The sequence below is a fragment of the Carassius gibelio genome, chromosome B19 (assembly GCF_023724105.1).
Source record: "Carassius gibelio isolate Cgi1373 ecotype wild population from Czech Republic chromosome B19, carGib1.2-hapl.c, whole genome shotgun sequence".
Lineage (NCBI taxonomy): Eukaryota > Metazoa > Chordata > Actinopteri > Cypriniformes > Cyprinidae > Carassius > Carassius gibelio.
This window is the reverse complement of record NC_068414.1, coordinates 25,000,332-25,276,500: the sequence shown is the minus strand read 5'-3', so window position 1 is coordinate 25,276,500 and position 276,169 is coordinate 25,000,332. Positions and strand designations below refer to the sequence as shown.

The window sequence follows — 276,169 nt, the reverse complement described above, 5'->3', positions numbered from 1 at the left end:
GAAATATATTTCTTAGCTTAATTTGACTACTTTATGTATCATAAAACCCCAATTAATGGTATTCTTTGTAAAGAAAACACTCTAAGCTTTCAAATGAACTCATTTCTGGGCAAATGCCATATAAGGAAGGATATGCAAATGAGACACAAACATCTGGCATGCTATTTTCGGACCCGGTACCGGGTCTGCAGAGTTTAAGAATTAAATTTTCAGGATTTAGCAGAATACATCTGCTAAATGATTAAATATACTGTAAAAAAAAATACAAAAATAAAACATTCCATTGAACCAGGCATTGCATTTCCGAATACTGTAAGCCATTGTTTGTCATCATAACTTGGCAACATGGCTGATTTAGTCTTGTTTACTTGTTTTGATGAGTTTACTTCTCACTACCTGCTACCTGTCTCCCACAGCATGTCCACTTGACCTGAAAGGAGAAAAAGAAATGGGGAAAAGGCAGGGAGGTGAGGAGAGAAACACTAACAAAGAAAGGGGTCTCATTTTCAAGTCTCAGCTTTCATCATGTCATAATTGTGCCTGAAATCAGCATGCATTCAAGGTGAACGGCCCAGCATTTCCCCCTCATCCTTCTGTCTGTAGCTTCTTCTCCTTTACTCACTCTCTCCATTTCCCTTTTGCACATGAAAAGGATAAATGCAGCTTCCGGATCATGAATATTTAAGATCAAGCATGTTCATTTGCGAGTCTTTGAAGATATTCTCAGTCATTTTATCCAATCCATACCTTCAACTTTGACCCATCTGTTTATCATTTGCCAAGTCTCTCATCCTTTATTCTGTGAATGTAAGTACAGTTAATTTTTATAGTAACAAAAGTTAAATCAATAGCTGTTGTGCTCACAAATATATATACACACACACACACACACATACACACACAAAAGGCTTAAGAGAACTTTCCTCTGTTGGGGTACTTTGTGGTAGTTTAAGACATGATGTATGTGTCTTCTTTTCATGTTTTCAAAGATTCACTCTGTAGTTTCACTCATGTTTCACCATGAGATTAGAGTAAACAAGTTTAGATAAAGGAGCACATTTTGTATAGAACTTACATAATGACAGAATTGATTTGGAGGTTCCAGGCATCTCTCATCATTCTGGTTCATAATGAAATGTGAAAGAAAGAGAAGTATCAATTCCCGCTTCATTCCACCATAGCTCATTCCAGAATCTGGACACGGTTGATACTGTACTGTATGTCCGCATTAAAGACAAAAGCCGCTTCCCTCATGACAAACACTTTATTGTCCAGTCACTGAAAGTGCAACTAAAGCAGATCTTTTTTTTCACTCCCGGTAAACAGCAACTGCTGAGATAACAGAAATATGACAAAGGAAAACGAAAATCTATGGAAATTCGGCCAATCTGTCAGATGCTGTACGCTTTTCTTTCCTTATAGTCTAGCTGAGTCATTGCGATCATATGCAATTCGTCTAACTTTCTGTTGGGAAACTTTTCCTGAGGGAACTTTATGGCCTGAGAATGAAAAATCGGCAGCTGCCCTCCCCAGCCATCTTTCCCCCACGCAGAGTTTATTTAAAACTCAGGTGGCGGCTGCTGCACTCCAGGAAAGAGAGAGGTGCTCTAGGCTCTTTAACAGCCAAGATTATCTGAGAGTGCATCACCACTGAAGATAGGACTATCATTTTTTGCTAAAGTACAGTGGGCAACAAAAGTCTAGGCTACCTAAATTTCACATCCTTTTCTACAAGTTTTTATTTCAAATATATATTATCAGAATATAATTTCAGTCAAAACTAAAATGTGCCTTGAAATGCATATATATATATATATATATATATATATATATATATATATATATATATATATATATATATATATATATATATATATATATATATTGTTTACAGTATTCAATGCTCAGGTGTCTGGTTAAAGAACAACAACAACAACAACAAAACTGTGTTTAAGATGAATGGAAATGCTAACAAATTGCTATCTACGAGTTTTATGAACTTGTTTGGCTGGACACGGAATTTCCAAAATTCAGAATATGATTGAGAATGCCTTTTAAATTCCAATTCAGTTTGTGAATGCAAACTGAACTTCAATCCAAAATAGAATTGCAAGATTGCAAGTCAAATCTGAATATGAAGTATTAAATAAACTGAAAAGTAAAAAATAATTTATTTGTATTAAAACAGCAGTTATTTAAATTATATTAAGAAGCATAGAAGAAGTATTAAAAAGTAAAATGTAGGTTTTGAAAAACAGCTGGACAGGCGGACAAATGGACTAACAAAATTAGATAGATAGATAGATAGATAGATAGATAGATAGATAGATAGATAGATAGATAGATAGATAGATAGATAGATAGATAGATAGATAGAACAATGGATGGATGGATGGATGGATGGACAGAACAATGGATGGATGGATGGACAGAACGATAGATGGATGGATGGACAGAGCGATGCATGGATGGATGGACAGAATGATGGATGATAGATGGATGGACAGAACGATAGATGGATGGATGGATAAATCAATGGATGATAGATGGATGGACAAAAAAATAGATGGATGGATGGACAGAGCGATGAATGGATGGATGGATGGTTGGACAGAACAATGGATTCCATCTAAGAATTGAAAAGGAGCCAGTTCTTCAATTTTTAACGCAATACATTTTTTATTCTGCATTTGCGTACTTGCATAGAACGTGTTTTTGGCCTTAATTTTTTTACAGGACAGGAAGTTGCATTGAACTAAACACAGTGATTACCATATGCAGACGGACAGACACTCTTGCTTGTCATTCCTCGTGCGGTCTGAATGAAAGGACCATTTATTGAAACCTGCTGAAGGACTGCATGTGGGCTGCGCACTAAGAAAAATGTTTGTGAGATAAAGGGCTGAGAAGAAATGAAAGAAAATGATTGCATGTGTTTTTCTATCCCAACAGCCTATTTGTATGTTATATCCCAGAGAGACTAGCACAGGAAGGGCTTTCAGACAGAAGGGGCTCATCAGCAACCGCACGCTCCCGTACTCTTACACGGCTCCAATCTGACACTTCTCCTCGGGGTGGAAGATGAAAAGAATTTTTAAACACTAGTGTGATGGATCACTCATGCATATTTCATGCTGTAAAGCACACGCTGTTATCACAAAGCATATTAATTGGACGTTTACTTGAACACTAATCGATTCAGACAAGATATATCTATATTATTTCCTGTTTTTGTTCTGCCACCCGGCAACTCAGCTGTTTCGATACTTTCCACTACCAAGGGACAAACTAGCATCTGAAATAAAAACTATAGGGGCCCAGTAATGCACAACACAATAAATTATCTGCAACACAGTGGAAACAAGCCACAACACAATGGAAACAAGACACAACAACAAAATTAGCACAGTATTTTTGCAATACTGGAGAATTTATAAGTGAACATTACTTCTACACCATTTCTCATTGTTTTGTGATCTTGGGTTTCCAAATGTGAAGAAATTCATTGTTGTAACTTATATTTCTAAGTAAAACTACAGCTGTTTTCAGTAATTGAAATAAAATAAAACAAAACACAAAAATTTGACAAAAAAACTAATTGATCTATTTCAGTTTGTTGCCAAGGAAAGTTTTAAGTTAAAATACTAAAATGACTAAACTGAAGTAAAATAAATTCATTCTAAATAGAAATACAGAAAATTACCTAATGAAAATAAAATCACATGAGAAAATGACAAAATATTAAAGTAAAATACATGGAAAATGTAAAAATAAAAACTATTTCAAAATATTAATAGATTTTTAAACTAAAATTACACTGGGATGTTAGATTTAGTTTCATCCCCTTTTCCATACAAAATTTGGGGTAAATAAAATGTTTTTACTGCAATTCATTAAATATCAATTCAACAGATGTGGTCAAAATGATAAAATGGCATGCTTTTAAAAGTTGGATACAGTCGAGAAGGTCAAAACCTTGCTAGGTTATTTGTTATATATGTTAGAAAATAGTTCATCTAATATCAAATAGTTCTCACAAAAAAAACATGAGATTGTAGATTGTAATGCTTTAAAAAAACATAACTGAACACAAAAGTGTACCATATTCATGGAAAGTGCCCTATATTACTCTCTGTCTTTGCTCTGTTAACCTGCACCCTGGCGGTTCTTCAGTAAAACCTACATGTGAAGATCCCCATGCTCTCGTTTGCTCTCTTTCTCTAACACACACACACACACTATTTGTTAAATCCAACCGTTTCAAGGTTGTGGCTGCTTTTGACACCCCACTATGCATGCATGCTTGAGGGAATTTGAGTGTAACTTTGGGTATAAGCTCAATCTGAGAGCGTATATCAAAGTGTAAAGGGAGAGAGAAAGTAAGAGACACAGAGAGAGGAAGAAGATTAGTCACCCTCATGCCGTTTCAGACCTGTATGACTTCCTTTCTTCTGTAGAACATGCTTTTGTGTTTTTCTGTGCATACAAAAAAACTCAGTAAGGTCCAATGTAGCTTTAGACCCCATTAACTTTACTGTATGAAAAACAATAACAGAAAAATTCTTCAAAATATCTGCTCTCGTGGTTTGCAGAAAAAGAGAGCCCTACAGGTTTGGAGCAACGTAAGGTGAGTAAATGAATTTTCATTTTTGTGTTATTCCATTAACAGCACACCAGCTGCGTCCCACAGGAAAATCAACATCCCTCTGTCTTCCTCGCTCTTTCCATCGGTTTCTTTCCTTCACGGCACTCAAACACACCACACGAGTTTCAAAAAACGCAAATGAGGCTAGCAGCTTCAAGCATTGTTCCTCTTTTAAAGTTTGCACGGGGAAAAACAACATCGTCCGCCTCCTGTGACTGGCTGGGGGAATGATGAGGAGCATTTGTGCAGAAAACATGCAGTTTGCAGCCTGGCACTAATGCAAGACAGGAAATGAATAGGTCTGATATCCCCCTCCCCTCACCCACACTGTATTACAATGATTTCTCCTCTGTGCCAGACTGCGATACTGTAATAATCCTGTGCATATTTGATAAGCAAGCCCACGTTCCCCCCTTCCCATCATCTCGTCCCTCACCACACCTCATTTCACTTATGGAGCGATTGTTCACTCATTAATTCAGCCTCACACTGTGGAAACAGGTGAATGAAGCGCAAAGAATGACTCCGTTCCGTCTCTGCCTGTCGCGGTCTCTCAGTTCATTTTTCTTCCTTGAGCTTTTTTTGTTTCTCTGTCAGAGTCTCTGCTGGATGTTTTGAACTTTTGCTAAATATAATCTATAAATATGCGATTAGCGGGTGTAATAAAAATATCAGCAAATTTGCTTGCAGTGATATGAGGTCCAGGTGGCCAAACAAATACATTTGGACACTTAAAGGGATAGTTCACCCTAAAAAATAATGTTCTGTTATGACTTACCCTTGTGTTGTTTTACGTGTAGGGCATTACAGTTTTCTGTGAAACAAAAAAAGGACTTATCATTAGATAAATCATTAATAGTAATACTCTCGACACATTGTTCCATAAAATGATCTATCTATAGTCTATAAAAAAAGAACAATATTTTTTTACATATTTTGAAACCACATAAGTGTAGCTATTAAATGAAATAAAGTATGAAATCATGGTGCTTGAGAACCAAAGATGTTTAAAGCTGTTGATTGTTTACTTTAAACCACACTTAAAAATCTATGAATATCATTGCACTAGAAATTAAAATATGAAGCCATCTAAACATACACAAAGAAAGGAAAGTAATAACAAAAATGGCTTATTGTAATCTCTAACTTTTATTGCATTAATTTGATTAACCATAGAGTAAAAACAAAAGTAATATTGTGAAATGTTATTACAATTCAAAATAAGTGTTCAAATATTTTCATTTAAGCAAAGCTGAATTTTCAGCAGCCATTACTCCCATCTCCGATGTCACATGATCAGTGTTGCCACAGTTACTTTGAAAAAGTAACTTAGTTACTTTACAGATTACTTGATTTAAAAAGTAACTTAGTTACTTTACAGATTACTTGATTTTAAAAGTAACTAAGTTACTTTACAAGTTACTTTATTAGTTACATTCAGCAGCTGCCGACAACATAAAAATGACAACCGGTTTTGCCAACACTCACTTTATAGGAAGTGTATTTTTGACAGTAACATCCACAATCTATCTCCTGACAAAGTTGAACTTAAAAATTATTTTCTGAAAAAATACATGTTTTTACAAAAAATAAAGACAGTCTTTCTTGACTTAACATAAATACTATTAAAATATTAAATATTAAAATATTAGATTTCTCTCTATCACTGAATACTCCTCCTTCATGTAAGAAAAAAAAGCTGTTCTGTGAGGCAGCGCGGCATTGACAGTGGTAGGGATCTTGTTTATTATGGCATGAAATGAGGGCGAGTCAACCGTATTTAATGGCATTTCCTCCACAACAAACTGCCCGACTAACTTCTTCAACTCTCCCCCACTTACTGATTTTGCACCGAAGTCCAGCTTTTGTTGTTTAGGTGGTCGGGGACCTCCTGCTCCCTGCTTCTCATCACCTGGTGTGACTTTGTGCAGTGCTGCGACTCCAAATGTTTTTTTTTTCAAATTCGACGTAGTTTTTTTGTAGCTAGATAACACTTTATCGCCGCCAGCACAGAGTGTACAACGGACCTTAATGTTGTCATCTTTAGCTGACACAAACTCAAAATAGCGACTATCTCCATCTAGAAAACGCACATCTCTCGCCTCCCTCCATTGTTTACGTTTGTGTCGCTGCGTGCGTGGCACGTACACATGACGTGAACTCTTCATGCATGCTGAAAACGTGACTTGTCGCATACGTGACTTCACTCCCCGAGATGCAAGAAGAAATAAATATTTTTATTAAGGAAAATGACAAAAATAGTAACGCACAGTGACTTGGTTAAGTAACTTTAATCTGATTACTGGTTTGGAAATAGTAATGCGTTAGATTACTCGTTACCGAAAAAAGTGGTCAGATTAGAATAACGCGTTACTAAGTAACGCGTTACCGGCATCACTGCACATGATTCTTCAGAAATCATTCTAATAAGCTGATTTGCTGTAATTGATAACATCAATTTAATGGATTTTTGCTGAACAAAAGTATTAATTTCTTGAAAAACAAACCTCAAAAGTTTAATTTTTCATTATCCAAGGAAACAGATTTGAGTTTTGATTTTGTTTTCTCAAGAACACAGATTCTTTTTGTGGCCACCTTACAATACAGTACGAGAAGTGATTGGTGGCTTATTTCTTTCATCACTCCGGTCTCATTTAGCCAGGTTGAGCTAATGAAGAATGTGTCAGACCATCACATAGAGTGTGTTGACCGAAGATAAATGAGGGTGGAAAATGATAAATAGTAATTCTATGTGAGCACATGACAGCTTCTATAATGCATAATATATGATTGTATATGTGCATTCTTATGAATTATAAAACATCTTTCAACATACGTATCAAAAATCAAAAGGAAAAAGGCCCGTCTTGGCAACCTTCACCCACTCCCAGAGGTGGTGTGCTGGAGCGGATAAAATGGTAAGCATAATGTTGTAGGTTCATATTTTGCATGTGTCAATCCATAAACCATCAAGGTTGTGTTATACTGTAGCTCTCAAATCTCACATTTGAGTACTTCAAGATATTCAAATATGAGAAACATCCCAAAAAAAAAAAAAAAGATCAGACACATGTAAGGATGAAGATTCTGGGTATCTGTACTTTATGTGACTCCGTCAAACTTTCCTATCTGTGCACAGTTATGTCTACAGAAAGGAGAGCGAGATGAAGGGTATTTGGAGGTTGGACTGAGTAGAATGGAGCTGAGATGCTGTTAATGTTATAGTAAATTAATATTCGTGTGAGGTCATCTATAAAAGGGGAGTGCAGGTACCGTGAGAGACATCCTAATGGACCTTGTCAGAGAAAGAGGAGTGTGTATGCATGTGTGTGTGTGTGTGTGTGTGTGTGAGAGAGTAAGAAAGAGTGCATTAGAGCCTAAAAAGTGTAAGATGGGTTGGTTTTTGATGTATACATATTGAAAGGCTTCTTTCTTATCGGGGACTCTTTCACCATTTTTTTTTTCTCACATAGGCAAAGTCAGTGTTAAACTTTGTCTTTCTTTTTCCATTCTTTCCTTTTCTAGTCAATCTAAAAAAAAACTTGAGGTTTTATAATTGGGAAACACAATAAAGAACGAGAGAGCAAAAAGGAGAGTGGCTTTAGCAGCCACTTTAGACGGGAAAAAGATTGAGAGAGGACATTTCCCATCTACTCCTTCAGTCCAGTATATCACACTCATTACATCAGTCACACTCACACAATACAACATCGATGGCTCTATACATACAGGGTACATAAACTTGCAATAAATATACATATATTGACACACATATGCAAATATATTTCTATCAATATCTGTTGAATATATTATTATTATCAATTGACTACAGTGGCCCAGTAGTGCACAACACAACAAAATCAGCACGTCACAATGCGTTATACGCGACTATTTTTTTTGTGTTGCGGTTTGTTTCTGTTGTGTTGTGCTAAATTTGTTGTGTTGTGTCCTGTTTCTATTGTGTTGCAGATTGTTTCTGTTGTGTTTTGTGAATTGTTTCCATTGTGTTGCAGCTTGTTTCTGTTGTGTTTCGTGAATTGTAACTATTTTGTTACGCTAATTTTACCGTGTACACTACTGGGCCGCCGTAGTTAACAACTGTCGTGCTGCTTAAAATAATAGATTCAATTTGCTAAAACCTCAACTTTAATCAACTGTTTGGACTCTCATTCAGACGCCACCTATTCATTAAAAAGGATCCAATGCTGAGAGAGTGATGAAATACTAAGTTTCTGCAAATCTTTTCTGGCTAAGAAACAAAGTCATCTACATGTTGAATGGCCTGAGTATATGTACATTTTACTTTGTTACAAATGTCTATATTTTCGTCTATAATGCATCCTTGCAGGACAAAAGAAAAAAAAAATCTTACTATAAATTACAATCTTAATATGCTTATAAAATATATGTATATTAATACTATAATGTATATACATATATATATATATATACATATAAACAGTAAAAGGTACAGCTTTTGTATCATCCACAGCTTCATACACCCGAATAACCACACATTATTATCCAACTAATAATATGAAATAACCACTTCAATAAATTTAAAGATTCCAGTTTGTGTCTAATTGTACCAATTATAGCCAATTAATCTGAGCTAGACTAGAGAGATAAAGCAAGAGTATAAAACAAGACAGACAATTATATTACCATGTAGATTTAAATACTGTAATAAAAACACCCACATGGGTATGAAAAGAATTACACACACCACACAGTACTTACACACACGCGCGCGCGCACACACACAATCACACACACAAACACACTCTCTCTCTCTCTCTCTCTCTCTCTCTCTCTATTGAGACTGCAGCCTGAAATTAGACCTCTTTTTCCCAGCTGCCCGCTCTTTCTTTTGCCTCAGAAGCTGTATAGTATGTGTGTGTATGTGCATGTGTATGTGTATGTCCGACACAACAAGAAAAGGGGTCTTCCTGTTGCCAGGGGTGATAAATACAGGCCTAATTGAAAGGCTCTTTGATAGCTCTCTGTAGCCTGTTTAATTTCTACCTTCTCAATTAGTCTTGCCATTTGCCCGGCTGTCTTACAGGCAAACACCACAGAAACAGAAAAAAGTGCAAGAGAGAGGGAAAGGGAAAAGGAAAGGAAGAAGGTATAACAAGATAATTGTATGTCATGTTTGACAAGTGTTTCAGTGGAATGAGGTCTACCTAAGGGAATGAAGATCACACAGTCAAGATCAGACAACATCAAGAGTTTTATCATTAACAAAAACATTATTATTCACATTCTTTAGCAAAGAGTTTTAAGCAATAAACCAAACAAACTAGCTCTAACACAAATCAGAGTGACACAAACTTAGATTCAGATTTAGAAAACCTAAAAAAAAAAAAAAAAAAAAGATTCAGTATTATGCATTTTGCATCTTTTGAAAATTAACTGCACATCCCGTGGAGTCCATAACAATACATATACGAAACTACTAAATGTAAATCAGAATCAATCAATCAATCAATCACCTTTATTTATATAGTGCTTTAAACAAAATACATTGCGCCAAAGCACTGAACAACATTCATTTGGAAAACAGTGTCTCAATAATGCAAAATGATAGTTAAAGGCAGTTCATCATTGAATTCATTGATGTCATCTCTGTTCAGTTGAAATAGTGTCTGTTTTAATTTGCAATCAAGTCAACGATATCGCTGTAGATGAAGTGACCCCAACTAAGCAAGCCAGAGGCGACAGCGGCAAGGAACCGAAACTCCATCGGTGACAGAATGGAGAAAAAAACCTTGGGAGAAACCAGGCTCAGTTGGGGGGCCAGTTCTCCTCTGACCAGACGAAACCAGTAGTTCAATTCCAGGCTGCAGCAAAGTCAGATTGTGCAGAAGAATCATCTGTTTCCTGTGGTCTTGTCCTGGTGCTCCTCTGAGACAAGGTCTTTACAGGGGATCTGTATCTGGGGCTCTAGTTGTCCTGGTCTCCGCTGTCTTTCAGGGCAGTAGAGGTCCTTTCTAGGAGCTGATCCACCATCTGGTCTGGATACGTACTGGATCCGGGTGACTGCAGTGACCCTCTGATCTGGACACAGACTGGATCTGGTGGCCACGGTGACCTCGGAACAAGAGAGAAACAGACAAATATTAGCGTAGATGCCATTCTTCTAATGATGTAGAAAGTACGGTGTTATGTGAAGTGTTCCGGTTCCAGTTTACCTAATTAATGCAGCCTAAAAATCCTTTAACGGATTTGGATATTAAAAGCATATTAGTATGTTATGTGTATGCCAGGTTAAAGAGATGGGTCTTTAATCTAGATTTAAACTGCAAGAGTGTGTCTGCCTCCCGAACAATGTTAGGTAGGTTATTCCAGAGTTTAGGCGCCAAATAGGAAAAGGATCTGCCGCCCGCAGTTGATTTTGATATTCTAGGTATTATCAAATTGCCTGAGTTTTGAGAACGTAGCGGACGTAGAGGAGTATAATGTAAAAGGAGCTCATTCAAATACTGAGGTGCTAAACCATTCAGGGCTTTATAAGTAATAAGCAATATTTTAAAATCTATACGATGTTTGATAGGGAGCCAGTGCAGTGTGGACAGGACCGGGCTAATATGGTCATACTTCCTGGTTCTAGTAAGAACTCTTGCTGCTGCATTTTGGACTAGCTGTAGTTTGTTTACCAAGCGTGCAGAACAACCACCCAATAAAGCATTACAGTAGTCTAACCTTGAAGTCATAAATGCATGGATTAACATTTCTGCATTTGACATTGAGAGCATAGGCCGTAATTTAGATATATTTTTGAGATGGAAAAATGCAGTTTTACAAATGCTAGAAACGTGGCTTTCTAAGGAAAGATTGCGATCAAGTAGCACACCTAGGTTCCTAACTGATGACGAAGAATTGACAGAGCAACCATCAAGTCTTAGACAGTGTTCAGAATGAGTTTAAAGTCTGTGATGATTTGCAATGTTGAAAGTGACTTCTCTGATTTGTGGCTCTTTGGCTTTTTCTCTTCAGGATTGTGGGTAGTTTAGTAATTCACCAGGAACCGGAAGTTAAAAGTTAAGACAAAAAAAAAAAAAAAAAAAAAGCTCATTGCCAGTCACATCATATACTCATTCGAAAAATGTGTCTCTACTTACATATCTGCAAAAACGCACTTACAAATACAATTAACTGACGTCTTTAGCTCAAATGTACTCTACTGGACGTAAAATACCAACAAAAGTTATTCCTTTTCACACAAATTACGATTATAGGAGCAGATTATCGATTAATAAAGACTTCGATTTTCACATTCTTACTTGCACATTACTATGCTTATAACCTCAGATACTTTTAGTGCATGATTTGTGAACTGATCCATTTTGAGTCTAAACTGATGTCTAAATAATGTAACATGATATAACTTTGTAGAAATATTACTAAACTATAGTCTAATAAACAGTTTCCAGTATTTAATCACAACATATAAAGACCTTCAATTAATTTGGAATATTTTTGGCTCATGCTACACATTATTCCTATTAAAAGAGACATTTTATTTAAATCTCTAAATAACAATGGGGACACACTCATAATGGCAGTCAGTTTCACTAAAATTGAAACATGTTTACCACACCACACACAGAGATTCTGTGCAAGATATAGGATGTGAGATGAGCTACTATTAGCCTGCTGACATGTCCTGTTGTTCAGTCATACATCTGATTCTTTTACGAAATTATACATCAGCAAAAGCCTTAATCACTGGTTGTGTGATTGAGCGCTAATTGCATGCTAAAGGGATCCAGTTCATTTGGAGAGACAGCTTCTCACTTCTGGATAATCTCCAGGCTCTGATGTAGGGAAGTTCGCGAGGAGCTAATTGATTTGCAGTTACTGATGGTGAAAGGAGCTACAACATGAGAAACTCTTCAGGCATCTGACTGCGTCTAAAAGAGTTTATAACAGCTTTTGTCTTAAAGCTAGGCATGATGTCAGATCTTTATAAGCGTCAGTCAGAAGCCATTCTGACAAGCATCTTTTTACAAGTAAGTGATAATGTGAAATGTCAACAGAAAAAAAATGAAAATGCTTCTAAGAACCTTCTGGTATATTGCAACTAAAAAAAGGAGTTCACTAAGAATTCATTTCATCCATTTGTAGCGGTAATTGGCAAATCATTCAGCTAAACATTGTGACCTTAACCAATTGATTCATTGAAAAGATGTAACTCAAAAAATGTTAATAAAATAAAGATTCATTCATGAATTGGACATTGCTACTTCATTTAATCTACTTCGCTAAAATCATTTAAGAAATCATTGTGAACCTAATCAAATGGATGCATTAAAAAGATCCTGTTTAAAAGAAGGATTCATTCTTGAAACGGACCTAGCTACTTCACTAACGAATCATTCATAGAGTCATTCTAAACTTAATCTACTGCTTCACTGAAAAGATCCTACTCAAAAGAATATTTCATTTATGAATCAGAAATTGCTATTTTGTACTTAAATGAACAATTTGTTCATGCAGACATGTTCGAATCATTCAATGAATTACTGTGAACTTATTTAACTGATTTACTGAAAAGCTCTAACTCAAAAGTTATGATTTGTTCATAAATCATAAATCGCTCATTTGTCAACAGATCATTCTACTAGTGGATTCAATAAAATAATCTAAATAATAATAATAATAAACATCCATTCATGAATGACATTACTGCATTAAAATCATTTAGCAATCCACTGTGAAATTAAATGATTCACTGAAAATACCCTCAATGTATAAAATCCAATAAATGTTTTCAAATATGTTTTATATTACTTGCTGCCAAATTGCAACACAGTGTGCCTCATGCAAACACACACTCTCTTTCCTCACACACCACACAAACACATGCACAAACAACCAAAAGTGTTTACGCGGATTCCAGGAAGGTGATCCAAGCAGATCTCATAGTCATCTTTTCTGAGAATATCAAGCAGATTTGAGGGCCATCTGGCCTGTCCTACCACTACAGCCATTGATTCAGAGCCTAACGGGATTGTGTGTATTACACATCAGCTGCTAACAGCACCAGTGGCTTAATGATATGTGCTCATTCTGCTTCAGTACGAACCATCACTAAAGCATTACATGGAGAGCTGCTTTCATCCAGGGTGACACACAGATGGGGATTGGTTGAAACAGGACTTTCTCAATAATACATTTTCGAGACCTAGACAGAAGCATAAGGGTACATGCAGCGTGTGTGATCGTGTCTAACCTCACATGTACATACAGAGGACTGAACCGATTCTCAAACTACTGAGAGCTGCAGACTTAATTTAACACTCAACACTGCTCTGAAATACATCATAGCGATTCACATTCACCTACAATATTTGAAATCTTTAAATGCAATATTTTCCATGTTCAGTAAGTCTGCCATACTACTAATACCCCTCATTAATGTACAAATACATGTATTTTTTAAAATCCATTTACCTTCATACATTTTTTATAAAAACTCACAAAACAAATTGTTGACTGGTTAACTGATTCAAAAGAACAGATTACATACATACACACACGTTTGTTTCTTTGAGGACTTTCCTTTTCTATTACTTTTATACTGACCCAACATTTTTTTTTATATACCCTAACCCTAAACCTACCCCTTACAGAAAACCTATTTGCATTGATAAACTTTCAGATAAATAATCATTTACTATTTTTATTTTTTTTTCCTCATGGGGACCATGGGTCATTAGGTTTTACTATCAGTTGGTCCCCATAATGTAGCCTAAACTCACACACTGTGTATTTGAAAATATTTTAACCGTATAACTGTTATTACTACTATCCTTGTATTGAAAGATTGCATGTAGATATGAAATAGTCTGTGAGCTATGAAAAAAATATCAGAGTGCCCAACTGCCGCCTCAACAGACACTAATAAGTTAATTTTGAGGGGTAACCGCAAGAAATAAGGAGCGAGAGAACGAAGAAAAGATGTTATGAGAAATGTAGGAGGAGTTGTGAAGTATGAGAGAGTGGGAGGACTGAAGCTTTATTTGCTTTATGCTAATAAGCACTGTCAAAACTCCCCAAGCACATTTAAAGCCCACTGAGACGGAGATCATTTAGAAAGAAAGTAGAGGAGGAGAGGAAGTGAGAGGGTGGGGTCCAAAAAAAGAGTGATGATAAACTGCAGGGGTGTTAAAATGCACCCACCCACACACACAACACTAATTGGTAGGACAGTTAGTGTCATTCTAGACACTGCATATCCAAATACACTGTCTATTTAAACTCCACTCATAAAATAAATCTTAAAAATGTGCATTATCACCCTCCACACATTGTAGATTTGTTGACTGCACACTTTCCCCGCACACATTTCCCACATCACTCGCGTTCTTTTTCTCTCCCGAGCTGTCATTATTAATAATGACCTTTATGGGCTGTCAGCTTATTCAGGGTGATGTCAATCATCTTTTCCTATTAGTAGAACAACTCTATCAGACGCTGTCACCTTTCTTTTTATCGTCTCCTAGTTTGTTCCTTTTCTTCTCCCGCATCCAGGTTGTTCCAGCAGGCCTTGTCCTTGTCCGAGCCTCTGGAGGCAGTTTGGAGTCGTTGGACTGTGAACGCTGTATCGGAGTTCACCTCCACGGTCCCAGGATGCAAAACAGTCACTCGCACACGCACTTGACAGATGGAATGAAATGGAATATGAAATGAAAGCGCTGACTGTCAGCGTCGCACACATTCATAGCGAACAGAAGCGCTTGTTTGCTTGATTGCTGCTTTACGCCAAGATTTTAATCTCTGACAAATTAAAAAGGAACGCAAAATAACAACAGATCATGTGCCAACTTCTCAAGCTTGTTAACAAGGACCATAAAGAACAAAGAAGAATGTGAACGATAAGGGAAGCCTAATTGCGTCGGATCCACTTAGCGCTCGCGGGGAGACGAGCAGAACAGATACAATAGCAGCTGCCAGCATGTCAAAGATCAGCTGTGTGATGTCTCAATCTGGCCACGGCTGTATTTCGCCGACATATGTTAGAAGACACGGAATAAGAAAGTACCTGAACCCGACACGCAACGTTTCGATTCCTGTGGGACTTATGCACACCTCTTCAAAGCATTTGAGGAGTCATTTAGAATTTGGAAAGAGCCGTGCATTACGTTTCTATACAAAAACGTGGTCTCTGACGTGCTGGGTTTTTCGTCTCTCCTCGTGACACTTTCACACACTCAAGAGGTTTGAGAGAAGATGGGGTTGTATTTCAAGGTCCCATCTGGCCTGACACTTAGAGGCTGAAGAGGATCGCTTGCTCTTTATGGAGTCAGTTGAGTTCATGACACACCGGTGGAGTCTGATGCTGGGGTTACATCATGAGAGACAACACCAGAGGGATGATGGAATGGAGGGGAGACAGATAAAGAAAGGAAGCGAGACCTGCAGTCACAGAGTGTGTTTGACATGGTTTGGGATGAAGGTTAACTCCTGGGACACAATGAATGTTGCAAGACTATAGAAAGCCCAAAAACCCACATCCACAAATCTTGGTCTCTTGGGTTTCAGGTAGCTTAAGGTCTCAGACAAGACCTTTTCAGAGGGTACTGCCAGCTACATCACAATGCACTCTGTGACACTTTTTCCACAAACACATCACATTCATTGTGATCACATTTGTGCGTCACTCAGAACTGAAAACCAAGTTTGATTCAAATGAACTGAAATTGATTTTAAAAATGAAATAATATTAATGCATTAAATAAATAAGACATGATATTAATATAAATTAATCAAACAAATAACCAAACAATATAACAAAGTAATATAACTACAATAAGTATACAGTAAAAATTATATAATTTTTTTTTTTATTCAACAAATTGGCTATGGATACATAAGGTATATTTGTATTGTACATACAGAGATGCATACTTGGCTATTTAGGTTATTGGTTATTAATAGACTTTTTGTCATTTCAAATTCAATATATTTATTTGCCTTTGCCATCAATAAAAAAATAAAGAAGAAAAAAAACAATAATAATGTAATAACCGCGTTAAATTGTCTGCTTTTAATCAATAAATAACTGATTTACATATATGTAAGGTGGAGTGATTTGGAATTGAGCGAAACCTGCTCCACTCACCCGTCTCGAGTCCCACGGAGGAGATCAGAAGGATACAAAAGAGGAGCGACAACAGTGAAGGAGGAGAAAGGACTAGGCCTGTTTTTTTTTATTTTATTTATCTATATTTTGTGAAGGTGTCTCTTATTTCCCAATCACTCCACCGGCCTCAGTGGACCGGCCTCGCACTGCACTAATTAAATATAGAAAAAAACTTCACTTATTGTGGTTCTATTAATCTTATATATATATATATATATATATATATATATATATATATATATATTTATATATATATATATATATATATATATATATATATATATATATATATATATATATATATATATATATATATATATATATATATAATTAATAAAATTAATATATATTAAAAATTAATAAGTGAAGTTTTTTTCTATATTTAATTATTTTTATTTATCAAAATAATGAACCATGATGGAAAAAAACATGTTTTCCTGTAATGCGATTACTTCAGTAAAGTCCACTTTCATTAATTCCAACACATACATCTACATTTAATGATTTAGCAGACTCTTCCTAATGAATGTTGCCTAGCGTTGATCTTAATATCACAAAGGGATCTCAAAACAATTTGCTAATGCTCAACTTGACAAGAGAGTGTGGATCAGCTTCAGTCTTTTTGGCAAGGTTCACTTCACTTTCGTTCATTATAGCAACTCAATGAAACTTTGGCTTTTGCTGGATTTTGATGTAATTGTGATATAAATGTGAGAGAAAGAATCATTCTAAAGCTGATAACTGCCTGGTCACTGGTTGATGTGGTGATACTAAAAATGTACAGTAAAAGTATAAGACTAAAACTTGCGTTTAAAATAAATGCTAGGACAACTGGGACATTTTCTCTACTTAATTTCATATAGTCTGTGATTTTTAGGAATGTTTTAGTCTGAATCAGGGCTTCAGGGGGTCCAGTCTTGGTCTGGATCTTGCCGTTTTCTAGAGGGTCCTAACCTCTTCTTTCCTCTTTCCTATCTCTCAATCTCATTCCTCTGTGGTGTTGTCCTGATTCATCTGTCCTTCCCTCGCTCCTCCTCTCTTTATCTGCTCATCAAATCACCGGTCAGAGAGATCGGTAGTGTGTGTGTGTGCGTGTGTGTCCCTGCGGACAAAAGAGCTAGAGGGGGTGAATTCAGGTCGACCCAGTGCTTCAACTCGAGCTGAGTCCTCCTGGGAGCTCTGAGTTAATAAGACAAGTTTTAATTAATTTTCCCTCTATCAGGGGAGCAGAGAATGAGAAAATGGAGCACGAGCTCCAGAGGTAATGAGAACCCTGTCGGTCTATCCCAGGACACAGGCCGGGACCGCAACCTTAAGTATATAACTTTAACCTGAAAATCCCAGGATCTAACTGATACACATACTGTAGTAACCACACACTTAGAGGATTTGTTAAATGGAACACAGTGCTTTAAAATAACCAATGGCCTTCTTTCTGTGTAACACAGAAAGTAAGTAAAGTTACATAAATCTCACTGGCAAATATGTCAGCAATTTCTTTGCACAAATGTAGTATAAACGTCTGGAACAAGATTATTGCTCTTAATAGGATGCAAAATTTGATTTATAATTTCAGTTAATGTTGTATATAATTATTCATCCTCATTACCCTACTACATTTGCTATTTAGTGCTCACTTAAAGTTAACATTTAAGAACACTGTTAAATGTAATATTTAACAAATCTTGAAATATAAATGCATTTTTCATACTGTACATAATATTGTTTTGATGTCTAAATTCACCTGTGGCATTTAAAATGACTGACTTGGTGTTTTATTTTTTAGGTTTAATATTGATTTGATTATTTGTTTTTGTTTAATAATAATAATAATAATAATAATAACAACAACAACAAACTACACAATTGTAATTTATCTTATAGTGCATCACTATACTTCCATATGAAAGATAATTTCATACTTAAAAACCCTTCTCCTTTACATTAAACAGAATTTCACATTTCTTAACATAATTGGGAAAAAGAGATCTCTTATCCATTCAAATCCCATTCTAAACATTCAAAAGACAATTAACAGCACAAAATTTCTCAAAAGACAGCTAATTGTGAAGACTTTCTTTATAGGAGGGTTTCAGTAAACAAATCATTCCATTCCTCGGCCATGATGGTATCCTGTAATTCATGCTCATCTTCATGCATTTCTGTCTAATGGAAGAAGGAATTGACCCCATGGTGTGCGTGCACACATTTAATTGTTTGATAGGGTGGTTTAAAATTGGAATAAAAAGCAAGCTGGAACAAATTAAGATCCGTTTTACTTCATCAGTTTTTAATTAGATACATCATGTTCGCTTGCATACCCCGGCTAATTATCATTGGTGTTTTTTTTTTTTCAGGGAACTAAAACAAATGCATTAATGTTTATTCCACAGCCGAAAGAAACTGAAAGGAGGGATTTATTCTATTCCCTAAAATCTCTTTGAGACTGCAAAATGCATATAACATCTTGCAATAAATAATAAAAAAAGTGTATTCTGCTGCTTGATGTTTCCAGCTGCTTCCAAGGAGTTTACAAATTACAGCTAACAAGCTTTCATTCAAAGAGGGAAGGTAGTTTTGTGGTTAATTTTTCATGGACAGCTTGTTAAGGCTGGCTGTCACATCGGACATAATTACCTTGAATCCCGCAGAGTGAGAAATTCAATCCAGTAATGTCAATATATTAAGTAATGAAAAGAAGAGAAACTTAATGTTGCATCAATTACAGTACATGCAAATGAAAAAAATAAATCAAGGAAGGCTCACATTCAGAAGTAAAAAAGGACTATTTAAACCACAACTGATACAAAGGGCCACAAGTTTAAAAAGAAACTGAGCTTTTAGATACATATTTTCTCAGTGGACGTCAGAACAGGTTCCAAGAACTTGTCAATTTTTTCAGATAACTATTCTTACTTTTCAGAGACGCGTCACATCACTCACAGAAACAGCGCCGTGCATGAAGGTGTCATCTTTTAAGGGTGTCAGTAAATCATGCTGGCCTTCTGAGAACCAGAGTTTATGTTGCAAGTCAAAAGTCTGGCTACAGTACACAGCACTAGACAGCAGGATATTTCATATCCCAATTGATGATGGCGATAAAGAAAGGTAAATTATGCTATGGTTTTAGGTGTGTGAAACCTTGCACCTGTGGATCTTCGGTTATTTGCAGTTCTTCATGGTCATCTTTAGTCCTCAAAAGCTTCGTGGAACTGATTCTTGGTTAATCTGGCCAAAATCAACAGGAAATAGAAGTCTGAATGACACGTTAAAACAACAAAGTTTTTAAGTGACTTTTAAAGGTGGGATGGATTAAAATAGACTTTTATTTACAATATATTTAGGCCTGAATGTAAATGTTGCATTCTTGAATTGCATTTAAAATTTCCATAAATTTTGATTGTGCGGTTTCAATGACTGGGAGGAAAATTATATAAATAAAACAGATTATTAGTTAAAATTAGGCCTCAATACCTAACTGATCTCATGACAAAAATTTACCTGTGGGAACTTTTATCGCAAGACTCGAAATACACAGCAGTAAGTATCACTGCAGTTTCCAACAGAAATGAACACTAGAGGCGGTAAACAGTGAGCACTTGTAATCATTTTCATACAGTTATGACTACAGCTCCATATGTTTCACTTTCCGGATGTTACAAGCTTGCTCGCTAGCTCAGTTGGCACAGAATTGGACTTGAAACACAGAACCCTTGGGTACGAATCCTGTGAATAACATGACTCACAATGAAAAAGCTGAAAAGATAAAAGATCAAAAAAACAAGCGCAATTGCATTTATACATCAAATTTGCTTTTTATAGAAAGCACCACTCAACTGACATTTGAAGTCAGAACTGCAGTGACGTACAAAACCAGCGTCACATAAAATGTACCATATGTACATTCATCTGCTCCAGGGAAAAAAAACAACAATCTTTCAGCACCACTCAGTGGACTTTTTACATCCAATATGTCACGAAACATACATGTCAGTAAGTTCTTTGCATCTTGCGAAAAAGTTCCCACTGGTTTCTTGAGATCAGGTTGTTTAATACATACAATACGATTTTAGGAATACAGTCTAATTTGAAAGACAATGTCCTAAATTAATCGCTCAGTAACTCATTGTTGCTGCTTTTGTTTTTAGATTCCATAACAGTATTATGTAACACAAAATACTTCGTCCTTATTATGAAATAGCTTTTAAACCGACTGAGAAACATACAGGAAAGCAAAACACATTAACTTCTTCGAACTTATCTCTTTGAGACCTCGTAACCGCCTACTTTAATACAGTGAGATCACTCGTAACATCTGCTGTGGAAGTGAGAAACCACCAGAAGCAATGAGATCAGAGGAACGGTGGCTTTCAGACTCCAGGTCAAGAAGAGGCTCCTTAGAGAACAAGGCTGTGGAACAATCCGGGAGATCAGAGATCACTGGAGAGAGTTCTGACACCCACCTTCCTCGTCTGAAGTATTGATCTCTGTCGGAGCGGTAGAAGGAGTTTGCAACAGTGCACAGCTGAGTGAAGAGACCTAGAACTCGTTTTTTTTTTTTTTTTGTAATGCACTCTGAAACATACTGCTGATTTTGGATCGTCTTTCCCATATAAACTGATCTCTAATATGCTTAAGGGAAGAAACAGATCCTGAAACACCTGATGGAAATGCAATTTCTGGACATTTCACACCATCCTTAATGTGTATTCGGTGTCCCAATTTCTAAATTTGATCTAGCTACAGGAATAGAATACTCTAGAGATGACAAAATGGCAATAGTCAACAATATCCTGCTCCAACAAAAGATGCATTATTCACAATAACCATTAAATGGATTCCACAGAGCCACAGTTTTCAGCATTGATAATGGTTATGTTTCTTGAGCACCAAATCAGTTCAATGGAATGATAACTGAAGGACTGCAAGACTGGAGTAATGGCTGCTGAAAATTCAGATTTCAGATTGGTATCAGTATTTTGAAATCAGTGCATCAGTAGCCACAGAAATAACGGATTGATACATGAGTGGTACATCATTCATTGTATCAGTCTTTAAATTAAACACCAAAAAAATGAGATGCTCGAAACAAAAGCATTTGGATGGAGGCTTGTAACCAATAACACCAATTGCAAATTAAAAATGCAACATAATAATACTGGATAAATAACCAGCAGGCAAGAGTTATGCTTAATAAATCAAGAGAAGCAGAAATAGACATCACGATTAATAATGCAACACGATGGACAGAACCAACACTGAACTAATTTGAATAACGCTTTAAAGCTGCTTTACAGAAGAATCTGAATTGTCTTCATGGTTGAATTTCCATTATTTGTTCTGTTATTTTCCTGTTTATCACTGGGAAACTTCTTATAGTCCAGCTTGAACCAGCTAAAACGCAACAGCCCATGTTCTGAAACAGCTGCAGTACCATCTTAACCTAGATTTTTCAACAGGAACAGTTGCACTTTTCAGTGCCACTAAAAGCCTCAAACTATTTTTCCATCCTTGATGCCACAAACATTACAAACTTCAGAAAACACAGTGGAGGTACAGTGACCAACGCGGTTTCAAATGAAATGATAAAAACCTTTGTGTCCGACTCCCGGAGGTTGTTTAGCAAGCAAATTAGACTACGTCTGCAGTGTTTTTTCATCTCTTACTATTTTAGTGTACAATATGCATCATACGGTCCACAGATGAGCCATCTGGGGCTGAGTCTAGGTTGCCTCCTCTGCTTTGTGCTTACGACAGTTATGCATCTTTTTCTGCATTATTGATAATAACTCTGCAAACCACTACCAGTCTTTTACACAAATACCCTCTTTTTTCTTTGCTAGGTCCTTGACAGAAGTCACAGTTCCTCAGGGCCAGCGTTCAATAATTAGTTTCGCTTTAATGGCTGCTGGGAGGGCCGAGGGATTCCTGTAATCCCTGCATCTGCTCACCTCTTACCGCTAATCTTCCTGGTCTATCTACAGCCGAAACTTTCCCAGCGCTGAGCCTACAGGTAGTGATAATGAGGTACGCAAGCCCTCCCACACACACACACACACACACGTTTCTTCCAGGCCCCTTGACTCCTGAACTCTTTCCACAGATTTCCCTGATGGATGCGGCTTCTCCTGCGTTCTCTTGATAAATGCAAACACACAAAGCTCAAAAACATTTGCATTCACACAAGCTTGTTGAAGTAATTACAAACGGATGTGACTTCGGCAAAACACACCAACCTTTTTTACTCCAGTTTGCCCAACGTACACTAAAGTGCTGCCAACGTCTGTGTTTTCCGATGTCTTTCCTCTCTATCTCGGCAGTCATTAGCTGTAGGAGAGAGCGAAGTACCTAAACGCTCTCTCAATGCTCTCTGGCACACCTGGCTCGTTAGGAAGCCTAGATTATCTCTAATTAGTCTCTAATTCTGGCCAGGCAGAGCCCCACCCTCCACAGGTGCTGACACTAAACAGCCTCATTAATATTGCTAGCGGGGCAGAATGCACCGGAGAAGATCAAACAAGCTTTAATTGAGCCTGGCTTAACTTTATAAAGCTGAGCAATTGAGGAGGAGGGGGCCTTGTGTAATCACTCAAAATTAAGGCAAATTCACAAACATTTGATAGAAACTTCATGTCTAACAGAGTAGATAAGCAGGCCGCTTTCAAGACCACTCAGATGTACGGTGGATGAAACCTCACAGCCGGCAGGCAAAACACTGCTCCTGGTTTATTTTTTTTATTGACCCCGTTAGGATCGTAATGGCTTCGTCGGACTGTCTTTTGCTCTTTCGCCCTCCTTGTGTGCAGAGAAAGGCTCCATTACGTCTCTTTTTCCTTTGTGCTAATGAGGTTAGACCAGAGGACTCGCCTTAAGGACAACAGCATGTCCGACTCATTCTGGAACATTCTTTCGTGATTTTGACTGACACTTCAGAGTCCATTAAAGTCCAAAATGTAATTCGATTCACTTGCACTGACAACACAAAACCTGCCAGATTCACTTTGTTTTTACATTCAGAATAAATCGCAAATAACAGCTTGACAATGTAATACATAAAAGTGAAGACAGAAAAAAATACTACTTGTAATATTTTTGTACTGTTGAATAAAAAAATATTTATGATTAATAATGAATTTCTTTTTTACATAAAATTGAACAGATGAGAAAATAATAATAATAATAATAATAATGTTCTATTAATTACTGTTCTATTTATTATTTATTATACTGTTATTAATTTATTTTTACATAATATTAAAAATAATAATAATAAAACATCACCTTCCGTAAATCTTTCTATTTGCAACTGGCAGTAAATGTTTTGTGCACAATATATATAATACAATATTGTGTCAGATTTGGTTCTTTTATTATGCTTTTTCACTGTTGTTATATTAATTCTAGATTGATTACACAATAGTAATATAACAGTAGTAAATTATTTGCCTTAATTTCCTAACATAATAATATTTCATAATGATAATAATTATAATTTCTGATACAAATAATAATTTAATAATAATAATTTATATTATTCTATTATTGATAAAAACATATTTTGCTGCATTTATTTGCTGCGACTAACTGCAAATAATAATAATAATAATAATATGTTGTTGTATTTATAAAAATGATATTAATATTACTACAATATGTTGTAATTATTGTTGTCCTGTCATTTAATACTAGACTTACAGTAGCAATATAAAAGTTAAATATTTAACTTTTATTATTTGCTAATATTTCCTTAATAATGATATGATCATTATAGAAATATGATTATCATCTTCAACTAATCTTTCTATCTGCAGCAGCTATTTATTTTTTGTATTTTTATTTTTGATTCATCTATCACACAAGACCAAATCGATCACATACGACAGTATGCATACTCGACAATGCAGCAATGTAAGAGCAGAATGCTAGTAGGTTACTGTATTCTGACCACAACCACTATATCAGTTGTTTACACATGCACAATCTATTCAAAGGCCAGGACTGCAGTGTTCATTACAGCTCCAGTAACCTTATAAAAAGCAGAACATGATGAGGAAACTCATAATCTGTTTATTACTATGCTAAAATAGCACCAGTAGATTGTGTAAATGGGATACACAACCTTGAAATGGTCAAAGCTCCATTAAAGCATTGGACTGGTGGAAAAAGAAGAGGGCCTCAAACATCATGACCCTTCATCCCCCACTACGCACATCATGTAATGGTTTTTCTCTCTTTGCATCTCCTTCCCCCACTCAATGCATTTCAGGTCTATCCATCTCTTTGCCTCGAGTGCCCTGAACCCCGCGACCTGCCGGGGATGAAGGGCCAAAAAAAAAGAAAAAAAAAATAGATATAGGCCTAGAGAAAATGAAAGAGCAAAGAAGAGGGCACAAGATTGAGGAGAAAAGTTTCAAAGCAAAAAATGTAGAGGACAGTACAAGAGCAGAGCTCAAAAAGCTATTTTAGCATGACACACTAGGTATCTGAAAAGTATCAAAAACGTTAAAGGAACAGACCAGCTAAAAGTGAAAATCCTGTATGTTTTTTTTTTTTTTTTTTTGGTCATAAAAGCAATCATGGCTCAAAAATGATGAAAAGCAAACAAAAGTACTAGTTTATACCAGTCATATAGTATAATCCAAATATTCTTCAACCATCCAAAGATGTTTTGGACAGCATGACATTCATGATTTTTATCTTTTAATAATAATAATATTTATTTAATAATATGCAAATAGTATAGTACACCCTCTGTTCCATTTAAGTTCTGATACATAGCCTACAACAGTTGTATGTATCATTTATGATGTGATTTTATAGTGACCTCTTCCAAGTTCTCATTTTCTAGATCATAAAAATTTGGAATGACATTAACGTGAGTAAACAATGACATCATCTTTAAATGAACCTCTCCTTTAAGGTGACTAAGAAATTCCAAAAACAGGAGGATGAGAGGTTGTGGGTGATGAGGCAGTGGCCTTTCTGAACCCCCTGCGGCACCAGACTCCCACGGCCACATGCCATGAGAGCTCCAGAGCTCTTCCCATCCACCCTTCCATTTGTTCAATCAATTTCCATCTCTGTATCATCCTGTCTCAATATGACTTTACCCAGGCCGGGGCTGTGTGGGTGATCGATCACCAAAAGAGTTCAGAGCTGAAATTGAAATTGAATGACGCCTCCATTCAAAGCACAGAGGATCAATGGACAAATGCAAGAAGATGCTGGCAAGATTAATTAATAAATTCATTGATTGGTTGAGAGGGACACGATGGGGAGCACTAATCAAATCTGAAGTCGATGTCCTCTGCTGTCTCATGGGTGTCACGGGCACAGTTCAATCCCACCTCTCATCTCCAGGACATTTTGAAGACAGGGATATTATCGAGAGGAAACCAAAATCCAAAATAATTTAAAAGGTATTTAAGGACAAGAGATTGTACCCTGTTTTTTTAAGACAGCAGAGAATGTTCTGTTTCAGCCTCCCAGAAAAACTAGATTCAGAAACTTAAATCAGAAACTTCTGGGGAACATGGTGTCAAGATGAATATGAAGACTGGCATGCTCTCGGCTGAAGGGCAGCACAAGCCATTTGGAAAAATCCCAATGTTAATTTCACCAGGAAAATTGTAGGGCTGAGTAAAAACATTGATTTTCCAATCAACCGTGAGCTTCATTTGAACAATCAAATTGAATGAAAAGTGGCAACATTTGCCTTTCTAGAGTTTTTTTTTAATGTAAATACAAACCAGTATGACCTGATTCCCAAAACAAAAGACTCTTAAGAACTGTTTCTTTTTAGTGAATCGAAAACATACAACTTCACCAGGAAGCGTTTTGCACTGGACTGTATATCCAAAGTGCAGAGGACAGTCCATAAAGGGCATATAGAAGAAGTGTGCATTAGAAAAAATACTACAAACCAGTATAAGCCAAACAAGTCAACCACTCTCTTTGAGCATAGTCTGCAGAGACATTCAATCTTTCTCACTCTCTCTCCCCCTTACGGAGGTTTGGGCCAGGTGGTGTCATCTGCAAGATAACAGCCTTGTCAGATCTGATTGATTTATAAAAAAAAAAAAAAAAATGAATCCCTAATCCAGGATTAATTTCAATCCGTGTCTTTCACATCACTCCCACATACTTTTTATATCACCAGCTTCTCCTTATAAATACTGCTATGTAACTTGCAGATCATGTAACCTGTTTCTGCAATCTCTAAAAAGCTTGTACACAAAAACCAGAGACCGTGTGTCCCTAGAACACATGTACGCCTCCACCTGAAACTGCAGCGAAGAGAAGAATCTGAGCAGACTTTGAGTGACATCATCCGCGTGCCCACAGGGGAGGTACTGAATCTGACAGAGAATAACTACAATAAAAAAAGAAAGCAAGGGAGGAGGAGACGGAAGACATGCCAGAGACATGCAGCTGGCGATATGCTCTGCTTGAATTTGGGAAGGGAGGAGGGCGCTCCCCTTACAACGATTCTGCGTTTTTCCAATGAATATGGAACAATCCCGTCACACAACATTACCCAGATCATTCCGCGGGACTGACGCCGGGTCTCATGACATTGCTCTCTCTATCTCAGGGTTGACACTTCCTCTCTGGAGCCTGGGATGAAACATGGAAAAGGCACAGTAGGCATCTAATGCTGCAAGACCACCTCAAACAATGAAGACCACAATACGTCAAGACCCCTTGAGAATGGCAGCAGAACAAACCTGCTGCACTGGTATACAGCACAATCCTACACTGCTGACACTGGGTCTAATTATTAAATGTCTCACTGTATATGTATAGAAACAGTTGAATTCACAATCAGTGTGTAAGTTAGTCAGTTTTTTAGACACAGTGTAATTCTGTTGAATTTGTATTGTTCTCATTGAGGGAGCTTGTGCCTGCATCCATTAACATGGTTTCACTGAAGATGGAGACAGGTAAGGGAAAATGTTGTTTGATATGAAGGTTAACGCAAAAGGGATAAGAGAAGTGGAATTGAAACTAAGTTCTTTAAAAATGTATTATTTATCAAAAAAGTAAATAAATAAATAAAATATGTTTTTTTTATTAATAATTAATTTTGTGAAAAAACACAACAAAATATCACTTAACTTCAACATTTTACTCTCCATTTACAGTTCGTATCAAAGCATGCTAAGAAATCGGATTTTAGTCAAAAATATTTATTTCCTTTAGTGAAAAAAAAATCAATTAATTACATTTTAGGCAAAACTATCTGTTGAGTTTATGTAAATAAAAGTACTGTATACTGTGATTTGGGATAAACACAGTCATTGTTTCTATGCCCAGGAGTCTGGTGTGGTTTTTCCTCAATTCATGGGTGAAAACATTTGCACACACTGTACTTACATAAAGATGAAAAATGTATTAGAACATCACAAGTTAGGCAAGATAAAGGCAACATAAAAAAAATGCATGCAGCACCCTGCACTTTTCTGCTTCTATTACGTCATTAGAACAGTCTCTTTCCCTTTGTCTTCCTCTCTATCCCTCCATAAAGTATAAGGTCAGATGGCATCACAGAAGAAGCATTTGTAATAATAAATAAATATTTAGTCAGATCAAGTGGGCAAACTGCATAACACTGACAAATACTGTACACATTAAATAGCAAACATCACTACACTCTATGTCGGTGTGTGTGTGTGTGTGTGTGTGTGTGTGTTTTATGCACCATCCACAGTTCAGGCTTTGTGCTGAGGATTATTGGACATGTCAGTCTTAATGCTTTCTCTGCAGTGCAGGACAGAGAAACAGCCTTGAGTCATTATACAGTAGTGTGTGTGTGTGTGTGTGTGTGTGTGTGTGAGAGAGAGAGAGAGAGAGAGAGAGATAACTGGATGATAGTTCATGTAATGTATAGTCAACATGAAATCAAAACAACATATTTACCTTCTTAATACACATTATTGTGCATGAACTGCAAAAAATGTTTTAGAATTCTCTACAATTCCCATCCCTATAAATATTTCTGATGTATAAAGACACATCCTTTATCATTTTTGTTGAATACTTTGTTTTCACAAGTACACCAAAATAAGGCCCACCATCTCCATAAGGCAGTGAAAGGGATGCAAACTTGCTTTGCAATTAGGTGGAATGCAAGTAAATCTTTCTTTTTTTCCCCGCATATATATTTCAGACTTCTTGACACCTCTTACAATTCTGCAGCCAAGTTCCAGTGTCTGCAAGCCCCTCTGCTCATACACACACTCCTGTCAACAACAGGCAGCATTTACTGCCACCAGCCAGTTCACACTCCCTCCTTCACACACACACACACATACACACATATTTATATAATCACACAATGCTGCTTTAAAATCCATCTGGCATTAACTGGACCAACAACGTGACAGTCAGACCCCTCCACCACCAGGTACTTTCAGAACAAGGCACAAACAATGAGAAAGTCTGTCTCCCATTCAGCTATGTGACGATTAAATAACAAAACATTTTATGTTCTCCAAAGACACAACGGGAAATAGCTAAATCCCCTGATGAGTGCTACAGTATGTATTAATCTGCTTCTAGAAACTTAATCTAAAATGTACTAACATGTTTTATTGCATGCAGTGGCCAAATGATGATGTGAGCTGAACAGAAGCAAACTGCACTGAAATTAACCACTTTTAAACTCATTTATCTCATTTACCTTGGGACCAGTCTTTAAAAATATCTGTAGAAAAATTGTTGAACTGAACAGGGGGGAAAAACTACAAACTGAACTTAGTCTAAGGGTGCTATTTTAACGATCTAAACATTAAGTGTAAAGCGCGCGGCGCAGGTGCACTCAGGGCGTGTCCAAATCCACTTTTGCTATTTTAACGATGGAAAAAAGGTCCGAAAATGGGTTGTCCCTATTCTCTTACTCTTACTCTACTCTTATGAATAATGGGCATAACATTCAATACACCAATCAGAGTGTCATCTCCCATTCCCTTTAAGAGTGAAATGCACTTGCGCCAAGGCAGATCATTATTTACATGGCGGAATTTGTTAGGGGAAAAGCTGAATGATTCTCAAGTGAGGAAACCGATCTGCTCGTGCACAAAGTTAAAGCACGCGAGGAGATCATCTACGGGGACAGGCAGGAATCCACCAAAGCTTTGGACCCGCCCAGAGGCGCATTTTCTACCAATGATATCTTTAAATAAATAAAAAATATATATCGCGCCATTGACTTTAGATTTTAGACCAGGTTTGAGTTGGTCTATGGCACAGTCTATTTTTAGCTCTAAAATAGCAATGCACGTGAACACACCCATTTTTTTTTAGACCAGAACATAACAAATGCATTTACTAGTTAAACGGTGTGGCACTGGACAGGAAAATGCACCGGACTGAATCTAGCAAACACACTTGCACTGCGCCTTGTGTTGAATTGCGCCGGGTGTATGATAGGGCCCTAAAACTTTAAACTTAAAGGAGACCTATTATGTCCCTTTTTACAATTTATGTAATATACGTCTTAGATGTCCCCATAATGTGTCAATGAAGTTTCAGCTCAAAGTACCCTGTAGATAATTTATTATACCTATTTTGAGTTGAAATCATGTGTTTTAAATCATATTAGTTTAAACTTCTGATTCACGGTTTTCTGAACGCACACATCCGAAGCACACACAGAGTATGTGAGTACTAAACTAAGTTTTCTTTCATGTCTTATTGCGCTTAAACTGTCAAATACACCCATGTGTATGTTAAAAACACAAGTTACAAAAGTTATGTCAGTTATGTTTATGAAGGTAATGAAATCGCATGTTTATATTACACGCGTGTGGCAACAGTGTAATAATAACCCAATAAATTCACGTCTCTCTTGTCTCCTCTGAGGCTGGGACTCTAAATACAGTTCTGTGCTCATCTGTGCAGCCAAAGACAGAACAGTTAGCATGCTTTCTTTGCTCGAACTTTCGCCAGAACTGGTACACCGTTGTTGATTGCCAAAACTAAATAGCGGTGCCGTGGGTGGAAACATGCAGATTACGGGGTGATAACATTAAAATAATATCCCTGTAACAGTAAATGCACACACAGACAAAAAATAAAAATAAAAACACTATACAGTATAGTTCAACTGAACTTCACTGGATAAGCTTTCATTTCTCAACACTGTAAAAGCCCTTCCTGGCTGTGAGGCTTCAGTTCATAGTAAAGAGAAGAATGTCTGGATCTCTATGGCAAGAGCTCAATAAAAAGATGCATGTGGGCTGTGTCTGATATTGAGCTGTGCCGAGGTGGGCTGATTGTGAAAAAACACAGCCTTTGTTTTCTATTTCCTTCTCTATATATCGCTTTCTTTATTTTCTAGAATTTGTGCCAGTCCAACTCTTTGGAAATCTCTCTTTCCTGTCCATCTGCCTGTTTCTTGCACTCTGATAGCCTTTTCTTTTTCTCTGTCTGTCCTTATGGTTTATTTTTTGCAAGGAAAACTTTACCAGTTTCTATCACCATTCCAATTACACTCAAAGCAAAAACTCCTGGTAAACAGATTGTATTTGTATTCATCCAGAGTTAAACATCTCATTTGCAGTCCAAAACCTTACACCTCGCTCTCCAGGAAGCAGACCATACCCTGCTGTCTGGGTCCAAACAATGCCGTCCACCTCATACCAAATTCATGACTTCATGTCACATACACACACCTTTCACAACAGTCCCCCAAGGTTTCCAAGAGTCATCTGTAGGTCAGCTTGGTGTCTCCTGCACAGCAATTCCAACAGTAACTATACATTACCTCAATTTCATCACCCCAGCAAGAGCCCGGTTCCAACATACACAGGCATTTAGTCTCTTTTCAGCCAATCGCTTGCATCTTTATCTGTTTTACTAGCTTTCAGGTGGGCCAGCTTTTCAGGAGCTGCCGGTAGATAGAGGCACAGTTGGAGGAATTTTAATGAACATTGCAAATGGATGGTATCTGCTCACCATGGGGAGCATTTGTTTGGACATAATTATCTGTTACAGCTGGCAAATTGAGCCACAGGCCCATATGTGTCGGCATTAGCACACGTTAATAAAAACGCAGCACTGAGCTATAGCCTAGGCCACTCATTTAACCGAGCTACTTCACGTTGATCTTATTTGAAAATGTGTGAGCCAGTCACGAACGCACTCATCTGATGTGCCAAATCAGACTGGGAAATCTGAAGTGGTTTAGTCTCCACCAGCAGTATTCACACAGACAAAGAGCCTAAAAGAAAAAGAATATTTCACATGGCTCAATAATTAGGATTTTTTTTCTGGATCATTGAGCCTGTAGCTCAACGTTTCACAGGCCTCGTCACAAAAAAAAAATGCTCCATTAAACTTTTTAGCAATGTATTTATATTTTGTATTTCTCATTTATATTTTTATTAAATATTAAGATGATGCATTTAAACAACATTTTTTATTTTTATTATTTACAGTGCTTATATATTATGACTAATGTATAACATTGTCTATAATAAACTGTCCAATTACAAAACAATTGCAACAAATTGGAACTGGCTGTAACAAACACCATTTTCATTATTTGTTATTATTATACAATGTTAATTATACAATGTAAATTACTTTATAATTTACATATTTCAAATGATTAAAAAATACAGCAAGCTGGAACTTACTGAAATAAATTTCTTTGGATTTATATTAATTATTTAAGTGTAATATTCATATATTTACATGTAATAAATTCTTATATAAACTGAAAATAAATCATAAGCTCAATTTTCATTATTTGTTATTATTATATAATATTAATTATATGCTGACATGTTATGTTAATTACTTAATAATTTATATATTTCAAATTATAAAATAATTGCAACAAGCTGAAAATGACTGTAATTAGTTTAGTTGTATGTATATATTTACTAATATTATTTATTTATATGTAATAAATTCTTATATAAACTCCATAAATTCATAAACATTTGTTATAAAATGTTAATTGTTATAATAAATAAATGATTATATAAACTCAAAAACACTGATGGTAAATTATGCCATATAATGTTACACTTTTAAACATTCTTATTGATATTTTCACTTTACAAAGTCTTTGTCATTTCAAACCCGCTATTTTCTTATTTAACAAAAGGAATTGTATATATATTTTAATGCTACTCATGTCATACAGTACAATACAACAGTTCCACCACAAGCTACAAAAAGAAAAAGAAAAGCATCATTGAAAGTCAATTCAACAGGCGCTACATCTTAAGTCTTCTCAAGTCTTCTTTGCGTGACAAATAGACTGAGATACACAGTATAATATCACTGCAGCATTTTATGCACCAGTGTTATGGTGCTTTTTGTAGCTGAAAAGATGTGGTCACTTTGATCGGTCACATAGAAGTGAGCAGCATGAAATTTCTCCTTTTGTATCAAGCAGAAAAATGTCATTACATGAAGATAAAAAATAATGACTGAAATTGGTGAACTATCCCTTTAAGGCATCCTTAGCTTTAGCCTTTTGTTTCTGATGCAATGCAGCACCAATAACAGGTTAAAATCCCTGATGTCTTACTCTCGGATCCCCATAATGCTGGCACAGCCCTGCAGAGACCTCGTAGGAAGGAGTCTTCAAAGACAAGCAGGTGATGGCAGGGAGCAATGTGGTGTAGGTGGGGGAGGTTGGGCTGGAGGGGGAGTGGCTTAAATGCTAATAAGAGAGCAGATGAATAAAGGTATCAAAATGATTGTGAAGGAATAAGCTGTGTCTGCTCACTGAGTTGTTGCAGCTGAATCGATGCTGAGGGGCTACCGACGTAATTTATGACATGATCTCTATGTCGCTGAGAGCAGGGCATAAATCTACCTCATCACAATTAAACCAAGGGCATAGCAAGGACTAGCCTAATGTGGAGAGAAGAAAAACAGGAAGTGAAACAGATAAATGAAAAGAAGGACCAGTTATACTACACATCGCATCCACTAATTACGCACAACTAAATTCAGCCAGGTGCTAAATGAGTTCAAATAGTGCTCCACTATTTAAGTTAAGTAAGTAGCACAAATGCTTGCTTTCTATGCAAACTCGGCTTTTTCACAAATCTGAGCTGCACTATTGTGTTTTGTTGTAGTTCTTTGTTAATTTGCATGCTAATATAAAAGGCATTTCAACAATAACTAATCAAGAGAAAATGTTGACCAGTTTCTCCAATTCATTAATCAATGGTTTCTGCAGTTTTCCACACAACTCCGGCTTGGTCATTTCATTTACATATTGCACTGGGGTTAATTAAACGAGAACATATATCTCCTATGCTACCCTCTCAGGTTAAGGCGCCCAGTGAAACCCAGGCCTGCAAATGAATGAATCTCAACAATCTACTGACAAGCTTCCCAAGGGATACTACCATACTTCATCGTATGTAATGCAATTTCTCGGATGTTCACTCCAGAAAAAGCTGCAATAATTAATTTAGAGGTGTGGAAAATTAAATTAGACTGACATACAGGTTTGAACTCACGAGATCAGATCGGCAGAATAGATTAATTGTGTTTTCTCTAAATGTAATAAATTAATAAATTTATAAGTACAGAAAGTGAGTTAATATTTGAGTTCATTTTGCACTCTTTCATCACAAAATGTTTAATTTGCTAGAAATTACAGCAAAGTATAGTAAAATTGACTAAAATTATTGAGCATGATTAGATGTTAATGCTAAATTAAATAATTTATTAGTATTAGGATAAATGTAAAGATATTGATACAGGCTGTTCACAAGTTGAGTGTCAAGTTTTTTTTTTTTTAAAGAAATAATACTTTTATATTGCAAAAATGTTTATGATGTTAAAAGATACAAAACGTTTTCATTTCAAATAATTGAACGTATCTATTTAATCAAAGAATCCAGAGAAATAGTAAATATTTAAACTTTTTTCAATATTGATAATAACAATAAATGTCTCGTTTATGATTTCTGAAGAATCATGTGAAACTTAAAAGTTAGACTAATCAAAACTGAAAATTCAGTTTTGCCATCGCAAGAATAAATCAATAAAGAAAAAAAAATATTCAAAATATTTATTTTATCAAATAAATGTAGCCTTGGAGAGCATAAGTGTGAGCATTAACATTAAATTCTATCAACACCAAATCTTTGAAAGGAAATCTATATGAAAATCACAACTGTTCTAATTGTACAAGGTCTAATTGCTTCCCACTAGGTCATGAGTGCAAACCTCAACCCAACCCACACAAACCCACTCTGCTTTATGCCACAACTTTTTTGAGTTAATGTTAAAAATTAAATAAAGAGTTAAGATGTCAGGCCAGACATCAGTTGCCAAGGCAATGAACCACCCAGCCAGACCGTGATTGGTGCTGGTAGGCGGAGACCGGGAACGGGACGCTTGATGAGCGTCTCAGGTATGTGGGCATGTTCAACCCCCGTGCTCTGACAGATGAAGCGATGGGGGAGCTCATCTGACAAAGTCATCTTGCCCCCCAACTGATACACCTTAATGATGAATGCATACCTGACGTATTTGACAGGAGAGGGTGGAAAACAATTAGTGCCATGTTGATCTGCCCGTCTCTCCCCTCTGCACACCAAAGCGGGACAATCAGTCTCCTTATCTCCATTAGCGCCGACAAACAACGAGACGGAAAGCAAGAACAAACGAGCACAGAGAAAAGATAAACGCACGCCGGTGCAAGAGGAGAGAGTGGAGAACAATGAAGTGTCTGGCCTTGTGATGCCATTATCATTAGTAATAATATGAGCTGAGTGAAGCGCGAGAAGGGGATGAAATACATAACAGGATGCGTGATGAACAGATGAGACCGGCAGAGGACCAGGGGGATACTGAGAGCCGCAGCTCTGTGGCATCCAGGTCAGCTTGATGAATGCAAGTGTCTCAGAAGGGGACGGGATGCGGAGTTCTCTTTGTCTCATCTGCCGCAGACACAATTTGGGCTTTGTAAAATAATTCGCCAACATGAGGGTGGACATGTCTTCCTTGTCCTTTCGCAGCTGTGGGGACAGGTGCTATTGTTCCGACTGTATGATTGGAAGGTGATGATTAAAGCATTTTTCCACCCTCCCTTTGACTGATTTCGTCGAACAGCGTTGTAGTCCTAAACCCCCGGGAGAACTTGTATCCAGAAAGGGCGATAGTCATGGAAACAGTCCTTTATCCACAAGAGGGATGTTTCTATTCTTGGTTTAGGTTAGTTTTCCTTTGTGTATCTTAAAAACAGAGTTCAAGTATAGTCAGAAATAATGAAAGGGAAAAAAGAATAAAGGACATGGGCTGTTTCACATTAGTGTAGGAGTGCACAATGAAAAACGAAATTGTGCTGCAACTAATTGTCCTATCTTTTCCCTTAGCCGTCATCCAAAATCAAACTGTTACTCATCAAGCCCACATGAAATCATTTTCCATGTTGTTTGTGAGAAAAAAAATCTGTGGAATTTAAAGTAAAAAAAGGTGGAAGGGCCAAACTCTTTCATTGTGTCCTAACCAGGTATGACGAGACAAAATTCACATATTTTGTCTTTTTTGTTCTCAAGGGGGCTACAAGAATGAGGGCTTTTCAACCAGGAATAAGATGACAAAATTCCAGTAACCTGAAAGAAAAAATGGGGTGTGGCCTGATGCAATCACAAGAAAAATAGCCAATCAGAAGACTTCTCTATGTTAGCTGAACAGAAGATTGAAATAGAATATCCCAATCTTTTTTTTTTTTTTTTTTGTAATCATGTTTTAGAGCAGAATTCCAGGTTTCTGGAAAAAAAAAGAACTCCACCAATGAAAGAAACCAAGCAAGCTAATCATATCAAAAGATCTCATTAACACTCACAGAACTCCCATGAAGTACTTCGAATAATGTAAAAGAGTGAGTCTCCCTTTGCTCTCAAACTACTTAAATACAGGGCTTACACATTTGTGTAAGAAAAAATATCCATATTTAAAACTTTATAAACCATAATCTCCAGCTTTCACTAACTGTCATACACACATACACAAGAGAGTGGCATTCCAGAGGATGGCGTAACACATTTAATATAACTTCTACAGTTAATGATTGTATTCTTCTGAACAAAAAAGTCATATAAACTTAGAATGGCTTGAGGGTGAGTAAATAATGAGGTCATTTTAATTTTGGGTGAAGTATCCCTTTAAATCAGTAATTTTACCTTTAACAGTAATTTTTCATTTGACTCTCATTTGCAACGCTTCATGGCTATTCATTTTGTAGTAACTTTTTAGCTTTGTCTTTCTGTCCAAATTCCAACCCTTTTTCTTAAACATTCACACCTTCCCCGTGATTCCGTGGAAGCCCTGGATTTTTAAATCCTCTCTTATCCTCTGCCTCCACAGAGACATTAGCATTGTACTTACTACTACTGCTTTCACATACAAGCCGAAAGCATCTACATAAATGCAATTTTACCACTCAGTGGAGGTATTTTCCATTAAAAAGTGTTGTGGAGGAGGGGAGGCGAGTTGTTTGTTGAAACCAGATGTGTGGGAGTTCTTTGATTTTTCTGCTGGTTGATCAGACCCGATGAAGTCACTGAGATGGCGTGAGTTCAGACCAGCGTGTAGCACATATGTGCGAGAGCTTGTGGGAGTGTTAACTCGTACTGTGGAGGTTTTCTTTTCTTCTGCTTGATTGAGGTGGTGATGGAACCCACAGACTTTGTGATGGACACCACAGGAGCAGATTTTCAGAGTGACTCGATGTGCTTGTGAGTGTGTGTGTGACGGTGATGACAGTGACAGAGATGGGCATACAGCAGTAATGGAGTTTACACACAGAGAGCGGGTATCATAGTGACAGACGCCATGGTGGGAGCGTAAAAGACCTCATTCTTATAGCCCCCTGAGAAGAGAAAAAAAAAAAGACAATTTGTGCAACTTTTGAAACTGGACTTTCAAAGTCTTTTCAAAAACATGCACACACTTTTCTAAAGAGCTTGTCTGTCCCGTGGGATATTTAGTCACCTTGATGAGGAGCAGGGGGAAAGAAAGCTTATTATGGGATCACATCCTTCATCAAGAGGCTCTCATGCTCACACAGGAAGCTGCACAGGCCACTTTGAACTCCTTCAGGTCCCATAAAATCTTTGGTTTTCCAGCATTTTTTGTGTATTTGAACCCTTTCCAATAATGTCTGTATGATTTTGAGATATATCATTTTACACTGAGGACAATTCAGGGACTCGTATGCAACTATTACAGAAGGTTCAAACGCTCATTGATGCTACAGAAGGAAAAACAATGCATTAAGAGCCGAGGGGTATTATTATTATTATTATTTTCATAAAAATTGATCAAATTCAACTCACATTCTCAGTAAAAAAAAAACACCCATACACAGATTGTAGTATTTGTTGTATTAAATTAATACTAAGTAAATTTCCATTTTAAATATTAATTTACATATTTTCAAATTGTATTTAAATTTATTTATGATCAGATAATTAGAATTATTTAAATGTTATAATTAATCCAGAACTTTCTTTCTGTTATCCACAATATATTTCAACTTGCTTTCTTTATTATTAACGCCAACATCCTATTAGCTTGAGCTTGATGATTTTGTTGTTTTTGTCTTTATCCTGTATTATCTCTGAGGAGGTCATGGGTTCAGTTCACCAGGATTCATCTGAGTCTGAATCGTGATTCATAAACTTTGAAATCCTGAGAAGGGCAGCAGATGATGTGGGCAGCCTGAACTAGTTTTAATATCAGTCTTTCATCAAGACTTTCATCAGGATTGAGAGCTAAACAACAGACCGGCTCACACGGGACCAGACATACAGCGTTATTGATGTTCGTGTGGGAAAGGGAGCTGATTATCATAGCCTCTCTCAACCCTCAGAGAGAACGCACAACACACGGACACACACTGATGCCAGGAAGGAGGTGTAAATACATAAGCACACACGTCCCCAAGACACCTCTTATGGGTCTAAATAGAAAAGTAAACTAATAACATACAATAAATAGACATACGCTGTCAATGTAAACATATGAAAAGTTACACACAATCACAAACAAACCCAGTATATGCACAAACATTCATGCAAAAGACACACAACGGTGATCTCACCAATTAGAACGAGGCGACTTCACACAGTGGGTAAAGACCATGTATGTTGCAAATAAATGGAATTATGCGTTGAGCAGATGAAGGCTGGTTCCATGCAGTTATGATGACCTTTCCAGCAGAATAAATCATGAAACGGGAATAGAGATGTGGCAGGCACGGGGAGGAGGGAAAAGCATACATGCTCATGTCCCACATAACTCAGCTCGGCTCTGAGATATCAGAGCGTGGCCTTCAAAACTGATGCGGCGTCAGTATTCAGCCATATAAACACCGACCTTCACTCCAGTGTCCTTGACATTGCCGCCGGTCTCAGGTCTCCAGTTAAAGGAACAGCTCATCCAAAAAGGAAAATCTGTCATTATTTACTCAACAATACGTCAAATAATGTTATTTTTCACGTGGAAACACAAAATGAGAATTTTGAAGAATTCAAATTTATGTCAAGCTTAAAAAAAGGGACAAAAAACAACAAAAAGCAACACAAATGGCTACTTCTCTATATTGTAAAGTCATGATAATTAAAGGTTATGAAAATAATGTAAAAATGTAAATCTATCAAAAATGAATAATGCATAATAAATATAGCCTATATACAGAAATACTAATTTTTTTTTTTAAATTAGATTCTTTTCACATATACATATGGCCTTTGCTCAACATTCAAATACTTTTAAAGTCATATCATAGATTTGTGATAGGTAAAAAAGGACAAAATTTACTTATTCCTTTTCATAGAAAACAAATCAACTAAATGTAATCTAAAAAAAATCTAAATATAAAACTACAAAAAAAAAGAAATCAATTTCCATTAAATATAAATAAAAAGTTAAATAATAAATGATGCTTTGCCAAGTACCTGAAATAAGTTGAAGTACTAGTTAAATATAAATGAAAAACAACAGGCTTTTTTATTATGTATAAATTATACATAATAAAAACGGGATATACTGAATAAATTATATAAATAATAATAAATCACTGGACCGCTACTGATCCGGTGGACCATAATTGGTATGGAAAATATATAAAGAAATGCTAAATGTTTGGTGTTACAGAGGGATAAATATGTTTAGAGGATAAATTATTAAATGCATTTTTATTTTTTAGGTGATCTATTCCTAAAACAACAAAAAATAAATCTTCCAAAAATGCACTTGAATGAACTTTTCCATTGAAATAATAATAAACAAAGTGTATGATACCAGACTACATAGACAACATATACTATCCTTTTCAACCATATATGCATTTATCTCCAAAAGAAAGAAAGAAAAAGAGAAGGTGAGCGAGATACAGAGAGAGACTGATATGTCCCCTGGGTGAGCTCCAGTAATGGGATTAGGCTGCAGTTGAATATTGCTTTGAATGGACAGAGCTTTGGATAGCTTAAAGCCTCACATGGTGAGCTCTATAAAATATCCAAATACACGCTGCTGTCTGCTGGGGCTGGTCTGAGATGAACTGAGCTGAGCTGAACTGAGCATGCTCATCAAAGTACTGCTCTATCAACAAAAGACACATGATGTGCACAGAAGTTTCTGCAGTTTTTTCTGTGCATGTGTGATCATTTCATCATTTTCATTCATAAGCACAATCTACGACGGATTTAATTCTTTCACTTAATCTAATAATGGTATATTAACATTATATATTATATTATATCTCTATAATATATATTATTATTATCATTTCCGTTATTTGGTGATCTTTACTTAGAAAAGCAGCTATATTTTTCTAGCATTAAAATACAATGGATAAACCTGAAACGATAGAGGGTTTGGAGACGAATTTCATTGCGGTTAATAAAGTCACTGCTCACCACTGAGATATATATATATATATATATATATATATATATATATATATATATATATATATATATATATATATATATATATATATATATATATATATATGTTCGTCTTGATTGCTTCTATGGTCCTCATTTGTATGTAGGTTTTGATAAAAGCATCTGCTAAATGACTAAATGTAAATTTAATATTAACTAATAAACAGCATTTCTTTAGACAAGGATTAGCACGACTCAGATGATCTGAAATGTTTGAGTTCATTTGAAAATACCTGAAATTACTCCTAACTGCAGAAGTCACATGTGACGTTACTGGAGTCTGCTCTCAGGAGAAACATCTACACTCTTAAAAAATGTTTTTATAGGCATCAAGGGGTCCAATAAGAACCTCTAACATCCACTAAACCTTTTCATTCCAAGAAAAGGTTCTTCTGATTTTTCTTCAAACTGAGAAAATATTTTCTGAGAACTGAAAGGAACCAGAAACAGGTCTTCAATGGCACAGCTGTGAAAACCCCTGTCTGAAACCCGTATTTTCAAGCATTTGTGCAGAAGAAGGCTTGAAAGTCAAGCACTTAAACAACTTAAAATGGTTTGCAGGACTTAGCTGACTTAAGCTGGTCTCCCAACCTGGTGTTCAGCCCTTTTCCCTGTATGAAAAGTGCACAAAGCCCTCTAAAGTCAGCAGACCAGATCAGCTAAGCTGGTTTAAGCAGGGAAACTGTAGATCTTCAAGCCTGTTATCTGTAAAACAAATGTATATCATTATGATAATATTGCATTTCATCTTGCTTTTGCACACTTCCATTTAAGCTCTCTACACACTTAATTAAAGAGACACACAGATACAACGCAGGGTCATTTGTTAAGAGTGAAATGGCTTATTAGTGCTTGTCCATGATCACCTGATTTATTCTCTTGTTGGCGCTCCCACTCGCATTGATTTACACTGCTTACAAATTACACCATGTATCTATTAGTGGGATCCCATCCACAGGCCCATCAGGCAGACATAAAGAAGGCCTGAAACAAGATATAAAAGTACAGCTCACTGACCCACTACAAAAGAATTACTACACTCCCTTTATTAATCTTCAAACTATACCCATCACAGTAAATGTTTACTACCAGCAAACTAGAGTATCAGCTGAACTGGCCTCATTTGCGGAGTGTCCCTTGAAACCGCTATATTTCGCTGTTTTATGGCATTTAAGAGTGTTAACATTACTTTATAGAGCAGCACAAACTTGATCGTTTCTGTCAGGTTCATTATAATTTCTGGACAGTTTAATCAGCAGGCATTAATATTAAAGAAGACTTCATATGAAAGGATTTAAGCTGGCCCGCAGGAGACAGGCCTCGTGACCCAGCGTGTTACGTGACAGTTCAGGCATGTACACGCTGCACAGCAATGAGGGCTGCACATCCAGTGTTAAGTTCTCCAACAATATTACTGACAGAATTGACAAAAAACAAAATAAGAGAAATAATTACACTGCAGTATGAGCAAAATGATTCAAAAAAATAAAAATGATGTTGAATTAACATTGTGCTCCACTCAGAATGTGAAAGCTGAAACATTTAAGTTTAAACATATTTGTCAGTGTTTAAAAGAAATATATATATTTAAATATTAACAAATACATTTGTGTAATACATAAAATACATTAAAATTTGGGGTTTCTATTAATCAAAGAATCTGAAAAAAAGGATCACTGTTTTCACAAAAATATTAAACTGCATAATTGTTTTTCATGATAATAATAAGCAGCAAATCAGCTAATTGGACTGATTTCTAAAGTATCATGTGAAACTAAAGACTTAAGTAATAACAGCTTTGCCATCACAGGAATAAAGAATGTATTAAGTATATTAATTTATTCATTTATTATTAGGTATATTAAAATAGAAAACAGTTATTTGTAAAATATATCACAATATTTTACTGTATTTTTAAATCAAATAAATACAGCTTAAAATAACATTTTAAGACCACCTTTTAAAAAACTTTGTATATCATAAATGCTGTATCCATTGACTACAATACGAAAAGTAAAAAAGATGGATTGACAAATCATAAGAATTATAATTTACAACCCATTTACAGTGTATATAGCGAAACAGGATGTTCAAAAACAAAAAGGTAGAGTGAGATGAGATTGCATCATAGACGCAGGCAGTATATAACAAAATGCAGAAAAATGAGAGGGTGAAAACATCAGCTGAAAAGGAATGTTGTTTCAGAAACACAAAATGTTGCATCCAAATAACTCAAATGTTATCTCAAGAGTATTTATTATTGACCTCTGTTCTTATGTTATATGTTTGTGGACAGGTACACTATTCTGAAGGCATAAACTCAGTGACTGAGGTCTGAGTGACAATTAAAGGGTATTTGTGCAGTTAAAGAGCGCCCTCTATAGGTGAGTGGAGTTATTCCCAGTCTGTCAAGGGGCAACTGTCATTCTCTCACTTTATACCTTCAAAAGAAACCCCGTGTCCACATAACCACCTCATTCAGTAATGAATTCCTCCATCAGAGATGCTAACACAGCACAAGAAACACCAACACACAAGCGTGGGCATGAATCACATCACTGAATCACAAATCACACAGGAGACAAAAATAACCATTTCCCAAAGAGGCAAACATATTCAAACACATCCTTCGTGGTAAACACTAAAACACGGTACAGATTTCGATTTAAAGCCTGTCACCCAAAATCTTTTCCTCCTAATCTGGCCAGTTGTGATCAAACGGCACTCCACTCGCCGCATGAAGTAGTTTGAGCCGTTTTGCCTCCAGCTGTGACGGATGAACTCATAATGCAGGAATTTACAAGGACAAACCGTCTGATGGATCGACGAGAGAGAACAGAGAGATGAGAAGATCAAATGGATGTGAATGGAAGCGGGAGACCAAAGGGGTGAAAGCAGTTCAATCAATCTTACAATTAGTACAACACAGAAGTAGGTGTGTTTGTTTAACAGGATATGTGAAGATACTCCGAACAACACGGCTGTCAGTGAAACACCTGAGATGAGAAGTCTGTCTGTGACTTGTTTATTTGCCCATTAACAAATGTGTTTCATTCAGAGCATCCGAAGACAGAACTATAACAAAAAACATCCACACACACACACACACACAGAGGACAGTTGCCTTCAGTCATTTCCTTCAGTTGGGCCTTCAAGCTACACCTTACCCTTCAGGAAACCTTTCTTATCTCGAGCCATGACGTGACCTTGTGATTTCCAGTGCCCCTCAACAACAGCCCTGGGTGCCCAACTGACAAATAGTGTGCATCTTTACATTCAACACACATTCACATACTGCTGCCTGTATTTCACACACAGTGAGAGCTTGACATGCATGCGCTCACTACACAATCTCACAATTATACATCCACACTGCTTGCAGGAATGGTGCTTCTCAACTGATGGGTCATGACCCAAAATATTCAATAGGGTCCTGGAAAGAAGGCTAAAACGTGGCTAACTAATACTATTTCAATTTCAGGATTTTCAGTGGCAAAAAAACAAAAACAAAAAAGTCCATCGTCTAAATCATTCATTATGACTTGCAATTATTAAACAATGAATAAATAAAATAAAAATTATTATACCCCAATTGAAGATATGATGCACTGAAATTTCGTCAAATGAAAATGTGTGACGAAAAGTTTTTCATTTCATTAATTCAAATACCCATTTACCCAAATTTAATTACCAAATAGGTTTTTGGTCAAATGAAAACTTTGGAAAATTACTGAAAATTATGTTAAATGTTTGGTTAAAAAGAAATGTGGTTAATCACTAATGTGAAGAAATTAACTGATGTTAAGAATATCAGATACCATACCTAAAAATTCCAGAACCAAACTTTCAGCTTGGAAAAGCAAATAAATGTTTCTGTCTTAATTATCTATGCTCACAATAATTTTAGGTAACAGAACAACTATCATTAACATGATTATTAAAAGATTTTCACTCTACAAAACACATTCTGCAAATAGCATGACAAGTAAATAAATAAAAAAGTTGCTGCAAAATCAATCATTTCAGCCACAATATTCAGAACAAAATCTCAAGCAATAATTTATACATTTAATGCATTTTCCTGTTTATTTCACATGATAAAATATAGTTCAGAGTAAATGAAAAAATGAAGGGAAGTTTTGGGTCACAACTTTATGTTCAATGTAAAATATGGAGTGAAACCAGTGATGGACAACATAAATATTATACGGGTTATACCTGAAACAAAATACATCACGATATATTGATGACAAATATGACAATATGAGGTATTACACAGTGAAACATTATAATACATTGGACCTCACAGTATAATCATCTAGAGAATATTTAAGGCTTTTTATATTCCTTTCTTGTGAAAGTAACAAGAAAACTGACACCCAATCTGTCAGTGCTCCCTTGTTCTCTACATCTATTCTCCCGTTTTCTATTAAGTTACAGCAGCAGTCTCTGATTCCATTCACGAGTCAAGCCATTAAAAAAAGATAATGAAGGATAATAGGCCAACTGGCATTGAAAGATCCCGGATTTGCTCATTTTCCTCTTTATTAATACAGGCCATGAATATGAATGGTTATGGATATTAGTGCTTTGAGAGAAATCAAAAACTCCCATTAAAACTACACACGCAGCTTTAAAATGTCTGCTCAGGCACATCGGTGAAACAGGAAGAGCGAGAAACTGAGACAGAGAGAGAGAGAGAGACATCACAGAGCTCATGGTCGTCTCAATGAAGGCAGAGGGGAAGAGGAAAGCTGACAAACATGTCAAAGCAGACACTAAAGCACTGCAGCGCTGTCAGCCGAGACAAACAAACTCACGCAATCAAACATTTGTTTGAAAACGCCTTCATTGATTTCTGCTGCAGAACACAGAGAATTAACATGGTGCACAGGAAGCAGTTCACAACAACCAAATAAGAAGTTTGGTCATAAGGAAAAAAGGCCTATTTAATCAATCAGCATTTCAAAGGCAGAAGACTGACGTGTTTGTTTGTTCTGGGAGTCTACAATTTCATTCCATGTGTAATTCAAGACTCATGAACAAAACAAATGTAGGTCTGAGAGACTAAACCATGCAATTTTTTTTCACCAACAAAAAAAGCCAAATCCCAAACTTTGTTTTTGGATCTGACAAAGAACTATCAGGAATACATTTGCTGACATGGTTCACTTGAGCCTGCAGACACGGGACATCACTCTTCAGGATGACAACCGATGAGACGTAAACGGGTTCGTGCTGAACTCCCGTTACTGACAGATGCTTGTGCGCATCATGATGTAAAAACCAGTGTGAAAACGTAACTTTTTTCGCAATGATTGACAGGTGAACTGGTTTGAATTCTAAAGGATGTTGTTTATTTGCTCACTGAATCTTCCACGTTCTCAAAAAGAGCAGGTTACCTCTCTGTCTTGATGAACTGTGTTTCTCTTTAATAAATGTTACAAATACATAAATTGGAAATTATAAATACGTTTATAAATGATTCAGTGCCTTGAATATTTAGAATCATCGAGTGTTCACCAATTCATTCAGTGACCATTCATGCAGATTAGGTTGTGTCAGTAGATAATAGTGATCTTCTCTTTACGTGTTTACTGAATCTTTCTGATTTCTGCACATGATGAAAACAATCCTTATTATCTGTGATTTCAAAGTGTAAACTAAACTAACTAACAGACTCCAGATAGAGTGTTTAACTAACGTTTTAGGAATCAAGCATTTGGGAGTTTTGTGTGAAGGCGAAAAAGATCCCCACACAGATTTCACTCATGTTCAAGTTGGCCATTCATATTCCCCAGGTTGATCGTTCTTGGTTTGAAAGTGTTTCATACATTGTTACAACACTACTGACGATGGACGTCTTAAATTTTGCTAATGTGAGCGCCAACTGCTAAACAGGCAAAACAACAATAGGGATTTTCAATAGTATTTTTCAACATTATTAGTCTGAATAGTCATTAATAATTAAGGCTAAACCTTGACTAAAGATTTTTCTGGTCGATTATAGTAGTCGTTCATTTTAAACATCAGTTGTACATGTATCAGTCTGGAAAGGGTTATAAAGCCATTTCTAAGGCTTTGGAACTCCAGCGAACGACGGTCAGAGCCATTGTCCACAAATGGAGAAAACTTGCAACAGTGGTGAACCTTCCCAGGAGTGGCCGGCCTACCAAAATTACTCCAAGAGTGCAAAGCTGACTAATCCAGGAGGTCATAAAAGAACCCAGAACAACATCTAAAGAACTGCAGGCCTCACTTGCCTCAATTAAGTTCAGTGTTCATGATTCAACGATAAGAAAGAGACTGGGCAAAAACTGATTTCATGTGAGAGCTGCCAAAAAGAAAGCCAAAAAGAACACGAAGGCAAATTCTCACTTTTGCCAAAAATATATTGATTATCCCCCAGACTTTTAAGCAAATATTCTGTGGAATGATGTGACAAAAGCTGAACTTTCTGGAAGTTGTGTGTCCCGTTACATTGGGCGTAAAACCAACACAGCATTTCATAAGAAGAACATCATACCAACAGTCAAACATGGTGGTGTTAATGTGATGGTCTGGGCTGCTTTGCAGCTTTAGGACCCGGACGACTTGCCACAATTGATGGAACCATGAATTCTGCAATCTATAAGAAAATCCTCAAGGAGAATGTCCGGTTGTTGGTTTGTGACCTCAAGCCCATGCACACTTGGGTTAAGCAGCAGGACAATGATCCCAAACACAACAGTCAAGTCTACCTCTGAATGGTTCAAGAAAATCTAAATTAAGGTCTTGGAGGGGCTTTTTCACACCAACGTAAAGCTTGCCACAGTGCACCAGCAGAAGTAATGATTACGAATGTGTCAGGGAAAAACAGTTAGGAGGCTGCATAAACATTTTTATAATGTATTGATACACTAGCGTTTTCTTTGGTTTTTGTTGAAAATATGAAGTCAATGCTATGTTAACATTAGATTGAGGTGCCATGTAAAGTTGCTTATACTTACATATTTCAGACGATATGCCATATTTGAGGTCTATGAATGACAGGCGAGCATTTGGATGTCCTGCCGGAGTACTGTATTACCACGAAGACAGCCATTAACGATCTGACTAATAACATTTTGGTCAACCAAGCCTCTCTAGGTCGACTAACGGTTATAATTAATACATGATGAACGAGCTAAATGTCTCACATGTTCTATTGTTTAGTGTATGGGCCACATTCATACAATAAGTCAAACCAATAAATAATAAAGATTTGTTCACTGAAAAGATTTGCTTAAAAACACATTTGTTCACAAGTGAAACAAAACACACCGCAGTTTCATACATTTTTTTTAATGCTTTGTTGTTGTTTTTTACTAATGGCCTCTATGTATATAAAGTGTGAAAACGTGATTTGTCTTGATTTGAAACTAACTAATCTAATTAATTTGTGGCTATAAATGTACACGTTTCAAAACATATAATTGACGTTCCTCTTAAAATCAGGAATGATATCGTAGCCCAACACTTTATTTATTTGGTTGGCCATGGCATAATCTGTTCAAATGATTATTTGCAATAGTTTTGTTGTACCCAGGCACTTGAGATGAAAAAAAAAAAAACTTTTTTGATCTCTCCATCAGTTGAGTAATTGTGGCATTATGGGAATGAGAGTGTTTTATCTTCATCTTTTTCTCTCTCTCTCTCTCTTTTCCTCTTTAGTTAATTCGCACAGTCAACCACCATCTCACGCTGCTCTCCCCCTCCCACGTGGCTTCACAAATTGCAATTCTAAGGTGCTTTATTGTAGTCTATGATTAGCGAGCGATTACAAAATGAGACGGAGAGAGCGAGAGAAAGAAACAAAGAGATTACCGGCAAACACTAAAGGCCTTTTAGCACAAAAGAAAACTAAAGCATCAACCACAAGAAGTGTGTTTAGATCATCTGAGTGCTCAAGGGGCAGCGGGTTACACACTGAACAAGACAGCATGATCTAACAACAACCGGAGGACTCTAGTACTGCAGGCGCTGTAAACATGACAAAGGACACACACACACACACAACATCCTTCTCAGCATCTCCCCTTTCAGAGATGTGACACAGACCCAGTGACACTCTGAACTTCATCCAATTCATTCATGTGAGAGAGTCAGATACAAACAACTGTACGAAAACTGATATAAGTTCAAGTGTTATCAAGCGGTACATCAAAATGTTATTGACATTTATGATTCACTGCTCGAGGAAAGGAAATAATGATATGACAGAAAGTGTAGGATGATAAACTGAGTCTCTGAGGGATGAATGAGATTAATTCGAGAGAGACTGAAAAGTCCCCTAGGGTTACCAATTCAGTTGTTGCCATATATTTCTGTACAGGTACCTACTGTAAAGCCTTGTTTGCAAACAAAAGATATTTCCTTTTGTGACAACATGCCCCAATATCAGAAAATGTTGTCATAGTCCATGGGGTAAAGTCATAGTAGAATCTGCAAATAAAAAAATGAAATACTTTTCATGTAACATTCCTGCTGTTTCCATTTTTGGGTGAACTAAACCTTTAAATTAAAGTTTTATACATGTAAATTATATATACATAAAAGTAAATATTAAAAAATATATATTCTGCAGTAAGCCACTTTAATGCAAAATTAAATTAGTATCTCTTTGTTTTTGCATTTACAGTATCAGTCTTTCTCTATACAAATGCATTTTCTGTGGAAGCTTGTTTCTAAGTTTCTATGAAATGCAAATACTTTTACAGTGTGACTCATTACCCTAAAGCCCAGAAGGCAAATTTTCCAACTCTTCTCTTCTCGAATTCTTCTCTTTTTCTGTCTTTGACTTTCTCGCACCCTCTCCCTGCAGCAAATGGATCGTTTTCCTTTGCTGAATCTTTGCGCACACTACTTCAAATGTTAACGCGCTACGGGACAGTCCCCAGGATGAATTGAGACATCCATATTTAATTCCCTTAACCATCTATTTAATTTATCTATTAATTGAGTTGAACTGACTTCTGTTTGAACCGTAAGAAGTTGAGGAGTCCATCCCATTTATTTTCTAAATCAGACCTCAATCCATGTGACATGACTGAAAATGAAGATATTCTGTGGTTTCTCACTGAAAATTGTGTGCGATTCTAGTGTTTACTTGAACTATAGCCTACAATATCACTGGAACATTTCAATATATTTCATAACAATAGATTAATTCTAATAACATTTCAATAATTTTGCCAAGTAGTTTTTATCTTATAATTAATAAAAATGCTTTAGAATGTCAGCCTCTCATTCTTTCTTTATTTTGGTCTCTCTCTTATCTTGTATGTGTCCTACCACTGCAGTAAAGTCAAGAAGAGCGGCTGATTTATTTCCCTGGACAGAACATTATGGCACATCATTAACATGCACAAACACACACACACATACACACAAGCTTTCAATTTAACTGGTAATTTCTCACGTCAGTATAGGCGGGGGACCACATAAGAAATAATCAAAAGGGAGCGAGTGAAAGAAACAGGACAGATGACAGGGTAGAGGAGGGTACAAACAGTCTTGACAGCTGCAGTTAGGCATGTAGGTGTTGAGAAGAACATAAAAACAGCAGGGAGACAGAGAGAGAGGGAAAGAGAGCTATCAAGGTACATTACCTCAATTCATACTCCACGAAGCAGAACTCTCTTTTTCACTGCTGTAGAATAAAAAGAGAGGAACTTGTTCAGGCACATGTGACCCAGTGCAGCGACACATTCACCACCTTCAACTGCCCCCTTCCTCTGTTATTATTTCATACCTGTCTTTCTATTCATCTGCTGAATGCTTAACTGTCTTCCTTTGTACAGAACATATGGCTGTCAATCTTTAAAAAAACTGGAACTCTAAAACATTCTAAAAATTATTTTGATAAATTATTTAAGGACAAAATGTAACATGGATATTTAAATAATATAAATATTTTGAAATTAAGAAATTAATACTTGTATTCATCAAGAACAGATTAAACTGATCAAAAGTGACATTAAAAACTTTTTTCTTTTTTTGAAATCTATCTAAAATAAATCATGGGTTTTACAAAAATATTAAACATTACAAGTGTTTATATATATATATATATATATATATATATATATATATATATATATATATATATATATATATATATATATATATATATATATATAGATAGATAGATAGATAAATAATAATAATAATAGGTATTACTTCAACAGCAAATCGGCACATTAGATGGATTTCTGAATGATCCTGTGACACTGAAGACTAGAGTAATAAGTGATGAAAATTCAGCTTTGCCATAATAGGAATAAATTACATTTTAAAATATATTTAAATTATTTCTGTTTTTAACTTTACATTAGCTCAACTTATTGCAGATTTTATGAACAGTAAAGAAGTCTTTCAAAAACATTTTATTAAACTGACCCAAATATGATGATTTAGTAATGAAATAATAATGGTGTAAAATGTAATGATGAATTAAAAAAATATTATTTTTACATAAAAAAAGCTAAAAATAAAAACAGACACAAAATTAAAATAATAAATAAAGCAAGCAGAAGGCGTCTCACTTGCTCTCTGTTTGCTTTGACTGTTAAGGTCTCTATTTTTTCTCGGACGGATGGCTGGTTCGAAATAGATTCCTGTTATTCGGGACTTCCAAAACAAAAGTCCAAATATGAAAAGAATCCGCTTCATTACACACTCCCACAGCTCCCAGCAAGAGGTCTAGCACTCGCACATAGCAGCTCCTCGAGAGGGATTGGGGCTGAAAATCAGAAGGCTCGCCCCAAAGAGACAGACACGCATGACGCTGATTGATGACACGCAAACCTCTGCATTCATCACTGCCTGTGGATTCTCATAGGAAGACCTGGAGAAGGTTGTTGCATCTTCTCCCTCTGATGATCAGAGCAAAGGGGCAAGGGAAAGAAGTACATTTGCACTGAAACCGCTACTCTTGAGGTTAAAGGTCTGGGTCTGTGCTGCAGTCTATATCATTTTCTGTTCTGAAGCATGGGTAAATATGAAAACACGAGCTGGAGTTCCATATCCACAACCTCTAAAATCAGCTGCACCTATTGGTTTTTAACACCAGAGCACCATTAAATAATAATGTTAGAAAGGGCAGAGGAAATCTACGCAATTATGACATTAAAAATGAGCAGGACCACCAACACAATAACTACTCAACAGGAGGAATTTGAAGGCATACTTGAAAAGCCTTGTGGCTGAATACCTGGACCTTGGATTGCAAACACTTGACATTATTTTTATATAACTAAGAATTAGTCCAAAATCAGCAGTGAGCAGGCATTTACTGCATTTATTCCTTTGATTCATGAAAGTGTGAAAGAATGAGGACAGTAATTTAAAGACTTTTATTTTATATATAAAGTGCATATATAATGTAGGATATCAGCTTATTAGTATTTAATTGTAATTTTACTGGTTTCATTAAAATAATTTCTGTATGCATGCACGCCTACTGAAAATTCAGCTTAGTTGCAAATAACACATTAAAATATATTTAAAAACATAACATTTTTATGAGTTAATATATAGTAATATATAGCTGTATATTAGAGACACACTGTTCGACTGGCCAGGGACCGCAATTAGCCGGTTTTCCACATGGTCAGTCTGCCAGATCCAAGCTGGTCTGTTTTGACGTCACTCTTACAGCGATTGATAATGTGTTTATGCAGGTGAAGCTTGTGCAGTCTGAGTGAGTGTGTGAGAGAGGCTCGTGCAGAAAACAAAACTAATGAGTGCAACACCACTCATAGAAACTTATAGATAGCTACATACTGCAGTAGTAAAAAAATACTTATAATATATGATTAGGTACGCAACATTGCATGCACAAAAAGTTTCAACGTTATTGCAATGTGATTTTATACAACAAGTGTTTCGTTACTCAATTATTCCACGTTTTTGAACTAATCAAGTGAGTCAATGATTCAGTAACCCTTTCTTAAAGACAGTGGCCTAGCCACTTGCCTTGTTTCTGAATGAATCAGCCATTTGAACGAATCTGTTGAATGAATGACTCACTCCTTCAAACAGTCATTTCATGCCACCTACTTGGTTTGGTTTTGATGTTTAAAACTATCATTGCATTTTCCCCAGCATTTCTTATTCATATGTTTAAAATATTATTTATGCTTTCGAAAGTTTGCAGTGTAAATGCATTTATGGCATCTCAGCTTTATTAAACAGTCTGTTTAAAAACATCTAATGCCACTTCAGACGCAGCTTCTGTGTTTCCTGCAGCGGAAAGATGGAGTTTGTTTATGCTAATTTAATTCTACAGTTTCTTATTATTGTTCTGAGATAATTGAAACTGTAAGAATTTGATGTGAAAGATTACACATTTAATAAGGTTAGTGAAAAATGACAATTTAAGATACAGTGGGCTATGACATCTGTTTTGTGAAATAGTACAGCAACTCCTTTTCAGTGAATTGTTATTTCTACCTCTTTTCTAGTCACAGAGCACTTTATTTTGAGAGTTGGTTGTAAAACTGTAACTTTTTCCAGATTGGGACAGTATATATGTAAATATAAATAGACATAAAATTAAATGTCTTACATATGCCATTGTTGATGCACAGATATCAATACAATTTTATATTTTTAAAAGAAACAGGGTTATTTTCACATAATTAGTAAATGGACTAAGTTCCATACTATATCCTACTAAAATTGTATTTTGACTAAAACATTAAAATGCACTTCAAACAAAACAGAAACACAAACAGAGGAATCATAATTGCCACAACTGAATTTAGCGTTATAATGTAATAATAATCACAGCGTTATAACGTACTCTTTGAAAGATGCATATTTACTTTGAAATCCGCTAACAATTGCATTGCATACAAAGACAAGCACAAATTTAGAGCCAAATTTAAGTCTCAACTTTTAAAACTCACAGCATTTGCGGTGGCGGCATGACTGGTGATCTAAACGCACCGTGCACACGGCTGACTGATCTGCTGAAGTGTGTGAGAGGCGTGCGCTCCATGATGAGGGGCTAAAGAGTCTCTCACTTCATATTTCAGACACTCTTTCATGCCCACCAACTCCATTACTTTCAACTGACTGCCTCAATAATGAAGCAGCAAAATGTTCTTTTGTCAGCCATCTATCTTTTCCGTGCCGTCCATCGGTTTAGTCCAAGACATATTAAAATATCCAACCAAATCGTATTAATATTAGATGGAGCCCACAGACTGTAATATATGCCACACCGGAGGCCATGCATCGCCCCTCTCTTCCTCACATTGGAGAAAAGAGAATATTAATCGCTGTCATCTTATTAAAATAACTCTCTCTTATTATGCACCTCTAAAGCGGAGCTGAGTCGAGAGATATTAAACATGCAGCCACCATTAATAGGCAAATAACACAGAGGCTTTTGTTTGAAGTGGTCATTACTGAATCACAAAGAAGAACGGATCGGAGAAGGCGCAGAGGATAAACACCTGGGAAAAAGCAAACCTTCTACACGTAAACACACATCATATCAGCCATTTATGCAGTGTCACTTTGCAGACTACTCTCATTAAAAACGCATTAAGATCCCATCCCTAAGGCGAGACACTACCACAAACCCTCCTCCAACAACCGGTAGGATCTGTTTAAGCAGAACTCTGCAGGAGAAACTCTATAACAGGGTCCAAGGAGGGGTCTTCAGCAGAATAACTAGATCTATCCTGCACACCCTGGAGCTCATGAGTCAACTTTTAATTGATGATGGGCAATTAAAGGAGCTCGTTTAACCTTGGGGGGTCCGGCAGGGCGAGAGGGGGGAAGGATAGAGAAGAAGAGGGAGAAAGAGAAGAGTAAGCATTTAGTAGGCATCATTAGACCAAGAAGAGTGGGAAGAAGAGAGAAAAACCGATAGGAGGAGGAGTTGGGGCCAAAAGGGACCCTGAGAAAAATCTAAATAATGCTATGGGGTGGGTTAGAGAAAGACTGAGAGGATGACAAACGGCTATCTGAAAGACAAACGGCTCATACAAAATCTAATCAGAAAGGTTTGAAGGAAAGGAAAAAGGTCTGATACCTGGGGAAAGCTGCATTTAAGTCGATATTAGGCCGACAGTCACTTTTTAAACGGGCCTTTAATAGTGCATCTATCAATAAATGGCATAAAACTTTTCTTGATGCATCATTTGGGATTTTTTTTTTTCATTTTATTCAAGTATGAAATGTGTAGATTAACAATTATACACAACTGAAGACAAAGATGAAAATACATTTGTCATTATTTAAAGGGGTGGTTTACTGTTTATTTTTTCTAGGCTTGATTGTGTTTATGGGGTGCAATCTAACATGTGTTCATGTTTCGTTTTGTAAAAAACACATTATTTTTCACATAATTTACCTTTATTCCACACTGATCTTTCCCTTCTCTGACAAACCCCTCGATTTATTTCCCTGTTATTATGAAGCCCCTCCCTCAGAAATACGCGACAGGCTGAGATTGGTTAGCTAGCTCAGTGTGTTGTGATTCGCTAAACCACCTCGAGCGTATCTGATCAAACTCAGAATGTGCTGTGGGTGTATTGCAATGACGTCCTCTTTTTTGCTTCTCAAAGCCAATTGAGATGCAGAAAATATTGATGAAGAGGACCGCACAGAACCTGTGCAAGCACGGTTCTTAAAATGGTATGTTTGTTTGTCGTTGTCTAATACTTTTAGATACAATGTTGTTTCTAAATGCTACTGCTTCTGTTAGATTTTAATATACGTTTTATTTTGATTAAAGCTTTAATACAGCACAGCAACCGTACACATGTCCATTTATAATGCTTCTCATTGCTTTGTGAAAATAAGTGTAGGATTGAGAACCGATGCTTTAGAACATTGGTTTTGAAACTTGTGAATCCATTAGAAGCATTAGAAGACAATATTGCGATTCATATATGCACAGTTTTTTACGTGCTCCCATAGTTCTCTCTTCCTCTTCTCTAAAGCAGCAGAATATGGTCTTGCCCCCTTTGTTGCGTGTTCCATGGGCCGGGTTTATCTGGGTTAGTGACGTAACGGACCTGGGCAGAAGCTCATTGTAGTCCCTTCCCAGCTGTTTTGTAGGCATTAAACTGCCAGAATTTTAAAAGACAATTTCTCTGTTTGCATCTAACTTCTAGCGCTGCAACTCAGATAATGTTTATGCTCAAACAAACTAACTAACATAAAAAAAAATTAATCGCAATCAACCACCCCTTTAAATCACACACACACACACACACACCAAAAAAAATTATTAGGGATGTAATTGATTGCTGCGATCAAAGCTGAATTTTCAGCATGATTACTGCAGTCTTCAATGTCACAGGACCTTTAAGAAATCAATATGCTGATTTGCTGCTTAAGTGTCCAATTTTCCTTCTTTTTAGTCTTTGGAATCACATGCCTGATTCTAGAAGGGGGTCACAAAAATGGCCAATTTTTATTTTATTTTACTTACTTAATTAATTGAAGTTAAATTGTGCTTTGTTTGTATAATGTCTGCTAGAATGTTGAATTTTAAATTGTTGTTTAGTAGTTGAAAATCAAGACACTAAAAGTACATTTTAACTCCTTGCAATGGTGAAAATTTATTTTTATTATTATTATTAATCCAAGAGCACATTAAATTTATCAAATGTGACAGTAAATACATTTATAATGTTACAAAATATGTAATATGCAATATGCGATATGTATATTTCAAATAAATGCTACAACACAACTGTTTGCAATTTTCCTTGTGCAGGAAATCAGTACATTAGAATGATTTCTGAATGATTATATAACATTGAAGACCTGAGTTATGATGCTGAAAATTCAGCTTTGCTATCACAGGAATAAAAAATAAAAAAAGTTATTTCAAACTGCAATAATATTTCACACTATTACTGTTTTACTGCGTTTAAAAAAAAAAATGCATAGTAGACTATAAAAAAAATAATTAAATGATATGTGTGTGTGCATGTGTGTACATTTTTGACCTTGGGGGGACATTTTCTACAATGAGCTTCTAAATCATACAGAATCATTTTTAATAATTTTTTGAAAATCCAAAACTGTAGAAAGTTTAGTGTGAGGGGAATGGTAGAGTATGGGGGACAGAAAAAAACTATTTGTACAGTATTTTAACCATTATGTCTATAATATTTACTCATAAAACATGGAAACCAGTGGAAGCAAGAATAATGATCTTTATAATAAAACAACAAATAAAATGAAAATATATACTGTATATATTTTTTTATAATTAAAAATTCAGTTCTGAATACAGGTTATTAAATTAAAATGTGTCTTTATCTCATATATTGATGGTCACAAAAATGAATATAATCTCAAGCCCTTTACTAGCCTCTAAGATAACATAATAAGAAATAAGCAAAAAAACAGAGATGGAATGAGAAACAGAAGGAGAGGCAGTTGCTGAGTGTTTGTATGTTTATCTAATTTGGACCCTCTGGAGCCCCTGAACTACCTCTTCAGCACTAATGAAAGCCCAACTCAAACTCCACCCACACCACTCCACTCCACACGGTTAGACCGAGATCCAGAGTAAACACACCATCAGCAAAGACTGCCCGCTTACCTGTGACTACAGCCCAGCCTCATCTGGGGAAGGAAATACACATCCACTGAGAACAGAACATCTGCTCAAAAAGTGCTGAATAGCCGAAAGAAACAAAGCAAGCACCTTTTTCTGCTGACGCCTTGGAGGTTTCTCCTCTAAAGGAAGGACATGCTCCCATTCCTTCATCTGCTTCCTTTATCTCACTGAGTTGGTGTTATTACATCTTGAGGGTGGGCGCTGAGGGAGAGGCCTGACACCACAGATGCCAAGATGTGTGCATCAGACATCTGCTAAAGCAACAGAGCACATATATGAAAATGTATACATTGACAGGGTACACAATTTTCACTGCAATGACAGATGGGTTTCCAGTTGGGCCCAGTGCCTCATGCGCCATCATTATTGATTTACTGTGGCTTCGATGTGAAATAAACAAACAAACAATCACACAACTGTAAGCATTCAGTTTGCCATGCAAGCAAATATTTGCCTAGGTTAAATGATAAACACACTTATGAACACTGGGAAGTCTTCTAATGAGGGTGAACTGCTGAGTAGGCAAATGTGTTTATGTCCCAAGAAATGTTCCAAGAAACTCCAAAACAATAAAGTTCAATGGTTCGTTTTACAGTCTGTACTCTGTACTTTAAATAACTGAAGTTGCAATTATGACAAAATGAAGTTATATTTTCAGTGCTGGGTCTCCCAAAATATTGTACTTTTTTTCCGTGTACTATAGTGTTTTAAATCTTTTAGAAAATGTCTTTACATGTAGTACCGAGTCATTCACAAGCTTCACATGCCAGGGAATAAAGTCCATCTTCATCGCTGGTAAATAATAGGATTCATTTTTAGGTTTGATTTTGATGGATTGTAGTCGATAAATATCTACTTTGTTCAACGATCTGGATGTACGGGTGTGTCTAAAAAATATTAATATCATGGAAAAGGTCTTTATTTTTTGTAATTTAGTTTAAAAGAACTTTCTTATATTCTAGATGCATTGCACACAAACTGAAATATTTCAAGAGTTATCTACTTTAATTCTGATGGTTATGACTTGCAGGTTAGGAAAATTAAAAATTCTTTTTCTCAAAAAATTAAAAACATTTCTCAAAGGTCAATCAAAAAAAGATTTACAAAACAGAAATGTTCAAGATCTCCAAGGCAGGTTTAATTATGCACTCAATGCTTTGTCGGGGCTCCTTTTGCAGGAATTACTGCTTCAGTGCAGCGTGGCATGAAGGCAATCAGTCTGTGGTACTGCTGAGGCATTATTGAAGCCCATGTTACTTTAATAGCGGCCTTCAACTCCTCTGTATTGTTTGTCAGATGTTATTTTCCTTCCTCTTCACAATACCGCATAGATTGTCTGTGAGGTTCAGGTCAGGTGAGTTGGATGGCCAATCAAGCACAGTAATATCATGGTCAGCAAACCACTTGGAAGTGGTTTTGGCACTGTGGGCAGGTGCTAAAGTCCTGCTGGGAAATGAAATCTGCATCTCCATAAAGCTTGACAGCAGATGGAAGCATAAACCCTTAACCCAGATACAATGCTTCTGACGGTTTTTTCTGGTTCAGGAGCGGCTTGGTTTTTAGGAATGTGACAGCTGTAGCTCTTTTCCTGAAGATGACTGAGTGTTTTGACTCTTGATGCGCTGACTCCGGCTTCAGTCCACACCTTGTGAAGCTCTCCCAAGTTCTAGAATCGTCTTTTCCTGACATCTTCCCAAGGCTGTGGTCATCCCTTGAGCACCTTTTCCTACCACACTTCAACTTTCTATGAATATATTTTGATACAGCACTCTGTGAACAGCCAGCCCTTTCAGCAATGACCTTCTGTGTCTTACCCTCATTGTAGAGGATGTTGATGATTGTCTTCTGGACAACTGTCAAGTCAGTAGTCTTTCCCATAATTGTGGTTGCATGTTATAAACTAGCCCAAGAGGTACCCAGTATTTATACTCAAAAGTAATCAAACTAATCAAGCTCAAAATTTAATAGTCTCATTTTCCATGATATTCAAATTTTTTGAGATGCACCTGTAGGCTACTCTGTTTACTGCGAGAGAACGCGTGCACCAAATGATTAAGTGAACTGTCTGTATAATTCAGACTGAATCGTGAATCGATTCGGATTGTTTGTTATACCAAATGATTAATTCAAAAATGGGCATTGCCGATTCTGACTCAACTGCCAAAAGATTGATTGTTATTGTATGTCAAGTATAATATTTTCTAAATTGTTATGTTGTCATATCTCCATTATGGGAAAATGATTAATCAATAGGATTTTACATGATACAGAATAACTTTAGCAACTGGGCTTCAATCTTACACCCTACATAAAAATAGCCAGTAGGCTAAAGATAAAAGGACTTTATAATGTAGCCTTATTGGATTAACTGTAGGGTGACCAGATTTCTCATGGTTCAATTCACTCAGTCATAAAGAAAGTTTGAAATACAGGACAAAACACGATTACACAGTTTCACAGCCTGGCTAAATAAGTGGCAAAAACCTCTCTAAATCCAGCCTGCTGACCAGTTATGATCTGGATGACAAGCTAAAAGGTTGGTAAAGCTTAGGCTGGTTTTAGCATTCTGGGAGAATTTGATTGGATAAATATAGAGCAATATAAAAACATATGTAAAAAATAAAATAAAAAAAAATCCTTAGTATAAATACCATGAATGTTTATGTATGTTTTTAAACAAAGATGGAAAAAAAACTGTGACAAAAACATCAACAGGCGAGCCTCACAACAGGCTAAGTTTGCATAATTTCTCTTCATCATGTGCTCTGGCAGAAGAATTTTCACTTTCACACTTAAGATTGAGCACTTCGCTCAAAGATAGTGGTGACCTTCATCCTCATATGTCACCGTTCTTAATTTGCTCGCCGCATGTCGGGCACGCAAACACCGGCTCACCATGCAGCACCCCATCCATCACACCATCCCAGAAAACACGTGCTGAGGTGTGAAGCTAGTCCCCGCAATCCAGATCCATGCCTCATCCTAATTTATGCATTATCCATTCTTTCTGAGAACTGCATCCTTGCCAAAATAAACAAAGTCACCTCATGTCACCCCAATTTGCCAAGATTTCCATTTCCCAGTCTCCATACTCATGTCAGAACAGCAAGCTTCGTGCATCTTTCACTACACGATTTAATATTCGTAATGAGAAGGTTGCTTAGGTCATTTTCAGGTTGCTTAATTTTGAGATGCCTGGCTTATCTATAAAACCAACCAGCCCTATCTTTAAAACCCCAGCAGTAGTACAGCAGAAAATGGCAACATTACCTTGGCAGACTGATTTAAATGGAGCCATTTTTTACAATATCCCTCAGTGTGCTCATATATATTGTTTGATGCTTTGTTTAGGTGTGTAAGTAAGACTTTAACAATGCCCTCAAACCTCACAGATCCATGGCAAGGATAATACATATGCATTGTAGATGTGTTAAATCAGTGCTGAACTTTTCATGGCAGAATCGTTCGTTTATCATCACCTCTAATTGAAAAGATTAATTTTTCATCCAACAGCCTCCACTAATTCCTCTTGGTTCCCCTGGTTAGTGTGGAAGTGTTATCTTCCAGTAGGTCTGGTAAGAACGTAAGGAGTGGGGATGCTCTGATATGTGTTTGCAATAAAAGTGACTCGCAGGCAAAGCTGACTGATGTCTGTGGTGTAGCCGCAGTAAAGCCAGTTTATTGCTTTGATCATAGATAACTGAGCAAGATAAGGCCATGACAGATCTGAAGAGGGAACACGAAGGGAAATTTGAAGCAATAGACCTTGTACACTCCTCTATGTTCATGAAATGGAAGGCTTCAGCACTAGTGGTAAAGAAACTTACTCTTTATCCTTTATCAATGGCAGTGAACGCAGCAATGACAATTTTTAATGTAGAGTGTATCACTGAGTGAAACAAAAAATGATGAAAGCATCCATTCTATGGTTTCAAGGTTAAGCACAGTGTCAAAGCAGAGTCTGTAAAAGAGTCAGTTTTATTATGAAACTGCTAAAGTATAATAATAAGTATATGTTATATTCTTTGAAGTATATATATATATATATATATATATACACTCCTGAACAAAATCTTAAGACCAGGGGAAGCTTGCAAATTTTACACATTTCGCACTAATGGATCATAACCGGGTTGTAAGTGCTGCTTCAAAATGCCAAAAGAAGAAACAGGAGCAAGAGATAAAAAATAGAGAGTAGGCAATTTATTGAAAACTGCATTTAAGGTCAAACAGGCTGTTCATCAGCTGATCAAAAGTTTAAGACCATAGCCATAAAAAGGTCAAATCTGCACAAAAATATGGCTTTCATGTCATTGTTTTTCAAGCAGTCATACTGTCAAGATCTCCTGATGGCAAAGGCAAAAAGGCTTTCTCTTTTTGAACGTGGCAGGATTGTTGAGTTGCACAAGCAAGGTCTCACACAACGCGCCATCGCCATCGAGGTTGGACGCAGTAAGACAGTCATTTTACATTTCTTAAAAAATCCTGAGAGTTATGGGACAAAAAAGTCAAGTGGTAGACCCAAAAAGATTTCACCTGCACTGAGCCGCAGGATCCGACGGGTTGTCCGTGAAGACACAGGTCGATCTTCAACCCAAATTAAGGCCCTTACTGATGCTGACTGCAGCCCAATAACCATAAGACGTCATCTGCTAGAGAAGGGCTTCAAGAACAAAAAACGTCTTCAAAGGCCACGTCTCCTCCCACGACACAAACTTGCCCGTTTGGAATTTGCAAGGGAGCACCAAACATGGGACATTGAAAGGTGGAAGAAAGTTTTATTCTCTGACGAGAAAAAATTTTACCTGGATGGTCCTGATGGTTTCCAACGTTACTGGCATGACAAGGAGATCCCAGCTGAGATGTTTTCTACGCGGCACAGTGGAGGAGGCTCCATCATGATCTGGGGTGCTTTTTCCTTCAATGGGAAAATGGAGCTTCAGGTTGTGCAGGGGCGTCAAACGGCGACTGGCTATTGACCGAGGGGCCGCGTCTGTGTGGTAATGACTGGGTCTTTCAACAGGACAATGCTGCAATTCACAACGCCCGCCTGACAAAGGACTTCTTCCAGGAGAATAACGTTGCACTTTTGGACCATCCTGCGTGTTCCCCTGATCTAAATCCCATTGAGAACATTTGGGGATGGATGGCAAGGGAAGTTTACAAAAACGGACCAACGTTCCCACCAGCCTCCTGGAAACAGTCACATCAAGCATGCCGAAACGAGTGTTTGAAGTGATCAACAAGAACGGTGGGGCTACTCACTACTGAGTCCTTTTTTGACACTTTTACTTCTGTTGTGAGTTTATTTTTGGGCAATGGTCTTAAACTTTTGATCAGCTGATGAACAGCCTGTTTGACTTTAAATGCAGTTTTCAATAAATTGCCTACTCTCTATTTTTTGTCTCTTGATCCTGTTTTTTCTTTTGGCATTTTGAAGCAGCACTTACAACCCGGTTATGATCCAATAGTGCAAAATGTGTAAAACTTGCAATGCATCCCATGGTCTTAAGATTTTGTTCAGGAGTGTATATATATATATATATATATATATATATATATGTATATATATATATATACTTTAAAGAATGTTAGTAAAAGACAGGGACATGCATCACAAAAAAGGTAAATTATTATTATTGAATTAACATTCCCAAAGTGTGTATAAAATGCAATAATAAAAGCTTTATAAGGGGATCTTTCCTGATTAAAAAGTGCTTTGAATTTACATTGTTTAATATATATATATATATATATATATATATATATATATATATATATATATATATATATATATATATATATATATATATATATATATATATATATATATATATATATATATACCTGAAATGATTCCTTTTACATAACCTTTTTTATTAACATCATTCTGTGCTAACAAAACATATGTTAGACATTAAACACTATCAACTCTCCATCGTTTTCATCTTGCTAAAAAACGCTTATAATGCCCTCTAAAAATAATCAGCATTTACTCCCAATGCAAAGCATGCTGGGAACTACAAATGCCCTTCCCAGTTTGAGTGAGAGAAACTTGGCAAACAGAGGGAAAAGCTAAACTTGCCGCTGTATCGATTACATTTTTACAGATTTATGCAGGCCTTTGGGGGCCTTCGGTCGGAACAGTATCCGAAGAACTTTCTGAGAAAGAAAAACATCCATTATTAAGTGTGGCATCATTTTGATACTTGAAAGTCTTTATGATATGTTTCCCCGATGTTTACAAAGAAAGTGAGCATATGCCAGCCATCTTTTCTGTCTGTAGCATCAGCTTTCATTTTGTTCCTGTTAGATTCAGCTCTGAATGAATAACTAGATGTCCTCCATACAGACTTTTAAGAACCGTCAAGGAAATATTTATCAAATTTTTGCTTCAACATCAGTCTTGAATAAGACGTCTTGCTGAGAGATGGAAAAACATATTGATCCATTTTTTTGTACAAATTAACCAAAAAAAAAAAAAAAAAAATGTGCAGCAATACAATATGCTGCTACAAGGCCAGCATAAGAATGGCTGTGATCCAACATAGCTGCCCTTTACTTACTGACTGGACAGGTTTCCCCGGTGTCGGTATCAGTAACAGGCTGACAGATGGTTTGAGAGGAGCCGGTTCTACAACGAAACCCACGGGGCCCATTTGATGGTCAGAAACCTCAGACCAGGGACCTCAGACTCTCTGGACTCACACCGGCAGTCCGTCTGCAACTTGTGAAGCCTCCATATATTGTCATGTCTAAACATACTAAAACAGCAAAGGTTGTTCTTGTAATTTAAATCGAGCATTTTGTTTCAATTACTAAGAAAGTTACTAGCCAGATGGGCAATAGAATGACCCATACACTGTGTGCATCTTGCGTTTTTCATTGCAAAAAATAGTGAGAATGGCTCATAATATATCACAAAAGACACAATTACTGTCATGACAGTGGCAGTCTATGATACAGAGTCACGGTCCATTGATACAGAACACATTTTTGTGTTTAAAAAAGTGAGAACTATTGTTAATCATGTGCATCAAGAACATTTACTTAGAAAAACAGTTAAAAGCAAAAAACAAGTTAAATGAAGTTAAACTTGGAAAAAAGAAATCTCAAGACCTTCCCTTTTTAAAAGCAACAACCACTGATCTATATATGACTTTTTGTTCTCTATTATAGATCAGTGGCAACAACACGTTCTTGCATTTGTTGATGCAAAAACACGTTCTGTGTGAATGCACCATGACTGTGATCATTTTGCTCAAATGTTTCCTGGGCAGTGGAATGGAAAAAAACGCAAGGTTAAGAAACCCGTTTTTAAATTATTTAGTTACTTTCCTTTTTAGAATGATGTGTCATGTGTGAGTCACTTTAAAATACGTAAAATGAGTGAAACATCAAAGACGTCCATCTAGTGCATGTTTCCAAAGAAAAACAACAGAAAATCAGCTCAAAGGAATACAAAACACATTCTGTGTGAAGGGCCCTTATTTAAAAGATCTTATTTAAAGTTATAGAATATTATTTTAACCTCAAATTTCACTCCTTACATAAACTATATATAAAGAAACTATAATTCTGTTTTTTTTTTTTTTTTTAATTATACAATTTAATTTGTTATATTCAGAATGAGTAATTTTGGCTATGGTACCCTAAATTATATGGTGGGAATGTGTTTGAATGATAATGAAGGTATGTTTACGGCTATCACTACTTCAAATTACACATTTGGCTTCAGTGCTTGCTTTGACCAATTTTTAGCTGCTTTGGTTTGAGGGACTAACAGCAGCTTGCAACATTCGAAAAAGAAATCAACATGCTAATTTGTGCCAGCAGTAAGCACTTTGACCGCAGGTGTGCAGCTAAAAACTGCTTTTGCTTTGAGCTTTGATTGAAATGTGGCATTGAAGGCAGATCTTTATTCGCAATGCGCTTCCGCTTGCTTTTTTCTACATGGCAACCCCACAAAGTCAAATGACTCAGCTGTTATAAATGCTCTGGGTATCATTACCACTGTCAGAAACATAGACCATAGCGCTCCACAGCAGGATGCAGAAACTGAACAATATCCAACTATCTGTCTCGGCATCTGAATAAATATAGGCTGCTTCTGGAGTGTGTAAGTGTTTTTGGACTGACCTGTACTATATAAAACTGTCTTTTTCAGGACCTGGAGGTTCACAGAAGCGTGAAGGCTGCGCTGGCTGTTCTCCTCAAAGAGTAAGGTCAGCATTTCAGCTGAACTATGAACAAACATCACAACAACAACAAAAAACAGCATCTACCTGTGTATGACTACCTCTGTTCTGTTGTGTTGTGGCCTTTTATAGAAATAAACTTTCCTCACCTTGACTAATTTATTTAATCAATCAATAATTTCTTTTAGTTATTATTATTATTGTTATTATTTTAGTTATTTTTTTATTTTTTTGGAACCTGTGATACATTTTTCAGGATTCTCTGATTAATAAATAGGTAAAAAGAACAGACATTCAAAATAGAAATATTTTACAACAGTACAAACTATTATTCAAAAGTTTGCAAGGATATGCTAATTTTTTTTATGTGATAGTAAAGGTTTATTATTTTAGAAAAGTTTATATTTTGAAAAACATATAACAGGCTCCAAAATAATATTTAGCAGCAACACTGTTCCCAATATCAACAATAAATCAGCATAAATATCATGGTATTACGTAATCAAATAATCATCAATAAAAAATAATCATGATCAATTTTACTTTGTTTCTAATAATAATATTTATTTTATGTATACTGTCTAATAAGACATTGGTTTTTATGTGTATTGTATGATGGATTCAATAATTTTTGTTTATACTGTATTTTCTATCCCCTTACCCTAACCCTACCCCTCACAAGAAACTTTCTGCTATTTTAGATTTTCAAAGCACCTAATTCTGTATGATTTATAAGCTGTTTTCCTGATGGTGACCAAAACAAACTGTCCCCTCAAGGTCAAAATGTACTGTTATAATACTTGTGGGAACTTTTGATCACAATGTAGGGAATAACAGGTACCTACACACTCACACACACACACATATATAGGCTATTTTTTCATGCACTTGAAAATTGCATAAATGATGGCTGAACCCAACCATTAAACTGTACAAATGAATAAATTTGATTGTATAAAAAGTTTTATCCTAGACCCTTTTCACAACACCAGGTCTGTGAATATCTAAATGCTTTTGGGTGCTATATTATGAAGTTACTATGAAGCTGATTTAAAAGATGCTTTCAGCTTCTGATGGACGTGTCCTCACCTGACATCTGACCCTTGCTTTAGAAGCATGACTGGTGAAGGACAAGTGCCAAATAACACAAGTGACAGAACACAGTAAGAATAAACACTAATGGCCTTTCCTTCAGATTTGACAAAAAAAAGACAAAACTAATCACAAAATCATTCAGTTTAATTTAAACGGCATCCTTCTCAATGGTAATAGACATTCATATATTTGACCCAAGGAGGATTTCAGAGATAAACCTGCGAGTCTGAATGAGAGTCTGATGTTTTTATGGACGACAGTAGCTGTGGCTATTTTTCTTCTCTTCTCTCCTAATAAATTGGTTTTACCCTGTTTGCTTGCAAATTACCCTTCCCTCTTCTCCTAATTTTCCAATTTGCTGTGTCATTTATATGTAATTTGGGATCGCACTGGGCCATATTACTTTTGCAAATAAGGTGATAGACTTTATTGAGGCACTTTAGAGAAAGAGGGCTATGAACCAAAGCCCAATTGCAGACCTAACGAGACTTAGCTTTTTCAAAGACTGCAAGTACTTTTTTTTTTAAGCTAATTTCATTCTCAGTGTCAAGGTAAGGAGGTTTGTCATCCAAACCTACGCAAAATATAAGACAAAAAAATAAAAACCAATGCTAATTTGCCTGCTCACGGCTCACATTTCTCAAATAATAGGACGTCCTCGGAGACCGAGGCTGGCATAGAAGTATTAGCATGAGCTCTGTTGTACTGTATCAGAAGCTCTGAGGGCCTTCCTCTGTCTCTTTGATGTTCCGTGGCTTATTCAGTGTTGCTGACAGATAAAACAACATATTGGACGTGCCAAAAGGGCAAAACATGTCCTGAGAGTCTGCAGACGGCTCCTTTACATTCATTTGCAAAGTCGATTGTAAAGGAGAACGACTTTCTGGCAGCAGATGTCCTTGTTTCTGCACCACCTCGGGTTTGTGGTGACAGAGGGGTGGCCCATCAAAACACTATTAAGGCTCCGACCATTTGGCAGAGGGTACGTGCCCAGACTGGAGCAGTATCATCAGCCTCAGATCTATGGGAACGTCAGGATCTATTATAATTACTGAGGTCATCAAATGGGTAAGACATTTCACCACATAATTAAACCATTGGGTTGTCTCTATGGCAACCAGTAGTTGTTTACTGAGCTCAACAAGATTTAGAATTGGACGTTTAGAAAATAAACACACATTTCAACAGTTAGAGTCGGACTTGTAACCCAAACTTTGCGGGTATGAACAGTGCTCTCTTCCACCCTCAATACCACAACTGAGGTGAGACCATTGAGTAAGGCACCAGACCCCCAACTGCTCCCTGGGTGCTGCAGCCTTGGCTGCCCACTGCTCCGGGTGTGTGTTCACGGTGTGTGTGTGTGTGTGTGTGTTTCTTCACTGCTGTGTGTGCACTTGGATGGGTTAATTGCAGAGCACAAATTCCGATTTATTTAATTTACAATTATGAAACACCATACCATATTTTTGAAGCTCTACATTAACGATCTTCAACCGAGCATATGCCTGCACAAGGAAAATTCTGTCATTTTTGGTCCTTCTTTCAGAAAGAACATTCTCACCACAGTGGCATTTCCAGCACATCTCAAATGACGTATTGTGCTTATTATTATTATTTTGTGATGGAAACTACAGTTGTGTAATTTATATTCTAAACATTCTTGGAATAATATGGCTGACTCAAAGGGATATTTAACTATTTTTCTTCACACGTCACAATACATGTTTTACTTCTCACTTTAAACAACTGTGAGTGAACAACTGCGCTAATAAAAAAAAACTAATCTGGGTAACACTTTATTTTAGAGTGTCCTTGTTATGTTATATATATATATATATATATATATATTAACAGTAAATTATGCATGATTACATGCAGCATCACTACACCAAGCCATCATTCTAACACTAACCCTATTTGTAGTTCATTAATATTACTCAGTACTTAAATGTATAATTACACTGTAACAAGAACACTGTAAAATAAAGTATAACCAAATTCTGTTGGCGAACATTTTAAAACTTAAAAATAAATAATTATTAAACATTGTCATTTTCAGATATATAGATTTAGTGATATTGTGACGTAGATATTTTAAAATATTCTTGCAATTTAAAATAACAGTTTTCAGTTTGAAAGCATTTTAACATCCAGTTTATTCCTGGGATGATAAAAAAGTTAAATCATTCCAATAGTCTATGCTGATTTGGTGCTAAAGAAACATTTATTATTATCAGTGTTGTACTACTTCATATTTTTGTGGAAACTGTGATTTTGGTTATGATTCTTTGATGAACAGAAAGTTCAAAAGAATAGCATTTATTTTAAACAGACATCTCCTGTGTCAGCAGCACCACACTCATGTGTGTTGATCCACTGATGTCACATGGACTATTTTAATGATGTCCTTACATTTCTGAGCCTTGAATGTGTAAGTTGCATTACGGTCTATGCAGGGTCAGAAAGCTCTTTGATTTAATAATGATTTGATTTGTCTTCCAAAGATGAACAAAGATCTTAAGGATTTGGAACAAAATGAGGGTGAGTAATTAATAACAGAATTTTCATTTTTGGGTGAACTAACCCTTTAAAAGCATGATCCATATAGTGGAAGCTTAAGTAAAATTTCAACCAACTGCAAGTTACACTGAAAAAAATTAATCTGAGTGGATGTAAATGTTAAGTAATTAAAATGCGTGATATCAACAATAAAATGTTAAGTTTGTGTCTTTACTTTAATATATCTAGTTTTAAATTAATCTGCATTTGTTCAAAAAACAAGAAAATGTGTATTTTATTCCTTTACTAAATTAATCTAAGTAATCCCAGCCAAGCTTTTTAGGTACACACGCACAACAAACAATACCTTGTTTTATTTACTCACTTGGTAAAAAAAAAAAAACTCCCCTTCCTGTTTCGTTGGTCTGGAAACCCCTTGCATTCCTAACGAAGACGAACACGCGGACTGAATTTAAGGTAAGAATAAAGCTAGCAAATTAACAGTTAATGTTACTTGGGTTGGTACATTCTTTACAGTTTTCGAATTGCTGTACAAAAACCAGGCTTTAAATGTAATTTGAAGATTGTTGTATGTGGATTTTCTAATTAGCATTAGGCCTACCATGTGGTTACACTGGTAAGTTAAAGTTAGGTGGCTAACTTTAGCTGCTTTAAAGCATTCAGTTTTAAGCTTGGCATATGTCTAAATACATTTAAGGAGCCACTGAAGCCTATTTTAGGATTCCTTTTTCTCCCTGTGAAAGTGTTTGTTTCTCCCTGATAATAAAAGGTGATGTTGGATGCGTTGGAATGCGGGTAACGTTTGTCTCTCGTACGGGGGACAGCTGCCAGCTGAGTTCACGCAGCATTTACAGCCGCCATTTTATTCGGATAATTTTCAAAATATTACTGTTATCGTTTCATGAAATGTAGTTTTTGAAGTATTTCAGGCGAGAATGTAGTTGTTATAAACTCAAATATGCGGTTTATTTATAAAGACAGCGTCTATTTAAAAAAATGTGTTTCGCCGATTTCAGAGATGAGCTCCATGCGATCAGCGGGAGCTCCGTCATCATTTATCCGCCGAGAGCAGCTTCAGCTCGGCTAGACCTTCTGACATTTGCCGCTGGCTCTGATGTCTCTTTAGTGGTTCAAGATAAAATATAATTCGTTTGGGGTAAAACGAAACGTTTCTTATCTTTGGCCTTTATTCAATCAATCTATTAATATGTTTTATATATATATATGTATATGATGTCCCTATGAACTTTTGTCATATAGGTATTTCGTCATACAGAATGCATACTCCATGAATTATGCGATCTGAAAGAGTGCCCATTAGCGCGCTGTCTGTTTCTCTTCGTGGTTTGCGTTTGTTAGGACGGTAGTTTTTACGGTCTATGGTTAGAGCGTTTACAGCTGTCAATCATAATATGTGACCATAATCCTGCCTTCTGCATGACGCGGTTCCCTGTACACTTTCTCATCTGAGCTCCGTGGAAAAAAAAAAAACACAAACATTTCATATGAAACTGAAGACAATTAGCTGTCTGATCGGCAGGTCAACTACCTGTAGTTGTTTGTGGAGAGAAGAAAATGTGAAACTATTTTTAATTATAGTTATAGTTATGATTTGCTATGAAATGGGTTTCTTGCATTGGTCAGTTACTAACCATTAACTTACACTGTGTCCTTAACCAGGTGATTCTCCTGACAATAGGCTACACTGGATAAAGGTATGTAACTTTCAATAAATTATATTTAAATTATATAATAAATTTATTGTAGTGAGGAAACTGGGGGTGAAGTTATAACTCAGTTGGCAGTTTTTTTTTTTTTTTGCATTTCACAGAGTAAATTTATAGTCCTGTAAAAAAAAAAAAAGTGACGACTTAAGGGGTGTGCACCATATGTTGCTGGTTGCTCAAAGTCTGCCATTGCATTAGTTCCCATTGCCATGATAATCTATTTTTGTTGATCCCATGGTTACATACATTAGCTAAAAAATAAAAAAAACTTAATTAGTTTACTTCCACCATTTTAAAGTCACATCTTTCTATTTAACATTGATGAGGCTGTGATAAAATCAAACTTACCTGATTACCTGTGGAGAAAATAACAAGATGCTTACCTGATGAAGCTGTAAGAAAAACATCTGATCAATCATGGTGTAATTTTAGATTCTCTTCTTTTCATTCGTCAGTTGCATACTCCCCTGAACAATTGTATGGCTCAGAACAACGGGCCTCAATATTGTCATATTTGACCAATCTACTTATGTTCAGTTAGTGCCCCAAAATGACTCTAGAATATGCTGGGATCTGTGTGATGCACAGGCACCATAAATTAATTTAAAAGTCAAGACACTCACACTGAAGACATAGTGCACATACAGTTTTGTTTAAAGATGTCATAGGTGTTGAAAGTAATCCTTCTCTGTAAAGTTCAAAATCAAAACAAATGACTTTTGGTGACTTGTTAGTTGAATGTTTCTTTAACAAATGTGATTTAAGGGAATTCCAGGATGGACAAGGGCAATCAGTATGTAAACAGGCAAAAAAATAGCTGCCGTCTTTCCTTAATTTGTAGTATTGTTTGGTTAAAGGGGTGGTATAATACCCCTTTTTACAAGATGTATAAAAAATCTCTTATGTCCTCAGAGTATGTGAAGTTTTTGCTCAACATACCACACAGATAATTTTTATAGCATGTAGTAAAAAAGCTCAGTTTTTGTATGTCCCTTTAAATGCAAATGACCTGCTGCTCCTGGTTGCATGTTCCTGGGGGCAGGATTTATGTACATTTTAGGGTTAGTGATGTCACCAACCCGAGTGGAAGCCGTTGTAGTCTCTACCAGCCGTTTGTTGTAGTCCTTAAAAATAGATTTCTCTAAAAGAATATATCTCCCTTTGCTTTGAACTTTGAATGTCGTAACTTTGCAGATGTTGTTTATGCTCAAACAGCAACATTACACACTAACTAAAGTTAAAAAAGTGAAATCATAATCAACCATCCCTTTAAGATTACAAATGATTGTCCTGATAAATAAATATATATTTTCTCTTTACATTTTTGAGGACAGACAAGCAGACAGAGAGGCAAACACAACTAAATGGAAGCTGTGCTCCTCACCGCTACCAGTATATGACAAATCTCGAAACTGACTTCCACCACCCTCAGAGAGACCACCCAATTTGCTCCTCATTTAGGGTCTGGATGTACTCAGATCTAGCATCTGGATTATATGGGATGGATTTGCACAGTTCACAGTTAAAGTTGAAAATTGTGTCATCATTCGCTCACCCTTAAGTTGTTTTAAACCTGTATAAATTTCTTTCTTCTGCTGAACACAAAGATATTTTGAAGAATGTCTGTAAACAGACAGACTTGGGTCCCATTGACTTCCATAGTAGGAAAAAATATATACTATGGAAGTCAATGAAACCCAAGTTGCAAAATATCTTTCTTTGTGTTCAGCAGAAGAAAGAAATTTATACAGGTTTAAAACAACTTGAGGGTGAGTAAATGATGACACAATTTTCAACTTGGAGGTGAACTAATCCTTTAATTCTTCATTCTTTTGCAGTTATCATGTGTTTTGTCTTCTCTACCGTTTTTTTGTCTGACCCTGCTGACCCAATGAGCATGTTACTGTCCAATGGTCATGCTTTAACTGCAATCTCTAGTATTGCATTAGTATTGGATTCTTCTCATGGGGATTTAATAATTTTGACTTTTCAATCTGAGTTAAATCTCGTTTTTGGCTTATTTTATCTGTAAAAGAAAACGTGCCTAATAATTCTGCACACCTGAATATAAGGCGTTTTCATTTCCAACCTTCATGTACAATTATATATCACTTATAAATGATTAAATTAATAGTAGTTAAGTTTAATATGGTTTGGAATTGGGAAAATGTTCCTGGGAATAAAATATGATCAGCAAATCAACGTGCCTAATAATTCTGCACACACTGTGTGTGTGTGTGTGTGTGTGTGTCTTTCCACATAAATATTTTTAAATTCACACAAGATTGTAATTGTTTATAAATGTAGGCAAATCCATGTGGGAAAAAAATTGGCTTAAATGCATTCTTCACATTAGCAAACAAAGCAGTAGGTTCAATTCTCTCTGGTTTATTTCACAGGTTTGTGATGACGATGATGCTGCAGCCATCCAAGAGGCCATCACTTCATTTGTGCTCAACATCTTTATGGTCAGCAAAGCCAGGGATGGAGGTCTCGAGAAGAAATTTGGAATAGCCATTGAGGGAGCGGAGGTCCTTTTTTGCATTCCCAGTGTAGCACATGCTTGCTCCTACCTTATGGGCCTTATTTATGCTTTGGAACTAAGCTACCCAGAGAAACTTAAATACACCTTTGAGGTATTTCAGAAGATCTTCCTGGAGCTGGAGGATGTTAACAAAAACATGTCCTCCAAAATCCACGATCACAAGATCAGCTTACTGGCCTAAAAGCGATACAGACATTGTTGAATGTAGAGGGTTTGAGTCCCTCTGGTAAAGTTTTACTGTTCAATTTCTCAGGTCTTTTTCAGTGCACTTTCTCAAGTCACACTAATCCTATTTCATATAGGGACCATGTTTGTGAGTGTTAATGTTAAAGGTGCAGTTGAAGGAAAGATGACAGTTAAGAAGTCAGAAACTATATTGCACAATGTGAGTTTTTTTCAATAGAAACCCAAAGAAACTGAAATGTAGGTTTCTTAGAAGATCTCCATTGTCACACGGGGATCATACATATGATCATACATGTGCAAGCGTGTTGTTTTAAAGTCTTAAGAGTATGTTACTGTACAGGACTGAAAAACGCAATTTTATAGAAAATATTCTGTAAAGGTGTCTGAATGGTTTCTTATGAAGACAATAAAGCCTGTCAACTTTCACTTAATGAGCTTTCCTCTGTCACCACCATGAAGCACAATTTTGTATTGTACACAATGTCTCAACCTGTGAGGTGGATATATTTTATTATACTTTGTTTTATACTGACCTTGTCAGTTTTTACTCTCAAATGGCCAAAATGTCAGCTTCAATGTAATAACTAGATTTCTATATTTGATGAATACATTCTACTGGCATTCTGTTTACAAGTACCAGTGTTGAACTTTTACTATAGTAGTAAAACAATTACAATTTGCATTTATACTTTCAGTAGAAATACTCAGTTGCTAATTAGAATACCTGAGTACATGTAACTTTAAAATACACTAACAAATTTTGAAAACAGTATATCCCACTTGAAATTTGTAATATTGAAATGTAAAAATTAAGTTGGATTCAATCAAAAATACACATTTTGGATTCTTAAAGTTGTGTAGATCACACACACAAAAAAATGACTAGATCAATACTAAAATTAAGTTAACTTTATGTGCAAATTTTATTTCAACAAACAGAAAAATTAAGTAGTTTGTACAAAGACTAGTCTTGTTGGATCTACGTAATACAATTATGCAAAAGAATTCATCATATTTTTTAAGTAAATCAAGCAGATTATTTTTATCAGTGTACTTACCATTTATATTCAACACAATTCAAAATGCTTCCAATGAACCAAAATAACCGTATGCTCATACAACACCATACAAACTCTGTGTGGCTGTATTCTAGCTCCATTAAGTGAGAAGGAAGTGCCACTGTGGCAGACTGAGATGCTGTGAATAAATCGATTAGTGGACCCGCTTGACGGATGGTCTCGTAAGGGGGACAGGGCAGACAGAGGAATTCATTTGGCTGGTGAGATCGGTGCCAAGGCAATCCATCTACCCACAAATTTGCCAATTTCTTCCATCCCCCTGCCTAATTAGGCACCCGTCTCCTCTGGATTTTTGGTGATGATGCATGTGTGGAAAACAAGGCTCTGATGTGATGCACAATTGTTTGTAATGAAAAACAAATTTAGTTTAGGGGGGAAAATATGGAAGCTCAGATTAAAAGGATAACACAGTTAGCAAGGCTGTAAATACTCTGACTTTACGATTGTATACCCAGAGCGCTATTTGGGACAGGGCCTATTTGTCCAAAGGACTACATCAGCATGTATTATTCTGTAAATCAAGTCATGTATCTAGGGTGCAAAATATTTTCCAGCTCAATAGCTGAAGCATAACAGCAGTGTGAATGTGATTCATGAAGCAGGTGCGCTAACGTACGTTTACTAACAGGGGATCTGAACTCAACGCCTCAGTGAGTACAGCATCTGTTCAATCCCATAGAGCCACAGTTCTTCAGCACTGATCTTTAATGGCACAGTGAGTTTGTCTACAGCGGATGTAGAACATATATGTCATGAATGAATGTGCTGGAGGAGACGCAGCCTGCCAGAAGCTGTTTAGCAGCAACAGGACTCAGTATGGAGCTGATGTTGAACTCATCTCCCGCTCTCTCCTGTAATGAGGGCAGCGCATTAACAAGCACTAATTGGATGCATTTTTACTGGCTTTTCCCAACCCTGAAGGTCAGAGACGGAGGAAGAGAGGAGACTGTGGGCTGTTTGTTGCAGGAGGCAGAGAGAGAGAGAGAGAGAGAGAGAGAGAGAGAGAGGGAAGGCATGCTATGTATCAGCTGTAATTCATTTGCTAGGTAGGCCTATTTCTCTTTCTTTTTCAACTGAAATAACTTTTTACAAAAAAAAAAAAAGGAAAACGTTTTTAAAGCTCTAGAACTCTAATAATGAGTAAACGGACCGAGATCTTTGGAAAGGTGCAGCAGTCAGCTGTTCCGTTTTGTCCTTGGACGATTCTCTGCACAATAGTGTTGTTTGGATATGTGCGCACTGCCCTCTAGTGACGTACAAACACTGGTATCCCAGCGGATGTCACATATTCAGGAACGAAAATTAATCAAATGAAATAGAAGTATAATTTTGAAAATTAATAATACTTATATATAATAGAATTATGATTTTATATATATAAGGGATACGTGTTAAAAATATATTTACATTTATACAGAAAACTTGGTTTGATTGATTGTTTAGGAGAGAGCAATATACAACAGACTACAATGAATAAACAAACAAATACATTAATTCATACATTCAATAATTAAACTGCAAAAATTTAAATTTTCCTGTTCAGTTTTAACAATAATGAAACTAACATGCTCATGCATATTAGAGAGAACATACTCCACTTTGTTTCACAGAACATAGGCCTATTGGCTTTCTATTTGTCATGACTCAAGACAGCTATTCACAGTCATTCAGTCCATGTTTTCTCCAGCTGGCTTCAGGCAGCAGCTAGAAGGACTGGCAGTGTTTTATTTATTTTTTTATTATCATTGAGCCAATTTCATTTGAAACTTGTCCTCAGTCAGTCCACCTGTCATCAATGTTTTATACTGCAACCAGCAGAGGGCAAGCTAGTTTAATACTGTAGAACAGATGACTTCTGTATTTCTAAGATGTTAATTTAAAGAAATCCTTTAGAACACATCAGAAATTCCTCTCCTGAAATACTAGATTTATAATTCTCACATATACATATATAGACACACACACACACACACACACATTTAAACGTGCTGGTGAAAAGCATCCTGCGGGCCAGGTATCCAACGTGAGAACTACCTACATACTGCACTATAGTATACATGGACATACATATAGACTACTTTAGAAATATTTTAAGTTGGAAAAAAAAAAAACATTTCTGTTGCTAAATATATTATCAACTGCATTCCATGTTCTATTTTAATCTAGGTTGTTGTCTATGTTTGTTTTAAATGTGTATGTAACTTAAGATTCTTTTCACCAATCATTTGACTATGACTGAAATATCAGAGATTAGAGCTGGGTAGATTATAAAAAAACAATTATCCCATTACGGATTACATTAAGAATTCTGTAGTTAGTAACGCAAACTTATTTTAGGTTATGTAATTGACTACTTTTAGATTACTTTATCAAACTTGATTTAAACATATATTGACAAAAACTTTTTTTTTTTTGCAATCAACATCAGAAAATGTATTAGTCGATAGAGAGTGAATTGGAAATACAGAAATCATAATTTTAAATAAAAGTAGTTCAAAAACTCTTGAACACTGTTAATGTAAATATTGTATTTGTTTACCTGCATGGTATTGTTGCCATTAACCAACATCAGAAAACTGTAAACATGCCAATATATTTTTACATTTTTGAAATATTATCTTCTAATCTTTTAAGAGTTGCCAACGTTAGGGAAGTCCTGCATTAAACATTTAGAAACATGAAAACAATGACACCCCCAAAGTCTTTCAGGTGTGAAATATTTTTGTACAGACATCCATAATTTACTGCCAATGTATGAATATGTAATCCATAGAAGTAACTATAATCTGATTAGAAGCACTTTAAATCATAAAATACTCAAATTACAAGCACAACATTTTTCGAATCTTATTATGGACTTTAATCTGAATCTAAATCTGATTCTGTAATCAGTTACTACACCACACTATTGACTATTTTTTTTTTCCCTTTGCCATCATACAGCTTTTTTGGCTTTTATGTCTTTCTTGTTTATATAGAGCTTGACACCTACTGGTTACCATATACTTATTAATGGTGGATTAATTATCCACCAAAAAAAAAAAAAAAGCTCAAAAAAACAAAAGGACAAGGAAAAGCAAGAGACATCAGGGATGTGGAATCATGGGATTTAAGAGTCATATTTACAAAATGCTTTACAACACCGATTATAAGCACCACTAATATTATTTACATTTACCTTTTAAAAGTTAATGGGAATGAAATTATAGCACATAAGCATGAAAGTAAAAAGTAAAATCTACACGGTTATAATACAAAATAAAAACTAATAAATCAATGCTGATAGTTTGAAGTGATATTACAATGCAGTGTGCTGGACAGAACTGGAGACGGTGCGTTTACTTTGTTCCACACAGAGTTGTGAGACGATTCTGCATTGGGGGAAAAACAAAACAAACGTTATTTTATTTTATTCTGATTTAGAAGGTGGCATCACTATAAAAACTGTTAAAGTAAATTTAATTTAAAATCAATTCAGTAAAAAAAAAAAAAAAAGCCATGCTTTCTTAGAAGTTAGAATTAACACATCAACCACTGATCTACCGTGTATATATAATGACTGGATCGCTCATTGCATTCTAAACTGCAAACATCTTACTATTCCCTACCGGCAGAAAGAACCATTGAGTCACAAGCAAACCGCTGACCTAAAATCACCCGATCTGAAGCGAATCAGTCACACTGGATTAGTTTCATGCCGTTTCAAGTCCGTACTGTATGTAGGCAGTTTTTTCTCTGAATAATCTATTGCAGACTCTGAGATCACGCAAATTTGGCGTTCTACTAGCATTAGCGTTTCCATGTTAAATTTTCTATATCAAAATATATTCAAAGCATATATCTTTATTCAGATTTCAGAATGAGCACTTTGTCATTTGTTATACATGTATTGAAGATCTCGTCCATCTGATGTTTATCATGTTCATCTGATATTCACTACTGTAATCTATATGAACATAACTAATTAGCAGGGGAAACTCTCGACATTAAACAAATAACCATTTACATGCAGAGGGTGTCTGCATTGTACAAATATAAAGGGGTACTTCAGATTTAAAAACACTGACTTGTTAGGTGGATTTCTCATTCAATTCATACGATTTCCTATTAATTCAATGGAATGTATGGGAATACCAATATGACCTCATGAAAAGTGACAGCAACACATACCTGCAGGTTTCTGATACTGCGCAAGGCCTTCTCATCCAGCTGACTCAGATCCACAGAGTCCATCTCACTGGCCAGCAGCTGAATGCACTGAAATGATAAAGAAACATGTCATGTATGCATACATACACAATGTGTTTTACTTCATTAGTAGCGGCAGCAGATCACCCACCTCTCCGTTTCCGAGGGGGACACTGATGACAATGTCCTCTCCACTGCCAACAATAGGTGAGCCGTTAACAGACATGCTGTACACCTTCTCCCTGTGATGTGGAAGCCTCAGTGCTGGAGTCTTGGGCAACCTGATGACAAATAGAAAAGAAATTTACACAAATGGTCCTTAGAAAAAGTTCATCAATCGGATGAGCTTGGAAAACCTTTAATTATTTTGACCTTACGGGTGCAAAAATTGTGTTTACATTTCATAGATGGGGACTATGTAATTCTAGATCTATTTTATTATACTTCAATGGGATTTTGTAGATTTTTTTTTATGTAAATGTGCCATTTGTGAAAGTCAATAAATTATTAAAAAGTTATGAATATTCAAGCAAGTCACAAACCAAAGCCACATAATGTTATGTGTAAGCATTTACCTTGGGTCAAAGCGTGGTGTGATAAGCGGAGTGGCGCCAATGATTGAAGACTCAAGTAAACTTCTAGCAGGGGTGATCAGAGGCTTTCTTGTAGACCTATGTACAAAAAGCAAATATGGATTCCAAATATTGGGATGCTGTGAGAGAACACTGTTAGGACAAAATCTGTGTTTAATTTTAGGTGATTGTACGTTTTCTTTACCTTTGGATGGTATTACTCTGTTTGCTGATGGAGAGAGCTCTGGCCTTCTTTGAGGTAGAAGGGGCCTTCTTTGATGCTTTCTTCTACATTAGACATATGAATGAGAGAAAGGGAGTCAGGCTCCTGTACACATTTTATTTAACATAACCGTAGCTCAAACAGTAGAATATGGCACTAGCAACATAAAGGTTATGCATGGAAAATACTTGAAACGATACGGTGTATACTGACAAATGCCATGTAAGTTGCTTTGGATAAAAGCCTCCACCAAATGCATACATGTAAAAGTCAAAGTAAACATGAACCACACTGCCCTCAAAAGTCGAGGTTTAAAAAATTTTTTTTTTCCACTGCTAGACAGATATTGCAATCACACATGCTTATCTTTGTCAATAAATTAACTTCAACATGATTTGAATGTCCTACTAAGTAGATTTCAAAGACCATACTACCACAAACCTTTTTGACAGCAGACTTAAGGGGCGCCACGTTTTCATCTTCTGAGTTTGCACCACTCTTGGCTTCTGTAAATGAGATAAAATTGGAAGGTTAGTTTTGAAAATACAAGAAGGTTTTACAAACTGACAGGCAAAATGTAAAAATGCTAAATGTACCTTTGGCAGCAAACTTCGGAATTACATGATTTTCGGCAATCGCAAGCTCAACTTGAGCAGCTTCCTCCCTCACCTGATCAGAGAGAGAACACTTTAAATCAAGACCAACATTCACTGATTTAACAACATGTAAACATATGGACAAACAATCATGTTTAATGCAAGTACCTTTGAATCATCCACTGGGGACTTTGGCTTCTCTATATCTGAAGTTTAAAATAAGAACCATGAGACAATACCAAAGCATGTGAGATAGGTTTTCCTTCCTATGCTATTTTACCCCATATTAACAAAGGCTACATCGACCATTTGTCAAAAAACACACATGATCACATATGACATAAACAAAGAGGAAAATCCTTACTGCAGTACTCGATCCAGTTGAGTTTCCTCACTGCCATGGGAAGCTTTATCAGAGCGGTCTTGTAAAGGTTGTCTGCATCTTTCAGAAGATTGTTCGTCTTCTCCTTCAGTCTTTCAACAATGGTATGAACTACAAAGAGTAAAGCTTTCAACGCATGGACACACACACGAAAAAAATAGTATTCAGACACTAGCGACAAAGTTTACCTTCATCGTCAAAATCAAGCAGAAAAGCTTCCAGTTTCGGTGTTTTGGGATTCTTCTTGTTTTTAGCATTCTGGGTGCGTTTTCTCGGTGCCATGATGAACCTGGAAAACAAAGACGATACATTTCTTCAACCCCACGGCGATTACGCTCATATATATTAGTACTAAGTACATATCTAGTTAATTTTTAAAAAAGCGCATTTCTGTTTTTCTTACTCTAATAACCCGGTCTACGTCGAAACTGTGTCTCTCACTGTAGCGGACCTCGGCAGTTAGGAAGAGCCTTTTCAAATTAACGCTACTACGCCAGTAAGCCAATCAGCATGCATGTCGCTTCGTGCTCTGACCAATAAGATATCGCCTTTCTTAAACGAAGAGTCTGACCAATGGTTAAGTGTTTTACTCGCACGGCTAAAGAAGAAACAAGCGGATTGGTGGGTGATGCATGTTCCCGGAAGGAGCGCCTCGGAGTTATCACATGTACTTTTACGATGGAAACAGAACTATTTATTCGCTCTCACAGATGTGATTTGTAGTTTATCAGACATATTTAAATATTTTCATAGTCATATTAAATCTTTGAAATAGATGCATTTAGTATAGGTATATGAATCTATATATAGGAATGTAAAAGAACGTCGTTCACAGTGTTTCTCAAGTTCTGTCACTGAAAAGGATTTGAAAATAATAAAATAAAATGTCCAGTGCTGTTTTATTATCATTGCACCAACAGCTCAAAAAATGCTTTGAAACGCTAATAGCGAATAAAAGCGTTTGGGACAGTGAATTAGCTGAATGTAAACCTCTCATGAGCTCTCTTGGAAACCTTGCAGTGCAACTGAAGGCACTGAAAAACGTTCAGATTGCAAATACACCTCTTGCCAATTTCCCGAGTTTACAAGAACGCCTTCATTATAAACTGTCACTGGCTGTGGATGCAGTTCTGGGGAAGCTAGCTGAGAAAATGTAAGTACTGTTTGATTGTCATTTTAATGTACATAAAAACAATGCTTCATTTGGTCTTTATTTCTAGGGATGCTCTTCAGAGGCTGCGAGATGCCATCAGTCAACAGGTGTCTGCTGTTTTCCAGTTCTATGAGAAGAACACAGACACTCTTGACATTGCTGGATGTGTGTCCAGATCAGCCATCTGTCCCTCCATCTCAGATATGTTAGAGTGGCTTCAAGATGCAGATCGCTGTTACCGCCTACAGTATCCTTTACGTCTCATTCCTCATCATGACCACTGTTGACATCAATATGATACTTCATCTCTCTGTGAGTTTGTTACATGCAGTGTCTTGCAATGAATCCTAAATTCATTTGGTCAGATTAGTGCAGAGAAGGGACCTCCTGCAGGCGCTGACACCCAGTGACCTTACGTTGATGGAAACGGCACCAAAGAGATGGGAATCTCTGCATTCAGCTAGTGGAGAGGAGAGAATTGCAGGTATTTCCTCTTTTCCTAGAGTAGATAAGGTTACACTCTTTGGCCCCATTTTCATCTGGTATTAATGTCTGTCTTGGGTGATCTGATTACAAGTGGTTGGAACTAAACACACATGTAAACAGCGGTCCAGAACATTTTGTGATGCTCCCTTCTTATCACAAGTGGCCATAATAAAACACATCTAATATAACGATACCAGGTGTAAACAGAGGATTTGATACTGTGTAATAGTTTGGCTGCATCTATTAATCATAGATTTTGTTTGTTGTGTGACATTTGATAAGAATTATACATTAGAATGTATGTACATGTGACATATACAATTATATACAACAGTAAAATGAGAGATTTTGTCCTCTAATTATATATTTTGTGTTCATTCATGTTTCTGTGTTTTAGATGCATTGTGTCAAGTTTCATTTTTCATGGAGACTGAATGAATGTCAGCTATTTATCCAGTCATTTCCATATGCTGTGTTGGCTGTTGTTCTCAGTTGGCAAAGAAGAATCCTTAAAAAGGGACAGCTGTATAGTAATGTTGGACCTCAAGACTCCTGGATTAATTTAGTTTTGTGATGGGCATTGACTTGCCAAAGACTGAATATTAGCATCATTGTAAGAGCTGTGGTCTGTTTTAATAAATGTGGTTATTTAATTTATGTTTTTTTATATATATATTGATAAAACAAATGCACTCTTGTCTTAGAATGTCACATCACACTTCGTTTTTATTTTTTCCACAAATGGTTAAAGTTTACAATTTTAATAAATAGATACAGAGAAAACACAATGAACACATCAATCCAACATACTATAAGTGGGTGTACTGTTTCTAAGGACAGCAGGGTGTGGTGTCAGTTGTCTACAAAACAGAAGATAGATTACCATTTCCAAAAAAAATAAAGGAAAAAGCCACTTTTAAATGGACCTAAGACTTCAGTTAACCCACAGTTAATACTACTGGACAAAAAAAAAATCTAAATGCCTTCATATGAGAAAATACACTAATAGGCAGACTGAGTGACAAGCAGCAAGGGAAAGGGATGTTTCTGAAAATCGTAGACCCACTGCAATACTACCACAAATATTACTAATACACTTTGCTTCAAATTCTAGATACCAGATTGTCTTGAATTAAAGGTGCACTCAGAATTTATTACAAAGTTTTCAAATACTCTTTTTTTTTTTATTTTTTTATTTTTTTACCACTGACTAACTAATAGTTCAACTCACAGCACTGGTTTTGCCAATTTTCCACTGAACAAATAGCAAATTATAATTCAATTTTGGTGCCACTAGTGGTGCTTTACATACATAAACATAAAAACACAAAAACACATCTAAACAAAAGCAAACCAAACAATATAACAATAAATACAATCTGTATATTACAGACAATTTAACAAAGGAGCTGGAGTGAACAGCACCAACATGTGTCCGATATACAATAAATGACAGAAAAAGCAGATAAATGGGATTTTAAATGGCAAATATGGCCATGATCATCAGAGTGACAGTAACACAGAATGCATCCGTCCATTGAAACAGAAATCACTGAGTGCACCTTTAATCATTATCCGTTTAGCCAAACCTTCCCACATTTTCTTTCATTTTTTATCTCTATCATACATACGCCTTTAGAGGCTGGGTACTGGTGATAATTGGCTTCGGCAGATCAGGAGCAGAAGGCCTGGAGTTTGCAAAACTGCGGCCTATGTATCCATGTCTGTACCCTCCTCTCTCAATGTGTGGGCAGGTACTGCTCAGCACTGCCCCACTGATCATAAGAATCACTGCTGCCGCCCATCCCAGGTAAATGGCCTGACCCAGCTCCTGCTTGTGCTGGAGGGGAACATTGGGGTTGTAGAAGTCCTGCACCACAGTGTTTGCTGTCCAGGAAACCGGCACTAGGACGCACAGGCCCGTCAGGATGAAGAGCACCCCACCGGACAGCGCTATGCCAGCCTTGGCATGGCGATCGTCCCCGGCACAGGTGGTGCACTTCATTCCACAGCAAGAAACGGTGCAGGACAACCAGCCCAAGAAGATAGCAATGCACATCAGCGCTCGTGCCGCTTGGATATCAGGCGGTAGAGCTAGCATGGAGTCGTAGGTCTTACACTGCATATGGCCGGTGGTCTGGTAGATGCAGTTCATCCAGATCCCCTGCCAAATAATTTCGGAGGTCAAGATGTTGCTGCCTATGAAGGCCGTGACCTTCCACTGGGGCAGTGCGGTCACTGCTATAGCCATCACCCAGCCTGTCACAGCAAAGGTGAAGCTGATCAGCTGCATACCTGTGTTCACCATCTCACCACCCTCTGAGTACCACGCCTCCTCGGGCCACAAACTCGACGACACTTTTCCGCTTGCAGATGCTCCAACTATAGATAATAGCTTCAGCCCTCCTTGCCCAAAGAGGTTGGCACGTTTGCGAATCCTCAGCAAGAAGACTTGGTCTGTCCTTCTTCTGGTCTTATGTTTGTCAGTCCACCTCGTGTCCCCCTTCAAAGTTCCTTGCTGGACTTCTCGGAGTGTCTTTAAATTCTCAGAGCAAAGTTTTGTTCTAGTCTGTTATTTGGTCCCAATCTTCTGCGAGAAGTCTAAGATCCTTGCCAGACCTCTTAGGATTTGTCTTTCAAAATTCTTGGAACCAAGTTTTGTTCAGCCACGTTCTAGTCTGTCTTTTGGTTTCTCAGACAGTGGTGTACACTTTCGCCTGGTCTTTCTTTGAAGTGATGAATAATTGAAGAACTGCTGCCACTTGTCTTAACTCACCCATATGGGATTGACTGAACTTCAGTGAGAGTCCCACCATCACAGGCTACGTCCGGAGGGTAGAAGTTGGTCTCGCACCACTCTAATGTGTGGTGGACTTAGTATGTCTTCTCGGTAAAGAAAGATCTGCTCTTATCACTGGGAAATGTGTCTCTGTTGCTACCCAGTCCGGTGTTGCCTTACCCGAACAGGTCACACCAATTGAATTTGATACTGTGACGTAGATGCAGTGGCTGTCAAAGATGGATTACTTCCAAGCACCCACGAACGTCAAACAGAACCTAAACAAGAGTCTGAATGATGGCAAAGGCCCTCGTAAATTATCCAACAGTTTCGTGTGAAGTTAAAAAAAAAGTTCTTCAGATGTGACACCTGTGCCGATAGAAGCCAAAAGTAAATACGTTGTCCTCTTAAGCTCTTTAGGTTGGATGCTCGTCATATCAAAAGCAGACACAAAAAAGGGTGCTGTGCTTCAGGCCACATAGACAAAGACAAAAGCAGCATCCTCATCCCTGCAACAAAACCTTCACGGGTTGGTTGGTTTCTGTCAGAGTACAGATCGCTTATTGGGTGGGCCGATAACCCTTACAGGTGTTTCAAGTGTGCTTCTATCATCAATCTTTAGAAACACTGTTGAGCAAAGCCACTCTCATCCTGAAAGGAAAACAAATGGATGACAGGATATAAAGGGAAATGGAGTGAGACAGAGGATGGAGGGCAAGAGTGGTGTCTGCTAGTGGATCAGTTAACACAAAGACGATCTAGGGGCCATCAACGATACGTCTCAAAGCATTCATTGCTTTTGAAAGGCTACAAAAGAGTGTTTGCCATTCCCCTAATTAGACATAGAAATTGCTTTAAAAGAGTAGGCTTGTGAGGATGTTTGCGGTTGTGGGCATTTCTGAGGGCGACTGTGATGACTAACCAAAATTCTCACACTTTGAAACAGTATGTTTGTCCTTTTTTGTGATGGAGAACATCAGTAATGCACGTCTTCTCAAAGGCACTCTCAGTGTAACAGCAGTTTTAGGCAGAAGTGCGAATTGACATGGCTGTCAAGTTGTAAAGGGATATTTTACAAAAGGTACAAATGATCCAATTACAGCAATATAAGGTTACCTTGCAAGGTGATTTAAGATGAATCGATGGTGTTGTAAGTTTATTTATTTTTGGTCTATATAAACTGTAACTTACATTAAGAGAATTAAGCAACTACTACTAAGTTGTTTCCAAAGGCTTTGTGTTTTTTTGTCGTTTTGCCCAGTTCCTTTGTTTCATTCTGCTCAATAACATGCAAGCGTTAGCGTCTAAGGTGATGAATTAAATATTACAGCTACAAGATCACTGGCTTTAGTTTCCTTTCTCTTGTGGCTGCCTCTCCTTGGCAACAGTGGTCATGACAACAGCACAGGACATAGTAAATGAGGGAGTGTGTACACAAAAGAGAGAGAGAGAGAGAGAGAGAGCAGACGAATGACTGATGGCCCACAATGAAGCTCAAGTAGAATTCATTCAAGAATGCAGCTGTTAAAAAGGCAAACTGTATAATAAAGAAATGTGAACACCTTAATATCAACAGCTGATCTGTAAGTATCCATTAGTATATACACTTCACAAATGACTTTCAAAAATAAATAAATAAATTGTGGGTGTGTGTGTGTGTGTGTGTGTGTGGGGGGGGGGGGGGGTAATCATTTTAATCTTAATAAATTACTATTTACTGTGGAACACAAAAGGAGTTGTTTGAAGTAGAGCATCCAAGCTGCACTTTGCCATATGATAAACCTCAATGGTGACCAAAGCTGCTAAGATTTTCTGGGAATTTAAATGTTGTTCTGTTCCATTAATACAACAATATATGAAATGCATTCATAAACATTTAGCAAGGAAAACTATTTAAGCTGGATAGTGCTGCATCACAACAGTGAAGTTGTTTACCTTGAAGATCTAAGTAAGTGTTGCCATCTAGTGGATTTAAATGTAAGCCATTTCTAAAAACATTCCATTATATACATCAATAAATAGATCAATAAAATCAATATATCAATAAAACTAGACTTAAGGTTCCCTTTCTTGAACCTCAATAATGACAGGAGACCGAGGTGTGTGTTATAGGCATAAAATACCAATTTATTACTTTGCACAATAACACAAATATTCCCTGCAGGCTAAAAAAAAAGGGGGGGGGTGGGGGGTTAAAATGTCACAAAGCAGTACAGCAACTGACGGGGCACTCGGATAGGAGAAGCTACAGGAGTCCTGAGCCTTCCCCAGCAGGTCAAAGAAAGTGCCCCTATTGCTATCGGACGGTTCACACAGCTCTGAACACGAGAATAGGACAGCACAAAAAAGCTACACACCAGTAAGAGAAACAAAAACTTAAATTACAATACACATTTTTCAAATAACAAAGCCATATATATCAAATAGGAATTTAAAAAAAAATCATGCTCTCTTTAAATCGGGACAGAGAACGGTTTAAAAAAAGTTTAAAGAGGTAATCCTTGTACAGTGGACCCTTGGGGCCAACCACATGCAGAGAGGAAATGCATGTGTGGAGGTGCCACCAGGGCGGCGCCACAGCACTGGAGAGCCCGAGAGCAGAGAACGAACAAGACAGTGGGTAAAAGGGCCCCTCTTCGGCATGAGGACGGAAAGAAAGGGTGAGGAAGTCAGTCTAAGTGGCCCAGTGATTGAAGAAAGTACCTCGTTTGAGTTGGAGCTCCCAAAGACCGACAACCGCACCCCTTCAGCCCCCGAATCTATCCCTAAGTTACTGACATTTCTGGAGAATTTTTAAATCCTGTAAAAGAGACCGGACAACATCGCTACTCAAAACAGTCTCACTGTATTAATTTACGCAAGAAAAAAAAAAAAAAACTGCGCCATAATAAATATTTTATAAGAGATTAGAACAATACTCTGGCATGCAGGCGAGCACGGTTTAAATTAGAAAATTTTCCACATAGCCTAAAGAGCTAGTCCACCATATGCACATTCCCACTGATTGATACAAGCAAAATAAGTACATAAACACAAATGGCAACAGGAATCCAACAAACAGCCACATCGACAAAAAAGGATTACAGCTTTTAAATTGTTCTAGATTTTGGGTTATATTGCTTTGCAATGATATCATGATACAAACTGGAATTAAATGTCATGTAACAATTTCGTGAAAATGCCTAAAAAGAACACTCACTCTACTTAAATGCGTTATTCTCTGGAAGCTGTGACATCGAGTAACCCATTTAGCATTCAACGTGTAAATTCAATTTATTGCATGTGATGCCCTTGCCCACTCCCTGTTCTTCTTTCATGGGACCAGCGTCCACGCCAACGACAGGCTGGTGCTCAAACTCATTCATAGCAAACCTGCTGCTTTACGGATGGTTTATTACAAAAGGGTTTTTGCAGAGCGGCCCCCCGACGAGGCGTGCGCGCTGGAGACCCTTCAGACTGCACCATCGTTGCTGTTCAGTCCAAAGGCAGTGCTTATGCTCGTGTGACTTAATGTATGGTGTCCTATTTTTAATAAGCAAAAGAGAAAATTCATTCAGATGTATATTACAGATTCAAGTTCATATACACACACAGAAGTAATAAACACACTATAAGTGTAAAATTCATATAACTGCGGAACATTGCTAAGATTTCCCCCAAAAAAGTTCCGAATTGTCACTCCCCCCCCCCCCCCATTAACTTGGTACAGAAATGAGCTAAAACTCAATATTTGATCAGTTAAAACAAAAACAAAAAAAGATTAAGTGGACAAACCAAAGCATTTTGTGCCCTTGTTACCATTGCCACAACGTTACAAGAAATTAAGCTGCATTTAAAAAACAAAACAAAAAAACCTCTCCATTAACAACCACAATGACTCCTGGATCAATTAATTATGTGACCGATTTGCAGAAAACTGATCAATATCAACAATATGACAGACGAGAACAACGATTATCTACTCTAACAAACTGTTAAAGTTTACCACAAAAAAAACCATTTATATTAAACTCTTACAAATCTGATTTGAATCTTATGTATAAATGCATAAAAGAAGGGTGAGTGCTGTATGTTGCAAGCCTAGCCTATCAGACGGCACGTTTGTGCTACGTCTGGAACTGTGCAATGGCCATACCTTCCAACCCTCTAAAATAACGATCTGAATAAGACATGCATTTCCGGTCTTGCCACAGGAAGAATGGCACCTGCACCAAGCCCTGTTTGCCCAGGTCCGACAACCCCAACAGTCACAGAGGAGACCATGGGTAATGCTACTGCTACACAAAACCATCAGCTTATGAAAGCCTGTTAGATCATTAAGTGGAATATGCTTATAGAGCTGTAGATATTTATATATTTTTTATATATCTATGTGTGTGTTAATATAAAAAAAGAAGAGGCATTTACAGCAGTTTTCTCCTAGATTTCCCTTTACAATTCAGTGGCCTGCCATGAGACATGAACCCACATTCACACACACACACACACACACACACACACACTCACACACAAAATGGGAGCGGGAAATTGGTATGTATACCCAGGTCACCTCGTTTGTAAAAGACTGAGAGGAGGGAGTCCAAATACGACCATAAAAAGGAGAGAAACAAATCTATCCAAGTCAACCCCCACCCACCCCGACATGCAAGATCCAGCCCACCCGCCCCAAAAGACTTGTGACAAGATTCAGCCGATGGCGGCTTGAGGTAAAAGTAGACAGAGTCCAGCTTAGCTGAGAGAGCCAGAGCTGCCCTGACCAATGGCGCAGGTTTGCTCACACTCAGTGTACATTACAAATTAAAAAGACATTCAAAATCAAAACAAAAATGAAAAAGGTAAAAATGGCTCAATTTGATTTTTTCTCTCTCTGTGCATTGGAGGCCAAAAGCCTCTCAGTGCAGGACTGCTGGTAGAGGTTGGTTCTTCTGAGGCCGACCAATTTCGACTGGACTGAAAGATGGCCCCCTGGCTTCAGAACTGCTTTGCTGCAGACGAAGACACGATAGAGAGAAACAGGAAGAGGAAGAGAGAGAGAGACAGATTGAAGAGGGAGTGTAGAAGTGCGTCTCCTGCTGGTTGACGTCAGGCGAAGTACATAGTGTGCTGGGTATCATAGTGAATCTGGACCGCCTTAGCCAGGGCCTGAGGGTCTCGGCCATTACTCTGTCCTGATACGTGACTGCCCTCAGCACTGCACACAGGAAATGATACAGAAAGCATTCAAATTAATTGTTACATTTATAAGATTTTCCCAGGTTAATAAAGATATGCTAATAACCTGTCATGGTCTTTGTCCACTAAGTGGTAGCGGGCACGGAATGCCACAAGCCGGGCGTAGTACGCTGGTGCGGGGATAGAGACAGAGCGGGTGCAGCGCACGTAGGTGTGGCAGAGCTGGTAAGTCAACAGCTGCAGTTCGTCGGCTGTGAAACAGTTGTCATCCCACAAGACGTGATAGTGAGAGGGACGGCTTGTGCCCTGGGGGAAGGAAATGCAAATGTGTGAATCTTGAACTGACAAACAGATAAATTAACTAATAAGCGACTGGGCTGTGACTCACCTGGATACCAGCATGGCTGCACAGGTAGAAGTCAAACTCTGAGGGGTGTGTAATGGTGCTGTCCACTGTAGTGCCTGCTGGGACATTGCCACTCTTCCCAACCTGATTCAAAGAAATTTGTATACCGAATTTAGAAGAGAACACAACGAATCATTCATGCTGATTTTAAGATTGACACAATGTCACATAAAACAAGATTTTGTGATGCCTTGTTTATATAACGGGTGCGTTGCTGTAGGTTGTCCATCCACATCAAAATCACATAGTTTGCCTCACATACACCAGTACTTTAAACATTGAGCAAATGTCTGGCTCTGCACAGTCTACTATGCGTAATCTGACTGTGAACCGCCCACTTAGACCGTTAAAAACAAAATCACAGTTTTTGTTTTAACCAAAGGTGAGGCAGTTTAAAGGATGGAAAACAAGCAAAAACACTCTTATTAAACGGTTAAACAAACAGTTCTCAAAAAGTGCGTTTAAGCTTATCAAATGTACAGTGTTAGGATTAAGGAGGAAATGTGTTATCATACACTACTGTTCAAAAGAGTGGGGGTAAGTTTTTTTTTTTTTCATGCAGTTTGTGAAACTTTCTATTAAAGCAAGGAATCCTGAAAAAACATTTTGCCAAAATATTAAGCAGCAGTTCAACTGTTATTAACATTGATAATGATTTGTTGAGCAGCAAATCAGCATTTTAGAATGATAGAATAAACATGACACTGAAGACTAATGAAATGGCTGCTGAAAATGTTACTGTATTTGATCAAATAAATGCAGCCTTGGTGAACCTAAATAATTTACAGTAGATTTCTAAAAAATAAAAATACACAAGACTTACTCTCTCTGCTTTGTCAGAACAAAAGAGTCGAGTGTGGTGACGTTTCTGCACTACAATATAAGTGATTCCTGGCCTGTAGTCCTCTTCTAGACTGATGCAAGCTTTCCTGATGGCAATCAGTTCTGGCCAGGCAACCTGCACAAGACAGTGAACGATATTAACTGAAGAAGAAAAACTAAACATGTAATTTCTCCATCTCAAAATCACAATCATCATCATTTCATTCAACTGAAATCAGCTTTCACAATATCATCAGTGCAGCAGCAGTCCGAGTCAATGCATCTCCTCCGGATGACTCACCTGCTTCATCTGGCCCTCAGAGACCCCTCCGCGGTAGTAGATGATGCGTGTGGGCTTGAATCGGGTAGACTTGTAGAACTGAATGAGGAGCTCTCGCACCATGTTGGTGAGATCCTGGATGACTTCCTGGCTGTAGAACTGTTCCTGGGACAGGTCCTGGCGTGAGGTTTGCACTCGCACGGTGGCACAATAGCGGCTGGGGTGCCCATCCATGCTACCCACCACAGCCGCAATGGAGGGTTTCTTCCCATCACCTGCAGGTGGGTGAGTGACATCGGCCCCCAAGAAGATGACTGGCTGCTGGAACACAGAGGGCCTGATGGAAAACAAACAGACATATGAAAGAACGATTTAGTTTGTTTATTTTCTATGCTGAGGGAATTTCCAGGTTGACAATGCATTAAAGCTCTTAAAAATTGTTGCTAGGTGACATGGTGATTATTTCTGAGTGGACTAAAAATGAACCATTTATGCAAGCATTGTTTGGAGCCCAGTCTAATCATGTAGATTTGACATTACAATCTGAAATCACAATGAGGAAAAAACACCTGAACTACACATGATACCTAAATCTTTTGGAAGCACTTTTAAGCCTTTATGTAAAATGCATTTTTGGCAAAATATGTAGCACATTTCATGGTAAATGATGAATACTTACTGTTTGTAATTGATATATGTACATATACACATACATACTCTCACCTCATCATAAACTATCCCTAGTCCAAAACCCACCTCTGATGTGGAACCAGCACATTGTTGATGCCCCCTAGTTTGGCGTTGATCTTCAGACAGAGATTGGACAGCGTCTGAGGGGACGTCTTCACCACATTCTTCACCTGAACGCACTGAGTGGCCATTCCTAACAGAGTATCTCCCACGCGCTTCACTTCCGCTGGAGAGGCACAAAACCACTTCAGCATCACAGACTATTGTTGCGCTTCATCATTAAAGGAGCTCTCTTTACCATAGACTGGTGTTTTCCCAGGTAGAATAACCACAATAAGCTGTAGTCCCACATAAGACATTTTGAGATGCTTAAACATTGGCTCCACGCTGTCTGCTCCCTGGGCGTACTTGCAGAAGCAGGGCTGGCCTTGGATGGGCATCCCTGCGTCCTTGGATATCTTTCGCAGCTGGTCAGTGAAACTCCTTCAAACACACACACACGCACACACACAAAAGAAATCTTTCATCATGCACTTCTGGTTTTGAAAAATGTTTGAAAAAGCTTTCAGAATTAAATCCTTGTCAAAAAATTCCAACATGAAAGGTTTATAATAAGTCTTTTAATTAAAATAACTTAATTATGCATATTTTAAATATACTTAAACAGACTTCTAGAAAAATTATACAATTAAATGTTAAAAAAAAAAAAAAAATAGTTGAGCAATCCTTACTTGAGCAAATCCTCTCTGCATTGTTTCTGAGGGGCGAAGCAGGCCACGGCCCACACTTTGATCTCTATACCCGCATAAAACTGCTTTCCCCTCATGTCCCAGACACCCTGGTTGGGTGTGGCCACCGTCTTGTTCTGGGGAGAGAGTCCCTACACTCTTAGTGAATCCTTCGTTCTGATCACGAGATACACGCTCTACCCAATGCCCTTCACTGCCAACCCCATACCCACCAACACCAATCCCACCCAACTCTAACATGCCTGGGCTAATAGCACAAAGCAGACTATGCAGAAAAGACCCACTACCAACCTCCCCATTAGTTAAACACACATCATTTCAGTATTAAAAAAACTTAGTCTAAAACTGCCATACAAATTAGCTGTAAAGGTTAAACATGAAGCAAGTAAATTAATGCAATAACACAAATCATTTATTCAAGGAGGAATGCATCTGAAATATCAATACAGGGGTTAAAAAATGCTCTAGTGTTCAGGGCTTATGGATTACTACACAAAAGCTCCACAATAATAGTAAATTAAACATTTAAACAAAATGAAAAAAAAAAACTATTACATTTTTATAATACAATATAATATAATATATTTAGGGCTGGGCAAGTTAACGCGTTAACATTAATTGATTATTATAAAAAAATTGATATAATTGTTGGCATTAAAGTCTGTTGCTCACTGGCTCTGTCTGATTACACATAGGCCTACAGGCAAATCATGGGTCACAGGAGGGGATTTTCCTTATCAAATTATTTAGGCTAAGCATCAACATTCACAAAACACTGTCCACTTTCATTTTCAACAGAAAAGAATGCAACGAGCTCATAATCATGACTTTGTTTTGGAAATAGGACATTTTCAATAGCACTTGAAGACAGCAGAGAAGCGCTCTCGCTCAACACAGTGGAGTGTATCGTTTTGTTAACTTCGTGGTTTATTATTTTGAGTCGGTAACACACATCCCTCTCACAATATATGGCTTTACAGATTTATCGCTCAGAAATATTCATGCAATTATCCAGCAATTATCAGAAGATCTGTGTTCCGGCGTGGTTAGCGCTAAAGGCACTGGGATACTTCAAAACTAAGTTCATTTCGTTCTTTGTTTGGGGGCAAAAAGTAGTTTGACAAAGGCTGAGCGACGGTATACTGTTTCCGAACATTCTGACACCCCTGCACTGCTGGTGTAGATTAATGTAAACATGACTCGCATGACAAATAGCTTGTTTTATATTTAATTACATTAATGTTATAAGTTGAGATTTAGTCTACAATAAATATTTTAACTGCTACTATGTAACAGGAACACTGCTCTAAAAAGCCCCTTATTTGTTTAAAGTGCTTGCAAACCATGTTATTACACTTGTTCATATAGCAGTAGGCCTACTTTAAAATGAAAAAAAGTGCAGAATACACTACTTTTGAATGCATTATTAGTTTTGTGCCTAACAATGTGATTAATCACAGAAAATAATGTGATTAATTGCGATTACAAATTTTAATCGTTGCCCAGCACTACATATAATAATATAATATAATATAAAATGAAGGCCCTGAAGACTAGAGCAGATGAAAACACATTAAGATTAAAAGCACACATAACAAGCACACAAACAAGATGTTATAGATAATAGTAATCCAATTTTCAGTTGAGCTCATTAACAAATTACAGTGATAGTATTGACTGCACTGGTACTTAGTGCACGGTATAGTGACAGTAATTAAGAATTTATAAACAAAGACATTAGGTTGCAGTTACATGCAACGGTTTCTCCAAATTAACCAAAACAACTGGTACTGTTTGCAAAGAGAGAGTAATCTTTCAAGAGGTTGTTATTTCACAGGAATGAAGATAAGACTCTACTGGTAGGATAATTTTAAACAAGAAATTTCTACCAATGATGCTTTTCTACACAAGTAGCATCTCACATCAATTTGTGGTGCATTTGTGGTCACATCAAGTTAAAATGAGATGTGTGGAAGTTTACAGGAGTAATTATAATTAGGGATGAATCGATCTGATACTCCGGACCGGTATCGGCTCCGATACTGGCATTTTCTGCAGAACAGTTTAGACGAGACAGACCCAAATCAGATATTGTACATATACTATTGTGCTATTGTTGAGCCCCACGAAAGGTACAAAAAATATTATAAAGCACCAAAACTTTTTTGTGCACTATATTTCAAGAGTTCTGAAGCGGTTCACCGAAACTATTCTTTCTGCTGTGGCTGTCTGTCATCCTCCATTCAGCAATCAAACCGCGTGTCATGTTAGGTTACTACAGTCAAAACGATGAACTTCTCTTCAAGAGCGCACAGTAACTGAGGTTTAAAACGGTTCAAATAAAAGGCTCAATAAACTAACGCACACATTTAATACACTACATATAAATATCTCTTCCCTTTGTACTAATTATATCCGGTTCGCAAACGAAACATTCAATTTTAACCGGTTCTTCTTAGTGAACCGGTTGAAACATTTCCCATCACCAGTAAGCATTAATCCACAGATTACTCAAGTAATTCATTTACTCAAACAGTACACTGACTGAACTGCTGTGAAGAGAGAACTGAAGATGAACACGTGCAGAGCAGCATGTGTGTTGTACCAACTTTTACAAGCTCGTCATTCTGCGGATGGGATGCACATCAGCGCTCTGTGCTGCTCTATATTGGCGCCTTTAGTATTATAATACTTTTCTGTGCAAAGACTATGAATAGCCTTTCTTATTCTGTCCTATCACATGTTGCTGCCTTTATTACTCTGCTATACATTTAAAAGAAATGTCTCAGATTTATATATAAATATACTTGTTTATCATTAATGTATTTTACAACAATACAAAGAGCAATGTGTAACATTTTACCAGATTTTAGACATTCACTTATATTTGTAAATAAAATATTTCACTATATGTTATACAATTATTGTGCACCCTTGATTTTTCTAGAGTATATTTTGCTGCTGAACTTTCCACTAACCTAGTTTATATTAGTATCTTTGTCATAGATTGTGATTATAGACAACTTAATTTGAATGAAAAATAATAAATGAAAAAATATATGTGACAGATTGTGTTTAATGCACAAAAGAGTGAAGATCAGGTCAACACAGAAGTACAGAAATTCAACATTGAATAATAAAAAAAAAAACGGCACTGGTATTGGATTGATTCGGTATCAGCAGATACTCAGAATTTTCATTATCGGCTCGGTTCTGAATTTTTAACAATAATTTCATCCCTAATTATAATTGCATTAGAATTGAGCTCCTCAAGTTCCTGAGATGTTAAAATATATTTTTGATGATGCTGAACAGCATTGGCCAAGCGGAGTCTGATCATCATTCCTTTGCTTAGTCCACTCATCACATGACAACACATACACACACACCCCCAGATACACACATGCCATTGCTCCCAGCCCACCCGTACTCACCCTGCACCCGAGCCCCAGTACTCACCCTGCTACAGTCCCTCCCAGTGTCTGTACTCACCCGGCCCCCATACTGAAGCATGGGCGCTGGGAGGACCCGCCCAGTCACCTCTGTCATGTCATTGTGTACCACAATGCCAAACTCTTTCAGGTAAGGGTCAGGCCCGCCCACCATGCTGTTGCTTTTGACCTAAAAGGAATAGCAGGAGTTTTAGTGGTGAATTATTTTAAAACAAAGTGATTGCCTCTTTTAACTATAAGGCTGGACTTCTCTTTGTACTGCTGCCATTCATTTTTCAACAGGTGCCACTCACCAGTCTGCTGATCTCTTCCTGTCTGTCTGGGGCTGAGCGGGCCGTAGCTTTAATCATGGTCGAGGTCTGGTTATCTGTTAGTTTCTTTATACAGCGCTGTCCTGCCACTATGTTACAAACCTTTATGGAGGATACAAAGAAAGTATTCAACGAGTGCCAAGTCAAATCAAATTCATTTCTGTACATGTGAAAGCCTGGAAAACACTTTATTTGATGTGCGTGTCTCGCTTACCTCAAGGGGTAGATAGGTGTGCTTCTGTTCTTGTCCCACTTGGAGGCAGGGCAGGTGGGGGTATTTGAGCTGCAGGCTGTACTTTTGTTTGAAATATTGGGCAACAGTGCACTCCATAGCTTGTCCATTCTCAAGCTGCAAAGGAAATCTGTAGAAATGTGCAGAAAATGAGAGAAAAATTTAAAAACATGTGGGTATAATTCAAATATAGTAAAAAAAATAGTTTACAGCAAATTTTGCAAACACTGGCAAAAATGTTAAAAGCACTAACGTCTGATGGCTGGCTGGGCGGCGCGTGACATTGCACACACGGTACTTCCTCTTCATCTGGCCGCAGTGTGTGACCTCCACTTTCAGTCCTAAACACAATGATATTAACTCAGCAATTCACTTCATAACCACAACTGAAGCAGTCTTGGCCCTTGATGTGGTGCAACATATACCACCGTTCAAAAGATTGGGGTCGGTAAGATTTTTTTTAAAGAAATTAATACTTTTATCATGTAATTTATTATTATTATTATTAAATTAATCAAAAGTGACAGTAAAGAGATTTATAAATGTTACAAAAGACTTCCATTTTTTTTTTTTATTATTCTTTTGAAAACATTACAGTTTCCACAAAAATATAAACCAGCACAACTGTTTTCAACACTGATAATAAAGCTGCATTCACGCCCTGTCTAAATTAACACAGGCTCAAGATTGACAACATGTAATGTTCTACACGGAGATGCTCACGTCCTTAGACTAATGCTTTCCCACGGCAACACTATCAATTCCTAAACGTATCACTTAAATTAATCTGCTGAAGTCACTGCGGTCACGTCATAGCTCTCAGAAAACTCCCAGCCTATAAGAACGTGAACGATTTTTTTATTTAGTTGAAATCTAAGTAATCGCAGAATAAGAAGCATTTTTTGAGCACCAAATAGGGCTGTCGCTTTGAAAAATTTACCTTGCTGTGATTTTGAGTGGCTCAATAGCATGGTATCCAATATTATCGAATTTATGCATGCATGTACTGCTTGCTTAATTTACAAAAAAAGTTTGTTGGGATATTATTAATTATGGGTACCGAAGACATCACTTATGCTATGCTCGCCATCAAGATAAGGTTAGCTAGATTACTACACAATCTGAATTCAATTATAATTTAGCTAACATTGGCACAATTGATAATTAATCATTCTCTACAGACAAATCATTGTTTTATGAAAATAGCCATCCGATGGAGGCTTTAAGATCTTGAATCCTCTGCTGTCTGGTCGCTCTCTCTTCACAATGAGCAGGACTTGCGCTAATGGCAATTCCCTTTACAGTCCATTTTTTGATTTCAGCAAATCATTCTGGGCGAAAGCAAACAGCGTGATTATCAATCATGAGCCCAACATCCAGCAAGCCAAGAAAACATGCAATCTACCTGAGGGAAGACGTCTTTCACTATTGTAAGTAAATGCTGTTAAAAAGAGAGAAAACAAAAAAAGACATTTTTAAAATTTTTGCTTCCATTGTATTCTTAAACTTGGATCTCATTATTAAAGCACAAATGAATTCAAGTACAAAAAGCAGCCCACATATTTTCATAAATTCATAGGCTAAATGGCTGCATTAACATTAATTATGCAATTGTGTAAAAAAAAAAAAAAAGGGGTACTGACTGACAGACATTTCAGACTTTCAGTTCTTTAACTTTCAAATTGTATGCCATACAATACACACATATGTGTGTGTGTGTATGTAGGCTCTGTAATTTTACTACACCACTTGGGCAGTCAAAATTCACCTGGTCTAATTTACTAAGGCAGATGGTTTGTTTGTAAGTTGTCGCATCATATGTTTCCTGTCGTATAGTGATGGATATTTAAATAAATAGACAGATCGCAAACAGATGCAATCACCCATGCAATCTTGTTCATAGATGACAGGATTCAAGGTTTTAATAGACATATAGCTGAATCACACCGTAACATTAAAATCTGCCGCTGATCCAGACAGAGCAGTTTACATATATGAAACATCTTTAACAAAGTCTATTTCTGTGTTACAAACATTCAAATAATAAGTACTGGAATAAAAGTTTATAGTTCGGATGTAAACACTGCTGTCTAGAGATGCAATCAAAATAAAATAAAAATCACTTTTGAAAGTGACAATGCTTGAAATAAAAATTTTATCAAATACAACGTAATGCCAGTAGGCAGAGACCAGTGATTTAAAGTGAGATGTTATAGGTAATAGTAATCAAATTTTCAGTTGAGCTCATTAACAAATTACAGTTGAGATTGAATCATTCAGGAATGAAACAAGTGAATTCTTTGAGCAAGTCACTGAATCATTTGTTTAACTTATTTTTTATCAATTGGTTGGTTGAATATTGTATTTTATCAATAGACTGCAGCTAATTTTACAAGAAAATCTAGTAAATTACAGGTTATTTAATTTAGGTGTCTTTTTTTCAGAATCATTGTGGGAGAAGAGTGCTCGCTCTCTCTCTCTCTCTCACACACATACATACATACATATATATATATATATATATATATATATATATAAAATAAATCAATAAGTAAAAGTACTTCTAAAGATATTTGCTCAAGAATATTTAGAGTTTTAGCATTTTGAGTTCAATATTCTGAGTATGAATGCACCCCCCCCATCAATACAGCAAAACCATCTTTTGATCCAATTTTATGTTCCAGATTTTCACTTTTAAAAAAAATTTTTTATGTTCAGTGTTATTTGACAAGGAAGACTTAGATAAGTAATAAACTATTTCTAAATCTGCAAATATTGTTAAAGCCTGATGATGCAAAATGTATTTTGTGGCCCTTCTCATTTTATGTAGTTTACATGTGGCCCGCTGGGCCTCTGAACTTGAGTACCTCTGGATTACGCTAACATTAGGCTACTTGGCCCATCACCCTAATAGATCAACTAACATCATCTATAATGGTGTAAAATGCATTCAAAATATGTCATGATATAGTTTGGGAATAAACACGTTTGGGAGTATTTAGAATAACAAATAACACTATTTCAATCAAGGGGGGCCTTTAAAGGGTTACTCCACCCCTAAATGAAAATGTTGTCATAAATCACTTACCCCCGTTTCGTTCCAAACCAGTAAAAGCTCGTCTTTGGAACACAATTTAAGATATTTTTGATGAAAACCGGGAGCCTTGTGACTGTCCCATTTACTGCCAAGTAAAATATACTGTCCAAAGTCCAGAAACGTGTGAAAGAGGTTGTCAGAATAGTCCAGATGCCATCAGTGGTTCAACCATAACATTATGAAGCAGCGAGAATACTTTTTGTACATAAAGAAAACAAATCAAGCAGATATTCTCCAAAATGGTGCTACAGAGATGCAGAGAGACACAGAGGAGACAAATTGTTGAATAAAGTCGTTATTTTTGTTTTCTTTGCATAGAAAACGTATTCTCGTCCCTTCAAAATGGAACCACTGATGGCAGGTGGACAATTCTGACGATGTCTTTCATACGTTTCTGGACCTTGATGGTGTATTTTACTTGGCAGTCAATGGGACAGTTACGAGTCTCCATGTTTTTATCCAAAATATATTAAATGGTGTTCTTTTACAGGTTTGGAAAGAAATGGTACCCCATTGATTGTCAATTTTTATTATGGGGTGAAGTATCCCTTTAATCATTCTGTGCCCAGGGCACCGCTGTGAATACAGACCTTCTCATCTCTCAATAGTAAGAAAATCTCTATTATGTATAACAGTTATTTCTGATTCTTGAATCTGACTGAACAAGAGGCTTTAAGTGCGCTGATAATTCACCAGTATAAGCTCTCTGCATGTTCCCGACAGGATGTCAGTCAATGCAGTTACATAGTTATGGAATACTGTCTTTATGAGCGAGTCAACTAATATCTTCAAAAAAAAAAATTAATTCATGAATGAAATAAGGCGTTTAAAATATTAAGAGTGCCACTTTACAAAGCTCAATCAATCAGTGCATCACCTGGGTAACACTGAAGCGGTTTCACTTTACAGATCAATTAAAAAGGATACATCGACAAATATAATCGCTGTCATCTTAGAACAATTGATGGCAAACACTTCTTTTTTTTTTTTTTTCAAACAGTTAATTGTCATACACTGGGGTTGGTTCGTTAATATAGCGGTATTACTAGATTGCGGTCATCGCAACAGCCCTAGCACTAAATCATATTAGAAAACTTTTATGAAGGATCATGTAACTCTGGAGTAATGGCTGCTAAAAATTTAGCTTTACCATCACAGGAGTAAATGCTGAAATATACTAAAACAGAAACTTTTTTACTGTAATTTAGAGAGATGTAGACTTGGTGGGCAAAAATACTCCTCAAAAACAAAATTAGAAGCATCTTACCAGCTCCAAACTTTTGATAGGTAGTGTAAACTAAATTTGAGCTACGATGAATGACATTATGAACCATTTTACAGCAACATGCTTCACTCCTCACCTCGAATCTCCTTGGTGAACTTGACACGTTGTGAATCTGTAAGGGGCTTGGTTTGCTCGTTGATGTTCTGTATGTCCAGAACCTCACACATGAACTCAATGACAGGCTGGGCTCGGTAGAAAGCTGTAGCTGAAACTGCAGCGTGTGGAAAATAAAATAAAAATAGGCAGAGTTGGAAACATTATTAGTTGCACAAAAACACATTTAGGGAAGGGATTTAGGGAAGACAAAATATACCATCTATGTTGAGCATCATGTTCCACATTGCTGGACGGACAGACTGATGGAAACCAAACCAAACCTCCCTTCCTCCTCCCAGTGGGTGGTAATACCCCTCTGGTGGTGAGAAGAAGGAACGACCTACTGGAGTGTACCTGTATCAAAAAGCGTGAAAGATGTCAGCCCCGACACACACACACACACAAAAAAAAGCACAACTAACTTGGACATACAGGATTTCAGAGACTGTGCCTTACCGCATTGAGGGCAGGTGACGAGTGATGACATCCAGAGCCTGTACAGAATCCTCCGGGACCTCATTCAAGTGACCAGACAGAGCTTCCAGGAGCATCTGCAGACTCACCACTGACACCCACTGCAGAGACACCTTGAAGGTCTGATCCTTCCCCTCACCTGGCAATGTCACCTCCAGATCCACCTGCATCACATTTCAAGAATGCCTAGATTTAAAAAGGAGCTTTTCTTCTTGCAATAAGAAAAATATATTGTAATGTTTATTAAACATTTGGGAAAAACCCAATACTACTTGAGCATGCTTTGGTTACCCTGTCTCTCCCGATGGGTAGCGGATGAGCCGTATACATGTTTCTTTTGCCATCATAACCAGGTTGCCTGTCCCCAAAGATCTGCATCTTAAAATGTCTCACCATCGTATCCACCACCTCTCTATAGAATAAAATAGGCCAAATTTACAATCATTTGATTACATTTCCACTGCTAGCTACATTTTCATGAATACATCCTCAACATACACACACACTACTGTTCAACCTTTTTTTTTAGGAAAATAAAGACTTTAATCAGCAAGGATGCATGAAATTAATCATGAAATGTTCGCAAAGACATTCATAATGTTTCAAAAGATATATTTAAAATTTCTACTTAGAATCTCGAAAAAAAGTTTTATTCGTTTCCACTAAAACATTAGGAAGACGTTTTAAAGATTGATAAGAAATGTTTCTTGTGCTCCAAATCAGCATAACAGAATGATTTCTGAGGGATCACGTGACACTGAAAACTGGAGTAATTAAATAAGTATATGCAGCCTTGGTGAGCATAAGACTTCTATTCACAAAAGAAACATATTCCCATTGGTGCTTGGGTCTTACTGACCCCAAATTATTGAATGGCAGTGTAAATAAAATATGACCATCTGTACAATTAAGAATGTACAAATGGATATTATCTAATAATAAATCTCTATTTCTTATCTGCTTGCACTCACCTGTTGACACGACGGGGTCGCTTTTCAGGCTTGATGTCAATGTCATAATGGTAGACATCGATCTTGGGGATCTGCACCTGGAAGTGATTGGCCAGCAGGCGAATCGGCTTCCCCACCGTACCCATGCCGGGCCGGCGTGGAGGTTGGAAGGGGGAGGGAGGGGCAGGCGGGCCTGGAAGAAACAGACAATCATTTTGTTTAGATGAAGCCAAAAGACTGAACCGTCATTTAACTTAGTAGTGGCTACTGACTGAGATCTCATCTGACATATACCATCCACTGACGTGCCCTTTTCTTTCATGGAACACCACAATACTGAGATTCAGATTGATTAACAGGGAAGAACAGAATGACAGAGATACAAACAACTTAAGGCGACATTACTTGACCCTTAACCCACAAACTGTAAAAAACAAAAAACACAACAATAATAGCCAATCGTTAATGTCCCGCCTTCAGGCAGCCCCATGCAAGCTAACAGACAAAAGATTGTGTGTCCACTGCAGACAGACGACAGCAGGGTCATAGGGGAAGTGGGGGTGGGTGCTGTGATCTGCGATGACGCTATCACAAATCAAAAACGGTTATAATAGTAAAACATGACCAATTTAAAGTTAGCCATATTTAATCTAAATAGATCATGATAAGCGGGAACAGCTTCAAACTATGCAAAAGACATTCACTCATTTCAAAAAATGTTATGTTTTTTGGGGGGGATGGATGGCCATTAGGGCCCATCAGAGTGATATGATGTACCCTTTTGTCAAACCGCTGTGGTTTGCAGGGGTCTAAGCCCCTCACAGACCTACACGCTCCAGTTAACAAGCAAAACACCAGAAAGAACAATTGGGAAACTCTATAACCGCTCTCTCATCCCTTCCACATACTGTCTGCCTATGGCTCCCCCTCCTCAATGCCAACAACGCTCTCTAAACTACAACATAAACACGGCTAGAAAACCTGCATTAATCAAAAACAAAGAGGACTCTTTATATAGGCCACTCAGCTGTTACACTTCACACTAAATGTCAGACACAATCGCTAAAAGTGGGCAGCTACTAACTCCAGTATGTAATCAGGGTCTCATCTCACGGCACTCATTATCAAGCCTGTGCTTTTTGTGGTATCCTGATGCCTTCAATCGCATTAGGAGTAAAGTAATCCATGAACAAAAAGGCACTGGATTGCTTATTTGATCCAGAACATCCAACAACTGCCTGACAGTCTAGCAGTCATCTGAAGTATAAGGGTATGTTCAAAATGGAATAAAATTTCAGCTTCTACTAAATACTGTTAACCATAGACATATTATATATAAATATATATAATATAATGCATGTATGTGCGTGTGTTTATGATGTACAGGGTTTCAGTAGGTTTTATGAGATTCATAAAACAAGATGCATTTACAAAATTACATTAGAGAAGTCTTGTTTTGTGAACTGATGTGAAAATCAAAATAGAGAGTTTATGATTAAAAAAGTATATTTTATATATATATATATATATATATATATATCAGCCAGCTGGCTCAGAAAAACAAAACATTTCCATACCCCATTAACAGAGGTTTATTCTGCCTTGAGCATGAACTCAATTTTAATTGATAAGAAAACAATACTTCATGATCAATTCGCATCAAGTAAATGTACCATGATTTCAGGATAGAGAGTGTAGATATTTGTATTGGGGGAAAAATACTTAAGGAAGATATTAATTTTTAACATTTAATGCCATGATGACTTCATACATTTAAGACTTTCTACTCTGATTTAAGACCTTTTAAAGCCTTAATTTGTAGAAGGATCAATTAAGAAACACAGAAAAAAAAAGCACTGGTTTTTAATTCCATGTTGTTTAAAGGGGGGGTGAAATGCTCATTTTCACTCAATATCCTGTTAATCTTGAGCACCTATAGAGTAGTACTGCATCCTTCATATCTCCAAAAAGTCTTTAGTTTTATTATATTTATAAGAGAAAAATAGTCTGTGCCGATTTTTTTCGGAAAAACACGTGTGGGCAGAGCTAAAGAATCACGAGCGCGAGTAGGCTTTTGCGTTGAGAGCGTTTGGAAGTTGTGACATTACCGTGAGGAAAAAAAAACATCATCCAAAACAAACCATGGCTAACAGTCAGATTCAGCCGTTTATTTATGATCCAGAATCAGATCCCGAGGCTGAAACTGAACGAGAGCAGCAGCAGCAACGACTCGCTCCGAGCGGGGCTCGAACCCGGGTCTCCGATGGGAGGCGGACGCACTAACAAGGAGGCAGAGATATTTGAAGCAGTTTTACTCACCACCTGCGGTTCCAACACATGATCGTGACCCTTTTTCGTTGGGATTGCATCATCCTTAAGAAATAAACGATACGCAAATCCGTCATCAAACTGGGCCTTGTTTGTAAAACAAGCATCTTCGAAATGCAGGGAACAAACAAAAACACTTGCACAACTCCGTCGATGCTCTTTAAAAATAAACTCCATCCACTGGTCCCTTAATGTTTTTTTTTTTTTTTTTTGTAATCTGTGCAGGGTTGTGTTGCCCTCGCAACCAAAAACACACTCCTTTTGTGACATTTTGCTCTCGCTCTGATCAGTGAATGTCTGTGTTCAGCCTCTCAGTGCTCTGCTATACGGGAGCGCGCGCTCTTCCGGAAGAAGTGCCCTTAGGAACCATATAAGGAAATTCCGCTCCATCTAACGTCACACAGACCCAAACTCTAAAAAAAACTTTCCGAAACTTGTGACAAATCGAAAGGAGTATTTTGGGAACAAAAATACTCCTTCAAACGTACATCTTAATTTTTTAACTTTGTCCATGTTTAGCATGGGAATCCAACTATTTAACAGTATAAAAAACTCAGTATGCATGAAATAGCATTTCACCCCCCCTTTAAAATGTCATAACACTTGGCAGTCCGAAACAATAATTACAATAACACTAAAAAATTTGAGCTGTAATTTCTTCTGGTTCATTCTTCAAATAAAGCAGAAATTAAAGATTTAGACAACCATAATGGGTTATTTATGCATACAGAAAATCTGAATATTGTGCAAAAGAATAGTAATATTATGCTACCCTAAACATGACAATTGTGACAAAAATCGAGAGGGCTTTAAAATTAACATGTCACATTTTTTACTCTGCTGCATCGGGAATGTCAACAAGATGATCATGTAATTGATCCTTTAATTTGGCTAAGAAAAAGGAAAATTCCAAACTGTATCCTGAATTCACCAGCTCTCTACTGGGTGGAAACAAGCTAAAACTGTCATGCTGTGAGCTAAATGGCATGATAGGCTTAAACTGAGGGGCAGCTGGACTAAGTGATGACTCAGTAATGACATTGAGTTTCATGACAGAGGCAGATCACCTGGATTACACAGCGGATGCTAGACACGACAAAGATATGCAGGATCCATGTTAACTACTTACTGAATCACATAACTCGGCCACAATCAATATACATCAAGATCTGTAAGATGATGCATTTCCCCTAACACTAGAGCTGCTTATACGGCTGTTGAGCTTTCATATACTTCCCCTTAAATTGTAGATTACCAAATAATACGTATTAATTATAAACAATGTAAGATTGCAACGACATCAAAAAGAATTGTGGTTTTCAACCCATTTTCCATTCCTTCAATGCGTCACATTGCGCTAAACCTTGAAAAACAATGCAATGTTTGGCAGTTGTTTAACAGCATGCATTGCTTTGTGCAGAGCTAAGAATTACACAAGAGTTTAATACTGCAAAAAACATACATTGTCATTCTTGCAAACACACTGATGGCAGATCTTTGGTATTGGCTGAGCTCACAGCTAAAGAAAAGTTACATTTACAGAACAAACATTCCCAAAACACACAGTAGTTTTTGCTTTTTTTTTTTGAAGAATCTGTTACAACATGCACCATATTAATTTCCTTATTAAATCATGCTTTCAAACAAAGTGCTAATTAAGAGTAATTTATAAGGCTTTCACATTTGTCCATTAAACACACGTAATTATAGACAATACAGATTGAATTAAATGAAGTTAATGAACCAGAAGAGCTACAAGGTTAATGAAAAGGATCACTTGAGAGAAGCAGGATACATCAGATGTTTTCAAAAGCACTGATGCATTAACAAACAATATGAAAACAAACGCACGGCAAATTGAAGTCAAAGCGAACTAGCAATCAAAAAAACGGACACTGTACCAACATCGCTTATTTCTAATGCACTTCATGGTCTAATTTTATAATTACGCCGATTTGTCAGAGGTCAGCGAGTTCATTCTTATAGTTGGCCAACAGTTGGTCGTTGGCTGTTCATGGATTTAAATACGTGACATTGGCGCTTAAAGTCCAATCAACAGTTATCCTCTGTCATGGTCAGCACTTAGGCATAAACAAACGCACATGGGGATCACACAAAGCGCCAACAATAAAAAAATAAAGAGACGGGGGTGGGGGGAAACATCCGCGCCCGTATCAACTACACGGCTTGCTCTCTCTCGTTCTATTTGCTTTTCTAGCTCGCGCAAGACATTAATAACGATATGTGCACACGTCGCTAACAACCCGTCTGTGATAAAAACATTAAAAATGTTTTACTCTTAAAACAGAGGACGTGATATTTAATATGCAGGCTTGTTCATGGCAGACGCGGAAGAAAGATGCGTGTGGTTAAATCCCCACCACCATACGGCACACAATGCCGTCCTGTCTTCCGCACTGGGCTAGAACCATTTAATGTTCATTCAGTAATAAACAAACACTTGTTGGCTTCCCAAAATCTCCTTCGCCGAGGTGGAGTACGATTATCAACACCTTTGTGTCGTTAGTACAGTTTTAACGAGCGGGTGTAGCGTGATAGGGGACTGTTTTCGTTTTTTCCGTCGAGGCCTAAACAGCGCGCTACCGCGGGCCCTGGTGAGGCAGCGCAACGGCCCGCACTACGCTGTCAAACGGCTCGTTTTTTAGCACTTACCGGGTCCGAGCGCTTCCATGGCCGAGGGATCTCTCTCCGTCTCTGTCCCGGCCTGGCGGCTCCGTACCGACACTGAAATTGGGGGCGGTATCTCGAAGCTTAACGTGGCTAATTTAAGAAATGGAAGGATGCGTAGATGTGCAGCGCTTGCCTGCGTTGTCTTCTGAGTGATTTAAAGCAGATCCATGGGATTTGTAAGTGCGCATGCGCGGAGACGCGGAATTCGGTTGGTGGACGCGCACATTGACACACACATGAAAAATGATAAAGGTTTGGGCGAAGTACACGGATACACACACAGTTTTGCCAGTTGCGGGTAGCATTACATAATTTCATTTGAGCAACGGCTCATGGCACTAAAATTAATGCAGTTCAGTTCAGGGAAAATCCGCGCGCACACTCATTTCAGTTGTAAGTGCTATTTTACACGTGGGTTGATTAATGGCAAATCAGCTGTGGATGGTCAAAGGTTTAATCATTGACAAGAACTCAAAAGGTTGTGAATGTTTTTATTTTTATTTCTCTTTACGCGTTATCTTAACAGTTTACATGAAGCATACTGAAAGTTACTGCGTATTTTATTATAGAAATATCCTGCCCCCATGTGGCAACTTGCATTATTTGCTGGAACTCTGTCGTTGTCCATTTACAGTCAGCATTGACCAATCCGACGCGTTATTGGTGTTCCAGCTCTGACCGTTCTGTCCAATCAGCACAGCCCAAAAGCGCCTAACAACCGTTCATCCAATAGCGATGCTCGAAAAGAATGACGGAGAAAGTTAAAGAAAAGCGCTCGAGCCTAGGGCGCGAAGGGTGAAGTTTTAATCGTTTACCAACATCGGGCGGGAGATGGATGTATACATTTTGGCATTGTAAAAATTACCTTTACATTTAGATTTGATGACATTTTGGATAAAAGAGTGCGTTTTTAACATTAATACAGCTTTGGAGTGCCTGCATCGTGCGATTGATTAAGTTTCGTACCGAATAACACTCGAGACACAACCTTAAGATGAGCTCTCTTCTGTCTGAGCGGGTAACGTATCAGAGCAAAATAACAATATATTGCTTCCAAGATACATGTAAATGACTACATATGTTGAACACATACCAGTTGACAACTAATTCGCCCAACAGGTGATAAAGATTTTGAATTAATTCATCAGGTTATTTGTGTTTAGCTAACCAGCTTAGCTGTTCATTTTGTCTTTTGTCATGTAAGTTAACGTTAAGGCCAGATGAACTGTGCACACTGTATTTGCTCTTTTATTTTAATTGTTGCCAATGTCGAATTACTTTTTATCATATTCTATTCTAAGTTAGTGTTTACAACAAAAAAAGAATAATAATTACGGTTTAGGTTACTTTCTAGTTATAATGTAACGTTAGTTCTCGTAAAAGGTGTGTAACGTTAGTCACAATGCGACTAAAAATAATATTTGTATTCTCTTGTGTTTACAAAAGCACGTGATTAATTAACTTAAACTAGTTTTATTTTTTTGCAATGGAAGTCTGTCAAATAAGTATTAACATGCATACCGAATGTAACGTAATTATTTTATAGCCTGTAGATCTGGCTGAGGCGGAAACAGCTGCAAGTGATTCAGATAGTGGAATGGGCTCACCAAGGCAGGAGCCTGTGATTGACACCAACATGGTCACTGAAGACCAACAAGGTTAGTTGAATAAGATCTTCTTCTTTTTAATGGTGGAAAAGCAACTATTTGAGAATTTGATTCATTTATATATGTTGGTGAATGAGCAAAAGGAATGCTTTTGACACTTCTGAACAGTGGCACCTAAAATATATTGCGGGATGACCGATCCTTTTTCAACCATTATGTTTCAGAGTCAGATGAAGATATCATGGTTAGTCGGAAGGGCCGCTCTCGGAAGGCACTGCAGGACAGTGACAGCGATGGGGAGCAGGAAGAGACTGGGATGGCAAATGCTCTGGTCCTGTCAGAGTCCTGCGATGAGGAAACAAATACTAATGAGACCGAAAGCATTAAAAAAAAGCGAGGAAAACGAGTACCCCGTATCTTAATGGACAGTGATGAGAGTGAGCCAGAGAAAGTGGAAGTCCAAGTCAACCCAAAAGAAGCAAAGAAAAAGAGGGAGAAGTCACAGAGACGCAAAGAAAAAGAGAAACGCAACATTGCCCTTGTAAAACGACTGAAAGAAAAAACAGAGGTGGGTGCTTGGAACATTTAAAAACTAGCCGTTTCAGAATTATTTGACTTAATCACTTTTGTTTGATTTTTTTTTTTTGTCTCTCTCTCATTTTAAGGAGGCCCTTCCAATCAAAGCATTTAATGACAGTGGCTGTTTGCTCGGAGACTCTGATCTATTTGACGCCCAGTTAGAGGAAGACTCTGAACCACAATTGGAAGGTGAAGAGGAAGAGTCTCTAGATGCTATCCGATCAGCTGTGAAAAAGAAGGCCAAACACAAAGTAAACACAGACTTTTGCTTTGACTGTCTGAAGTCACCACATGATTTGAATCTGTTATGGTTACTTTTTATTATTATTTATCTCTAGCCTCAACCGTCTGAGTTCAGTGGAGATGAGGAACATGAGAACAGGTCACCACGCAAGGTGAGATTCTTTTTTATTATAGTGATATGGTCTCATTGATTGTGTTAATTGTGTATAATAAAATCACTGACTTGTTTTTAGGAGAGGAAAGCAGCAAAAGCTAGCAAGGAGGCACTCAAGCAGCTTCACAGTGAGAGTCAGAGACTTGTGCGAGGTCAGTCATCTGCTAGGCTCACTAAAGGCGCTTTTCTACTACATGCTACAGCACGGTACTGTTCACTTTTGGTTGGGTTTCCACAGGGTACAGTACCTAGTTTTTTATTTAATACCACCTCCAAGTGAAACGTACCGTTCCCAAAACATGACGTGTAAAAACGGTGCTGATCACAGATTGGTCGGAAAGGAATGTCACTACCTGCTTCACTGAACTTGAAGTTTTAGATTTTGCAAGCACATGATAACTTTATAAATATATGCATCTCCAAACGTGTGGTGTAGATGGGGTAAATATCACTTCAGGATAATATAAAAAAACGTTCTCTAACACTTGTCTTTTTTATACATTTGCAGAGTCTATGCTCAATCTTCCATATTATATGCCAGAGCCCAAAAGTATTGACCAGTTCTTCAAGAGAAAACCTCGTCCTGAGGGTGGTGCAATGGCTTTGCTCAAGTATGAGTTCAAGTCTATCACTAATGAACTAACTGATCTCCTGTATATTTTCATACAGTAGAATTTACCAGTGTAATCTTTTCCACTTGTCCTTAAGGTCTGCCAAGTACCAGGCTTGTATTTTAGAGCGCACTACACAGCCACTTTCAGATCAAACCACAAGATCTCTGCACATGCCAGAGCAGCACTCAAGCCCTCCAAAAGAATCATCTCTGGGTAACCAGTCCTCCACCACATCCCTACCTCTAGAAGACACCGCTACCAGCACTCATCAGGACAATCTGACAAATGATAGCAACCCACAGACCTCAAGTGAAGCAGAAGTAGAACATGATATAAGCAATGACAAACCCAACCCTATGGGTCAAGAGAAAGAAACTCCCACTGAGCAAGAAACTGAAGAAGCCAAACACTCAGACAAGGACCAAGAAGAGCAACGGGTCTCAGTTGATCAGGCTCAGCCTGCTGCTCAGATGCTCAAACCTCGCAAGGATAAACTAGCCAGATTAAGAGAGCTTGGTCTAGATCCTCCTCCTGTAGCAAAGTTGTGTGCAGATGATGGGGCTTTTGTCCAGTTGGAGCCACCTCAGGAAAACCCTGGTGAGAGTTTTGGGTCATCACTTTTTAAATGTTCTTCACCCTTTTCCACAAATAGTAATTGATTTTGTGTGTGTATTATAGCTCTGAAAGCACTACAGGAACGCTTCATGAAGCACATCCAACCTGCTCCTCGCCCTAAAAGGGAGCGCACATTGCAGCTTAATGTGGTGAGGAAAGACACCGCCCCCTCAGGACAGGAAGAACTACGCTCTGAATCAATCACAGTAACTGTTAATGAGGGAGAAGATGAGCCTGCAAATGTCAAACCAGGTACAATCACTATTTTTACCACAGTGCTTTGATTTCCAGGTATGGGTGCTCTTATAATGCGTTTCATTTTTATTATTGTTCATTGCTTATATCTTTGTAGGTGAGAAACTGGTACTGTTGAAGTCTCGCTTGCAACAAGCCATGGCCATCCGCAGGAAGGAGGAGAGAGAGCGCAGAGCTGCTCTGCATCGACTTGACAATGAGGATTGTGAGGAAGAAGAGGAAGCAGAGATGACAGAGTCAGAGGATGAAGAGGTACTAAAAATTGGCGTTCCTTTAGGATTGGTCAATGTTTTAGAATCTTTTTTCTTCCAGATTCCAATACTCTTTCACATGACTTTCCTCATTTTATAGTCATCAATTTTATTTTATTTTTCCATTCCTTTTTTTTTTTAGGGTGTTGATGAATTGTTGGGTGGTGGTGATGATGAAGTGGAGGAGGGAGAAGACACTGTGGACAAAGAGGAAGGTGAAGATGAAGTTTCAGTAAAGACATGCCCTTCCCCTGGCTTCAAAAGTCCCTCTCCAACTCCAGCATACACTGATGGAACATTGATGCTGTTTGCTGGCAACTCCTGTTCCCGCACAGGGTATGTGCATGTTTCCTAATTGGGCTGCAACACACTTTCTGTGTCCATACTAACTGAATGTCATCTTCTGTTCAGGGATGGTGTAAGGAGATTAGGAGCAGCTGGCCATGAAGCCGACAATAAAATGGGTGAGTGCATATGGATTTTACATACTTTTACCATTTCCTATTTAAAACAATAAGTTGTTATACCTGTTGCTTTAACAACTGGTCACTTTTTTTAGTATTGGTAGTATAAAATAAATGTGAAATCAGACTGAATTTTCCTTCTTTTCACAGAGGAGGATGACACCCTTTCATTGGCTAAGGACAGCAGTCATAATAGTAGCTTTGAGCTAATGGGCTCAATGATCCCATCATACCAGCCAGTAAATAGAGCTGTAGGAAGAGGACTGTCCAACACTGCATTCCGCTCTCCATCTCCCTGCCTCTTCAGATCCAGCTTCCTCGGCTCTGCTTCAAAGGTGAGGGTCTCTTGGAACTCCTGAAATGAAGTTTGTTTGCAACATTTTTTCAAAATCTCACAGCATTTTACCACTGTTCCAGTCGTTTCAACAGCCTTGCAAGGGGAAAAAAAATCTCCCCATACAAATCTTCACTGAATGTAACAAACGCGTCTTCCTGATCTTAAAAACACATTACAAGGTTTGCCAGTTTAGTAAGTAAATGATCTGTTAAATCAGTAAATAAAGAGACCCTAAATATTTTTTCAGAGCTCTGGTAAGATGTCCGAACCCTCCCTCTGCCTCCCTGTGGAGGATTCTCAAGACCTTTATGCTCCCTCTTCCCCGAGTGAGTCCGCCCTCCCTGCGGCTGGGGACTCCCAGGGTCGCTTCTCACTGGAGGAGGACACCCACTCCCAGCTCCTGGATGCCGATGGCTTCTTAAACGTCGGTCCCCGTGGTTTGCCTAGCCGTTCCCACAAACGGCAGCTTATACTAGACAGTCTGGATGAAAACGCCATGGATGCTAACATGGGTGAGCTCCTAGGGCTCTGCTCTGGGGGCTTCAGAACAGGGCAGACCCAGCCAGGGGCTACTCAGCCTGCAGCAGAAGATGAGCTTCTGGGTCTGTGCTCTGGAGCTTTTTCCACACAGCCTGAAGAGCCAGTCGTCAAGCCTATGGAGAAGAACAAGACCTTGGAGCCAGAAGCGCAACGAGGTGAGAGTCAGGGCAGCTCGGAGGCAGACATGGACCAGCTGCTGGCACTCTGCTCTGGAAAGTTCACAGGAAGCCCGTGTAAGTCTTGTTATTTATACTGAGGGTTAAAAGGACACTTGTTAAGTGTTGTAGGTAACAAATGCTATCTAACCTGTTTCTAGCTGCTTCGTCGCTGCGCTCAGTCTCGAGTCCTGCCTTTGAAAAGCCATCTGAAATGAACAGGTACTAAGCTATAATCAATGTGCATGGATTCATTGCATATCCTTAAATTATAGTTTGTATTTTATTGTTCCAAAGACTAAATTCTTTATACCCTCATACTGTCCCCATAGGAACAAGAACATAATAGAGGAAGAGGATGAAGGTGACTGTGAGTTCCGGCTCCTGTCAGATGTAGACAGCCTCAGTGAAAAGGTACTCGGCAGATAAAAGAACTTTGAAAACATTTGGGGTTTCTATCGACTGGAAAAAATGAGGGGAAAAGAAACCTGTAGCGTATTGTTCTGCCTGCACAACAAAAATCATACCAGCCACGGCTGCAGCTTCTCACTGACAACATAACGGCACAAAAAAAAATTCCACATTAATTTATTAATTTAATTTCACTCATACCAACCTCTGAGCCTCATTAAATGTCTGAAACTTTAGGGGTGTTCTGTGCACCCTCTGTCGTACAAATTATTTTTGTATTAAAACTAATTTCATATGATTGGTTACTTATTTGTCTTATTCTACTTCTTATTACATTGTTTAAATGGAAATATAAAAGTTTATAAACATAATTTTTTTAACTTGATAGATGGAATGATCCCATTGCAAAGGTAAAAAGAAAATGCCTGTCACATGTCGCCTCGTATTAGGTGGCTAGAACTTTTGATTATTGATCAGAAGGTGCTCCTAAATTTAAGTTAGGACAAGCACTCCTAAAGAGAAAAGTAAGAATGGAGTCATGTGTATCAGCATATTAGATGAGAGTGAGAGTTATTAATTATATAATTTTGATTATTGGGTGCACTAACCCTTTAACTCCTGTTCATTGCTTAGTGCTGTAAACATTTTTTTAATTTAAGGATGAAAATGAGGACAAATCAGATGCTGAAGAAGAAGAAACTGAGAATGAAGAAGAGGAGGAGGACGAGCAGGAAGAGGAAAGGGAAGCGGTCTTTGGACGACGCACTGGCAAAAAGAAAATGTATGCCTATTTTTGTTTTTCAGCACAATCTAAGTTGTGTAAGTTTTTGTTATGAACAATCAAGTTGTTTAAAACCATTTTAGTGTGGAAGAGATTGGGAATTGCTGCTTAATGAATAGATTTCATCTTATGTGAAAGTGATTTTATGTGTGTGTATTGATATCTGTAAATGTTATTTGTGTCCCAACAGCCGTTTAGCAGAGTTTGTGGAGTCCGAGGCAGAGTTGTCTGGCAGTGATGTGGGCAGTGAGGATGAGGATGATTGTGGTGGTGATGAATACGAGGAGGAGGAGATACAGGAAGATTTACCATCAGATGAGGAATTAATGGATCAAGTTAACAAGATTCACATGTAAGAAATGTTACCTTAATCCTCCTGACTTGCTCTTTTACTAGGTGGTGGAACAGGTGAGAACTTGCAAAAGCAGCTGAAATGCTTGCTGGTAGCTTTGCATTTTACAGTTGTCTGCTGCTAAAAATTGTTGTAATATTAGTGTGCCACATGGGGGAGCCAACCTTTTTATCAAAGCTGCTTAGCTGTGTACTTCTGTCATGCCATGTGATCAATTAACTCCGTATGTGTTATAAATGACTTAAATCTGGCTGCTTTTGTAAACAGTCTTAGTCTTTCACTTGAAACATGAGGCTCATTATATTCTTCCTACAGGAAGCAGGTCTTGGATGATGATAAGCGAAGACTGCGGCTGTATCAGGAGCGTTACCTCGCTGATGGGGATCTGCATTCTGATGGACCTGGACGAGCTCGCCGTTTCCGCTGGAAAAACATTGGTGAGTTCAGATTGTGATCTGGATCCCACCCCTCAGTAAACTGATGTTGAAGAGTGTTTCTTGACAGTGCTTGTAGCAGCTAAATGGAGTAGATGTAGTAGAGTCTGACCTCTATTCATGTAGTTTTTTTTCTGTTTATTTTGTCCAGATGATAACTTTGAGTTTGGTGGAATGGGTCCTGATGGAGACGAGGAAGAGGAAGATGAAGAAATCGATCAACTGGAGTTGCGAAGACGTAAAGAACGGCTAGAAAGGGAACAGTGGATAAGAGAACAGGTGTGTGTGTGTGTGTGTAAGAAAATAAATGCTGTGTTTATGCTTGTGTGCTTGTGTCTGACTTGAATCCTGTTCTTTAGACTGAAGCTCAGGCCAAAAAGGGAGAGGATGCAGATGATGAGGAAAAGATTGAAGAGGAGGACAGTCAATTTATGAAGCTAGCTAAGAAGCTTACTGCTAAGACCCTTCAAAAGAAAGGTACCGACATGCACTGAGATTGTAAAGATTGCAGAATAACTATGCACTAATTCAGGTGTTCTGACAGTATTAAGGACTAGTGTTGTCACGGTACTAAAAGTTCAGTATTCGCTAGGGATGCACGATCATGATTTTTCTTGGCCGATTCCGATTTTTTTACGAGCAAACTGTCCGTTTCCGATTTTTGTTTATCTTTTAAGCAACAAACAAAAAAGAAGGAAAGTGTGCATAAACAAGATGTTTATTTGTTATTCAATAGGCCAAACTGGCTTTTGGCTATTGAAAACAATAACCGTAACCATCTGAAATTAATAGCAGTAACTGCACAGTAAGTAGACTACATTCAATACATACACAGATGGTACAGACTTCAGCATTTAGCTTTTGTTTTTTAATTGGGTTGAAACTACATAGAACTGGCCTTAAATTAAAAGATTAACTGTTACCATATGAAATTAAAGGCAACAGCTGCATAGTTCTACACTCCAAACAACACATACATTCAATAACATGTTTCTTAATCAGCATTCAGTATTTGTTTTAGTTTTTACATTTGGTTTAAAAAAAAAAAAAAAAAAAAAAAAAAAGCTTTACCAGTGAGAATGAAAAAAGTATGCTATATAAGTAAATTATTCCAAAATGTTAAAATCAAATAATGTTGGTGCGAATAAAACAGATGCAAAGTGTTTCATTCGTCCAAAAAAAAAGAATAAAAAGAATTAGGGTAATGATTCACATATATTTTTTTTTTTAACTTGAGCCAATGAAAAATAAATAACTGTTGTCTCCAGTTAAAAAAATTATATAGATGTGAATCATTACCCATAAATGTTTTAATTGGATGAATGAAAGACTTTTTCACTAAGTCGATGTATTTTTAAGGTAAAATAAAAAATAATCCTCCTATACAGAACTGACATTCACTTCTGTCTTTTCAAAAGTGTATGCAGGTTTTACTTGTTGAATATATATAGATAGATAGATAGATATATAGAAATATATATATATATATATATATATATATATATATATATATATATATATATATATATAGAAATATATATAGAAATATATATATATATATATATATATATAGAAATATATATATATATATATATATATATATAGAAATATATATATATATATATATATATATATATAGAAATATATATATATATATATATAGAAATATATATATATAGAAATATATATCTATATCTATATATATATATATATATATATATATATATATATATATATATATATATCTATCTATCTATCTATCTATCTATCTATCTATCTATCTATCTATCTATATAAAAGCATTTCAGTTTTGTCAGTTTAGTCCGTTTCGTCTCTCATCCCACACGTGAGAAGTTGATCTGACCATCTTTTCACTGTCTACTACTCGTGTGCAGGGCGCGGACCGGTACAGTATACGCTCGCGCAGCTTTAGTGCGTGCAGAAAAGGTGCTCTTATTTGAGCGCCAGTACAACAACGCTTCCTGCTATCTGTGCCTCAGACATGTAGCTCGGCACTTCCAGCGCTGATCGGCTGCCCGTGTCCTGTGCAGAGATTTCGAAATACTTCCACACAAATTACATGATAGCGAATGATTTCAATGTAGTCTGTGCACTCGGCCGCACTTGCGGAAAAATCGGCCAGAAAAATGAAAAAAACCAGTTCTGATTTATGGCCGGTCAACCGGTGCATCCCTAGTATTCGGTACCGATACCAGTGAAAATCCATGGTTCTCTGTACCAATTTCAGTACCAAAGCAAAAAATATGCTAATTAAAAAAAAAAACCTTTTTATCACTAAAAATAAAACCAATGGCATTCTTTATACTTATTTACAATTGTGTTTAAGGTTTTTATACAACTAATATAATTATGAAAAACGGTACATACATTCTGCTAAATAATAGTAATATTTCTAGCACAACGTCTTTATGTAAAAATTTACTTTATTTTGATGGGTTTCATGGAAGTGACATGATTTATGTATTTATGTCCTCATTGAGACGGCAGATGCTGAAATTACTGCAAGCTTCATGCACTTCAGTCTATGTAGTAAACAAACCATTCATTCATTCATTCACCCAGAGATGCACAGAACATGGTGGCTTAACATTTACAAATACCTGTCCATATGGAGATTTGATTTGATTGATTTGATTAATTAATGCTGACTTTGACAAATTCCATGACTGTCCATATTAAAATGTACGTTTCATTTTCATGACTGGATTTTGATTTCCGTCCGCGTTTTCTGCTTCGGAAATCATAGCGCTGTATGCGTCAACAACCAGGTTGACCTGTACTCTGTACCACCGGTACTTACAGAAACCTTGTACCTTTACGTTTTCATTTTTCTAGTACCGACTTGGTACCGCAGTACCGGGTCTTTTGACAACACTATTTAGGACTGAAGTGCTGATGAAGTATTTGTTTGCCCAATGATGGACTTTTTTCTCCTGGATACACTTCTAAAACTATCACCTGTTTACAGACTCTTCAGCTGCTCCTTTGCAAGAGAGGGCGGCTCCCAATACCAACCAATTCCAAAAGCCATTTCAGCCCACTGTGGTCAGTATCCACAGCACATTCCCTCATGCTGTTCTCTACTTCCTGTGCAAATTTTTGTTTATTAGTGTTGATTTTTTCTAGCATTTGTAATAGCAATTCCTCTGTCAACTCGTTTAAATGGCTTTTAAGAGGAAGTGCTGTCACATATTTGTAATCTTTTGACTTGTACTTTTATTTCCAGGTCAAGAGAGGCTCATTACTCAGTCAGCCTCGAGCAGTGTTGCAAAAGTTAGCCAGCATCTCTGACAGCAATCCCTTGGCCCCTCGTAACTCACGAGGTTTCCTCTTCCAAACCCTGTCACCAGAAAAAGAGCCACCTGCATCAGGGGGACCCAGAAAACAGGTACTTTGTTTGATCATTAAGTTTTTCCATATTTACATTTTTGCAAGGATATTTTACTATGGATTTAGAATAACATTAAGTAGAACCAAAAGAAATTCTGATTGGTCCCTTGGTGCATTTTTTTTTTTTTATGTAGTTATTAGTTCTACCACCGGATGGAGCTGTAGTCCTAGAATATTTGTTAATAAGACACCACAATTTGAGGTGTCTAATTACTTCACCACTCAAGATAAACGTTTTATTGTAAAATTATAGCTTTTAAAAACATCTATTAGACATTTGTTGTTAAGTATGAGTAAAAATGAGTAAATTAACTTTGCAGATTAAGAAAAGAGGACAGATGGACTCTATTAGCCCTGCTGCTAAGCGGCCATGTCTTGGGAACTCCATCAAACCTACAGGACCACCACGAAGTATTTTCAGCTATCTGGAAAACTGAAGTTGCTTCCACACTTCCCAGTGTTACTAACAATACATAATTATATTTTTGTCCCATTTTCCATACTAAATGCTATGATGTTGAAAGTTTGGCATGTTTTAGACTATTTGTATGTTGTATCATGTAAATATGTGATTTCACTTAAGTGGTGTAATTTTATTTGTTTTTATAAAATAGTGTATTAAAGTGTATTTTAAAATCATTACTTGCTATTTGCATTTTTAATGCCAAGATTTTTTTCTTTTTAACTTGCTCAAACAGATACCAAGAAATTTGTCTGGGTATGCTTCGGTTTACTGTGTTTTTGTAAGGGATTAATCCAGCTCCTTTCTGGAGTTGGAATTTCTTTTATGTAATTAAGATCAACCTTGCTCCAGGCTGAGAATACCGAGATCATTCTCTGAAGCCGCTGGATAATTTTGAGTTCATTTGTAACATGCGATTTTTAAGCGAGTTTGGTTGCAGCAACATGTTGAGCCTCCGCATCACTCATTTCGTTTTAACCAATGGTCCCAAAAAGACATGCTCTTTTGAAGATAATTGACCTTGTCAAAAAGAAAACTAATTCCATGTTGCCTGCAAAGGCATGTAGTATGTGTGTGTGTATTAATATATGGAGAGCTTCTGGGCAACTGGTTGAATGTGCAGTAGCTGCCATACTGGATCTGAGTGGTGGCTTTTGACAGCAGTGCCAGGGGTGAGTTCCTCTGGGCTCTGTCACTGCTCAAACCGCCGGGATGGGAGACGTGCAACTGAACTGAGGGAAATGGGTCATAACTGCAGGCTGCTCGCATCCAAACAAGTGCTTCGGTTTTCTGGCAACAGCACGTTTTTACTGCAAGTTATCATGTATGTGTGGGACACAATCCAGCTTTTTCATTATTATTTAGTGGCATAAACTTGTCTAACCCATAGTGTTTTACAGGTTATATGTTTTTGAACTCATGCAGCAAGTGTTAAAGCTCATTTTACGAGGCAACTTCAAGCATCTCTTGTCTCTTGCTCTCATCTTCATTCCCGTTCCTTCCCCAGATTGTTTGCTTGATGTAGATGATTTTCCATGTGACGAAGCCGCAGGCAAACTTTTTATTTGATGTATTTTTCATGTGTTAAGGCTCTTATTGAGAGATTGAAGGGGGAGAGAGTAGAGACAGCCTGAAGGTGCACACTTGAATGGGGATGTTGTTGGACAGAGTGAGGGGGGCGGGAGGGGGGAGAGAAGAGTTCTTTTCTGTCGCCAGCAATTGCTTGTCATGGGGTAAGGAGGGAATGTACTTACTGAGTCTGTCTGATGTGAAAGCACCAAAACACAGTCACACAGTGCCTTATGATAAGCCATCACAGACCTTCAACAACAAAACTGCAGGCCCATTAAAAGGTATAAACCTGGTTGTAAAATAGTAGTCCTTAATTATTTTTATTTTTTATTACATTGAGTGTATTTTACACTTTGTATGACTTGAGTTTTAAGGTTTTTGTTGCAAAAAAAAAAATAATTTCTGCAATCTAGTGTAAATCAAATTATAGTCTAGAGCCTTTCGTACAGCTAGCTAATGGTAAAACGGGTTTCTGTAATGCATTTAATAATCTAATAATTAAATGGTACGTATATTTTATGTATGGCCAGAATTTATAACAATGAGAAGTAAATATATTTTAAAACCTATGACTTTTATGTGTGTTGACCTCTTTTTAGAGGGTTCAATCCTTAATTTAGAGCCCCCTCATATGTTCAAGACTTGAATTAGTTTTCCCACACTATTTTCCACTAATTTCACCGGTTTCCGTCTTATGTGGTCCCTTCCCAGTTTAGGAAGTGAGTCATAGCCCAGTGGTCCGTTGCAGTACACGGGAAAAGAGAGCGGATGGGAGGGAGGTAAACCTCGCTAGAGAGGCTCTGTCGGAGGAGGAGGAGGGAAAACAGGGAGGACACTGGATCTTATTCGCGGACGAAAAAACAGACAACAAACCGTAAGACAATGCCCTCTAATAATTGATTCTCAGATGTTATTGTCAATCAGCCATTTATGTAACGGCTAAATAAAATTGGAGGAGGTTTAGGCGTTCCGCGTTCCCGGACGAGCGAGCGAAGCGGAGAGATGGGGTGAGACTAGCGTAACGCCGCTCGCTCTTACGTAATCCAACCTGTTTATCTGGATTCTATATAGATATATTTTTTTTTCTTGGTTCTTGCGATTGACTCTTGCTAATTATCTAAATCCGCGCTAACATTTATTTTGATAACGTCTGTGCTCGTTAGGCGGCCAGTCGAGCATCGAGCTCCAAAAAATGCGTTCGATTGGTGGTTTAATTTTTATTGATTTCCTTCGTGCATCGTATAAATTTATTTAACGCGGCCCTGGACTACTTGAATTTAACTTGATTTTATGTCCTCAATCATTGTATTATTTGGGCCTCAGGCGTGCACCCCTGAATCGCTGGTTCTTCAGCACCACAGCGCTGTCACGCTGAATGATTGACAGGGCCCCGAAGTTATTACGTGGACTATATCTGTGAGAGGAGGACATCTGAATATTTCATGTCACCGAAATGGAGAACATGCCGTGGAATTGCACCAATGAATATTTGATGTATTATTTTATCCATTATTAGCGAGGGATTTTAGCCACAGAGATTATTTACAGTGTGTTAGTGGCCTTTCAGCACTTTTCTGTTTTGTCTGAAAGTATATTCACAGGCAAAATATAATGTATTACTTGGCTTTTGCATCCTATAAAGACTCTTCTGTCAAACCACTAACTTTTTTTCTTATCTCCCCTTTTCAAAGAGCGAGTGTATCTCAAACAAAACTGAAAATGCTTCAGCAAGATCGGGTTATGAACCCTGTCCTTGGAAGTCAAGCTGTAGTTGGACCACAGTCAACTCTGCGCAACCATACCAACAGTCAGAAGAGATGCGAGAAAGATGGTAACTTTAACTTATTGGGGCAGGATGATGACCCCATGACAGGAGATGAAAATCGCAACCGGGTGCGTCCAAGGGCTTTGGGCCGTGATCTGCCCCTTTCTGCCAGCCACTATGGACCTGGACCTGGACCCCTCTCCCCCTTGTCTCGTCTGCCATGCTGGAGCCCTTTGGAGCCTCTTCCAGAGATTGAAAGCGGTGACGATATGGGAGGTAGAGTGCCTCCAGATGGTGCAGAAGAAGGCAAGGTTGATGAAGAGATGAGGAGAGTGACAGATGATGAAAAGGAGAAGGCATTGGGAGAGAGTGAGAAAGTGGAGGACCTTCTGGATGATGACGAAGAAGAGGAGGATGATGTGATAGACTGGGCTGACAGTGATGAAGAGTTTGAATTCAGTTACAGGTCCGAAAGCTCTTCCCTACTCAGCACAGAGAGTGTAGACATCGGGAGTGCAGGGGCCCACAATTCCATCTGGGATCAAATCTGCAGAGAACGTCCAATGGCAGACAATGGGAATGCAACTGTGGACACCCTGAAAAACCAAAACCACGTGGATAAAACGGCAGAGCGACGTCGAGAGAGCCTGGAGGGTGCGGATACAGTTGAAGTCAGCTCTTCGGACTCCGACACCGACCCCTGTTCTGAGCTGCCGGAACTTATGGAGGCTGTTTGGACGCTACAGGACCGAGAGAGGTTTAAGGCACAGGAGATGGAGAAGCATCAAGTCCAACTGACTATGTATCGTCGCCTGGCCCTTATTCGGTGGGTTCGCACCTTACAAAACCGTGTCCAGGAGCAGCAGAACCGGCTCCAGTCCAGTTTCGACATCATTCTTACGCATAGGAAAGAACTTCTGCGCATGGGCGCTGCCACCACTGCCCGATAACAGACAATCTAAGAAATGTCATGAGACCAGCTGATGACTATTAACATGTGAAAAGTAATCTTTGTTCATCTTGTTCTTTTGAATCAAATTACCTTCTGGGTCTCTGAACCATTTCGCCCTATAATGTTCCATAATGCTAAACTTTTTATCACTATTATAAATGGGGTTTAAAGTTCTCCACAACATCACCTTGCACTGTGCCCATGTGGTTACTGATGTCTCTGAACTCCTCCAACCTGATATGTTTTTAAAAATGTCATATAAATGTTTTTGTTTGGTATAAAATACATTATATTTCACAATAAATGCACAATGTGTCCTTTTTTTGAAGAGTAGTACATTGCAAAAAATATTCTGTTGACCTAAAAATGCAGTTCTTACAGTAACATCTACATTATTTTACATTTAAATTAAATATATTATTGTGTTGAGTAGATCAGTTTTTTTTTACACCAGTTATAAATATTTTTTGAAGTCAGATCAGGTTGAATTATTCTTTAGGGTAAAAACAGCACATGCTCACTTGATCACATTTCCAGCCAGTGTGTAAAAACAATTCAGACAAATTTAGTACTGACACATTATATAACAATATTTGGCAGTTCTTATGTTCTAAGGCTTGATATTGCTTCAACATTATATATTCAAGACCCTCTCTTGACCTTTAATGACAGTGCTTTCTTTTAAGAACCACATAGTGTTCAATTGTTTCTCCTTATCACACAGAAAAGGTGCTGGGTGAGAGTTATAAATCAAAGTGGCCTACATTAATCTAAATAGTACGGGCTCTATGTATCTTGTTGCCCCGGGCTGAGAGCGTCTGGCCTTTCTCTGTGTATGCATGTGTCTCGAGTGTTTACGGAGATACCAGTGTTTTCCCTATAATCCAGAGTCAAAGCAGAGCTGCAGGGTAAGAGTTGCACTGGTTCTTTGTCCCTGAGGGAGATTGGACCGAGTGCGCCTCGGGGCACCTGGTCCAATCCGGCCGGTGAGCAGCCCGCAGGTCCAGGCAGACTCGGCAGCCAAAAGCCCGGGGCGAAATGAGGGATAATCCCAGAGAATTTTTACTACTAACCGTGTGCGCTTATCACACTCTTTTGCGACTGTATTGAAGAATTAACATGTTTAATGATTTGGTTTGTCGTCTTTGGCTCAATGTCACACTACCAAAAGTGCGAGCTAAGAGAATTACTAACACGTCTTTGAAAGCGTTTTTGTCTCGGAGCACAAGTGTTGCGAGAATTAACCAGATACAAAATGCTAAAGAAAGCGCGCGTTTTACAAGGGATAACATTTCTCATTTAACGAACAACGACAGCTCATTTACGTATAGGCAGCACATTTGCGAAAAAAGGGAAATAATTTATAATTTTAGAATAGTGTTTTCTTTCTGAAATCTTTCGAGGGTTACGTGCGCAACTCAGTTTTTTTGGCGCTTCTCTCAAAGTTTGCTAACAGTCAACTTTTCTGAAAACGTTTTAAACACTTACACAGCACTTAAAGTTTTTGTGCTTTCTGTAAGGTTAATAATGATATATATCGATGAACTCTCAGGGAAAGGCTAACATAAAACTCTTGCTTGAATTACTGTAGCCATAGTAACTTTTTCAGGTAAAAGTTCATCTGTGAGTTACAGTCCATACTTTTAGGCCCTATCTAAATTAGAGTGATTTCTTGAACACTATGTTAAAACTTAATAAGTTTCTGTAATAAGTAGCTAATTTAAGATCCATTCATTCTTATTTTGACTTTCGTTGTTTCCTTATAAGGAATACATAGCCTAAGCAATATTCTCCCAAAAATGAAAATTCTGTCATTTTCTTAGCCTAGCCTTAAACTATTCCAGTAATTTTCTTTCTTCTGCAGAACACAAAAGAAGATATTTTGAATAATGTGGGTAATGCTTATTGACTTCCATTTCCCCCGATATATTTTAAGTCTCAAATTCTCAAAATATAGATTCTATTTTCCACAGCAGGGAAAATATACAGCATACATCTTGGGTTGAGTAAATCATGACAGAATTTTCATTTTTGAGTGATGCTTTCCCTTTTTTGGGGATCGACTTTGACTAATCATCCGTTTTAGGAAAACCCTTAACTAATATATTAGAAACTGTCCCTTGTTATTCAGTGTTAGGCCTATTCCTTTTATCCTGCTTTTAAGGCCCCTGGGATGACTCTGGGAGGAAAAGAAGTGGTGGGATGTGATCATGATAGTTCAGGCTTTTTTTCTTTTTCTTTTTTTTTATGTGACTAGGTGTGTCTTCACACAGAAAGCATTAAAAAATAAAATAAAAAATAAGTTAAAAGCCACACTGTATAATGTAGGCAGTGGGACAGACTGCTGAGTGAGAAGGTCCCTGCTGGGCGCGAATAACGGCGACGGTGCACGTCTCTGCACCCGAGGATACGGGTGTGATGCGGGTGTGCTGCAGGATGAAACGCCGTGTTTCTCATGATGCGGAGCCGCTGATTTTAGCGCCCAAAATAAAGACAGGCTATATGTTGAACTTAAAAAAGTATCACCGCTGTGACAGCAAACGCGAAACTGTAGGCTACTTAAATATGAATCACCGGATCTCTCAAGTTCTAGCTACCATTAGCTAAATTCAAATATTTTCAACATATAAAGCCTAAATAGGATACAATTTTAATATGTTTATAGACAGCTAGCCATGATAATAATAATAATAATAATAATAACAATAATAATAATAATAATAATAATAATAAAATGTAGAACTAACCAAATTTATTTATTTATTTATTATCCATCCGTTAATAGGCTATATAAGCTATCTCTGGACTATAGCTATTGGCACGGTTTATATTCCGAATCCTTGGCTTTATAATAGGCCTAATATAATTATATTTTTCTATTTGTGTAATTATGTCTCAGAAAATACTTTTATAGGCTTAATAGCCCATTTTGTCGAAACGTGAACTATTTTAAATCCTGTATTGTATTTTTGCAAAGGTGTATGTGGCATTATTCCAGAATAAAATTATTTCCAAAGTAAAATTCGCAACTATTCAAGGTGTTAGTGCTTAAAATGCCTATGTAAAGCGAAAGGAACTGGCTTGCGTTAAACATTCCTCAACACGAGGGGGCAATATCAGTCACTTTCAAGTGAATAGGCATCACTTTTGGGAACTGGGTCCCTTCTCATGTGTGCCCTCAAAAGATTTTAAAGTCTCTTTCTCTGTCTTTCTTACCTCTCCCCTCATCTTTCCCTCTTCATGATGCTGTATGACAATGAAGTAGCCCCTAGAACTCCACTGGCGTGGAAACAATCAGCTTGGACAGAGAAGGGGTGGCTGAGAGTCAGGGGGATGTGGACAGCCTTGGGGTCCATGCATCATAGATAGATAGATAGATAGATAGATAGATAGATAGATAGATAGATAGATAGATAGATAGATAGATAGATAGATAGATAGATAGATAGATAGATAGATAGATTGACTGATTGATTGATTGATTTGGTGAATATAACTTGTCCTGATTAAATTTTGGTTTTGTTTAATCTTCTGCAAGAGCCTAGACATATTGAAGCCTGTTGGTTTAAGTGGGATCAGCTGCCTCGTCTGCTTTAACCAGCTAATAAATATGAAAACAGCGGGTTTAAACTTTTATTCGTTTGCTGCTTGAAAGGATTATACCCCTCTATGGAGTCCCATGTAAATCTCGAAACCTCATAATGGCCAATGTTGTCCCATAAAAATGTGTTGAACAAAGGCTCTTGAATAGAGGCTCTTTCACGCATAAGGGGGTTTTCACAGGATTTTATTGACGACGGGTCGACCACACCACGCCCCGCTATAATCTCTCTGCCGGTGAAAGCGCGCCTCAGAGCGGCAGGTGCGTGTGCCAGGCACGGGGGTCACAGGGCCGACGGTGGTGGGGGAGCTCGCCATGTCAAATCCTCCCAGCTGCCGGTAGGAATTTTTTCAGAGGCTGTCACTTCCATTTAGCTTGCTCTTTTTCACCCCTTCAGATGAAGTGGTCCCTCTCGTGCCTAGGTCCTGTGGACGCCCTCTACCACTTAACAAAAGCAAAGCATTGCTAAATGACGACAGGCCGGGACAATGAATTCAACCCGGTCCGCTCTCAGCACCGTGAAATTGCTGATTAAACCGAAAAAGCGGTGCCGGTGACACCGGCGTTGCGTTTGTTCAAGAATGCAAATGTGGAAATTGCAATGTTGAACACACTGACATCACGGCTGACCATATTTCCCTGATGCAACCTTTATTCACAGTCAAAGTTTTGGCTTGTTAAAGTGAAAAGGCATGATTATATTACAGCAACACACTGGATGTGGCAAGTACCTATACATTTTCCTTTAAAGTGTTATCAGTTGCACTTCATTATGCTATAGCCTAATGATGCCTTTGCAGTCACTATTCCAATATTGAGTAGTAACTAACTATTATTGTAAATGTTTGCCAAGTCAAGTAGATAACAGGCATTATACAATTGAGTTTGTGTCAAAGCAGCTTCACAATAAACGGTGTTATTGCTACAGAATTCATCAATAATGAAACAAATTCAATTTCAGCTGTGAAACACCTTCAGCTTAATTTAAATTTTGTTTTCATCTGATAGTTTCAGTGCAGTTTCATGGAAAATAATGCTTCAAATTGAATTTTAATCCATTGAATTTTATGGAATTATGCGCTGTTCACTTTCAACAATGTATTGTAATTGTTAGAGGTGCCTATTCCAGTTTCATTGTAGCTCATCCCAGTTACTTGTAACTATAGGGTAGTGTGTTTTTCAGTTTGGTAGCCTATACCTTACTCTTGTTTTTTACTTGCTTTGTCAAAATTAAAAATAAAATAATAAAATAAAAATCTTGTAGTACGATGGTTACTTGTAAGGAGTGGAATACACACCAGTGTCTAACAAAAAGATGCTACTGTCTTGAATAGATAGTAATATTTATTTAGTAATTTTGAAAAATATAAAGAATTCTAGTCAAGAGGTGAATAATGCATATCAAAATTACAGATTTAATTAATAACTAATAATAAGTTCTAGTAAAATAAAAGTAGATACTTGTCTGGTCTACAGAATAAACATCTTGCAATCCATTGTGTGATCGCACAATGGATCGCAAGTCCACCAAACACACACACACTCTCAGCGTTTTTAACTATTTATTACATTGAAAACTGCAACATCCATATTTCTCATCCGCTGCAGGGCCCTCATACTATTAATTTACTCTGCCCTCTCCATGCACCACCTATATTCTTAATCTGAGTTCAAAACATACCCTACTCTTAACAAACTACCCTAGGGCTATGAGTCCATAATCTCCAAACTCAGACGAATCCCTCCGGAGCCAACGTGTCTCTTAATGCTCAGCACTGTTCTTTCTCTGCAGAGTCTCTGGCTGAAGAATTTATCTCAAAATAGGACAATACCACCCATCATTTTATCAGGACGGAGCAGAAACTGTGCTTTTTTCCCCTCCCGAATACCACTCTGAACTCATATATTACAGAGCTCAAGTACTGTTTTATGTTCGGATGACAGAAAACAAAAATTTCAGTTAATGAGTTCGAACTGAATGAAACTGAAACACCACCATCCAGACTTCAGATATTCCAAAGTTGGAATAATCCTTAAACAGCCAGGGGCCTCAATTATAGCTTATATATTTGCACCAGTGTGCAGCGCGTGTCTCACAATTGCTGAGAGGGCACAACAGCGAGAGGAGCGATGCCAGGAATTGAGCCAACAACTACCAGACACAAACCACATGCACTCGAGAACCAGACTGTCTGGTGGTGCCTAAATAAAGAGAAGCTGCGGAGAGAGAGGTGTATAGATTTACCAGATAATATGCAGGGAACGTGGCGCATGATGTATGTCACAGTGTGTGTGAGTGTATTAGTAGTCAGAGCACTGGGCCCCGGAGGCGATTCCTGTGTGTGCTTGCGATAAAGGGGGAACTGGAGGAAGTGAGGGAGGGTGGGGAGAAAGAGAGAAAGAGCGAGAGAGGGAGGAATAGTTCGAATTGGAGAAGGATGTGGGTTGGCGGAGGGTTGGGGGAGTCAGAGACAGAGAAACGGAGAGAGAGAAGTTGAAGGGGGAGAAAACAGAGTGAACAACCAGCAGAGCTCAGAGCTTTTATGATTCTGTCAAGATTCCTGGATTTTGTCCCCATCAGGCTCGCTCTCTCTCTCTGCCCCTTTTCCTCACATGAAAAGAGGGGAACAGTGTCTTGGCAGGGTAATTAAGAATGGCCTCTAAACACAGAAGTATGGCAGGAACACTCCAGATGAAAGTAAATGATTAAAATAATTACAGGCGCAGAGCTGACGAGCCGGAGTGCGGGGTGGCCGCCGGACATTTGTCGGTAATTAGATAATTAATCTGAATGCAAATGATGAGTCCTAACGAAGCAGTCAAGCTGAACCAGTGACAACTACCAAAAGAGAGAGATGGGGAGAGAGGAATACTTTCATCACATGGATACACAATTTTCCATCTAAAAAACAATCTAAAACTGCAGTAAAGCTATCTTTACAGTATATAAACAAAACTATTAAAGTTTAAAAGCTCTCAACACAAAATAAGATATTATTTTTCTCACTATATTTCTAAATACTAGTGTATTAATTGCACCACAGTATAGGAAAGGGACACAAAGAGGCAAAACTAATGAACATGAATGAGAGTCTTTGTAGTGGTTGGAGGCTATAGAGGTTCCTACTGCAGCTGAGGGTATACAAGATCTGAAACCCCTTCTGTCTAGACAACATGATCAATCATTCATATTCACAGAAGCCATTCTATGGGAATGGAATAGGCATAACACTATACATTTTTTACTTTTGCACTGCAAAACATATTGGGTTATCGATCTATCTCTATCTAGAGATATAGAGTATATAATTCTAGAGAACTGTACATTCTGTAAATCGCAGCTTCACTTACTCTGCGCTTATATGTATATAAAATACTATGCTAACTGCATTTCATTAGCTCTGTATTTTTACTCTGCATAATGACTATAAAGTTGAATCTAATCAAATTTTATCTAATCTAATCTAATATAGTCTATAACTAGCCTGTTTAAGATTTTATTAATTACCTTCACTTTTCACTGAAAAATACCAAAAACTCCTTTGTATTTCTTTATATTTTAATGACCATAACATTGTGCACTCTTGTAATATTCACCAAGAGTTTTTCTGTCTGCCCACCAGATTGTCCCTTTTTAGGGGTTTACACCAGTTTAGCATGTCCATAAACAGATCGTCACGTGACAGCGAGCACTCGCGCTCTCTGATGACGTCTGAAGTGTGCGCCGCCGTTGAGCTCCACTTAGGTTTTGCTGTGTAATATCTGATTGAGCTGCACTATAAGTCTACTCACTGATCAGAGCGTGTTTTTTTGCCTCTAGACTCGGTCTGCAACATGGAATACTTGATCGGGATTCAGGGGCCAGACTTTGTGCTGGTTGCGGCAGATAATGTAGCAGCCAGCAGTATAATCCAGATGAAACACGGTGAGTTTGACGTGTAGTAGCATGCTAGCTGCATGCTAACCGGTCAGATAACAATTACATTAATTTCAATAAATTTTAATCTATAAAAGTATTGTAGACCACAAAAATTAGCCATATTTTAGTGTTTGTACATATCTGTCTTAATTTCTTAATTTACTTGTTGTCAAGATTTCAGAACAGATGGCAATTGCTAATAATTTTTAACCGAAGTATGTTAGCTAACGTTACCTAGTGCTAACACAGTTTGTGCTTTGAACTGATTTACATATTAAGTTAATATATTCAAATCAGACTATTTAACACAATTTAGAATACACCTTTAACCTTCAACGGGAGCAACACGTGAGTTATTATCCTCAAGTGTCAGTTGAGCGTCCTCGGATGAGTTTGCGATTTATTTCTGAAAGTGAAAGTAAGATCGCCTGCATAGTTACAAAGAAGGAATATTACAATTCACAGTAAACTCCATAAAGTAAAGTTAGTGTTGCTGTTTGTGGTCTAGGTTCAAATTTAACCTTACTTCATCCAAGTCTCATCATATTAGAATTAAGAATTTGATGTTTTTAGCAGATACATGTAGTCACATTTTTCTATCTTTACTTTTGAGAAAACGGAGTAAAAATGGTGAAATATTCCATACACGACAAAATGTTGTCCAGTGCTTTCAAGAAGAGTGTCCCTCTCCCTAATATGGCTGTGGCTACAAAGGATGCACCAAAAAAAAAAAAATATATTCCTCTTGTTTTTTTTTTTGTTTTTTTTATAAACGTATAAATCTAGCCCATACAAGTAATTATTGTTATGCAATGTGAGGAAAAATTATACTATATTGATGTGCCCATTCCCAGTCAATTTAGCGGTATCCCTTCTCCCATTTACCCCCAGACTAACAAAATGTGTTAGGGTTCTGTTGGACATAATGCTAAGATGACTTGTTGTATATATTTACCAGATTATGACAAGATGTTCAAGCTCAGCGAAAAGATCCTGCTCCTGTGTGTGGGTGAAGCTGGTGACACAGTACAATTTGCAGAATACATTCAGAAAAATGTTCAGCTTTACAAAATGAGAAATGGTAAGCGCTCATTTTTCTCTTCTTTTTTTTTCCCTTAAGGTAATTGATTGTAATGGAAAGTGTAAAATCACATTCCTGTTCAGAGCGTCAAGGTTTTGTTTTTTTGTCATTTGTAACTCTAAACATCATTAATTTGATTAGTAGGAATAAATTTAATTTCAATCTTTAGTTCAGAAGATGTCTAATAATTTTTCACTTTACTTGAGAAATTATCATAAGAATTGTATTTTGTTTAAAATTGATCATAGATTGCACATGCCCTCTACATGTCAACTGTGTCTGTTGCTTTATGAATTTTTTCTGGTATATCTATCTGTCTGTTTCTGCAGGATATGAGCTCAGCCCAGCAGCTGCTGCAAACTTCACAAGGAAAAACCTTGCAGACTATCTGCGGAGTCGGGTTGGTAGAGAATCAGAATGTGCTATGATCTCTGAATGCACTTTTACATGTAAGGAATAATTGCCAACAGGCCGTTGAATTATTAGAAAAAAAATGCACACCCGAGGTGGTGATGTGACCACAACGTGAAGGATTCGTCCGGTTTTTGTACTTAAATCACAATTGTGAGTAGGATAATTTCCTCCCCATCTCATCCAGTTCCTCTTTTGCTAGTTCCAAAATGTAATTTTAAAACTGGTAATGGAGGCTTGAGCCGTTGATAGCATTCCAATGCAGTTATTAATGAAGTTATTAGAAAGCGAGTGACAGACACAGAGAGAGAGAAAGCTTGTGTAAACGTTCGTCAGCCAATCAGATTCAAGCATTCAACGGCCCCGTAGTATAAAAATAAATATTGCATAGTTTGTTTCCAAACCTTAATTTTTCAAAGATTAATTACACATTGTGTAGACCTGAAATGCAATCTAGAATAGATCAAACATAGTGTTACTTGTAAAAAAAAAAAAGAAAGAAAAAAAAACAGCAAATAATTTCCCCCCTTTTTACTGTAGCTAGACTTGCATAGAAATGCCATAAAAATAAAACACTTTATTATATGAAATAGGTAGTGTATAGTGACTGCTGTTCATAACTTCGGGGTTGGCAAATTCATAACAAATATAATTACAATTTTAAATAGCTTTTTTCTGTTGTAAGATATTTGAAAATGTAATTTTAGTACTTTGAGTGCTTTCCGTAGCCATTGCTTAAGTCTTCAGTGTCACATGATCCTTCAGAAATTTTTCTTTTTTATTATCAATACTGAAAACGGTGATTTTTAATAATTTTGTGGAAACTGATGTGATGCCTTTACATTTTCTTATTCAGTTTAATGCATCCTTACTGTATTCCGTTTAAAAAAACATCTTACTAACCCCAATCTTTTGAATGGTAGTGTATACATCAGTTAAAAACACGTTTTCAGTCACTTTTTCTCTTTTAAATTGCTTTGCTTTCTCTCTTCAGTCCTTTTGTCGACAGCAATGCGCGGTGTGCCACAGAGTATATCTGAATGCAGCCGGTGTAAAGTGTACTTAAAAACAGATGCCAGTGTGTTTTGAATGTGTGGAGGTGATATCAAGGTCTCAAAGGTCGTTGACACCTGCGCCTTCTATGTAATGTGTTCCTGCTTATATGATCGTGTGTTAAACTCAGGGCAACATGGAGTGCACCCATCTGTGTAAAAATGGGCTTGTCGCCATCCTGGATCTTTTGTCTGGTAGTGTGTGTGTTAATTTGTTAGGAAGAGTGTAACTGCCTCCTGTCACAATAGCAGAGTGGAGAAAATGATTACAAAAAACAATTAGAGCAAGTCAAAAGGGGGAAAGGTTAGGAGGGGTGGTCTCTGGGGGGCAGCAGAAGTGCTAAAAGTTCATATATCTGCACTCTTTTAGTTCATCTTGACCTAAATGCTACTTGCCCACAGAACTAGGGAATAAATGAGTCGGTTTCAATATTTTTCCTCGAATGTGCCTCAAAGCGAGGAACATTTGACTAATATATTGTTTTGTTCATATATTGATACTTGCATACTCCACGATGTGTGACAATATTCAAAGGAAAGTCTCAGATTTGTCTTTAAAATAAGGATAATGGGTACAACTTTGCATATTATTTAACCCATTTCATTTGTGCTTAAATCCTTCGGGATGTTTAAATTAGAGAGATGTCATGCACGCTTTAAGGACCAGGTTTCTAAAAAAACAACTGGGCCTTTGGGGCTCCCCTGGAGTGGCTTCTCAGACGGATCTTTACGTAGAAAGAAAGAGGCGGCAGATGCTCCGATGGAGTCCAAACATACTGTTCAGAACAGCCAAACGCACATTTTATGTGCTTGTTTTATGTGCTGTGCTTTTTATTTTAACCGTGTGCTGCGTCCAACATCCCCTGAAGCTCTCTGTAGAACAGTCCAGCAACAGTTTGCCATCATTGGCACACGTGAAACATTATTGGCCGCTTGTTCTCTCCCAGCACACTGGCACAAATAATTACTGGTGCCATATTGCGAGGCATTCCCCTGTTCCGCTACAGATGAACAATTAATACGGCAGATTGGGCAGAGATGCCAAAGAGGAGAACATGTCCTGGGGCAGTGGGCAAAGGGATGGGGAGCGCAGGAACAGAACATGAAAGCGAAAGGCAGGGTGAACGAATGATATGGTACAATTATCAGTCTCTGTGCGAAGCTTTTGTTTGGTGTCCCTCAGTTTTTGTAACAGGGACTCAGGTGAGAGGAAAGGCTGTAATGTTTGAACCGTGGCTCATGAGGTTGGTGGAGAGTGTGGGAAACAGGTGTTGAGTTTATACGGAGGGGTAGATGACACTCGAGGGAATTTCAGACAAACTCAAACCTTGTCTTTCAACAAGCCCCTGTTCCTCTAAACCCTCCCTGCTGGGAGTGAAGCATGTTGCATAGGTGAGCTTTCTCTAGGGGGTGTTTACTTACCCAAACGTGCCCCAGAGAGCAGGGGGGTGGCCCAGATCAGATTAAAGCCTCTCAGGTGAGTTTAGGTGGATCTGCTATAGTCTCATCCACGCTCAAAGGAACTGGACTTGAGACTATGTATTCACATTTACACTCTTAAAAAATAAAGCTTCCGCACAGGGCTGTTGGCTTCCCAAAAGAACCTTTCAGTAAACAATTCTTAAAATAACCAGTTGTTTTTTTTGTGTGTGAGAAGAAAATTTTTATGCTACAAAGAACCCTTTTTGGGAATTTAAAACATTCTATATATGTTAAAGGCTTGTAAAAAAAATATATAATAATTGCACTGCCATTTATTTGCTAGGCTGTTGCTGTGTGGAGTGTTTCTTATGCCACGTCCACATGAAGCCAGAGCTTTCCCTCTCCAATCCTTTTTTTTGCTTGTAAATTAAGTAAAAAGAGTTTTGTCTCAAGAAATATCTGCGCTTATGCAAACCAGTGAAACGATGTAGTATACATGTCAGACCAATATGTGGCGCTGTAATTCGAACACTTGAAGACTTGGAGCATGCGCATAAACCTTGCACGCTGTATACAAACACAACAACGCATAAGAAGATTTTGCATTGCAGCATGAACAAAAGCATGTAGTCTGCCATTGTTACGTGAAATTGTGGTGTTTGATGATGATGACATCAGTGTTTCACAAAATATATGGATTGGCTATAGTGCTGTACGCACGGAAATCCAAGAGTGTCTGACTTAAGTGTCATGAGACAGATTAAAAAATTAAATTTCCATTTGGACGAAATGCCAATACAATACAAAATGTTTATGTATACAGCTTAATGCATCTCTTTGTGTGGACCAAGATTTTTTTTTTACATTTAGTCGCTTAGAAAAATAAGATCTCTCTTTGAAAAGAGGATTTTCAGAGGAATTTACTGTCCTAAATGGATCATTGTTAGTACTATGGATAGCTGTGTATATGCATTTGTTGCTGCTATAAAGCAATCCACCTGAACCCATTAACTAAACCCACAGAACAGATGTTTTTGGGAAGAGAAACGGACGCCATTCATCTTATTAGATGTCAGTGAACCATCAGCATGATTTTTTGAAACCAATATCTCAAGGTAAAAAATGTACAGTTGCATTACTTCAGCGTAAAGTTTATATGTTGGGTCTCTCAAACACACTTTGTAAGTCCTTCAGATGTCTTAAACTTGCACGTTAAACTGTGAATTTTAACATTGGAAAAATGACACGCTTCACCTTTAAATCCACCCGATGGCACCAAGTTTGGCCGATTGCAGTGGAGGCAGAATGTGGATTGAAATCTCCCTATCTGAGAGCCGTGCAGCCGGGAAACGTGGGGGAAAGCGAATGTAGTTTCAGCCGAACAGAGTTTTGAGATAGAGCGAGCACGAGCAAGATAGAGGGAACAGGACTAAAAGAAGTTTTAATGAGAGCTGGCACTGCTCCAGGGCATAGGGGTGAGGGCGGGAGACGGAGGGGAGGAGAGGAGAGAGGAGGTGGGTAGGTGCTCGCGGCAGCAGGGGTGCTGTCTTCCTGCAGATGTCACACTGCTGGTGACACCAGCGACCCCCCCCAGACCGCTCCACACTCCCCTCCCTCCCCTTCTCTCCCCTTTCACGGCTGTTTCACACCCCTCCCTTTGCTCTCCTCTCTCTTCTTCTCTCTCTCTCTCTCTCTCTCTCCCTCCATCTAATGCGTTCAAGTTTGGTGGTTGTTGGTGTTTTCAGGCAGATTTTTTTACGTCTATGCTTGGGTATTGCAGCATTTCTTTTTCATTTTATCATCAAACTTTTATTATGGTAAACTTTTTTTTAATGACTCTATTTGGTTCTGATTGGTCAGTTGCTGTCAAGTATTTCCTCCCAGGCAGTTGATTTTCTACAAAACTCTGCTTGTTTCATGGCTCCCATATTGAGGAATCCTGTTTCCACCATGGAATAAAAATAAATAAATAAAGGTAATTTTAACTTCTCACAGTTCTGACTTCTGTTTATAGTTTATATCTCATAAAATACCAAGATATAAAAAAGTCAGAATTGTGAGATAAAAGCCATTTACCTTTTTCATTTTCTTATCTGTGGCATTAAAAAAAAAAAGTGTTTGATGTAAATGTAGAATTTAGAGGTAAAATACAGAATTACTGAATTTAAGTTCTGAATTCCAAGTTTATTTCTCGCAATTCTGAGTTTATATAGTTTATATTATGTAAGAATTATGAGAGAAAAAAAATCTGAATTGAGAGAATCTCTATTACAAAGGAAAAAAATAATTGTGACAAGTCAGAATTATCTTTTTTTTTTTTTTTTTGTGGCAAAAATATTAATATTCAGTGTCTTTATTTATTTGGTCAGTGATTAGATGAATAATGTACAGTCAGATTTTTATCATTTCAAGATAACCTCTTACTAAACCATATGTTTGACTGTAATTACGTCTCTTCATGTGTGGATTAAGTGATTAAAATAGCTTTTTTCTCTCTCTCTTTTTTTTTTTAGACTCCATACCATGTAAACCTGCTCTTGGCAGGATATGATGAGGCCGATGGTCCAGGACTGTACTACATGGACTACCTGTCAGCGCTTGCCAAAGCCCCCTTCGCAGCACATGGATATGGTGCCTTCCTCACTCTCTCCATCCTGGACCGACATTACAGACCAGGTGATTCTGCACTTTCACTTAAGAGGGTATAATTGCTATAATTTTATTTACTGCGTTCTAATTCAGTTTTTCCGTTCTTCTTCCTCCAGATCTGACTCGTGAGGAGGCTGTGGATCTGCTCAAGAAGTGTTTAGAGGAGGTAAGTTGCTCTCCATATGCTGGCCCGTTCATCCATGTAATTTTATAATTACTGGTGGTTTCACTATTACTATTGTTCACATTTGCAGTTAGATTCAAACATATCGCATAAATTTCTCCAAATCCCACATTCTTCAAAATTAAGAAATAAAGTTTACTTTATAAAGAAAAAAAAAAGAAACAAAAAAATCTGTGAAAGAAAAGCTGATTTTTCAGCAGCTGTCACATGATCATTCAGAAATCATTCTTACATGCTGATTGTTGCTCAAGAAACATTTTGTAATTATCAATGCATTTTAGTGAAACAATTTTCACAATAGATTGGCAAAGTTCAAAAGAGTAGCATTTATTTGAAATAGAGATATTTTGTAATGTTATAAATGTGTTTACTGTCATCTGTGCTGAATAAAAGTATTATTTTCTTAAAAAAAAAAAAAAAAAACTGTAACCACTTTAGCACTGTAGTTGTGCCTTTTCTCGCCAACAAGAACCACATGTTCTTCAGAAAGTGTTCAAATCCTTCTGTTTTGGTTCAGTGGTTTATACAAGCCACCTCCTGAGCTATTTCAATCGTGGTTTTTGTCATGTTTACGACCTTTTATGACTGTTTTTGTATATTTCCTTGTTCTCCAAAAGCTCAACAAACGATTCATCCTGAACCTGCCTTCCTTCACTGTCCGTTTGATCGACAAAGATGGCATCCACGACATGGAGAAGCTGCCCGTGGGCCCTAAATGAGCAACTACTGTTATTCTCCTGTAGTCACAACTCTTTTGTAAATGCAAATGCAACCCTCTGTGCTCTAATAAAAACATTGACCCCTTGTTAATTACACGGTCTTCTTATTTTCCTCCTTTTTTTTTGTGGAGAACATTTATTTAGGCTCATCGTTTTGTAGATTTAGCTGTTTTCCACACCAAAACGCACTCAAAAGTTTGTTGGATCTGTTTGCGTCGTACTGCGGAGTACAGAAGTAGAGGAGAAATAAGGAGCGGCGTGCACTTATGCTATCTTTGGATGTGTACTTGTTTCCTCACTGCTTTGTACACAAGTGTTTTTGCACTCAGACGAGTGTGTCTCCTTCCCCTCTCTCTCCTCCACAGACAGGTGATTAATAAACATTAAACAGTCCCTCTCTCCTGAACACACCGGAATCTAAAGGGACGAGCAGCATATGTTCGCCTGCAGGCAGAGCGAAATGCAGAGCAGCCCTGCTGAGTGTCAGAGAGACAAGAGAGATGAGGGGAGGGAGGGGGTCACGGCGAGGGGGAAGCGGGGGATTGACACTCAGGATGGGTATATGTGTGCGCTCGTGTGAGTGAGAGCCGGCAGGGGGGCAGGTATGGAGATGGATGCCCCTGAGCAGATGAAGAAAGGTAGAGTGACAGATGGGGTGAGAGGAGACAGAAGCGGTGGAAGAGAAGAGCCTAGCAACTGTTTAGCTGCGTTCGCCGACTGTAGTGATTGCCGAGCCCCCGGGGGTTAGTGGTCAGGACTGTTTTATCTCAGAGGTAATTCTGCCGGATTTGCCACTGTGTCACATTGAGGTTTCGGATTGGGTTAATGTCACCCTGCCTTTAGCAAATGGGGCTAGAAATTTCAAACATCCCCCTGGGTGTTCAATTTGTATCACACTAATTTTGTAATCACGCCAAGATTTCTACTATGCCAACAAGTCCATTTATGCAAAGCAAAAACCTGCTAGTTGTGTATAAAAAATAAAAAAAAAGTGGTGGGGGGTTCATCAGGAAGTCATTCTCAGCATCAAGCGGTTGAATTCAGTTGTTGGTTTAATAATATATTACATTTACATTGCAATACGGCAATAAGAATAACAGTAACATTGATAATAAACATACAACATGAAGTACAAAATGACATTTCACAATGAAATTCGTTTGTCAGTGGCTAATTACTTTTACGCCCCCATCCTTAATTGTCTCTGCCATCTTTTGAATTTGGTTCAGGGGCCCGATCTCCAGAGAGCACCATGTCGGGCCCCGTACAAGTCAGTCATGGGGATCCATTGGGAGTTTGTGGTCCGCATGCAGCGCAAAGCATCGTGGCATTTCCTCTTTCTCTGGAGATCTTGGATTTCATCAGAGACGAATGCAATCGGTTCGTACAGGCGCGAAACGGTGGGGTGAACACACATTCGTACACATAAATACACTCATACACTCCTAAAAGTGAGGGAGGTAGTGTCTCTCTCCCGATTGTTCATTTGCGGTGCTTGAGTTCCTTGTCGTGGTGGCTTTTTCCTCCTCCCTCTCCTTTATCCAGCAGTTTTAGGGCCTCTAGCAAGTAACTTTGGAAGGCCGACAGGGCGGCACAGATGGCGGGTGTGCCGAAACCGTGGGTGAGGAGGCTGAAGTGGGTCAGGCTGCTTTGCACCCCGGGCTCCAGGCAGGGTGTGGGGCGACTGGCACCCAACGGCGACCTGTCCTGCGACATCAGGTCCATAAACTCCTTGCAAATCTCCCTGAAGACATTAAATGAGAAGTGAGCACATGTATTCCAAGTGAAACATGTAAATAAACAGTTATTATTGGCTTGCAAGAACTAACTAATAGACTGAGGAGAATGTGTGTTCACATGTAGAACTCAAAGTAGTACTCCGTTATTTTACTAAAGATTGTGTCAAGGGTTTTTTCAAACTGGGGCCCCAAGAGGGGGCCTAGTGTTAAAAAAAATTACTACCATTTCATTAAAATATTTGTTAACAATCATGAGATCAATCACAATTATTATTTTTTTTCTATTGACTGCCCTAGTTTTATGCTTTTTCTTTGGGTTTATTTTAAAAATAATTAAAATATTTAGTAAAAATTCTCAGATTTTACATATTAAATACATATATACAGTATATATATATATATATATATATATATATATATATATATATATATATATATATATATATATATATATTTTAACCCATAGATTCCCTTTTTATAATATAAAGCTAGACATATATTTAATTGTATAAAGACTTAAGAATCATTTATTGTTATTATTTTTTATTGCTAAAAATTTGAAATATTTACATACAAAACATATATACACACACATATTTATAGTGTGTGTGCGCATGTAAAAATTTTGTAATGTTTATTTCTCTCTCCCTCTCTCTCTCTCTCTATATATATAATTAAAATATATATATTTAATTGAAAAAAAATATATATATATATATTTAATTAAAAAATATATATTTATACATGTATTTATAAAACCTAAATTCTAGAAAATATTTACAGAATATTTAAATTATTGTTAGTTATTGTTTAGGTAAACATGAAGAATAGCAAAAAAATAGTGTGGTTGATCGAATTCAATTATTGTGATTGACCACAGCATGGACAAAAGAACATTTTAAACCTTAGCACCCTCTTGGGACCCCTGATACAGACTTAGTAAGATAACAGAGAACTATGTTACATTTGTGAACTATGCCTTGTTTAAATATGAACTATACCAGAGTGCTTCAGGTTTATTTCATGATTCAAAGAATCTATACATTTAAGTATATCTATGCCATGCAAATGACTTATTTCTTTTTTAGTAAGTAGAAGTGATTGAACCGCTTGAAGATCTTGACTCACTTGGTGGCATGCAGCATACTGCGTCGTGTGGGCAGCTGATCTGGGTCACTTTGTCTGCACAGATACTCAGCTGTGGCCCGGGCAGGGAACTCGGTCTCGCACACATACCCGAAGTCCCGTGCGAGGTGAACCGCCTCACCTGAGAAGAGAGCGTGAAGATTGAAAAAATGGAACTTGAATGTGCTGACTCAAAACTTGAGGTGATAATAGGCTCTTGAATGTTTAAAAATGACTTCTTAGGCACTTATAATTTTGTGTTAGCACTCACTGGAAAATTATTGCTTCACATTGACATTAACATCTACGTTCTCGCCATAAGTGACTGATAATGTAGTGTGTGTGCTGAGTTTGGGACAATTACTGCAGCAAGTACGAGGCGGTGTCTCAGACGTAATCTGATAATATGCATGTGTCTGGTTTTTATTCAATGTTTCAGTACCTTCCACCAGCGCTGTGAGGAGTGTGACGTTGGCTGCCTTTCGTCGACCGGCAGGCAGGTTGAGGCCGATCTTCTCCAGACGTTCTCGCAGACAGCGGCCCCCGTTTTTGGACTTGGCTCTGAAGGAGAAAAGGTAGAAAATATTAACACCTCCGATTCCTCCAAGACATCTGATTATGTTCTCCCTCCATCCCTTCTATTCACCTGCGCAGGACTCCTCCCAGCAGTGAGGCGTTGAGGCACTCAGGTGGAGCCAGGCGTCTCTGGACTTCTCCAACTGTGACCTTGTACTTAGAGGTGGAGCTGAGGAGCGACAAGCGGCCCGGGACAGAGCAGAAAACCTCTGCAGGGTTGGACACACATCCCAAACCCAGGCCTTCTTTAGTGAGGGACAAGGCAGAGACCGCTGAGCCATTTAGCTTTGATGGGACTGGAACTGTAAGAAGAAACAGAAAGCAGTTTAGGGTTTGTGTGCCACCACAGGTGAGTGAAATCTTATTTTAAAGAAAGTGACGATTTATAAAAATGTGATAATTTGTGCTTTTGGATTCGCCCCTATGTTCGAAAACCTTTTTAAGATGCTCTCCCACAGGTTGACATCTGTTGTCTCAGTGACACTGTGTTTAATTTCTGTTTCTCACTCTTTATCTTCAAATGGGTGTTGCATCTCCATTGGGGGAAAGCTTTATTCCATCTGTTGTGCACACAGTCATTTTCACTTGTTGTGTTGGTAATTAAAGTTTTCTGGCATCTTAAAAATCTGACTTTCAAATGAACCCAACGATTACTGTGCCGAAAATAACACAATGTAATAAAATGGCAAACATAAAACAGAAGATTAGGCTGTTATGCATTAACCCATTTTAAAGCAGACATTGTATAAAGATTTTTGCCCCAGTAAACCAAGGCACTTAAAGGAATGAGACATAAACCTCCATTCAAACTCTAATAATGATTAGTGTTCTGGGAAGAACAGACTATCATTGGCTTTTAATTTGGGCTTGAGTATTTTTGTTACATCATTCCTAAAAACCTTCATTTGTTTTCAAAAGATTAGCCTCTATGCAGACACTTAATCGAGCATTTGCTTATGGCACATCTGTGTGGGCTGGATTTTCAAGCACACTTCAATAGAACTAGAGAAAATGCAGAGTATGCATGTATTAGGAAAATCTGCTACATGGGTGTATGAATTATTCAAAAAGTGGAGGGTTGGGGGGAACATTCTGGCTAAGAAAAAACTGCCCAAGGTGACTCTGTTTACCTGGCTTGGTTGGTCTGTTGGCTGGTTTTAGAGAGATTCGGGCACCTTTAGCATGATAGGGCTAAGAGACCAGGTAAGCAACAGCTTTGCCAAGCTAGGAAACCATCTAAACTAAATCCAGTGTTAGTTTACCCAAATAAACCATGGTTTTATTATAGGCCTGTTAGTTTAACCGTTTTACTACAGATACAATGTTTAAATTAGTTAGTATAACAAAATCATGGTTAATTTGTGGTTGCCATGGTTTAACAATATTTGGGGTTTTATTTGACCCAAATTGGGTTGAAACAACCCCTCCACCTATATTTCTTCTAAAGAACCCAACAAAATATTCAAGAAGCTGAACAAAGTAAAAAAATTAGTTTACTTTTTTGTTTGTTTTTAATTAGCTAAAAAAACTCAAACGCTACAAGTCGCGTTTGTTTAAGGTAGGCCTACGTTTTAGGTTAAAAATTCAGTTTATTTTAAAGAACACATCGACGACAATATAAGTAGGCTACAAGAAGGCCTTCTTTAAGACTATTAGAAGACAGTTAGAAAACTACTGACAGAAACGATTTAAAAAATCGGCTGTTCTGAAAGTATTTGTAGCTATCATTTACATTATTCAAGTGTAGTATTCATCCATCCTCCAAAAAGTAGAATTCTAAATGTTTATGAAGTGATAATAGGCCTATGCCACATCTGCCTTCATATGCCACAGCTATCACTGCGCTCCCGCATGTTTTCGCGCGCTGTGGCGCTGAAACAGCTCTTCTCTCCTCCCCCTTTTGCAAGGATTGGCACATAACACACTGTGTTACTGTTTATATTATCTATATCCCTGATTGTAGAGGTAAAATGCGCTGTAGTATTGGCTTTCTCCTCTTCGTGGGCGGTGTGCACGTCTTCGCTATGCCCTGCTGTGTAGCACTGATTGGCGGACACAAACGAGCTCTGAGCGCGCGGCCGAGGTGCTGGAAGCATCTCTCATAAGCTGTGAGAGTAGATCCGTTTATTCATGTAGGCTTTAGTTTCTTCTCGACACAGAAATCTCCCTACACCCATGAGTACATAATTGATCCATTCTGTTGCTCGGTAAATAGGCGAGATTTCATAGAGCACTAAATAAATCTAAAATAAATGCATAAGTAATTGATGAAAATATGCTGTAGCGTACTGCACTGCAGAAAGTGATTTCAGAAGCTATCGTCATTAACTATCCACTGATTTTTTTTTAATGGTAAGTGGAAAGGAATAGTAATGCTCTGAATTCTTCATAACTTTATTATCTGCACTCTTCCTCCATTTCGGCTTTCTCTAATCCCTCTCTTTCTCGCATATGACCATGAACAGTTCATTAACAGCAACTGCCTTAAGGGTGAAGGCAGGGTGCTACAGGATTTCTTGACTTCAAATGAAATTGCAGAGCTGAATTATTGTGTGTGTGTGTGTGTGTGTGTGTGCGCGTGTGCGTGTGTGCGTGTGTGTGTGCTTGACTGAATCCTTTATGGTGTCTGAGCAGCACATAAAATCTTTTTTCTTTTCCTTTTCTTTTTCAAGCAGGAGAGGTCACCCCCTCTTCTTTATATGCATCAGAGGTACAGACTCTCACCTTTCTTGATAACAGAATGGTCCAGGATCCCCAAAGCAGATGCCTCCTCCATACCCTGTTAAAACCGAACAGCATAACACCATTACTTCACTTAATTTAAACTTGCTTGATGGTTGAATTATTGAAAATGTTTGAAAAACACTTGTAATTATTTCTCTTCTTAATTATTTAAATCATTATGATGTTTGTAATGGTAAAATTTTTCCTGATTTATTAATATATGAATTTCTATCTGTATAATTACAGATTAAATAATGTATTTATGAATATTTGTATTTATATGTTGTATTACTATGTTCCTTAATTGAAACTAGATATTTATTAGATATTGAGTCTTATATAAAAAGTTAAAGGAATGAGAGATTGACATCACGTGTCCCAGCAATATCATTGACATCCTTTATCTTCTCCTCAGAAATAAAAGGGGAAAAGTTCGTAATGAGACGACGACTTTGCTTTTCTCTATTGTAACATGGAAGCAATGCATGAATAAAACAATACAGACCACTCTGAGAATTAACATCAGATACTTGTCCATTTAAAGTCGCAGGAATGACCTAGTAAAAAAATAGTGTTTACGCTTCTTTGTAGCTTTATGTATGGCAAATTAAACTATCAGGCTTGTTCCCGTCTAACTCAGTTCTTGGAAATGCTTCGTATCATCAAAGAGAGTCCAGTTGTTTGTTGAATAATTGGCCGAGGAAACCGATTGGACGCGCTGTAAATTTCCTATGATGGACAGACACGAACTCATTCTGCACCTGCTCACTATAGCTACTGCTGTTTTCTCTCCTGAAAGAGTGAATGAACAAGCCTTCATGTAGCTCGAGCCGAGAATCAAACGAATTTAAAGCAGATTCTTAATCTTCTGTGGAATGGTCAGTTTAATGGATAATTCTTCAATTAGTGGCACTGACGTTTAGGTTTTAAAAAGCTTAATAAAAGCCATTTTATTTTACCTTTTTATTGCTAATATAATCTTTACAAAATATTTTTTTGTAGTCTATATTTATTACTTAAATAATCTACAGTAATACTTTTTCGCATCATGATTTGCTTGATTGTGTGTCATTACCATATCGTTCTTCTTGAGACTTTCAATTGAAAAGAAACACATTTGTACTTTTCTACGAAATGAATTGACCGTTAACGTTTAAGTCTAAGGCTCATCTAACTTTTCTCTGAGAATTGTCGTTATCGTAACCATTGCACAATATCTAAAATCTAAACCATCCAAACATTATAACGTTAATCCACTTTTGTAGCATATATTAACGTTTTTAAGTCTTAATTTTTTAAAGATCAAGCAGTCAGAAGAGCCCATTGAAGAATCACGCACGTTTTTATATTTACGGGTTTTCGGTATTCGTAATTTCAGGAGCAGTATTTTTTTTTTTTTTTTTGGCTGATAATCTTAAATAACGTTTTAAAATGATATGTAAAAATATTTATCTGTTTTAGACAAACTTATGCATTAAAAAAATTTGATCTTTAGTAAGAAAATACAATGTTTATTTTAAAGTGGCTATAAAATGCATTTTCACAAACACACTAGAAGGGTTATCACGGAAGAAATATCACTTTAAAGCACTCATGCATAAAACAACATTATAAAAGAAATAGTTGTTAAGGATAATATTTACATATCCGTTTTAAAAAAAACATTTTAGCATTTATTTGGAACAAGCAAAAGACACTCTTATTTAAATAAATAGCCTAAAAATACAGATAAATTATGTAATGAAGCGCCTGAATTGTGTAGGTTACATTTTATGAAAAACAGCTGTAAAAATCTGTACATAAAAAAAAAAAAAAAAACATTCGTCAAATTTAAAAAACCCTAGGCTATCAGTGCTTACATGTTTGAGGAGCATGATTCTTGCTCACTATTTCGCAATAGGGTTTTATGATAAATCTAAATAAATATAAAAGAGATTAAACTCACCTGAATGTCATCCAGACCGTGATGACCCACTGCGTGCATTCCCAGAGGACCTTCACCGAGCGCCGCTGCTCCTTCACCCAGTCCATGATGGAGCAGCCGCGGAACGCCCGGATATTCCCGCCGCGGATCTAAGCTCAGAGCGCGGTGTGACTGCGACAGAAGCCCCGCGTCCTCTGAGCGCGAGCGCTGGGAGTGCCACGCTGCCTGCTGGTGCTGATGAAGGGAGTTGATGGACTGATAGGGGTCCGGTAAATGTGGGTATCCAGTGTCTTGACTCTGGGAATAAGACAGTGAGGACTGGGGGTATGGAGGTGGAAAGTAGGGGGGCTGGAAGTCAGACGCCGGAGTGTGGCAGAGAGGGGGAGCCGAGGAATACGCTGCCTGGTTCAGCGAAGAGAGCTGCGAGAGTCGCCCGCTCGGAGAGGAGCTGGACAGTCCGTCCGCACGGTCCTGTTGGTGAAAATAAGTTTCAAAACTTTGTCAATCTATGGGTCCGCCATATAGCCAATAAAAGTGTCAGGCAATAAACTAAAGAAAAGATCACATTGTAAACGTAAAGGGTTTTCATCATGTCATAATTGATGCTGATCCCTGTATCCACCCATTTATATTGTTACAATGACTTCTATCATTTCTATTGATGTTTTTAGAGTTTCGAGTTTCTTCATAAGTAATTAAAATTAAAGTGCACTGATGAGCATCTTGGATATTTAAGATAGCAATTGTTTTTAGACTTTGAACAGGCTCGATTTTTTTAGGCTATACAGTATAAGCAGCATAATTAGGCCTCTTTGTTAATTATGAGCTGTGGGTAAATACAGTTAATGTTAGAATAATTTATTCTATATTTTACATGAAATGTACATGTGTGTTACTGTTATGTCAAGTCTTAGGAAAGATAACTGCACATTCTATATTAATTAATTTTTCTTTCTGGATTTCTGGGGATTAAATTAATGGTTGTTAATCGTACTAGCCTATATTCGTTAAAATCATACTAATTAAAAATGCTAATAACTTAAGAAATGTTCCAGAGCATTTTTCTGTGCCAGGTGTTTTAACGATACCCACTGTTTTAAACAATCAGGATTGACAGACAGACAATAGATACAATTAATGCTGCTTTACAGGATTATAGCCACAGAAAAACACGTAGGCCTAATAATTTTGCTTTTTGTGCTTCTATAATTGTCCTTGCCATTTTCCAGTTTCTCGGATATTTTTAGTAAAAAAATAATTTAAACCACTGAAACACTGTAACAAATGAATGTGACAGCATCTTTCATTTCTACTTTTGCAGGTAGGATACTCGTTTTATTTTTATTCATTTGTTTATCCTTTTATTTCTTTACATTGGTTTGTTTTATTATTATATTTTTATTTACTAATCGATTTTTTTTGTCTTCTAAGGCGAAAAAAAAATATTTGGCAGTTTTTCAGCTCCGTCAAAATACTAAGGAAAAGCCATTGCATGTGATAAAAACAAATCAAACCGAAGTTTCCGTCTCGCCTTTTTCAGCCACCAACTTTAATGATTCTCTTTGTTGAAACGTAAGATATAGACTAACTTTCAAGTCACTGTTAGACAAAGACTATTCTGTTATCTCCATTTAGACCAATGGCAGCATGTGACATTTGCAATGAAACACACTTTTGCGCTTCCATGTTCTACGCACACTGAACACCATTGACCCTGATTACGCTCGCTCGTCTGCTTTTTCATCTATACACTCATCGCAGCTGATATCACATGACAATCATCTCGATGATGAGTTCAACAAATCAAAAGAACTTTGCATTCGTTTAACTCACCATGGTCGAGTAGGTGTGGACCAACATCTGGACACAAGAGCTCCAATACGCCTTTTACGCGCTGACTTTTGCAGCCTCCTTAAAGCCTAGTCGTCAATATAAAAAAACCGGGATCTCGATCCATTAACTATACAGTCCCGGTGATGTCCTCCTCTCTGGATGATGCTCTTTATCAAACTGTTCCTGTTAATCACACCCGAGCGCTCTTATAGCGCTACTCTACGGGGGGAGGGGTTGGCTAGACCACCTTAAAGGGACATTAATTAATTCCTCTAAATTAATTCATTCTCTTCATTCATTTGAAAAAAAAAATCCTTCTTTTATTACGTTTTTTTTGCAGGAGTTTATTAAACTTTATGACTATTTGAGCATTCACGGTTAATTTATTTAGCTTATAATGAATTATTATTTCTATAAACATCACATAAAATAAGGTTCTTAGACTATTTTTTAAGTCAGCGTAACTGAACTTTAGAAAATAAATCACATTGTTTCTAAATGCGAAGAGCAGATCTAGTAGCTAGTTCTAAATATACGACAGAGACTTTGTTTTCTATCTAAAATAACTTTTTTTCACATTTCTCTCAGGCTATAGTTAAAATTGAAACACTAATTAAATTGAACTGAAGCCTACCTGTAGGCAGTAAGGTTCTGTCTTGGTCCGTGATTTCCACAACATGTTTCTGGATAAAGTTGTCGTCCTTTATTGAATTCAAGACGGGAGAGATCAGACTATATGCCCTGCGAGATGAACGGTGAGAGAGAGGGGTACCGGAAAGACACGGGAGTTTTATTGACAAAAAGAGACAAGAGAGAGAGAGGGAGAGAAAGAGACGTATGCTGATGGGCGGAGGATAAACTTGGGTAGACAAAAGTAGGGGCACATGGGATAGCCTACTGATTTTGGACGGCAAGGCGCACCGAGGAAAGTTTAAACGGAGAAAAATGGTTTGTTTTCATCTCAACATTTTTTTTACAATGCCAAAATGCTTTGGCTATACAGAATGTTTTTTATTTTTAATTTTACTCTCAAACAAATTTTCTTGCATCGTCATATTTTATAGTTGTTGAATAAACAATGTTTTCAATAAACCTTATCCAAAATAATTTCATATAATTTATAAAGATTTTTAAATATAAATATTTTTTGCTATATCATTTATTGTTTTGTTTCACATTCCTCATGATTTCAGGACATGTAACATGATAATGTTTGGCAAGTAAATATGTATACAATTTTTTATCAAACAAGTTTATCATTGTGTAAAAATGATATCAGCCTATGCGTTGTTTCAAGACGCGAGAGCAGTTTCAGAGCTGTTCTCATTTGTAATGTTTAATTTTAAAAACTCATAATAATTAAAAAAAATTATAGGTTTGTACTTACAAAATGCAACTTTTCAAACCAAAGAACCGTGAAAGTGAACTGCAAAAAAAAATCTAAAGTTTAAAACTTTAAAAATAAATGGTGATTATAACCCAAAATGCTTATGATGAATAATATGTCCATGTTTTCTAACAACTGTTCTCGTGCACACTTATGGCATACTATGAAGTTGATCATGCCAGTTTGTAACTAAATCATTCCTTTGCTGTCTGTGTCTAACTTTAGCTTGCTGTAAGGATGCCACCTAGTGGACATAATACCACACAACACTGGCCGGTCAGAGCAACAGATACATTTCAGGTTACATAAATGCGCCCTTGCAAATTAATCCGTGTTAATTCCATGTACGTTTAATCAGAATTTGCTTCCTAAGAATCAAACTTTATGCATAAAATAATAAATCACCTCAATAGCAGAAATATTTTTATTCAACATTTTTGTTTTTACTTTGGCCAAAGAGTGTATTACAAATCCATTGCATATTTAATATGCCAAACAGACAAATATGACAACGTAATAAGTGCTTTAATCTGTCTTATTAAATATGTATTTCACAAATGCTACTCCACCAATATTCTACTAAGCTGTGGCAAACCCTGAAGAGATCCAGAGCTTACACTCTTGACCAGCTCACTAATGTCCTTGCGACACACAGGGCATAGCTTGGCAATGGCACAGAGGACTTCCTCAAGAGCATCCTGTGAAGGTTGGTCTGGGAGACGTCCACTGGATCCTAGCAGAGTGAAGATGTTCTCCAGCCATCCTTCATCTCTGATCAGGGTGGTTATCCAGGGCTGAGCTCGAACACAACCGCCCAAAGCCTGCAAACTGAGCCTCCAGAGCTCTCCAGCCTCCTCCCAGTGTTCCTCCCAGAGAGCGCTGATCCGTGCCGGTTTAGAAGCCTGTCCGGACTGCACAGCACTCAGGAGAAAAGACAGAACTGAGGAGAAGAAACGCCGCTGGCCTAGTTCTACAGGGTCTGCAAAGATTCAAGACGCCCATTATTACTAAGCAGCAACAATAAACATATTCAGTTTTTTTGACATTTAGATTGCATTTGCCATCATCTAATGCACACTTAAAGGGATATTTTCTGTCTCAAAAAAATAAAATAAAAAAATGTATGGTTAAATTTTAGTTTAGATAATCACCCTGCCAAGCACTTATTTTCTTTTTAGTTATTTTTATGAATTTCATCAGTGCTAAGATACACATCCTAAAAAATGGTATATCCCACTAACAAATTCATATCATTTGAAGCCAGTAGTACCTGTGGAAGTTGACTTCAGCCTGGCAATCATGAGACCCAAAGTGCAACAGTTTGCTGCTAAGACCAAGAGGCGTGGCTTATGGAGAAGAACAGGCAGGGCTTCACTCAGCATGCTCTCAAGAGCAACGAAACAAGGATCATTCCTGGGAGAGTACAATGGAGCAGTGAATCAAGTCATGGTTAAGGAATAGCTTATCCTGTACGTGAGTTAAGATCTGTGTGTACCTGACTCGTTCTGGCTCTGTGATGGCAAAGTTTAGTAAAGCAGAACATGCCGTTTCCAGACTGGGGTCTCGTGTCACCGTTTTCCCGCTCTGATCTCTCAAAGACGCCCAACCTTTACTCAGAAAATCCACAAGCAAGGCTGGAGTATCCAGAGAGAGAAGAACCCGCCTCGGCCCGTCTTCAGCCGAGAGGTGGCACAGAGATGGGAGTAGATATCTAAGAAAGAGCACGAACATATATACACTTAGCATAAGATCGCAAAAATATATATTGTGCAGATTTATTTTTATAAATGTCCATGAGCTTTTCTGGACTCTGGGAACCTTCTATTAAAAAAGCCATATTAATGCCTTACCTAAGAGCAGCTTCGGTGCTCCAGGTCCCATCTTGTGAACTGTTGCTGAAGGACATCTTTGACATCCAATCAGCAAGTCCCTTCCCCTTTTCCCCTCCCTTGAAGTGACTTTTAGCATAGCCAATGAGAAAAGGCAAGAGGTCAACGACTTCTTCCTTCAGACATGAGGTTTCCTCAGCAAGCCATGCACAGAGGGAGCGAAAAGTGGCGAACAGAAATGGCTCATCATAGCTGGTCTGCTCCACCTAAACGGGGAAACAATGAGTAACGGTTTATTATTCGAAGTGTTTTGCCATTCTGAAATGTTCTTCAGAAACATTCTCCAACCGCAAACTTTTAAACCGTAACACAGTGATGCATATGTTTAACACTTGCATTCCCACCTGTTTCAGATAGTAAATTTCAGCTGAGAATGCCTCCTCCAGAGCTCCTAGGACCTGTCTGCTCTGCTGAAGACTCAGGCCAGTGATAGCTGTCTGTATCTGAGCAGGGTTTGAAACCGTCCCTTGGCTACAGGCTTGTTCCATAGCCGCCTCCATGATGCGATAGCAGGCAGTGAGTATGTGCTGCAGCTGGGGGGAGATTTCTGTACCCGGCGGCTCTTCTAGACCCATCCTCACCTCCACACACGCCCGGTTCACCAGCAGGCAACAGAATTTAGGAGGTCCCGTTGATTCCCATCCATACAGGTCCAGAAGGCAGGCAGATACTACCAAAACCGAGCCTAAATGCTCTTGACTGAGCTTGCCCTGAACCAAAGGCCGCAGCGAAGCCCATAGATTACCCACAATCTCCTTAAGCACCAGGCTTTCTGACTCGACCCCGGGTGGAGGAAGAAACGGTGCTATTTGAGAGCATATCTCTAACCGGTCCTGATCTGAAACTCGGCAGAAGTTTTCCGAAACGTTTTGCAACAGCAAGAGGAGATCAGACGAGTGTTTAGTCCAAGCCCTTGATCTTATGCTAGATGACAACAGGTGTCCCAACAGTGGAAGCCCTTTTTCACGGCTGAGAGTTTGTTTTTTGAGTACGGCTCTACATAGAGCCAGAACAGCACCACGGGTGAGAAGCTGCTCGGGGCCTTGCGGTAAAGCACATACAGCATTTAGAACCTGATAGCAGTCACAAGCCAAAGCCTTGTCCAAGGTAGACGTACTAGAAGTGGTCTGGGAATCTGTAGCACTTCCACTCTGGGATTCTTTCCCAAGTGTTTTTGTCTGTTTATCTGTCCAGTTGGGTCCGTTCTCCAGGATGCTCAGGATCAGAGGGACTGTGCTGAGAAGCTGTGGATGAGCAACCATGCTTGTGTCTGTGCTGAGAGCAGCCAATAGAGCAGTGCCCAGAGAGATCAACTCCTCCGGGGGCAATCCGGAGCTGTCTTCACCCCGAAATGCTGTAACCAGAAGGCGTGCGGGAAGATTAAAACCTACTGCTTCAAAAATCTGATGTAGAGTCCCGTTATCCAGCTGTCTTGGTGGACACAGCCTTGTGATCTAAATGCAAGAGAAAACAATGAGCAATACAAAAGATGTTTTCAGTATTGGGTGGATGAGGAGGATACTCTGTTGTTTACCAGGAGAAGTGCTGCTAAAATGTGGCTGTCATTCTTTGCATGAGTGAGAGCATGTAGACAGCGCTCCAGAACCTCCCTCTGAGACGAAGACAGGCCCCTGGGTTCAGAACTGCTCCCTTCTGCTGCATTTGGCTCTGTATTGGGTGGATGCTGCGGGGTAGGGACTTCCTCTGGGTTGAGATTCTCTGCCATCTTCTGGGCCAACCTGTAAACAACCATCAGATATTCATTCATGCATCAGAAGTTGTTAACTTCTTGGAATACTAGTCCAAATGTATGCATATAATGCCTGGTGTGTAATTACTGATAGTGCTTCAATATGTTAGATTCAGGAGTCAGGCCTGAAAAAATGTCTGAGGCATAATCAGGTTCCGCAGTTTAACAGGTTTAAGAGTTCACGTCAGGTTCAATCACACAGCTGTGAAGGTAAATGACTGTTGCTCAATGTTTATAATTGCATTATAAAAGAACTAACGTTAAGCGTTTACTAAGTAGCAAGCAGACGTTAAGCTAAACATATTTTAAAACCATATTCAACACATATACATGTCTTAAATTATGTAGACTGGTGTAAATCAAATAAAAAAAGCCATAAATGTATACCATATGAAAGAATAAACCTAGAACCAGGCAGGATTATCGTACACGCGTTGAAGCTACGTACGTGGAAACGGAAAGGCTCGCGAGACATACGAGAGAAGTCGATTTCAAAATAATAGTCCTTGGTAAACAAAAGAAAAACAGCAATGCGATATGTGCGACTGATTATGCGAATAATATTAAGAAGTATGCTTGTTTGTTTGTTTGTTTAAAAATAAGAAAAGTCTCAAAAGTAGGGTTTCTATTTTATGAAGCAGGCTGAGTAATGCATACGCAAATAACTCAAATACAAAATGATAAATAGTAAACCAAGGTAACTTACATTAGGCACTTAATTAGGCACTTAATGTTATTTTATATTGTAAAATAAATATTAACATGAGTAATACCAAAATCTAAAATTAATTACAAATGAATTAATACAATTAAATAGAACACAAAAAAGATAAACAATACTGATTTAATATTGTACATGAATAATAAAATATAAATAATATCAATATAATATAGTATTCATAATTATAATATTAATATAATACTATAGCATTAATAGAACCCCAAATATTAAACCTAAAACAAATTAATGAATGAATGAATAAATAATGCTTTGCTTTTCCTGACTGGAATTACAAGTACCTCTTTTTAACAGGAAACAGGAAATGATGAAAAGAAGGTTTGAAATCAAATGTGAGCGAGTGGAGTAGTGTTAATCCCGAATTTTTATTGTCCCGAATATAACTGTTATCTGCAAAAATAAACTAACGTTACTTACGGACCAGGAGCAACAACAATAAGCGCAGTGAGTTTCTACACAAAGTCTTTGAGCGCGGAATTCAATGCTCTTTCCATTCAGTCTCATCCATTCATAAATAGACAGATAATCTAAATAGTTTTTATTCCATAAGAACGGTACCACTTTTTTTTTGTTAAGCTGACTAAGTGAATGATGTCTGTTTTTAGATGTCCGCTCCACTCCCGCAAAAGGGTCTTGGTCCGGGTGTATTACCTGTCATGCCCCACCAGCAGCAGACGCAGCCCGGGATGCCCCCACAAGGTGCCCTGCGGGAAATCTCTCCCGTTTATCTGTGCCGCATCGGTCAGGAGACTGTCCAGGACATCGTCACACGCACTATGGAGATCTTTCAGATCGCACGGGCCACTCAGGTGAGTTTGTGTTCGCGATCTTTAAGTATACAGAGAATTTGAGATCACTAGTTCACAGTAACGTTACTATTAGCTAGTTATTTATTCCTAGTTGCTTCATTATAAAATAATGGTCCAAGAAAAGTGCAACATTGATCAAATTTTAGTACAACTATATATATGCATATGTATGTATTTATAATATAGCATTTGGAAAAGGAAATAAGAAATGTTAAAAGTTCAAACTATGCAACAAATGTCATATTTTGATTATTAATATCAATATCTCTTATAACAATCAGAGCAGCATTTAAAAAGGGGATGTAGAATGAAAAGGCTGGTTGTTTCTTCTAGCTTCCCAATGGTGTGACACAGAGCCAGCCCGCGTATCAGGACCGCTTTGGGAAGCTGCAGGAGCATCTGCGTCAGCTGACACTGCTCTTCCGCAAGCTGCGTCTGCTGTATGAACGCTGTGTAGAAATGACCCCTGACCTCCAGGAGTCTACAGCTGAGGTGAGCCTCATCTGTGTTTACTGACGTACATTATATAGACTTCTGTTTGTTCTTGTGGCCTTTTGATAAACTCAGCCCTTTTCCTAATTAAATATTTAGTGGTCATTTCACTTATTCTGAAATACCCTCTTAGATCACAATTTACATGTATTAAAAAATAAAATAAAATATTTTGTGTGCATTAACTGTATTTAGAAATAGACTTTTATTTTTAGTTTAACCCTGTAAAGCCTGACATATGAAATAATAATAAGAACATTCTTTTGAAGATTCAGACGAGAGAAAAAAAATAAAACAAAAACTAGTGCTGAGTAACGATTAATCACATTCAAAATTAAAGTTTATGTGTACATTTATATGTGTGTGTATACATTTTATATATATATATATATATATATATATATGTATATGTATGTGTGTATATGTATAAAAAAGCACACATGCATGTATACATTTAAGACAAAATTGTTTATATATTAAATGTTTATTTATAATATAAATTATATATATATACACACACACACACACACACACACACACACACACACACTACAGTAGGGCCTTGAAAATATGGGATTTAAAATTTAATCTAATCTTGGAATACAGTTTGAGTTTGAAATATTTTTATTGAAATGTTTTAAGAGAAAATACATATTAAAAAAATACTGTTTAAATTAGAATTAAATAAAAAAAAAATTAATAAAATGGAAGCTCTTTCATTATTAGTCTCAGAGGTTTTTTAAATCATTCATTCAACTCAGATTCAATTTCAGGAGACAGTTATTCTTATTATTACAGATAACATTTCAATAATGTGTTTTCTGCCATCCTTCCAGCTGGTTCCTTATGTGGGGGAAGAGACGACAGCTGTGAGAGTGGAGCCGTGCAGCCCAGCTGTTATTCAGGAGAGACAGGAGGTTCTAGAGGTTTGCTTCATTGTTTCATATAATAATAATAATAATAATAATAATAATAATAATAAGTTTTATTTAAATAGCGCCTTTCCAGAGCTCAAGGACACGTTACAATAAACAAACAACAATAAAGGCAATTGACAAAGAGAGCAGACAGAACAACAATAGGCAAATGAGAGTGCAAGTACAGTAAGTGAGAATTGTGTAGATGGGGCAGCAACCAGCAGAGAGAGAGGAAAAAAAAATAAATAAAGAAAAAAAAAAACAAACAAAAAAAAACCACTAAGACCTATAACATTCAGAAAATAGGTGTGTTTTGAGCATGGATTTGAATTCAGAGATAGTGTTAACAAAACGGAGTGATGGGGGGAGAGAGTTCCACATTTTGGGTGCAACAACACTGAATGATCTGCCCCCCATTGAAGCAAGGCGATGCCGAGGGACAACGAGGAGGCTGGAATCAGCGGATCGTAAAGAGCGAGTTGGGGTGTAAGGGAGAAGCAGGTTACAGAGGTAGGGGGGAGCAAGGCCATGCAGAGACTTGAAAGCGAGAAGGAGAATTTTGAATTTAATACGGTAAGCCACAGGAAGCCAGTGAAGATCATGCAGAATTGGGGAAATATGTGCAGAACGCTTGGTGTGGGTGAGTAGTCTGGCAGCAGAGTTTTGAATGTATTGTAATTTGGAAATGGAGCTAGCTGATAGGCCGATGAAAAGTGCATTGCAGTAATCAAGACGTGAGGTGACAAATGCATGGATGACAGTTTCAGCATCTGAGATACTGATAAAGGGACAGAGCTGAGCGATACGACGTAGATGAAAGAATGCCAATTTAGTGATGGAATTAATGTGAGAGTGAAAAGATAGAGAGGAATCAAAAATTACACCAAGATTTTTAACAGTACTAGATGGTTTGATAAGAGAGCCGGCGATCTCACAGGTGAAGTTAGTAGGAATTTTATTAGTGAGTGATGAAGGTCCAGTGAAAATAATCTCAGTTTTGTCCATGTTAAGTTTTAGAAAATTTGAATGAAGCCAATCTTTTATTTCATGTACACAGGCAGAGATTTTGTCAGTTGTGAAAGATAAAGTTGATGTACAGGTAGTATATAATTGAATGTCGTCAGCGTAGAAATGATAATTAAAACCATGACGGCGGAGGATCTGACCAAGAGGGATTATATAGATTATAAATAATAATGGCCCAAGAACGGATCCCTGAGGGACACCTTGCTTCAGGGGGACAGTGGGTGAGCGAAAATTCTGAAGTGAAATGTAAAACAGTCTGTCAGAGAGATAAGAGGAGAACCAGGAAAGAGCAGCATCAGAAATACCCACATCCGAAAGGCGTGAAATGAGTAGTTGATGGGAGACGATATCGAAGGCAGAGCTGAGGTCGAGCAGCAAAAGCATAGACAGAGAACCAGAATCACCAGAGAGAAGCAGATCATTTAGTACCTTAACTAGAGCAGTTTCAGTACTATGCATAGGGCGAAAACCAGATTGAAAAGGATCAAGAAGATTATTTTCAACTAGAAAAGACTGAAGCTGGGAGGCAACAGTACTTTCCAGTAATTTAGCTATGAAGGGGAGATTTGAAATATATCACATATAAACATAAATATATCACAATTTAAAATGTAATTCATTCCTGTAATGGCAAAGCTGAATTTTCAGCATCACTACTCCAGTGTTCATCATCACATGAAAAATACATATTAAACGATGTATAACGTTGCATGTAATAATAGTGCTCTGAGCTTCTCCTCTCATGCTTTTATAACAGAAAGTGAGGCAGAAGAACCAGGAAATGAAGGTGCTAATGGACCAGATGAGGAACCTCCTGTGGGATGTCAATGCCATGCTCACCATGCGAAAATGACACCAGTACGCTTTGTAGTAAACATCTGACCATCCTCCGTCAGCCCTCATCTACGGTCTCCTCAATCTCACTTGTTCAGGTGCTTTCACACAGATAGCAGTGTACAACAGACTGCTCGTGCAAATGCCACATAATATTTCATCTTGACAAATGAGATCAGGCTTGGCAGCTCTTTGTGGTCCTGCCTCATTTACAGTGTTAAATCCCAATGCTCTGATTAATAACTGCTTCATCAAAGCACTGAATTAGCATCAGAAACAGGAAGTAATGTAAAAGCCATGCAGATGATGTATGCTAGCCATGCTGTTTGCATGATAAATGATCACTGCGGACTAAGCTTTGTAAATAATAGTGCCTACTATGATCTTTTGTACATTCATTGAACGGTGTGATGTGTTTCACACTGTTGCTCCTCAGCAAATATGTTCTCAGGTAGAGTGTGTGTTCCCCTGAGCTCTGTATTACACTCCTGATATCTGCCTTCTGGGGAAAGATCATCTGAAAAAAAACCCAGAATGAATTGCAGGATGATAGTTTTTGTAAACTAGAATTTTATACAAAAAAAGAAAAAAGAAAAACAACTCTTTTGTCATGTGTTTTCATTTAGAAAATACAAAAACAGAATGCACAACGTAATTGACATTACCTTCGGTGTAACATGCTATTATTTATATTAATCAAAATGAAAATATTTGTCACAGTTTCCATAAAAATACTAAGCAGCACAACTGTTTTCAACATAGATGATGATAGAAATCTAATAATGAGCAGCAAATCAGCATGTTGGGTTGATTTCTGAAGAATCATATGACGATGAATGGAGTAATGATGCTGAAAGTTCAGCTTTGCATCACAGGAATAAATCACATTTGAAAATATATTTAAATATAAAACAGTTATTTTAAATGGTAATATAATTTTTTTATAACATAAAACATAAATCTCACCCCAAACTTTTGAGCAGTAAACTCATAACAGCCATGAATAAAAATACTACGATTTTGTAAGTTGCCAGTCAGCATTTACATTAACGCACATTAATTTTCGCAAACTTTTAAGTGCACTAAGCTCCATTTCATTTTCAAATCAATGTTGATTCAGTAACTGCTCTTTGAGATTTGTCTGTGATTTAATCCGGGGAATCCTGATTTCAAGAATGATTTGGAACAATTCATTACAATAGGCTCTTTCATTACTTTGCTTGGGCATCTGTAATTATACAACTTTTCCATATGTTTTCATATAAATTGTATCGGATCTAATTCAACTCTAAATTGTCAAAAAACAAAACAAAAACTTTTTATCTAACGTCTTGCTATTAAAGAGTAAAATGATTTTATGATTTATTAACATGCCACTTTTTGGGTAATAATTTTAGGCACAGTTGCTGGGAACAGCAAAATAAAACCATAATTTCACAAATACAGCCACACACACCATTTGCATGTTGGAATTATTTTATTGGTCATGTAATTCCCACTTGATGTAATCAGTCAGTTGCTTTGTGACTCGTGTGTGTTAGTCCATTGCACCATTAGACTCCCTTAATGCTACAAACTCCTCCAGTCAAACAGCAGCTGGAATGATTGACAGATCTGTGATGTTTTCTCATCCATGAAGCTGTCAGCCATAAATTGAGAACTGGACATTAGAGGCAAAAACCTGTCTCTTGTCCACCACAAGCTAGCAGCCCTAGCGGAGGGATAGAGTTAAGTCTCTGCATCAGCATAAGTATCAGTTTGTGATCCATCCCCACTCGTTCATCTTGGCTCAGACACGCTCCAGGTCTTTGTACCTCTTGCGCAGGATGGACACGTGGTCCTTGAAGAGTACGGGGTCCAGGCGAAACTGAGAGTGCACTAGAGGCATGTAACCAAACCAGCTTGCAATGGTGTTGACGCACTCCTGCCTCTGGGTAAAGTGCTCAGGGTTCACCCATGGGGCCATCTTAGTACCCTTAGAATGGACAGGAAATAAGACGTCAAAAATATATCACACTGATTGCTAGGACACACTTTTCATTACCAGTTTTCAGCTTGGCACAGCAATACATCTCATTTCCAAAATGAACTAAAACTCTCAAATGAAGTCATTCTTCCATAACACTAACAAGTGCTAGTGCTCACTTTATCACTCATAAAACAATGACCTTTTAGGTGAGCTATTTCTTTAAGATTTAAAGGTATGTAAATCACATTCTGCAAAGGGTGTGTACACTTCTGAGCAGAATTGTTAAGTACAAAGTGTTGGCTCTCTGGCCTCACCTGCTGGGTGGGCATCTCTTTGTACTGCTTCCTCTGCGCTACTTTAATCGGTGGCAGGTGTGTCACAGAGGAGACCAGGAAGTTCATCAGGATATCCTCACAGTTAGAGGTGCGATCCACTAGCGCACGCAGAGAGGAGGGCAGGTAGTGAGAGAACAGGTGATGGTAGTACCTGTGGGACGCAAAGACATCAACACATAATCGAGAGCACTGTCTCTGCTGGTCATGTTAGAGAGCTTGATGAAGCGTGAGAGACATCAACACTGTCAGAGTATGTCAGCTGCAGCCAATCACCTGTGATAAAATGCCGCTCCGGTGAGGACGATGGAGTACTCGTTGGTCCATTTAGAGGTGTAGCCCCAGGCTTTCTTTACAGGGTCCCAGAAATGGCTTCTGGGAGGGTAGCCAACAATCCTCTCGGGGAAACTCCGCCACACATGGAAAGCAAAATTGATCTAGAAGGGTCGGATTACAGAGGAAAAACAGGAATTAGCTTCGTCATGTGTCAGAACAATGCAATCTGATTTGTTTAGACTCTTTTTCTACTCTTCGAAAACTCACATAAAAATGTGAAATTGTATTTAATATATTACAAATATATGTGTGTGTGTCTGTGTGTATGTATATATACATATATGTATGTATGTGTGTGTGTGTGTGTGTGTGTGTGTGTGTGTGTGTGTGTGTATATATATATATATATATATATATATATATATATATATATATATATATATATATATATATATATACAGCTGAAAAATATAAATAGATATAAACAAACTTCAAAAACATGAGAATTATAGATTTAATAAAATGCATATTTGATCAAACAAAATGATACAAATGTTTAATTTAAATTTAATTTAAATTGATGTACTAAAATACATAAATGTAAAATAAAAATTAATAGAAACTATATAAACATTGAAAATAAAAAAATTCTAAATATTATAATAAAATTATTATAGCATCTCAAATATACTAAAACAACACTGCGCCATAGCAACCATCTAGAACCCTCCGCAATCATTGTGGCTAGATCTGTTTTTACAGTTACGGTGAATTTTTATTAAACTAAATTAATAAATAATAATAAAATGTATACTATAGATTTAAATATATATATATATATAAATAAAATAATGATCACAGTTTTAATAAATCAAAGTTTAACTTAAAATAAATTAAAGTGAAATAAAACCATGCAGGATGAAGAGGGAACTCTACCTCGCTGGTCAACAGCACTGTGTCTTCATCTAGGCTCAAAACTGCCTCCGTCTCAACAGCTGCATTGGGCAGGAAACGGCTGCTCGTCTGCAAGCACAGAAGGTGGCAGAGAAAAGAGCTGCGTGAGACACGAGGTGGAGAGAAAGAGCGCAAGATCTCTCCACTGCTCACAGACATGACTTGACTGTTCTCTCACTCGAATACTCACTTTCCTTCTGCCATCTGTGATGAGAAGGGGCACTGGCATAGGCGGCCATTTACTCCGGTGAGGGGGTGGCTTCTCACTGTTCCACAGGATGATGATCTGACAAGAAACCCAAACAAGAACACACACTATCACAGCATGCACACCAAACTGGCTGAAGTGTCTTCTTATAGGCTTTTGTTTGTGTCCAACTATATTAACACTGAACTGCTGTGGATCTGCACTGATATCACCGAATAAAAGGTCATTCTTTAGTGGTGCAGTAACTGCTACCTTAAGTTTGTAAAAATCCATTTTGCTCTAGATTTTTATAAACACTGACTGTAGTAGTGTACCTGTGAGCAGTATTTTGATTTGGAGACGACCTGAAGAAGCTTCATGATTGGCTGAGACTGCGAGACCAGAGGTGAGGTGGCATGAATTACAGCAGTGAACTCCTGACCTGGACTGATTCCTACATCAACAGAGGAAAAAGAGTGAGCGTCCTTTGCCATTAAGACACTATCCATACTATATACTTAGTATAGTGTCAATGGCACAGTGTTTGAAATGGCAAACTATTACTGTGTTATTTTAATATTTATATGCGATAATCAGAACACACACTTATATTATTCCCCAATTTTTTTGGGGGATGTGATTACTTGCGACTAATCGTTTGACTTCACTAGATTATAGTATTTATTTATATTTTGAATTAACTTCACATTCACATGTTCAGTTTTCATTTTAATTTAAGTTGTAGTATTTTTTTTTAAGTTTGTGTTTTTTATTCATTTTAATTTTTAGCATTTCCTTTTTTTCTTTTTTCTTTTTGTTTTAGTAATTAGAAAAATTTTGTAAATAAATTTGTAAGATTTTAGTCTAATATCTATATTTTATTTTAATAGTTTTGATTCTGGTTAATAACAAACACTGCTACCAAACTAGTAATACTTGTGTTTCTTCTTTTTTTTTTGTGGTATGCATACTGTTGCATACAATCAAATCATTACATTTTTTACATTTGTCAAAATATGCAGTATACAACCATACCATACTGTGTGAAATACAAACCCGATTCCAAAAAAGTTGGGACACTGTACAAATTGTAAGTAAAAAAGGAATGGAATAATTTACAAATCTCATAAACTTATATTTTATTCACAATTGAATATTGTATATAAAACATGCAATATACAATAATGATAAGAATACAAATTTGTTTTTGTTTATAATTTGCATTATGTTATTATTCATTATTTGCTTGCTTGTTATTCCATTCGGATTTGTTCTCAGGTAATACACACACTCTTACTAATAAAGGTTCCAAAAGGTGATTTGCAGTGATGTCAAAGAACCATTTCGGGATCCTCAAAGAACCTTTTCTTATTAGTGTAAAGAACATTTAAATAATCTGATGATTTCCCTCCCATCATGAAGAACGTTTTGTGCAATGGAAAGATTGGAGTTTCATAGATGCCAATAATAAACTTTACGCATTCCATTCCAAATAAATATGCATACTCCAAAATATTTGACAAGATTTGACACAGGCTTACCAAGGTTTAAATAATAGAAGGGGTAGTGTGCCAAGTGCGTTGAGTACTCGGGCAGAACCAGCAGCCCTCCAGGTAAGGCATTCCACATGAATTTATTTCTGGAGATGTGTGAGTACACTCTGTCCTTTATGATCTGACAGACATCAAGACGGCAGTATTAAATACAACAATCACATCAAATCACAACAGCAGATTTAATCCCTATTGGTTTTAAAAATGGCCAGCAGAGGGCAGACCAAAGCCATACCTTTGTTCAAAATTGACAGTTCATTTGCCAATTAACCTAAGGGCAGGGGACTAAGTATGTGCTAATGATGTATGGCTGGTTTAATTTCCCCTGACAGACCTTCCTCTCTGTCAGATCTGCCTCTGTGTACACATCTAAGCTGACCCATCTCTCACCTCCAGTGTGGTGAGTACAATCTTATCCACGGAGGAGAAGTAGGCCTCCCAGAGCATCTGTGTACGCTGTCTGAGAGCCAGCACCCTGTCATTGCCCACAGCCCGCACCGTGGATGGTACCTTGAGGGAACAAAAAAATTTTTTTTTTATAAAACTTGCACATTTCATTGGTGCCATCTTTAATCTCTCAATGAGTGGTTATGAACGAATTAATGAAACTCATTTGTCCTTGTTTCACTCCATCTCGAATCAAGTTTTTTTTTGTCTCGAGCAAGACTGTACTCCAAGACATTCACTTTACATTATTTGACTGATTTTTACGTAGAAAGGGCGACAGCACACCACATTAAAATAAATCATCATTCATATTTTTCATAACCCTGGCCCAAAATTCAAAAACTAAACTAAAATTAAGTCATCTCTGAGAGAAAGGGCCCCCTGGTGTTTCGGGGGCATTAAGGAAGGATAAACTTTGCATACAGGTAAAGTTATACAATGGTTCCAAACTCTAATCAATATCTCATCATCTTTTTAGGAACGTACTGTATTTATTTACAGACAGTTGGTCATTATCATGAAAAAAAAACTGATGGTATGCTCTAGTGGATGGTGTTTTTAGCCTCAAGTAATAAAATACTTTATAAATACACAATTACTTAAGTGCAACTGAATTAGCAAACATCTTATTTCACATAGGGCTATGATCACCTTGTCATGATTGGAATATATATTTTGTTACATACTTATTCATCAATCTTGGTTAATGTTAATTTTGTACATTTACTAATACATTTCAAGTTTTACATTTATTAAAAAAATATTAATTAATGTTACCTACTATTCAAAAAATTGGGGTTGGTGAGATTAAATTTTTTTTTCTTTGTTTTGTTTTTGAAAGATGTCTCACCTTGGCTGCATTTATCTGATAAAAATACAGTTAAAAGAGATATTTTCAGAAATATTACTATGGTTTAACTTATAACTTACATATATTTATATCTTTAAAGTGTGATTTAAGTCTTCAGTTTCACATGATCTTCTTTCAGAAGTCATTCAGATATGCTTGTTTTGGTGCTCAAGAAACATTTAAAAAAAATTATCATTATCAATGATGAACACAATTATGCCGCTTCATATTGTTTTGAAAAAATGTGTTACTTTTTCCCAGGATTCTTTGACTTCAAAGAAACAGCTTATAAATAAACACAGACCAAAATGAACAAATGCTCTAAAATGTTCATTGTTAGTTCATGACACCTTATACATGAACTAATGTAAACAAAATGCACCTTAATTAAATGTTATATTAAACTACATAATGGTGACAGTCACATCTTCCCTTAAACATTCATATGAAATCTTCACGATAAAAAAGTGCACGTGCATATTATTTTCAACATGTTTTAATTAGCAGTTTCTTCCATCCTCATGTTCCCTTCTCAGAAAAGTGACATCCGAGTTCTTCACACGAAGGTCTGTTACCTGTAGCAACAGTCTCTCGTCGCCCTCGATGACTGCCTGGTTCCACTGGATGACATCAGAGAAAGGTAACTCCCAGCCATTACTGAGTAACACCGGGATACAAGCGGCCTGTGAGGGATACGACCACAGGAGACAGACAGTGGCTTAGACTTTGATTAGCATCAGCATAATCAATTAATCTAATGAAAAACAACAACACACAAGAAAACAGACCAAGTTCACTCCAAATGCACTGAAAAATAGACATAGTCCATCTGATTTTCCCTTTAGGCAAGGTTATGAGATATATAGCGTGTGATGAAAAGGCTGTTGGTTGTTTAAGAAGTCTCAGAGGGGCCTGTGCATGACTCACTGCTCTCATCCAGCCTTTTTTATCAGACACACCGCCAGACAGATGTGTTAATTACCCAATAGGAGGGTGAGGTAGAAGAGAAACAGGGGTCCATGATTTATTGAAGTGGAGTTGCTCGCCTTTCCTCTTGTTTACTATTCCATCTTGATCTTGCTCTACTTTTCCTCCCAGATTCCTTGTTGGCCTTTTTTCTTCTTCTTTTCGTCGTTCAGCTCGTATTCTGCTCTACAGTGAGATTTTTAATTAAATCACAAGAGAGTGCAATCCTAAGAACGGGCCAAGATCAAACACAAGCCCTCTAGCTGTGTGCAGCCATGCTTTCATCCTAAACAGCATTAGAGGACACAGGGGCAGACAGCAGCAAATTGCTTCAGGTGACTGATTGCCACCTTGGCCTCCTAAGCCCACAGAGATCCAGGAGCTGGCCTTTGTTTCATGCTCTGGGACGATAGCTCTAGGGCCGCCCGACTAGCACAGATCCCTCTTGGCACTGATCCATACCGTGGTTGCTTGCACAGCCATTTTCCTAAAAGGAGTGTGTCGAGGAATCAACACCAGAGAGAGGTTGTGAGAGTAGAGAGAAAAAAAAGCAGGATCTGGATGATGGGGTCAGAGGATGTTCTAGAACAGCAGTTCTCGTGCTGTGACGTGGATTTTTGCAGTACTAATTTCCAGTATTAAGATTTTGTATTTACATTTCTGTAGATGTGATCCATATACATTTGTCTATTGTTAATTGGATGAGCCACGTTTGAAGCTGCTGTAAAATTCAGACATGTAACCACATATTTTATTTTATTAGTATTCTATTTTTAATTGCCATGTTACAGCCTGCAGATAGGATTATAAAATATAGCCTATTATTTTGTGTTTAATCTGATCAATATTTATAATAATGTAACTAATTGAACACACCCATGACAGTATTTTTAAAATTTGAAATTTACACAATACTACGGCGAGAATAAAAACTACGCCTTCTTTCTTTGTGTGAACATTTGGGTGGCATTATGCAAATCTTCCCACACAGTGACGTAGACATGTGGGGGCGTGTTTAAATGAGTTGTTTTAGGGGGCGTGGACAAGGCTTAATTTTAAATAGAATATCTCTTTGGGTATGAAACTTTAGACTTTGCAACTTTAGGGATTTTATCTATTCACAAACAGCTTGTAACACTCCAAAGAGAAAAGAGAACTTGAAATCACATCATATGATATATTTAATCAAAAGATGGCATTATGTCACTCACACAGTCTGTAGGCTTGTGCCCAGAGATGTCAGTGTACAAAAAATTTCAAAGGAACACGAGGAAACCATCTTTGATTTGAAAATGTTTCGTGCCAGCCACCTCTAAAATCCCAGTTTAGGTGCTTCTTGGCCTGAAATGTTTGAGAACCTCTGTTGTAGAGCTTTCAGCAGTGCTAGTAATTGCCAGTTCTTTCTGTGGCTTTGGCTGCCCCCAAAGAAAAGAGATCTATGGAACTCAGACAGGGGCTTATATAGAAAAGCACCGAGGGAGAAAAAGACAGAGGAGTAGAGCGAGGGAGTGCCGAGGAATCAGTGTGAGGGCCGAGCTGACTGCCAAACCCACCGTTCTGTGGATTTATCCATTCAACGCGGCTCGGCAGAGTCGAAGCAAGGGCACCCTCCGTGAGCTTCCGGCCCTTTCACACACACCACCAGGACGCCAAGAATATATGCGCCTGGGAAGTTTTTCCACTCGATGGCTAATGTGCTGTTTATCTGGGAGACTCCGAGACCTGACTGTTTTCATAATCTACCAAACCTTTCTTGCATTTCTAAAAGGCTTGTTGAAGCATTCTTGGCTGTATTCAGTTTTCAAAAAGTTTTACCTGCAAAGACTCCAGGAAACGGAACGACCCCAAGCGCCGACCGCGGGGAACCAGACAGAAGGTGGAGTTGTGGAGCAGCTCCTGATAGTCAAATCTAGGAAGGAAAATAGAAACAAATTAAATTAGGTTAAAATATGGCAAATGCGCAGTCATGGCCTAGTGCTCAGGATCTGCAACAGAATCCAGATTTTATGTGAACCGATCCAAAACAGTAACAAAAGTAGGGATACACTAATATTCAAACGTTTGGGGTCGGTGAGAATTTTTTACGTTTTAGAAAAGAGTCTTTTAATGCTCGCCAAGGCTGCATTTATTTGATCAAATACACAGTATAACAGTAATGAAATGCTGAAATACTATTTCAATTTAAGATAGCTTTTCTATTGTGATGTATTTTAAACTGTAGTTTGGTGCTCAAGATTTTATGTTATGTTTAAAACAGGTGTGCTGCTTACTTTTGTGTAACGTGATGCATTGTTTCAGGATGGTTTGATAAATATAGTTCAAAAGAACAGCATTTATTAACAAACCAAGTCTTTATTGTTACTTTCGATCAATTTAAAGCATCCATGATGATAAAAAAATATTCATTTCTTAAAAATAAAAAAAACTGACTCTAATATATAATAAAGGAGGTTACTGAACATGCTCTAACATGTTGATCTGAGGCGATCATTTAAGTGAGATGAGTTCCTCCATCATTTCCTGTTTCTTTTCTCTCTGTGCTATCAACAAAGTGTCAAAGGAGCCAAAAGTAAAATGAAAAAACACCAACATTAAGGAAACCCATTACCCAGTGCATAGAACAACTGTTCAAAGGCTGTTTAAAGAGAGGCTCTTTGAGAGCCACACTGGCACTACTTAAAATGCAGCCATGCTAGAAGGGTGTTTTGATCCAAGCAAGCCATCGTTTTTTTCCTCAAGCTGTTGTCCCTGGCAACCATTTATGGTTTCTAAGAATACGCTGAATCCAGAAGCTTTGTGTGATTGCCACCGCTGGATGATAAGTGAGGGTGAAGGTGGGAAAAAACTGCGATTGACCCACAGTGTGTTAATGAGAATGGATATTGGGTATTGTATAACAGATCTGAATCCCACATAGATGTTCTGTCAGCACAGCAAGTGCCGAGCTGCCATCTGCCCTGAACAGAAAAACATTTTATCGATGCAGCCTGACATATTCAATACTAATTGTCTGCTGAAATTCACAGGGAAAGTAAAAAACAAAAACAAAAAAAAGTATAATGTAAACTGTTTCTCAAGGGCCTTGCAAAGTAACTTTGGACATCGTTGTCCGTTTTGTTGTTGTTAACTACAAATAAATCTAAAACTACTAAAATCTAAAACTCACTAGAATAAAAAAAAAAAAAAGTAGACAAAAACATAACAAAATTGCTTAAAATAGAATGAAATTAAAAATACCTAAAAATGAAAACTAATTCAAAATACTATATAGGATATAAATAATACTAAAATAACAAACACTGTGACAGGAAATTCCATGCAGGAGTAGCATTTCTAAAACTTGTGGTTGGTTCTTGAGAAGCTGTTCATATCAATCTCCAGCTTTGTATATTCTACTTGTCAACATCTCTGCCATGTCAATGATCTTCTCATTGACACATAAAAATGTTTTGCTTCTGGTCTAAGTGTTAGAACTGTGTGTGTGCTTCTTACTGGATATCATTTGAGCCTCGGTTTTACTGTAAGACCCTTCATTTTGCTTGGCTCCAGGTTATCCATGTGTGGGTAGAACCGTTAAAACGCTGAAAGAACCCAATGTTCTCCATCAGCTCAGCAGAACAGGTCCATGCCATCTGGCCCTGAGTGAAACCTCCAGCGGGAGTGTAAACACACTTGTATGAAAGCATCTCTATCTGCATTTAGCAGGAGGTGTGTTTATTTACCGGAGAGCCAGTGGAGTAAACACTGCTACCATACATCTTTCTGTCTTGGCACCCCTCTTAAAGCACTCCGAAAATTAAGGGCCAATCTCTCTGACCTGCCTTTCAATTTCAGCTATTTTTTTCAACATGCATCATCTTTGAGCATCCAAACAGAGTGCATTTTCACAAATAAATAAAAACGGCATAGAGAGCTTGTATTAAAATCCTGAATAGTAACCCAGTTTTTTTCTGCACATTGTTCTGGACTGTTTCTTTTTATTTTGTGATAATGACTGATTGATCAACCGTACATAACGGTTAATTCACAGCACCAAAAAAAAAAAAAAAAAAAAAAAAAAAAAAAAAAATATATATATATATATATATATTAATGGACTTTAAATATTAATTTGAGTTTAATTGATGCTATTATGTATGAAAGAAAAAAGCACAGAGTGAAACGAGAGACATGAAACATCTGCAAGGCAAATGATACATTATTATTATTATTATTATTATTATTATTATCATCATCATTAAATGTTATTTCTTATAGTCATTTTGTAGTTAAGAAAACGCTTTCAAAGAATTGCTAATATAATAATACTAATAATACGGAAATGTATTAAACTATGTAATAATAAAATAATTCTTAAATATAAATAATAATATGGAAATGTAATATAATAAAAAAGTATTATTAACAACAATAAAAATAACAACAACATTTAATAAGTATACTAATCTATAAAAATGACTTTTTTATTTTATTTTCAATTTCAATAATAAAAGTGCAGTGCTCTCAGCTCCCTTTAATACATTTTACCATACTTTCATTCCTATTTACAGTAATTTGTATTTAATATTTGTATTAATGTAAGCACTACATGTTTATTAAATGTTATTAAAGTGTGTGTATATATATATATATATATATATATATATATATATATATATATATACATACACAAATTAAATATATAAAACAAATATATGTAGCCTAGATACACACACACAAACATATATATATATATATATAAATTACTAGTGCATAAATATATATATATTTTTAAAGTTCCATTTTAGGTCAATCTGAACTGAACACTGACCATCATAAACTAGCCTGTAATGTGCACTAATGTGCGCAGATGTTTTTAGCAGAGAATGTTCTGATACAGCGAGTTTAATGGCTGGATGTTTACCCTGCAATCATCAGACCTCTTTATTCACTCGGCCGCTGTAAGAGGCTGGATTGTTAGGTGACGCTCTAATCTGCTCTCCTGTTTACTACCTGTTAAGAGAACCGCTGTATATTAGCTAATACATCAGTCATCTCTGAGTGTCTGTGATGAAGAAAGACGAGGCAGGGCTGGTTTGTATGCACAGTGTGTTTATAATGATGCACATGTTTGTGTGCGGTAGCTTTGGCCTGCTGTCGTCCCCCACTGTGTGTGTTCTTCCTCTGTCTGCACTAGTGTATTTTAATGAAGCCATTTACTCACCAATAGTGGAACAAATAAATCATTTAACAGTGTTTTGTCTCAAAGAGCTAATAAATGAGATTATTGTGCATTTACCGGCACATGCGTGGAACAAGGCCAGTTCTGCTGGGATATATGTGTGTGTATGTCTCTCTAAATTGCTCATGAGATAATTAAATTACATCATATATATCTCAATTCTGTACCATTGTCATGTTGGTAATGTGTGTGTATGCTAAAGATTTTAATGCACTGTCTAGTCACAGTTGTAGACTAAATTTCAGTCTGCTCCTCAAACAGAGCTATCCTGTGACTTTAGAAGCCTTGAATATAGTACTTGAGTCATACAGACTACTTTTAACATTTTTTGGTTCTCTTTAGAGCCCCCCCCCCCCATTCATAATATGGAAAAGAGCAGCCAGGACAGAAGAAAAAATATCTTACAGGTTTATAATGTTGTTGACTACATGATAAAAACAATTAAAGGGTTAGAACAGAAACATAGTGAGACATAATTAAAATAGTCAGTGATGCAAGCATAATTCTATGAAACTATGCAAATAATTTTTGTGTGCAAGAAAAACTAAAATATTGACTTTATTCAACAATTTCTTCTCTTCTGTGTCACTGTCATTAACGAAAGGCCAGAAAGCTTCATTTGTGTTTTGTAGTTTGGAACTACTTAATTAGGAACGACAGAGGTTGAGTAATTAATGATGTAATTCAATTTTTGGGTGAACTATCTCTTTAAGTATTAAGTAAAAATGAAGTAAACTATCAATCAAAACTTGAATAAAATAGGAAAAAAAACAAAATGAGAAAAATTTCACTCATAAAGACAGAGACAATGAAATCTATGTTTTTGAACAACTCAGTTGAGTGAATGATTCATTACCTCAAAAAAAGTATTCCTAATTTCATAGCTTCATTAAGCAGTCAGCACATACACACATTTACACAATGTGGAACACACTCGTTTAATGGTCACGATGTATACCTACTCAGTATGTGATGCAGCTATAAAAATGGTCACTTGTTTTGTTTGGAACAAATCGACTAAATGAATGATTCAATGACTCGCTATTAAGGACAGTCAAGTTTTCCTTCCTCAATGAATCAGCATTATTGTTTCAATCTGTTCACTGAACAATTCAAATGGCTTACTCATAAAGATGGTCATTTGTCGCCACCTACTGGTGTAACAGTGTAACCTCCAGAAAGATTCGCTAAAAACGAAACCAACCCCAGCAACTGTCTTATTATCACTATCAAACAACAACAACAACAAAAACAAACAAAGAAATATCCAGCGGGGTGTCTGAGTCTGCTGTGTGTGTTTGGATTCCCCCTGCTAAGTAAACTCAGGGCCATGCTCTCTTGGTTAAGAATAGATAGCTGCAGGTGTGTGTCTGCTGTTATTTCTATTCATATATGGCAGACCAGACACTGTGTGTGTGTGTGTGTGTGTGTGTGTGTCCATGCACAGGCATATGCTCAAGAAAGCACTTGCAGACATGCTTCTGATATGTACCTTCTCCAGGGGGAAAAGTGTGTGAAATATTTAAGATGGAATATGGAGGAAATCCCTCTGTCTCTCTTTCTCCTTTGGCTTCACACCTCTGTTTCGCTCTTTACTTGTTTCCCGTTTCAGGTTGCGACTTCCTGTCAGGTTAGCTATAGAGCCAGTAACTGTCTCTCTCTTTCTGTTATTGAGAGGAGCACTGAAGGGGGCAGCTGTTGTGCTGTCTGTGTATCAGAGCTGCTAAACATTCCCCGGCTGTTCAGCTGTCATCAACGGCTGTGGACTGGAGGCCTCTGTATCTGTGTGTGTGTGTGTGTGTGTGTGTGAATGAGTGTGGGTGAAAGAGAGGCTGTTTGTGCTGAAAGTGGTGAGTGTGAAAGATAGTATTCATACTGCTGAATGCTGATGATTTGAACTTGTATCTGTGCACTGTATACCCATATAGTATGCATTTATTAGGAATGGCAGAGTTAATGTATGAGATGGTTAAATTGAATGTGTACAAGTGTATACAATTTAAATTTGAAAGAAAAAACATTCAGTGCAATATGCAGAGGCAACTATAAGTACGTCATTTGTTGAGGTCAGTAAGATTTGTTTGGAGAGAAATTAATACTTTTACTCTGCAAGGATGCAATAAATTGATCAAAAGTGACAGTAAATGACTTTTTTACTCTTTTTCTGTATTTTTAATAAAATAAATATGATTTATTTATTAAATGTTAATATCATATATAACATAATTATATATACATATAGTTTAGAAGATTTATATTTTACATAACTGCTATTTTTAGCATAATATTTACCAAATAATCCCGAAAAAAACATATATTACAATATCCACATAAATATAAAGCAGCACAACAATTTTTTCTATACTACTACTACTAATAATAAAACATGTTTTTTGAGCACCAAGTACATTTATTTTAAAATAGAAAGCAATTATTTTATATTGTAATATTTTATAATATAACTGTATTTTTGATCAAATAAATGTCATTTGTTTGTTAAATGTTAATATTATATATAACATAACCATAGTTTGTGCATAAAGAAGCACAGTCTCTTCTTATAAAGTCAAATTTTTTATGTCATAAAGTCACATTAGAATTAAAAATTCTAAAAGAAAGAAGAAAAAGCTTCCAATAGCTTGATATCTATAAGTCTTTTACTGCAAATTCATCTGTCACTTGGCAGAACTGAGTCAAATCAGACAAACTGTAACATGGACAGGTTGTGTCACATCCCTGTTATTCTCAAATAGCAATAGCATTTTGTAAGGTAAAAGAAAATATGACCATATATGAAAAATGGTGGTTAGTTAATTTATTAGGTCACCACTTGTCCAATATAAAATATGGGTCCTGAAGCAAAACCAGTTGATGTAAAGGACAGCCTCAAACACCTTGCCTCAGGCTCTGTTTCTGTGCTGCAGATACTGAGGCTTGTAAAGCGTTGATGCAGAGACTAGACAGACTGAAGCTGTCTCTCTCTCTCTCTCTCTCTCTTTCTCTCACACACACACACACAGATTGGGTATGTCCTGTCGTCTTTGACAGAGAGCCACCAGTGGACCACTGATCTTCATCTCTCATCCGTTGCAGAGGGACAAAGGTCATGTGTAAATCACTCTCTCACTTCCTCTGTCTTCCTCTCTCTCTCTCTCTCTCTCTCAAACACATACACAGACAAACCCTCTGTCCTTCTCTTGCTGTCTGCAGGATTAGATATTTAATCTGGTTTGTACTGGCCATGCGTATGTATCGGCATACAATACAGCTCAGGGCAAAACCATTCAATTTAAATATTCAGTTGGACAGAGAGAGAGGGAGAGAGAGAGAGAGAGAGAGAGAGAGAGAGAGAGAGAGAGAAAGATGGTTGAGGGACATTTTAGATCTCTATTCAAATTCACACTTATCTACATGTAATAAACATCAACAAGATATTATTCTGACAAGAGCTGTATTTTTTATCATGTAACATGAAATTAAGATCAGTAAAATCACTGTGGAATTATTTCCAGGCTGCATTATACGACTGTAAGCTAATGCGTTGTTACACGACAGAAAGTAATAACGTCACATACCCAGAATAGAAATGTATAGGGAACAAGAGTGTGACTCCAAAGTCTATTTCCAGCCCTGGAGTCAGACAATCTGTTACTATCAGCTCCTAATGGATTGTGACCTATTGTGAACCAAATGTTACTCATTTTACGTCATCTCACTGAGAGAGAGAGTTAGGAGCACAGTGACTGTCACAGTATGAGTGATAGGCCTTCTGTCTCTTTCTCTAACCAACCTCTATTGCTATTGCTTCTTTTTATTCAGTTGGTAATAGAATTTTTACTTTTCTTTACAACATAAACAACTTAAAAAGGGGTGTGCTGATCTCGTCTGGTTTAAGTTGGTTGAGATGGTATTTAGCTGACCTCTGCAATAAACTTTTCTGCAAAAAAAAAAAAAGTACTTTAAAATACTTCTAATCAGACTACAGTTACTTTTTTGTTGATAACATGATTACAAATTATTCAAACAATAGCAATAAATGATTTGTATTATTATTATTATTATTATTATTATTAATTCAATTAAATTCAATAAATTTGATGTATGTTTAATGCACTTCATGTCGATAATAACAACAAAAGGAATATAATTTCTTTCTCTGTTTAATTATTTCAACAAGGTACAAGATTATGTTATTAATATAATCAATATTATAAATATAATATATATATATATATATATATATATATATATATATATATATATATATATATATATATATATATATATTAGTGCTGTCAATCGATTAAAAAAAATTAACTAATTAATCGCACAATTTTTTAAAATTAATCGCGATTAATCGCGATTAATCGCAATTAAAAGACTGAAACTTTTTGGATATGTAAATGTAAAATGTAAATAATTAATGTAAACTCAAGACAAAGAAACTATTTAAATTCAAAATATGATTGTTTATTGGAATTTTTGTTTAACTTGTAACACAGATTTTCTCATGTAAACAACATACCTGCAATAAACCATCAATATCCTCCAAATTAACTGTTGGCTTGAAAGCCATATTTATTACAGAAATAAAAGCACAGGCATGTAAGTACCATTTGAATTTCAAAACAATCAATGCCAATAAAAAACAAAAATGATTTCTGTTATGTTGAATTCTAAGTGGACTGCAAAAAAATTCCAAAGTATAGTCATTGCCAGTGCTTTAAGTGGGCTGGTATGCACTCAGTACTGCCACTTCCAAATATAGCTCTTGAGCGTACTGCCACCTCTCCGTGCGCCCAGAACGTGCTTGTAGCGTACCGGTACGCTCATCTGGACATCTGTTTTAATAGAGGTTTTAATCTTTTACCTGCACTGCCGATTTTCAGAGCGCCCTTCACAATGCAAGCTTCCTAATTCATCCCACCCAGAGCAGAAACTACATTACCCATTCACCCTTAAGTTATACAAGTGAATAGCGCATGTGTCGCTTTCCCACTGTTAAGTGTCAACAACTCAACGTGGCCGGAGAAGGTGTGTGAAACTCGTTGTGAGTTATACTAAAGCAAAATCTTGAGTATTTATTGTCTGATAAACATTAAAAACTGTCTGCGGAGGTTGAGTCGTCCTGCAGCCCCCGCTGGCTGGTCATTGGCTGCAGCATCTTTTTTCTAAGTTCTAAAAAAATCCCGTAGACGGCAAGGCAAAAATTTAGATATTCATTTATCTAATTAATCTATAGCCTATGCACAAAGACAATATGATCTTTTTGTCCCCTTTTTGTTTTAAAGCTTGATGAAGAGAGAGAGCGCACGTTGCTGCAGCTGAGGAGGACAGTGATGCACGCGCACAGGAGTGATTGACAGTTCGCGGCACTGTGTACAAAAAATACTCCGCTACACAATTATTTCCTTATATTCGTTTAAGCTTATTAACGTTAGCGTTACAGAAAGGTCTGATTTACGCACTGTTACAGTCATTGTTTTTTTTTTTTTTTTTAAACAATGACATTTGAGTTCATGATTTTAATGTTGCTGTTTCTTGTGGCAGATTGAAGAGTAATCCGGCAGAGTTTTATACTGAAACTTTCCGTCTAAAAGTCCTTCCTTGGTCTTATCCATATTTCTTTGCACGTTGAACACACATAGGCCACAACTGGAAATAAAAAAAAACTGCAACCGCGTTAATTGCGTTATTTTTTTTTAACGCGTTAAATATTTCAAATTAATCGAATGCGTTAACGCGCTAATTTTGACAGCACTAATATATATATATAATACTTGTTTCTGATTGGTCATTTGCATCAGTCAGTGGTCAAATATTTCAAAATATTAACTGTTGCCCATAGCAACACAGTATAAACCTATATAGCTGTGCTAATTTTCTGTTTTCTATCCACAATAATAAAATAATCACAAAACCATTATCACAAAATAAATCCCTTCACGCTGATACAAGACCATGAAATATAAAAAAATTAGCCTGGAACGCCACTGGTAACTGTTCACATAAACAGTGAAATAACAGATTAAAATGCAAGACGATGATGCACATTAACTAAGAAACATTTGGCGTTTGTATTGCTACGGTGCAACATTGCATATCAAGTGATTTCGATTTCTTTAGGCTCAGCCCCATATGGCCACAATCCTAGAATCACCCCTGAGTGAAATAAAAGCTTAAATGATCCTCTTGCAGAAAAAGAGATGGGTAAATGGATGAAAGCAAGAAGGAGGAGAGCATGTGGGAGAGAAAAACAGAGGACCAGTCCAAACCTCATCTTATTATAGCAGAAACGGGATGCCATCTGTGACACACACAAACATACACACATTCATTCTCTCTCTCTCTGTTGTGGTTCTTCAATTCCTACGCCTTCCAGAGCCCGTTCTTCTCTAAGTTTGTGCCGCGGTAAACCCTGGATGTTGCGGTTTGCGTGTGCGGTTATGTGCCCGGGCTGATGTTTTAATCTGATCTGAGGTTCTTCCTTTTTTTGCTACACAACAGTATGATAAGCCGCTCTCTTTTTCATTGTGTCACTTTCAGTCACACACTCCAGAAAACTTTGGCTGGCGTCCCAGAGCCCTCTGTGAACACACACCTTTCACCCTGCCTGCTTTATGAGTCACGCAGCAATGCAGTGACACTGAGAGCAGTCACATTAGCTCCGGCCGCTGACATCTTCATCTGTTATCAGCCTTCAGCACACATTTACACCAAAAATGTTTACCGTGTATGTGTGTTTTAATGGGATCATATAATGGAAAACTGGAATATTTTGCTATGCTGAAAGAAAAGAGTGCAATAATAACACATGGACACAGGCTATTGTTCACGACGCAAAGCTCCCTCTGTTCACACATCTATTTATTAACTTTAAGCTTCAGAACTGGTTTGGTGTCAAAACTGGGAAACACTACTTGAGAAATAGTGATGTTATGGCATGTCATAACATGTTTCTTTTTGTGTTGTAAAATGCTGTAACGCCATTATCTGTGCCTTTTTTCAATGTAGGGTGATCATTCCCTCTTATTTTTTTTTACCAGCCATGTTCTGGCTGGGATTTCTAAATTGCTTAAAATGTTTGGGTTTTGGCTTTCTTTAACTATTGACATGCACAGAACTGACTAATCGTGGTTTGCAAGAAGGTGGGATCTACATTGAACGGTCAATGCAATGCAAATACACGTAGATATAATGTATGAGGACTGTAAAGAGCACGAAGGTCACAATTTCGGAATCCCAGCCAGGACATGTCCGGGAAAACGAGGACGCATGGTTACCTTATTAAATGACAACCGTTCATAATTAGCCATGTATGTTGATAAATTCATTAAGATAACTGGGAATGCTAACATCTTAATATAAATGGATTTCAGTGCAAATTATAAAAAAGAATACACTATAAAAAAAGATTAAAATATTATGTTTGCAGAAGTGTGCTGCAGTAATTTAAAAAAAAATATTTTTGTAGGTTTTGGAAGTTAGCATCACCCTGGTTCCCATATAACATAACATTTTTTTTTTCCGTCGACATTTAGATTATTGCAAAAAAAAAAAAAAGCTCTAAAAGAAGATTTAAGATTCTTACATGTTTTGTTCATCAAGATAATCTTAACAAATAAACACAATATTTATGAAATGTAAAGCCTAAATGCAGTCACCAGAAGTAAAAAGCTACAGTTAGCTTATAAACAAATTACACCATGGTTGCATGACTTCAACATCACTACCTCTTTGCTTCTGACAAATCTTTTAATCTTTGTTTAAAGTGTACATGTTTTAGTTTGAATAGTTTCCAAGGTGCGAGTATAAACACAACAAGGCTGTGAAAGTGAACAAGTGAACAAGTGAGTCGATGTTCTTCCTGTTTTTTTCATGATGACGTTGAATGCCCAACAACCACACCACCCACAACCTCTGTAGCAGCCAAGATTTGAAAAGCTAGGTTTTTCTGATTTTTTCATGCTGCAGAATGAAACGTGAAAATACTTGGGGAGATTTTTTTTTTTTTTAAAAAGGTTGTTTTAACTACAGAACTTATTTAAGGCATACTAGAACCTGTTTAAAGAGCCACACAGATGGGAAATCAAAAATTCCCTGCATTACAGTGTATGATGTAGCTGTCCATCGGTGTAAACAATGTGCAAATAATTAAACCAAAAAGTACATGATTTATAAAGTTATTGGCTTCTAAAGTAAGGAGTCGACTCTGAATCGCTGAAACGAGTCGTTATAGATTTCAAATCTTTTGCCCATCTCTATGTACGTCACTAGGAACACTTTGCATAATAATCTCCGCCTACCGCCTTGGGAGAAAAGGAACTCTGACCTGCCCCACCCCCCACACAGACGCTCTGGTTGGTGTGATAGCATCATGTCGAGGAGACCGTTTGTTTTATTTTCACTGCCAAAAAATGAAGATCAGAAGAACCAATGGCTAAAATTCATTTTTACCACAATACCAGAGCAGTACAACAAATCCCTTTTGTTGTGTTCACAACATTTCACTGATGACTGCTTTTCTAATCTCGGTGAGTACAGCGGGATTTTCAAAGCGTTTGGCCATAAAGGAGGGTTCATTACCAACTTTATTTAGAACAACGAGCATCTCCGAATCACAACGCGAAATATGATTATGAAGTTATGTGTCTTTTTCTCCCGAGCGTCTTATCAGTATGTGTGCTGTCTGCAGCCTTTGTTTGTGCTGATCGTCATGTACAAACACGTCATTAAAATGAAGTGTAACTCCGTGAATACTCAACGAAGATACATGAGAGAGATATCTATAGAAAGCTTGACATGTCTACTTTAAAACTAAACAAGTGCTGCTAACAGATATTCTGTGATAAAGTAATCCATATGAAAACAACGCGATGTCTGTTTTTCATGTCTCCCTTCCGAAAGGTGGGGTTTAAGGAAACTGAATCTTTTGAACAGCTTTGCGCGAACCGTTTGGGGATCTCTGAGAATTGAGGTAATTTTAAAATGATATTTTGACGAAATGACAATGTTTTTTTAACCTTGGATGGATTTAAACCTAATGTACAGGACTTATAAACAGTGATAGGAAGCTTAGAATTTTCATTTTACTGGCTCTTCAAATAATCCATTGACTTTGATGATGATGGAACTGAAAGTGCAAATGCTAACTTGTTTTCTGGTTTTAGGACTCCTGCCTGCAGCACTCCATTGTTGTTACAAACCTTTTACTAGTACTGCTTTTACAGGTTTGCCAGGTCTATGGTTGATCCTGCGGTTTGAGAGTTCTGAATGTCAAACCATTTATAATGGACTCTATTTTTTATTCAAACTGACAGACCAAGTGTGGTTAATATTACAGTGAATTTTCAAGTGAAATTGTCATGGTCTTGTCATGATCCTGTCTCTATCTCTCTCTTCTTCTCCCTCTGTCTCCCCCTGCTGGTTTTTCCCCTCCTGTCTCCCTCGCTCTTCGCTTATGTGTCACAGCTGTCTTCACTTCTCATTAAGATAATTCCCCCTCCACCTGGTTCTCATCTTGCCTTGTTATTTGGGCTACTTCTACCCTCTCGTTCCCGTGTCTCATTGTCAGATTGTTACTTCCGAATGAAGCCGTTGCCTTTGGCGTCCGTGTTAGCAGTTTGTCTTGGTCCTGTCCTGTCCTGTCTAGTCGGGGTGAAGTTAGTTGTCTACTATCGCTACCTGTACCTCTCTGTGCTCACCCTTTATACCCCACAGAACCTTACCTGCTGTTCTACGCCGCTACCGCCCCGCACTGCGAGCACCGATCCCCGGCTCTCCCCTGAGCCCAATCAAAGCCTCCACCTCGCCAGCCTTCTGGTAGTTCCAGCCACGGAGGTTTCCTGTGTTAGTTTAACCCAGCCTTCGGGTCTTCCTTAGTTTTCATCTTTGTACTCCTTTGTTGGATTTTCCTGTGGCTTTCCTTGTTGGATTAAAGACTGTCATTTTGCCCTCGCATTTGAGTCCCCTCTCTTCAATACCCATCACAGAACAATCTGACCACGATGGACTCAGCGAGTGGCAGTCCGTTCCAGACCGCCGTTGAGCACCAGGGCGTCCTCCTCGGGAGGCATGAGGAAGACATCTCCGCTACCCGACACGCCGTCGGTTCTTTGGCTGCCCAAATGTCCGAGCTGTCCAGCCAGGTCCACAACCTGCGTCTCCAGCCTTCCGCCTCTTATTCTCCTCCGGGTCAGACGGAGCCTCGGATAAACAATCCTCCGGTCTATTCGGGTGAGCCAACTCAGTGCCGCGCTTTCCTTACCCAGTGTGAGGTGGTATTCTCGCTCCAGCCCGTTACATATGCTAAGGAGAGGGCCAAGGTGGCTTTCGTTCTTTCACTCCTCCACGGGCGGGCTCGCGAATGGGGAACGGCCAACTGGGAGACGGAGGCAGAGTGTACCTCAACCTTTGAGCGCTTCAAGGAGGAGATGATCCGGGTCTTCGACCGTTCCGCCTACGGAGAGGAGGCGTCCCGTCGACTTTCCACACTCCGGCAGGGAAGACGATCCGTGCCGGATTTCTCCGTTGAGTTCCGGACCCTCGCTACCACCTGTGGGTGGAACCAGCCCGCACTGACTGCTCGCTTCCTGGAGGGCTTGTCTCCAGAGGTGCGGGACGAGGTCCTTGTCCGTGAAATCCCCGCCCGGCTCGACGACCTTATCGACCTGGCCATCCGGGTGGAGAGACGGTTTGATCAGCGCCGTCGTGCTCATCGCCTAGAGGAGAGTCTCTTCTCGCCGCCTCGAGTCAGCCCCTCCCACTCAGAACCGGAACCCATGCAGCTGGGTGGTCTGCGTATTTCCCCTAAGGAGCGTCAGAGGAGGATCTCTAACCGCCTCTGCATGTACTGTGCTAGTGCCTCTCACTTTGTGTTTTCGTGTCCGGTAAAAGCCAACGCTCGCCAGTAGGAGGAGGGTTACTGGCGAGCGCTACCACTAAGTCCATCCCTTCCACTTCCTGCACGATACTTCCAGCGCATCTCCAGTGGGCGGGGTCGTCAGCCTCCTGTGCGGCCTTGATCGACTCTGGGGCCGAGGGAAACTTTTTGGATGAGAAGTGGGCGCTCCAACAAGGTATTCCGCTCACACCGCTAAGAGACTCCACCTCTTTATTTGCCCTTGATGGCAGCGCCCTACCTAGGGTACAGAAACAGACTATCCCTTTAACTCTAACCATTTCTGGCAACCATAAAGAGACAGTTTCCTTTTTAATTTTTCAATCTCCTTTTACCCCTTTAGTACTGGGGCACCCTTGGTTAGAACTTCACAATCCACACATTGACTGGGCTAGGGGGTCTGTTTTGTCTTGGAAGTTGTCGTGTCATGTTAAGTGTTTAGCCTCGGCTGTTCCCCCCGTGTCTTCTGTTTCTGTGTTGCAGGAGGAGACGGGAGATCTGACTGGGGTTCCGGAGGAGTATCACGATTTGCGAGGGGTGTTCAGCCGTTCTCGAGCCATGTCTCTTCCGCCCCACCGTCCGTATGACTGCGCTATTGATCTCCGCCCGGGGACCACGCCCCCTCGGGGTAGGCTCTATTCTCTTTCTGCTCCCGAACGGGAGGCTTTAGAGAATTATTTATCTGAGTCTCTCAGCGCCGGCACAATCGTTCCGTCCTCGTCGCCTGCCGGCGCCGGATTCTTTTTTGTTAAGAAGAAAGACGGTTCTTTACGCCCATGCATTGATTATCGGGGGCTGAACGACATCACGATTAAGAACCGTTACCCCTTGCCACTGATGTCCTCAGCCTTCGATATCCTGCAGGGGGCAAAAGTCTTTACCAAGCTCGACCTACGTAACGCCTACCATCTCGTACGCATTCGGGAGGGGGACGAGTGGAAGACCGCCTTTAACACGCCCCTCGGCCACTTCGAGTATAGGGTCCTCCCCTTCGGATTGGTTAACGCCCCCGCTGTCTTTCAGGCTCTGATCAATGACGTCCTTCGGGATATGCTCAATTTATTCGTTTTTGTCTATCTCGATGACATTTTGATTTTTTCGCCCTCTCTCCAGGTTCATGTGCAGCACGTTCGCCGCGTTCTCCAACGTTTGCTTGAGAATCGACTCTTTGTTAAGGCCGAGAAGTGCTCCTTTCATGCTTCGTCTATAACGTTTTTAGGCTCCGTTATCTCGGCAGAGGGGATCAAGATGGACCCTACCAAGGTCCAGGCCGTGCTCGATTGGCCCGTCCCTGAGTCTCGTGTCTCGCTACAGCGCTTTCTCGGTTTTGCTAATTTTTATCGCCGCTTTATACGCAACTTCAGTCAGGTGGCCGCGCCACTCACTGCCCTCACTTCGGTTAAGTCTCGTTTCAGTTGGTCCGGTTCTGCGCAGGAGGCGTTTGACCGGCTAAAGACCCTTTTTACGTCCGCACCCATCCTCCGCACCCCAGATGGCTCTAGACAGTTTATCGTTGAGGTCGATGCCTCCGAGGTGGGGGTGGGAGCCGTTCTTTCCCAACGGTCAGCGTCGGATAATAAGATACACCCTTGCGCGTACTTCTCCCACCGCCTTTCCCCCGCTGAACGTAATTATGATGTCGGGAATCGAGAGCTCCTCGCCATCCGCCTGGCGTTGGGTGAGTGGCGGCAGTGGTTAGAGGGATCCTCTGTCCCTTTTATTGTTTTAACGGATCATCGCAATTTAGAATACATTCGCTCCGCCAAGAGATTGAACTCGCGTCAGGCTCGCTGGGCCCTTTTCTTTACGCGTTTTGATTTTGTCATTTCATACCGTCCGGGCTCTAAGAACGGTAAACCAGATGCGTTGTCTCGACTCTTCGATCCCTCGGTCGGCCGCACCCCCCGAGAGGAAATTATCCCTTCCGGTCGGGTGGTGGGGGCTACGGTCTGGGGAATCGAGAGACAGGTTAAACGCGCTCTCTCTCACGTCGCTACTCCCCGTAACTGCCCTAGGGGCAGCCTTTTTGTCCCCATTCCCACACGATTAGCGGTTCTTCAATGGGCCCATTCTTCTAGACTAGCGGTTCATCCCGGTGCTCGAGGCACTGTCGCATTTATCCGCCAGCGTTTCTGGTGGCCCTCTTTAGAACGTGATGCGCGCCGCTTTATCGCTGCCTGCTCTGTCTGTGCCCAAACCAAAGCAGGCAACTCTCCGCCTGCTGGTCTTCTCCGACCGCTACCTGTTCCCTCTCGCCCGTGGTCCCATATAGCTCTCGACTTTATCACCGGTCTTCCGCCCTCAGCCGGCAAGACTGTCATCCTGACGGTAGTCGATCGCTTCTCAAAATCGGCGCACTTCATTCCTCTTATCAAACTTCCCTCTGCGAAGGAAACGGCCCAGATTATGATTGATAATGTGTTTAAGTATCACGGGTTGCCCACCGATGTCGTGTCCGATAGGGGTCCGCAATTCGCCTCGCAGTTCTGGAAAGAATTTTGCCGTCTCATAGGGGCCACTGCTAGCCTTTCCTCGGGTTTTCACCCACAGACTAACGGCCAGGCCGAGCGAGCCAATCAGATTGTTGCCCGCATGCTCCGCAGTCTAGCCTTTCGCAATCCCTCATCTTGGGTCGAACAGCTTTCCTGGGCTGAGTATGCTCATAATTCCCTCCCCTCCTCAGCCTCTGGTATCTCTCCCTTTCAATGTTGCCTCGGCTATCAACCGCCCTTATTTTCGTCCCAAGAGACCGATTCTCACTGCCCGTCCGTTCAGACCTTTATCAGTCGCTGTAAACGAACCTGGAAGAGGGTGAGATCCGCACTTTGTCGTTCTAAGAGACGCATGTGCGTGGCTGCCAATAAATCGCGTGTCAAGAGTCCTCGCTATGCCGCGGGTCAGAGGGTTTGGCTTTCTACATCTAATTTACCCCTCCAGTCTGACTCCCGTAAACTGGCTCCCCGCTTCATCGGGCCGTTCCGCATTATCAAGATCGTTAACCCTGTCGCCGTCAAACTCCGGTTGCCGCATAATCTTCGTCGTGTTCACCCGGTGTTTCACGTCTCCTGCATTAAACCGACCTCTCGCTCCCCCCCTCCCACGTCCTTCTCTGCCGTTCGTATCGAAGACTCCCCGGTCTACACCGTCCGCAGGATCATAGATAGGCGGCGTCGGGGTCGTGGTTACCAATACTTAGTCGATTGGCAGGGGTATGGTCCTGAGGAGAGGAGTTGGGTCTCCCCTAAGGATATCCTGGACCCCTCGCTCATTGATGATTTCCTCCGGTCTCGCCAGCATTTCCCCGCTGGAGCGCCTGGAGGCGCTCTTTGAGGAGAGGGTACTGTCATGGTCTTGTCATGATCCTGTCTCTATCTCTCTCTTCTTCTCCCTCTGTCTCCCCCTGCTGGTTTTTCCCCTCCTGTCTCCCTCGCTCTTCGCTTATGTGTCACAGCTGTCTTCACTTCTCATTAAGATAATTCCCCCTCCACCTGGTTCTCATCTTGCCTTGTTATTTGGGCTACTTCTACCCTCTCGTTCCCGTGTCTCATTGTCAGATTGTTACTTCCGAATGAAGCCGTTGCCTTTGGCGTCCGTGTTAGCAGTTTGTCTTGGTCCTGTCCTGTCCTGTCTAGTCGGGGTGAAGTTAGTTGTCTACTATCGCTACCTGTACCTCTCTGTGCTCACCCTTTATACCCCACAGAACCTTACCTGCTGTTCTACGCCGCTACCGCCCCGCACTGCGAGCACCGATCCCCGGCTCTCCCCTGAGCCCAATCAAAGCCTCCACCTCGCCAGCCTTCTGGTAGTTCCAGCCACGGAGGTTTCCTGTGTTAGTTTAACCCAGCCTTCGGGTCTTCCTTAGTTTTCATCTTTGTACTCCTTTGTTGGATTTTCCTGTGGCTTTCCTTGTTGGATTAAAGACTGTCATTTTGCCCTCGCATTTGAGTCCCCTCTCTTCAATACCCATCACAGAAATAGGCCTCTATATGAAGTAAAAGCTGTATATATTTATGTATTTATATAACCCAAGCAACCCCTACAGCATGCCTCAGTCGTACTTCGTAAATAATAAAGTATGTCTTTGAGTGACAATTCTGACTTTGTCGGGCATGATATTTTTTTTCAGTGTTTGTTATTGTAATGTAGTGCTGCAGCTTACATTATACAGTAGTTCCACAAATAAAAAGACATTTGAAATGGTATGAAAGGGAATCTGTTTATTAGGTTTTTTTTGACCTTGGTATTGACTGGTCTGGCTTAGTTTTGATTGGTGATAGAGCTGTCTTTATCGCACAGACCTGGCAACACTGTTCTCCTCCCTGATGTGCACATAATTATGTGTTTGTATGAAGTTCATTGTTTTAGCCCTGCTCATAGGAAACCACAGGGCTCAGTCCAGCACTGTTCTGCTATTTGTCCTGGATCTGGACCTGATGTGTCTCAGAATGAAGTCCAGTGTTTCTCCCTGCTAAGCTTTTTCATTGGTCATCTCTCTCTCTCTCTCTCAATTATGATGGGATTTGAATGAAGATCTTAAGCTCTGTAAGCCGGACTGATACAAACCTCTTCCACCTGATCCTATTACACACACACAGATTCTTGATCTAAGCCTACAGTATGGAATGTAAACACACCATAATTAAAATGATACATAGTGACATATTTCTGAGCTAAATCTCTCTTTTTTTCTCTCGATGTAAAATATGCAGCAGACAAACACATGGTGTATGTTTATATAACTGTTGTTCATACATTATGATTTGCTTTCCTGTAGAAAAATAATTACAGTAAAACTAAATAGAAACAAATATTTATGGGTTATTCTTAAAAAATAATTATGCTATGCCATTTTGCTTTTCGAGTATATTTATTTTGTTTTAAGGATTTTTCTATATTTTTACTCGCCAACAAGACCAAAATTCCAAGAAATACTAAGAAAGGGATTTTAAAAAACCTGTTTCATTAGATAAGTGTCTGTCAAATCTCTAAAAATAATAGATGCAAAGGAAAGTGAAATGAAGATGGAGGCAAACGGCCTGTTACTCAAAGACACTGAGGGACGAAAAAGAGGAAAATTGGTGAGAAAATAATCAGACAGAGAGAGGAGTTTGAGAACATATCAGATCTTCCTGATTCTGTGTTGAATTATTTATTGCTAATTTACACATCAATGACCATCTATCTGTCTCTAGCTCCCTCTTCTTCTATATTTCTCTTTTTCAGAACTAAATTGATGTTGATTCTTAAATCTGTTTTCTGAGGGGCTGAATATGCGCTTGAGATTTATGTTCCTCTGTGTTTGTGTTTCTATGGCTGTGGGAGAGTGTACAGAGAGAGACTATGAGCATATGTGTATTGTAATTGTACATATAGTGTGTCCTTTCGCCAATAAAAGAACGGCAAATAACAAAGCTAGACAAACTGTTCCTTTCATCCCTCAGCTTTGGGCCGCCTGAGCCACGCTCTCCATTAAAAACCACTCACCCTTTAAAACCTCGCAGCGTGCAATGAAAAAAAACAAACATGTTTCCTCTCATTACATCAGTGTAAGATTCATTTTGTTCCCTGATAATATGCCAGTTAATCCTGCTTTTATTCTGTCAAACACTAAAAATACTCATTTAACTGTTTCTGAGCTTAAACAAATAGTGTTTTGACCTTTAGCAGCTGCGCTAACATCAGAGCTCCACTCCCATACACAGGTGGAGGTAGAACAGAAGGAAAAATCAAACCTTTCTACATTTTCCCTCCCTCTTGATGTTTTTCCATCTCAGTGCTTGTGTTTTGTCTTGAATTATGATGTCTCTCTTTATGGCATGTGGTGACAATATTTGGAAATATATATTTATAATGTATATATATAATAATATATATATATATATGTATATATATATATAATGTATGTATATACAAACATGTACAGGTGCATCTCAATAAATTAGAATGCTGTGGAAAAGTTTTTATTAAGTTCATAAATTGTGAAATGTATTTCGTGTATTAAATAAATTCAGTATACACAGACTGAAGAAGTCTTCGGTTCTTTTAAAAGTGATGATTTTGGCTCACTTTAACAAAAACCACCAATTTACAATCTCAACAAATTATAATACTTCATAAGACCAATAATATATATTTTTTTCAATAAACATTTTTAGTGAATTGTTGGAAAGTATGTTCATTTACTGTACATGTACTCAGTACTTGGTAGGGGCTCCTTTTGCTTTAATTACTGCTTCAATTCGGCGTGGCATGGAGGTGATCAGTTTGTGGCACTGCTAAGATGGTACGAAAGCCCAGGTTTCTTTGACAGTGACCTCCAGCTATTCTGTATTGTTTGGTCTCTTGTTTCTTATTTTCCTCTTGACAATACACCATAGATTCTCTATGAGGTTCAGGTCTGGTGAGTTTGCTGGCCAGTCAATCACACCAAGACCATGGTCATTTAACCAACTTTTGTTGCTTTTGGCAGTGTGGGCAAGTGCCAAATCCTGCTGGAAAATGAAATCAGCATCTTCAAAAAGCTGATCAGCAGAAGGAAGCATGAAGTGCTCCAAAATGTCTTGGTAAATGGGTGCAGTGACTTGTTTTCAAAAAACACAATGGACCAACACCAGCAGATTACATTGCACCCCAAATCATCACAGACTGTGAAAATGTAACACTGGACTTCAAGCAACTTAGGCTATGAGGCCACATTTCCTCCAGACTCTAGGACCTTGGTTTCCAAATGAAATACAAAACTTGCTCTCATCTGAAAAGAGGACTTTAGATCACTGGGTAACAGTCCAGTTCTGCTTCTCCTTAGCCCAGGTAAGACGCCTCTGACGTTGTCTGTGGTTCATGAATGGCTTAACAAGAGGAAAATGACAACTGTAGCCAAATTCCTTGACACCTTTTCCTTGCACTTAACTTTCTGTTAACGTGCTTGGATACAGCACTCTGTGAACAGCCAGCTTCTTTGGTAATGAGTGTTTGTGGCTTACCCTCCTTGTGAAGGGTGTCAGTGATTGTCTTCTGGACAACTGTTAGATCCCCCATGATTGTGTAGCCTAGTGAACCAAACCAGAGACCATTTTGAAGGCTCAGGAAACCTTTGCAAGTGTTTTAAGTTGATTAACTGATTGGCATGTCACCATATACTAATTTGTTGCGATAGTGAATTAGTGGGTTTTTGTTAAATGTGAGTCAAAAATCATCACAATTAAAAGAACCAAAGACTTAAACTACTTCAGTCTGTGTGCACTGAAGTTATTTAATACACGAGTTTCACATGACTTTTCCATGACATTCAAATTTATTGAGAGGCACCTGTTTAAAGACCAAATAACACATTTAAAGAAATCTCTTTTTTTTTCACCAATATGAAGTTGAAAGATGAAGAAGAAAAATATTACATCCAAAATATTTGTAAAAAAAAAAAAAATCCAGAATATGTCGAAAGTATGACATTTCTACATTAATAAAATTTTCATATACAGTCATAAAGGTCAAAAAATTTGATTTTATATAAAATTAAAATAAATTATGATCTATGCCTAAAATATAAATGTATTTTAGGTATAAACCATATATTGAGAATCAAAGAGACAGAAGAAAGGAGATGTGGGGAGAGGAAGAGAAGATGTGTGGTTGAAGGATAAATATGTTTCATCTGTCACAGTTGACAAGAATAAGAGGGGGATAAGGAGAAATAGAGAGAGAGAGAGAGAGAGAGAGAGAGAGCGGCAGAGAGATTAAATATCCTATTTTGAACAGATGAACATGTAAGAGAATATATCACATAAAAACGTCTGACAGGTAATTCACATTACAGCTATGTTTTATAGTCCTGACACATCTACAACCCGTGTGCTTTAATCATCACATGATGCTATTGTTGCAATGCTACACCTTAACTGGCATCCTCACGTTTACATTTATGATTTCACCAAAAACATTTGCCAAATGACCTTTTTTCCAAGGACGTAGCTGCTCCTGCAAAAGAGTGTTAACTGGCGACTAGCATATGATTAAGTCAATGAAATATGTATGCTATCCTCAATAAAACTCCCATTCATTTCTCAGCGGATTATTGAGTTGGCGCTCGAGTAATCACACTGACCCCCGCAGCTCCAAAAATGACTATTATAGTTCAGCCCTGCAGGATACGTTCATTTCTTTGGTCACGTGACACCTCTGCGCTCCTGTAGAGTTTGGATCGTGCTTGTGGAAATCTCTCCTACAGGCTAATGGTGATTATTTCCTCACGACTGTACTTGCCACAGCTGTCTTGCGGCTTCTGTGCATGAGTGTGTTGCCTGAGCATGCAGAGAGGTACATCAAGTGTGTGACACCTGTGTAAACATATTTGAACAGATAAATAACTCTATTAGAGGTCAGGACAAGGATAAGTGTGTGTGCACACGTTTGACGTCATTTATCAGCATGGAGAAGGAACGCAGTGTTATCTCATACCATCGTGACCGCCATCCGTTAACAGATATTGGCACACACACACACACACACACACGCACACACACACACACACGCACGCACGCACGCACACACACACACACACACACACACACACACACACACACACACACACACACACACACACACAAACACACACACACACACACACACACACACACACAAGTCTCCAGTAAAAATGTGAAGAATTCCCTTTCATTCTAAATGAGGCAGACGGTGAGTCTGACCTTCTGGCTGGACTCTAATGGAGAGGAGCAGAAGGAAATCGTTTATCCAGCCTCTCTGAGTTCTAGAACCAGCGGCCTGAACCTGCTCACCTCCTGTCCAGCAGAGAGTCTGGGGTTATCAGAGAGGCGGATGATGACTAGTTCTCAGTGGTAATGAAGATCGCAGTGTATCCCAGAGTGCTGTACAGTTTCTGTAACGTCTCCGGCTCTGGACCAAATAGCAGCCTTAGACATTGCTGTTCTTTAACATCTAGCTAAATGTATTGCTTTTTTTTTGGTTATTTATATTTTAGGTTCAAACATTGATGAACATATCACTTTATTTTATTAGAAGCCATTTTCTAATGTTTTTTTTCATGTAATAGAAATTTTGGTAACACTTTACTTGTTTAAATGCATTAATTATGTCTTGTAGTGCACCTTATAATGCATTGTACAATAACATGAATAATTGTAGCCACAGTTAATACATTATTACCATTATCAGTTTATTGTTCCACTGTGCATTTTAAATGTGGTTATAATTATTTGCGACAAGATATAATATATTACAAGGCACATTATGAATAATTACAATGCATTATACCCTTTATTAACCCTTTATAATGCATTATACATAAAGGCTTTAAGTAAAGTGCTAGCAACATTTTATTTAAAATAATATTTTTCAGGACAATATTTTACACATTTGTGAATGTACCTTATAGATTTACAATTTAATGCTGCATTTATTTGATCAAAACACAGAAAAACAGTTATACTGTGAAATATTATAGCAATTTAAAATAACTTTTCTATTTTAACATATTTTATAATTTATTCAAACTAAGCTGAATTTTCAGCAGCCATTACTCCAGTTTTCAGTGTCACATGATCCTTCAGAAATCATTCAAATATGCTGATTTTGGTGTCCGGAAAACATTTCTTATTATCAATGTTAAAAACAGCTGTGCTGCTGGGAAATTATGAAAAAACAAAATGTCAGCATTCTTTGAGAAAGCATATCTCGACAGATATTTGTTTACATCATGAAGTCACTTTTGACCAATTTAATGTGTCCTAACTGCATAAAAGTATTAGTTTCTTTAAATACATAAGTTGATCTTGAAAGCATAGATGCAAATTTATATATGCCTCTACATTTTTGGAAAGAGGATCATCAAATGCCGAGCAGCATATTTGTGTGTCTGTGGCATCAGTTATAAATAGCATGAAACATATGACAACAGTGAAGCAGCTCCATTCTGTTTTTTTTTCAATATAAAGATAGGGAATCAAAAACAGACATTTTCATAACATGACAGATGGAAGAGGAGCCTCGCTAGTAGCAATTAACATGGAACCTTCTCTTTTTCATTATCACTATGGTTACAAACTCACATCTGTCCAGCTCTGATACAGTGCTGTCACAGAATGAGTCACACACACACACACACACACACACACACACACACACACGCGCACACGCAGTAGGTGTGATGGCTGCAGCTAGTCTCCGTCACTTGCTGTTTGTGACGTTGATCGATGCTCACCTCCGCTGCATGCCACACTTTGTCTTTCACTCAAGCGAAAATTATGATTTCACATCGTAAATATGAGGCAAAATTGCTCTCTCTCACTCTCTCTATCTCTCTCTATAGTGAAATAAACTCTAATTCCTTTCCAATACATATATGCTTTCAGCTATAGTCCTCTATAGCACTTAAAATGCGGTCTGCTGATTGGAAAGTGTCTCCTGGCACAGTCTGCATCACATTTAAGCTGTAAATTGCCGACCTGCAACACGCATATCAAGTCTCTTTCCTTGCCTACTATTCTTTCCAGAGACATGCAGTCTGGCAGTGTTTTCTGTCCATAAGGATACTCCTACCCACACAAGAAGACATATGTCAACATGACATCACAACACTGCCTGTGTCAACACCAAATGTGTTGAGTCAGTGCATTCAGGGTATGTTGAGGCGAGAAAACACACATACATGCACACGTAAACAAACAAATACAAACCACATTAATTCTTTCCCCATGCACTACAAAAGCTTGTTCAATCAGAATGTTCTCGATTTCATAGCTGCTTATTAGGGTTGGGTAAAAATAAAGCTTGTACTGTTAATCGATCTTAATATCAATCTTTAAAATCCCAACATCCATCTTTTACTGCAGAGTCTACACCCACAGAGCAAAATTAAGTCATATAGTTCATCTGGATCTTAACTAAATATGTGAAATGTGATAATGTGATAAAATTCTGTGTGTCATAAAATAATAGAAAGAAAACTACATCAGTAACAAACAGCACAACAAATAGTCTGATAAAAAAAATAATTCTTGTAGCTGGTTCTTTTTAGTGAATCAAACACATACGGTGCAGCCTGTATAGTATCAATCATTTTTATACAGATCTTTTTCTATGAATCAAAAACATTGAGCACAACTAATAATATAGTGCAAGACACAAAATTATGACTTTAATAAAAAGCTTTTTAAATGATTAGTTCAGAAAAAAAAAATTGGAATCTGGAGAATAAACTCACTGAATCCTTCAGAATGATTACAGAATTAGGAACTGAAGGTTTCTAAGGTTATTAGTTGATACTTCGCTTTTAATTGTCTCTACGTATTAAACTAGAAAAGTTACTTGAACTGGAAAAATTACACACTTCATCTTTCAAAAATTCTTTTTTTTTTTCACACTTCAAACCAACCAGCAGAAGGTCAAAGCAGATCTTTTTCAAGTCAGTTATGGATTTCTGAGCTCCTATTTGGTTTAAAATTAAATTTTTAAAAAGGTTTCATAAATAATGCGTGGAAAAAAAATCAATTTGTATGTGTGTGTGTAAGCGAGCTGGCGGGGAGTTACTAAAAGCTCACTGGGGCACATGAGTGTTAGCTGGCTGTTGTTGACACGTAATTGAAGTTGCAGATGAGTGAGTTGCTTTCTCAGCTTACTTACAAACCTACACACACACAGCGAGAGTGAGAGAGGAAGAAAACGAGCTACAAGACAGAGAAATTTGCAAATGTGTCAATTTGCATCAGTTTCTCACTTGTGATCATGATTATGACATAATATTCACAGACACTATCATCTATTTAACATCTGCGTGCCATATGGATACAAAATAATCCTGTTTAACAGTTCATAATATGCGTATGTCACATAGCGACAAGTTGCATACTGCAGTACAGTGCAGACAACTGTTTTACATGAAGGGAAACATGACATAACGCCTGCCATACTGATCCAAGCCCTCCGGTCAGCTCAAGGGGAGCCAAATTTTCCTCGACAAAGACATGAAACTCTGTAAATGGAACGTTAAGCCCAGCAACTCTACGATCATGATGCTGATTTGACTAGAACTTTTTAATTGATTAATTAGGTCAATTAGTATTTAACTAGTTTAACATTTTGCAGTATGAATGTTATATTGCAGTATGATATCTTTGTCATCGTTTAATCACCATAAAGTTCCAGACCTTTATTACTTACTTTACTTTTGTCTTTGATACATATAATATATTTTGAAGACTTTTGGTTCACCAAAAATGTTTAATTCTGTCATTAATTACTCACCATCATGTCAGCTCTCCAGTCATGTGTCAGCAGCACCACACGCATGTGTTGTGGTACTCTCGTGAACGTGCGGTGGAGACTGATACAGAAGAGATGAATTGGTGAATAAAGTCATTATTTTAGTTTTCTTGGCACACAGAAAATATTTGCGTAGATTCATAAAATTAGGTTTAACCACTGATGTCACGTGGACTATTTTAATGATGTCCTTACTGCCTTTCTGGGCCTTAAACATCATAGTTGCATTGCTGTATATGGACGGTCAGAAAGCTCTCAGATTTCATCAAAAATATCTACATTTGTGTTCTGAAGATGAACAAAGGACTTACAGATTTAGAACGACATGAAGGTGAGTAATTAAATACAGATTTTTCATTTCTGGGTGAACTATCCCTTAATTTTTTTCTGTCCAAACAATTACTTTATAACAATTTCCATATTAAATATGCTGTTTCGTTATCGTGAACATAGTTAGTAACAAATATGATGATCAGACTCTAGCATCTGTCTTATTTGAGAAAATCCGCATGCTTGTCCTCACCAGGGCTGACAGCCAATCAATAAACTTGATTTGTGATTGATTGGCCGTGGCAGTCCCTGAGTCAATTAGAAAGAATTTGGCCAGCCGTTGGGCAAACGGTCCAAAAGTAGAGTACGAGAAGGTCAGCGGCGAGTCTATTTGCATGTAGCATTTGGAAATGTCACCCATCATTCAGGCTGTAAACACTGCTCTTGTTTTTGCCCACGCTGGCCGTTGCAAAAGCCTAGTAGTGTTCTATTCTAATGGAAAATTCAGGGTTGATATATTCAGCCGTCAGATGGCCCATTCCCTTGGACGACATTGAACTATTCATGCATGTACACCTCAAAATAATCCACCCAGCATTACGGTCCAGAATGTGTCCCTGGATTTCCACCTAAGGGAGCCCAGACTGTTAGATGTGAAAAAGCACAGCTTGAAAACCTTGCTATATTTAAGAGCAGAGACAGTTGTTTAGTTCAGTTTTTAGTCATCAGACAGTTTGTCTCGCACTGATGCCACTTTGGCTTCTGATATGCCTTCTAAAAGCAATTAGGCTCTAACGAAAGCACTAAGCCACCTTACACTGGATCAATGCATTACTGTATGAATGAGCCCTGTTAGAACATTCTAGAGTGAATGAGACTTCAGTTTCTTTCCATACTGATGCAAGTGAATCTAGTCACGGCGAACAGGCTGGGTGGGCGAGTGCGCCCATAAATGAGAAACAACTGGCAGGGTGCCAGACATTCACAGCTTGGCACTGTCAATCACTACTTCTAGTGTAGCGACTCTCTTCCTCAGTGTTTTCCGTGTGCATGTGTGCGATGCACCATTACACACATCATTCACGCTCTTCCGTGCTACTCCAGCCGCCATGTGCCAGTCTGCCTTGTTAAGTAGAATGTCCAATTAATTGAAAGCAGACTGACGCGAGCATCAGTTTGTGCATTAGCGTGGTGATGTTCATGGAGTTGCACACTCCACTTCAATTATTCCAAGAAGGAAGGCAGGGGAGCAAAAAGAACAGTGAAGCACTTCTGTGAAAAATGACCCACAGCATGGCTTGTTTATGAGTCTGAGAGCTTGTTTGGAATAGCGTGAAGCTGACTTGAAGCGTAAAGGTAACCTGTCTTTTCAAGAGTCTCTAGCTACTGTACACAAGGCCGTTTGAGTAGGGCACTTGAATAACAAAAAATTATATAGAAATATGAAGATTCCAACAAATGCTTATTCAAGGTGCATGTGTGAGTGTTAACAGTAAATAAATGCATATTTGTAGTTACTGGCCACACTAGTGGAAATTTCAGGGGCGAGGGCAGGCTTGGCACCTCATTATAAGGAGCTAGAGCGGAAGTTTCAGGTTGACTTAGCACGCAGTAATTCACTGGCATGTAAGAAATCCACTCAATGCCGCCCAGCACACTAGAGAGCTGTTTGGAAGTGTGACTAAAATGGGGTTGTCTTCAGTATGGTTAGTGGTTGTTGTCTGAATAATGAAGATTTCAAATCCTAGAAAAATGTATTAGTTTTATATTTTCATGCCAACAGTCTAAATACTGCATAGTGTGAGTTTAATATTTTGGTTTATCTAGGTACATTCACAATTAAAGTGTGCAAACTGCATTTGAAATCTGAATTATATATCTCTTTTATTTAAAGACAGTCAGCAGATTATTGATGAAGTGAAGCATTTAAAAATGAAAACATAGGAGTTTAAGTTTACTGTGAAAAAAACAAAAGAATGATATTTTATATAACATATTATAAAGTCATAGATCTAAATGAATTATGTTCCAAATGTGAAGTTGATATGACAAAAATTAAGGTTATAAATTTGTTCATTTCTGTCACAATATTACTTCTATTTTTAAATAATCACCAAATATGGAAGTTTGAGACTCAGATCTTTCCAGAATAGGTTTTTATTAAAAATATTGTAGTAAATTCTGTAATGTGAAACTAATTAACGAAGATTTGTAAGATATGTGATAAAAAAGGCAATAAAAAGAGCACCAAGCTGACAGTTAACTGGTTAAGAGATATTTAAAAATCACCTCACTGGAAATGGCACGTGTTTCATAGAATGACTTGCAGCAGTAATCTAAACATTGTCCAATAATCAGAAAGAGTGAATTACGGGCATTTGTACTTCGGCTGGTGCCCAGATTTCCTCACAGGGAGCAGTTAGTATGTCTGCATGTGTAAGGCTCGCGGGGTTATCTGATCTATAGATTCACTGGCGTCCTCAGGGCCACTGTGGTGGAGATGAATGAATATAGATCGCATGTACTGATGGTAGAGAAAGAGAGGGTGCCAGGCCTCCATTACAAACCTGTGATGGAGTATGTGTGTGCGTGTGTGTTTTCCAGGAACAGCTTTGGCCTTTGTGACCCTGGCTTTGCAAGCAGTGATACGGGCAATGGGGGCAGATGCTACAGAAAAGAGGCGGTTAATGCAGTTACTGGAGTGGAGACAACTCACTCACTGCACCTGATCGCATTACTGCAGAGAGAGAGAGAGACAGAAAGAGAGAGAAAGAGAGAGAGAGAGGTTTTTGCGCAGGATGAGACTCTATCGAAACAATAGGAGACAGGAAATGCAGAAGTGTAATGCAGGTTGAGGTAATCACAGATATTTTGAGAGGGTGAAAGAAAGAAAAATGACGAAAAAGAACAAACTAGCATTCAAGTTCTGCATAAGCAGAGAGAATTGATCCGTTCCAAGAAGTCTTGCATTTTAAAGCCTCACAGGTGCGCTCCTTACAAGAAGGCTTTTCCAAAAGCAAAGCAACATAATTATGCTGCCTCCTCGACACCTTGTTTTTGCCAAATCTGAGGGCAGTTTTGCATGCATTCTACAGAAATGCTTTCCGAAGAAAGAAAAAAAATGATGGCAAATAAGACAAGAAAAACTATTATTAAAAAAGAACATTTTTAATAAACAAAAGGTATTTTTTGCTTAGTTTTTTTTTTTTTATTAGGGCTAGATAGGGATGTAATATGGATGGACAGTCAGGCAGGCAAATGGATGGGTAGATGGATAGATGGTCAGAGACAGATAGATAGATAGATAGATAGATAATTTCTGAAACTCTATTCAAATTAAGTTGAGTCTCCCCTGCAGAGCATTTTGTATGTGCTGTGCAACACTGTTTCCTATGTTAATCCTCACTTATGAGCTTCCATTTCATTTTGGATGCTGCTTTACAAGGCAGCTTCCAATGTAAGCAATACGCAGATAGCAGGTTTGGAACAGAGCTTGTGATGGGGGTGTGGAGACCTAGGAGCACAGGTCAACTGTTATCCATACCCAGAAAATGAGATGGTGAAAGAGAGCGGGGTTGTAAGAGAGAGAGGGAGGCTTTGGTTTCTGCATTCCCAACTCTAGGCGTGTGCCGGGCACTGCCGCCAATGTAGCCGGAGGGGGATGATGGGATAGAGACAGCTGGGGACGGAGAGGACAGCATGCTCACTGGGCTATGCAGGGACACACTGAGAAAAGACAGGGCGTGTAGTGGTGGTCCCAAAATATCAAAACATCCACATGTACAGGATGCATGTCCGATTGCGGTCAGTTACAGGGAGAGCAGGGGCTTGCAGCCAATGAACAATGAGGGCTTGCTTATGAGAAGAGAAAACAAGGGGGAGACAATAGAGATTGCCGGGGATCAATGTTTATGGAAATTAGGCAAACAACAGCATGCAGTGGGAGAGGGAATTATGTGTTTGGAACAGGCCATGAACCAGTGAGTTACAACACAAAGACACCGCTTGTTCAAGCTACATGGTGCACAACACTTCAGCATTCATCAGGAATGCCTGTAAATTAGAGTAAACCAGATTATTCAAATGAAAACATGGTTTTAAACTGGACAACATGCATACGTAATATTCACTGCACCTCCAAACACTTTAAATATAACAAAAAATAGGCCTAACAGTCCTGAAAGGAATCTGCATGCAAAATGTTATCACTTCTATGACTTATCATATTTTGTTATGTCAATAGGGGACACTTTTAAAATGTAAACACTGGATCATAATTTTTTATTGTTAAAAACTGATATTTAAAAATATATTTTTATTATTATACATTATTATTATTATTATTATCATCATCTTTAAATGTTATCTCTTATAGTCATTTTGTAGTTAAGAAAAAGTTTTCAAAGAATTGCTAATAATAATAATACTAATAATATGTATTAAACTATGTAATAATAAAATAATTCTTAAAATAAATAATAATATGTAAATGTAATATAATAAAAAAATTATTAACAACAAAAATAACAACAACATTTAATAAGTATACTAATCTAGAAAAATGACTTTTTTTTTAAATTGATTTTCAATTTCAATAATAAAAGTGCAGTGCTTTCAGCTCCCTTTAATACATGTTTATTTAATGTTATTAAAGTGCATCATTATATATATAAAACTCAGTCAGAATTGCGATTTTATATCTTGTACTTTATTTTATATCTTGAACTTCTATGTTTCATGTTTATGTCATGCAATTATAAGAAAAAAGCTAAGAGATAAAAAGTCACAATTACAGTTTTTTTTTTTTTTTTTTGTGGTGGCAATGGGCTTCCACATATTTATGGTACTTTAAAGCAACATAAGCCACAATCCTGTTGACTGAGGAAAAAAAGAAAAACATCAACGACACTTTAGGATATGGGATCATTATATATATATATCTATAATGTCAATAAAAAAAAAACTTCTGAAGGTCACATGCATTTTTATGGTAAGCAAAAGTGATGATTGCTTTCCCATTGTAAAGTAATCTAATGTCCTCACACTTCACAATGTCTCCCTGTGTCCCTGAAAAATCAATGGAAGCTGCATTCCATAGAAAGCTACTATTACGAACTCTAAAAACTAGTCTGATAATGTTCAGAGTGATTGTAGAGACATGTTCTGTGTATATTTGTATAATTTCAAGCCTTAAATAAAAGGAAGCGGAGAAACAGGGTAAAAGGGTACAGAATGCTTTTTTTACATCAGTCTCCTGGAGTTTTAGACTCATGCCTCCTCAAAAGCTTTCAGCTCCAGTGGAGACAGACAATAACAGCCGTGATACGGATGGATTCTCTCAACTCCACCTCTGCAAAGTGAGATAAATCACAGATTAGAGCCCTAAATAATGAGCTACTATTCACACACACCATTTAACATGGCGAGCATTTGCTCTTGGGAAAAAAAAAACGTCCTGCTTTTCCGAGTCGAGGCTGATTGATTGATTGAATGATTTGTTTCAGAAGGCATATAAATAATATTCTGTTTCACCTCATAAACGCTGTAAACCTAATGACATTTTCCTCTATGTACAATGAATATACATTTTTACGTATGTTACTGATATGTCTCATACTGGTAATTGGTCTTTCAGGAATCAGCATTCTTTTGCTTTTAGCTTGCAGTTAAATGCAAGATTTTGGCCACTTGTAAACTCTCCATTTTGCCAGGTCTAAAATAATAGAATAAATGTTGCAGGATGTCATGACACTTTAAAGAACTTTGGCTGTCTGCACACCAGCAACATCGATGGAGTCAGTTTGACAGTTCGATTGTTGATATGTGCATGTCTACGCCTGCCTACCGGGTGCAGAACTTGATTCCTCTTTGACAGCACTCAATGCCCTAGTTTAACACCACACAACACAATACAGTATCAACCAGCAACTATGTCTGAAATAGTGTGCAGTACATTCTGTGAGATAGCAAAATGCGTAGGCGACATCGAATGGAAATGTTCCTGTAGAGTTCATGGAATAAAATGTGTGCATGTACTGATAAAATCTTAAAACATACAGGGTGTTTGTTTGTGTGTGTGTAGATGTACACACATTTATCTATCTATCTAGAATCTATATTTTTTATTTTATAATAAAATAATAATAAATCTGTCTTACCTATTTATATATCTACATTAAGATATATCTAAATACAAAAGATTAGTGGCCTTATTTAATAAGTTTTATCAGTTTCTAGGATTATCCTTCACTGAATCCTGGGAAATGTAGGCCATGGCCTTGACCTTTCATGATTTTATCCTGGTCATGAAGACCAAAGAGTGAACATGTGTCACGCACTGATAAGTGTGCATGTGACGTTTATGTGTCTGAGGTGCATTTTGGACTGAAAAAAAGTGTCCGTGCATGAAGAGCAAATTAGCAAGCCTTGGTCTGCACACCAATAAGCAAATGCATGTGTATGTAAAACACTTGGCCTGGAAAGATGGGGAAAGAGGGACAAGGGATTGGTGAGTGGTGAGGTAAGGAGGGGGATGGGGTGGGGGGATTAGGATCCCGGTGAGACAAAATGAAAGGACTTGGGAGAAAAAAAACAAGAAAGTGATGAAAAGACGAGAGGAAGATGGACGGCCCTCTCCCTCTCTCTTTATTTATTCTAAATGAACCTAGTTTGTGCTGGCTTGTGCACGAGCCACACAAACCACACTCTCTCTAGGGGTACAATTTTACATCCCCCTAATTACAGTGGGGTGTAGCATTTCTTATTGCATCCTGCCAACGACTGTACGCAAATACGCACACACAAGGTCACGGAACGAATGAGACGCCCATCGTTAAGGCCCTTATTAAGTTCATTAAGCGCAGTTGTGATCATTTACATTCACTTCCAAGGCGATAATTCACTAAAAATAGTTTTTAGTTTTACACCTGGAAAGTGTGTTTTCCTTTAGTTGCGTTTTATTTTCAATGGCAGATGTTAAAAGGCAGCTCATTACTCTTCTTTTCTCCTTGAGAATAGAGAATAATGACCTCTTCTGTACGACTGTCTTGCACATGGTAGGAGTCTAGTCATGGAGACCTTGTTAGCTGTCAAGAAAGGTACCTACCGGTATTTACTATTACACTCTCAGACACACACACACACACACACACACATTCTAATGCTTTCCCAGAAGTCTACAGTCGTACTGAAGAGAGTATAATCAGTATTGCAGTATAATCCTCCGTCTGTGTGTGTCCCCAAACTGTCCCGAAACAGCTTGCCCTATTTTTCTTCCGACAAGCTCTCTTACTCCTTCTCATTTACATTCCCAGAACAATGCAAGTCCCCCCTCAACCCCCCACCCCCCCTTTTTTTAAAGAGCCCTGAAAAGTGACTGAATGTAGGCCATTTGGTGGCAGCAAGTTCCCCTCTCTCATTCCTGAAGCTTCTCTCCACCCTGAGAAGGAGTTCAGTAGGGTGCTCGGCGTGCCTTCAGGTTAATCTGTGGAAGTAGCAGATGCTGGTGATCATTAACCCGAGAGAACCTCCTAAGGTCTATTTCTGAGTTTTGCGCCTTAGCTTCCTTGTTGTACCAGAGCAGTGAAATAAGAGAGAGACCGAATTCGCTGTGTCGCCGCTTGTCTTCACATTTTCCCTCAAGTTTATACATTCTGGGTCTGACACCCTCAAAACTCCACAGACGGCTGGGTGGTATGAACAGTAAAAAATGTCTCAAACATTAGCTATGTCGTTTATAGGCTATATATAATTATACAGTCCTGTAGACTGTAGACGTTTAAAAGTTTGAGGTCAGTACAAATTTTTTCTTTTGAAAGAGATTTGTGAAGAATGCAGTGAATTTATCAAAAAACAATTCTATTTAAAATAAATAGTTACTTTCTATTAATCAGAAAATACTGGAAAAAATGTATCATGGTTTACATTAATAAGTCTTAATTTATGTACCGAAGTTGAACAAATGTCTTAGGGTTTGAAATGACAAGAGGGTAAGTAATTAATTACAGATTTTCATTTTGGGGTGAACTATCCCTTTAAAGCTGTTTCTGTACATGTTTCTGTTACATGTTATGTAATATATAATACATTTTGGATTAATATTTTCTTGCCAAGTTGAAATTTATAGTAATATATACTTTACTTTCAAACATCCATAGATTTTGGTCATACTGCCCACTTCTCAGCAGTCACAATCATCCCTGCCATCTCTAAAAAAAAAAACCACTTTTTCTGCTTAGACCTCCACGACGCGAGTCGCCATGTTCATTCCAGTTGAAATAAAGTATTTTGTGAATGTTTTTCTTCCTCACATGGATCCCGGACCACCTAACACCTGTACTGCTAACAAGTATGGCTAAGTTTGTTCCTGCGTGGGAGAGCCCCTAACCTATAGTGGAATAAATGAACACATTCATCCAGTGCTGAGTGGAGCTCTGTCCCCACCACAAACCAAAAGCAAACAACCCTGAAGCACTGTTCAACTGTTCGAGACCATTTCTTCAGTTTCTTCTTGGCCGCGTCTGTTCCTTTAAGGCCCACGGTAGATTTGATACACATTCTCTGTGGTAGTTTAGTGGCCCTGTAGTTTTCCTCCCTTCATTTCCCATATTTCTCTCCACCCAAATCTGTTTAATTGCGCTGTGTCTTGCATGTGTTACAAACCTATTTAGAAAAGCACAAAATACGCTTAAAGATTTATGGTTTGATTCACAGAACAGTTGTGCACAATAACTTGAGATAGGATAAATTTACTTTATAATATAAATGCATACTCCATTCATATAACACAATGGGCCTCACTGATTAAATGCAAGCAGAACAAATTTCAGTGTAAACTAAGTAAAATTCTGCCTTATTTTCTTATATAAGTCTATCAACTGCATACTTTAGATGCAATATATATATATATATATATATATATATATATATATATATATATATATATATATATATAATAAAAGTAAATGATATGAAAACAAAGTTGCCATATAGTTGTAAAAAAGTATCCTTTTGAGGGAATAAGTAGTATTTTATTTTTATTTTTTATCTTTAAAAAAATCTTGTTATGTGCATAATTTAAAATAATACTTAAAAGACATAAAAAATATTTTTAGGGTCACTTCATTCCAGTCCATGTAAGAATACCACTTTATGAGCACATTTTACTGACAATCATGGGAATATTCACTTGATTCATATTTGATGTCCTGTAAAGCTTGTCTGAGCAAGCAACAGGAACCAAGGGAGGCGGGGCTTAGCGAAGGATCACTTGTCGTATTCATTCTGCTCATGTTTCTTGATTACGCAATGTTGAAAAAACGAATAGTTACACTAACATCAGCAAGTCAAAATCTCTTTAAACACATTTATGATGTACAATACCTCACATATATCATCCTCAAGAGCACACTTGATACATTTTCAGCATTATTCACTCTTGACACTTTACCCTTTTATTACATAAGTAACCCACACCCTGTAGTAACCGATAGCTGTATCTTGTATTTAACACAGAGGAACCTGAGTTCATAGCCCAGGGTGTAACTGACAAACTCCACTGAGTCACCGAAACTGATCTCATAATGGCCATCATTCCTCTTAAATCCTCAAGGTATTAAGTACAGAAACTCCCTGTTGGCTCATTTACGTGACTTACCTCTCATACTCCTGGTTATCATGGTCACACCGCGCGTCCTTGTGCTTCTCCCAGTCCTTGCCGTGGCGGCACGTAGTTAGTGAGACGATGTCCTTGCCATTGTGGATGTGATGCAAAGCGTTGCGAGTGTCTGAGCCGATGCCCGTCAAGTAACGTTTACCTTTAAACATCAACAAGTACTTCCGTCTCGGCGGGACGGTGTTGCGAACTAACCAGCCCCTTTCTCCACCCTTCTGAGGGTGTTCTTTAGAGAACAAAGGGATGGAAATGTCAAAGCCCGGTCGGAAGTGTTCCGTATTCAGGCTTGCTTTGGCCAGGATAGCCTGGCCCACGTTAAAACCCAAGTCCTCGGTGTAGTTGGGCCAGGTTCCGGAATAAAGGTTGAAGATGACATGGTTCCGCCCATCATTCCAGAGCGGGTAACCTCGAATTCGCTCGTCCATGTTGGGCACAAACTGCGTCGAAAGCTGGTCCCTGTCCAGCGTGTCGATGCCCAGCACGAATAAACATGCCTCTCGAGGGTCTGACGTGAAATACCGCGACTCCGCGACTGAGTTGAGGATCTTGCGGTAACTCTCAGACACCCGTTCGCCCTTCTCCGGTGGATAGATGTAGACCCGAAAGCCGCTCTGTCCTTGACATCGGGCGAAGTCAAAGCAGGTGTCCATCCTGCAGCGACTGTCCTTGTAGATTCCGGCCCATGACTGCCGCCGCTGCTTTGGAGAGTCACCCTGACCCCCATCATTTTGTAGCTCGGCCTGGTCGGTGTAACCAGGGAGCAGGTCCCGATCCAACCAGTTGGGCCAGGGCCGCACCACCTCCCCCCTCCTGTGGGTGAGGAGGCCCAGGAGCCGTTCCTGCAAGCCACCCCAGTAATAGAGTAACAGCCAGCAGCACGTGCACAGGCCCAGAAGCACGTACTTCTTGCGTGCCTGCATGAGGCCGTCTCTCTCACCCTCTGTGCTCCAGGGCTGTCCCGGGAGCTTCAGCAGGGGGGAGACGGGATGTACAGCATGGGCCGAAGCTCCAGCATAGCCCCAATGTCCACTTGTCCATCAGCAAAATCCAGACACACGAATGCGCTCTTTTTCTCCTTCTCGGTTGTCTGTTCACAGGACAGTAAGCCCATGCGACAGAAGTATGTGTGTGCTACGCTGTCGTCCGCTGGAAGTGATACAGTGCAATTTCTCCTCTCTTGGTAGTCCTTCTCTCTGCATGGCTCAGTGAATCCCCTCTGCGTTACCCTAGCAGAGAAATTAACAACACACTTCAGTACACAGCCTTCTGTTCATTTATATCAGTACTGCCATGAACATAAACTCTTATCCCATCTAACACCCAACAGATTCAAACACATCAAAACATCAGTGAGCAAGCAATGCATCATGGATGGCAGCACATTACAGTGTGAAGGGACATATTTCAGGCATTTTTTGGAAAGTAGTGCACTGTGGATAAAAAAAAAGAACATTTATACCAGACAATATATGTACAGTGCGATTTTTGTATGTAATTAGGCCAGTCAAATGTATGATTATCACTGCATTAACTAATGAAATGTCCAAATTGCTGAATGCACATATATTTATTCAAATCTACCTAGACAACAGTTAAAGTTTTTAAATTAAAAATTAATGCCTCAGAAATGTGAAGTTAACTGTAAGATAAAGCTCCTAAAATGCCACTTTTTTATATTTTATTTGTAATGCAATACAATTTCTTCATTTGTTTTGGTGAAATCCTGCGTAACCGTGTCTGAAACGTATAAGTCTCATACACTTACATCATTGATAGTTCGTATGGAACTGTTTGTTTTAGACCCTACTCTGAAGTTCCCACACATGGAGTTCCTAGTTTCTGCAGTGCGAACTCATCAAAAAGCACTATCAGTAGTAAGTATACTATAGCTTCTGTCAAGATGATTTATGACTTTGACCTTTGACCTTTTGACAGGTTGAACTTCCGGTGACCTTATGATGGATGGGCGGGACAAATGAGATCAAGGGTTAACCTATGACCTTCCCATGCATCGATCATATGGTTTTGACAGAAAGTTTTACCCTATTGACCTAATTAGTTCTAAATCATGGTTTTGACGGCTAGTTTAAACGGAAAATGAAAGACTCCCCACGCATCGATCATGTGCTTTTGACAGAAAGTGTTACCCTATTGACCTAATTAGTTGTAAATTATATTTTTTGACGGCTAGTTTAAACGGTACATGAAAGACTCCCCACACATCGATCATGCGGTTTTGACAGAAAGTTTTACCCTATTGACCTGTTAGTTCTAAATTATAACGGTATATGAAAGACTCCCCACACATCGATCATGTGGTTTTGACAGAATCCGTTTGAACTTTGTGTCAGTTAGGTTGTTTGATCTTTGTGTCAGTTAGTTTGTTTGAAGTTTGTGCCAGTTAGGTTGTTTGAAGTTTGTGTCAGTTAGGTTGTTTGAAGTTTGTGTCAGTTAGTTTGTTTGAACTTTGTGTCAGTTAGGTTGTTTGATCTTTGTGTCAGTTAGTTTGTTTGAAGTTTGTGCCAGCTAGCTTGTTTGAACTTTATCATATATTTGACATTCAGTTATTTCACATTTATATATATATATATATATATATATATATATATATATATATATATATATATATATATATATATATATATATATAACATCCTATAATTTATATATATAAAACAATTAAAGGTTGAAAACATATTTTAATTATTTCACATTTATATATATAAAACATTATATAGTTCATATAATCTAAAACACATTTTAATTATTTCACATTTATTTATATATATATATATATATATATATATATATATATATATATATATATATATATATACAAAACATTATATAATTCATATAATCTAAAACACATTTTAATTATTTCACATTTATATATATATAAAACATTATATAATTTATATAATCTAAAACACATTTTAATTATTTCACATTCATATATAAAACATTATATAATCTAAAACACATTTTAGTTATTTAACATTTATATATAAAACATTATATAATTTATATAATCTAAAACACATTTTAATTATTTCACATTTATATATATAAAACATTATATAGTTTATATAATATACATAATCTAAAAACAATTTAACTAAGGTTGAAAAAAACATTCCGTTCTTTTAAAAAAAAGGTTATAAATTAAACCGTATAAAAAAATATACTGAAACCGACTGTTTCAGATAAAACAAGATCTTTTTTTTTTTATTTTTCTTTTTTTAGAGAGCAGGAAAGAGATGTTTTCACACACCTTTGATCCTGACCCTCTGTGTCCCCACTGTCTGCGTTTGCACGCCACAGTGCACACTCGTCGGAATTTACTAACCAATCATAATATCTTCAAAGCCATTTTTAATTAAAACCAAACGTATCTCACACGGGAGTACCATGATTTTGACAGTTTTCTGACGGTTCACCTATGAATTACGGCTGGTGCGCGCCTAGCATCTCTTGTACCCCTTTCTCTCTCTCCCTCTCTCTCCCTCTAATGCCTGTGTACACACATTCGTCTCCAAGTCTTATTTTCTTCTTTTAATGAATATAAACACATTATACATTCACAAACAATATAAAACAAAACATTTACATTAGTTTTGTTCATCACTAAAAAATATACATTTTACCAGGATCGGGGAAAAAATATATAATTGAACAGAATGAAGAATATGGTCTATTGAGGAACCCGGACGTGTCATTGACACAATTCAGTTAAATTCATTTCACATTATTTGTTGCAAGACATTTTCTATATTATATTTAAAACCTTTTATATCCATCTTTATATCATATCATTTTCAAAAAGCTGTTTAATTATTTATTTTAACCGTACACCTACAGTACCACCATACAATAAAATGCTGCATGCACGTACACTTTTAAGCGATCTGAATTATGACTAGCCTATAAATTTCATCATAAGCCACACGTACCTTGTTATATCACTATAATATCCACGGCGCTATACAAATTTGTATTCTGATAAACCATATAAAAAAGCGGACATACGCGTGGACATATCAAGTTAAAAAGAGACTTATCTATTTTAAACAATATTAAATTATATATGACGACATGTTACTAAACCGGAACATACATTTTAAACAAGTATTCATCGTTTTTATAAAACACATCGCAGTAACAGACATGTTACTAAACCAAAACAAATAATTTTATCATACATTTTTTTTTAATCATGTATTCAATCAGTACTTATACAACATATTCAAACACATTTTAAACATATTTTAAACAAAAACTAATCATAAACGCAGCCTTCTCAAAATTACAGACATGTACAATCATGCTGATCACATATTATGGGATATTCAGACTTTTAGCCACTAATACGTTTTAGGATAATGAAAAACACCAACGTCTGAGGGGTGTCAAAATATCTCCAGTCCCCAAAACCCACTAAGACTCCAGGGGTTAAAGAATATGAAAATAAATAATTATATAATGACATCAGGCTTCTAAAGCAATTCATTAAACAAAAAAAAGGTATTCAACATTTAAGATAATCAAACTTATAAAACACACCATACTCTTCTTTTTTTTAAGAGATAACTTATTTTAAATGTGATAGCATAGTATATATACAATAAACATTTCTGATGATACATATAAAAATTTATCCCTTACATTTTTAGACCGGTGAGAGATGTCCAAACATGAATGAAATATCCCCAAAATAAAATAATACGACTTAAAAAATAAAATAAAAATGATTAAATCATAAACAGAATCTCACAGGTCTTCGTAGTGAAATGTATGTGAGACCTGAGGGGCTGCTTCACACACACCCCGCGCAGGCGAGGGTGGAGTTCCAGACCGCATGATCTAAGTCAATGGTGTACATTATTTCAAAGCTAACATTAATGTAATTTTTTTTAATAATCAGTACCCCCAGTACATCTGATGTCCGTTGATTCTTAATTCATGATATATATTACCTAAAATATTTTATATTTTTATATAATATTATATAATAAAAAATTATTTATATCATATTATATCATACATCATACATATGATTATATTATATTAGATGCGTCATGCATTAATCACTTTAGATTCTTTAAAGTTCTTATTTTTAGCACCATCTTCAAAGTTTTCATACCATCTCTCTCTCTCTGCCCCTCACACACACACACACACACACACACACACACACACACTCACTCTCTCCCCCTCTCTCTCACACACACACACTCTCTCTCTCTCTCTCTCTCTCTCTCTCTATCTCTCTCACACACACACACACACACACACACACACACACACACACAATGAAACATGAAGCCAAAGTCTTTCTGTATGTTTTTTAAAAAATAAAACTTAAAATATTGATTTTGCTTTAAATCTATGCTGAGGAGCTCGTTTGTTTGTCACAGTATAGACTGTGAAGTTTAGATGAAGTTGCTTTATCTTTTAGAAGAAAGACCCTCGATCGTATTCAACCATTAAAGATGGTTCAGGAAAGACCCACGCGTCCTAGAGATGTAATTTATGTGCGTTGCTACGGTCGTAAACCTTTCACATATCTACGGTACTTTCAGACACAGAGCAGGAAAGACATTTGCAGGCCCTCTGCTTAGCCGTCCCAAAATACCTCCATTTAAAAGCAAAAATATTAAAATGACCGCCTGTACATCTAACAGGCTGTAGTTCTATTTTTTATATATTTTGTATTAAAAGTACTATCCATATTATATTCCTTATTTAAAACAATATATTTAACCGACAGTATCCCGCCAACGTGTGTTTTCCATCAGTTGTTTGCCCATCAGCCTTATTACGTAGTGTTTTTCATTTAGCCTACTGTAAGATCCCTTTACAATAGTGTAATGAAAGTTAACTTTTCTTAAAAGTTTATAGTTGTATTTTACTATATCCCCATCCTTCTATCCTGTAGATTGTATGCGTACTGTAAAATAACAAATATACATCTTGCTTATAGTCAGTCAAATAATTACACCTACAATTTGAAACGTGTTTAAACACGTTGTGTGTCACTAAAGCAAGGCATACCGTCTATCGTCTTATTTTTTTTTAATAACGCGATGACCGGCATTGTCTCTTCATATAATTTATGCACCCGAGTGCTTTTCTCTCCAGAGAGGAAAACCCGTTCTCTTTGGATATGTTTGGCAGAAACATAATTTCTACATCAGAATTTTTTTTAAATGTACGACTGAACTTTTCTCATTCGACAGAAATACTATTTTCAAATTATTTACCCGGCCTATAACACTCGGTGTAAATGTTCTTACCTAGAACAGAAAACATACGCTTTGACTATTTTGTAGGCATCGTGTAATGTTAAATGGTTTACTAAAAAAAAACAGTAATCACCAGCAGCTGTGATTTTTCAAAAAGAAAGAAATGTACGAGCTAAGGATGTTTCAACTATTATCATCATTTCCCTTTGACCCGGATAAAGCGGTAATTAATTTTCTATGCGAGTGAAACAATATACAGTTCTCATACTATTTGTGTAAATAGCTGTGCTAAAACATTTATGACTATTTGAGCGCAGGCCAACAGATCATGTCAAGGGTGTTTCACATCTAAGAATCACAATGTTTTGTAAATGACATTTTTCTTACACCTCGAGATTTAGCCGTATCAAGATTTTGGACGGCCTTTCGTGTATTCGAGCGACCAAATCACTAAGAAAGAGAGTATAGCGAGAAAACTTACGTTTACAACGCATATAGAATTCAGAATACAATTGTTAAAGTATTTTTTTTTTTGTTAAATGTTGATTTGTAAATGATATTTTTATTACTTCCATTAGATTTAGTCATCGTGTTCGGATAGCCGATGACGCAAATCACATTTTGTTTTAAGACTCCTGTAAGTCCATGCCAACTGGACAAAACAAAACACGACGACAAAACACGACGACATTAAACAATGTAATCAGTTCCTACGGCCATCTTCTTCGATTCAAATAAAGCAACATCTCTAGTGTACGTGTGTATGTGCTAAACATCTTTGCTTCTCCACTTTTCCAGATTTGTTAGATGGGCTACCGTTGTAATACAAACACATTTGAGAACTACGACGTTCTCACTTTTGTAACGGTTATAGAAAAATGCCGTACACACTTTTGCATTTCATAATTCAGTGATTTTAGCTGTAATGAGCACATAAGACAAAAATTGTGATTGTGAAAAAAATTGAGATAGTCGACCGATCTGTTGACACGTTGTTTTGCAGTTTTCCCTGACTGCGGTCAAACATACACTGCCTGTTCATAGGAATTTTATGGCATAAAAATATCGCCCCTACATCTAGAGCTCTTGTTCATATAGCTGATGACCATGTTCACATTGTTTCAACATCTCCGCTCGACATTAAAGAGTAGGCCTATGTGTACTCTCCTTCGGTCATAAGCATTATCATCTGCCGTGCGCTGAGATTTTTCTGCTTTGTCCACTTTTGACGGATTTGCTAGATGGACTATGTCGCCTTGTTGTAACGTGATTACGTTTAAGATCCATAAGATTGCACTACATTCACCTGAAAAGGTTATAGATATAGTCTTTTATACAGGAAATGTGTATCGGAATAACAATTACCTAATAGTGAAGTCCGCTCTTTTAAACTATTGTGAAAACTTTTAATGTTGATCCGGCCCACCAGCCGTGTATCTTTTTCATTGTTTTTAGATAAAGACTATTCTCAGAGTTTGGTCAAACAGACAAAAACATGAACAAAATAGAGTACAAGATGATTAAATGATTGTCAAGAGAGTGTTTAAACTGAGATTGTGATGCACTTTAGAGCTTTTTCTGGTCTACCTGTGTCACAATGAAAAATAATAGCCACTACCTCGACTTTTAAAATGAGCCTTACCATCTTCTGTTATGACTCTTATACTTAATACAAACCCATCTACTACACTAAAGTTAGACATTAAAAGTCATGGATGTCATGGATGTGGTATTTTCATCGTATGCATCTCTAAACAGTACTTCAATAAATAAACCGCTGTTGATAAGTCGTTCATTTAAGTGAGAGGCGGGATGATTTTGACCGTTTTAGTCATTCGTCGTGCTTAAGGTCTGATCCAGGAAACCGCGCTACGACTGTAACTGCGCTGTCACGTCTAAATAACCCGCTCTTCTTTAAGAAAACCGCGAGGCGAGCAGTTTCTGACATCTATTAATTCACTTCATTTTTTTCACCACCACAAATATTTTGTTTAGCATACATATTAGTTTTAGTCAGTTACATAGACGTCACGCATTAAGTTTATAGTTATTTAAAATAGTTATGATGGAGTTACAGGTTTAGGTTAGTGGGGTGCCTGTAAGCGGTGACAACTTCGAGCATCGGAGACGACGGTGTTACTCAAACAGCCCATATCTTTATCTTTTAACAAAAACTGTCGTATTACGCGTTACTAAGACAAAATCTGTAACAGCGTTCATTAATACGTTGAAATGAAAATAAACACACAAAACTTTATAATGACCGTGAGTTCAATATAGCCTAACACCGCATTGACAAATGTTTGTTCTAACGCTTTCGCCCTAAAATTGCGAGATTTCTTAACGGACGCTAGAGCGAACTGTAAACCGCACACTTCCTCATCGCATTACGCTAAGAAACTGCACATGGTTAAAGCTATTACACCATAAACTGTCTAAAGTTGTTAATGTACAAGCACAGTAAACTATTTCTACAAAAAATATCATTGCACTACTGTTTTTGCATATATTACATCGTTCAACAATACTTTTGCACACTCATTCGACTTTATTTATTACCGCCGTTCTCACGTTCCTGCTGTTCATAATGTATATATAATCCTTCATTGCTCGGTTCATCATGTACATACGATCCCTACATTGCATTCATATTTATATTCTGTATATACTCTGATCAATATCGTATATAGCAACTACACTGTATATTCTGTATAGCTTTACTTACTCTGCACTTTTATGTATATAAAACACTATATTCTTGCACTTCTGGTTAGATGCTAACTGCATTTCATTAGCTCTGTACTTGTACTCTGCATAATGACAATAAAGTTGAATCTAAACAAGTACAATATTCCAGGACTCTGCTCATTCTTTCTGTTTCAATTAGTTTAAACTGACTTTCGCATTCTTATCTTATTTTCACCAACTAAGCGTTATTCCTAGGCCTCGCGGATTGTTTTCTAGTTTTGCCGTCAACCTCTTTGTTCATACGTCGCGATATCTCTGCGAATTTGCTCGATTTCATAAAATATCTTTTACGTTATATCATTATACTATCCTAGTTTATATCAGATACAAGTTTGTTTCTTCATATTTCTCGCAAGTCAAACCCTAACCAGGGCCCTTCACCCTCCTCCGCTTTTTGAGCGCAACACCCACAACCTATTTTTTTTTTTGGTCGAATGTACAGAAGATCCACCGCTACTTCCTCGTGACTACGGCTAGTCTTTATCCCCTGTGAGCGGCTGACCTCATAAACTCTGCAGTTATCGCAGGTTTTCTTATGATCCGCGAACAAGGGTTTTACAGCGCGGTCGATGGAGTATCTGTCAGTATCTACGTGGACTGACAGAATCGGCTTTGTCTGAAACTGACGCACTCTCTAATTTTCAAATAATAAGGTTTCGACGGATCTGAACCATTTGAAAAAAACACTGGATCGTCGTGGAATTGATCATCGTGGATTTTAAAACGCTCGGTTTACGTCTTGGAACAAATTCTGAAAAGGATGTCCGCCACTACCAGCGCTGCTGCGGATGATCGAGTGGAGTGCGGCTGTGACGAAGGAAAGATGTGTCCTGTAAAAGCCAACATAGACTCTATGTTTAAACAATGTTACAGAGAGCAAATGATTGATCTGATGCGTAAAATCATAGACGATGCGTCTGATCCGAATCTTGATTGTACGACGGATTCCAAGCGAGTAACAAATCTCAAGAAAGAAATGGACGTTGTAAGAAGACTGAAAATTAATCCGTGGCCCGATTTGACGAGCTTGTATACGACCAGCAAGGCGCCGATTTGTGTAACGACCAGAAAAATTCTGTATGTGACGGCCGAATGTAGCGGCGAGATGTACATTAACGAGACTCTCAGTCTGTGTACGTGCATAACGGATTTGTGTGTGATGTTAGTCGCTAAACATTATGGTTTCGCCATACATGAAATCATTGAAACCGTCGTCAATTTCATAGTAGAACAAAACTTGAGGGCCTGCCGAGATTTTCTTTTCTGGCTAGATAACTTGTGATGTCATGTCATCCCTATTGTTTGTAATAACAATTTGATCACTTTCTTCATTACTTCGTTGTAAATTCAACACTGTTTTGTTGAAATAAAAGTTTGAATCCTTTCACCGGATATTCTTTCTCAGAGTTCATTTTTTGGATTTTAATGATTTAGCATACGTCCGAAGAGACTTACAAATGAGTGTACAGTCGCGGATACTCTAACTGGGGTAGATGTAAGAGAAATATGAAGAAACAAACTTGTATCTGATATAAACTAGGATAGTATAATGATATGACGTAAAAGATAATTTATGAAATCGAGCAAATTCGCAGAGATATCGCTACGTATGAACAAAGAATTTGAGGGCCAAAACTAGAAAACAATCCGCGAGGCCTAGGAATAACGCTTAGTTGGTGAAAATAAGATAAGAATGCGAAAGTCCGTTTAAACAAATTGAAACAGAAAGAATGAGCAGAGTCCTGGAAGATTGTACTTGTTTAGATTCAACTTTATTGTCATTATGCAGAGTACAAGTACAGAGCTAATGAAATGCAGTTAGCATCTAACCAGAAGTGCAAGAATATAGTGTTTTATATACATAAAAGTGCAGAGTAAGTAAAGCTATACAGAATATACAGTGTAGTTGCTATATACGATATTGATCAGAGTATATACAGAATATAAATATGAATGCAATGTAGGGATCGTATGTACATGATGAACCGAGCAATGAAGGATTATATATACATTATGAACAGCAGGAACGTGAGAACGGCGGTAATAAATAAAGTCGAATGAGTGTGCAAAAGTATTGTTGAACGATGTATTATATGCAAAAACAGTAGTGCAATGATATTTTTTGTAGAAATAGTTTACTGTGCTTGTACATTAACAACTTTAGACAGTTTCTGGTGTAATAGCTTTAACCATGTGCAGTTTCTTAGCGTAATGCGATGAGGAAGTGTGTGGTTTACAGTTCGCTCTAGCGTCCGTTAAGAAATCTCGCAATTTTTGGGCGAAAGCGTTAGAACAAACATTTGTCAATGCGGTGTTAGGCTATATTGAACTCACGGTCATTATAAAGTTTTGTGTGTTTATTTTCATTTCAACGTATTAATGAACGCTGTTACAGATTTTGTCTTAGTAACGCGTAATACGACAGTTTTTGTTAAAAGATAAAGATATGGGCTGTTTGAGTAACACCGTCGTCTCCGATGCTCGAAGTTGTCACCGCTTACAGGCACCCCACTAACCTAAACCTGTAACTCCATCATAATTATTTAAAATAACTATAAACTTAATGCGTGACGTCTATGTAACTGACTAAAACTAATATGTATGCTAAACAAAATATTTGTGGTGGTGAAAAAAAATGAAGTGAATTAATAGATGTCAGAAACTGCTCGCCTCGCGGTTTTCTTAAAGAAGAGCGGGTTATTTAGACGTGACAGCGCAGTTACAGTCGTAGTGCGGTTTCCCGGATCAGACCTTAAGCACGACGAATGACTAAAACGGTCAAAATCATCCCGCCTCTCACTTAAATGAACGACTTATCAACAGCGGTTTATTTATTGAAGTACTGTTTAGAGATGCATACGATGAAAATACCACATCCATAACATCCATGACTTTTAATGTCTAACTTTAGTGTAGTAGATGGGTTTGTATTAAGTATAAGAGTCATAACAGAAGATGGTAAGGCTCATTTTAAAAGTCGAGGTAGTGCCTATTATTTGTCATTGTGACACAGGTAGACCAGAAAAAGCTCTAAAGTGCATCACAATCTCAGTTTAAACACTCTCTTGACAATCATTTAATCATCTTGTACTCTATTTTGTTCATGTTTTTGTCTGTTTGACCTAACTCTGAGAATAGTCTTTATCTAAAAAACAATGAAAAAGATACACGGCTGGTGGGCCGGATCAACATTACAAGTTTTCACAATAGTTTAAAAGAGCGGACTTCACTATTAGGTAATTGTTATTCCGATACACATTTCCTGTATAAAAGACTATATCTATAACCTTTTAAGGTGAATGTAGCGCAATCTTATGGATCTTAAACGTAATCACGTTACAACGGGGCGACATAGTCCCTCTAGCAAATCCGTCAACAGTGGACAAAGCAGAAAAATCTCAGCGCGCGGCAGATGATAATGCTTATGACCGAAGGAGAGTACGCATAGGCCTACTCTTTAATGTCGAGCGGAGATGTTGAAACAATGTGAACGTGGTCATCGGCTATATAAACAAGAGCTCTAGATGTAGGGGCGATATTTTTATGCCGTAAAATTCCTATGAACAGGCAGTGTATGTTTGACCGCAGTCAGAGAAAACTGCAAAACAACGTGTCAACAGATCGGTCGACTATCTCTGGTAAAAATAAATGAATAAATAAAATGATACATGTTTACGAGTCACACGTTGACAATTTTTGTCTTATGTGCTCATTACAGCTAAAATCACTGAATTATGAAATGCAAAAGTGTGTACGGCATTTTTCTATAACCGTTACAAAAGTGAGAACGTCGTAGTTCTCAAATGTGTTTGTATTACAACGGTAGCCCATCTAACAAATCTGGAGAAGTGGAGAAGCAAAGATGTTTAGCACATACACTAGAGATGTTGCTTTATTTGAATCGAAGAAGATGGCCGTAGGAACTGATAACATTGTTTAATGTCGTTGTGTCGTGTTTTGTCAAAATAATAGAAAAGTTTGGGCAATTTTTCTTAAATGAATAGAATACGCTCACCGCGCTCTCTTTCCCACGCGAAATTTAGCATGAACTTACAGGAGTCTTAAAAATAAAAATGTGAATTGTGTCATCGGCTATCCGAACCCGATGACTAAATCTAACGGAGTAATAAAAATATAATTTACAAATCAACAGTTAACAAAAAAAAAATACTTTAACAATTGTATTCTGAATTCTATATGCGTTGTAAACGTTAGTTTTCTTGCTATACTATCTATCTTAGTGGTTTGGTCGCTCGAATACACAAAAGGTTATGGATAAAATGTATCTCACAAGAGTGTGGAAACTTTAACGCGCTCAAACTTAAACGAGTGTACCGTTTGATTTGTTTAGGTTGTAATAGTTTTAAGTGTAAAACAGCTAGACTTCATTTTTGCTTCGATGCTTCATGCGATCACACTTTTGGACAGACACATAGTTGAGCTAAAATAAATATCTCGAAGAGAGAAACTGTAACTTAATTTCTTAATTTTCATTTATTCCTATTACGATGACGCCGCACAAAGATCGCATAAAAACGTAGGATCCGACAAACAAATTGTGAACGGACCTCCAAAATCTTGATACGGCTAAATATCGAGGTGTAAGAAAAATGTCATTTACAAAACATTGTGATTCTTAGATGTGAAACACCCTTGACATGATCTGCTGGCCTGCAAAAACAGTCAGAAATGTTTTAGCACGGCTATTTACACCGATAGTATGAGAACTGTATATTGTGACACTCGCGTAGAAAATTAATTACCGGTTTATCTGGGTCAAAAGGAAATGATGATAATAGTTGAAACGTCCTCAGCTCGTATATTTCTTTCATTTTGAAAATCACAGCTGCCGGTGATTACAGTTTTTTTTTTTTTTTAGTAAACCATTTAACATCACACGATGCCTACAAAATAGTCAAAGCGTATGTTTTCTGCTCTAGGTAAGAACATTTACACCGAGTGTTATAGGGTAAATAATTTGAAAATAGTATTTCTGTCGAATGAGAAAAGTTCAGTCGTACATTTAAAAAAATTTCTGATGTAGAAATTATGTTTCTGCGAAACATATCCAAAGAGACAGGGTTTTCCTCTCTGGAGAGAAAAGCACTCGGGTGCATAAATTATATGAAGAGACGATGCCGGTCATCGCGTTATTAAAAAAAAATAAGACGATAGACGGTGTGCCTTGCTTTAGTGACACACAACGTGTTTAAACACGTTTCAAATTGTAGGTGTAATTATTTGACTGACTATAAGCAAGATGTATATTTGTTATTTTACAGTACGCATACAATCTACAGGATAGAAGGATGGGGATATAGTAAAATACAACTATAAACTTTTAAGAAAAGTTAACTTTCATTACACTATTGTAAAGGGATCTTACAGTAGGCTAAATGAAAAGCACTACGTAATAAGGCTGAAGGGCAAACAACTGATGGAAAACACACGTTGGGGGGGGGGGGGGATACTGTCGGTTAAATATATTGTTTTAAATAAGGAATATAATATGGATAGTACTTTTAATACAAAATATATAAAAAATAGAACTACAGCCTGTTAGATGTACAGGCGGTCATTTTAATATTTTTGCTTTTAAATGGAGGTATTTTGGGACGGCTAAGCAGAGGGCCTGCAAATGTCTTTCCTGCTCTGTGTCTGAAAGTACCGTAGATATGTGAAAGGTTTACGACCGTAGCAACGCACATAAATTACATCTCTAGGACGCGTGGGTCTTTCCTGAACCATCTTTAATGGTTGAATACGATCGAGGGTCTTTCTTCTAAAAGATAAAGCAACTTCATCTAAACTTCACAGTCTATACTGTGACAAACAAACGAGCTCCTCAGCATAGATTTAAAGCAAAATCAATATTTTAAGTTTTATTTTTTAAAAAACATACAGAAAGACTTTGGCTTCATGTTTCATTGTGTGTGTGTGTGTGTGTGTGTGTGTGTGTGTGTGTGTGAGAGAGATAGAGAGAGAGAGAGAGAGAGAGAGAGAGAGTGTGTGTGTGTGAGAGAGAGGGGGAGAGAGTGAGTGTGTGTGTGTGTGTGTGTGTGTGTGTGTGTGAGGGGCAGAGAGAGAGAGATGGTATGAAAACTTTGAAGATGGTGCTAAAAATAAGAACTTTAAAGAATCTAAAGTGATTAATGCATGACGCATCTAATATAATATAATCATATGTATGATGTATGATATAATATGATATAAATAATTTTTTATTATATAATATTATATAAAAATATAAAATATTTTAGGTAATATATATCATGAATTAAGAATCAACGGACATCAGATGTACTGGGGGTACTGATTATTAAAAAAAATTACATTAATGTTAGCTTTGAAATAATGTACACCATTGACTTAGATCATGCGGTCTGGAACTCCACCCTCGCCTGCGCGGGGTGTGTGTGAAGCAGCCCCTCAGGTCTCACATACATTTCACTACGAAGACCTGTGAGATTCTGTTTATGATTTAATCATTTTTATTTTATTTTTTAAGTCGTATTATTTTATTTTGGGGATATTTCATTCATGTTTGGACATCTCTCACCGGTCTAAAAATGTAAGGGATAAATTTTTATATGTATCATCAGAAATGTTTATTGTATATATACTATGCTATCACATTTAAAATAAGTTATCTCTTAAAAAAAAGAAGAGTATGGTGTGTTTTATAAGTTTGATTATCTTAAATGTTGAATACCTTTTTTTTGTTTAATGAATTGCTTTAGAAGCCTGATGTCATTATATAATTATTTATTTTCATATTCTTTAACCCCTGGAGTCTTAGTGGGTTTTGGGGACTGGAGATATTTTGACACCCCTCAGACGTTGGTGTTTTTCATTATCCTAAAACGTATTAGTGGCTAAAAGTCTGAATATCCCATAATATGTGATCAGCATGATTGTACATGTCTGTAATTTTGAGAAGGCTGCGTTTATGATTAGTTTTTGTTTAAAATATGTTTAAAATGTGTTTGAATATGTTGTATAAGTACTGATTGAATACATGATTAAAAAAAAATGTATGATAAAATTATTTGTTTTGGTTTAGTAACATGTCTGTTACTGCGATGTGTTTTATAAAAACGATGAATACTTGTTTAAAATGTATGTTCCGGTTTAGTAACATGTCGTCATATATAATTTAATATTGTTTAAAATAGATAAGTCTCTTTTTAACTTGATATGTCCACGCGTATGTCCGCTTTTTTATATGGTTTATCAGAATACAAATTTGTATAGCGCCGTGGATATTATAGTGATATAACAAGGTACGTGTGGCTTATGATGAAATTTATAGGCTAGTCATAATTCAGATCGCTTAAAAGTGTACGTGCATGCAGCATTTTATTGTATGGTGGTACTGTAGGTGTACGGTTAAAATAAATAATTAAACAGCTTTTTGAAAATGATATGATATAAAGATGGATATAAAAGGTTTTAAATATAATATAGAAAATGTCTTGCAACAAATAATGTGAAATGAATTTAACTGAATTGTGTCAATGACACGTCCGGGTTCCTCAATAGACCATATTCTTCATTCTGTTCAATTATATATTTTTTCCCCGATCCTGGTAAAATGTATATTTTTTAGTGATGAACAAAACTAATGTAAATGTTTTGTTTTATATTGTTTGTGAATGTATAATGTGTTTATATTCATTAAAAGAAGAAAATAAGACTTGGAGACGAATGTGTGTACACAGGCATTAGAGGGAGAGAGAGGGAGAGAGAGAAAGGGGTACAAGAGATGCTAGGCGCGCACCAGCCGTAATTCATAGGTGAACCGTCAGAAAACTGTCAAAATCATGGTACTCCCGTGTGAGATACGTTTGGTTTTAATTAAAAATGGCTTTGAAGATATTATGATTGGTTAGTAAATTCCGACGAGTGTGCACTGTGGCGTGCAAACGCAGACAGTGGGGACACAGAGGGTCAGGATCAAAGGTGTGTGAAAACATCTCTTTCCTGCTCTCTAAAAAAAGAAAAAGAAAAAAAAAAAGATCTTGTTTTATCTGAAACAGTCGGTTTCAGTATATTTTTTTATACGGTTTAATTTATAACCTTTTTTTTAAAAGAACGGAATGTTTTTTTCAACCTTAGTTAAATTGTTTTTAGATTATGTATATTATATAAACTATATAATGTTTTATATATATAAATGTGAAATAATTAAAATGTGTTTTAGATTATATAAATTATATAATGTTTTATATATAAATGTTAAATAACTAAAATGTGTTTTAGATTATATAATGTTTTATATATGAATGTGAAATAATTAAAATGTGTTTTAGATTATATAAATTATATAATGTTTTATATATATATAAATGTGAAATAATTAAAATGTGTTTTAGATTATATGAATTATATAATGTTTTGTATATATATATATATATATATATATATATATATATATATATATAAATAAATGTGAAATAATTAAAATGTGTTTTAGATTATATGAACTATATAATGTTTTATATATATAAATGTGAAATAATTAAAATATGTTTTCAACCTTTAATTGTTTTATATATATAAATTATAGGATGTTATATATATATATATATATATATATATATATATATATATATATATATATATATATATATATATATATATATATAAATGTGAAATAACTGAATGTCAAATATATGATAAAGTTCAAACAAGCTAGCTGGCACAAACTTCAAACAAACTAACTGACACAAAGATCAAACAACCTAACTGACACAAAGTTCAAACAAACTAACTGACACAAACTTCAAACAACCTAACTGACACAAACTTCAAACAACCTAACTGGCACAAACTTCAAACAAACTAACTGACACAAAGATCAAACAACCTAACTGACACAAAGTTCAAACGGATTCTGTCAAAACCACATGATCGATGTGTGGGGAGTCTTTCATATACCGTTATAATTTAGAACTAACAGGTCAATAGGGTAAAACTTTCTGTCAAAACCGCATGATCGATGTGTGGGGAGTCTTTCATGTACCGTTTAAACTAGCCGTCAAAAAATATAATTTACAACTAATTAGGTCAATAGGGTAACACTTTCTGTCAAAAGCACATGATCGATGCGTGGGGAGTCTTTCATTTTCCGTTTAAACTAGCCGTCAAAACCATGATTTAGAACTAATTAGGTCAATAGGGTAAAACTTTCTGTCAAAACCATATGATCGATGCATGGGAAGGTCATAGGTTAACCCTTGATCTCATTTGTCCCGCCCATCCATCATAAGGTCACCGGAAGTTCAACCTGTCAAAAGGTCAAAGGTCAAAGTCATAAATCATCTTGACAGAAGCTATAGTATACTTACTACTACTATCTACTTCCCCCAGTAGTTATAGGAAGTATGAAAATGTTCCACCGATGCGAAAGCCTCTTATGATTCCCATTCAGCCTGTATATATAAAAAGCCAGTTCACTGTTTGAATAGGGGAAGTTAAAAAAACAACATAGTCCAGTGAGCTTTTGCACAACATCAAAGCCCTCCACGGGTGCGTTATCAAGTGTCTCATCACATGCCCAACCCTGGTGGTGGGCACAAAAAGACCGGTATGAGGCCATGCTTGATTTGAAATTGGTGTATTTAGTCTTGTGGTCTGAGTCGGTTCTGCTGTTTTCTAACACACACTGGTACAGTGTTTCGAGTGCACCAGAGCAAAAGTGCAAAACATGAGCTGGGGAGCGATAGCATCTACCCTTTGCAAGCTCCAGTTGAACGGAGATGAAGGGGGTGAAAAAAAACAGGCACTTTGGGAAGCCTATATTGAAAGTGAGTGCCGAGACTGTATCTGATGCCAGTTAATCTAAAGGCAGATTGAGGTTCTTGTTGGATTGTTTGTTTGCTCTGCCGGGAAGCACGCAATGGTTTTGAAGGGGAGGTGTTTGTCAAGAAAGTGCCCTTATTTCATCAAAGTGTGTACCTGTCTCTGTGTGCGGCGTATCACAGAGAAGGTCAGTGTTTCTACTGCCAGGCAATGCACAAAGACAGCTTTCAGGTCTCACCTGGTTTCCTCTTCACTCTTCCCTTGTCTCTTCCTTACTTCTGCCTTTCTGCTAAATTCCCCTAGAGTTTCTGTCTTATCTCTTTAAGCTGTCTGACCACTCTCTGACCTAGCGCAAAGTAATCTAAATCTTTTAAAGAATATAGAGGGGCCTGTGTGTTGTTATGTGAGTGTGAGTATATGCTTATGGTGATTCCTCTTATATGCATTAATAATGCGTGACACATACTGAATAAGAGGTGAAATGCAGAATGCTGTTTGTAGTGAACGTGTGTGAGATCACAAAGCTAGCGTAAGATTTGCGTGCTGGCATTTTCAATGTAAAGCTCCCTTCACGAAACACTGCAGGCTAAGCACATATTTGTCGGGAAACAGATGCAGAGGATTACATTACAAGCTGCTCATTATTAATGCATGACTCCCTTAGTTAGGACATTGATTTCCCTTCTTTTCTTTCGTTTGGCTTTTTATGCCTCACAGGTGAAGTTAAACTCAATTCTCTTTTGAAAATGAACTGCAGTTAAGATTTCCACTAGCATGACGTAAGGATCACTCATCCTACGCCTAATGTCAGAATCAACCTAATGAATATAGGACAATGCAAATTTGGATGCAATTGAACCTGGGTTTTGTCTCCCTTACTCTTTCATCCATACTATAATAAAAGTAAACAAAAAGATAATAAATAAAAAATAAGAATAAATTATATGTAAAGGTTTGGAATAATTAAGATTAAGAATAATTTTAATGTTTTTATTGTTTTTACTCATGAAGGCTGTGTTTGATCAAAAATACTGTAAAAAACAGTAATATTGTGAAATATCATCAGAATCTAAAATAACTTTGTTTAAAATTGTTTACAATTTAAATTTTAATATCATTTTTATTAGAGTAATTGCTGCTTAAAATGCAGCTTTGCCATCACAGGAATAAAATATATATATATATATATATATATATATATATATATATATATATATATATATATATATATATATAAATAAAGCAATTATTTTGAATTTTAATAATATTCCAAAATATTAATGTTTATACTATTTTTTACATAGAAATGCAGCCTTTGTTAACATTAATGATGCCTTTCAAAGAAAAAAAAACTAATTATTTTAAACTTTTGGCTGCCAGTGTGTATATAATTTGTATTATTTATTTATTAGAATTGTATATTTTATATTACATAATTTTATTAACAATATTTATCTAAATAAATATCTATACCAACAAATGCTTTAGTAATATTTATTAAACATTTTATTAGCATATAATTATATAACATTATAATACATTTTTATATATAAATATTAAAATCTTGTTATACATAATAACTGTAAATGTCAAAATGATAAACATATATATCTAATATATATATTCTTTTACATCCGGATTATGTAATCAAATTCCAAATATTTCTTCATTCCACAAGCCTGCATCCAGCTGACAGAAGGTTGGATCGACTGGGAGGGAGTGATCAGCTTCAGCCCTAAAGGGACTGTTTCTCTCTCTCTCTCTTTCTTACACTTCCTTGCAGTTTCCTCCTATCACAATTACTTTTTATTTTTCTCATTCATCAATGCTCTCGCTTTTTTCCTCACTGCCACTGTAAGTCTCTACCACTCTGTCTTTCCCCGCACCGTATATCAGACGGGCTAGGGCTCCAGAAACAGGCTGCAGGCAGTGGAACGAGATCGAGATGTGATGGCATATTGCTCAAACTCCATGACAGGAAACAGCTGAATAAGTGAACACAGCCTTCTAAACTTTGAGTGATCTGTATTCTGGACACTTCATTAGCTTTTTCAGAACAAGTGTTCTCCGCTTGCAAAGTCCCTGTGTGAGGGGAAAAACTACACTAGTGTCTTTTGGCAATGGATAGTGCATAAGGAGAAGGACAGTGAGCAGGTGGATGTAGCCAAGAGGCAGCAGTTGTGTGCATGGTGAGTTAGTTTCCTGAGTTGTGCCTGCTGCCCAGACTGCTCCGGCCTGAGCCGTTTTCTCACATGACGAGTGTGTGACAGCTGGACATAGAGCTTATCTCCTCTGGCCCATCTCCCTTTACCGCCAATAAATCAGATCTATACTAAAAAGCCTGCGAGGAGAATGTGTTTTCCTTCCATATATAAATTACACTCTATATGATTACATTTCGGTTAGCTTTAAAATGTGAAAAGTACGATTTCTGCAATGCTGACCTGCTAATTAATGTCAGGTTTTTTTTTAAGTGCTCCTCAATCTGCCATTGGTCAAACAAATAGATAGTTCTGTCCTAAACTCACATCATTGGCTGAGCCAGTGTTGCTATGTCGGACTGTTCGGGTTTGTCAAACAAACTATGCAATACACATTGTATTTACAGTTTTTTGCAAAATTAACCCAAAAAATCATTTCAAAGGTGCATATTAAGCTAATAAGAGAAATTATGTATATACATAATATATTGTGAATAAAATATTAATATGATTTTTAAAAAATATTTTTTGCAAATATGTGTCATTTTGATTTGGGAGAAATTCATATTTTTATTCAGCAAGGATGGATTTAATTAATCAAAAGTGACAGAAAGGCTTTCTTATAAAAAAAAAAAAAAAAAGCGTATTTAAAATAAATGCTGTTCCTTTGAACTATGCAGCAAATTTTGTACTTATCAAAAATATATCACGGGTTCCACAAAAGCAATATGCATTGCAACCATTTTTAACATTGATAAGAAATGTTTGCTGAGCAGCAAATCAGCATATTCAAATGATTTCTCAAATATCATGTGACACTGAAGATAATGATGCTGAAAATGTAGCTTTGCCAACCGAGGAAAAAAATGACATTAAAATATATTAGAATTCATAAACATTATTATAATTATAATATTGAAAATATTTTAAACAATTTCCATTTTTTACTATATTTCTGATTAAATAAATACAGGCAAGCTTAAGAGACCTTTTGGATAAGTGTAAACAAAAAATAATCTTCCAAACTCTCGTAAGGTAGTGTAAATACAGTAGTGGTATATTTACTATTACTTATTCTTATTCAGTACACCACTTTACTTGAATACATTTCCCTTGCGTGATGTTGTTCTAATAATTTGTTTAACACATCCACATCCTTAACCACAAGTTTCTAAATCCAGCTCATGGGATTTGCGTATTCCAGCACTAGGCCAATGTGACTAGTATTAGCTAGCGGCTAATATTCAAGCACAAAAAATATTCTTCTTACAGAAGATTCTGTGATTTTCCTCCTCAGCTTAGCTTCAGCTGCCCTGAATTGCAACGTGTAAAGAAAAGCTAGCGGCAGCTGATGTTGGAGAAATACAAATAGTGTGGTAAGGTGGGTGAGACGGAGTTAAAATTAAACACGAAACTCTGTCATTACAGGTCAAGGGAGAGCGACGGCAGAGCCGAAGCCAACGGCCCAGCCTAGTTCTGCTGCATGTTTGCGGTGCTGAGACTGACCCATGCTGAGCTTGTGGTCGAGCCTGCTGGGACGTCAGTCTGGCTTCGGCTCAGATGGGCTTTTGCGAAAACACAGACCCAAATGACTAAAGTCAGTGTAATTTCAGAATAGGAGATGTTTATGAAAAATCTGACATGATGTTCTGCAGTAATCCTTACGAAAAGCCAGGAAGGAAAAGAATTATAGGAAGACGAAGATGAAAAATTGAGGGCATGGAAGTTGTTTCGTTTAATAACCGTCTTGTGCTCTCTGGTGCAAAAAGGTGCAATATGGTTATTAAGCTGGCTACGTTTTCTTGAACACCCGCTGCTACACTCATGTTTTAATTTATGGACAACAGTAATTACCAGCAGGCTTGATTAATTATGTCTAAACAATGTGCTCCTCACGCACATGCCTCAAGGGCTAATTATCCTAACAAACAGGACAGACTGGGACAATTGGAGGTTATCAGCAGTAGTCATAACTGCATGACTGAACCAGCTAGAAATCTCAACAGCTTTAAATGACAGCTTTCCTTCCCACAATGCCAGGCTATTCATTCCCAAGCCCCTCCTCTCTTTTACCTTCCTCTGGCCCAAATGAAGTCATATACATTTTGTTATATGACGCCATGGAATGAGTTATGAGAACCTGTCAAAAGGACAGAGATCCCTGCCATTTTTGAGTCCCCTCCCGGTTTTCCTGCTCTTCCAACTGCACCACAGGGGTGGACGCTTCATGTCACATGGCGCTCACATAATGGCACAAAAAATCAAATGAACAACAACAACAAAAGATCTATTCAGATTCCAAGGCCAGTTGTATGTGTTAGTTTTCTTCTAAAGCGTCTGGAAGCCTTTCAGATAACTCATCTTGTAAAAACCTATTACTGCTCTGACACAGATTTGTTTTAGTTTTGTTGAATCTTAACCACTTCTTGGTATCTTGGGATCTAATTAAAAAGACACTACACTCAACATTAAAATGCTGTGACAGTCTGGATACACCTGTGATGGCCGAGATGTCTAACATGTCTAATTGGCAATCACAAGCTCTGATCTACTGTTTTCTTCTGGATACAAACTACAACTGCTAATGATGCATTCTTACAGAAAGTCATAAAATATTGTGTATATATATATATATATAAATCAAATCGTTTTTTCACATTTAAGTCTATATTAAGTAATATACTTAGTTTGTTTACAATAAGATCATTTACATTCATATATTATTTTTGATTTAATGTTACTCAGTATATATATATATATATATATATATATATATATATATATATATATATATATATATATATATATATATATACGAGTTTACGTTACATTTCTATTTTTAAATAATACTTATTTAAATTAAATAAAATGAAATGATATTTGCCATTTCTAAATTTGCACGTTCATTCTACTCTTGTGGCTTGTTTACCGTTATTTCGTGATTAAAGTGATTAAGTGCGTTACCTGTTCTTATCGCGTTGGTCCCTCGTTATGGCTGCATCCTCCTCCTCATCATTATCCCCTGCCGAAACTGAACGCTTCCTTCTCTCCTTTCTCTGTCAAATGGCCCTGCTTGTTTCACTTAGCACAATATTACGTGATGCAGTGACACACATGCCACATAGTCCACCCCTGAACGGAGTCCACAAGCGCCGTAGACACCTCGGCTGTTTTCAAACCTCCGTCTCTCTCTCTCTCTCTCTCTCTCTCTCTCTCCACCTCCTCCTCCGGAGCGCGTGTGTCTTCTCGCTTTACCAGCTCTACAACCTGATTGAGTTACAGAGCGGCGCGCGCGTAATATCACACCTCCTCCCGCGTGCCCTGCCTCTCTTCCCACTCTTTAATGATACAGAAGCAGATTTAGGCAAATATTAATATTCCATTGCGGGCTACAATTATCCTGAGGCTGGTTTGTTTGAGTTATCGGCTTCCAGACAGTAATAGCTCATCGTAAGAGGCGTTGCTCCGCTATAACAATGTGGGTTTCTTACCTTAATTGCGCGTCAGATCATGTGGATGAATTAAGAGATGAGACTGCCGCCTGTATATGTAGTCATTAAGCACACTGAAACGCCAGCAGCCACGTTAATATTTTAGCGAGCTGGTGGATGAGAGCTGTCGCTGCCTTTTGTATGAAATATGACAAGGAAACAATGGTCGCAGTGCCCTTGGGGTGGATTGCGAGCGGCCGCTAAAATTGAACTGAAATGTGATATTGATGATAAAAAAATAAATAAAAATATCACACACAACACATAAGAGTCCAAGAGCTATGCAAACAGTGCGATGCAGAGGGCACAATGTAGCACCCTTATATTCTGTACAGTACGACAGTACCTCACCCTGAACTTCAGCAGAAGCTCAATGGTGCACTCCGCAAATCCCGTTCAATCGCACCCAAATCACCGCGTTCAGATGCTTATCCCTCTCTCCATACTTCAACACGTGAATGTACAGGTGATGCGTATGGATAGCATCCGATACAGCATCAGTTTATAAGGATACATTGTTCATTTTCTCGCATCCACAACATTCCAATCGACCCCGCCCCCGGCGCTCGTGATTGGCTCAGAGACTCGGGGTGCCTTTGCACGAGCTATATTTAAAGTAAACAGGCGCACATCTGGCCAACGGTGCGCGTCACTGTCGCCGGAGGTCGCGAGCCGACGCTGTGCGGTGAACCAGAAAAGACCTTGACGACTTGAAGGTTGACAAAGTATTTATCCGAGTTTAAAAGGGAGTGATTTACCATGATTTACATGGTTACGATTCAGGATTTGAGACGGGAAACGTTATTTGGTTTCTTTAAATGATTCCTTAACGGACCCATTAACGAATCGTTCAGTATTATTTCTCCAAAAATGTTTGGAAAACAAGAAACATATTTCTTACTGCCTGAAAGAGTCTGTTGCCAAATTTGAACAGATTTAAACGGATCAGAATCAGATAACTATAACATTTTGCAAAAGAAAAAAAAATGTTTATGGGCTTTTAAGTGGCATGAACAGACTAATATAAATTACCACAATACTACAATATTCGCATGGTAAATTCAGTAGAAATACTGATTTAGAACTCGCAGGTGCAAATCTTTTTTTTAAATGTCATTTTATCTGTGCGGACATCTGTCAAACTACTGCCATCTTGTGGTCAGAATAAGAGCTCACATCACTTGTGACCATTTATGAAATAAACAGTTATGAAACAAAAATAAAACAATAAAATAAATATTTGGAATTTATTAAAATATTTTGCATTACATTGAAATACTGAATTATCAACTTGCAGCCCACTGTTATCAAAACAGAAAAATGCAAATTGCCTTTTATTAACCCCATGTTATTTTTGACAATTATTTATTGCATTATTAAGTAATTTTTACTTTTTAATAACCATCCAGTAGATTTGATGATTGATCATTGGGCTTCTGGAGTGAGAAGGTACACTTTCTCCGTCATTGAATCCAGTCCCCATGATTTGTGCTTTTCCTCAAAGGCATCTACAGACTCTATCAACTCAATGTCACATCCACCTCCTGAAACATGACACATCGCTAAGATTATTGGATACACTTATTTAGAAAAAAAAAAGCTATAAAAAGCTCTATAATACATAATGAATGATGAAAACACCCAGGTACAAAATAGGTAAGAAGACATGTCAGAACAGTGACCAAAACTCACCAAATAATTTTTTTACATCCTCTTCTGATACAAAAAATGGTGGACCTGTATTTCAAATATAGCAACAAATATCAACTACTAAAGACAACACACATAAGCTTTATAATCACTAAAAATAATAATGAATTATTCCATTCGTTTTCCCCTTTAACATTACCTTTATACAGCTCAGGATTATATTCCAGTGTGTCCACCAGATACCTGCAGTCGTTGTTCATTAAGGACATAAGGAGAGTAGCATACCTTGGAGATGAAGGGAATATGTATTTACATGCAATCCCACTTAAATAAATTATTAAATAAAAGAACATACGTTTTTCACTAGTTTAATCCTTACTTTTGCCTGTCACATGGGTTTATAGCCACCAGCGCTCCTCTATCCCAAATTCCTCCAAACTTTCCTCCAACATCACTTTATATGGACAAAGATTGAAAAGACGCAGAGGCATTTAAAAGCATTTCATGTGACATGTTTTATCATCTAAAGTTAGAAAGTATAAAATGTACCTGGAGAACTTGTATAAGTCACACTGATAGATGGAGATCTTTCCATCTGCACTCTGAGGACAAGGAAAATGCATTAGGTGAGTGGGCATGACACAAAGACATCACGCTGTCTACTTCCATTAAAGAAAGCTAAAGCATTGTGACAATCTCACAGTGGGAGTGTATTACACTGAGGGGCATCGGAGGAAAATGCCATTATAACAATACATATAACAGTGCATATACCTATGCTTAACCTCATTCATTTCTAGTTATTTTAGCTGTACAAAAATGTGTCTGTTATATGCTCCTTTATATTGCAAACTGGTATTTGTAATTATACTATTTGAATTAATTATTAGAATCATAAACAGATGGTTTGTGGCAGTAAACTTTTGAACATCATCTAATTAATCAGAAGTCTTGGACATTCAAATGTCTTGTATCTATGTGGAAATATAAGGTGGATAATAACTCAGTGTATGATTTATGGGCACTATAATCCTTTAGGGCTTATTTTATCATTGGTATTTTACCTAGCAATCAGTATGGATGACAAATGCAGGACCTTTAGATACCTTGAAAACCTTTGCTCCGGGAATGGCTGGTACTGGTTCTTCATTAAAAGCGAGATTTTGCTCTGCAAAGAATTGTTTGATTCCTTTTTCAGAAATTTCTACTCCAACAACTGTGTGACCCATATCAGCCAACCTGCGAAACATTTTTTTTTTTTGCACATTTTATGGAAGAGCTAGGAAGATTTGAAACATTACTCATTAAACACAGAGAGACTTTTGACCTCATACCATTTCATGTCTACAGCTTTTCCGCATAGTGGGAAGAAGAATCGAACCTCCTTTCGTCCACATACGACTTTGTCCAAGTTGTTTTCCAGCAAACTATCAAAAAGGTCCAAAAAAATAGGAAACTGAAACAACTGAAGTAAGACATTTACAGTAAAATAATAAATCGATACCACTGTGTGATTCCTCTACACATTTAGGATCATTATTCATAAGCAACGCAGGATGGTGTCTAAATCATGGAGCTCAGTATTAGTATGCATGATTAATGATAGAATAGCATAGTATTTTGTAACATCATTACTGTTATTGATCTAAATCAACAGCTGAGTTGAATAAGGACACTATTTTATGTTTATAGCTGCTTCACAGAAGAATTTAAATGTCTTATATTTGATTTAGTATCACTGATTCTGTCATTTTCCTGTTTATCACAGGTAAAGGTGCTTTGAAACAATCTGTACAGAAAAAAAGGTGACTTGACTGTAGTGTTTGTGGAGACTAAATATGTGATTACTTGTGCACTGCAGATCTGTGAAAACCAGTTCTTCCTTCCTGCCACCTGTCCTCCCACTCGGACAAAGCCATCACTCGGTTTTCCTGGACAGACATCTCTTCTCTTCTCTTCTCTTCTCTTCTCTTCTCTTCTCTTCTCTTCTCTTCTCTTCTCTTCTCTTCTCTTCTCTTCTCTTCTCTTCTCTTCTCTTCTCTTCAGCTGGTTTCTTCAGGGTAGCAGACAGTTGCTATCTGCAAATGATAAAATGCAACTAAGCACATAATTATGCAGAGTTAGGAAATCAAAATAGATAAGCTGATCAGCATCTTACATTTTTTTTTAGAAAAATTCCATTGTTGACGTCATTGTTGATCTAATCAAGCTACTGTGGCCCATATTTATTTTATCAGATTCATCTGTCAAGTTGAACAAGTTGCATGACATGCACTTATCCTCAAAAAGCATGAACAAAACTATGCAAGATAAAAAAAAAAAAAAAAAAAAAAAACTGTTGGGATTACCGACACACACACCAGTGGTGTTTTAAAATGAGGAGGCAGTGATATATATATTTAAATATAAATGTTACATAAAGTGAACAAATATATTTTTATTTTGTATTTATATATGTATGTATATATATATATATATATATATACACACACACACACACACACACACACACACACACAAAACAAAAGGCAGTAACAATTTTAACAATATTCTGTAAAGTTTACAATGAGTTTTCTTTAGTTAACTACTTTAGACATGAACTGACATGAACTAAGAATAAACAATAGCCTACTTCTACAATATTTATTAATCTTAGTTCATATTAATTTCAACATTTACTAATTATTAAAATCAAAAGTTGTTTGTTAACCATAGTTTATGCACTGTGAACTAACAATGAACAACAGTATGCTATTCTCATAACTGATGTAAACAAAGACTAATAAATGCTGTAATAAATGTTCATTGTAAGTTCATGTTAAGTTAATTCATTAAATGACATTTTATTGTAAAATGTTACCAATATTTTTATTTGTAAACTGATGTTCATCAATTGTTTTAATTAGTTATCTTATTTCGGGTTTTGTCATGAAGGCTCTGTAAACACTGCCACAGACACAAAGATATATCTTTCATTTCATCAAGCTAAATACTCACTAAAAACTGACGCAGTCGTCACGATTTCAGACCATTTCAAATTCTATTTTGACGTGACAAAGAAGTGATATCCAAGCGGGAGAGTTTTTTACTTACTTTATAATTAGTTAATAATGCCATTTTCCTCATTCAGACCGAGAGCTCGCACGAAAACAAGGGGCAGGATTTATCGCAAGAACCGATCACATCCAACCTTAACCAATAATATCCAATTATAGAGCGATGGAGGTATTGCCTACTCTCAAGTGATTTTCCCCAATTCATCTCAATGAGCCTCCACAAAAGTCAAGGCACACTTTAAGGTCTCTTTAGTACGACGGTGTTTTAGTGCCATATATATATGTATAAAAAAAGATCATTCTAAGATTACGAGAATAAAGTTGAAATGTTTCTAGAATAAAGTCATAATAGGCCTACTACGAGAATAATCGCAATATTATGAGAACAAAGTTGAAATGTTTCGAGAATAAAGTCAAAATATTACGAGATTAAAGTCGAAATGTTACAAGAATACATTTTCACATAGCCTATTTGGAATTTTCACAAAGAGAAAAAAAGTCATTTTTATTTTTATCTTTTCGCTTTGTGAAAATTAATATAATGAATTGTTTCACATAAATACAGTAATCTGATCATTAAAGAGCTTGAAAAACATTATTGTAAGACACAAAAGTAGGTCTATCAAAAGTATGAATCTTATTACTATTGGGTGGCTGATGCACTACAAATAACGAATGCAACGGAAGATATGAAATATTATTTCCAAACATTCTGTCCCCACGAGTATGACACATGGTATGAGTTCTGCTAATAATCCCACATATTTATAGTGTATTTTTAAAAAGTGTTAATTAAGAGAGCTACAACCCCCCTGAAGGAATGTCGATTGGATGTTTGAGCTGATGTTAAGATAAAAAGTTATTCCTGTTCAGTCTTTTAATAAATCGCATATTCTTGATATTAAGCTCCGACGCAACAATATTCAAATCAATTTCAAGTATTTCGCCTTAATTCTCGAAACATTTCGCCTTTATTCTCGAAACATTTAGCCTTTATTCACGAAACATTTCGCCTTTATTCACGAAACATTTCGCCTTTATTCTCGAAACATTTCGCCTTTATTCTCGAAACATTTGGACTTTATTCTCGAAACATTTCGCCTTTATTCTCGAAACATTACGCCTTTATTCTCGAAACATTTGGACTTTATTCTCGAAACATTTGGACTTCATTCTCGAAACATTTAGACTTTATTGGCGAAACATTTCAATTTTATTCGCGAAACATTTCGCCTTTATTCTCGAAACATTTCGCCTTTATTCTCGAAACATTTCGCCTTTATTCTCGAAACATTTCGCCTTTATTCTCGAAACATTTCGCCTTTATTCTCGAAACATTTCAAATTTATTCTCAAAGCATTTCGATTTTATTCACGAAACATTTATACTTTATTCTGATAATATTTCATCTTTATTCCCAAAGGATATCGACTTTAATCTCGTAATCTTAGCATTTTTTTTCAATGTGGCACTAAAATGCCGTCGTATTGTAGAAAGTCAGTGGACTGAAGGGAGGCAAGCTTCCGCTGTAACTTTACCTGTAGGTGTGAGTGTTGGACAGTGTTACTTCATAAAAACGAGTGACATTTAGACTTTTAATATCATATTTAGTCATATTTGTGCCCTTCTTTTTTTGTAATATCGATTATTTTCTCATCCGACTTTTTGATGAGAGACTGCCTCCATTGCCTCCTCGGAGGAAACGTTCCTGACACACACACGCACAGATACACACACGTTTTAACACCTGATCAACTTGTATAATCACGATCACAAAGCATATATCATGTCATCTTTGAATTGTTACTCTCTCTGTCCTATCCTCTATGCTCTGATTCATAACAACGGGCGATCACCGGCCAACTGAGAGAACTCAATTTTTATCTTTTATGTAACGTTAGTTATGTTTTTTTGTGTTCTTACTGGTTTTATTATTGTTGTTTGTACAGCAGTTTGGGCTGCATTCTTTGCAGCAGCGACGTGCTTTATAAGAAAACACTAGAACTCAAAAGTTCAATAAAAGCATAAATGTTGGAAACACAAAACAAATAGGCTAACTTAAAAACTTCGTCACTTCAAGGCAGTTAGCTTAGTCAGGCAAAATACATTTAAGAGGAATCTGCAGCAGTCACTGTAAATTTTTGATAAGATTTCAAATCCGTTACCTCACATTTCCAATTCAGTAACCAACCGAAAAACCGCTTCAACATCAAAGTCTATCTCAAAGTCTTTGCTCACATGCACCGGTTTCATAACAGGAAGAGTTTGTGCGCAGTGGGCGTGGCTTCCCGCACAACGTCACACGTAGTGCTGGTACTTCCGTTTGTGGATCAGATGTCGCTAGGATACCGTGGACGCTCCCGGTTCTGGAATTAACAGTAGCCTACTAGAACAGTGAATCTATTGAGTGAGCTTTGCCAGAATCGCTGACTGAAACGATAGGAATTCATGCTAATATGGTCAGGACTGTTCTACAAAACAATTTCAGTACTATGACTAATGACTATGAATAGACCGAATATGTTAGAACAAGCAGCCCTTTGCACTAGTAATATTTCATTTTTATTAACGTTATATGAAAACACTGGAAATATTGTAGACATTTCTAATTTCCTTGTCCAGTGGTCAAAATAACATTGCAATCTCACAACGGGGACAGTAACGTTTTGTGCTTTTGTTAAATAATAGTTACAACAATAAAAAACAATTACAGTTAATAATCATAATGATGTTTGTGTATCAAGCTGTCCCTAATTGTTTTTAAAAATCTAAATATTGGCATTATATTGGTCAATATGTTTTTATTGGAATAAAATCTATTTGTATTTAATATCTTCATACATGTCTTGGTGTACTTTCACCATTATTTAGGATTTAATTTAACTTTATAAATCATTAGTATGCATATCTACAAAACCAAATAATTTATGTAAACAACATTATTATTAAAACTGAGTAATCCTGACGGACAAATCAAACATTATGTCAGTCACACACACACACACACACACACACACGTATATATATATCTTTAAAAAACAAATACAATTATTATAAATTTATTATTACTAATATTTTTTTTTTTATTATTATTATTATTTTAAATAATTAGTTGAGCTAACTTTAAAAAGAGCTATGGTCAAGAGAGAAAGATAAGGTTTTACCCATTTCCCCCTATTCTCCCCTTCCTCTGGGCATTGGGACTGGAACAACGAAACAAGCAGCCTGGAGTTTATATGCTAAAACATTTAAAATTGGAAGAGGTGTCATGTCTTGTTTACTGGTATTTTATTATAATGTTCTTTAAAAATCTTTCACTATTTGGTATGGTTTTGCATTTATTTATTTAGTTTATTGTATAATTTTTTTTTTTGCACCAGCAAAATCAGTACTTTAGGTAGTACTAGAGGCAAAATAAATTAATTAATTAAAAAAAAAACCATCTGCATAGCAAGAGCAGTTCAGAAAGCATCTGTAGAATTTGCAAAAGTTTTCTGTTTTCTAATGTTATAGCTCATATGGTTGGCAGACATCAGGAAATAATTATGGCTTAATAACTTCATTCTCCTGGCATGGTGGTCATTATGCAGGTCTTTGATGTATTATTCTGAGCAATTGATTTACTCAGTTTCATTTTTCAAAGGAATACTGTGAGCCTGCTCAATTGGATGCCTTTAAGACCTCAATAAAACTCTAACAAAAGGAATGTGTCACGATTCAGGATGTTAAATGTAGATCCGTATACTTTGCTACATAATGAAAACAATATGAGCCATGAAAAATGGTCTTTTTCCCATAACCAGGATGATTTAATATACATTTAATGGGTTGCAGTGGCAGCAGCCTGTTTGCTACAGGAAAACGACAGGCTTCCCATTCCTCTTCGTTTTATATCTCTGCTAAAGTATACGTTTTCTTTTTTATTCTATTTTATTTTACTGTGTATTTTATTTGAGGATGACTTTTATATCTGCGTTCTCTTAATTTTCACTTGTTTTACTGATTTCTTCCTATGTGTTGTCTAATATATGCACTTTTTTTATTCATTCCTTAATAAAAAGTACATTTTAGTTGCTGCTATGTTAGTGCAGCTGTATGATTCCAAATATATTTTGCCAAAATTTTTGCAGGAGCAAAGATCTGGATGGGTTTCTTGCCAATCTCCTGCTCTACTTTTCGTGCTACTTTGAAAAAAACCTGTGGAGGGAAGACCGAAGTCTCTCATGGGGTGAGTTTGAATTTGGAGCCAGGCATGAATTAAAAAGCATGAAATTATTAAAGTAGCAGTGCTGAATTACTAAAATGTCACAATTAAGATGTGTATGTACCCTATTCAATAACCTAACACAGCTTTTTAATCGTATTAATCTGTGACGATTGCATTAACAGCATGCTATCCTTAACCTTCCTGCTCTTTCAGAGAGGACACTGAGAGGCAGATGCATGGAGGAACATGTGCTAAGGTGGAGCTGGCACAAAAGCAGTTTGCCCTCTGGCACTTCAGGCTACTGCTGGGGATAAATATGCCTCAAAATCACCATATGGCTTTTGACAGGTCAGAACAGCTATTGATACCATACCTTTGAGATCAGTTGTGCGTGTTTCAATGCTTTAATGAACAGTGTGATGAATGAGGAAACAATAAGCCTGATTTATATATGCAGGATTAAGGTATCATCCACTTGCTGTAACAGACAACTCTACGAGGTATGTGCAGGCCATTTGACCTTTGTGATTCATAAAGAATGTAAACCTTTTAGAGGTCTTTGAATATTATGTAATTGAATATAAGTAGCCATCACCTGCAGTTACAAGAGTTTCATATATGGTTCCCATGATGACATTAGTGTTTTCTTTACCTCAGTGTCTCTACATATGTATTAATGTAGAGGTTTTAGAAGGTCTGTCTTAACTCTGTGATATGTTGCTAGTAACGTGATAAACTTCAGTGTGCAAGTAACTTCAAGTGAAGATTTATGCTTTTACTGGCCTGTCGTCTCATTCATACGCTCTCTCTCTGTCTCCTGACCTTTAACCCAGGAAGCCAAACCGTTGCATGGCCCTGAGCATAATCATAACCCAGCATTACCCCCTGATGCATAGTATGCGTCTATTTTGCAAGTGTTTCTAATAGTCTGATTGTACTTTCTTGTGCATTTAGCTTTGAAATTCTTGGAAATGACACTGAAGCCTGAGGGAAGCCAGAGTTAAAAGGAGACTGGAGATAACAAAACTACCTTTTGTTGTTTGTGGGTTTTTACAACATGCTAATTTCTTTTAGCTATTGTTTATTGTCCACTGTGCTTTGCATGAGGGTTGTTGACTAAAATCATATTTTATAAGAAGAAATAACAATACATGCAACTAGGTGGCACTTGTAATATTGTTATTCAGTTCAGTCCTCTTAAAAGTGTACACATCCTAATGTTAGGAATGGAAATGATTAATGGAAAAATATATTAAACTAAGGAAGTTGGGTAAATTAAATGCATTACATTCCTTTTGTGTCAACTATCCGACAAATAGATTAATAATTGTATAGTATCATTATTAGTATTGGATAACTGTTGATGAATATGTAAGTGTTTATTAAGGGCACAAAAGAGGCCTCAGGGTTCTGGCAGAAGAGGCTTTTCCATCACCTTAATTGGCGGGGTAATCTAGGACACCACTGATAATAATCTTGGTCTGCAAAGCAAAAAGAGGGAGGGGTGAATGTGTTTTTGTGCAGGGGGTTAGTTTGTTATCTTTCAGGATGATCAGGAAGCAAGAGTCTAATTATCTCTAAGAAATTTACTGCTTCATAATTCCTTTCAAATGCATAGCATTGTTACAAATACATTGAGACTTAATTTTGTTTCATAGATTGTGGTCAGTAAATGAAGATCATGACCACTCAGAGAAGGTTTAAAAAAAAATAAAAACAGGATTTATTAGTCTGCATGATATTGTTTAGCATTATACGCTACGAATTTGTCCAATAGGGGGAGACATTGCATTGAGAATTCCTTTAGTGAGTTCTTGCAGGTATACTCTTTATAGTGGCACAGCTGTGGTTTGCGGGGCCCTAGTGCAGGTTTAAGCAGCGGGCCCTGAAATTGTTTAATTTGTATGTTCATTCTATTTATTTATACTCACTTACATAAATGAACTAGTGTCCTGCACCCCCTATTAAAAATAATTTCGAAAATTATATCTGGTGTGAGAATAATTTTGGATTTGACAGTAGATTAATTCTTCTTAAAACTACAAAAGTAATCTAGTTATCACTCAAGAGCTGTAAGTGATTTTCTTTTTTCATTTCCTTGGATATTTTGACATCATTTTGTATGTATTTATTGGTACAAGAGCAAGAAGAGGCAAATTCGGTGTCCAAGTGTTTTGAGAAGCATCTCTCTGTGTGTGCGTGGGTGCTCAATTCTCTTTCACATCTTGTTCTGTTTGCATGTTTAAACTGTGATTTGTATTTGTTCGTTAGGGTACAGGAGGACGCAATGGAAAGCTTGGTTCAGTGTTGTTTTCTGTGAGACATGGCTTTCTGTGTCCGCACAGAACACGGCATGCCAGTACTCAGCTGAGATTTCCTGCGTCTTGTGTTTGAATGCTTTAAACTTTTCAATTGGCAAGGCTTAAAAACACGTGCAAATGATAATCTTTCATAATGATGCACAGCAGTGGCCCGTCTACTATCCATAGCATCTTTTTAGGCTGGCCTCAGCCAGTTGGTGGGGGGCTTTCAACCAGGGGCCCCTATAATCATCACCATCTTTCACTCCACTAGTGATGGCCCTGGTGCCATTATGTTCATGCCTAAAAAATACAAATAAAAAGCATTTATTTTAAAATCCTTTAAGAATTTGGAACATAGTTGGCTCAGACTCACAGTTCAGTGAATTAGTAAGTGGTTGATTCAGTTCGGACCGATTCAGTCCGTTTAAACTGGTTTGGAAAACTGGTTCAACCTGTTCACTGACAAATCCGACTCATTCCAAATCAAATATATAAAAATATTCATAAAGTACATTTTATACTCAACGATTGCTTAAAATGCTTTTACATAATTAAATGTATTTAAGTAACTGGAAATGTACAAATAAATAACTCATTAAAATAACATAGTGTAATAAAGGCATTATATGGTTTTAGTACTTAAATCTGACATGTCTTAAAACAAACTTTTTGAAGACCAGAAAACAAACATTTTGAAAACCAGAATTGAAGTTGTCGTCTTTTCATATGGTCGCGCTCTCTGTCAATCATTGCTCAAGCTCTCCCTCTGTTTGACCCGCATTTTCCTCTCAGTCCTGCGGGTGGCTCTGGCTCGACAGCAGAGCTCAACTTCAGACATATGACCAAGAGACCTCACGTTAAATTCATCTTTGCGAAACAAGTGCCAGCTTTAACCGCATCCGGTCGTAGTCTCGACGCGTAAGACTTGACGAAACATATCGAAAACGACCTATTTTACTGCACAAGAGTGCGCGGAGGAGTAAGCAGACAAAAAGCAACACGTATCCGGTGGGATTTGAGTCCTGTGAGAGAGAGCGAGATTGGAGCGCGAGCGAGCGAGCGAGAGAGGGAAGAGTTTCTCCAAAAAGTGGAAACAGACACGGGGACGATATTTTCCTTTTTCACAAGCGAAGACTAAGGAATTATGAGGAACGTTTGGATGATATTAACCCTCGGCTTGACAGCCTTTCTTTCCGGGGAAAGGGTGAGTTTCAACCGAGAACAATAAGCGGTTTTCTGGGGGGTAGTTGAGCGTAAACTCAAGCAGCCAACGTTATAAAGTAACCATTCAAACACTGTTTCACTGGACTGATTATACTTTGCCACGTGTCAATGATAATTAATGTTTTAGATATGTATCGCGTCAGTTGTAATATATCAAGCATCCGTTTCGTTAATCACGGCAGTGTTTTTCAATTCAGCTTGGCATTGTTGTTTTACCTATAAGTATTGATACACACCAAAGGCTGTGTGTTTATCTTTTAAATGCTAATAAATAGAATCTAGTGAAGAAGACATTAAGCTAGGTATTAATGAACGTTAGGAATACTGCGTTTGATGTGTTTGTGACATTTTTGGAAAATGAGGAATGAAGCTTGATAGTTATTTCGCTGTTATTTTGTGTAATGTATAGCAGAGAAAGACAGTGTTCTCTCAACCTCATCTGAATCACAGACTCGTATAAAGCTACTATTAATTCGGCCATAAAAACCAACCTGGTTGTGGAGACATTTCTGGACAGGTACAAATGAAGTTGGGAATGCAGAAATAATTTGGTTTGGGGTTTTTTTTTTTCAAAATGTGACTGTAGTGGGAACTATATACAGTATTAAATGTGCATTGCCTTCTCGGCAACTGTTGGCGGGCTGAACTTTAAGATTGCACCATAAACCTATGTTTTCAGACCAATAGCACTCATTTTATCTGTAACACTTCTGTTTAAAGTCAACACTCATCCAACTTTTCCATAACCCCCCTGCTTAAAGTGGCCAGGTGCTTCTTAGAGCAGCTTAACATGCAGAAGCTGTAAATCAGACACTAACTCTCTTGGTCACACTTGGCTCGGTTTTCTAGAATGTGAACACATGCGATCGTAGATTTTTGCATAGGCTTTTTCTTAAAAGTCACAGTTACTCTTTATAATCCTAGACCAAGACGGAAAATGTATGTTCTGGAGCATTCATTAACTCAGGGACTGCTTTGCATTTCTGCCTGCCTACCTTATACAGTTAATTGGCAATGCATTTGATGATCGTGGATCCTGAATAAGCCAGTTGCTTGTAATTTTTTGACAAAATGCCAAGGGATTGCTTTGGTTCCAAAGTTGTCTGGCATGCTGGTTTGTACTGTCTCCTCCCATTGATTAGGACCTCACTCACTCACTTTGGCCTAGAGGCGTGAAGGCAGCATCAATCTCAGTAAGACCCAGCATAGCGTATAGATTTTCTATACCAGCATCATGTACACAGAGCAATTAAAGTTATCTGGCTTGAAATCTCCAGGATGATCCATGTATATGCCAGTGAGAGCAACCGTCCCCTTCTCCAATAAACAAACAAACAAAAAAATGGTTTGTTTGCGAATGTGACCTGATAATGTTATTAATTCTGTTTTTTTTTTGTGCCTCTTGACTTCTGCTTTCTCTGAAATTGTATGCTACGAACCTGTCACAGTTTGGTGTGCTGGCTGCGGCCAGATGTTTGACCGTGTAATTTGCATGATGTTTTCATGGGAAGTGTGAACATAGCCTTCGAAATGGAGATGTTTTGCATGGTCACTGCACTCTTTTTGCCTGTGACAGATCTCAAGGAATTAGTTTTCACCGAAACAAGTTTTTTTTAGTGTTTGGAAAGAAATTAGTGTCAGAAATAAAATGACGCATAAGCCACATAAAGTGTTTTTAATTAAAATTGTCCTTAATTAGGTTAGTTTTTCAAAACACTTCATAGATAGGTGCATACATGCTTTTTTTAATGCTACATTTGGTAACAAGCTGAATATTTGCCTGCACTATTGTTAACCACTTTTATAGTTTGTTACTACAATCTTAAGAATTAAGCTGCGAAAAAAGGTGTAAGAAAGGTGGCATAGAAGAACTATTTTTGGTTCCCCAAAGAACCTTCCAGTGAACAGTTCTTAAAAGGAGCATTTAAAAATCTAAAGAAACTTTTTTTCCAATATAATCGAAATGAAAACAGATTAGTAAAGTTCTATTGACTCCAAAGGCTCTTCATGGACCAGCCCAGTAATGTCAGTAAGGAACCTTTATCTTTATAAGAATGTATTTTTATGCTCTGTCCGGATGCTTATATGATTAAATGAATGCACAGAGCGACCAAGAGCGAGAGATAGTAGCATGCTGACCTCATTTTCACCCTTCGCTTCAGCCAGCCTCCCACCTGAGGCTGTTTTTCTATTCCTGATTAGCAAGGCGGATGGTCACACATCCGCAATAATCCTGCGTACTAAAAAATGTATTGAGTCTGCGAGATAAGGGCTCAGAAGTGCTCCCGTTTACGCTGCCCTTTAAATATTAATGGTTTATGGTGGAATATTGGCTTATGAAATAATGATAGTGTAACATGCTACAGCAAGTTTCAGGTTTTGATTGCCAGCGATGACTTTCTGTTAATGAAAACACGTCCACAAATCAGCGACGAGGTTGTCAGCACCTTTTTATCAGTGAGGAAACGATATTTCTAGATGGCTTTTATCTTTTTTTAAACACATAGCTGAATGAATAAAGTTGGAATCTCATAACTAGAAAAGAATCAATGTTCCATCATGGGAATAAATGGTATTTTCAAATACACAATTTCACAATATTGCAGTTTTTACTGTATTTTTGATCAAATAAATGGTGAGCATAAATATAAAAATGCCCTCAATGTTTTTGAGCGGTAGAATAATTGAAGCATTTTTTCTTCTCTGGCATGCATTTAAAGTGGACACACAGGAGAAAATCTTACATCCCACCACTCTTCCCTGGGGGGCTCTTTTTGATTGACTCTAACTGTTCCACATTGCATAATCCTTAATGGTCTCAGCAGGCACTGGGCCGCTAGGCCTGTAAAGGAATCCCAGAGTGCTCTTGTTTTGTCATCAGCCATGCAACCTCAGCCCCAGCCGACTTCTCTCCCTGCAGCTAAGCTCGTCATTATTATTACCCTGTCTTCGGTTACTCCAAAGAACAGTGGCATTATTCTTTATCTTCTTTCCCAGCAGATGGAAAGAATGAAGAGGCAGAGTAGGGGAGGGAAAAAAGATATGCCTTGCTATGCTATGATGGCACATGTCTTTTGCTTGTTTATGTTGACACCACAAACATCTGCAACACGTATGTGTGTTTGCTTCAAAGCGGCTCTGTTCACGTCCCCACCCCCCGAGAATTGGATACTGTTCTTTCACATGCATGCCAGTGGAAATCGACAAACAACGCTATCCAGAGTCCAGCGCGGAAGTAGTGGGAGCAGTGGCAGACCGACGTGCTCGATTCAGAGCTAGGACTGAAAGTGCTGCTGCCAAAGCACTGCTCTGGCCCGGTTACTGTAGACCTTAAGGAGCCTCAAGGGTGCAAAGCCATGACCCAGAGCCCCCCCCCCCCCCCCCCCAATGGGAACACACATGCTTGTGGAAAAAAGAGAAACCCTCAGCACGCTCCACCATTTAAAATGTGTTCCTTTTGCTCCTAGTCTGACTTTTCCTGCTCTTTATTAGCTTAGCAAATGGAAAGTTCCTTTGGAGGATTGTGGTTTAAGAACAGCGGTTGAAATGGAAGGGGGTTCGTTTTAACTGCTTTCATACTGCAGCTTTTGGGGCAGGCCAGGGTCTGTTTGACGTCAGAGTTTGGTTGGTATAAAAAATGGTTTTCTGAACTTTGGTGCACACCAGTTAACCACTCTGAGTTTGCTTGGTAGTCCGAGTTACATGTGAATTCTAGCACACTGTATGTCCAGTAAAGATGCATTAATTTGATAAACAACAATAAGAATATTTATGTTTAAAAGATTTCTAATTCATGTAAATGCTTATATTAATCAAAGAACACTCAAAAAGAATGTACCACAGTTTAAAAAAAAAAATGAAACAACATTGATAGAAACATTACAATTTCTGAAGAATCATGAGGCACTGAAAACTGAAGTAATGACTGCTAATAAATCAGCTTTGCTATCAGATGAATACATTTGTTAAAATATTTTAAAATAGGTTTTAAATAGGTTTTTAATAATTTCTCAACATTACTGTTTTCACTGTATTATTGATCAGTCTTGGTAAGCAAAGTCTCAAACTCGGACATCACGCCACGGCTGAATATCTGATGCGTATGGCACACAAAAGTGGAAACACTTTAGAAGTTTCAAAGTCGTCATTGGATTGGATCAATTATACAGGATTTCTGTATAATACGACAAAGATGACGTGGCGCCAAACCCCTCATTAAAGAATAAAGCCGCCATGTGTACAACTGTGATGACGAGAGCTTATCAGGATCAGTTAAATGCTGGATTCTCAAAAGAATGTGAAATATTTACATTTGTGGAATAGACTCTTTAAAATACGTCCAAGAGTGTTACACACTGGTCTGTTATTGTGGTGATATTTCCATGCCCTAAAACGTGACGCAGAATGAAACGAACTCTGATTGGTTGTTTGACATGTCGGTCAAACTGCCTCATGGGCGGCCTTGGCCAATGAAAGCTGCCATGGTTTCCCGACCTTCAGCCATCAATCTTTAGGTCTAGCTACGGTAAGTATAGGAATCGTAAAAAAAAAAAAAAAAACGCCTTCCCCCATCAAACTTTGACCAGTAGTGTAACAGTGAAGACGACATCTTTTTGTCAAGTCGTTTCCTCGTTAAATTTTGTCACTCTTCGCTGTTAGAAATTGTCATTTATAATGGAAAAAGATTTTGGAAAGATACTTGAGGAGACGTCTAACCGTTTGAGCTGATGAGTGTAGAAGCCGTCTTGTGAAGTGTAAATGTAAGAACAGTGTGAGACACCATCTGTGTGCTGCAGTGTGCATTTCTCATAGTTTGATGTTATGCAAGTCTGTAATTCATCTGATTCTGCAAAAAATAAACCACTTCCATCACGTGAGCCAAAGCTCATTCTGATCAGTTGTAACTGTGTGATTGTGATTTTTATTTTTTTTTATTATTAATTAGTAATGAATTTGGTAAAATCCTTTATGGAAAATGTCTTTCTCAGACTTGTGTATTTGTATATTTGCATTTTTTTTATTCATTAGTTTTTTTGGATATAATAATAATTTTGAAAAATGTATAATTATTAATTTATTAAAAGTCCACTCCTCTACATGTATAGTGATCATTTCATATCATTTATTTCTGTGATGCAAAGCTGAATTTTTAGGATCATTATCACATGATCCTTTAGAAATCATTTTAATATAATGATTCATTTCAAAGTTGGAATCAGTTCTGCTGCTTAATATTTTTGCAGAACATGTGATACTTTTTTCTTTAGGATACTTTGATGAATAAAAAAAATAAAATAAAAACAGTTATGTTTTTAAAATATAAATATTTTGTAATAACAATATACACTACTGGTAGGTAATTTGGGTTCAGTATTTTTTTTTCTTTTTTTAAAATAAAATCAATACTTTTATTCAGCAATGATGTGTTAGATTGATAAAAAGTAATAGTAAAGAAAATATATTATTAGAATTTTTTTTTTTTTTTTTTTTTTTTTTTATAAATGCAGTTCTTTTTAACCTTTTATTCATCAAATATATTAGACAGCATAACTGTTTCCAACACTCATAATAAATCAGAATATTAAAATGATTTCTAAATGATCATGTGTGAGACTGGATGTTACATGTGACACTGAAGGCTGGAGTAAGTGATCACTTACTGCTTTTTATTAAATGAGCACATGTAGGCCTATATGTAACTGAAGTAGTGCAAAACAAGTACAGAAAGTACATTTCTGTCAACTTTTTAGTGCATGCAATTATTATTTTTTCACAACTTTTTAGCTAAGAACACAAGTCTGTCAACTGTCTGCGGTTTTAAGAAGCTCTGTGGCATAAAACTATGTTCCCACTGACACTTGAAACTCTCTTAGCTGGGGAGCTAGTTGCTGAAGTACATAGCTATTTCTTATACTGTATATAAATATATATAAATTAATACCAAAGACTTTTGCACTCAATCTGTCTATATTATGAAAACTGGTAAATATAACCGTGACATTCCCTAATAGTAATGCCATATGGCCATAGTCTATGCTTCTTTCTAGCTATCTATCTATCTAGCTAGCTAGCTATCTCTATTTCTCTCTCTCTTGATATATATATATAAAAGAGTGTTCTTTATGTTAGCAGTTTTGTTTAGAGGGATTATATCTTTTGATACAAAAAAATGATCTAGTGACATTCAACTGTTTGGTAAAGGAACTTGCTGTTTGTAAAGTGTAGATATTTAGATATGCTGTCAGCTGTTTTGATGAACTTGTGAACCACAAATACCTGCGAAGAAATACTAGATTGCTTTTGCTGATACATGTGTTTGACATCTATGAATGTGCCTAATTAAAATGCACAGATACTTTTTCATTGTAACTTCATTAATTAACCATAGGTTGAGGTTGATATTTTCTCAAAGTGTTTTCTAGCGTTTCTTTAATTTCCACATGCCACTGACAATGTGACAAGTGGTTGTTATGGGAACCGTTTAGAAACCGTACCTCTTAAAAGCTGCACTTTGAAAGCATAGTATTTTACCCTTGTTTTGTCTCGATTGCTTCAGCGCATGTGACCTTGCTTAAAACAAACTGAAGCATCCTAGGAGATTTTTTAGGTGATGTTGAAGAGACTTGATAACTTGACTTTTCTCTGGTGGTTTCTGAAGACTGAAATCTGGTCCCCTCCAGCTGTTCTGAACCATCGATTGCACCCACTGATACTGGTGGCAGCCACCATATCCAATTTCTTTTAACTGTGTCCACCTAATTAGACCATGAGTGGGTACATTGCTTAGAAAGCGACTGAGACAGTGAGACAAGCGGCCCAAGAGGAGATTTTGTTGATCTTTAATTATTGTGGTTCAGAAAGCATAGAGACCCTTTGGGAGTTTTGATGTGCTTGGATGCATTAATTCGACAGCCCCACACGCCGCCGTTAATCTGGCCTAATGCACTCTGTTAACACCCATTTGTGTGCTGTAAACTGCAGTCTGATCTCTTTTTTCATACAGTAGCATTCCGTCACACTGTTTAAATGAGAAAAGAGTGAACTCAGAAGAGCCTGTCCAAATGAGTGCACTGTCATTGTTCGCACAAATGAAATTGACACGCTCAGTACTGAGCCGAACGTTGAGAACCTGCAGTCAGATTTCATACATATAAAACTGTGGAAATCTCATAACCTACCAACCAAAGCCCCTTTACACTGCACGCTGGACCCGGAAAATTGCTGGAACATTGTCAGGTCGCCTTCTGTGTGAACGCTAACACGTCCCGGGATTGATTCCGGGATTGGTCCCGGGTCGGGGACCTAGTAACTTTGCCGGGTTCAGTCCCGGAACGAGCGCAGAGTGAAAAAAGTGAACAAAACAAAATTACGCACAAATCCAATATACATACAGTGACTTAAATACACGTCTAAGATATTTTAAATATTTGAAATATTTAGAGGTGCACGATATATATCGGCCGATGATCATTGTGCATCTCGTCAGTAAAGCCGGTTCTCTAATCAGCAGTAAATACCATCATGTGCGTGATTTCACATAGAGCAGCTGTTACTACACGGAGCCGTTGTTAACTGACAAGCTGCGCAAATCCAAGCGGATAATGAACGTGAATTTGCACAGCTTCTCAGTTAACAACAGCTCCAAAATATTTTGGGACATCAAGTGAAAAAATTCTACTCACGTGATGCAACTTTTTTTTTAAAATAACTTTTTACAAATATAAATTAAGAGGTCAACATTTTCCATGTATTGAAAGTATCCAATTTTGTTTTCTTTTTTAAATGTGCAAAGGTTTTTCAAAACCATATGAGACCAACATGAATACAAAGAGTATGTTTCTAGTAACTTGGCACATGTGTTTTAAACTAGATTTCGTTTCTCATTTTCTTTATTGTGGACTCTCTTAATTTGTTATCGACCCATCCATCACATTCAGGATAACTTGCATGTGTCCTTTGTTATTGCATATAGGCCCCGTAGGACATTAAACATTGCTTTTTGGCACTGTGAGCTTCCTTTTGTTGTATTCTGCATCTGTTCCTGCTTTGTATCACCTTCGTCAAACTCCCCCAGTTAATATTCGCTTTGTTTTCTTTTTTCACGCTGCACTGACAGAACAAATCAGACACATTCAATACTGAGATCACAAACATATTTCTGTGTAATCATGGCCCCTTTCATGGAAAAACTGAGTAAATCTGAGCGTAGCTTGTATTAAAAGGCATAATTAACTAAGTGTTGACTCTACGTTGTGTACACACTAATAAACCGAAGCAGAAGCATCATGCGGTGGTTCCTCTTTGGTGTGGCTTGAGTCACCACTAGACCAATTCAGCACAGTTCTTTCTGTCACCACTTAGCCTGACAAACATCTAGCATTAACCATCAATTGTGCCTTTAAAGTGTCTCAGTGTTTCCATACGACAACCAAAATGAGTCTTATCAGCAAACATGAGATCAGACTGGCTCTTGGTTAGTCATATGGTGGAAAAGTTTTTCAATGCTTCTGGGGCTGGAAACTCATTCAAACCACACACATTCCTTTTGAATGACAGCAGAGAGTAAAACGAGCAGGGTAGAACAGGGTGTGAGGTTTGGCACAGATTTGAGATTTGTTTCTTGTGGTTCAGTTTGTCAACTGTCTCGCTTGTTGGACCGTTAAGCGGGTCCCTCTCTTTCATGATAAACTCTGCAGCGGCTGAGGTCTGTTGGGAAGAACCATCTCTTCCTCCAATTGCTCATCTGCACTCTTTATCATAAAAGATTTAAAGCTCAGACAAGCTCTGGTAAAGGACCTATTTCTGTTTGCCAAAGCTGAATTATTTACATAGAATGAAATATAAATTAGAATTTTGCCGTATACTTTAAGAATCCCTTAAAACCATTTCTGTTGTTAGGAAGACTAGATATATGTAGAAAGGCATGGCCCATTTTCTTCATGACAAAATATAGCATGTAAGTAGAAAAAAGTATGGAAAGCAAGAAAACATTTTAATTCATTCCTGATGATTGTGATAAGTAGCCACTTTCATTCATGAAGCACATTAAATTGTTGGATGGGAAATGATCCACATCTGTTATTCACAAATAAAGCTCTTTGGTTTCCAAGTTTAGTGTTTGTTTTTGTTTAATAGTATCGGGTGACCAGAATTAAAATTCTGGATGCACTTGACCAAAAATCGTAACCCAAAATGCTTTTCTTTTGTGTAATTATTACAAAACCTTTATTTATATTTTCAGCTCATATTTTGTGCAGTTTTTCTCTTTCGGCCAACTACTGAAATTTTCATTTTCAGCGGCCAAAATTTCAGTGCATCCCTTGTTGTTATGATTTCTGAAATTCACTTGTAGCATTTGCAAGAATTTATTTTAGTTTTCTAATGTTTTTAAAATTTACTTAACAAAATAGTGCAGAAATGTAATACCTGATATGTTTCACTTATATAAAAATGTGTAGTATTACTACATTTTATTTTTTAGTTTTCAAATATCTGTATTCATGTTTTCTTGTGGTTTAATTATCTTGAATGTCTTTTTGCAGCATTTGTTTGTAGCATTTAATTTCATAGTGAATTAAAGACAGTAAAGGCTATGTTTTGTTTTGATAAAGCATTGTCCTACATGTTTCTTAACCATATGGTTTAAGCAATGCAGTATTATATCCATCTTTGTTCATTTGTTTACTGAAAACCTTGAATATAGGTTGTTTTGTGGGTCCTTTAGTATGTGGCCCGATTTGCCCGGTCAACTCTAGCAATCCAACTAAGCTCATGCATGTGCCACTTTAACCCCAATGCCTTCACAAAGCTCTAATCCATAACGCAACTTTGTCTGTATGTGAAAGAGCAGCATGACATTTCATCTTCTGCACGCATTGAGAAAATGCCCTGCACTTTATTTTCATACCAGAATCTATCGATTCTCCTAGTTGATTGATAGATGAAGTGAAACGACAGATGTTTTCACCCAAGATGAGACTGAGGCCACTTCAAGTGAAGGTGTTGCTGTTCCTAGAACAGAAATTGTAGGTTGTAACAAGACCGTGTGCTCTAGTTTGTGGATTAGCCCCATATAATGGGATCAGAAATCACCACCTGCTGCTTTCTCCTGCAGCCTGCATCCCTCGTTTACTTTATTGATACGCTCTAAACGTTTTCTCTCCATCACAACACACACAGACCAGATGGTTGCCTGCGTCAATGAAACATCACTTTACCCTGCAATTAGGCCAGGTATTGCAGGGTACCTCACAATACTATATGAATACTATCACGATACATGGCTTACGATAATGATAATATAGGGATTCTGTGATCATAGATATATTGCTAGACAATTCTATAATCATACATCACAATATCTGTCTAACTATGAAAAAAAATGCCTGTGAAAAGATTAAGTGCAAGTTTTCTCTCTTTATTCAACTCCAGACTGTCAGAAAACAGCACATTTTACTTGTGTATTCTTGTACTTATTAAAAGCTTACACTTTTCTTTGTGTGTAAACTAACACATTTAACTGCTTATCAATTATATATATATATATATATATATATATATATATATATATATATATATATATATATATATATATATATATATATATATTAGGGGTGTAACGGTTCACAAAATTCACGGTTCGGTTCGATACGATACACTGATGTCACGGTTCGGTTCGGTTCGGTTCGATACGTTTTAGATACAGCAAAATGTAAAAACATCTCAACTTTTCAGAATGCCGCAAGCGCACCGCGGGTCATGTGACAAGAACTAACCAATCAGCTTCATCCTTTCCCGTAACAACTTTGAGAGCTCAGCCAAGATGAAGGAACAGCTGATCGTAGTTGTATATGGATTGCAATTTTGAAATAAATTTAGTAGCAGAGCTACTGCAAGCGATTTTTAGAGCTGCAAATCCATTTATCCTTCGCTGAAATTTCCGCGTCTCATGGAGAGAGCACGTCATTGTTGCTTAGCAAAGACAGACGCCTCATGAGCGCTTCTGCCCGAGCGCTTTGGAAAGGAGGAGAACGACATACCGTTGTTTTTTTATCCACCACTCTCTTGCCATCACCATTATAGCTTAAAGGGAATCCAAAGTGCACCCAAACACCAGACCTGTTGGTTATTGGGGGATCTTCTCATTTCTAGTCTGTTAAACGCATTGGCTATTTTGCAACGAGCCTTCAGCGCGTACTGAGTGAGCGAGCGCCTGCTGAGTAGCCTAACATAAACATATAAGATGGTGTTTTTTCCTTCTTCAGGAGTGTCAGGGGCGTTGCCTGTTACGTTGTTTGGGTTATTGGGCTACCTTGTTGAACGCATATCATTATATTTCTATCTCTCTCTTTTTTTTTTTTTTTTTTTCAAATATAATTAATTACTCCAACGAACCGTTCGGTATACATAATGCGTACCGCGTACCGAACCGAAAGCGTCGTACCGAACGGTTCAATACGAATACGCGTATCGTTACACCCCTAATATATATATATATATATATATATATATATAATATAATAATTATAATAATATAATTTACCTGGAGTGCTTTCTCAACTTCTCCTCTCATCAGAAAAACAAAGCCCCACACACGACATGCAAGAAAAAAATTGCCTTTCACATCCCCTCTTTTGCACACTCAGGTTTGTTTTTTCAAATGTAGAAGCACAGCAAGCACACACACTGCACACTGCTGCACCACATTACGGCTCTGAGGTTTTGTTTTGTTGTCCATGCCATAGGTATTGCATGCACACTAGTGATGTGCGGGTCAGGGTTTTATTTATTTATTTATTTTTTTTTACACTGCTTTTTTTTAATTATCTGGCCCACCACCGCAAATAAATTAAAATGTCCTTACCCGCCCCAACCCAACCCACAGGTTATGAGGCGGCCTATCAAACTGGTCAGCTATTTCACTTCAGCACCGCATTTCACAGATGCGCACTCAAATGAGGATTAGTGCATGAAGCCGGTGAAGACTCTATCCTTAAACAGACGTACATCATCTGCAGATATAAGGTATTTCATTGCACTTTAACAAGTAATCTGAATGGCCTATATATGTGCAATATTTTAAACAAGCCCTCACTAACTGAGTTCAATGCCACAGTTATGTTTGAATGCATCTCATTCTTGTTTCTGTGGTGGTGCGCCGAGCTCATCATGAGGCGCGCTGTATGAACGATGCATCAGTTCAATTCATCTTTACTCCAAATATGAACTTACCTGTTTTGAATAGCCTACTTTATATTTAACGTGTTTGTTTATGTCCAATATTAGAGTTCAACTATATGAATTGGCTGTTTTAAATACAGTATTTTTATATTTAACGTTAGTTTATCAGTATGTTTGAAAGGATTTTTTTGCGATTTTAGTCGCAATTGCACGGTTTAAAACACCAAGTAGTTATGCTATGACAAGAACAAAGAGTCTGTCTCATGCTCCACCAATGCACGATAATATCGTGTATTGTCGAACTGATCTGATTTGAAAAATGACCATATCGCCCAACACTACAACATATATGGATTTCTTTTTTTAGTTTTTAATGATCCGCACAATCCCGCCCCGCAAATAATGTGACAATTTCTATATATATATATACATACACACACACACACACACACACACACACACATATATATATATATAATGTGTGTGTGTATATATATATATATATATATATATATATATATATATATATATAGCAGTAGAGCTAATACAGTGGTTGGAAATTGGTTTTCGTAGAAAACATGGTTCATGGTTGCTCAGAGCACTTTGGAAAGAAAGGGGGAAATAGCTCGGCTGTGATTTCCATGCATTTTTAGATGCTGGGAGCAGGGAAATCTATATAGAGTGCCTTATTGTAGTAATTAAAATATCTATATTTGGCGCTAGATATCAATTTTCACATGGCATGGAAAAGGACAATGATATATCACCATATCAATATATTGTCCCACCCCTACCTGCAATCTAATATATTTCTGTTCGACTTTCAATCTTACTCTGTTGAAATAGGACAAATGGACAAGCCTCTCATAACTTTTAAGGTCTTGTTCTGTTCTCTCATCAATTTTAAGATTTTTGAAAAGTTTTTTTTTTTCCTGGCAATTCCCCTCCCCCTCTTCCCAAATGTCGTGGCCTCCTGAATCCCTTGAGGACAAATCCTCTTAAGGCAAAGGTTGGATGGGAATTCAATTGCGACAGAGTGAGGATTGGAACAGATCAGCCACTGAAGCGTCGAAATCACCTCCAGCTTTTATCTCTGCAGATAAGGGCCCATTTGCAGCGCCAAGTGATGAACAACTCTGGCAAGTCATCATTTTTGATGCCTATGTAAACGGATGGGTGAAAAACAGTTCATGTCAGCACAAACTTTCAAGAAAAAGCTCCCACTATATGATTCCTCCGCTATTAGTGAAACCTGACTAGCTGGCACTTCAAAAAAACTTCTCTTTTGGTAGAGTGATGATTGCAACACCGCAGGAGTTTGGAGAGTGTTAGAAAACAGAGGCAATGCTCATCTCCTTAATGTTCTTAGAATGACATTGTGACATTGTCGTGTCCAGTCCTTTGTTCCTTTTCTGCTTCAGACTATTTCATGCTCGGGGTTCTCTAACCACTGAGAGGTTAATGAGCTGAAACTAAAGAACTCTTCCATAGCTTCCTGTTGGAGGAGGGGAGGCAGGCGTGAGACTGGACAAAGCATCCCACCGACTTTCTAAGCCATTCCGCTCCACTTCAGCAGTGGCTGAAATCTGGATTAAATTAAACTTTGAACTGGCAGCTAATTTATACATCATTGTCCCTCAGGCAGCTCGAAGTTTTTAGGGCTGGGGTGGAGTTGTCTGAGCACAAAGCCCTGGCCTAACGCTGATGGAAGCCAAGCCTTTATCAGTGCAGACTCAGGGAAACATGGACCGTTTGAAGTGAATGCTGTTAGAGGCGCCTGTCCCCAGCTCAGTCACATGACTAGGGTTTGTTATCTTCAATCTCATGCTGCCACATTTTGACCCGCTGTCCTAGTGTATTATGGGAATGGTGTAAAAGGAGCTTTGTGTGGTGCAAAAACCATGCCAGATCTTAGTTTCTCCTCTTTATTGGAAGACAATGGGAAATAGTTGCTGTGATGCACTCATGCCAATAGCTTTAATTTTAAATCAGCGATTGAATACAATTGGTTTTTATTGTAGATAATATGTAAATGACAGCTTTACCTTTGTCAAGGCCTTTTCAGTTGGTATCTTGAAAGGACATTTCCCACCTAACAAAATCAGTAAATTAAATGTCAAGGCTCAATGGTAAGGGTGTTTTTTTAATGCAGCCACAGTAGTTCAGATTTTTGCCATGTATTTTGTATATTGCTATTCATTTTAATATTTATATTAATTGAATTATTTTTCTTTACATTTTACACATAACAAAGGATGCACTATATCGATCAAAGTAACAGTAAAGGCTTTAACAATATTAGAAAATATTTGCATATCAAGTAAATTATGTTCTTTTGAAATTTATGTTCATGAAAGAATCCTGCAAAAATGTATCACAGTTTTCATAAAAGCATTAAGCAGCACAATGGTTTTCAACATTGATAATAATAAGAAATATTTCTGGAGACCAAATCATGAAATTAGGAAATTCATCTCTGCCATCACATAAATAAATTACATTTTAAAATATTCAAATAGGAAACATTGTTTTTAAAATTATAATATGACAGTTTTACTGGGCTGGTCCGAATAACATTTTTTGAGCTTCGAAGCTTCGGTAGTAATCAATACTGAATATTCGAAGCTTCTGAAGGAAGGGCTGAACATATTCTTCTCTCTGTCGCGGTCAGGGCTTATTTGCTCTGAGAACGGATACTGCACTAGTGATACAAAACACACAGGTCTGTTAAGAGCAATAATTTAAATATAGTCAAATTATTATTAGGCTCACCTACTGTAAGTTTTTTTTTTTTATGGCTGCCGTATTCACAAGTATTTTCCAAGCAAATTAAGTACACGTTTTTATCATGTGTAAAATCACTGATTAACATGGAGGATAAAAACAGGCTTGTTTTTTTTTCACCAACAATATACTATGCCAACCCACAGAACGGATATTCGAATAATCGAATATTCTGGTCCAGCCCTAAAATACATAATTGCTGGAAAACCGATAAACAAGATCAATAAATGTACTATTTTCAATAGCAGTGCAGCATTGGCCCAAAAGGGTGAATGACCATTACATCTACTGGCCTGAAACTCTATCACTATGGCCCAGGCCAGCAGGCCATACTTATTGTTGATCCCTGTTCTTGACCCTGCTTGTCCGGCAGGGCTGATTACATATGCTGCAGAGATGCTCTCCCCCTGGGTTTCTCTCAAGTCACCACCTGTGTTTCTAGAGACCTGGGGGATTTGCCAGACATGTTCTGGCCTGAAAGGCAGTATTCATCCAGCTCATGATGATGTGCCAACACCGAACAGCGCGAGCAAAGGTCTGCTCAGGAACATGTGTGTTTTATCCTTTGTTTCATATTCATGTGGCCACATGCGCTCCCCTTCTGCTTCTCCAGGTATTGAAGTGTCAAGTGTTTGGTATGTAATTCTCTTCTTCTTCTTCTTCTTTTTTTTTTGTACTGTTAGTCAGATGAATTTCTTTAAATGACTACTACTATTTTACTTGAAATGGCTACTCCTATGTTTAGCATTATTTTAAAAAGAATTGCTGTTGTTCATTCAAAATGTGAAACTGCAAAATGTGTCTTTTGAACATCATTTAAACTTTGTAGTCCCACCCCAAAGTAACCTCATTGGTTGATGCTTTTGGGCTGCAAACAAGGGCAATTTTTTGATAGCACTTTGAATCAGTTAAGCAATGGAAATTTGTCTCTGCATATTAAATTGGAATAGGATACAATACTGGAAAAACTGACACATTTAACCTCTGCCTTATTCCTTAAAAGTGTCTATTAGCCTGGGATTTCCTGCTACTTTTGTTTTCTGTCTGTCTTTGAAGATTTAGCGTCGACTGTGTTTCTCTCAGGCATTTGAATGCTTTTCAAACAGTGATGGAGCAGAGCAGTGAGGTGCTCTCAGTGTGACTTCACGCCAGCAGGCCAGCCGGTCCAGCTCTGTTCATTCTGACTAATGCCGTTTAGCTGCTGTTCTCTCTGAGGAGCTTTCAAAATGGAACCTCTACACAGCTGAAGCATCTGTTTCCTAAAACATCCACCTTGATCCTTGCACAGCATGTTCTCTGGGCTCCTATGAGAGTACCTGCCAGCACGCTGTACTGAGCTTTCATTTCCTGTCTTGGCAGATTGTCTGTGTCAGTGCAAACCTGAGTTGTTAAAACACCTTAAAGAGCGGTTCAGAACAGAGTGCAGCAAAGATGGAAGCATGCATTTTGTCACATTGAGGTCAAATGTCAATGTTCTGCAAACCCACCGTGAAAAAGCACAGAATTTATATTTAAACAAATGTTTTTAGTAAACATTTGCCCAAGTGTTTTAAAGAAAAGATCACATATAGCTACAGGAGATTTGAGTGGAAGTTGTTGAGAAATCTTTTCAAAACAAAGAATTTGTGCTCTGCCCATGATAATTACATTATTGGTTATCTGTTCACCACATAATCTGTTCAAAAAGCCTATTATATATATATATATATATATATATATATATATATATATAATTTTTTTTTTTTTTTTTTTTTTTTTTAGATTTTTGTGGGATTTTTGTTATTATAATTGTGGTAAATTACAGGCCTTTAAGTAAATCACAATGTTTAAGCCTTTTTAATGATATTCAGTATGTATCTCAGTAGATTTTTAGATGATCTGAAATGGCTTTTGTAATCTTTGAAGCAATTGTTAAAAAAATTGTTTTGATATTAATTTAGTAACAAGTTGCCTAAGTTAAATAAGAAAGAATAATGGAATTGTATCATTTTGTATAACTTTAATTACATATTAGTTACAAGCATATTTTTACTAAAGTGTCTTATATATTAATGAATTATTTGTAAGTGATCGTTTAAATTCAGCATTGTTTTAAGCTGTTTAACTGAACAGTCACTTTTAAAGAACCAATTCTTTTAACTAACTCTAATGGCTTAAATAAGGGAAATAATTAAAATGTTTTTTTAAAGCACTTAAAAAGCACATTGAAATCACTTTGCAGTTTTGCAATATTTGTGCATATTTAAATCAGTGAGAAGTGCCCTTATTAATTATGAAAGAAATGACTGCCATTGTGTTCATATTTATTTCATGCTATCTAATTACATTGTGGTCATGAATACATTTGAAGTTTCTCTAAACCTTTCATACATGGCCTTAAAGTAACAGTAAAATACACTACCTGGGTATAATATAATGGTTCATATGAAAGGTAAATCAATTATGTGAACTGGAAGTAAAGGTGAGAGTTTAGCATGTCAGAGAAGAATGCTTAACGACAGAGAGAAGTGGATAGCCCCCCCCCCCCACCCCAATATCTTAAGGAGTTGATGCCTTCATTGATTTTTATCTCTTAAGAAAAAAATCTTTAAAGCTCCTAATGATTTACTGCTGATTTACATCTTGCTCAGTTTGTGTTTTATGTTCCTGAATCAATGATGTGATTTTTCTCCTTAGGTAAACGTGTAAAGTTCTCTCTGTAGGATCAACTTGTGCTTACTGAACAGCATGTCTTCATTAGTATTGTTTTTTTTTTTTTTTTTTTTTTAGACCATTTCTTTTTCTTTCTTTCTTTTTTCCTTTTTTTGAATACAGTTTATTTATTTATTTATTTTTGCACATTAAACCTCATGAGATAAAAAGTAATGCTGTCTTGAAGATGCGTCGAGGTTTTCCCCTGGAGGCATAAAGTGATTTAATTTTATTTTTTTCCCATCAGTCATTGATATTTGATTTGTATTCACCCCTCATATTAGGAAGAACTGCAGATGCATGATAGGTGTTTTATAAAATCAAATGTAAAATCAAATCCCTGCAAGGTTGACACACTTGTCCCATTTTTTCTTTAACTAAAGGGGACAGAACTACTTTGCAGCTACAAATCCATAACTTTATCTGCTTTGACTGTAACTGCTAATCTTTATCCAAAATATGACTGGGAGGGTGATGCCTATTTCCCAGCATATAGCATTTCATGGCTCACAAAAAAAAAAAACTTGGGTTTCTAGTGAGTATCAAATGCAGTTTAACTGGGTCGAGGAATCACCGGGCAGGCCCTATCCTCTGTGGAGTCATAAGAAGCCTTGGAGATGAGAGCAAAACCATGACTGCAATCTTGGATTAGAAAATCCTTTAAAATACAGTTTAAGAGTTAATTATTGAAATGTGCATTTCTTAAATCTATTGGCAAACTGGATGTCATTGAACAAAGGTGACATGGATATTTGCTTGGAACAGATATGACCTTGGAGTGAATATTGTCGGTCGTGATGTTGTATTATGCATTATTATACATCAAATTATATTCTAGAGCATGTACACCTCTGGGCAGATTGTCAGTTGTTTCTGTTTGGCCTGGAAACCACGAAATTGTTATTCATCCTCTCAAGGGAACAAGACAGGAAGTCATAGTTGCAGTATGATGTGTCTGGAGGAAAACACTAGTTCTTTTTTTATTTGCATAGCTGAGATCATTAATTCAAGTTGATATAACAAATTTCAAGTAAAAATTTTACATATAATTTATTAATATGTTATTTATAAGTTTACACACTATTTTCCTGACATGGACTAAAAGCTTTCATGCAGTAATCATGCAGTCTTTATTGTGAAGTGGTAGCAGAATGCTGTCAAATATTATCAGAATGTTTTTACATTTTTGCCCCACCATAGGTTTGGGATTGGGTATTTATGGCCCTGGTCAGTTTCAGGGGCCGGCATCTATCTGGCCTGGCTGTAACTGGCTGTCTGGCCCTTTATGAGGTGGAAGGCCAGGTTACAGCAGAGAAGGTGGCCAAGAAGCCATATATAAGCTTGCACATGAAAGCTTTAGCTATGACCTGCCTAAAATTACTGCTGTTTATATGACTATATTTTAGGGCAGGGCGATATGGAGCAAAAAATATATACGATATATATTTCTATCTTTCCAGGAAAAATAACCCCCTAAAAACTACTTCAAAAACAAATATGCCAAATATTTAGGGCTGTAGCTATTGAATATTTTAGTAATCGAGTATTTGACCAAAAATTCCATCGATTAATCGAGTAATCGGATAAAATGTGTTTTTGCTTAATTAAAGTGCAATATTAATTATGCAAGAGAAATCAAGACTCCTGGGTCTTTTAAATTTAACAACTAAGTTTCGTTTTTTAGAATTCTTTTTTTTTTTTTTTATGCATAGAATGCAATGCATACATCAAAAATCTCTGTCTGTATTTTAGTGCCATTCAGTTGGGGTTTTAAATAAAGCTTTTTCTGAGATGCACATTAAACATTAAACACCTAAAACATTAATTTATCTTGTAATTATTGAAAAATAACTTAACTTTGTAGTAAACAAAGGGGATTTTTTTTTTTTTTAGTAGTAGGCTATGTACATTCTGCTGAAAAATAGTCTTTAACTGGACTTTTATTTTGACGCGGTTGGCGTACCTTTACAGTTCTGTGTATGTGATGTGACGCTAGTTTTACTCAAATCAAACGGTCAAATGCTCATGAAGTGACTGTCAGAGCAATTTTGGAGATGTTGTTCAAATGATCATGTCCTTATTTAGTGAGACACCAGACGCTGAAATTACTGCGAGCGTCAAGCGCGCTTCAGTGTGTGTGACAAAGGAAGACGCGGTTCTGCTCCATTCATTAACACAGACACGCAGAATATGCAGAATTCATATTTAAATAGAATTGCAATGACCTACTTTTGATTAATTCATTCAAAATTTGACAAATTCCGTGACATTCTATGTTAAATGTAAATTCCATTTTTATGACTGGATTCCCCCGATTCAGTCCGCGTTTTCTGCATCCCGGAAGTGATATGGCCCTACAGTAGACATCTGCCTGCTGTTTGTACGATGCCTTAAAACTGAAGTATCTCCATATAATGGAATTTTTTTTTTTGACTAGTTCTGTAGACTCCGGTCTGGTCGGGGATGCCACCATGTTCACTGAGACAACACGCGAGGGGAGGGGGAACAAAATCAAGGAGGCGGGGGCAAGCACAGCACAGAGAAGACAAACAAGCAAAGTGGCGGAATCAGAATTAAATATAAACAATATATACGATATGTCAAAATCCATATCGCGTTTAAAAAATATCTCGATATCTTTTAAATATCGAGATATCGCCCACCCCTACTATATTTGATGCATAACATTGGTTTGATCTTTTTGGTGCACTTTAAAGTACTTTTTTCATAGAAAGTCCATTAGACCTTTACGTTTTGCATAAGGTCTGGCGGAGTGCTTCCTCTGTTGATTACAGAAGTTGTTGCCCCTGCAGCTACAGCAAGGAGACCCTTCGTATCCTTACATGGGGCACTAGCCCAGGAATGTGGCGCCTGCCTGTGTATGTCAGACAGCCGTTTGTTTTGGAATCTGAGAGCATATTAATCTGTCCTGGGCCAGTGCACTTGCTTCCCTGCCCAACATGCTTTCGCGAGCACTTTTGACTATAAGAGTGCGAGTTGCGGACTAATGACTGCCAGTGTAGACCAAAGACACTCGACCTGCTGAGAACTTCAGTTCCCATGTTTACATTTACCTCTCTGGATCCCAGATTCGTTAGTGATAAATGGGTTCTTTTTCAGCTTTCTCAGCAGCAGCTGTCTCCGTTTTCTATTTGTTTTTTAAAAAAATGCTGGATTCTGCTTGAAGACAGGCCTTGAAATATTGCATGAAGGACTATAAACTTCACCATAGAGGCTTTCTTTGTGTGAAATGAAGAGCTTGGAATGAATCCGTGGAGAGGTTCTTTGTGAGCTTTCTTTTTGATTAATACAGTCACCTCTGGTGCACAGAGCTGTGGAGGCTTATATGTTGGAGGTCTACGGTTGATTCTTCATTGTGTGCTGTTAGACTGAGGATTAGAGTTCAATGAGCACTTCCCTAAAACTTCTAGACATTTATGTAGCTCCTATCCCTTGATCAGTCAAAGTCAGCTTCAAAGCAATTCTTAACCCTCCCCGTAGAGAAAAAGGAAAGGCCTCATGAATCTCACAGGACCGATGAGGAGATTCTGGTTTGTAGATCAGTCTCCTCATGGCATGTGAATGATGTCACCTCACAAACGTTCCTCCTGGACGTGTTCCAGGCCCGCTTGGGTTTGGGCTTAACTGTGATTGGTTTCCACTTTCTGGAGAAGCTCCCCCTCTGCTCGTTTTCCTGTTAATTAGTTCCTGATTATGAACCTTAGGAAGGCACTGAAACCTCAGGGCCAGAAGGACAGAGAGATAAAACCCTTACTGCTTTTATGTTCTTCTTCCACAGTGCAGCATTTCCTGAATAAATCGCTGCATGAAAATTCCCTTTTGACTATTTGATTATCTTTATGTGTAACTTCCAGGTCTGTCTTTGTGTTGACACAGCTTCAGATATCTCTAACGGGTGGCTGATGTGTTGCTGGTGTCTTTGAAGATACAACAGTGGACCATTGTTGCCAAATCTTTTACATTCGGTATGTTTGAGTGTTGACTCTCTATTAGGGATTAGCACAAGTAATTGGAAGTGAGAACAGTGATCATGAAAACACCAAAATGTGTTACATTTTGTAAAGCCTTTTTTATTCAGCCTAAAAACTAGTCAATGATTGGTGAATTTTTGGATGGTACATTGTGGTTTGTTTAGTTTGCATTGGAACAGCTGTTGAATTGGGGAACTGTGTACTTCTCTGTATGCTAGACACATACAATATGCCCTTTGAGTTGATAGAACGGGAACACTGTGGCCTGTTTGTTGTTACACTGCCAAAAAATAGTCTGTCTTGTTTTTTTCCAAAAAATACATTCTCTGAGAACAAGTTCGATTTTAGTTGAACTGATACAATTTATAAAAGTCGTTTTTTTTATTTGATACAAATTTTAAATAAAAAATGGATATAAATATTTTTGATAAAATGTGGAATGTTATTTCTATTTATTTTGGTTTTATAAAAATGTATAATGAAGTAAATTCTGACTTTTTCTTTTTTGGTTTGTTTGTTTGTTTAATGCATAATTGTTACTAAATTGCTACCATTCAGAAATGTAGGGTCAGTATGATATTTATTTACCTTTAAAGAAGTGAATACTACTTATTCAGCAAGGATGCATTCAATTTATCAAAATTTAGAACAAAGATTTTTACATCATTACTAAATTGTTACTAGATTGTAAAAAAAAATAAAAAAGCAGCTAACTAGCATATTAAAATGATTTCTGAATGATCGTGTGACACTGAAAACTGAAGTAATGACTGCTGAAAATTCAGCTTTGATGTCACAGGAATAAATTACATTTCAAAACATATTAAATAAACTAGTGCTGCACGATAAATTGCATGCGATATTTACTGCACATCTTGTCAGTAAAGCCGGTTCTGTAATAAGCCGTAAATCTCCAAAACGTGCATGCAGAGGCGTTGTTCACACTGACAGGATGTGTAAAACATGCACAAAAATTCATTGTTCTTTTGTGCAGCTTGTCAGTGAACAACAGCTCTGTGTCTTAAATGCTTCTCCATGCGAAAGCGCACAGGTGATGGAGATTTACCACTGATTACAGAACCGGCTTTACTGACAAGATACCCATTATATATTTCGTGCAATTTATCATGCAGCCCTAAAGAAAACAGTTATTTTAAATTGTTAATATTACACAATATTACAGTAATTTTCTGTGATTGTAATCAAATAAGTGCAGCCTTGGTGAGCAAAAGCGACTTTCAGAAACATTTGAAAAATCTTACCATATACAAATGTTAGAAAGGTAGTGTATGTTTAAAACAAAATAAATTAACTTTACCACAAGTGGAACTTTTCTTACACAAAATGTTGGCTTGTTTATCTCTCAAGTATTCAAGCGGTCAAAATAAACATCTCTTATCTCCCATACAGAAATTGCTTCTTTACTTTTACTGTTTTTGGGCCATGACATGATAGCCGTGATTAATCCTCAAAATCTGTTATAAAGGCACCCTGACTGATGGACCGGGTGCTGCACTAGACTTCAGTACTGATCGTGGTGTAGATCTGTTACTCACCGTTTTTTCAAGATAGATAAACTAACAGGCTCCATCACATTGGACACTCCTTTTGAGATATATGCATCATCCTCAGTAAGAATGGTAAATTCTGCTAACATGCAGTGGGGGACAGCAAGACCAAATAAAGCTCTGTCACGTTTGTCCCTCTCTACATTTCCCCTGCCTGATTTAACAATGACATGGCTTAAGCATATGTCAGACAGTGGGAACTTGCCTTCCCGAGGTTGCTAGGCATAGATGTGCAGTCTGACAGGCTTTTAGCGATGTAACCTGAAGGCAGCAGATTGTCCTTAGCAGCAGTAATCTCGCTTCCCTACGTCCCCATCCCCTCCCTCCATCACTCTTTTTTATTTATTTATTATTTTGTTTATAGTCACTGTCCTCTTGCTCGTCCCTCCCTGGTTTCTCCGTCTCTGTATTTTACACCCAGCCTCACTATGGAAACAGAGCAGCCTCCTGCTGGTTGCCTGTTCATTAGAGACTGACAAAAGTAAATGCTGTTTCATAACGGGGGCCACAAACTGCTGGCCCCTTCATTACTGCTGATTCCCTGCCTGACTAGGCCACTCGCTAGTGCTCATTACTGCCCCTCGGTCACTGTCCTCGCTGATGAACTTATTTGCACTTGGTACATGACAACATTTCCAGAGCAGGACAAAGTCACCGACAAGAAATGTGTGTCAGGTAGGGATGTGCAAAAATACATATTAGGGACAAACGGCTAGTCGACTAATCAGTCTTAGGGACGTCCTGTGTAATCAGGCCAGTTCATATGGCCCCAATCTTGTATTCTGTTTTTTCTTGCATGTAGCAATCATGGTAGGATCCTCAAAACAACAAAATATAACATGGATGGAAAAGCAGAATTTAAAACTACACTCATATCATAAAAAAAAATTAAACTTAAAGATCTTCACAACAACCAGTTAATATAAAAGTTTGGTTTAACTTGAAGAAACTGTGACAGAAATATATTACTTAATGTATATACTACTACTACTAATAAAATGATTAAAAAATTATTTTTAGGGGAATATTTGATTTTATGATCAAATTTATAATTCAAATAATTATTGTGAATTATTATTTTTATATATTACTAAATATACATATAGCAATATACATAGTAAAACACTAGTTAAAATATATATGTATTTTACATTATAATTAAAAAAAATAAAGAAATAATAAATGTGTTGCTGTTTTAGTAGTGTTTATGCTTTGTGGCTTCCTAAGGTGTTGTGGCTGGTAACTAGAGTGGCCTGGTTTTTTTCTAGGTGGTTGTTTACTTGGTGGTTGCGTCCACCTCCAAGTTTCTGATATTGTTGTCCCTAAATATGGCTTGGGTCCCTTCTTCTTTGTAAGTAAATGCAACTTTTGCTAAACTAATAGCAAACTTCTCAACATGATTTTAGGTATCATTTGCACATTTTCCATGCTGATAACTGAATGTAAATACACAATACAAGCACAAAAGTATCTTATCGATCTTGTGCATTTATTTTTTATTTTTTCAAAATCAACACTAATTGTTCACGAGCACTCAAGTAAAATGCATTACTTCAAAAGGTTTTGAAAGCATCTTAACAGCTCTGTGGTCTATTTATTGTCCGAAGCCAGAAATAAAGACACATTAGACACCTCGTTGCAGAACTTTGACTAGAATCCCATTGACAAAAAGAATTGACTCAAGATATCGAGCACTGCTGATGCGCCTGTGTGTGTGGCCCAGATAATTGTGCTCTTTGTACTTTGCATTTCAATCAGCGGAGAAAGAATTTGACCAAATCAACAGCAGTGTCGTGTGGGCCGGCCAAGTGAATTGTCTACCAAGAGAATAGCAATGCTGGGTTAGAAAGGTTAAGATAAAGTTGCTTTGAACAAATTCCTCTTTGATCAGGACTTTGAATTGAATGCTTTTCTGTGGGAAGTCACTGCCGCTTTTGAATGAGCTGGTTATTGTTCTGTTTTATCATTGTGTTCCTCTGTACAGCTCTACCTCTTTGTGAGAGATGGTCTAGGCTTTTTTTATAAAGAAGATACTAGGTCTCGCAAACATGAATACACATCATTACGTTTTGTACACATTCATTAACGACAAATTTCCACAAAAATGTTTTCAGTAGGAAAACCGTTTTCTCAGTGTGCTTTTGTCTATTTCTTCTGTGAAAAGATAAAGAAAAAGAATCAATATACATGTTATTTCACTCTGGCTGAGAAGATGGATGGTTCTTAAAACAAAGAAACCAATATGTGTACCACAGACTCTCTGTGCCTTATTCCTGGGCCCTGTAGTGTGATTTATGGTGACCACATTTTGGGCCCTTTTCTAGCCCTCTCATCAGTATGGAGAAACGGTCACAGCCAGGCTTGTACTGACGCTCAATGCTGGTTGCCACAGTGCTGGTAAACCACTCCACAAAGACCAGAGAGCACAAAGGAACACGATTAGCACTACCACAAAAACCTCTATAGATAGTTAACACACATTGATTCAGATTATATTGTCACTTGATAGTGTATCCTAATCTGTGCTATTCAAATTTGGCATCGGGGTGTTTCAGACTGAATTTAATTTCATTTCTTAGCATTATCATAATTATAAAATATTTTCATATTTTAATGTTCCACTTCAGGTTTAGGGGGTTTGTGGCATCAAAAATTCTTGGAACTATCTCTCTCCATAATCTACATAACTGTGAAGCAGACACCTCCAAATGCTCTTTAAACTGAATAAACTGTGCTCCATTACACCGCTTATCTGGAAATATACCCGATTACAGCATTCATTTGATGATTAACTGCTGCCATGATTACTAGAATATGCACACAAACGCCACTCTTAATAAAATCCTGTTCAATAGTGCAGAGTTAATTGCACTTTGCAAATGAGTGAGTTTTGTGAATGGGGAACAATGTATGAATAACCTAATTGGCATAGAATGTGAGAGTGTTTGTATTGAAAAGAATGACAATTACATAATTTAAATAAACGCTTATGCGCGTACGGTTAGTGTTTCTTGCACTTGAATACTCCCAGAACTATTTAGTCAATTTGCTCCTTTGCAGGTGATGCAGCTGGGCTCCTGAGAATGAACCTGTTGTTGGAAAGTTTCTGCGGTGCTTTAAAATGTCATAATGTGGCTCTACAGAAACGGCTGAGTCTGCAGTTCATTCTGAATGCTCGGTTGTGGAGCGAATATTACTTGTAGCTGCCGGGCTTGCGTCTGCGCCGAGTCTTTGATGAGAAGGTTAGGCTGTGTATAATACGTGTTAAGGCAGAAAATATTGACTTTCAGATTTCAGCAGTAAGCAGTGGAAACAGGGAATACTCATTCATCGTGTGGCAAGATGGCCAGTTTACTAGTTTCAAACACATTACTGAAAAAAAAAAAATCGATTTCAAAGCCTCTGGTCCTTTGAGTTTAGGGGTTTGAGAGCACGAAAGCCAAAAACACTTTCTGTCTTAATCTCCATTTTTAAGACTTCTCTTTTGCTTAAATCTCTGCAGATAGCGGTCTCTGCGGCCAAATCCACCACCTTGACCGATGACTTATACCTGGAGGAGGCCGGGTCAGGAGGCTACCCTGAAGATGACGACGACTTCACTTCTGGATCAGGATCAGGTAAGAAGTTCCTCATTGATTCTAGGTGCACAATCTGATCCCTTCATGTTGGATATTGCAGTTGAAGCACAGATTGTGTTGGTCTTTCAGGAGCTGGAGATGGAGTTGAAGTCATCGGGAAACCTGTCACTGTAAAAACATTATTCTTCGTGCCTAAAGCAGAGCCCACTCAGGACTCCACCAAAGACTTCACACCGAAAGTGGAGACATCTACGTCACGCGATGTCCCCGAAGACAAAAATAAACGAGTGAGGATACAGGTGGGTACCAGCTGTTATGTGCTATTATCACCCGTCTCAGGGGATCCGATCACCTGTTTAGTAATAAGGGCATAGAAGGTCTTATGTATCTGATCACCTGAAACCGAAACCAGGTGTAAATGGGGTTTCTTGGACACAAGTGGATCTATGAATGTAAATTACATTGTGTAGTCATGCAGCCAGCACAGAGCCCTCTGCTGTCATAAAGTCATCCATCACTCCAAATTGAGTGTAACGCATCCTCTTCTTCACTTTCTTTAGGTCCCAGTCCCAGTCCCTACCACAGAAGACTCACGTAGGAACCCAGTCACTAGCACCACCAGCCTCCCTCGATCACCCCTGGATGTCCAGTCAGAAAATCTCTTTCAGAGGACAGAGGTTTTGGCAGGTCTGTAAATTATCATTTATAAATTGATACTATCAAAACACTTTTGAGTATTTTTAGAAGATGCCATAATTTGTTTGACCAAGAAATGCTGCAAAATATTGTAAATTATATATAATTATATATATATATATAATTAAAAAATAATAAATATAATTTGTCACATGATCCTTCAGAAATAATTCTAATGTTTTTTTTATGCTCAAAAACATTTCTTATTATTATCAATGTTGAAATCAGCAGAAACCACAATATATTCTTTGATGAACTGATTGTTAAACACAGTTTTTTGTAATATTTTTGTAATGATTTAAAAGTATCAATTTAATGCATCCTTGCTGAACATTATTATTATTTTTTGATATTACTAGTAATAATAATAGCAATAATAATAATCTTACTGACACCGTTCTGAATGGTAGTGTACATAAATGTTTTTATAATAATTTTGCTACTAAATTAGAAATTCTTGCTTATAATTAATTCCTGCTTCTAATGCATGGTGCTGTGGTGTGCACTTTCATAAACTTGATTTGCAGCCCTCACTGGGAGTTTCAAAGGTTTACTACACATTTCAACTAGAACGCCCACTTTATCTTTTGTCTTAGGAGAGATATAAAAAAACTTAAAGAGCATGTTACCATACAACTCAATCAAAATAAAACATACATTTCTCAATGTTTAAAGGTCAAATTCTTAAGTTAAGCACATTCGGTTTTAATATCCTGCGATGAGAAGGAAAAAATGTCTTCCTGTCTTCTTCCACACTTCCTCTCGCTCAATCTCTTGGCCCTCCAGCAGTGTTGAGAGGTTCCTTATTGAATTATTTGATTACTGGCCATAATCGGAGTCTGCTTCGTATGAGCCACAGACTCCCAGATGGCACTTTAGTCACGTAGTCGGGCAGGAATGAGATTTCACATGTACCGTGAGAAAGCAGCATCTCAGCTATGTCTGCTCATCTTCATTGAAGCAAACGGACTGATTAGGCCTTCTTAAATCCTCTGTTCCAGCTGTCATTGCGGGTGGAGTTATCGGCTTCCTCTTTGCCATCTTCCTCATCCTCCTTCTGGTGTATCGCATGAGAAAGAAGGACGAAGGCAGCTACGACCTCGGGGAGAGGAAGCCGTCTGGAGCGGCCTATCAGAAAGCTCCCACCAAGGAGTTTTACGCATAGACTCACTCATGTACAAACCAGCTTTACCAACCTGAGTGATCAGTGACTACAACAAACTCATTCTGCATAAAAAAAAGAATAAACATACGACATGATTGAGGAAAAAAATTAATAACATAAAGGAAAGCTTTTGCATAGAGTATTGTAATTAAGACCTTTTCTTTCCTCTTTTTTTTAATGAAAAAAGCAAGCATTGCTTATTTTATGGCAAATCTCTCTGTATGTAAACATTATTTTCTCTGTGTATTTGAAAAGGCTTAAAAGAAAAAAAAAAACATCTCTAAGGGTGAGGACATCCGCATTTTTAGTCGCTGACTACTTTTTAACTGTAGCAGTATGTATTTGTAAAAACAATTTTAAAGTGGAATAATTGAATATAATTGTTCTGTACCAGTCCTGACTTCATTTCTCATCTTTTTTTTTTTTTTTTTGTCCTAGCATGTCTGATGTTGATCATAAGTGTTTCATTAATTTATCATTTTCTCAGATGTTGAAAAATGCCTTTCTGTAGTTTTCCGAAATCTGTCTAGTAACTCTTAACGAGTCTGTAAATGCTTTCTTCCAGGTTGCAATGTTCATTTTATTATTGCAAAACACGTAGTACACTTTTTTTTTTTTTTTTTTTGGTGCTTAGAACTGAAAATACGTCAAAAGACTCGTGTCTTGCAAAATGAGTTACATCTGCGCTTGAGTGTTTGCGGGCTAAGAAAAACAACCAGTGCCATCTTTCATCCATTCTCATCTTGGCGACTCTAAAGCTTCTCACATGGTTGAAAAGAGGCTGATTTATCGGACTGATGAGCCCATAGCCTGTCCTCTGTGATGAGAGCTTGTGGTAGCTCATACTGTGGATCTGACACGGCCTGCCCACCTCCAGACATGCATTTCCTTTGATCAGAGCGCCGTTCTGATGTTTCAGTGATGAAAAGCTCACATTTATTCTCACGTCACACTGCAGTGATCTGTTCTGTTAGTTCCATGAAGAGAGTAGACCTGATTTTTTTTTAAATTACCAATACAGGCTTTGCTTTCCTACTGGGCCCGAACAAACTAGCAACTTGGAATCACTTTCATTGAAATCATACATTTTTTAACAGTTTCCACTAGTTCGGGATTGTTTGAAAAAGCTGAAGTTGGAGTGCTGTTAATGTATCTCTTCAGTGCTCATCAAAAACCATTATGGAGGCCAGTAATGTCCCATACGGATCAGTGTGATCAAACTCACGCTCTCTAGATCCCTAAAAAGGTTGTGACGTTGCCTTGAGAAGCTTGACTCCCCATGTATCTTTCCTTCCTTGCCCTGTTTATGTACCCAACTGTGACCAACACCCAAAAGTGACTGTACTGACCCTTACCTAATCTAAGCTGGAGCTGAACGAAGCAAGGTACTGAGCAAACGAAGGCAAACCCAAAGACTCATTTGATTTCCACATTGCTGTGTATTCCTTTGGCCACATTTGAGTTTTCATTGTTAGCTGTTAGTTTTTGTTTTTGAGTAGACATCTGACCTTCGCATCCAATTACTTATTCATGTATGGGAAAAATCTATATAGAATTATATATAAATGTATATTCACAAATGTTTAAAACCTTGCCTTAAAAGTGCCTACCATTTGGAAACGTGCAAATGTCTGCCGTTTAGACGCGATGTGTACGCCAGAATAGTTCGAGTGATCGGTATTGTGTTAGCACAGCAGACTGAAATGGTAACTTTTTTTAGTTGTACATAAAGCAGACAGTATTGTACCTGTAAGTTAAAACAACACTACTGAATAAACATTGTGGCCTAAATGTTCTGGTCTTCTTTTCTTTTTTTATCCATTTATACAGACATCTATTTATTAAAATGTATGCCTTTGATCTTTCTATCTATTTTTCTATCTATTTTTCTATCTATCTATCTATCTGTCTGTCTGTCTGTCTGTCTGTCTGTCGGTTCTATTGCTATATCGTTCATTTCTTTTATGGGTCATTCTATCTATCTATCTGTCTGTCTTTCATACGTTCATTCTGTTGTTTGTTGTATCGTTGCAGTCATTGCATATGAATATAATCATATGAATAAATGTGTGTCCGGCATCTCTTGCAGGGAATGTAAAATGGGAACTGAAGGGATTTCTGCTGAAAGTGTTTACACATGGGCTCAGTAGTGCAGATTACCTCTGTATTTATTAATCTTTATTGGTTCTCCTCAGGGATTACTGGAACACTGCTTGATCGCAGTGCTTCTCTTATTTAGATCAGTGTCATGGTCTGGTGGAATACAAATCTGAATATTACTCTATAAGATCATGGCAGTATTTGGATTCATAGGAACCAAACTGCTATATTTTTTTTTTGTATTATTCTATGTGAGGGTATTGTAGTGCAATAATAATCCTTGAGAGAGAAACTGGATTATTTGAAGCAATGCCATGAGTTTTGCTCTTCCTGCTCATGTGAACATCCTTAACTCTCCGTTCTCTGTTTGCTTTCAATGATGTTGTTCTCCCATATAATCGAGGGGTCAAGCCTGGCCTTAGCCTTGGCAGATGTACATGGCTTACTCTCCAGACCGTGATATGTAGCATCTGCCTTTTAAACCAGTCTCATCAAAACATTTCAGCCTTCTTTTACATCTATTCAGCTGTGCTGATTATGAGGTCAAATTTATGGCTCCCTGATCAGTGCCCAGTGTTTGTGTGTGTCCATGTCACAATGTCCCCTTAATTTATAATGGCTTTCTCAATGGGCCAGGGAGAAGGGAGGGAGAAAAGGGGAGCACATATGGAGCACAAAAAGCCACTGGGGCTTCTCTTTGAGAAACAGGGCTGATTCAGTAAAGAGGCCAACCATGGATGCCAAACCATGCAGAAACTTCGAGAAAATGCCATCCAAAGTAAACATACTTTCAGGCTTCATAAGAGCCTCTGACTGAAGGGCAAAATAAAGACTAGCTTACATCCATGAGTCAAAAGCTGGTGTACTTCAAAAGTACAGTATCTTTTGATAGAGGATTTACATTCAGATGTCCCAAATGTTAAGGCATTATTCTTTTATACACTATATATAACAAAAGTACCCTTGAGTTTATATTTTAGATACAGGTGTGTTTTATCAGGACACATTTCAGAGAAATCTGTAGTAGTAGGATGTCGCATTCAATATAATATATTGAATATAATATAAATATATATATATATAGTCCATGCTTTACTCACCCTCAAGGCATCCTAGGTGTATATGACTTTCTTCTTCTTAGATGAATCCAAACTGAGTTATATATTTATAAAAAAAAATGTCCTTTCAAGCGTTATTATGGCATGAGTGGGTGTTTTTGTTCAACAGTCCAAATGTAGTCAAATAAAGTGCCCAGAAAGGCAGTAAGAACATCATTAAAATAGTCCATGTGACATCAGTGATTCAACTGCAATTTTATGAAGCTACGAAAATACTTATTGTGCACAAAGAACCACCGATGTCACATGGACTATTTTAACGATGTTCTTACTACTTTTCTTGGCATTGAATGCGTTGCTGACTGGGACGGAAAGCTCTTCAATGTGGTACAGTAGTGGTGTTGCTGTCTATGCAGAGCCAGAAAGCTTTTTTTAATCATTGGTGTTCCGAAGATAAACAAAGGTTTTACAGGTTTGAACTGACATGAGAGTGAGCAATCAATGATAGGATTTTCATTTTTTAAGTGTACTAGGGGAGCGTGGGGCACAAAGTAACATTTTATATTCCACACAGGGTTCAGAATATAATTTTTATTTTTTTTTATCCACGGTAATTTTACACTTGTCTAGTATAAATATGTTGCTTTGTTTCTTAATTACAGTGTATACGTTTTTCTTTATCTACCCTCAAAAAATGGAAGTGAATTGTGACAACATGCCCCATGTGGTACTTTGTAACATCTGAGGGGGATTGTGTAACGACCATATAACAGGTTAAAATGTTATCTGATCGAATGAAAAAAATCTACATGACAACATAAAAAAAAACAAAAAAAAAACATATATATATTTATTTATTTATTTTTCCCCCCAAATTAAATAATGCACTTTAAGAATTAAAAATATTCTGATGTAAGAGTTTGATGATGAACACATTGGAATCAATGCTTTGGAGGACCACATAAATGAGAAAAAAATGCTTTACATGTCTTGAACTAATAATTTCTAAAAATGAAACTGGCTAAACATTGACTGTCAGTCTTTATTCACCTGTTTGTTGTTGTTTCTCATAAAAATGTATTAAAGTAAATAGTGTAAATTACATTGCTAATGTCATAGAATAGCCAGTGTTACAACGTGCCCCATCTGCGCAAGTAGAATTTAAAACTGGTTAGTTTCTTCTGCTAGTTATCAAAGCATTAAAAAACCATCTGAACTGATAGATAACATATTGGAGATTAAAATAATAGCATATTTGTCTAATTTTAAATTAATAAAAAAAAAACATGAAAATTTTACTTATGCTAGCATGTGTGCATTTTGTTATGCTAGCATGTGTGGAAATATTCAAACCATGTGTTTCAGCTAACCCTGTGTTTAAGCTTACTTTGTGCCCCCTATCCCTTTAATACTTTGTTCCCTAGCCAAGTTAGAATCATGAACAAGTAATATTGACTTTAGAACTGATAAATGCCCAGATTAACTGGAATCAAATCAAGTAACTCAAAATCTAATTTAATCGTGAAATCTATCAACCCCCAGCCCTATTTAGGATTGTGGCATACAGAAAGCATTACTGTGTAGGCCATCACTTTACCCTGGTATCACCATCTGATTCCATAAATGTGTTAAATCACCACATACGTTTTTATAAGGGTTATAAATGCAATAATTTAAACGACATTCACCGTGTCTCTCACTCTTCCCCAAACTCTCATCCGCTGAGAGTCCAGATGTGCTGTTCGCGCGGGGAGTATTTTAAACTCTCGATCGCACAGTGGCTCAGGCTGAAAGCCATCGCGCTGGTATAATTCCACACAGTGTTCAGCTGTGGAAGGATCCACTCTCTCGGATTACAGTTTTGACAGGTTGAGAGATAAACACACTCCCCCACAAAATGGCTTGATGCCAGAGTAATTGGTCCCTGTGGGTGGTTGGGAGGTGTGCTCGTGCTCTCTCTCGGCTGGTAGGGCATGGCGGATCAAGCGCGGAAGTTCAGGGGGCGTGCAAACGTTTCCAACGCGTTTTAATCAAGCAGCTGACGTTTCTTTCTGTAAAAGGTTGTTTATTATCATGTTTAACCGAAACTTATCTCGGTAGAGAACAATATCAGCACCTATTGAAGGTATGTGACTGAAGTAACCTGTAAGGAGGCCAATATAAAAAAAAGGGTTTATTATTATGGTAAAGACTTTTGTACAGATGTTTAAATGAAAAGTAATTCAACTATTTATGTATTCCATTCAACCCTTGAGGGCTTTTAAATTGGGTGTTAAAAGGAGAGGTCAGGTATGTCAGCGAAACTTCAAACCACAAACACCTGGCTGCTTTTATTGGTGTTTCTGTTGGAAGAAGGGTCGAACTGAGGCCTATTCTAATCTGCGGCACAGGTGCTATTCACTCAAGATTATTACCAAACCCTGCATAATCCTCCACTCTCAAGTGAGGGGTTTAAACTTTGAAAGTGAAATTACTTGGTGAAGAAGATGAATCATATTCCAATCCCTAACAACAAACTCAATTTATAGAAATGACAAGCTTCTCAGTTTTCCACTTAATCATTCCCGCTCTTGATTAAACACAGACTGGTAATGAATGCCGATATGGCACCATGGTTCCTCTTGATAGAATTTGGAAAATCATTTCTTATGAACTCAGGCTCTCTGGCATTTATGCAGCAACATGATAGCGTAGTTTAATTTTAATACGCAAAGCCTCATTGCAAATTAAAGTTTGTTGTGAATAAGACCCTCTGATGGGTCCGTTTATGATGACTATGCTTTAATTAAAAGCAAAGCTCTTGAGGAGAAATAATACAAATGTATTGAGTGCTCTTGAGATGGTTACGCTGAAGTTTGAGCAGTCGAATTTGGAACCACTGAACTCAATGCCATTTGTGTTGACATATGGTTGTAGATCTGTTGCAAATGAGCCTTGCACAACATGCCAGTAAACGAGCCGCTAATTTGGGGTCTAGATGACGTCAGGTTTAGCTGTGTTTTGTTAACCTTTATGGGGAAGGTGTTCAGTCTTGCTCCTGGAGATTTACCTTCCTCTTCCTCATGCACAACACACCTGCCTGTAATTTTCTGCTTGATTAGCTGCTTCAAGGTGTTCAGCATGAATTTTCTGACTTTATGTTGTCAAAAACTGAGAGTTCATTTAC

The 276,169-nt window shown here is 37.4% G+C and overlaps 13 protein-coding genes and 3 long non-coding RNA genes across 35 annotated transcripts; 9 read left to right on the top strand and 7 right to left on the bottom strand.

The window, feature by feature from the left end:
* The first annotated feature begins 69,295 nt into the window (after positions 1-69,295).
* Positions 69,296-74,045, top strand: LOC127978810 (uncharacterized). The gene is made up of 3 exons (XR_008158656.1): positions 69,296-69,622; positions 70,847-70,881; positions 73,293-74,045. It is a non-coding gene; the product is annotated as an uncharacterized LOC127978810 (long non-coding RNA).
* Positions 74,046-77,796: 3,751 nt separating this feature from the next.
* Positions 77,797-81,214, bottom strand: LOC127979674 (borealin). Its single transcript, XM_052585268.1, has 11 exons — positions 81,068-81,214; positions 80,853-80,953; positions 80,647-80,775; positions 80,451-80,488; positions 80,283-80,355; positions 80,128-80,192; positions 79,669-79,751; positions 79,467-79,562; positions 79,043-79,172; positions 78,874-78,960; positions 77,797-78,074 (listed from the first exon to the last, which is right to left on the bottom strand). Exons 2-11 carry the CDS (start codon positions 80,944-80,946, stop codon positions 78,042-78,044), a joined length of 828 nt encoding a protein of 275 aa, XP_052441228.1. The 5' UTR covers positions 80,947-80,953; positions 81,068-81,214; the 3' UTR covers positions 77,797-78,041.
* Positions 81,215-81,261: 47 nt separating this feature from the next.
* c19h1orf109 (c19h1orf109 homolog (H. sapiens)) lies at positions 81,262-82,956 on the top strand. The gene is made up of 4 exons (XM_052585270.1): positions 81,262-81,817; positions 81,885-82,064; positions 82,183-82,301; positions 82,701-82,956. The coding sequence occupies exons 1-4, from the start codon at positions 81,549-81,551 to the stop codon at positions 82,739-82,741; spliced, it is 609 nt and encodes a 202-aa protein (XP_052441230.1). The 5' UTR covers positions 81,262-81,548; the 3' UTR covers positions 82,742-82,956.
* A 791-nt stretch (positions 82,957-83,747) lies between these two features.
* On the bottom strand, positions 83,748-85,044 carry LOC127979675 (claudin-4-like). The gene has a single exon (XM_052585269.1). It carries the CDS (start codon positions 84,609-84,611, stop codon positions 83,925-83,927), a length of 687 nt encoding a protein of 228 aa, XP_052441229.1. The 5' UTR covers positions 84,612-85,044; the 3' UTR covers positions 83,748-83,924.
* A 2,138-nt stretch (positions 85,045-87,182) lies between these two features.
* On the bottom strand, positions 87,183-108,269 carry LOC127978517 (protein argonaute-4). Of its 7 annotated transcripts, none has more exons than XM_052583218.1 (19): positions 108,100-108,269; positions 103,120-103,291; positions 102,440-102,560; positions 102,131-102,312; positions 101,892-102,028; positions 101,655-101,789; positions 98,602-98,637; positions 97,450-97,537; positions 97,179-97,326; positions 96,947-97,066; positions 96,661-96,822; positions 93,184-93,332; positions 92,751-92,935; positions 92,519-92,678; positions 91,784-92,099; positions 91,484-91,618; positions 90,643-90,744; positions 90,361-90,560; positions 87,183-90,273 (listed from the first exon to the last, which is right to left on the bottom strand). In XM_052583218.1, exons 1-19 carry the CDS (start codon positions 108,116-108,118, stop codon positions 90,165-90,167), a joined length of 2,676 nt encoding a protein of 891 aa, XP_052439178.1. In that variant the 5' UTR covers positions 108,119-108,269; the 3' UTR covers positions 87,183-90,164. The 7 variants fall into 7 exon arrangements, with proteins under 7 accessions (XP_052439178.1, XP_052439179.1, XP_052439180.1 ...); XM_052583219.1 differs by having other exon boundaries at positions 93,184-93,317; XM_052583220.1 differs by having other exon boundaries at positions 96,694-96,822.
* Positions 108,270-108,375: 106 nt separating this feature from the next.
* On the top strand, positions 108,376-119,959 carry LOC127978516 (claspin). 4 transcript variants are annotated; one of them, XM_052583215.1, is made up of 24 exons: positions 108,376-108,510; positions 109,664-109,775; positions 109,949-110,292; positions 110,390-110,554; positions 110,642-110,698; positions 110,780-110,852; positions 111,209-111,311; positions 111,409-111,911; positions 111,993-112,181; positions 112,282-112,436; positions 112,578-112,771; positions 112,847-112,899; positions 113,050-113,234; positions 113,484-114,009; positions 114,093-114,153; positions 114,264-114,345; positions 115,002-115,123; positions 115,314-115,475; positions 115,791-115,912; positions 116,061-116,188; positions 116,269-116,386; positions 118,899-118,975; positions 119,157-119,318; positions 119,641-119,959. In XM_052583215.1, the coding sequence occupies exons 2-24, from the start codon at positions 109,715-109,717 to the stop codon at positions 119,755-119,757; spliced, it is 3,759 nt and encodes a 1,252-aa protein (XP_052439175.1). In that variant the 5' UTR covers positions 108,376-108,510; positions 109,664-109,714; the 3' UTR covers positions 119,758-119,959. The 4 variants fall into 4 exon arrangements, with proteins under 4 accessions (XP_052439175.1, XP_052439176.1, XP_052439173.1 ...); XM_052583216.1 differs by having other exon boundaries at positions 108,450-108,595; XM_052583213.1 differs by lacking the exon at positions 108,376-108,510 and adding an exon at positions 108,870-109,135.
* Positions 119,960-121,569: 1,610 nt separating this feature from the next.
* Positions 121,570-123,893, top strand: LOC127978515 (UPF0500 protein C1orf216). 2 transcript variants are annotated; one of them, XM_052583212.1, is made up of 2 exons: positions 121,570-121,728; positions 122,546-123,893. In XM_052583212.1, the coding sequence occupies exon 2, from the start codon at positions 122,574-122,576 to the stop codon at positions 123,567-123,569; it is 996 nt and encodes a 331-aa protein (XP_052439172.1). In that variant the 5' UTR covers positions 121,570-121,728; positions 122,546-122,573; the 3' UTR covers positions 123,570-123,893. The 2 variants fall into 2 exon arrangements, with proteins under 2 accessions (XP_052439172.1, XP_052439171.1); XM_052583211.1 differs by having other exon boundaries at positions 121,712-121,861.
* Positions 123,894-130,868: 6,975 nt separating this feature from the next.
* On the top strand, positions 130,869-138,700 carry LOC127979669 (proteasome subunit beta type-2-like). The gene is made up of 6 exons (XM_052585262.1): positions 130,869-131,097; positions 132,050-132,172; positions 132,502-132,572; positions 137,571-137,733; positions 137,823-137,872; positions 138,508-138,700. Exons 1-6 carry the CDS (start codon positions 131,007-131,009, stop codon positions 138,607-138,609), a joined length of 600 nt encoding a protein of 199 aa, XP_052441222.1. The 5' UTR covers positions 130,869-131,006; the 3' UTR covers positions 138,610-138,700.
* Positions 138,701-139,643: 943 nt separating this feature from the next.
* LOC127978586 (transcription factor AP-2-epsilon) lies at positions 139,644-149,325 on the bottom strand. 2 transcript variants are annotated; one of them, XM_052583356.1, is made up of 7 exons: positions 149,165-149,325; positions 146,719-147,168; positions 144,774-144,828; positions 142,120-142,351; positions 141,916-142,034; positions 141,477-141,615; positions 139,644-140,353 (listed from the first exon to the last, which is right to left on the bottom strand). In XM_052583356.1, the coding sequence occupies exons 1-7, from the start codon at positions 149,207-149,209 to the stop codon at positions 140,092-140,094; spliced, it is 1,302 nt and encodes a 433-aa protein (XP_052439316.1). In that variant the 5' UTR covers positions 149,210-149,325; the 3' UTR covers positions 139,644-140,091. The 2 variants fall into 2 exon arrangements, with proteins under 2 accessions (XP_052439316.1, XP_052439317.1); XM_052583357.1 differs by lacking the exon at positions 149,165-149,325 and adding an exon at positions 148,531-148,717.
* LOC127978587 (uncharacterized) lies at positions 140,239-145,217 on the top strand. 3 transcript variants are annotated; one of them, XR_008158558.1, is made up of 4 exons: positions 140,239-140,373; positions 141,539-141,676; positions 141,913-142,048; positions 142,128-145,217. It is a non-coding gene; the product is annotated as an uncharacterized LOC127978587 (long non-coding RNA). The 3 variants fall into 3 exon arrangements; XR_008158557.1 differs by lacking the exon at positions 140,239-140,373 and having other exon boundaries at positions 142,128-142,398; positions 144,725-145,217; XR_008158559.1 differs by lacking the exon at positions 140,239-140,373 and having other exon boundaries at positions 142,128-142,398; positions 144,722-145,217.
* A 1,002-nt stretch (positions 149,326-150,327) lies between the features above and the next one.
* LOC127978547 (neurochondrin-like) lies at positions 150,328-154,177 on the bottom strand. 3 transcript variants are annotated; one of them, XM_052583277.1, is made up of 7 exons: positions 153,944-154,177; positions 153,341-153,545; positions 152,151-153,260; positions 151,768-152,012; positions 151,413-151,628; positions 151,188-151,330; positions 150,328-150,896 (listed from the first exon to the last, which is right to left on the bottom strand). In XM_052583277.1, exons 2-7 carry the CDS (start codon positions 153,530-153,532, stop codon positions 150,478-150,480), a joined length of 2,325 nt encoding a protein of 774 aa, XP_052439237.1. In that variant the 5' UTR covers positions 153,533-153,545; positions 153,944-154,177; the 3' UTR covers positions 150,328-150,477. The 3 variants fall into 3 exon arrangements, with proteins under 3 accessions (XP_052439237.1, XP_052439236.1, XP_052439238.1); XM_052583276.1 differs by having other exon boundaries at positions 154,005-154,075; XM_052583278.1 differs by lacking the exon at positions 153,944-154,177 and adding an exon at positions 153,645-153,839.
* A 415-nt stretch (positions 154,178-154,592) lies between these two features.
* Positions 154,593-158,973, top strand: LOC127978545 (mediator of RNA polymerase II transcription subunit 30-like). Its single transcript, XM_052583274.1, has 5 exons — positions 154,593-154,739; positions 154,901-155,104; positions 155,438-155,596; positions 156,433-156,522; positions 158,297-158,973. The coding sequence occupies exons 2-5, from the start codon at positions 154,901-154,903 to the stop codon at positions 158,390-158,392; spliced, it is 549 nt and encodes a 182-aa protein (XP_052439234.1). The 5' UTR covers positions 154,593-154,739; the 3' UTR covers positions 158,393-158,973.
* Positions 158,974-159,831: 858 nt separating this feature from the next.
* On the bottom strand, positions 159,832-229,285 carry LOC127978542 (exostosin-1c-like). Of its 2 annotated transcripts, none has more exons than XM_052583268.1 (12): positions 229,103-229,285; positions 204,245-205,488; positions 167,723-167,816; positions 165,517-165,624; positions 164,035-164,154; positions 163,633-163,765; positions 162,427-162,545; positions 162,095-162,190; positions 161,887-161,973; positions 160,951-161,111; positions 160,657-160,828; positions 159,832-160,348 (listed from the first exon to the last, which is right to left on the bottom strand). In XM_052583268.1, the coding sequence occupies exons 2-12, from the start codon at positions 205,180-205,182 to the stop codon at positions 160,163-160,165; spliced, it is 2,214 nt and encodes a 737-aa protein (XP_052439228.1). In that variant the 5' UTR covers positions 205,183-205,488; positions 229,103-229,285; the 3' UTR covers positions 159,832-160,162. The 2 variants fall into 2 exon arrangements, with proteins under 2 accessions (XP_052439228.1, XP_052439227.1); XM_052583267.1 differs by lacking the exon at positions 229,103-229,285 and adding an exon at positions 228,225-229,076.
* A 699-nt stretch (positions 229,286-229,984) lies between these two features.
* On the bottom strand, positions 229,985-235,759 carry LOC127978543 (probable thiopurine S-methyltransferase). 4 transcript variants are annotated; one of them, XM_052583272.1, is made up of 10 exons: positions 235,623-235,741; positions 232,446-232,475; positions 232,250-232,415; positions 231,736-231,828; positions 231,508-231,640; positions 230,951-231,003; positions 230,781-230,855; positions 230,601-230,686; positions 230,444-230,488; positions 229,985-230,295 (listed from the first exon to the last, which is right to left on the bottom strand). In XM_052583272.1, exons 3-10 carry the CDS (start codon positions 232,342-232,344, stop codon positions 230,177-230,179), a joined length of 699 nt encoding a protein of 232 aa, XP_052439232.1. In that variant the 5' UTR covers positions 232,345-232,415; positions 232,446-232,475; positions 235,623-235,741; the 3' UTR covers positions 229,985-230,176. The 4 variants fall into 4 exon arrangements, with proteins under 4 accessions (XP_052439232.1, XP_052439229.1, XP_052439230.1 ...); XM_052583269.1 differs by having other exon boundaries at positions 232,250-232,475; positions 235,623-235,759; XM_052583270.1 differs by having other exon boundaries at positions 232,250-232,479; positions 235,623-235,752.
* A 39-nt stretch (positions 235,760-235,798) lies between these two features.
* LOC127978546 (uncharacterized) lies at positions 235,799-238,165 on the top strand. Its single transcript, XR_008158541.1, has 4 exons — positions 235,799-235,916; positions 237,588-237,685; positions 237,878-238,012; positions 238,122-238,165. It is a non-coding gene; the product is annotated as an uncharacterized LOC127978546 (long non-coding RNA).
* A 2,595-nt stretch (positions 238,166-240,760) lies between these two features.
* On the top strand, positions 240,761-271,636 carry LOC127978544 (syndecan-2). Its single transcript, XM_052583273.1, has 5 exons — positions 240,761-241,171; positions 267,909-268,023; positions 268,114-268,283; positions 268,545-268,671; positions 269,682-271,636. The coding sequence occupies exons 1-5, from the start codon at positions 241,112-241,114 to the stop codon at positions 269,843-269,845; spliced, it is 636 nt and encodes a 211-aa protein (XP_052439233.1). The 5' UTR covers positions 240,761-241,111; the 3' UTR covers positions 269,846-271,636.
* Positions 271,637-276,169: the final 4,533 nt, after the last annotated feature.

Bases quoted from the DNA above. Each gene is read 5' to 3' on its own strand.
- c19h1orf109 (XM_052585270.1), top strand. From the start codon at position 81,549: ATGTCCAGTGCTGTTTTATTATCATTGCACCAACAGCTCAAAAAATGC. The intron at 82,065-82,182 runs GTATCCTTTACG...TCATTTGGTCAG, and splicing joins GATCGCTGTTACCGCCTACA to ATTAGTGCAGAGAAGGGACC. The intron at 82,302-82,700 runs GTATTTCCTCTT...TCTGTGTTTTAG, and splicing joins TGGAGAGGAGAGAATTGCAG to ATGCATTGTGTCAAGTTTCA.
- LOC127978542 (XM_052583268.1), bottom strand. From the start codon at position 205,182: ATGCAGGCACGCAAGAAGTACGTGCTTCTGGGCCTGTGCACGTGCTGC. The intron at 162,546-163,632 runs GTAAGCCTGTGT...CTGTTGATGTAG, and splicing joins CTTCTATTATTTAAACCTTG to GAATCAGTCCAGGTCAGGAG. The intron at 161,112-161,886 runs GTAGAGTTCCCT...CGACCCTTCTAG, and splicing joins CAGTGCTGTTGACCAGCGAG to ATCAATTTTGCTTTCCATGT.
- LOC127978543 (XM_052583269.1), bottom strand. From the start codon at position 232,344: ATGTCTGTCCAGGAAAACCGAGTGATGGCTTTGTCCGAGTGGGAGGAC. The intron at 231,829-232,249 runs GTAATCACATAT...CCTTTTTGATAG, and splicing joins CACAGATCTGCAGTGCACAA to TTTGCTGGAAAACAACTTGG. The intron at 230,687-230,780 runs GTAAGGATTAAA...TTCATCTCCAAG, and splicing joins AACCCATGTGACAGGCAAAA to GTATGCTACTCTCCTTATGT.
- LOC127978517 (XM_052583218.1), bottom strand. The intron at 97,327-97,449 runs GTTAGTGCTTTT...ACATTTCTACAG, and splicing joins CGCCCAGCCAGCCATCAGAC to ATTTCCTTTGCAGCTTGAGA. The intron at 91,619-91,783 runs GTGAGTCATCCG...TGTCTTGTGCAG, and splicing joins CTGAGGGCCAGATGAAGCAG to GTTGCCTGGCCAGAACTGAT.
- LOC127979669 (XM_052585262.1), top strand. From the start codon at position 131,007: ATGGAATACTTGATCGGGATTCAGGGGCCAGACTTTGTGCTGGTTGCG. The intron at 132,573-137,570 runs GTTGGTAGAGAA...TTTTTTTTTTAG, and splicing joins CAGACTATCTGCGGAGTCGG to ACTCCATACCATGTAAACCT. The intron at 137,734-137,822 runs GTGATTCTGCAC...TTCTTCCTCCAG, and splicing joins GGACCGACATTACAGACCAG to ATCTGACTCGTGAGGAGGCT.
- LOC127979675 (XM_052585269.1), bottom strand. From the start codon at position 84,611: ATGGTGAACACAGGTATGCAGCTGATCAGCTTCACCTTTGCTGTGACA.
- LOC127979674 (XM_052585268.1), bottom strand. From the start codon at position 80,946: ATGGCACCGAGAAAACGCACCCAGAATGCTAAAAACAAGAAGAATCCC. The intron at 80,489-80,646 runs GTAAGGATTTTC...TTTAAACTTCAG, and splicing joins CAACTGGATCGAGTACTGCA to ATATAGAGAAGCCAAAGTCC. The intron at 79,173-79,466 runs GTAAATGCTTAC...ATTTGTCATCAG, and splicing joins ACACCACGCTTTGACCCAAG to GTTGCCCAAGACTCCAGCAC.
- LOC127978544 (XM_052583273.1), top strand. From the start codon at position 241,112: ATGAGGAACGTTTGGATGATATTAACCCTCGGCTTGACAGCCTTTCTT. The intron at 268,024-268,113 runs GTAAGAAGTTCC...TTGGTCTTTCAG, and splicing joins CACTTCTGGATCAGGATCAG to GAGCTGGAGATGGAGTTGAA. The intron at 268,672-269,681 runs GTCTGTAAATTA...CCTCTGTTCCAG, and splicing joins GAGGACAGAGGTTTTGGCAG to CTGTCATTGCGGGTGGAGTT.
- LOC127978547 (XM_052583277.1), bottom strand. From the start codon at position 153,532: ATGGCAGAGAATCTCAACCCAGAGGAAGTCCCTACCCCGCAGCATCCA. The intron at 152,013-152,150 runs GTGGGAATGCAA...TTCCCCGTTTAG, and splicing joins AAATTTACTATCTGAAACAG to GTGGAGCAGACCAGCTATGA. The intron at 150,897-151,187 runs GTACTACTGGCT...GAATCTTTGCAG, and splicing joins GCTGAAGTCAACTTCCACAG to ACCCTGTAGAACTAGGCCAG.
- LOC127978586 (XM_052583356.1), bottom strand. From the start codon at position 149,209: ATGTTGTGGAAATCACGGACCAAGACAGAACCTTACTGCCTACAG. The intron at 142,352-144,773 runs GTGAGAGTCTGT...TTCTTCTTACAG, and splicing joins CCATTCTGTTATCAAGAAAG to TTCCAGTCCCATCAAAGCTA. The intron at 141,616-141,915 runs GTACTGAAACAT...CTCTCTTCTCAG, and splicing joins CCTCACAGCGCTGGTGGAAG to GTGAGGCGGTTCACCTCGCA.
- LOC127978545 (XM_052583274.1), top strand. From the start codon at position 154,901: ATGTCCGCTCCACTCCCGCAAAAGGGTCTTGGTCCGGGTGTATTACCT. The intron at 155,597-156,432 runs GTGAGCCTCATC...CCATCCTTCCAG, and splicing joins TCCAGGAGTCTACAGCTGAG to CTGGTTCCTTATGTGGGGGA. The intron at 156,523-158,296 runs GTTTGCTTCATT...CTTTTATAACAG, and splicing joins AGAGACAGGAGGTTCTAGAG to AAAGTGAGGCAGAAGAACCA.
- LOC127978516 (XM_052583213.1), top strand. From the start codon at position 109,112: ATGAGCTCTCTTCTGTCTGAGCGG. The intron at 112,900-113,049 runs GTGAGTGCATAT...TTCTTTTCACAG, and splicing joins TGAAGCCGACAATAAAATGG to AGGAGGATGACACCCTTTCA. The intron at 114,154-114,263 runs GTACTAAGCTAT...CTGTCCCCATAG, and splicing joins AAGCCATCTGAAATGAACAG to GAACAAGAACATAATAGAGG.